General features: G+C 57.6%; 12 protein-coding genes and 1 non-coding gene across 28 annotated transcripts; 8 read left to right on the forward strand and 5 right to left on the reverse strand.

The window, feature by feature from the left end:
• Positions 1-8,116: 8,116 nt before the first annotated feature.
• Positions 8,117-13,338, forward strand: GNB2 (G protein subunit beta 2). The gene is made up of 10 exons (XM_052661296.1): positions 8,117-8,262; positions 10,580-10,725; positions 10,940-10,978; positions 11,094-11,200; positions 11,502-11,565; positions 11,648-11,810; positions 11,890-11,956; positions 12,279-12,480; positions 12,571-12,787; positions 12,870-13,338. The coding sequence occupies exons 2-10, from the start codon at positions 10,669-10,671 to the stop codon at positions 12,974-12,976; spliced, it is 1,023 nt and encodes a 340-aa protein (XP_052517256.1). The 5' UTR covers positions 8,117-8,262; positions 10,580-10,668; the 3' UTR covers positions 12,977-13,338.
• A 327-nt stretch (positions 13,339-13,665) lies between these two features.
• On the reverse strand, positions 13,666-28,449 carry GIGYF1 (GRB10 interacting GYF protein 1). 12 transcript variants are annotated; one of them, XM_052654528.1, is made up of 30 exons: positions 28,415-28,449; positions 25,017-25,150; positions 23,888-24,131; positions 23,776-23,805; positions 22,642-22,793; positions 22,500-22,561; positions 22,276-22,386; positions 22,052-22,181; positions 21,878-21,973; positions 21,627-21,738; positions 21,425-21,533; positions 21,087-21,127; positions 20,717-20,887; positions 20,347-20,600; positions 20,111-20,219; positions 19,532-19,669; positions 19,218-19,315; positions 18,831-19,002; positions 18,558-18,724; positions 18,340-18,425; positions 18,140-18,256; positions 17,898-17,998; positions 17,687-17,769; positions 17,455-17,601; positions 17,158-17,385; positions 16,755-16,939; positions 16,518-16,678; positions 16,268-16,431; positions 16,053-16,182; positions 13,666-15,963 (listed from the first exon to the last, which is right to left on the reverse strand). In XM_052654528.1, exons 7-30 carry the CDS (start codon positions 22,308-22,310, stop codon positions 15,911-15,913), a joined length of 3,087 nt encoding a protein of 1,028 aa, XP_052510488.1. In that variant the 5' UTR covers positions 22,311-22,386; positions 22,500-22,561; positions 22,642-22,793; positions 23,776-23,805; positions 23,888-24,131; positions 25,017-25,150; positions 28,415-28,449; the 3' UTR covers positions 13,666-15,910. The 12 variants fall into 12 exon arrangements, with proteins under 12 accessions (XP_052510488.1, XP_052510480.1, XP_052510435.1 ...); XM_052654520.1 differs by having other exon boundaries at positions 18,340-18,440; XM_052654475.1 differs by adding an exon at positions 24,575-24,678 and having other exon boundaries at positions 13,666-16,182; positions 18,140-18,259; positions 18,340-18,724; positions 23,888-23,958; positions 24,067-24,131.
• A 351-nt stretch (positions 28,450-28,800) lies between these two features.
• On the forward strand, positions 28,801-38,054 carry POP7 (POP7 homolog, ribonuclease P/MRP subunit). 4 transcript variants are annotated; one of them, XM_052664331.1, is made up of 2 exons: positions 28,801-29,046; positions 37,373-38,054. In XM_052664331.1, exons 1-2 carry the CDS (start codon positions 28,952-28,954, stop codon positions 37,803-37,805), a joined length of 528 nt encoding a protein of 175 aa, XP_052520291.1. In that variant the 5' UTR covers positions 28,801-28,951; the 3' UTR covers positions 37,806-38,054. The 4 variants fall into 4 exon arrangements, with proteins under 4 accessions (XP_052520291.1, XP_052520294.1, XP_052520292.1 ...); XM_052664334.1 differs by having other exon boundaries at positions 28,801-28,964; XM_052664332.1 differs by lacking the exon at positions 28,801-29,046 and adding an exon at positions 36,947-37,161.
• TRNAG-GCC (transfer RNA glycine (anticodon GCC)) lies at positions 30,522-30,594 on the reverse strand. The gene has a single exon. It is a non-coding gene; the product is annotated as a tRNA-Gly (tRNA).
• An 8,591-nt stretch (positions 38,055-46,645) lies between the features above and the next one.
• On the forward strand, positions 46,646-48,324 carry EPO (erythropoietin). Its single transcript, XM_052636200.1, has 5 exons — positions 46,646-46,658; positions 47,203-47,342; positions 47,574-47,660; positions 47,834-48,013; positions 48,166-48,324. The coding sequence occupies exons 1-5, from the start codon at positions 46,646-46,648 to the stop codon at positions 48,322-48,324; spliced, it is 579 nt and encodes a 192-aa protein (XP_052492160.1).
• Positions 48,325-55,777: 7,453 nt separating this feature from the next.
• ZAN (zonadhesin) lies at positions 55,778-90,924 on the forward strand. Its single transcript, XM_052636046.1, has 46 exons — positions 55,778-55,854; positions 57,122-57,174; positions 57,506-57,652; positions 57,830-58,101; positions 58,266-58,353; positions 59,367-59,519; positions 61,344-61,556; positions 61,830-61,921; positions 62,448-62,526; positions 62,617-62,763; positions 63,307-63,578; positions 63,882-63,966; positions 65,048-66,166; positions 66,891-67,075; positions 69,426-69,567; positions 69,728-69,844; positions 70,325-70,449; positions 70,604-70,749; positions 71,572-71,715; positions 72,073-72,180; positions 72,284-72,453; positions 73,492-73,694; positions 74,961-75,102; positions 75,377-75,624; positions 75,846-76,026; positions 76,272-76,383; positions 76,740-76,834; positions 77,132-77,308; positions 78,804-79,012; positions 79,277-79,421; positions 79,713-79,957; positions 80,035-80,199; positions 80,401-80,525; positions 80,841-81,133; positions 84,284-84,495; positions 84,956-85,097; positions 85,413-85,660; positions 86,723-86,852; positions 87,058-87,232; positions 87,546-87,722; positions 87,964-88,103; positions 88,482-88,681; positions 88,789-88,927; positions 89,429-89,569; positions 90,641-90,747; positions 90,829-90,924. The coding sequence occupies exons 1-46, from the start codon at positions 55,778-55,780 to the stop codon at positions 90,922-90,924; spliced, it is 8,181 nt and encodes a 2,726-aa protein (XP_052492006.1).
• Positions 90,925-93,383: 2,459 nt separating this feature from the next.
• On the reverse strand, positions 93,384-109,595 carry EPHB4 (EPH receptor B4). The gene is made up of 17 exons (XM_052635948.1): positions 109,455-109,595; positions 106,864-106,934; positions 106,359-106,646; positions 105,236-105,632; positions 103,815-103,970; positions 103,298-103,630; positions 102,847-102,971; positions 101,977-102,142; positions 100,917-101,019; positions 100,638-100,702; positions 100,412-100,525; positions 100,048-100,295; positions 97,059-97,274; positions 96,616-96,765; positions 95,997-96,190; positions 95,633-95,788; positions 93,384-94,449 (listed from the first exon to the last, which is right to left on the reverse strand). Exons 1-17 carry the CDS (start codon positions 109,504-109,506, stop codon positions 94,320-94,322), a joined length of 2,964 nt encoding a protein of 987 aa, XP_052491908.1. The 5' UTR covers positions 109,507-109,595; the 3' UTR covers positions 93,384-94,319.
• Positions 109,596-122,892: 13,297 nt separating this feature from the next.
• On the forward strand, positions 122,893-132,286 carry SLC12A9 (solute carrier family 12 member 9). The gene is made up of 14 exons (XM_052635524.1): positions 122,893-122,957; positions 123,727-123,949; positions 124,165-124,299; positions 124,749-124,880; positions 125,502-125,810; positions 126,641-126,748; positions 126,867-126,978; positions 127,503-127,660; positions 127,773-127,855; positions 128,021-128,145; positions 128,317-128,509; positions 128,673-128,847; positions 129,077-129,223; positions 131,169-132,286. The coding sequence occupies exons 2-14, from the start codon at positions 123,769-123,771 to the stop codon at positions 132,053-132,055; spliced, it is 2,745 nt and encodes a 914-aa protein (XP_052491484.1). The 5' UTR covers positions 122,893-122,957; positions 123,727-123,768; the 3' UTR covers positions 132,056-132,286.
• A 601-nt stretch (positions 132,287-132,887) lies between these two features.
• Positions 132,888-136,652, forward strand: TRIP6 (thyroid hormone receptor interactor 6). Its single transcript, XM_052635752.1, has 9 exons — positions 132,888-133,089; positions 133,341-133,468; positions 133,559-133,684; positions 133,935-134,321; positions 134,642-134,735; positions 134,843-135,012; positions 135,715-135,893; positions 136,150-136,270; positions 136,405-136,652. The coding sequence occupies exons 1-9, from the start codon at positions 132,981-132,983 to the stop codon at positions 136,534-136,536; spliced, it is 1,446 nt and encodes a 481-aa protein (XP_052491712.1). The 5' UTR covers positions 132,888-132,980; the 3' UTR covers positions 136,537-136,652.
• A 959-nt stretch (positions 136,653-137,611) lies between these two features.
• Positions 137,612-151,181, forward strand: SRRT (serrate, RNA effector molecule). Its single transcript, XM_052654978.1, has 20 exons — positions 137,612-137,877; positions 138,145-138,284; positions 143,778-143,906; positions 144,146-144,292; positions 144,543-144,731; positions 146,550-146,719; positions 146,846-147,030; positions 147,218-147,316; positions 147,397-147,514; positions 147,711-147,868; positions 148,193-148,254; positions 148,362-148,440; positions 148,726-148,914; positions 149,267-149,440; positions 149,528-149,681; positions 149,831-150,024; positions 150,212-150,368; positions 150,549-150,638; positions 150,746-150,872; positions 150,974-151,181. Exons 2-20 carry the CDS (start codon positions 138,163-138,165, stop codon positions 151,047-151,049), a joined length of 2,619 nt encoding a protein of 872 aa, XP_052510938.1. The 5' UTR covers positions 137,612-137,877; positions 138,145-138,162; the 3' UTR covers positions 151,050-151,181.
• A 329-nt stretch (positions 151,182-151,510) lies between these two features.
• On the reverse strand, positions 151,511-152,513 carry UFSP1 (UFM1 specific peptidase 1 (inactive)). Its single transcript, XM_052635755.1, has one exon. The coding sequence runs from the start codon at positions 152,100-152,102 to the stop codon at positions 151,653-151,655; it is 450 nt and encodes a 149-aa protein (XP_052491715.1). The 5' UTR covers positions 152,103-152,513; the 3' UTR covers positions 151,511-151,652.
• Positions 152,514-152,747: 234 nt separating this feature from the next.
• ACHE (acetylcholinesterase (Cartwright blood group)) lies at positions 152,748-158,552 on the reverse strand. Of its 2 annotated transcripts, none has more exons than XM_052635612.1 (5): positions 158,503-158,552; positions 155,820-156,906; positions 154,970-155,454; positions 153,999-154,168; positions 152,748-153,085 (listed from the first exon to the last, which is right to left on the reverse strand). In XM_052635612.1, exons 2-5 carry the CDS (start codon positions 156,882-156,884, stop codon positions 152,964-152,966), a joined length of 1,842 nt encoding a protein of 613 aa, XP_052491572.1. In that variant the 5' UTR covers positions 156,885-156,906; positions 158,503-158,552; the 3' UTR covers positions 152,748-152,963. The 2 variants fall into 2 exon arrangements, with proteins under 2 accessions (XP_052491572.1, XP_052491571.1); XM_052635611.1 differs by lacking the exon at positions 158,503-158,552 and adding an exon at positions 157,229-157,339.
• Positions 158,553-178,492: 19,940 nt separating this feature from the next.
• LOC128043694 (mucin-19-like) lies at positions 178,493-208,112 on the forward strand. Its single transcript, XM_052636060.1, has 47 exons — positions 178,493-178,553; positions 181,370-181,548; positions 183,943-184,311; positions 184,471-184,725; positions 184,984-185,352; positions 185,512-185,733; positions 186,025-186,393; positions 186,436-186,807; positions 187,066-187,195; positions 187,451-187,848; positions 188,107-188,559; positions 189,148-189,516; positions 189,562-189,930; positions 190,189-190,557; positions 190,600-190,971; positions 191,230-191,598; positions 191,758-192,012; positions 192,271-192,639; positions 192,799-193,053; positions 193,312-193,680; positions 193,840-194,094; positions 194,353-194,721; positions 194,881-195,135; positions 195,394-196,176; positions 196,435-196,803; positions 196,846-197,217; positions 197,476-197,844; positions 197,881-198,369; positions 198,517-198,885; positions 198,931-199,299; positions 199,558-199,926; positions 199,963-200,340; positions 200,599-200,967; positions 201,016-201,381; positions 201,640-202,008; positions 202,051-202,422; positions 202,681-203,049; positions 203,086-203,133; positions 203,722-204,090; positions 204,133-204,504; positions 204,763-205,131; positions 205,168-205,545; positions 205,804-206,172; positions 206,218-206,586; positions 206,845-207,213; positions 207,250-207,627; positions 207,939-208,112. The coding sequence occupies exons 1-47, from the start codon at positions 178,493-178,495 to the stop codon at positions 208,110-208,112; spliced, it is 16,059 nt and encodes a 5,352-aa protein (XP_052492020.1).
• Positions 208,113-220,293: the final 12,181 nt, after the last annotated feature.

Raw genomic sequence — 220,293 nt, forward strand, 5'->3', positions numbered from 1 at the left:
GGGTGATTGAAGGCGCCCTTGCTCCCTTACTTTAAAAAATGAGATCTAGGAGAGGGCGCCATACTCTTGGAGACGTGGCCATTCTCAGGCTCCTGAGCAAGGTTCTGCCTTACCCAGGACTGAATGAAACCTCGGGGAGACAAGGGAAGGGAAGAAGGGAGGGAGAGGTACGGGAAGGGGTGTGTCTCCATTTTCTCCCTGTTTCTTTCCATCCTTGTCTTTCTGATGGCCCCTCTTCTAGTTGGTCCCTGTTGGCCTCATACATACACACATGTACACACATGGCTCTCAGCTAACATTCACCTCTCTTTCATCTGTTTTTCTCAGGAGTTATCAAGCAAGTAGGTTTTCCCCTAGTAGGCTACTAAGTCCTTCTGGGCTTCCAGTATGAGGCCACCTCCACAGCAGTTTTGATAAAGAAGGGGAAGGAGCAGTTCTGACAGCCTGGCTCAGCTGAGAGACTCTTATGTGAGCATGTGTGTAGGTGTGTGTCTGTATGTTTGTGTTTGAGTGTGTCAGCATATGTGAGCACATGCATGTGCTGTTAGTCATTCTCAGTCATGTCCAACTCTTTGTGGCTCCGTGGACTGTAGCCCTCTAGGTTCCTCTGTCCATGGGATTCTCCAGGCAAGAATACTGGAGTGGGTTGCCATTCCCTTCTCCAGGGGATCTTCTGGACCCAGGGATTAAACCTGGGTCTCCTGCATTGCAGGCAGATTCTTTACCGCCAGAGCTACCAAGGAAGCTCTTGTGCACATGCATGTGTGTACATATGTGCATATGAATACATGCTCGTGTTGGGAGCACTCCCACCTACTTGTTTAGGGGTGAGTGGAGCATTAAGACCAGCGATAGCAGAGGAAGAGGATTCTGTGTGATGACTGAATGCCCCTGAAGTTCTCTGGTTACCAGACACTCACTCTGTAAGGGCTTCACCCTTCCTTAGCCAGAGGACAGATGGTTTGAACTGGCTCATCCGTCATCCACTGGTGACAGTGGCATTTCACATTCCCAGGGTTTGTTCTGAGTCCGGACCTGGCTCCCACTACTGGAGGCTTCGGTGGGAGGGATGAGCTATAGGAGAGAGCTGACTCAGGAGCTGGGAAACTGAAATAGTCCAAAGTGAGCCTAGGGTCAGTCATCTGCCTCTATAAACTGTGGTCTGGATGAACTGGACCAACCCCTTACTTAACCTCTTTCTCAGTGCCTCATTTCTTCATCTTTCAAAATGCTGAGGTGAGAATTAAAGGAAGACACTGGATGAGAAGTGATTCTATTCATGGCCTGCACCTCTCCTTTTGGTTGTCATTGAATGATGCTGCTTCACTTCCCCTTTAAATTCATCCTGTCAATTGCCACTATTCCCTTCCTTATCCCAGTCTGGACCACAGATTCAGAAACTGTCCCAGTCAGGGGAAACTTTACTGATCATGAAAATAAGGCCTAGATTTTATTGGGATTTTCCCAGATACAAGAAGGGCTCTATCTTGGGTCACACTGTTCACTGGAGCAGAGCCAGGACTAGAACTCACATCTCTCATCAGCCAGTTGACAGATGATTCTGTATCCCTCTGCAAGTTTCACTGTCCCCATCTGTGGGACAGCTGGAGGTGAGGACTCAATCTGATGCTAGGATCAAGTTCCTGGCTTGATTCACTCCTGGCTAAGTGCTAGGGGTACAGGACTATTCAGCAAACATTGGGTCTTAAGAAAATCCCTGGGTGTTTCTGAGACTTTATCATCCACATATTCATAGAAATCTGTACTCTATCTTGTAAGGTGACTTTTCCTCTCATGGTTGGTACAAAAGCTGCAGTGAACTACAGGACTAGACTTATCTCCCAGTCAACTGTGCCAATTTTCATTTGTCATAGGATCTGACATGATACTCTATTGGATGATGCAAGTGGTTAAGGTAAAGTTTATTAATGTATTTCATCCATCCATTCATTCAACAAACATCCTTTATGCCTATAGTGTGTCAGGTATTGTGCAAGCTATAGGAATACCAAGTTGCATAAAATATATCCCTGCTCTCAAGTTTTAGTGCAATGGGGATCTCAGATGTGCATGAAAATGCGATGAAATGGAGGCTCAAAGGAGGGAAGGGGCTACCTGTCTCCGAGAGTCCAGGGAGACTTCCAAAAGTGAAGTTTGAGCTAAACTGTGAAGGATAAATAGGGGTCACTGGTGAACAAGATGGAAAAGGTCTTCTACCCAGAGAACACTGTGAGCCAAGTTCTAGGGAGGTGAACATTTCTGGCATATGTAGAAATAGAGTTGGATGTGAGCTGGTGGCAGAGACCAGTGTCAGAGGAAGATGAAACTACAAAAATAGCCAAAGACCGACACATTCATCCCTGAACTCTATTTTTACTTAGCAAATACAAAGCATCTGCTATGTGCCAGGCCCTGTTATAAATGCTTTACAAATATTAAGTAATTTAATCCTCATAATGATCTGATCATCATCCTCATTTTGCAGGGGAAACAGAGGCATGGAGAGGTAACTGACTGGCCCAAAGTCATTCAGCTGGTACAGGGACAGAGCTGAGATTTTATATATATATTTGGCTGTGCCAGGTCATAGTTGCGGCACTCAGGATCTTTTTTTTCTTTCTAGCTGCAGCATGCGAACTTTTAGTTGTGGCATGTGGGATCTAGTTCCCCGACCAGGGATCGAACCCCAGTCTCCTGCATTGGGAGCTCAGGGTCTTAGCTTCTGGACCAGAGTCAAGATTTGAACTGTGGTATGTGAAGAGTATTGATCCTGGGGGAAAGGTTGCCATGCTTCTATTCATTTCTTAGATGTTCGGTGTTATCCAGGTATCTGATAGGCACTGGGAATAAAATGACTCACATAACTTGATGTGACTCTCACCGAGTTTAATGTCTGTTTTGGAAGATGGATGATTAAATGATTAGCTCAATAAAGGCATCTAACGGTTCACATTGGCTAAACCTGAGCAGCTGCTAATGACAACAAAGGCGGTAGGGTCGTGACCCCAGGCCCACACCTTGAATATGATTTGGCATCTTGTGAGTGTCCTTTCATTGCTCAGTGAGCTTTCACCCAGTCCTCTGCCAGACAAACCAAGTGCCCTGGCTTCCCAGGGAGCCCCTAGTGCAGGTGGCAAGTGCCCAGAAAGAAACAGTCCAGTGAAGGCTGCAACAGGCATGGAGCCAGCACTGCAGTGGGGCACAAACAACGGTGTAGTCAGGAGGGCAATACTGAAACGAAGAATGAGAAAATGAAAAATTTCCCAGTTGACAAGGAAGTGGAAGGGGAGTTGGGGTGGAAGGCATTCTTAGTAGACAGGACAAGCCCCAGCCTGTGTGTCTGGCAAAGAAGTCTGGCCCTTCTCAGGGAGCCAGCTGGGAGCTACTGCAGGGTTTCTGTGCGTGTGTGTGTGTGTCTGTATAGATATCTTTTATTCATGTCTGTAGTTTTGGCTGCTCCGGGTCTCTGTTGCAGCACACTGACTTCTTCACTGCTGTGCATGGGCTTTCTCTAGTTGGAGTACACAGGCTTCTCTAGTTGCGGAGTGCAGGCTCTAGGGCATGTGGGCTTCAGTAGTTGTCACACATGGGCTCAGTAGTTGTGGCGCACAGGCTCAGTTGCCTGGCGGCACGTGGAATCTTTAGTTCCCAGACCAGGGGTTGAACCTGTGTTTCTTGCATTGGCCGCAGATTCTTAACCACTGGACCCTGCGTGGTTCTGAACAGCAAAGTTATATGATCCAACTTGCACCGTAGAAAGATATCTTCTAGCAGCTATTTGGTAGGTTGATTAGAGAGGGACTATCCTAAAAGACTAGAAAACAGGCAAGAACCAAAGTAATAGCTGTTGGCATACGGTAGAAGGGATAGATTTAAGCAATACTGGAGAAGCAGCATTGATAAGCAGAGAAGGCAATGGCACCCCACTCCAGTACTCTTGTCTGGAAAATCCCATGGGCAGGGGAGCCTGGTAGGCTGCAGTCCATGGGGTTGCTAGGAGTCAGACACAACTGAGTGACTTCACTTTCACTTTTCACTTTCATGCATTGGAGAAGTAAATGGCAACCCACTCCAGTGTTCTTGCCTTGAGAATCCCAGGGACAGGGGAGCCTGGTGGGCTGCCGTCTATGGGGTCGCACAGAGTCGGACACGACTGAAGCGACTTAGCAGCAGCAGCAGCATTGATAAGATGTATCTACAGATGACATTGACTGCCAGCCTTACGTCAATCGCCATCTCCCTTCTTTCTTTACAAGCGATGTTTTAGCTGGGTATATGTCTACAGACTTCATTTCCCAGCCTTCCTTGCATCTGGCCAACTTCTGAGTAGAAGTTTGTGGTGTCCTTAAACAGAAAAGAACCTGTGCTTCCATGCCACACCCCTCTTCCTGAGAGACGAGATTCAGATACAGTAGTGGGAAATGCCTGGGCCACACTGGACACAGAGGTGGAAGCCACAGGTTGAGGAGGGCCAAGACGTCCCAGAATCCTGAAGGATCTAGTTTGGGGTTGTTGCTTAAGGCACTGAGTTTTGAGGACTCTTCATTCTAGCAGCTTGGACTGTTGTCTAACTAATTGACTATCTTTTGGATATGGGGCATGACGAAGTGAGAAGCTCCTGGGTGGATGGTGGTGCTGTTAAATGGGCTGGGAGACTCAGAGGAGGGGTAGAGGTGGGCAGGATGGGGTGGGGTGGAAGAAGAATACTTTAGTTTTGAATATGTTGAGTGTGAGACATCTATAAACAAGTGGAGTGTAGTCATGGTTTTAACAACCAACTCTGCAGGGAAGGGGAACCTCGATCTTAAGCTTTTGCTGACTTCCATGGTGTAAACATTCCCACCATGATGATGATGTTACTACTATCAACATGACCTTATTGAATAAGGAGTTGGGAAGAGAGGGAGACAGTAGGCTCTTGTGAGCTAGTCCAAGCTGGCACTAGCTGACTCCAACAGTGCACCACTGTCCAAAATCATCCAGGTGGAGATGTTCAATCTGCACCAGAAGATAGAGATTTGAGAGTGATGAGCAGTCAGTGGGTAATGAAAGTCCCAGTAGTGATTGGAGTGAATAACTTGGAGTGAGAAGAGGCTAAAGTTGGGATCCCAGAAAGTCAGTGTTTATAGAAGATCCTGAAAGGTGGCAAAGGCTGAGGAGAAGCCTGAGAAAGAACAGTCAGAGGGAGGACGAAGTGTCCCACGTCGGGGCCAGATTTTCCACATGTGCTCCAGAGCTTCTGCCTTCTCACAGAAACTGGCCATCCACTGGTCATCCCCTATCTGTCTGTAGCTTCACCTCTCTCTCCTCATTGTCCTTCACATTATTATCTAAACAAGCTCTAGTGGTTCCCATCAAAACACAAATATCTTGATTCCACACTCTCCCACTGCTGCTGCAGCTTCCTACACCCCCTCCCAGCCAAGACTCTCAAAGTTTTGGCCACCTTGGTCATCTCCAGGATCTCATTTCTCACTTGCCCTCAGCCCGCTGCAAGCAGAGCATCCAGTGCAAAAGCTCCACACAAAGCCAGCATCAGCCTCCACAGTGGTCAACCCTATGCCCGCTTCCCAGTTCAGCCTTATCTCACCCCTCAGCAGCATTCAACAACATGTACCATTCCTTTTTGGAACACTGTTTTCTTTCGTGTTCCAGAATTCCACCTTCTCCTGATTTTCTTCTTAGCTGGCTTCTCCTTTGGCAGCTTGTTCTCCTCTGCCTGACCTTTAAATGTTGGAGTTCCTCAGGGCTTGGTCTGAGGCCATCTTGTCTTTTCCCTGAACCTCTTTATGACTTCATCTGCTCTAAAATGCCACTCATTCTCAAGGCTCTATTCCAACCCAGATTCCTGCTGAGCCCCAGACCTACTTAGACTGCCACTGCTGAGCATTCTGCCTTGCACCTCTCCTAGGCACCTCAAGCCTAACACGCCCCAACTTAAAACTCTTGATCTTGGGACTGCTCTGCTGATCCAGTGGTTAAGAATATGCCTTCCAAAGCAGGGGACGCAGGTTTGATCTCTGGTTGGGGGACCAAGATCCCACATGCCACCAGGCGACTAAGCCCATGTGCTATAACTAGAGAGAAGCCTGCGTGCCACAACCAAGACACGACGCAGCCAAATAACATAAATAAATGTTAAAAACAAAACAAAAACTCTTGATCTTCCTGCCCAAATATATCCCCTCCCAACTGCTCTGCTCTTAGTAAACGGCACTTCCAAGCTGCCAGTACTGACAGCTATGCATGTGGCTGTCTGTCGTTGTCTCTTCTGTATACACTAATCTCCCTGCAGGCAGAGAAGGGCACACAAACTCAAGGGTGTATCATCAGGGCCTAAGACATCACTGCGACTCAATAAATATTTGCTGACTGAGTTAAAGTAAGGAAGCATATTAGCACAGAAACCAAAGTGAGAGGAAGCAGTGTCAGATGCCTTACAGAGATAAATAAAATTGGGTTCTAGTCTGAGGCTGCTCGTTTTCTAAATGACTTTAGGGAAGTCTCTTTGCCCATATGTAGATTAAGAGGAAAAAGAAGTAAATTATAAGGTCCTTTCCAAATTGTAATTGACATCTATTATCTGTTAATATATCACTGAATTGGTGAGTGCACATAAACGGAATTTGTGCGAAGAATGACTTTTTAAAATTTTTTCTTTAAAAATTGGTGCTTTGATGGGAATTTCCCGGTGGTCTAGTGGGTTAGGACTCCGTGCTTTCACTGCTGGGGCCCAGGTTTAATCTCTGGTTGAGGAACTAACGTGCTTTCCCCATGGTTCCCTGGTGGCTCAGAGGTTAAAGCATCTGCCTCCAATGCGGGAGACCCTGGGTCGGGAAGATTCCCCTGGAGAAGGAAATGGCAATCCACTCCAGTATTCTTGTGTGGAGAATCCCATGGACAGAGAAGCCTAGTAGGTTACAGTCCACGGGGTCGCAAAGAGTCGGACACGACTGAGCGACTTCACCTTCACCCGTGGTTCAGATGGTAAAGAATCTGTGTGCAATGCAGGAGACCGAGTTCCATCCCTGGGTTGGGAAGATCCCCTGGAGAAGGGACTGGCTACCCACTCTAGTACTCTTGCTTGGAGAATCCCTTGGACAGAGGAGTGCTTTGAAAACTATCTGTAATGCCTTTAACAGAGGCTACATGAAAAGTGTTTGTTTTGATACTTTTAAACTGCATGAGGACTCAATGAAAGCTCTTCATTGACTTGAACTTACCAGAACATTTTCCCAATCCGTCGGGATCTCATAACTAACCAAGATGACTGCCGAGGAGGTAGCTATCAATAGTCTCATTTTGTAAATTTGGAAGCTGAGGCACTTACATTCTCAGCCTTTTGCAGGGATGGTCCAGAGCAGGGTTCATCAAGAGGCTAGAATCGCACACAATAAAGTCGATTAAGCTGCCCTGGTTCATGTCTCAACTCTGCAGCCCTAGGAAACTGTTTCCACTATTTTAAATGGGAACAGTGCCAGTACTTCATAATATTCTCGTGAAGATTAAATAAGCATGGAAATCAATAAATACGAGTTGTTATTATAGTGTCATGCAGCCCACTGGACAACGCGGGGAAATTGCCTGGGCAGGACTTTTTTCACAGCACACCTGAACTCCCATGAGCTCACCCGGCCCCTACTCCTTCCTGCTCGGTTACCTTCGGAATGGCCGCCCTTTCCTCCACCACCTCTGAGACCCACTGCCCGGCGCCGGTCGGAATCTCTCTAGCCCCGCCCCCGCGCAGGGGCGTGGCCTCACAGCCAGGGGCGTTCCAAGGCGGAGATCTGGGGTGTCGAGGTCCTCTTCCCAGTCTGGAGCCGCCCAATCCGGGAGGGCGCGTCACGTGACCAACCAGCGGTTTCCCCCTCCCCTCTGCCGGTACCACCTCTGCCAGCCCCAGGGGGGATGTCTTGAGTCTTTGCGGGAAGCAAAGCATTTATTTTGGTCCGTTTTGCTTGGAAATAGCGGGGAGAGCTATCTTTGATGTGACAGGGTCAATCTTTGCCCCTTAAGTGATATTTTCCCTTCCTGCCTACCCCCACCGAGCAGTTGGTCTCGTCCAGCCGGGCCCTGGGCGCGGCGGCGACGGCCGCGTCACTGGCGGGCGGGATCCCTCCGCTCTGGGGAGAGCAGCGCTGGACGGTTGAGTTGGGGTGACTGAGGAAATCCATCCGCGTCGCCGCTGCCGCCTCCGCCGCGGAGGAAGACAGGACCTCCCGCGCCCCTCTAGCGACCCTTCGCAGAGTCCCACCGCCACAGGTACCTCCGCTGATAAAAGGAGTCCTCATCCCCCCCGCAAGCCCCAAATTCCCATGGGGGAACCTCTCTTCCGTCTGTCTCCCCGGTCTGGCCTCTTGGGAGCGGACGTAACTCTCCAGACCTCCCCTCCCTTCTTTTGGCCCCGTCGCTTCCAAACCCGGAAGGGGAACAGGGGGACCCTCGCCCCAATTAACGCACGCGCTCCCTGCACCATCGGGGGGAGGTGTTTCGCCTGGCCCCAGACCCCATCCTAGCCCCACCTGCCTCTTGCTCCCTGAGAAGTTGAGGGTCTAAATTCGGGGCTTCCTCTAGGCCTCGTCCCGCCCCCTACCCCACCACTACCACCCTCCTGCCGGCCCCTAAGTAGCACCCCTCGTGTCCTCGCATTTCGCACCCCGTCCGGCGTTCGGCTTGCAAAACTCCAGAATCCTCAGAGAGGCAGGCAAGGCCGCGAGGCTGTCCCTCCCTTCGTCTCTCCGCGATTTGGATTCTGCCCCGTCTTTTCTGGCCCCATTACCCTGGACCAGAGACCTCGGCACCCTATTCCCTTTAGTAGTCCTGACCCCACGCTTGGCTCCCAGGCGCCCCCCTACACACACACACACTTAGCTATCTTTTGGGCAAAATGGAGGTCGTGGGGGCCGGAGGGCCAGGCCCACTGCGCTTCGCAGCGCGGCACCGGCCCGCGCCTTCCAGCTGCCAGATCCGGGGACCCTCCCTTGTCCCCTCCCCTTCGCCTCGCCAGACCTGCGGAGGCGGTGGCACCCACATTTCTTCTTGGGACCCCGGCTGCTGTATGCCCAGAGTCCGAGGCCGCTGAGGGGGCCCTGGAAGGTGATGGGGATTGAGGGCTGGGAGCGTCGCCCCCGCCCCCAGCGGCTTCCTCCTGGCCTGCTGCTTCCTTCTGCCCCCGGGCGTCTGTCGTTGCCGCCCGGCCTGGGCTGCCGGCAGCTGGAAGGAAGGGGCTTTGTCCGGAGCTGGGGAAGTAGGGTGGGGAGATCTGCCCCCCTCCTTTCTTTGGAGGGGCGTCCTCTGGCGCTGGCGTAGAAATCTGAACAGACCAAGGGGAAATGTCAGTGGGGAAGAGGAACGCCCAGGGCCTGGGGGAAGTGGGACCGGGGAGGTGGGGCGGTTCGGGGGGACGCCTGGGTCGGCAGAGTGCGGTGTGCATGGGCAGATCACACAGGTGTCCAAAGTTGGGGGGCAGGACTCCGGGCCCTGGAGCGGAGCCAGCCAGGCCTCTGGGGCCCCGGCGCCGAGCCCGCGGCAGGGCTCTGCCGGAGCGGAGGGCGCAGGGGCTAGGCCGCCTGGGGCTGCCCGCTAAGCCCGCCCGCCGGCGCCTGGGAGAGAGCAGCTCCGCGCTTCTGGGCCCGGGACCTCTCTTCGGAGACATAATTACTGGAGAGCGGCTCCCACGGGCTTTCTGTGGGCGCGCCGGGGCGGGCGGCCTCGGCGCTGGAGGGAGCAGCGGCTTGGGGCTGCCTTCCCCGCCACCCTCGCCTCCACCCGCGGCGGGCGGCTAATGGGGCGCAGCCGGCCCAGGGATAATCCGGGGTGAGCCGTCCCGAACCTATTAGTGCCCAATCGGCTTTTCCCAAATCCTGTAAACAGCCACCTTGGCCGGCTTTGAGGAGGGGCAGGAGGCTGGGTCGGGCGGGGGCGATGGGGCCGGAGGTGGGGTCACCCACCCTACAGGTCTCAGCCGTGGATGCGGTTGCCGTGGCAACCGGGCTAGGGTGGGGGCACTTCACCAATGAGGTGCTCTCAGTCCGGGTGACGGTTGCCTAGGCAACCCCACGAACAGACCAGCTTTCCCCTGTGGGCTCCCCCACCCCCAGTCGAAGCTGGGGGTGCGTGTGTGTGGAGGGTGTGCGGCGTATGGGGGTGAATTTAACGAGGGACCGCCCCTTTTAAAATTAGGTGCTAGGAGGGCGGTGCCTGTGCAGCCGGGGCGGACGCCGGGTCTGTTTTCGAAGGGACTCTCCCCGGCAACCCCCTTCCGCCAGCCCCCCAGTTCCTGCCACGGGTGTCCCGCCCGGGCTGCTGTCCGAGGGAGGGGTTTCCCCTGCGCTTCCTCTTGCACTTCTCGCTCCGTTTCCGGGGGGCGGGAGAAAGATTGGGGAAGTCAGCTGTTGCTCGGGTCACGGCTACGTCTCTCCGGGCCAGAGACCCGGGCTGTGCCCGGGGGAACCGCGGCCACTGCTGGCGCCCCTCCCCCTCCCACCGGTGCTTACCTCTTCCGGGCCGCGCTTCGGCCCCGCCTTTACCCCCGCTTCCCCGGCGGCCTTGGGCCTGACGTCAGCCCTGCATCCCCCAGGCCTCGGGCCAGCGGCGAGGAGCTGCCTCCCCCAGCCCCCGTCCCGCGGCCCCCAGCCGCCCCCAACCCCGCCCCACGGGCCCGGCGCCATGAGTGAGCTGGAGCAACTGAGACAGGAGGCCGAGCAGCTCCGGAACCAGATCCGGGTGAGGGCCTGGCGGGCGGCCGAGCGGGCAGGACCCGGTGGCTTGTGTGTGTACCGGGCCAGGGGAGGCAGGGGAGGCGGGGTGTGCGTGGTGGGGGGCAGTAGCCTAATCTCTTCCTGTCTTATCCTTTCCACTCCCATGTCTTCGGTTCTTTTTCCTTTCTCCTCCCCATCTTCTTCCCTGCCCCTTTGACGGGCTCTACCATCTCTTATAGGATGCCCGAAAAGCATGTGGGGATTCAACACTGACCCAGGTGAGAGGAATCAGGGCTGGACTTGGCTTTAGGGAAGGAGCTCGGGTGGGAGGCATATTTCTCCGCCAGCTCTGCCGCCGGAACCTTCCTGAGCCCATTCTGCCTCCACCTCCAGATCACAGCTGGGCTGGACCCAGTGGGGAGAATCCAGATGAGGACACGGAGGACCCTCCGTGGGCACCTGGCCAAAATTTATGCCATGCACTGGGGGACAGACTCAAGGTGGGTGAAGACGAGGCTGTGTGCTGTGAGCCATTGTGTTCACCCTGGGCTGAGGCAGGGTGGGCAGGGGCCTCCTTGCACAGTGGGTGCCTCAAACAGGATGCTTGGTTGGCAAGTCAGTGTGGGAAGACCTGACTTCCAGATGCCCCCAGGGGCCTGGGAAACAGGACCAAACCGAGCGGGAACCTCTGGGCTGCTACCAGAAGTTGTCTCTCACCAGATGGGAGCGGGGAAGGGTGTCTTGCCTCCAGAGGGGCCTTCCCACCCTGACCCTTCTGGTTTTCCTGCCTCACTCCCGCAGGCTGCTGGTCAGCGCCTCCCAGGACGGCAAGCTCATCATCTGGGACAGCTACACCACCAACAAGGTAGGGGCGGCGCCTGCGGCTGCTGGGGCAGCATTGCAGCGCCCAGCCGGCTCTCACCCCGGGCACTACCCCTTGCCCCCAGGTCCACGCCATCCCGCTGCGCTCCTCCTGGGTCATGACCTGTGCCTACGCGCCCTCAGGGAACTTCGTGGCCTGCGGGGGACTGGACAACATCTGCTCCATTTACAGCCTCAAGACCCGTGAGGGCAACGTCAGGGTCAGCCGGGAGCTGCCTGGCCACACCGGTGAGCCTGGGCCCTATGGCAGGGGCAGGGGCTGCACCGGCCGCCCTGACAGCCCCCGCTGACCAGCCCTTACCCCCAGGGTACCTGTCGTGCTGCCGCTTCCTGGATGACAACCAAATCATCACCAGCTCTGGGGACACCACCTGGTGAGGGCCTGCCAGTGCCTGGCAGGCGGGGCTCACCCACACTTCCTGCCAGGGCTGGGCGGGGGGAACACCGCCTCAGGGCTCACGCGCCAGGTAGTCACCCCCTGCTCCAGCAGCGGCATCGCCCACCTTGCGAACCCCTCAGCCTCTTGTTCTGGTGGCAGGAAGGAGGAACGAGGGTGGGGCAGGAGCAGGCACTGGCTGCCAGCACTCCCAGCGTGGAGGCGGGCTCGGGCCTGGGCTCACGCGGTGGAGGGGTAGGGCAGAGGGCATCTACCCTCATCCCTCTCTGACCCTTTCCTTCCTTCCGTCACCTCTCCAGTGCCCTGTGGGACATTGAGACCGGGCAGCAGACGGTGGGCTTTGCTGGACACAGCGGGGATGTGATGTCCCTGTCCCTGGCCCCCGATGGCCGCACCTTTGTGTCAGGCGCCTGCGACGCCTCCATCAAGCTGTGGGACGTGCGGGACTCCATGTGCCGACAGACCTTCATTGGCCACGAGTCCGACATCAACGCCGTGGCTGTAAGTTCTGGGTGAGCTGGGCCAGCCCCTCTCTGCCAGGCTCCTGGCCCTCCCTGCAGCCTCACCCCACTCCGGTCGCATGTCCTGCAGTTCTTCCCCAACGGTTACGCCTTCACCACGGGCTCTGATGACGCCACATGCCGCCTCTTTGACTTGCGGGCTGACCAGGAGCTCCTCATGTATTCGCACGACAACATCATCTGCGGCATCACCTCTGTTGCCTTCTCGCGCAGCGGCAGGCTGCTGCTTGCGGGCTACGACGACTTCAACTGCAACATCTGGGATGCCATGAAGGGTGACCGTGCAGGTGAGACCGGGAGCTGAGCAGGGGGGCAGGCAGGGACAGGGGAACCAGGCCGGAGGGGTTCTGATGCCCCCTTCCGCCCCAGGTGTTCTCGCTGGCCACGACAACCGTGTGAGCTGTCTCGGGGTCACTGACGATGGCATGGCTGTGGCCACAGGCTCCTGGGACTCCTTCCTCAAGATCTGGAACTAACAGCCCCAACCCCAACTGGGCCCAGGCTAGGAGGGGCCCTGCCCGTGCCCACACTACAGGCCAGGAGCTCTGGGGCTGGGTGCACACCGAGCCTCCCTCCCCGGGCCACGGGGCCTTGGGTCCCTGCTCCCCTACCCAGGTTTGGTTCCTCCCAGGGCCCTCACGGTGGAGATTAAGATGGGGATAGAATGGGGAAAGTGGGGCAGAAGGCCCTCATCCTTTTGCTGCCCTGGGGTTGGGGCCTCATCCCGCTGGAGGGCCAGAGGCAGGAGGTGGAAACTCCAGGGGCTGGCTTTTTTAAAACTGGTTTTATTTTAATTTTTATTATATTTTCAGTTTTTCCATAAAGGAACCAATTCCAACTCTGTACCTGGTCTCTACCCTTGCTTGTTGTCTTCCTCACTGTAGACTCTTCCCAGTGGCAGAGTGCCTGGGGCGTGGGGGGACCCCCCCCAAGTAGTGGTCAGGATAACGCGCTCCCTCACTCCCTCAGTTGGATGCCAGATCACAGGCGGGACCACCTCCTCTGGGTCAAAGGTCACGGGCATCCCACAGGCACAGCCCTCCCGTTTCTGGTCTGCTGCCCCCCACCCATGGCTCAGTTCCCAGCTCTTTGAGTTGTGTCTGTCATTCCCAGCGTCCCCTTCCCCCGAGAAAAAAACTCAAGAGGCAGACGGGGAGAACACACACCAAGTTTTATTGGGGGGGAGTATTTACAGAGGCAGGTGGAAGAGAAGGGGTCACATGGGGTGGGGGAGATTGTGGGTACAAGGCAGACGATGGGATACAGAATGACCCCTGCATCCACCCCAACCCCAGGAAGGGTGGGAGAGCAGCTGGGGCCCAGAAGACGGGCTGGGGAAGGATAGCAAGGGGCTGAGTCCCTGGGCTGGGGGGGCTCAGGGGCTTGTAAACATTGACCACTCTCAGAAGGGGATGGGGGTGGGAGAGGGCTCCCCCTACACTTCCTCACAGGGTTAAGGCCTCTCCAGGCTCAAGGGCCCCCTAAATTCAAAGTCTCTTTAGCTGGGGGGGCGGTAGGGAAAGGAAGAGATGGGGAAGAGTGTCACCCCCCCTCCCCTGCATTGGCTGCGGCAGGGGCGGGGGCAGTTACATTCAGTCACGACAGTACCCCCCCCCACCTCTAATGCCGCCAAACACTGGCTTGAGGAGAGGGGGAGCTGGGGGGCCAGCAGCAGCAAGACGTTTCCCCCTGGCCCATCACCCCCTTATTGCTTTAGAGAGAATACAATATTGTCTTTTCACGGACGCTAACACTGTTGAAACCAGGGAGAAGCAGGTGGAGGGGGCCCCTCCACCCCCGAGGCCAGCTTTATCCCCCAACACTGACCCAGTTGCCACTTTGGTGCAAAAAAAAAAAAAAAGAAAAAAAAAGGTCGTCTCTCTGGGGATAGACGGAGAAAGAAAACAGGGGCCACTCCCCATTTCCCCAGGACAGGAAGGATAAATACATTCATGGAGGGGAGGCAGTGGCAGAGTCTTGCCCTAATACTGCGCTCTGAGCAATGAGGTCCATGGGAGAAGTTAGATGAGAAACTCAAAAGATAAAGAAAAACCACGAATGGAGACAAACCTAGGTAGGTAATTGGGAATAAGAAGTTGGTGAAGGGCAGCCTACCCCAACCCAGGAGAGACAGACACTCCCATTCTTGACACCCCACCCTTACCCAACATTTAAAAACATCAGGGGAGCAGGGAGGGGAGAGACCACTCGCTCCTCTCCCATTTGGTCAACAGAGGGGTCAGGGCAGAGCTGGGTGGTCCACATCCCACACAGGCAGCTGCAGGTAGGGGGCTCCCTCCTAACAGCCCCTTGCTGCAGCCCGAAGCCCCCAGTGGCCCACTCTTGTGGCCTCCTTGGCCCCTCCTCTGCCCCCTTCACAGGAGAAACAACAGTCGTTAAGTGGTGCCTCTCTCCAGCTCCTGGAGAAACTGCTCTGCCCCAGCCTTGCTCAGGGTTGAGGCAGGGGGCGCAGCAGGGGCTCGTGGCCCAGAGAATACATTCATGTGGCAAGGCAGGGAGCTGGGCCTTTCAGCTTCATACCCAGGCCAGCCCCCCGAATGGCAGCGGCGGGGGAAGCCCCTCACCAGGGCCAGAGTGGAAGTTCTGCCGGCCTGATGACAGCCAGATGAGGTTGGCACTGCAGGCCCTCTCCCATTCACTCCGTCAGCCGGCGCAGGGTGGCTGCCTGGGGCGCTGAGGCGCCTCGTGCATTTGTGCAACTTTCCCCGAAGCAGCAAAGCCAAGGGGCTACTCGGGCCAGGCCCCCCGGCCCCAGACACCTCTGCCACAGTCACAGCACAAGGGGGCCGTTCACAGCGGGTCCGGCTGGCGGGGCTTGAGGGGGCCTCGCTGTGCAAACTGCTGGCGCCCCAGCTTCCAGTTACCCCAGTGGCCCACCTTGTGGGGCGGGGAGGGTAAGTGCAGCCTCGGGGGCCAAGCAGGACAGGTCCGTGGGGCCCATGTCCCCACTGCCCCAAATAACAGTGTGTTTTTACTTTCAGTCTCCTAACCATTTTTTTTTGTTGTTTTTCTTTTTTCTTAAAAAAAACAAAAACAAAACCAAAAACCTCTGTGGATCTTCCATTATCACTCCCCCTATCCGACAAAGGGAAGAGGAGTGCTTAGAGTCTACTTTTTAACCATTTTTTTTGTCTCTCCTATGTTTCCTTCAATGTCGTTTAAAACTAAAACCAAAAAAAACAAAAACAAAACCCTTCCCCCCTCAATCTGTAAAGTGCCTCGTGGTGGGTGAGTTAAGGTGCATCGTGTGGTTTGTAACAAGTGCTGGGGACCCTGCCCCTGCTTCCTCCTATGCTCCCTGTGGGGAGCCTGCAGGCTGGGGACCCAGGGGTCCAAGCCGCTGCTGCTGCCCCTGGCCTACAGCCCTGGGCGCTGGTGGGACGGGCTGGTCAGTAGTCATCCACGCTCTCGATCTCACCAGAAGGTCCGTGCAAGGAGTACCCTGAAGCCAGGGGAAGCTGGGTTTGAACTCGCCCACCCAGGCTCCTGCCCGATTCTGAGGAAGGAGCCACCTCCCCGCTCCACACTCACCCAAGATGCTGGGGTCCGAGTGCAGCATCAGCGCCCGCCTCTTGGCCTTGCTGCCCTCCCCGGGGCCGAGCTTGGTGCTGTGGTTGGTCTGAAAGGCTGTCTGCAGGGAGCCGCTGCTCAGCCAAGCCTCCTGCAAGGCAACAGAGAGGAAAGAGAGGGGTCAGGGGACTCTGGGCGCCCTCACCCCCTCCAGCCAGGGCTCTGTGAAACCGCACCTGCTGCTGCTGCCGCTGCTGGCTGGCCTTCTGCTTGGCCCTCCGCTCCAGGAATTGTTTGGCAAATTCTTTGGCTTCCAGCGTGTCCCCCAGGCAGGAACGGATATAGTCGTGGACGTCATAGGGGGATTCCACCTCCTTGAGGATCGCTACAGCCATGGGCACTGCGGGGCAGGATGGGGGTCAGGACCCACGGGATGGCGTCTGGAACCCCTGGCCCAGCCTCCTGGGGTAGGTGTGACGCCTATACCGTCCAGGCTGCCCGTGGTGCTCAGCGTGTGCAGCATCTGCTCACACCACTGGGTGAAGCCATCCTGGGGCCGGGGGATGCCCTGCAGCAGCTTCAGCAGCTTCTCTTCCTCCTCTGTCTTTTTGCGCACAGGCCGACCAGACAAGTGGCTGTACGAGTCACTGTGCAGGATGGGGTGAGTGAGGAGGTGTCCCCTCAGGAGGCCCGCTCCCCATCCTCCCATGGCCCGGCACCCACCTGAGAGAGGGGCTGCTGCGGCTGTTCTTCAGGCCCAGGCTCCGGGCCAGGCTCCCGCTGCTCTTGAGGGTGTCTTCCCAGAGTCCCAGGCCGCTGCTGCCCCCACTCTTGTCGGGCCCGCCCCACAGTGGCCCGGCCTCAGATACCCACTGGTTCAGGGGGGCGGAGCCCAGGCCCCCGACCTGCTGCAGATGGCAGGAAGGCAAGGGTGACCCACACAGGAGAGCACATGCTCAGGGGTGCTGAGCGGGGAGGTGCGTTCAGGTGGCAAAGGAAGGATGAGGTGAGGGCCTCACAGCAGAGAGCGCCTCCGGAGTCCAACAGGGACCAGTGCGCCCCGCCCCCCCCTCCGCCCCCCGGTCACCCTGGGAGCTGAGCAGAAGGTGCCCGCAAGCCTGCTCACCACGCGGTGGTTGGGGGCCTGAGCCCGCGATGGCTCCCGAGGCGGGGGCTGCTTGTGCAGGTGACGCTCGCCCTCCAGCTGCAGCTCCAGCAGCGTCTTCATGGACAGGCCCTGCTTGGCCAGGCCGGCCCACAGCGGGGGCGGGGAACTGGGCGCAGGAGGCACGGGGACAGTGGCTACCGCCTGCTGCTGCTGCAGAAGCTTCAGCAGCAGCTCCTGCTGCCGCACCTAGAGAGAGAAGCGCTGTGAGGGCCGCCCCCTGACCCTCACCCCGAGCCTGCGTAGGCCGGGCCCCACCTGCTTGCGCCGGAACAGCTCCTCTTCCTCCTGCCGCCGCTTCTGCTCCTCGTGCTGCTGCTGCTGCTGGCGGCGCTTCTCCTCCCGGCGCTTGCGCTCCTCCTCCTCCCGCTTCGCCCTGAGCTCCACTTCTCTGCGCTCCTGGAACTGGAGAGTCGAGATCAGACGCCAGGCCGTCCCAGCTGTGGCCTGGCCCCTGACACCCAAGAACGCCAGCCCGAGGCCCACTCACTTTGTGTTGCAGCTGGAGTTGTTCTAGAATTGGACCCTGAGTCGAAGAGTTAATTGGTATGTCCCAAAGACTGGCCTCACCACCTGCGGGGGCAAAGGCAGCTGCAGAGGGGAGCTCCAGCCCCCGGCCCCCCAACCCACTGGAGGCCGTCGGGGGTGTAGGGGACTCCCAGACCTAGGACAGGCCAGGAGAGCAGCTGTGGGCCACACACCTGACTGTGGTGAGGCTGAGGTATGTATGTCCCAGAGGGGACCCGAGTCTGGCACCGACAAGGACCGGTTCATCGTCGGGAGCAAGTTCTGGTCCCCGCCCCTGAGGAGAAAGCACCGAAACTCAGCGCCCTGAAGCCACCTCCTGTCTGCGCCTCTACCCACACCACCCGAGGGCCATCACGTACAGACACGCCACACACGCTTGGCCACGGGCACACAGCGAGGACGGCGGCCCACACACCTGGGGGGTTTGAGAGCTTGGAGCTGCTGCAGGAACGCGGTGAGCTGCTGCTGCTGCGGTGGCGGCAGGTCTCCCAGAGCTGCCTTTTCCCGGAGCATGCACTGCGGGAGCTGGCGGCTGCTGAGGGGCGAGCAGGTGAGAGGTGGGCCTGCCCACGCCAGCATGGGCCCTGCTGACCAGCCCCGTTAGGCCCCCCGTACCTGCCGGCCAGCTGAAGAAACTGCTGGTGCTGCAGCTGCTGGTACAAGGCGGCTGCTGCCAGCTCCTGTTGCTTCTTCAGCCGCTCCTGGTCCATGTTCCCCTGAGTGAGGCCACAGCGTCCCCGTGGCTTTGCCCCCGTCTGGCTCTGCACCCACCGCTTCCCTCTGCCGGGCTCCTGCCTCCCTTCCCTGTTCCACGCCAAAGCGGGTACACTCACCAGCAGCGGGGGAGGTGAGGGCCCGGGGGCGAAGGGTACGCGACCCCACATCTTGATCACCTCACCCAGAGGCTGGAAGCCCTCATCACAGCCCCGCTTCACCAGCAGAGCCATGGAGAAGTAGCCCGCCTGGAACCACTCCGCCATCTCCTGGGTCGTGAAGGGGCCTAGGCCAAGGGAAGGGCACAGGGCGGTCACAGAGGTGGGCCAGAGAAGCCCTCGACGAGGATGGTGCAGTCTCCGAGCCCCACCTGCACCCCCAACCCTGTGCACCTTGGATCTCGCCCTGCGGGTCCTTGTAGAACCACTTCCGGGCTGCACCGTGGCTGAGGGGGAGGGCAGTGGCGGCTGCAGAGTGGCGCAGGCCCTGGGCCTGGATGGCGGCCGTGAACTGCTCCTCCTCCAGGGAGCTGTCCTGCAGGGAGGCCACGAGCTTCTCCGCCTCCTGGGAGCCCAGGGGAAGAGGGAAGTCTCAACTGGCCACTTCCATCAACACAGAGGGGGCTGGGGCTGAGGGGGGGGTCAGGAGATGAGGTCTGAACATGGAGAGCAAGATGGGGAGAAGGTGGGAACCTGATCGAGGACAGAACCAAGGCTCTCTCCCCTGCACGGGAGGGTTCCTAGAGTCTTTGCAGCCCACCCCCACCCCCCGCCCCACACCTGCTGCAGGTGCTTCAAGCCTTCATCATCTTCCAGGTCTGGTGGGCCGGGGGGTGAGCCCGCCCCAGGACTTAGCTGCATTCCCCTCATGTCATCTCCTAGAAAGAGCAAAGAAGGGAAAGTGCGACAGGGCAGTCAGAGAAGGGGGCAAGACAGTGCCCATCGACCACTCTTCCTCCAGGAAGGTGGCTGCTAACTCTGCATCTCTCCCACCTCCCGACCAACTCCCCTGCAGCCTCCGTCCCACAGGGATGCGGAGCCCTTTCCCCACAAGCTCCAGGCTCCAGGGAGAGGGGGCTCTGCCCTCGGGCTACCTTCAGCTGCAGGCAGGTCTTTCTCCACCGGGTCATCGCCTTCCCCATTAGCTCCCCAGAGTGGGCCCAAGGTGGGCAGTGGGGATGGGGAGCTGGACTTCTCCTCCTGAGGAGGCAGTGGGGTCAGTTCCTTCCCACCTGAAAACCAAGGGTAATCACCAGAACTCAAAACCAAGCCGGAAGGCCTGAAAAGTGGTTAAGCACAGATTGTATTATTGTGGCCAGAAGAGCCTCTGGGTAGCGAGTCCACCCACACGACTCTGGTCAACACGACTAAGGTTTGGTGAACTGACACCACAGAGCCTAGTCTGCACACTTCCCTCTCTGCTCCTATAGTAAGGCCGCACATCCGCACCACCGTCCAGGGCTCTGGACGCACTACCACTGACTTGACACTGTGTTCGACAGATTCCTCGAGGGATTTTCAAAGGTAGTTTTGATTCTGCTTTGATTTTCATCTGACACTTGGCCTTTTGGACAGAAGCCTGCTGTTTCCAGGCTCCTCCACAGGCCCCATCCGCACCAGCCTTTCTCCGCAGACTCAGCTTGAGGCCGCAGGCGTCCAACCCACAGGCTTACCCGCCTCCGGCCCCTCCTCGTCCAGCCCTTCGGAAGGTTCTTCCTCCTCTTCCTCCAGGCCCTGGAAGTCGAGCTCCTGCTCCTCAGGAATAGGCTCCTTCGGGCCCTTCTGCACGGGTGGGGGATACGATGGGGAGATGAGTGGCAGAGAACAGAGTGCCGTGAAACGGCCCCCTTGGGGCAGGCAGGAGCCCACCAACCTCTAACACAATCTCCCCTCGCCTCCTTGCAGATACCTTGAGAGGCAGGAAGGCCCCGGAGGCATCGAAGGTGCCCATTTCTTCGTCCTCATCGTCCAGGCACCACTCCGGGAGCCCATCCTTGTCATCATCAAAGCCGTCAGGCCCCCGGCACCTCCGGAGGTGAGAACTGGCCCCCCCACCCCGCCCCTCCTCTTCACCACACCCTCCTCGATCCCCTCGCAAATCAAATTCAAACTTGCGACGCCGGTCCCCATGTTCCCGCCAGCCAGCAGAGCGGGGGCCACCATCTGGGCAGGAAAAGTAGGGGAAGAAGAGTCAGTACCCAGTCAAGCTGGAGTCTCCACCCTTCTGCTGCTCACCAGGACCCCCCGTCCCCTCAGTGCCCACCTGACCCCCATCTCACCAGGGCTGGCGGAGCGCCAGCGGTCACCGTCTCGCCGGGGTCCTGCCCCGAGTCTCCAGCTGCCTTCCTCTTCTTCCTCTTGCTCCTCTCGGAGAGAACGCCAGTTTTCGCTATCTGAGCGGGCATGCTCCTTCCTCGGGCCAGCCCCTCCCTCATCAAACCCGGAGCGTGCTTGGGGGCAGGACAGGAGGGGAGACACAGTCAGTGGACCTCGGCCACGGTTCCTGTAAGACGCTTATCAGATGCCTCGCGGGGAAAGAAGAGCCCAGCTCTGGGCCCTTCCGCCCCCACCACCTCCCCCAGGAAGCAGCCCCCCGCCCCCTCTCAATAACCTGCAGGGCCCAGCCACCACCCTGGCCCCTCTCCATACCTCCATCCCTTCTGGCCGATTTCTCAAACCGCCTCTCGCCTCTGTGAGAGGGAAAGGTGTGGGTCAGAGGACCAGTCCCTCCCTATCTGCAGGATCTCAGCTCACCTTGTCCATTCTGCCCCGAGGGAAGCGGGGGATGGGAGGGGGACAGGGCTTGGAAGAGACCCCAAGGGCAAGCCCAGAGACTCGGAAGGACAGGGCAGGGCCACAGGGGTCAGAGGGTGTGGACAGAGCTCTCTGACCAAGGCTAATCTGGCAGGTCTCCCAGAGTCCTCTAATGACAAAGACCCAAGCCTCCCTCCATGGGGCCCTCTCTGCCACCCCGTCCCAGCCTGCACCTGTCATCCCAACTCTGGCTACGCTGGATCTCCCGGGGGTTTCGGCCAAAGGCCCCATCACCTTCTTCAATGCTTCTTTGGTAAAAGCAACTGTCACCGCGGCCACGGCCTGGAGGAGTGAGGGGTGCGTGGGAAACCTGCCAGATCACCTCCCCAAGTCCTCCAGAACGCCTGCCCCAGAGCATGCCATCACCCCCTCTACCTCGGCTCCGTGTGCTGCCCCTGCCACGGGAGGCGCCACCTAGAGGGGGCCCAGCCCCTTTCCCCATCAGCCTCAGCACGGCCACACTGTTCACTGACAGGGAGAAGTTTCTCTGAGGAGGGAGCCAGGGGTGGGAGTGAGGACCCAGGCACCCGAGCACCCCGCCCCGTCCAGAACCACCCAGCCTCCACGGCTCCCCCTCCAACCCCAGCCCTGCCGCCCCCGCCGGCGGCTGCCCGGGCCGGGCCCACCTGCTCCTCCTCCGTCAGCGGCTCCAGCGCGAGGGGCTGCAGCGGCTCCTCCTGCAGCAAGGCAGCAAACTCCTTGTCCTGCAGCTCGTCAGGGACCTGTGGGTCGGGCGGGAGGTACGCGTGCTCCTGGGCCCGCTCCACCAGCCAGGGCCCCGCACCCCCGCCTGCGCCTACCTTGCTCTCCTTGACATAGAGGGCCAGCATCTCCTCGCGCCCGTAGCGATAGTCGGCCAGCTTGTACTTGGGCATGGCAGGGGACGGGGGTGGGGAGGCCACACTGCCACCACTGGAAAGAGCCCTCAGCCTGGAGGAGGGACATGCAAAGGGGAGAGATGGGAATCTGAGCAGCCCTGTTCTTCCCGGGCTTCTCCATGCCCCTCTAAGCACACCTGACTCACCACTCAGGCCCAAAGTTGAGGGTCTCCGCTGCCATTGTGGAGTTGGGCGTGTCCCAGAGGTCCGTGGGGAGAAGCAGGGAAGCGGGTACCTGGCGTTCACTCTCCAAACACCTGTGGAGGCGCGGGGGATGCTAGGCATTGGGGATGGCACACCCAGAGCCTGAGAGGGTGAGTACTAGGCTGCCACCTAGGTGGACACAGTAACGGGCTCACTAAAGACTCACCTAAGCCAGCCACGTGCCACTCACACCATGAGTTACCCAAAGAGTCACGCTGTGGGGAAGGCCTGGGGGTGGGGAAGAGACAGGCAGCTAGAGCCCCTGCCAGCTTCCACGGGGGGATGCCCTCCCCCTGGCCCAGACTCACCTGGCAGCCTTGCCCGGGGAAGCGGGTAGGGCAGGGGCCGGGCCCTCTCCAGGCAAGAGCCTGTGCTGGAGTGAACCAGGATCCCTGGGCAACCAAATGTTGGTCTGAGCAGAGCAGTACCCAGGGAGGGACCTTCACATCTGGGAAAGATCCTTAACGAGGGGCAAAAAGAAGAAAGTGGATTAAATGAACGGTCAGACAGACCTCCCTGCCTCCAGCCCTCCTCCGTCTCACATAATAGGAAGGCCCACAGGTGCCTGGAAACTGCTGGTTAGGGAGCACAGGGGGCAACAGCCCTGGCTTCTCCTCATCTCTGCCCTCTGCTCAGCAGGCCTCCCAGGCAGTGAGTTGACTCAGCAGAGCCTGACGGAGGAGCTGGAGGTGCAGTAGAGGACGCCAAGGGCCGCAGCATTCAATAAAGGGGGCTGGGTACACATGATGTTCGTGTCAGCTGCTCAGTCGTGGCTGACTCTTTGCGACCCCGTGGACTGTAGACCACCAGGCCCCTCTGTCCATGGGATTCTGTCCGGGATTCCAGGCAAGAATACCAGAGTGGGTTGCCATTCCCTTCTCCAGGGGATCTGACCTAGGGATACAAACTGGGTCTCCTACATTGCAGGTGGACTTTTTTTTTTTAACCATCTGAGCCACCCGGGAAGCTCACACATGATGTTTAGGACAAAGACAAAACACACACAAACCAGCAAAAAACCCACTGGAATCACAAATGTTCTAGAGAGAGAAAAGACTGGTTAAGAGAATTAGAAATTTATCTGGGGGTTACTTCCTTGGTGGTCCAGTGGCTAAGACAATGCACTCCCAATGCAAGGGGCCCAGAGTTCGATCCCTAGGCAAGGAACTAGATCCCACATGCTGCCAACTAACACCTGGTGCAGCCAAATAAATAACTAAACAGATATTCAAAAAAAAAAAAAGAAAGAAATTTATGTGGGAACAAAATTACCTCTCCCCTGAAAAGACTCAGGTCTGGGTGCTTGGCTCCGAATTCTGAGACTCAGTTGGGGGAGAAACCTGGTATAAGGGGAGCAGGGGGGTATTCCCAAGCCAGAGGTGGGGGGCACACCAAAGGCTGCATGCAGGCAAGTCTGGCCAGCATGCCCAGGACTCACTCACCAAACAAGGATCAACACCGAGGTCCTTTCCCTGGGATCAGAAAGAGCCTGATAAGTACAAAGAGCCAAGAAGGGAACGGCGCTACTGTAAGCTACGAAGAAGGCTCCCTCACCATAAAGCGGAAATAAGGTCAGAGTCACTGGGCTAACAGAAGCGTGGGGGCAGCGACAGTGGCCCGTCCCTCTAAGGAACAGCAGAAGAGGCTGTCAGGAGGTGGCTCATCACTGGTGTTTCTGAGCACGGGGCAGGCAGGCAGGGTCTCAGGGAGTCGTGTACAAGGGCCTCCCTCACTGGCTGGGGCGGGGGCTGAACCGGAGCGCCTCCACAGTTCCCATCAACTCCGAGACTCCACCGCTCTGGGAAGGGGGAAGAAGGGTTTCCACCAGAGGGGTCATGGGAAGCGGCTCTCGATCACAGCTGCAGGCCAGAAGACAAAGCAAACTCCACCCCAGACACAGGACCCACCCCAGAATCCCAGCAGCCTAGGTTGAGATGCAGCGCTAGACACCGCCCAGAGCAGGGCTGACCTCCCCCAGCCCGGGCATCTCCTCTGCTCAGCCTCAGCTGGCCCTTTCCGGAGATGGAGCACGCCCCGGCGAACACGGCCGTCAGAAGACAAGCCTGTTGCAAAGTTCTTCCCGTCACTCAATTCGACTCAGCCTCCCAGAATGGTGGAGGCCGGTTAAGTCTGTGGATGCTACTAGGCTTATGGAATTCAGCCAATGGATGAATCTTGAAAACATTAGCTAAGTAAAACATGGCAGTCACAAATGAACAAATACTGGGTAATTCCTCTCACCTGAGATTCCAAGGTGAGTCAAATTCAGAGGGACAGAGGAGAACAGTGGTGCCAGGGCTGGGAGGCAAGGAGTGGGAGTTGTTTTTTAGTAGGGACAGTTTCAGCTGAAATGGGGCAGAGGAAAAAGTTCCAGGGATGAGGGGGATGGCTGCACAACAACATGAATATATTTAATGCTGCAAAACTGTATCCTTAAAAATGACTAAAATGGTGTATGTTACATCTGACCACCATTTAAAAAAGGTCTAAGGGAAAAAGAAGACATCTGGGGATAGCTCTCCCATACCTATCTTCTCCACTCCAAGAAAACAGCCCACTTCCTAACAAACTCAGGAGAGGCTGTTCTGAGCCTCTTCCAGGCCACCCCAGAAGAGCCCCATCTCCCAGACAGACAGGCCGAAGAGCCCGCGGTGGAGCGGGGGACAGAAAGGCGACGACTCACCCGCCCACCCGTCCAGGGAGTGGCGAAGGCGGCTGGCCGCCAGGTGCCTTCCTCTTCGGGACGTCACCTTCTGTCGTGGTTTTAAGGAGCAAACTGAGGGGAAGCGGCTGGCTCCGGGCTGAGAAGCAGGGAAACTGCAGAGGTGAGAGGAAGCAGGGAGCGGAGGGTGAGGAAAGTCAAGTGGCTGGGCGGGCCCAGCCAGGGGACGTCTGGGTCTCAGGAGCCGGTGGCTCTCGGGCCCCCCTTCTGACCGCGAGCAGCACACAAGCGCCCCGTGGCTTCTAGTGCCAAGCAGGCGCGCACCCTTTCCACGGCTTCTCAACTGGGGGCAACGCTGCTCCCCAGGGCACATCTTGAGGGACATTTCTGGTAGGCATGACTGGGAAATGCGGCCAGCATCTCACGAGCAGAGGTCAGTCAGCAACACTACTAAACATCCTACGATGCACAGGATTCCCCCCACAACAAGGAATCATCTGGACCCAGATTATCAATACCCAGAGGCTTCCCTGGTGGCTCAGACAGTAAAGAATCCGCCTGCAATTCGGGAGACCCAGGTTCAATCCCTGGGTCAGGAAGATCCCCTGGGAAAAGGAATGGCAACCCATCCAGTATTCTTGCCTGGAGAATCCCATGGAGAGAGGAGCCTGGCGTCTGCAGAGTAGACACGACTGAGCGACACACACACACGCACGCACGCACACACACACAGATTAACAACAGTGGCAGAATTAAGAAACCCATCTGTACACCTCGGGCAGAGGATAACCACACCCACTGTCTGTTTAGGGGGAAGAACGGAAGACAAGGAAACCAAATTTACTCCAGTTCATTCCCCTCTCTGAAGAGTGAGGGAATCATCCCCTAATTACACTGTCCCATGAGAGAAGTCTGAAATCCTGCCAGGAGGGAAATCCTCCAGAAAAGAACAGATTAAACAAAATTGTCCTAACTCTATCACGAACTTTCAAATTCAAAGCCCAGCATTTGGATCCCTTTCCAGTGAAGCAAAGAGCAGGAGGCAGCAGGCAGGGGACTGGAGACAGCCTCCCTGTCTGGTTATCTGATCTAAGGGTGTCCTGCTTAGCCCCGACTTCTCAGGATCTGTGCGCCTCATCAATCCACAACCCCCCCACCCCTTCTCCTCAACCCTCACTATACCCTCCCTCCCTGGGGTACCTGAATTATTGTCATTAAAAGGCTGCCCCCTACCGGAGTCCAGGGGCGAGGACACTGATCCTGGTGTTCACAACAGGCTTGAGGAACAGGAGGGGAGCCTGTTCTTCAGCGTTTGGAGATCACAGGAGAAGGAAAAGATCCAGAGACTAGGCGGTCCCAGCACACACTAAGTTAAGAACATTATTTCCTCATTCCATCACCCCTAAAATTAGCCCCAATCCAGAGCAATGCGCCTTGGCACAGGAAGGCACCACCATTAACAGAAGCAGAATCCCAAATTCCCCAACATTTGAGCAAGTGCCCAGCCCCAAGCTTGTTGGAGGTGACTCCGCCCTTTCTCAGGGTGGAAAGAAAGATTCTCCACGCATGGTAGAAGGGAACTCTGAGGCTTAAGAGGTGCAAGCCTGTGCTCCTCCCAGCAGGTATGTTAACCCAGCTCTGCCCTCTGAGCTGTCAGGACAATGCCCTGAGGAGTCTAGTAGTTAACAGTTTTCAAAGCACTTTCACACTTCACCTCATTTGATCCCTTCTGCCCACTTGCTGAGGCTTGGGCTCCAGCCAGGGAAAACAAGGAAGGGATGCTGTAGCCACCCTGACAGGAGACCCCGATGTCTCTGACACCCTACCCGAGCCTGGAGAAAGGGCACACTCTCGGCGGGAACCACCCCAAACTCACAAGCATACACTGAGTTTTCAACCATTTTTCTCATTAGCATTTAAAAAATCATTCCCAGAGCCACCTCTTCTCACCTCCTCTGCTCGGAAGTGGGGCTTTTTTTTAAATCCCAAACTCCAATCACAGATGTAGAAACCAGCACAAACCAGAGTCCTTTCATCCATCAAATCACACACAATACTGACACATCCACTGGCTGAGAAACCCAGGCCAGGAGTCAAAGAACAGAACTCACTTGAGTGTCACCACCATACGGGACCCTCGAGGTCCCCGGTCCCTGCCACGGCAGCAACTCAAAGCCCAGATCTCTTTCAGCCCTGCCTGGTGACACGCTGGACCTGCCATCTAGGAACTAAGACTGAGGCTGGCGTGAGGGTGGGTGGCTTGGGAGAGCACAGAAAACAGTACAGATGAAGGACCAGAGAGCAAACTCCCACACCGTGAGAAGCTAAGGGGACCAGTCTGTTTGTTAGTACCCAAGGTGTTTCAGGGGCAAAGCCAGGAGGCTAAACTGCAACTGAGTGTCAGCTCCCAGGGGCAGCAAAGAGACTGTGAAGGCTGATTATTGGAAAAGCAGAGATGAGAAGCAAGAGGGGAGTGAGACTGGGGTGAATGGAGGAAAGAGCTGGGCTAACAATTACTGGCTGAGCGTCTATCTCCCCGGGCCAGGCCCGGCGCTGCGATGGACCAGACCTGGATTCTTACTGGGAATTCTAGTAGTGACTGCGTATGGCCTGCGAGGGGAGGGTCTCTTTAAAGTTAACTTGAAAAAATAAAACACAGTCAAAGTGTGCGGGGCCGTGACTGGGAAGCAGCTGCATCAGGAGAGATGGGCTGGGAAGGGCCCAGCCCGGCCACAGAACAGACTAAGGTGTTTCACTCGGCCGGGCAAGCGGGAGGAAGGAGACCCCAGTGACCAAGCACTAATGTCGCTCGCTGAAATGTAGGCGCAGACCCAGCCGAGGTACTGTGGTTAAGAGAAGAGGCTTCCACGTTAGCCAAAGTCACGGATCACTTGCACTTTAAGACCCGCCGGGCCCAGCTCATGCAGAGAAGAACCCGGAGGCACGTTGGGAGAAATCTCCGGGGAGCGCCGGGCATGAGGGTCCCGGGCCCCCGGGCGGAGGATGCAGGCGGAGGGACGTCGGGGGCCAGACCGGGGTTCCGAGGGGCCGGAGGGCGACCGTTAGGAGCGCGGGGGTGGGAAGGAGGCGGGCCGGCCCGGGAGGACGGCGTGCCCTTCAGGGAGGGGGCGCCAGGTGCGGGGGCGCCTGCGGCCGCCCCCGGGAGGGAGCCGGCCTCCCTTGGGGCGGCGCGGGGGCCCGGGCCGCGCGGGGAGGAGGGGCCGGCGGGGAGGCTCGGGAGGCGGGCGCACCGGACGGCGGGGGCGGCGGCCTCGGGAGGAGACGGGGGAGGGTCCGCGCCGGCGGCCCGCGCTCCCGCTCTGGCTCTCGCAGGCTCGGCGCGGCCGCCTCGGCGTCGGGGGCGGGCCTGGCGCAGGCCCGGCCGCGGGCGGGGGTCCGCGGGGCCGCCGGGCGCTTACCGCGGCGGGCGGGCGGCGCGAGGCTCCGGTCCCGGGGCGTTGGCGACGCGCGGCGGGCCGGGGGGCGGCGGCGGCGGGGGTGGGGGCGCTGGCGCTCCCGCGGCGGCCGCTCCTCTCTGTTTGTGTTTGTAGCAAGATGGCTGCCCGCCTCGCACCACGTGACGCGGACGCGGGGCCGCCCCCGCCGCCGCCGCCGCCGCCGCCGCCGCCGCCACAGCCCCCCTCCGCGGCTCCGGCCCGCTCTGACCCGCACGGCCTGGCGCGCTCCCCGCCTGCGCGGCGGGCGCGGCCCGGACGCCCGCCGCCCCCGGGCCCCCCCCCCACCCCGGCACGTGACCCGGGAGCCCGGTTCCTCACGTGACCCTGCCTGCCGCGGGCCGGGGGTGGGGGGCTGGTGAGAGTGTCCCGGGGGGTGCTCCCCGGCAGCCCCCGGCACGTGACGCGCGACCATCGCGACGAAGGCCGCCGCTGGCGGCATCGCCGATCTCCGGACGGTCGGCTTCCTCCGGGAAGCCCGCCTGGGTTGAAGAAGACCACATGCAACCCGGAGGTGTGTTCATCAGATATCCCGGGGTGTATGAAGTAAACGAGGAGCCGAATGATTTAGAAACTGTCCGCGGCAGCGCTGGCTGGTGAGATCTGGAGTTTCTATCCGACTCCTCCACTGAGTGGCCCCCTAGACCTCGGGGGCAAAGGATTTAACGCTTTAACGCTATCGGGCCTCAGTTGCTATTATATAGTAGGATATTGAGGCTCTTCTCTGCCTCATCCCCAGCTCCCACTCCACTCTCTTTCCAGAGTGCTTAAAGAATTAAAATAGGTGCGTGTGAGAGGCTTTGGCAAGAGAGAAACTACTGTGCAAATACAAGAAGTATATTGACACCGTCTTTGTTTAAAAAGGTTTTCAAGAATGACTTTTCCGATTCCTGAACTTTTTTTAGGATGAAAAAGTTTTATGTGTGTTTTCACCGTTTGCTTTGGAAGTTACTCCAGAATGTATACTCTTACTCTCCAGCTTTCTAAAGCAGCCGTTACCAAAAACAATGTAATCCTCAGGACCGGGGAAGATACATTCAAACTTGGAACTTGAGCCCTCTGTTTTGTGCCAAAGCTACCAGGAAGGCCCTTTGTTCTTGCACGGAGCACACCCCAGGCTTTTATGCACTTGCAGTTTTCATGTCTGCTTTTTTCAGTTCCCTTGACTTTCTTGCAGTCAGGATTCCTGTCTCAGTGTAGTCAGTGAGGCTGCTTGCTCAGAGGCTGGAAAATCCAGCTGTTTAAAGTGAGGACTTGTTGGGACTTCACTGGCGGTCCAGTGGCTACAACTCCCTGCTCCCAATACAGGGGGCCTTGGTCACTCCCTGGCCAGGGAACTAGATCCCACGTGCAACAACTAAAGGTTCAGCAGGCTGCAACCCAAATCCGGTGCAGCCAAATAATAAACAAATTTTTTTTTTTATAAAAGGTGAGGGCTTGCATCCATTCCAGACTGTGGCCTTGGGCACTTTACTAATCTCTGAGTCTCTGGATTGTATGGTAGAGCGCTGGAACACAATGCTTGGCATAGGACAAGCACTTCACAGATGTTAGCTGGCAGGGCCTTCTGAGCCCAGGGTTTTCACACTGTTCATACTGTATGAAAATGTATCAGCAGACTCCACTCTCAGGTCAAGTTCTCATAGGAAAAGGTTCTCAGTTCTGACAGCTGTGTCTTCTTACTCCAAAACGTTTGTTGTTGCCGTTTCGTTTCTTCACTTTTCCAGATTGTGTCTTACCCCCTGAGTAAGGTTTTAGCATGTTTTAATTATTGATTAGCAAGCATGAGATTGTCACTTATGGTAGAGAAATGTTACAGGGGAAAAGGGGGATCCCTGTGAAGTGGAGGCAGTCAGGGAAAGTGGTGACTTGTGTGGGGCAGAAAGGGCAGGATTTGAGAAAAGTGGGCATTGACTTTAGAATAGTGACAGTCTAGGATGATGGGAGAAGAGGATGTGGATTGCCTGTTGGATGAGAAGCGAAGAGGAACTTAAAGCTTAGGGCTTTGAGTGCTGGCATGATTTCATTTTTTTAATCTTTTGGCCTCACCCCACAGCATGTGAGATCTTAGTTCCCTGCCCAGGGATTGAACCTGTGCCCCCTGCATTGGCAGTGCAGAGTCTTAACCACTAGACCACCAGGGAAGTCCCCATGAAAATGCTTTTGATTGAGGAGGAGTACTTTGCTAGGGAGAGCATGCCAGACTCCAGGGTGGAAAATTGGGAGTGAATGAATGATCGGTCATCCTGGGTTCCTTGTGTACCATCTTGTGATCCTGGCCAAGTAATTACGCCCCAGCTGTAGAGTGGGAATGCTTCTGCTGCTGACACTGTGGAAGTTGAATTGTATACGCAGCCTCTTCACGAAATGACATAAATCGGAACTGTGAATTTTCTGTACAAAATTAAAGAAAATTTTCTGAATGAAGAAATCACTTGGACCTAAGATTTTTGTTTATTCAGGTACTGTGCTGTGAAATATCTTGGTTTGTGTTTTTTAAATTTGGAAGCTTTGAACTAAACAGAGATGCAGTTAAATGATTAACTGAGATGAAAGGGAGGTCTCAAGTAAGACTGAACAGCCAACCTCTCTGCCTTTTTTCCTAATGGCAGATTCCCCTGCAGTGTTTGCCTTCCATGAAATGCAAAAAGGTAAGGACCATCTTAGTGTCAAATCAGTGTATTTTAATACCTGGCTTCACCCACCTAAGTTGCAAGCCTTTATATTTATCTGTATGTCAGAGTTTGGAAAACATTTTAGATATCATGAAAAGACAGGCAGCCTGAGTAATGGAATGATAGCTCATTAACAGTGCTTATTGTTAATTATCAGACAAAATGGGCCTTACAATTGCTGCCCTAAGCGAAGTTCTTTGGTTGGTCAAGTGTAAATGCTTGCCAAGTCACCAGTGCAAAATGATCACATTGATAAATCCAGTGTGGCCTGTCATCAGCACTCGATTCAGCTGGTCACTACCTCCTCCAGGAAAAGCTTTCTTCACCTGGTTTCCGTATCACCATACTCCTTTGGTTTTCCTCCTACTTCACCAGCTTCTCTTTCTGAGTCCTCTGCTGGTTCCTTCGACTTCCCCATCTCCTAGAGCTGAATACCTTCCAGGAACTACACAGGATCTGTGCCCCACTACTAGATATTCCTGCCTCGCCTTAGACCTTGCTTCCTTTGGAAAACCTTGCATCCCCCAAGGTTATATTGGCTGTGCCTCCTTGAGGGTCCACCGAACCCTCTACATGCTCCCTGCTGAGCAGTGGTCGGTCACACTGTCTCGCTCATCTTGTTGGCCTTTCACAGTAAACCATGAACTGCTCAGCCCAGTATTGTTCAAGGAGGTTTCTAGTCTTCCAGCAGCCTAACAAGTCTCCTTAATTCCAACTTTATTGCTGAGTAGTATTCCATCATATGGATGTACCACACTTTAACCAGTCACCCATTTAAAAACGCACGGATTGTTTCAGATCTGGGGCTATTACAAATAAAACTGCTGTGGACATTCATGTACAAGTTTGTAAATTTCCCTGAGTGCTCTTGCTGGGTCATGTGGTGAGTGTGAGTTTAGGGTTAGAAGAAATTGCGAAACTATTTTCCAGAGTGACTGGACCATTGAAGATTTCCACAGTGTATGAGAGATCCAATTTCTTTGCATTCTCATAAACACTCACTATTGTCAAAAAAATTTTTTTTTTAATTTGTATTTGGGGTTGCACTGGGTACGGGCTTTCTCTAGTTGCAGAGAGTGGGGGCTCCTCTCTAGTTGTGGTGCTTTGGCTTCCCATTGTGGGGGCTTCTCGTTGCAGATCACAGGCTCTCGGACGTGCTGGCTTTAGTAGTTGTGGTGCAAGGGCTTAGTTGTCCTGTGGCACACGGGATCTTCCCGGACCAGAGACTGAACCCGAGTCCCCTGCATTGGCAGGCAGATTCTTAACCGCTAGACCACAGTCAGTTCAGTTGCTCAGTCATGTCCGACTCTTTGTGACCCCATGGACTGCAGCATGCCAGGCTTCCCTGTCCATTACCAACTCCCCAAGCTTGCTCAAACTCATGTCCATTGAATCGGCGATGCCATTCAACCATCTCATCCTCTGTCGTCCCCTTCCCCTGCCTTCAATCTTGCCCAGCATCAGGGTCTTTTCCAATGAGTCAGTTTTTTGCATCAGGTGGCCAAAATATGGGGAGCTTCAGCCTCAGCATCAGTCCTTCCAATGAATATTCAGGACTGATTTCCTTTAGGATGGACTGGTTTGATATCCTTGCAGTCCAAGGGATTCTCAAGAGTCTTCTCCAACACAATTCAAAAGCATCAATTCTTCGGTGCTCAGCTTTCTTTATGGTCCAATTCTCAACATCCATACATGACCACTGGAAAAACCATAGCTTCGACTAGACAGACCTTTGTTGGCAAAGTAATGTCTCTGCTTTTTAATATGCTGTCTAGGTTGGTCATAGCTTTTCTTCCAAGGAGTAAGCGTCTTTTCATTTCATGGCTGCAGTCACCATCTGCAGTGATTTTGGAGCCCAATAAAATAGAGTCTGTCACTGTTTCCATTGTTTCCGCATCTGTTTGCCATGAAGTGATGGGACCGGATGCCATGATCTTCATTTTTTGAATGCTGAATTTTAAGCCAGCTTTTTCACTCCTCTTTCACTTTCATCAAGAGGCTCTTTAGTTCCTCTTCGCTTTCTGCCATAAGGGTGGTGTCATCTGCATATCTGAGGTTATTCATATTATAAGGAAAGTCCGCAATTTTTTATTTTAGACATTTTAATAGGTGGGTAAGGGCTTCCCTGGTGGCTCAGTGGTAAAGAATCTGCCTGCCAATGCAGGAGACTTGGGTTTGATCCCAGGGACAGGAAGATTCCCTGGAGAAGAAAATGGCAACCCACTCCAGTATCCTTGCCTGGGAAATCCCACAGACAGAGGAGCCTGGCAGGGTACAGTCTGTAGGGTCACAAAAGAGTCCAACAGGACTTATCGGCTAAACAACAGAACAAACAATAGGTGGGGAGTGGCATCTCATCATGGTTTTAATTGCATTTCCATCATGGCTAATGATGTTGAACATCTTTTGTGCTTATTTGGCATCCTTATGCCCTGTTTGCTAAAGAACCCTCTGTTCAAGCCCATTTTCTGCTAAGTCACTTCAGTCGTGTCCGACTCTGTGTGACCCCATAGACGGCAGCCCACCAGGTTCCCCCGTCCCTGGGACTCTCCAGGGAAGAACACTGGAGTGGGTTGCCATTTCCTTCTCCAATGCATGAAAGTGAAAAGTGAAAGGGAAGTTGCTCGGTCGTGTGCGACTCTTAGCGACCCCATGGACTGCAGCCTACCAGGCTCCTCCATCCATGGGATTTTCCAGGCAAGAGTACTGGAGTGGGGTGCCATCGCCTTCTCCAAGTCCATTTTCTAATTGCTTTCAAATGCTTGAGTTTAGAGAGTTCTCTAATCTGGAGACGAGTCCATTGTTGGATATGTGATTTGCAGGTATTTTCCTCCCAGACTGTGGCTGGGTGGCCTTTCACAGAGGAAAAGATTTTTAATTCTGATGAAGTACAATGTATTAATTCTTTTCTTTAATGGATTGTGCCCTTGGGGTTGTATCTAAGAACTTTTTACCTGACTATATGTCATGAAGACTTTTTTTTCCTATATTTCTTCTAATAGTTTTATAATTTTACATTTTATGTTTAGATCTACCATCCATTTTATATTAATTTCTTTGCATTGGGCTGAGGTTCAATTTCAATTCTTTGCCTAATTATTGAATTGTTTTAGCACTACTTGCTGATAAGACTCTTTCTTTCCCCATTCAGCTGCTTTTGCACCTTTGTCAAAAATCAGCTGGCTGTACTAGTGTGAACCTGTTTCTGGGTTCTCTACTCCATTTTATTGACTTTCATGCCTGCCCCTTGGCAGATACCACACTGTCTTGATACTGTGTGTAGACAATGTCTTAAAATCGGGTAGTGTGGTTCCACCTTTTCGTTTTTCAAAGTTGCTTTAACTTCCTTTGCCTTTCCATATAAATTTTACAATGAACTTATCTACATCTATAAAACTTCTGGCTGGGGTTTCATAGGAATTGCATGAAACTTTGGTCTTCCAATAGATGGGCACGGTCTAGCTCTCCATCAATTTAGACCTCCTTTGATTAGCATTTTGTATTTTTTAGCATACACATTTTGTACATGTTTTTGTTAAACTTATACGTAAATGATTTTCCCTCCCCCTCCCTTCCTCCATCCTCTTCCCCCCTCTCTGGAATGATTGTAAGTGATTTTAAATTTTGACTTCTGATTGCTTATTGCCAGTACGTGCTTAGTCACTCAGTCGTGTCCGAGTCTGCGACCCCATGGGCTGTACCCTTCCAGGCTCCTCTGTCCATGGGGATTCTCCAGGCAAGAATATTGGAGTGGGTTGTCATGCCCTCTCCAGGGGATCTTCCCAACCCAGGGATTGAACCCAGGCCTCCTGCATTGCAGGCAGGTTATTTACTGTCTGAGCCACCAGCGATGCCTCCGCTTTATCTCTGTTGTGGAATTTATCTCTGTCGAGTTGTTAGTATTATTCTCTAAGTATATTATAATGTGAGGGGTTTTTAATGCTATTCCCTCTTTCATTTCTGGGAATCGTAATTTGAGTCTTCTTTCTCTTGTTCTTTCGTGTCAGTCTTGCTAGAGGCTTACTAATTTTATTGATCTTTGCAAAGAACCAGCTTGTAGTTTGAGTTTACTTCTGTGTTCAGGTTCATTGACATTTGCTCTTTTTATTTCCTCCCATCTTCTCCCTTTGGCTTTACTTTTTCTAGTTCCTTGAGGTGAAAACTTGGATTATGAGTCCATTCTTTTAAAAATAGTATTCAGTGATTCCAGAAAACTCCTTGGTTCCCTGAAGAACTCCTGTTTGCCCATCAAAATTCAGTTCAGGGACTTCCCTGATGGTCTAGTGGCTAAGACTCCACACTCCCAATGCACGGAGCCTGGGTTCCATCCCCAGGCAGGTAACTAGATCCCATATACTGCAACTAAAGAGCCATGTGCCCCAACTAAGACCCAGGGGCACACGTATTATATATATATAATACGTTCAGTTCAGATGTCACTACTGAGGCAGAAGAGTTGTAGTCAGCTTTTCCTCTTCACCCCCAAATAAACGCCACCAATCCTAAGAATCTGAAGCTTAAAAGAAGCGCAGGCTTTAAATGGTGCTGGGAGGTTAAGTTCGCAAGAGCCTGGCCTCTTTCCAACCTTTTAGTCATATGGGGTCAAACTCCACCCTAGGCAATAAGAGAGCGGTCTGGGGGCACATGAAAATGCCAATTCACACGTGCGGGTTTACAGTTTATAAGGTTATATTGGGTTTTGAAACTCAGTAGCAAGATGGGAATTGTCATCCCTATTTGAGTGATGAGGAAACTTCAGAGGAGAGTAGTTGAGGTCTCCAATGCAGGTCTAACTCATTTTCGAATGGAATTCTCCAAAAGCTAAACCAATCTGGGCCGAGAGCCCCTTCCCAGTGGTCTTGGGGAGCCACCAATCCCCCCAAGTGCTGCGCTGCCCTTCCCGCCAGGGGGCGTACGTCCCAGCTCCCGAGTGCTCGCAATGACTGAAGAGCTGGAGGGCAGTTGAGGGGTCCGAGTGGGTGGGTCAGGGGGGGCCACAAGGAAGCCGTGAACGCTTGGGAGGGGGAGGCCTACGGCTCAGGAGAAGGGGCCAACAGTGGATGAGATGATTGGATGGCATCACCGACTCAATGGACATAAGTTTGAGCAGGCTCCCCGAGATAGTGAAGGACACGGAAGCCTAGCGAGCTGCAGTTCATAGCGATTCAACCACAACAGCTCATAGCCCTCGGTCCCCAAGGGATTGGCCTTTGAGTCAGCCCTGCCAGAGAAATGGGAGGACGGCTCCCCGTTAACTGCAGAGAGGTGTCAGAGCGCTGTCCTCCCACAAGGACCGGGCTTCGGTACTCGTTTACCCGCTCTCGGTCTTTGGGCGACGCGAACCTTGGGCGGGAAGTCGGTTCTGCCAACTCTGCCACGCCTCCTGACCCGAAAAACTGCGACGGACGCAGACACCTTCCCGATCACGTTCTATGGAACTCGGCGCTCTCCCTACCATCTTTGGAAGTCCCCACAATAGCCTCCTCTCCTCTATTCTCCCCTTGGGGACCCCCCAACCCCTCGCGAACCGGGGACTTGGACTGGCCGCAAAAAGCCAGAGCTTTCCCTACCCAGATCCTCCCCGGACTCGGACTTGGTACCCGCCTCCCGCCTCCGCGCCCCGCCTGGGAGGCGTACACGTGGTAGATCCCGTCAGCCCCGGAAGCCTCGCGTTATTCAAACACCTCGCGCGGTTTTGCCAGCTCTGAGGAAAGGGGCGGGGAGAACGGAGGCCGGGAAGGCGATTCGTGGATCCCTCAGGCCCTGCCGCGGCGCGGGGGACGGGCGCGCGTGCGCACTCGGCACCCTTTTCCGACGCCTCGCGCCGGCAGGGCTTCGGCGTTCCGGCGGCCGTGCGGCGCGCCCCTCTTCCCTGCTGGGGTCCCGGTGGTCGCAGGCAGCGCCACGTCCTCTGGCCAGTCGGCGCAACGCTCGAGTGGCCTGGCAGGGGAGCGGGCCGCGTGCGCGTGGGGAAGACGGGGACCGGAGAGAGTAGGCTCTGGAGAGCTGGGGAAAGGGGCGGTGGAGGGACCCGAGGTGGGGAGCGTTGTGATGAAGGTCCGGGAACTGAGGGTGGGGGAGCTGCGGGAGCTGGAGGTGAGTGGGAGGAGACTGAGAGTGGAAGGGAAGAGGGGCGTCGAGTGCGCCCCCTCCCGGGGGCACCCTTTGGGCTGGAAACCCAAAGGATTTGGAAGGAAGCGTAGGATGCTCCTCACCCTTGACTGATCTCGCCCCTTTCCCGTGCCAGGGCGCACAGCATGGCCGAAAACCGAGAGCCCCGCGGGACTGTCGAGGCTGAGCTGGACCCGGTGGAGTACACCCTGCGGAAGCGGCTTCCCCACCGCCTGCCCCGGAGGCCCAATGACATCTATGTCAACATGAAGACTGACTTTAAGGCGCAGCTGGCCCGCTGCCAGAAGCTGTTGGACGGAGGGGCGCGGGGTCAGAACGCATGCAGTGAGATCTACATTCACGGCTTGGGCCTGGCCATCAACCGGGCCATCAACATTGCCCTACAACTGCAGGCGGGCAGCTTTGGGTCCTTGCAAGTGGCTGCCAATACCTCCACCGTGGAGCTTGTCGATGAGCTGGAACCGGAGACTGATTCACGAGAGCCGCTGACCCGGATCCGCAACAACTCTGCCATCCACATCCGTGTCTTCAGGGTCACGCCCAAGTAACTGAGATGAAGCTGTCCCACCTTATCCACCCATCCCCATACAGCTGGGGCTCAGATGTGGCCCTTCTTGTCCTGAGTACTGTCATGGATCTTCAACCAGACCCATGTAGGAAAAAGCCCATCCCCTGGCAGCCCGGAGGACTCTGAATTGAGAGGGCAAATACCGTCTTTTGTTGGGCCCAAGCAGTGGGTCTTCCTGGATCTTTGTGGTCTGTAGCCATTGTCCTGTACAATAAAAAGTTTCAAGTTATGTTGGTGCCTGGCCACCCACCCTGCTGCACTGCCTTTCCCCTGTGTAAATTCTGGAGAGGAGAGTAGGAAAAAACTTGACAAAGATTTAGATACAGGAGGGGAACCCTAGTGTTTCCTGCTTTCATAGAAAGAGCATAAATTGTCCTACAGACACTGCAACATAAGACAAATGTTAGTGCAGTGCAGAAGCCTGACAATCCCAGTGTTTGTTTTAAAATATTTCATCCTTGCAGAAGAAGGCAGAGAGAATAAAGTAGATACTCCTGCCTGCTGGTGAGCAGCTGGGGTCTAGTGTGTGAGGAAAGTATCAGCTTCTCTGTTGATAGTTCCTGGGCACAGGAAGGATGAGGGCTTAAGGAGAGAGAAAGACAAAGATGGGCCCTCCTTTGTATTAGGCTGTGGGAGGGATTGACACTGCTTCATTTGATTCCTGGTCCTGGGGGATCCAAAGTGTTCTAAACAGCCGTGGTTCAGAGCCCTTCACACCCTGTGGCTGGGCTGTTCTAAGTGGGAAAGAAAAGCCTTCCCTCTGACTTACTGGGCACACAGGTCATAAGCACTTATTTGCCTGGATATTTGTAGGAGGATCTGATTTTTCCTATTTATAAAATGAGTCATCTAAAGCAATGTTTATCAGAGCAGTTGATGACCCATGTGTGGGTCTGGATTTACTAGGTCAAAACCTTTTAAAAAATCAAGTAAAAAGTAACTTCCACGGTAATATTTTGTTGGCACTTTTATAGATATGTATATAGACATGTGTGCTAGTTATGACATCGATTTTACTGTTGGGGGAGGTCACAAGAGCTTGAAAGACTTTGATTTAAAGGTTAGTAACTGAATTTGGTTCTAGTTTGCTTGAAGGCAGTTTGGTTTGGGGTTCTGAAAATCAGGCTTCTCATTTCGCAAAACCTCTCCCTCTGGCTTGAGGGTTCCTGGTGAGGAAGGACTCATGCTGTGGAAGTGACTGCCAGTCGCACAGGAAAGCGAACTCTTCACAGAAGGACTGGTGCTTCATTCTAATGACTAAACACAGGCGGAGTACCTACCGTAAGCCACAAGGCCTGGGCTGGGCCCTGGGGATACAAAGGTGGGTATAAAATGGCCCCTACCTTCAAGGAGTTCACCATTTAGTTGGGAAGGTGGATATACCAGTTCTTGTGCAGTGAATAAGCTGTGTGATGTAAGAGGTAAGAATAGCCACAATAGAGAAGCACAGAGAAGGAAATGGCTAACTTCCTGGTGAGGTCTGAGATGGTTTCACCTTTGACCTGGGTTTTGAAGTATGAAGAGGAGTTTGCGAGGCAGAAGAGGGGAGAGGCTGCATCAGGCAAAGGCATCAGTGTGTACAAAGGGGATTCACTAACAGGCAAGGTGTGTTGTAGGACTGGAGGGTCACTCGGCAGCTACAAAGGAAGCATTGGGGAGATTTGAGGGAGACGATTCTATCAGATCGCCCCAATTCCCCCCTCCCAATTTCCCTATCAGCCTTGACTGCAAGGCTCCCTTGCCCAGGAGGCCCCAGTAACGGGGGAGCCAGCAGGGAGCTGGAGGGAGCTGTGTGTGTCCCTGCACGTATGTGCTCTGGTCTCTGCTCTTGGCCCAGGCCCAGCAGAGGTGGTAGCAGCAGCCCTTTTGCGTTTGGTTTGTTTTGGCTGCGACATCTTCCAGCTTATTTGTTTGTTGTTTCTGCTCCATAATCTCTCACTGCTTGCCAGTGGGGCTTCCCTCAGTGGCAGAAACAGCCTCTAGACATTGCCACCGAAAGAAGAGGGGCTGTGGGGGCAGGTAGGGGGTGCGGGGAAAGTGCCTGCATCTGTCCGAGTGCACACCTGGCGGATGGGGCAGGGAGCTCTGCCAGGAGGCCACCAGCCGCCTCTGCTCCCCTCCCTCTCTGGGTTCTCTGCAGTGTCTTCCATCACAGCTTGGGAAGCGGGAAGGTGATGGGGGCAGAAAGGGTGTCCAGACGCAGTTCCCCTCCCTTCTTTTTGCTCAACAGCTATGGAGCCCACAACAGAGTGCAAAATGACCTCTTACTTCAAAACCAGTTCCCCCGAGGTCAGATTTGAAATGCTTGTCTTGGAGGTGGGAGCAGACCTTCGCTCCTCATCTCTAGTATTATTGAGAATTCACTGCTTGTGAGGAATCTGTGTTAGGCACCAGGTCTGCCCAGAGAGGTACGAACCCCTGGGCCTCTAAAAACTAATAGGAAGAAGGACCAACAGATTTAGAAAGAATTAATTTACATAGTGCTTGGAGCCTGGCATTAGCAAGGGCTCCAAAGAGAGTGGAAACTTGATAGTGTGAGCCATTTTGCTAAGGAATGGTTTGGTCCTCTTCATGAGGATGGGGAGAGGGGAAGGAAGGTGGTTTGTGTGTGTTTGATCCACAAGGCTGGGTTCTTAGTCCTGCTGGCTTTTACTTTTGTGGCAGTGGCAGCGGGAAAGAAGACGGGCCCTCAGGACCCAGGAACTGGTCTGGATGGGTGGATGATCCTGCTAGGAAGTTCCTTGCACTCTTCCAGGTGAGTTCCTGGTGCTTGGTCAGGAGCTGGAAGAACAAACCCCGTGGAGCCTATGGGGAAGATGGCCTAGAGGCGTGTGTAAATGTAGTTCTGAAGGGAAGAGACGACCCACTGCAGGTTTGGGAATGAGGCAAAGGTTATCCCACCAAGAGAGAAGTCTGTGAAAATGACCACTTAAGACTCCATTTTCCTAAATGACATTTATGGGTGCTTTTGAATTGTTTTATTTTTGTTTGGACAGGAGAGCTGCTACAGCCAATTTAGCAGCTCTGTCTTCTGGTAAAGGATAGGAAGGACATGCGTAAAGGACATCCTTCTGGTAAAGGGCGTGTGAAGGAGCTTGGGAATGTTCAGGCATACCTGAGAACAGGAGATCCTAGGATGCGGCTGACACCTCACAGAAACCTTAGCTGGGGAGGTGCATCTGGAGGTGGAGGTCTTGGTGCTTTGCGTGCCCTCCTGCAAGGACTCAAGCACTGGGGGAGAGTCGAGACTAGTAACCGAGGAAGGTGGCCTGGGGATGCTTCGGGGCCTGTCCAGGGTGGGCCTGAAGGCCTCATTCAGTCCAAGGTCCTTGGGACTTCTCCTGGCCTCCCTTGGGAGGAGACCCATGTTAAGGGAACAAGAAATCCCTGGTCGGCTCCAGGCTTTGAATGAACTGAGTGAGCGTTGCCTTGATATCTACATCTTGACCCACCCCCAGCTCCAATCAGCTGTGTTCCGGCGGCAACTTTCTCCAAAAAGCAGTGAATGTGTCCACCCAGAAGACTCCCATCCTCCATCCACACCCTCTGACCCCGTGACATTTGCCAGCGGGTGGCTTAGCGAGGCAGCTACAACACCAGGGATAAGGTGTCACGAACCGATGCCCGCCTCCCCAGAAGGAGCGGTGGCGGATGCTGGAGGAAGGCTGAAGAGTATGTTGGCGATCTGGTCTCTGGTCCTGCAAAGCGAGGACAAACAGCAGGGAGAGTAAAGTCAAGGGTGCAGTGATAATAGGTAGCATGTATTGATTACCTCATGCCGGGCGTTACACAATCACACGACGGCCCTGGCAAGTGGTTACTATCGTTTCTTCTGCCATCCCCAGGCTTGGACATAAGGTCACCTGTTCAGGTTGGGTGCTGGTAAGTGGCAGAGCTCACCAGGTCACCAAATCTGGGCTCCCTTGTTTACCAGACAAGCCTCGTTAGGCTTCTGAAGCAGCAGAGCTGCTTGCTGAGAACAAAACCCAGACATCTGGTCCTAGGGGCTACCTTGTGGCCAAGTAAGCAGAGATTGACTCTGTTTCTCCAAGCTGACCTCCGCACAAGACTTCAGCAGGAATCCCTACTCTGAGTCCTCACTCCCTTCCCAGTTCCCCAAGCGCCAGGAAGCCCTCCCCATCACACCCTCCGAGGTCTGAGCCACCCCACTTCCCAGCACAGAAGGTCTGGGCCCCTGGCGGAGCTCCCAAGCCTGGCTGAGAAGATACTGATTGGAAAGGAGGAGGGCGGAGAGGTCCAGAGGCCCCCCTTCTCCGCCCCAACAAGACTCCAGGCAGCTGGGACTTCGTGCTTCCTGGGGGTCTGCGCTAGCTCAGGGGGGCTGTAAATTTGCTTCTTGGAGTTTCAATCTGAACCGGCTGCTGGGACAACTCCAGCTTGTCTCCACCCCCGCCATCCTGTGGTCACGACTGTCCCTTTTCAGGCCTCGCCTCGGGGGCTCCCTGCTCAGGAAGTAGACGAAGGCCTCTCAAGCCCCAGCGAACCCAGAGCTAGGTTGTCCAGGCACGGTTCCAGCAAGCATGCAGAAGACGAGGGGCTCACTTCTTCCCTCTAGGCCTCCCATCCTCTGGTTGAGGTATCTGGAGTGGACGGACCACGCTATGCAAGCCACACTTGAGCGAGGACCATAAACAGGCAACAGGCCAGGTGCCCGCTGGCACCAAGATGAACAAGACCTGCCTATACTTTGTCCTTTGCTCTCTCCACCTGTGCTGCACGACTCCAGAGAATACCATTCTCATCAGAGTCCAAATGAATGGCGGCCCCTGGAGCTGTGCAGTGCTCAGCCTTGACAGCTGTGCATGGTGGCCCCAAGAGGGGAGGCTTGAGGCATAAAGTAGAAGTGTTAGTCGCTCAGTCATGTCCGACTCTTTGCGACCCCATGGACTGTAGCCCACCAGGCTCTTCTCTCCATGGAATTCTCCAGGCAGGAATACGGGAGTGGGTTGCCATTCCCTTCTCCAGGCAATCTTCCTCACCCAGAGGTTGAACTCAGATCTCCCTCACTGTAGGCAGATTCTTTACCATCTGAACCACCAGGGAAGCTCTGAGACATAAAGGACGTACATAAGGAACGGCAGCCCGGAGCAGGGAGACAGCTTTCTGCTGGGGCATCTGGGAAGGCTTCGTAGAGGAGGTAACAACTTGAAGAAAGGGAGCGATAATGTGGGAGGACGAGGGTGATCAGGTGGAAGGCAGAGAGTGAGTGAAGGGCCGGAAGCAGCAAATCATATCACTGAGCTCCTGTAATGTGGGTATGGGGGTGAGCGAAGTGGGAGAACAGGCTGGAAAAGTTGGGTGGGTGGCGGAGCACAGAGGGCCTTAGTTCCGAGGAACCGGGAGCCACTGCAGGCTCGTGCTCAGGTAACACCCTGAATAAGGCTGTTTGCTCAGCGGGAAAGTTACTCTAGTGGCTGCCAGGATGCCTCCAGCCTGTCTCCACCGCCCCCATCCAGTTGGGGGGTATCTGGAGGGGACAGCGTGGTGACCTTCTGCAGTCACCCTGGCACTGGGCCAGCACCATGCCAGAGAAATACAAACAGGCAGATGGAGGGGGCCCTGGCAGGGGGGCACTAGGCATCGGAGGGGGAGTCCCAGGTAGCTTCCTGCTCCTCAGGGTGCCCTGCTTGTCCAGGCTGGAATGATGGGCTCTGCTGGATGGTATCCGTCAGCAGCTGGTTGAAGTTGGCCCCCCAGTCAGCCTCTGCCCTCTCAGTAGGAATACTACAGCTTAGGGATTGGATGGAGGTTCCATCTCTCCCCTTGTCTCCTCTGCCTGCTCTCCCGGGCTGCAATTGCAGCTCTTTCCAAACGCTCCAGTGGATGAGCCAATGTCACCCTTGTCCAGCAGGCCCCAGCACCTAGGGGCTATTGCCCAGGGCCCATCTACCTTTCTCGAAGGCAGGGGCCTGGGGAACCTCTGCCAAGCTGGCGTGCGGGGAGAGGCAGGTCCCACAGCCCGAACGGCTCCTCCTCTCCTCCCTCTCCTCCGGCTGTGTCTACTCCCCGCCATCCCCCCCGGCCCCCTCTCTATGGTCGGGTCAGGTCAGTGACGCAGGAGTCTGGGGACCCGGAGAGCAGAGGCTGAGGCGTGTGGGAAGTCAGGACAGGACGCATGTGCGGACGTGTGTGGACGTGAGTGTGCGTGTGTTTGTCCCACAGCTGGGATCTTGTCCCAGGGCTGGGCTCCGAGGGCCATGTGGGGCTGGGAGGCCGCCTGGGTGCTGACAGGGAAACCAGGATCAGGGGGCACAGTGGGGTGTGCAGACTGGCAGCCAGCACACCAGGTTTTGGGGGAGGCCCCGAGAGCAGGCCGTGGGTGAGCAGAGGACAGGGGAGCACATCGGGGCCTCATTGTTACCTGAAAGCCTCTGCCTTCTTGCCCCTCCCACTCATCTGTCTGAACCCTCTTTGATTACCCCTTATCTCCCTCGCTTTGTCACCTTCTTCTCAGTAGGCATTCTGCCTGCTTCATCCAAAATTGCCACCTCCTCCAAGATTCCTGGGCCTTCAAAGCTTTTTGCCACTGGAGAGCCTCTATCTTTTATTCATTTTTGTGTTTGTCATCCATCTCTCCACTAGAATGTCAGCTCCGCCAGGGCAGGCAGTCTTGTCCATTTCATTCACTGCTCTATCCCCAGGTTCCTGGCCAACAGTAAGTTTTTTTTTTTTTCCCTGGCTGCCCTGGGTCTTCATTGCTGCCCCGGCTTTTTCTAGTTGCAGCGAGCCAGGGCTACTGTTTGTTGTGGTGTGTGGGCTTCTCACTGCAGTGGCTTCCCTTGTGGAGCACAGGCTCTAGGTCGTGAGGGCTTCAGTAGTAGTTGTAGCACGTGGGCTCAGTAGTTGCGGTGCACAGGCTTAGTGGCTCCATGCTTCCCGGACCAGGGATCGAACCTGTGTCCCCAGCACTGGCAGGTGGATTCCTATCTACTACGCCACCAGGGAAGTCCAAGTAGGTACTCTCATATGTATATTTCTTGAACGAATGAATATTTCCCATTCGTTCCAAAGTCCCAGTTCTTCAGAGTGGCATTCAAGGCCCTTCACAACCTGACCTCTCCCTAAACAGCACCCTAGCCTGATATCCACCTCTCCCTCCCACACCCCACCCTTCACCCCAAAACACTTGACCCATCAACACAGGGCTAGATCAGCCTCCCCCATCCACCTCACATCTTTTCCCAATGAAATCCTGCCTGCCCTTCAAGGCTGAGCTTGTTTTCACCTCCTGCATCAAATCCTGCTTGATTCCCCAGCTAGAGGTGACCTCCCCCTCTTCCAAACTCTCATAGCTCAGCTCTGCACACCCCAGTCCTCACACATGGCTCCACGTACCCATCCTATGTCTACTGTAAGCTGCAAACTCCAGGAGGCAGGAGTTAAGTCTCAATGCATGTTTCTGTTCTGAAAAGTTTGTAGTCAGTTGTCTTGCACAAAATGAAGTGAAGTCACTCAGTCGTCTCCAACTCTTTGCGACCCCATGGACTGTAGCCCACCAGGCTCCTCCGTCCATGGGATTCTCCAGGCAAGAATACTTGAGTTGGTTGCCATTTCCTTCTCCAGGGGATCTTCCTGACCCATGGATCAAACCCAGGTCTCCTGCACTGCAGGCAGACGCTTTAACCTCTGAGCCACCAGGGAAGCCAAGTCTTGCACAAAGAAGGGACTAAATGCATGAATAAAATAGATCTAATATTATGGGACTGGGGAGGGAGTGAATGAACATATAAGTAACCACCAGTATTCATCAGGGTTTCCCATTTGTGAAAGCAACATGAACAGGGATGGTGCTTTCAGGAGGCCCATTTGACAGGTTAGAGCACTGAGGCCTAGACACTCAGGCCACTTTCCAAGGTTTGAGAGGCAAGCTAGCCTTGGACTCCTGCTCCCTAGAGTTTGCCCCCTGCCCCAGGGCTTCCTAGAAACCACAGAGGTTTAGCTGCAGACCCCAGGTGCCACCCCTCTGGGGGTTTGTTGTATTTCAGACTCTTAAGAATTTTGCCAGGCACACTGACCTAAAAGTTCAATTTCTGGGTTTTCAGGGTCCTCAAAAGTGAGGAGTGGGAGGAGAAGACCCCACCAAATGTCTTGCTCTGTGCGCCACCCATATTAAATTCCTCAACTCGAACAACACCGGTTTCTACAAGAATTGGGACCGTAAGAAGCCACTGACTTGCTCAGCCAGCACCTTCCTGACTGCCTTGCAAGAACACAGACAGGCCCATCTCTGGGCGGGGGCGGGGGCGGGGTGGGGGGGGATGTCGGGGTCTCCAGGCGCTCCCAGCAGAATGGCACTGCTCTCCCAGGGCAGCCTTGTGCCGGTCCCGCGGCGCGCACCCAGCCGCACCTCCCGGAACCCGGGGGTCGGACTGCAGACAGCCCCGCGCCCCGCACCCGCGCCTGCATCTGCTCCGCCCCGGCGAGCCCCCGACCCAGGCGTCCTGCCCCGGCTGTGACCCCTCCGGTCCCCACCTCCCGCGACCCCTCACGCACACAGCCTCCCCCCAACCCCCCACCCGCACGCACACAGTTGATAACAGCCCCGACCCCCGGCCGCCGCCGCAGTCCCCGGGCCAACAGTCCCAGGGCCAACCCCGCCGGTCGCCTTGCTGCGCCGTCCTCCGGACCCTGGCCCCGGGCTCTGCGCGCTCTGCCCCGACCCCCTCGGCGCCCAGGGACCGCGGCCCCCTCGTTCGGCCGGCGGGGCGGCCCTGCCCCGTCGAGCTTCCCGGGATGCGGGGCCGCGGCGCAGGCACCCGCCGAGCCCCAGGTCGCTAAGGGGCCAGGCGAGGCACGGAGATGGGGGCGCGCGGTGAGTACTCTCGGCCGGGGCAGCGCTGTTTGAGGAGGAATTTACCGCTGGGGCTCTTGGCCCCGAGGTGGCCCGGTTCAAGGACTTGAGACTTGCCAAGGACCCCGGAAGGGCAAGGGGGGTGGGGCAGCCTTCACCTGCCGGTCTGTCGGGCTCGAGGAGTCCCCCGGGGAGAGTCGCAACCTGAGCCGGAGACGGGGCGGAGGGCTGGGGGTTCAGGGAGAAGAGGCGCGGCTCTGTGGGTGCCGAGGAAGACTCAGACACCTGGGTCTGGGAGCTACAGCCCGGATATGCGAGAAGGGACGCCGCTGTCACACCGGGATTGAAGTTTGGCCGGGAGAAGTGGATGCCGGTAGCTGGGGGGGTGGGGTGCGCACGCAGCCGCGGGATTGAATGAACGCGGAGGCAGAGCCTGAGCGCTCCCAAGGTCCGGCTGGGGAGGGCTCACTGGGGGCTGCGCAGCGGGATGGGTGAGCCTGCCGGTCCAAAGCAGCCCTTCTCCCGCGAGAATGCTCCTCATCCGCAGCCCGTCTCTCTTTCCTAGACTGTACTCCGCTGCTGCTGCTGTCTTTTCTGCTGTTTCCTCTGGGCCTCCCAGTCCTGGGCGCCCCCCCACGCCTCATCTGTGACAGCCGAGTCCTGGAGAGGTACATCCTGGAGGCCAGGGAGGCCGAAAATGCCACGGTGAGGTCCTCTCCCCAAGACCTTTCACAGAACTCACACGTGGGGCACCAGGGTCAAGCCCCCTCTCAAGATCCAGGAACCTGGTGCTTGGTTCAGGGGTGGAAGCAAGGAGCCAAGGTCCCCAGTAAAAGTCCTAGGAGTGGTAGTCCCCAGTGCCTAAGTGGACGCTAGGTGAGGGGCTAAGCCGGAGGGAGGCCGTGGGGCCCCTGACTCCAGGCTTGTGCATTTCAGATGGGCTGTGCAGAAGGCTGCAGCTTCAATGAGAATATCACTGTCCCAGACACCAAGGTTAACTTCTATGCCTGGAAGAGGATGGAGGTGAGTTCATGGGTTCCTTCCTCTTGGGAAGTCTCATTTTGGGAACCTCATAGGATGGTCAGGAGAATGCTAGAGAGAGAAGAAATGGAACAGCAAAGATGAGGGTGAATGCTCAGAGGGAGGAGAGTGAGGCTGGCTTGGGCTAGCTAACTCCAAGTCTCTGCTCCTTTTAGGTCCAGCAGCAGGCTCTGGAAGTCTGGCAGGGCCTGGCCCTGCTCTCAGAAGCTATCTTGCGGGGCCAGGCCCTATTGGCCAACACATCCCAGCCATGCGAGGCCCTGCGGCTGCACGTGGACAAAGCTGTCAGCGGCCTCCGCAGTCTCACTTCCCTGCTTCGGGCGCTGGGAGCCCAGGTGTGTCTGGCCCCTTCCTTGCCCCTGGGGTTGCTGTTTCTGTAAAGTGAGAGAAGGGCCCTGCCAAGGAAACCCCCTAGCCATTCTACCCGGAAACCCATCTCCTGCCGGGGGCCCTGGTGCTGCACTAACCTTTAGTCCTCTCTTTGCAGAAAGAAGCCATCCCCCTTCCAGATGCAACCCCCTCCGCAGCCCCACTCCGAATATTCACTGTTGATGCTTTGTCCAAGCTCTTCCGAATCTACTCCAATTTCCTGAGGGGAAAGCTGACGCTGTACACAGGGGAGGCCTGCAGGAGAGGGGACAGGTGACCCGGTGCTATTACCCCGGGCACGTCCATCACCTCGCTCACCATCACTGCCTGCGCCATGCCTTCCACGCCGCCACTCCCAACCCCTGTCGACAGGCCACCAGCTCAGTGCCAGCCTGTCCCACGGACACTCCAGGGCCAGCGGTGACATCTCAGGGGCTAGAGGAACTGTCCAGAGCTCAACTCAGATCTAAGGATGTCACAGGGCCAGTCTGAGGCCCCAAAGCTGGAGGAATTCAGAGTTAACGTAAACTTGGGGGCAGCACCATGCTGCAGAGACACTGAGACTCATCTTAGCATGCTGCCGAGCCGCAGTGCTGGGACCAGCTGGAGGATGGATACCTCCTTCTACACGTACCAAGCAGGGACAGGATGGGCTGGAGAATTTAGGGGGAAGACATGAATTCTCTGGGTCTCGTGGGGACTCCGTGACAGCAGAGTCCACTGGACAAGGAGGGTGGTGGGAGCCGTGAAGATGGAATGGGGGCTGGCCCCTGGTTATCACTTGTGTCCACTTGGGTCCAAGTCTTGTGTATTTTTCAACCTCACTGGCAAGAACTGAAACCACAACCTGGCTCTTGGTTTTTCCTATTTTCCTGGGAGCCCCATACTTCCGCGGGTCCGTCCCCATCCTGGCAGTAGGTGGCAGGTCCGGGAAGCCAGAGGTGGAGGGGGTGGGGTGCTACGTGCTGCCTCGCATGGCCTGTCTGACCTCTTGACCCCACTGGCCTGAGGCCACAAGCTCTGCCCACGCTGGTCAATAAGGTGGCTCCATTCAAGGCTAGTCCTTAGTAGGTAGCTGCCAACTGGCCCAGGATAAGTCTTTTTTTTTTTGGCTGCACAGCAGAGCTTGTGGGCTTTTCGTTCCCTAACCAGGGATTGAACCTGGACCTTGGCAGTAACAGCGTGGAGTCCTAACCACTGCACCACCAGGGAATTCCCAAGGGCAAGCCTTTAGTGAGTTTTGGGGCCAGTAAGGACACAGGTGCCAAGGGGAGGGGCCCTTTTGAGGGTTGCTGCCAGCTGCCAACACTGTCCACTGGAACTTTATTCTTTTCTGCCTCTTCTCTGTGGCCCCTTCTTCGAATGCTATCATCCCAGCACCAGGCTTTCCCAGGGTACAAGCTCCCTCTAAGTCCAGCAGAACTTTTCTTGCCTGGGGATGGTTACCATTAATGCTCCAACCTGAAGCTTGCAGAAGGGGCAGTAGATGGGGGTACAGCGGGAACCAGTTTCCCGGACGACCATCTCCTTGGTCAGTCACTGCCCAGAGCTGCTGCAGGTAGTTCACTTATCCGACCTCATTGCATTCCTCACACGGCCCTGGGAGAATGTCACTGCAGTCATTCCCATGGTGCAGACCAAGAAGTAAGACAACTTGCACCTTATTCCTGTCACATAAGCCTTCTCAGCTCCTCTGGGATGGGGACACGGAACACACTCATGCAACCTCCACGCTTGATCCCCACTTCATTCTTCTTCTTTTTTTGTCTACATGGCATATGGGACTTTAGTTCGCTGAGCAAGGATAGAACCCATGCCCTCTGCACTGGAAGCAAGGAGTCCTAACCCAATCACTGGACCGCCAGGGAATTTCTACTTCTGATTTTACCCTTTCCCCCGACAGTCAACTTCAAATTCCTTCCCAGAAATAATGTTTCAGCCGCAAACGGCAGAGAAAGACGTGTACAGACGGCAAAAGTTGTCATGAAACTGGACGGGGAGTGATCCTGACCATTATCATACATGGGGTAGGGGGATTGCTCTTTCTGCTTATACGGCAAAACAGAGAAGTTAGCCTGCACCCCCTGCAAATATGCTCAAGGGAGGGAATGTTTTGCAATCTGCAGCAGGAAAAAATATGAGCAGGTTGAGGGGTTGGAGGGTATTTGCCAAATATCTGCGGGTGTGGGGTGGGGTGGGGGCCAAGCACCTGTGGGAGGAGTCAGCCCGAGTATTTTCACTCTGCCCAAAGCGGCTCCTGGGCTACAGTGCCCTCTTCAGGCCCTCTTGGGAAATGCTAGGGTAACCTACAAACTATAGGACCCTGAGGACTCCGACGACGCACATTGTGGAGCGGGTGGGTGGGGCGACTCACGGTTTCCACACAGGCCATCTGGTTCTTACTCCACCCCTGTGAATCAGAAAGAATGGAATCGCTCTTTCTTGCTGGCAAAAATGAAGAGACTTATCCTGAAGTCCAGGAAATCCAGTTAGTAAGTCACGGCGGGAAACTGAACCTGAGATTTAGGACTCATAACCCCAAAGTCTTGTCCCTCTCCTGGCCTGAGTGCTGCCTAAACATCTGGATCTTTCTTCCTCCTGATCTTATTCCTCCACTTAGCTTGAGACTACTTATTGCTTTCAGTTAAAAAAAAAAAGAAGAAGAAGGAACTTCCCTAATGGTCCAGTGGTTAAGACTCTGTGCTCCCAATTTAGGGGGCACGCGTTCCATCCCTGGTCAGGAAATTAAGATCCCACATGCTGCATGGCATGGCCAAAAAAAAAAATTTAAAAATTAAAAAAAAAAAAGAAACTAATTAACAGAACCTGAAGTATATGACCTGAGTCAGGTGTGATGGGCCAGTAGGTTAAGAACATAATTTAAAAACATAATTTGTTTCACATTTATGGAGTTCTTACTGTGCGCCAGCCTTTGGACTAAGTACATGGAAAAGCAGAATTTCGGTCTGTGCTACTCATAGCCTGGTGTCCTCCTAGAGTGGACAAAAAGTCCCCTTGGGGCAAAAAGACCCGCTTTCTTTTGCACTATTATAATAATGATGATTTGGTGATTAACAACACATTAATCTCTGACACCTACAAGATCCCCTGTGATTCTCACCATCATTCCACCGAAGAGAACAGCAGGCATCATCCCCATTCATCAGAAGGGGAAACTAAAACCAACTTCCTCCGGATGAGTGATTGGGCAACTCTTCCAACTTCCGGGGTGGGACAGGCGCCAGCTCAGCCTGGTTCTGAGTCAGCGGGTTACATAACTGTTTCATGGAGATGCGTCCTGTTTGTAGAGGGCTTTGCCACTTCCAAAGTGCTGTCCCTGGCAGTCTCGCTTTCGCTCTCCTAACCTGATGAGGAAGGCAGAGACTGGAGGACACGGAGATCGGAGAGATCATGGATGGGTCTGGCTTGGGTCATAAGATACTGAAAGGAAGTGTCAGGACCAGGAGCCAGGCTCTCGGACTCTGGGTCCCTCTTCTGCTAGAAGCAAACCTCATGGGGAGAAGAGTAGAGGGAATGGACAGAGGGAAGAAAACAGCTTCAGTCAGTGAGGCGTGAATCCCAGGCACTTCTTGTTACCACTCTTTCCCGATCCATCCCCTGCCCCTGGTGCCCACTTCCTCCCAGGAAAAGTCGAAGGTGCCTACCACCCTTCCCACCATCCAAGTCTCCCAGCTCTGGGGCCCACGCCTGCAGCCCCAGCTCCCACCCTTGACTGCAGCCTCTTGGCCTGCACATCAGGCTGACTGAATGCATCTGCCTGACCCCGGCCCCCAGGCCACCTGGGTTTCTCCTGGGATTACTCAGTCCACTGACGTCCCCCAGTAGGTGACTGCTGCTGGAGCTGAGTTAGCAAAACGGGGCCTCTTAGACACTAGAATCTAGGCTGAAGGTTAACTATGTTATTCCCAGCTGGTCAAGGCTCATTCCTCCAAAATTCCATCATAAAACCTCGACCCTGTGAAAGATTATTGGCAACAGAAAAACAGCCTAATGGTTTCCCTGCCTGTGTGAATCACGTCCAAATGTCTATAAATCAAAAATTATGCCAACCACACACAATTTCTGTTTTTTTCATAATGATGTTTTTGTTTTTTGGCTGTGCCTCATGGCATGTGGGATCTTAGTTTCCCAACCAGGGATCGAACCTGTGCCCCTCGAATTAGAAGCGTGGAGCCTTAACCACTGGACCGCCAGGAAAGTGCCATGATTTTTTAAAAATAATCATTTTCTTTTTCTGGTTTCTTGCACACCTCAGCTATGCTGGTCTTTCTGTCTTACAGATGAGGAAACTGAGGACCAGAGTGGGTGAACAAAGGGTCCAAAGCCACACAGGGAAGCCAGGGGCGGCTGCATTCCCTGGAGTTATTCCCAGGTTTGTCCGCATCCCAAGGTCACCCACACCTATTCCTGCCACAGCCAGGCTTGTCCGGTGATAACGACCCTGGGGCCTTGCCCATTCTGACTCCCCAAAAAGCAGAGCTCCTCGCACACCACCATCCCTTCCTCTCCTGCCTGAGCACCAACCCCCAACCCCAGACAGGTTGGACGCTGTGACCGTCCAGCCCTGTGGCGCCAAAGAGAGGTCAGCAGGAGCAGCCCTCAGAGGACTTATTGACTAACCTGGAGGGGCTGGGGGTCAATGGGCTTCTGCTGCTTGTCCCTGGGTTAACCCTTTCCTGGCTCTGTCCCTCTTATTGATCATTTTCCTAACCTGCTCTGGTTTTTTGTTTTGTTTCGTCTTGGCTGCACCACCAGACATGAGGAACTTCCCCAACCAAGGACTGGACCAGTGCCCCCTGCAGGGGAAGCTCAGAGTCTTAATCACTGGACCATCAGGGAAGTCCTCTCCTAAGCTGCTCTGCAGGAAGGGGAGATCGGTGTTTGGGCTGGGCATTCTTTGTACCCCCAGCTTTGGAGCTAAAGGACAGAGGATCTCTTTTCTGGGGTTGGGCCCTGTGTGTGCTCATTTAGGCAGAAGGAGTCCCTGGAATTCTGAAGGGAGTTGGGACTTCCCTCTCCAACACCTGCAGCAGGGCAGTACCAGCCCCTCCCTGACAGCTTAGGAGGATGGCCAGCCCAGACATCCCTGTCATGTGTCAGGGGCCAAGGCCAGGCACCCTGGACACAGATTTGATTAAGTACGGAGTGGCGGAAGGAATGAAACTGAAGTTTACTAGGAGCACTGAGGGTGCGATACAGGAACTCGGGCTCGTGAGAGTTGAGCTCTGGACAGCCCTCCAGCCAGGATACAGCCGTGAGAGTCAATGGGGTTTTTAAAAAGTGGCAAACCCACCCTCTTATCTGCATTCTCGTGTAGACCTCCTGTTGATGAAACTGATGAAGGTAGATCTGCTCTGACTGGGGTGTGACTCCACCCCCTGTTGGATACACTTCTAGGAACCATGGGACTTGGCAGGACACTGAGTAGGTACAATGCTGGACAACTTGACATCATTTCTCTAGAGTGTTAGTTTTCACATGAGGAAAATGAGGACAATAATTTTGCAATGAACAGAACATGAGATTCTACAGACAGCCAACAAGCGCATGAAAAGATGCTCAGCATCGTTAATCATTAGAGAAATGCAAATCAAAACAATAATGAGGTAACACTTCACTCTGGTCAGAATGGCCATCATTAAAAAAAAAAGCACAAATAGCAACTGCTGGAGAAGGCATGGAGAAAAGGGAATCCTCATACACTGTTGGTGGGAATGTAAACTGGGGCAGCCACTATGGAAACCAGTGCAGAGTTTCCTCAAAAAACTGAAAGTAGGGTTGCCATATAATCCAGCAATCAGACTCCTGAGCATATATCTGGACAAAACCGTAACTCAAAAAGATACATTCACGCCTAAGTTCATAGCAGCACTAGTCACAATAGCCAAGACACGGAAACCAGTTGAATGTCCACCAATAGATGAATGGATTAAAAAGATAAGGTACATGTATATAACGGAATACTACTCAGCCATAAAGAAGAGTGAAATAATGCCATTTGCGGCAACATGGATGGACCTAGAGATTATAGTACTAAGTAAAGTCAGAGAGAGAAAGACAGATACCTTAGCGATCATTTATACGTAGAATCTAAAGAAATGACACAGACGAACTCATCTATGAAACAGAAACAGATGAAAGAGACTCACATAGAGAACAAATCTGTGTTTGCCAATGGGGAGGAATGGAGTGGGAGTCTGGGGTTAGCAGATACAAGGTATTATCTATAGGATGGATAACAATAAGATCCTACCATATAGCACAGGGAACTATATTCAATATCTTATGATAAACCATAATGGAAAAGATATGAAAAAGAATATATGTATAACTGAATCACTTTGCCGTGCAGCCACAAAATATTCCTTCATATAAATAATATTTCTTAATACAATCCAACCATCCATCTGGCAAACATTTGCGTGCATGCTAAGTCATTTCATTCACATCTGACTCTTCACAACCCTGTGGACTGTAGCCTGCCAGGCTCCTCTGTCCATGGGATTCTCCAGGCAAGAATACTGGACTGGGTTGCCACGTCCTCCTCCAGGGGATTTTCCTGATCCGGGGATTGAATCCACATCTCTTGCATTGTTAGGTCTCCTGTACAAGCCCAGCAAACATTTAGGTAACCTTGATTTTCCCTTCCTATTGTAAATGATGCTGCAATTGACGTCTTTAAGGCATGTACATCTTTGTGAAAATACACACATATTTCTGCAGGTAAACTCCTAGAAAGGTATATTGGATCCAAGATAAACACATTTGAAAGTTGAATAGTCATTGTCAAATTACCTTCTAACACGCTTTCGCCAACATAGTCAGCATCAATGTATTCGAGTGTGTCTACCTGCACCATGACCAACACTCTATGCTTCAATCCTTTGAGCTGTTGCCAACATGAAAATTGTAGTCTTGATCAACATTTCCCTTATGACGATGGAAGCAGAACCTCTTTTCCAGTGTTTCCTGGCTCCTTGTAGGTCTTCCTGTGTGACTTGTCTTTTTCAATTCTTTGCCAAGAAGCATTTCCAGTCCTCACTTCGCTCCATCTTTCTGTTGCCTTCACCCCTGTTGCCAGCTATGTAGAACTTTAGGTTTGAAATGGTTGGAATTCTGCAGACAATGTTCCACTGGATCTCAGAGTCCATGGTAACTATTGAAAATTCTGGTGCCATGCTGATTTCTGATCTTTAGTACGTGACCTGCTTTTTTCTGTCTGAAAGTGTTTGGGAATGTTCTCTTCAGCCCTGACGGTCTGAGATTTCATGAGACACCCTTCATGGGTCTCTTTGCATTTGTCGGAATGGACCCCTTTTAATCAAGAGACTCATCTGTCAGTTCTGGGGAATCTTCTTCTGTGTTTTTTCTTAAGTAATTTCTTTTCCTTTGTTATTTCCTTTCTGGACTCTCCCGGTTGAACGGCAGTCATCCTGGACCGAGTCTCTCTCTCGCATTTCTCCCTCCCTTTCTTCCCCTCTCTCTTCTTCTCATTTTATTTCTCTGGATTTCAGCGTTGAACTCTTCTGTAAGGGTTTAGGTTTCGGTTCTCGTAGTTTTCATTTCCCAGAGCGTTCTTGTGTCCTCCGTGCAGTTTCCATGGCTTCCTCAGTAGGACGCCAAGCGAGGAGGGGCAGGGGGCGATAAGGGGGCCTGGGCTCCTCACTCTGCCTTCCTCCTCTCCCCGAGAGCCGCCTCTGAGGTCCCGCATGGCTCCTCCAGTCTGGACTCTGGTGCTGCTGCTGGGGGCTGCCTGGGGCCAGGGCCACATGCCGGCCCCCGCCTGGTAAGCTGGGCTCACGGGGGCATTGGGGGTGCCTCTGAGGAAGAGAGCGAGGGGCAAAGCTGGAAAGGACAAGCGGGCTGGTAATGAACGGTGTGGCCCCGGGGAGGAAGGAGGGCCCCCCTGATGGGTGTTCGGAGGCTCGGAACAGAAGCGGGCGGGGCCCTGAAGCCCACTGAGCCTGGACCTGGAGGGTGTGAGCCACTGAGCAGAAGCGGGACAGAGGTGAAGTGTGAGGGGACAGGGAGGAGGTGCAGAGCTCGGGAGACAGGTCTGGGGGTGGCGGGGGAGGACAGAGAGGGTGGGTTCTCAGAAAATGAACAAAACCCAGGGCAGAGCCAGTGGACAGAGACACAGCAAGTAGGAAGAAGCAACAAATGAGGGGTGGCTTGGTGTCCTGGAGCTTGTTTGAGAGGATATTTTTAACATTGATCGGTTTGGCTGTGCCGGGTCCTAGCTGTGGCACTCGGGATTTTCATCACGTCATGCGGGCTCAGGCACTGTGGCACGTGGGCTTGGTCGTTACTGCATGCAGGCATGGTTGCCCCACGGAGGCATGGTTGCCCCACGGCATGTGGGATCTAGTTCCCCAAGCAGGGATCGTGCATTGGAAGGCAGATTCTTAACCACTAAACCACCAGGGAAGTCCCATGTTTGAAGGGATATGAACAAGCAGGACTTGAACTACTAAAACAGCTGTTCTACATGGCCCACGCCACCTGGGGAAAGGCCACTGGCTTCTCTGTGGAATCTGTAAGATGTCACTGGTCTGTGTGTTCAGTCAGGGCAGGACCGTCCCCACCACCCATCTGGCAACACCAGACCCATATGGTCCCTACTCCGTGGAGAAAACTTGGGCAACAAACAGCACAGAAAAACCTCGACCTGAAAGAAAGAGATGCCTCAGATGTAAACTCTCAGGTGCTGTGTGAGAATTCCCGCACAGAGAAACTGACTCTTCTCATGTTAGAGAACCACGCGTGACACCCGGGGCACAGGGGATAGAGGGAGCCAGAGGGGACGTGAGGAACTTGGAGGGGAGATGCTTTTTAGGAGACAGATGACAAGGTGAGAAGGCTGTGAGTGACCTTTTTGAAAACACTCAAGTAAGTGTATGTTCCCTGCATACACGTTGATACAATATGGATAAAAAGAAAGGAACAAAGTCCCAGAAAGCTCACAATCGTGGAGGCTTAGCAGTTCTTGGTAAGGACAAGAACTACATTCCCCCCCCCCCCCCCTTTCTCTCTCTTTCCAAATCAACACCAAGGAAAGAGCAGCCTCCAGACTGGAAGCCCCTTGCTCGCAGCTCACGGGAGAACTGTGAGTTGAAACCTGGGACTGCTCAGACCTCCTGTCCCTCCCAGGGGCGGCCACCCCAGGTGCCCTCAGCCCTGCGTCGACATGAACATGTAATAAATATGTGAAGGGCAACCCTCAGAGGATGGAGAGTGGAGGGATCCAGGGAGGAGCAGAGAATAAACCTTGCCTGAAAGGCTCATATACAGATGAACAACAGCAAGGGAGGAGGCTGCCTAGACAAGCCTGCCTGCCTGGGACCTCAGTTTGCCACCCCCGACCTAGACATCCTGCCCACCCCTGCACACACCACTGGGGTTGGCTCTGCACTCAGGCTCCCCTCTCCTCTCCCCAGCCATTCTCACCCAGTGTGATTTTGAGGATGACTCCAGACCCCTCTGTGATTGGAGCCAAGCGACTAAAGACGATGGAGACTGGACTCGAGAAAGCAGGCCCTCCTTCGCCAGCGGCACTGCCCCTCCCGGGGGGTACCCCAGTGGAGGTGAGGAGGCTGAAGGTTTAGGGAGGCAGCTGGAAGGTGGACACGGGCAGGTCTGGGTGCAGGGAGCCGGCCAGAAGTAGGTGCTAGGGCTCTGGGAAGGGGCTGGGGGGGCAGCCCTTGGTGGGGGTGGGGTGGGGGCGGGCAAGGCTTCACCGTTCAGGGCTCTGCCTCCCCCAGAGGGCTACTACCTGCACATGGACTCCAGCGCCTTCCACCCGGGCGGGGTGGCCCGCCTGCGAAGCCCCCCCATATGGGAGCAGGGCCCCCTCTGCGTGCGCTTCGCCTACTACATGTTTGGGCTGTCGTGGGGCGCCCAACTCAAGCTGTGGCTGGCCTCAGGCACCAAGGGCAAGCACCCCAACCTGCTGTGGAAACACGTGAACACGCGAAGCCCCTCCTGGATCCCCACCGCCGTCACGGTGCCTCTGGGGCTCGTCCTGCCCAGCCAGGTGAGGCTGCAGGCAGAGTCTGGGGTCCCCATGGGAATCTGGGTGTTGGGCAGGGGGTCCAGGAGGGGGCACGGGGGTGGGGGAGCTTCTGAATTCAGGCAGGAAAGAGGGAGCCCAAGGCAAAGAGGCTCATGGGGCGGGTGGCCCCCTCCTCCCTCCCACAGCTGACATTCGAAGGCGTGTGGGGCAGCACGACTTATCTGGACATCGCTCTGGACGCTATCTCCATCCATCGGGGCTCCTGCAATCGAGGTAAGCCCACGCCCCGTTCCTCTCTCTCCTCACCCTTTGTGCAGGTGCCCAGGTGGCAGGACTCGCTCAGGGACTGTGACCCTGGCTTCTCCCAGACTTAGGGCGACTTGCTTCCATCTACCTCCACACCCCACACCTGATTCCTGAAGCTGCCACGTCTGAAGACAGGTTCTCCTGAAACACATAACTGGGGCGACACCTGTCCTAAAGTGACTGGCCTTTCTGGTTTGCCTGGGGCTGTGCCTGTGTTAGCACCAAAAGTCCTGCATCCCAGGAAACCCTCAGTCTCTGACAAACATGGGTGTCTGGTAGACCTGGCTGTAATTAATACCCCAGATCCATTCAGAATTGGCTCTCTAAGCTCATGTTTGAGATTTGAGGGGACTAAATTCAAAGGAAAGAATATTCCAGAAGGTGCATGCGAGGAACTAACACTTACTAAGCACAGACACTGTGCGAGATGCTCCTGCACGTGATGTAACTTACAACAGGCCGGTGCTCTTGCTACCAGCTTATTGATGGGGAAACTGAGGCCTGGACAACTTAAGTAACCTGTGGCGGGAACACAGCTGCTGGGGAGCGGGACCGAATCTGCCTGGCAAGCCGGCAGTGGTAACATCAGGACCCAGGTTGGGACTCAGGAATCTGACTCCAGACTGAGGCAATCTTTTCTCTCTCTCTCTCTCTTTTTTTTTTTTTTTGATTTTTATTTTATATGGGAGTATTGGACTTCCCAGGTGGCACTAATGGTAGAGAACCTACCTGCCAATGCAGGAGATTCCAGAGATGGAGGTTTGATCCCTGGGTCGGGCATGGCAACTCACTCCAGTGTTCGTGCCTGGAGAATCCCATGGACAGAGGAGCCTGGCGGGCTACAGTCCACAGAGTCGCAGAGTCAGACACGACTGAAGGGACTGAGCATGCGCGCACACACATGGGGGTGTAGCTGATTCGTGATGTTGGTCTGAGGCGTACTTTTCTGAACTGCCTCCTCCCTCCTTTCTTTCCCCCAGTCTGCTTGATGCAGACATGCAACTTTGACACTCTAAAAGATCTCTGCGGCTGGAGCTGGATCTCGACGGCCTCTGGGGCCAAGTGGGTCCAGAAGAAGGGACCAACGGGGGTGCTGGACGTGGGGCCCGAGGGAGACTTCTCTAGCCCTGGGGGTGAGTAATGGCCACGCTTCTGTCCTCTGACTTTCTGAGCTTCTAGAGATCTCTGCAGGCATTTACAATGCTTGCCTGACCACACTACAGTAACTCCCTTGGGATGGAGTTACCTCCAACCTCCATCAGCTTAAGTTACAGGGCAGAAAGCAAACTCTAAGTGCCCAGCCAGCTCTCCCCCATTGCTACCCCCAAAGCTCTACCCGGCAGAGCTCCACCCTCTCCTCACCTCTTTTCCCCGTCACCCTTCCTTCTTCATTCATCCAACAAACATTTATTGAGCACCTACGTTGCACCAGGTACTGTCCCACACCAGAGGGTGGTTGTGGGAGGAGATGGGGGGACAGTTCCTGAAACAATGAAGAAGTAAATTATACAGTTATAAGATGACCAGTGCTGTCAGGGGGAAAAAAATTGAACAAATAAGGGGATTGGGAGCAGGGTAGGCTGGGATATAAGTTTTAAATAGGGTGGTCAGAGGAAGTCTCACAGAGGTCACGTTTGAGCACAAACTTTTAGGAGGTGAGGGAGAGGGGCATGAAATTATTGAGGGAAAGAACATTCTAAGCAAAGGGGCCAGGCTTGCAAAGACCCTGACGGGGCAGTGGATTAGGGGGTGTTGAAGCACAGCAAGGAGCCACATGCCTGGGATGGAGAAGATGAGCCCAGATGGGTCCTCGGAGGTTCAGACCGCTTGGAGCCTTGAAGGCCATTGTCAGGACTGACTGTGGCCTTCATTCTACACGGATGCGGGAGCCGTTGCAGGACCAGGGGAGTGGCCTGCTCTGACTTACATTTGAAAGGATCACCAGCTTGGTTTTGTACTGGAATCCACTGAAGGGACAGGGCAAGGGCAGAGTCCATTCTTCTCCATCCTTCCCTCTGATCCCCTTGTCTGATCTTTTCTGCTGCCTGGGTTTGCCTTCTAGAAAGACTTGGAGAAAACCCCACCTCACCTGCATACTAAGACCGTGGAGAGCAGGGCCAGCCCATCTGTACATCTCCCTCAGCATTTAGCACTATACCTTATGCCCAGCAGTTTCAGCAAATGTTATTGGGGGTTCCCTTCTGTGTTTTCTCTCCTCCTTTTTCCATCTTGCTTGCTTATGTTTTCCCATCATTCTTCCCTTCTTCTTCTCCTGCATCTTCTTCTCCACTTCTCAGACGTCCCAGTATCAATGCTTGTTGCTTTCTTTCACCCTTTTACCCCTTCCCTCCTCCTTCCCTGTTGGCTCCTTCCTTTTCTCAGGCCCGCTTCCTGCCATTCTCTCCATTTCAGCCTTCTTCTCTCCTCTGCAAAGCCCACCTTTCTCGGGGGCTCCCTGGGCCTAGCGTGCTCTCCAGGTAGAAGTCCTTGGGTGTTGTGACACATACCTCCTTAATCCACACCCCGCCGTGGCACCCTCCTCCTGCAGCCCAGCTTCCAGGCTACCTACCAGTTATATCACGGAGCGAGGTCCAGGCTGATTGGCTGCCTGAGCTGGTGGGCTGGTGGGGGTGTGGCTGGGTTAGGACATCCCTGCCAGTCAGCATCATACCCGCACTCTCACCATGCTGTGTGAGTCACTTATATCCAGTGGCTCAAGACCAGGAAGGGGATGTGACTCTGAGGGGACCTCAAGCATCAGAATCCAAAGGACGAGTCTCTGACTGTTGCTTCTGACAAGATGCCGCGTTTCCTGCGTCCTCATCTCGACCTGCCAAGCATTTCTGGAAGAATCCAAGGCCTCAGCCATTCGTGTGATGGGTGTAGGCTCACCTCGGTGCTGGCTTATGCTTGGCAGCTGTTAAAGCTCCCCAGGGCCAGGCTCCCTGCCCCTGCAGCCCCTAGCCCTGGGTCACTCTCCACTTTACTGATCTTTTCCTCCCCAGATGGCTATTACATGCTCCTGGACCCCAAGAATGCAAAAGCGAGTCAGAAATCTGTCCTCCTGAGCCCCCTGATCCAGTCCTCCGGCTGCCTGAGTCTCTCCTTTCACTACGTCCTCCGTGGCCGGTCTCCCGGCGCAGGCTTCACGGCCTACGCATCTGTCTTGGGTGAGAATGGCAGTGTCACGGGATTCACACTGTCCTGAGGCTCTCTTCCCAGGGTTGGGTTGACGAGGAAATGGAGGGCATCCTCTAGGGTCTGGGGAAATCTGGGATACCGGCAAGATGATTCCGTGGGGTGGAATTTGGGAGTGGGGAAGGCACGGGCTTCTGGAAAAATAGATTTTAGAAAACCAGGAGAGTGAGAGAAAAGGACGCGCTGAGAACCTACTCCAGGTATTCCCTCGGCTACTCATTCTTCTTGGGTTCCTTCCATCGTAGGCAGCATCCGGAAACACACCATCTTCTCAGGACAACCTGGACCCAACTGGCAGCCTGTCTCTGTCAATTACACAGGCCAGGGACAGATTCAGGTATAGAGCAGTGAGGGGTCAGGTCTCCTTTCATGGGAGGCTTGCTCAATATTGACATGGATTGAGAGTCTGGGCCCTGGAAGCTGGGTGGCTGGGTCCCTGTATAGAGTAAAACCAGATGGAGGGGGCTGAGCTTTTAGGCAGGGCTTCCCTGGAAGCTCAGCTGGTAAAGAATCGGCCTGCCGTGCAGGAGAGCCCAGTTCGATTCCTGGGTTGAGAAGATCCCCTGGAGAAGGGATAGGCTACCCACTCCAGTATTCTTGGGCTTCCCTGTTGGTTCAGATAGTAAAGAATCCACCTGTAATGCAGGAGACCTGGGTTCAGTCCCTGGGTTGGGAAGATCCCCTGGAGGAGAGCATGGCAACTCACTCCAGTATTCTTGCCTGAGGAATCCCTATAGACAGATGAGCCTGGCAAGCTACAGCCTGTGGGGTGGGGTCGCAGAGCTGGACACGACTGAGCGACTAGGCACACAGAGCGTTTACGCTGTTTTCTCACTCCCGGCCCCTTCTCCCTCTCTCTTCAGTTCACCTTGGTGGGCGTGTTTGCCAAGATCCCAGAGCCAGCGGTGGCTGTGGATGCAATCAGCATTGCTCCCTGTGGGGGTGAGAGGGGCTCGGAGAACAGGGGTAGGGGTTGAGGGGGAACAGAGAGCATGGCGCAGATTTCTCGGACCTCCCATTCTGATCCCCCAGAGAGCTTTCCTCAGTGTGACTTTGAAGACAAGGACCACCCCTTCTGTGACTGGGTCCAGGTATTACAGGATGGCGGACGCTGGACCCAGGGAAGTGCAAATATGCTCATCCATGGCACAGGTCCCTTCGGAATTTCCCTCAGTGGAGGTGAGGAGATGGAGGCGCCCTCAAGGCAATGAGTTCCTGAATCTGCTCACAGCTAGTGGGCGGCTGGTGTGACTGACACCAGATGTAGGTGGTGAGAATCAACCATGGGGTGTTTACTGGAAAGCAGTCATGGGGCCAGAGCTCTGGAGGCGACGGAGGTAGAATGAGTTGAGGATTATTATGTTCTGGGTTCACTTGAAAACCTCCTAAAAAATCCAGGCATCCCATTTCTCATTGAGCCCAAGGCCTCAAAATCCACTGTTATTTTCGGTCAAGGCATTTACTGATGCAGCCAGTACAGGAATCTGGGCTGCTGGTTTGGTTTTCCCTTTCTTTGTGATTGATCCTGCCTTCTTCCAGTGAGAAGTCTACAAACAGCAGGAATCAAAGGAAAACAACAAACAAACGAAAACGCCCGCTGCGACGTGGGGAGTGTGGGTGTTTGTGTCTCACCCCTATTTGGAAAGCAAGGTGCCGCTCAGGAAAGCACAGGCCTTGTCTGGTGGCAGCTTCTCACCTTGTCCGTTCCCTTCTTATGCCCAGAAAGTCACTTCGTCTACCTTGAGGCTGACAAGTTCTCCCAGGAAGGCCAGTCTTACAAACTGGTGAGCCGGCCCTTCTGCGCCCCAGGTGCCATCTGTGTGGCGTTCTCCTACCACATGGATGGCCGCGGAAAAGGCACGAAGCTCAGGCTTCTGCTGGGGAGCCCTGCGGGCAGCCCCCCAAGTTCTCTCTGGGAACGAGTTGGGTCTCAGGGCCCTGACTGGCTGAACGATTCCATGGCCATCTCTTCGGGACATCAACAACCTATGCAGGTGAGAGACAGGGAGAATCACCGGATGAGTGTCGCTATGGGGCTGGAGAGGGGGTGAACGGCTGGGGTCCGGGAGCGCCCCAGGACTGTGAGGATGGATCTCTGGAGGAAGGGCGGAGCAGAGGGTACTCTGTGTTCCCCACCAGGCTCTCCAGTCCCTGGGAAGGCCAGGGCCCACGTTGCGCTGTTGAGGCTAGAATAAGGCGACATCTTGGTGGAAGACAAACCCTCTGCCAGAGAGTCGCCGCCTTGCCAGGCCTTCACTTCAAATTTTCTCTTGCTTTTTTCTCCCTTGGACCTTCAGCTGATGTTTGAGGTCGAGAGGGGCTCCCACGCTGCCTTCGTCGTTGCTTTGGGTTTCATCTTCATCAGTCAGGGGACCTGTCGAGGTAAGGCAGGACCCCAGGCCCCGGAAAAGGGGCCACGCTCTAGGATGAGCAGCGCTCGGGCCTCTCTGCACACGCTGTTCACCGCTTACTGATCAGACACTCGTGAGTGCGGCCTCTGTCACCCGAATGTTACTGGCTGGAGATGTTTCAATATTCACTTACATAACAAATTGCTGGCCACAGGCATTCAGTTCTGCAAACACCAACACTGCCCCCCCAGCCCCCCCACCCCCGCTACCCTTTCAATAATGTGTTAAAATGCAAGTCCTCTTTTGTGTCCTGGTGGCTCAGCTGGTAAAGAATCCACCTGCAATGCAGGAGACCCAGGTTCAATCCCTGAGTCAGGAAGATCCCTTGGAGAAGGGACAGGCTACCCACTGCACTATTCTTGCCTGAAGAATTCCATGGATGGAGGAGCCTTGTGGGCTACAGTCCACGGGGTCGCAAAGAGTCAGACACAACTGAGCGACTAATACTTTTGTGTCCAAGGCCTCACAAAGCTTTGTCTTCTGTGTCCTGCCCACCTGTACCTTCCTGGCCTCATTGGAATGCTTGCTTGAATGAATGTGACTTTGGTGCCATGGAATTCGGTGGTTGGACCCCTTACCTAGTGAGTGGTGAGCCTGAAGGGAAGGCTGACATCCCATTTGCTTTGTTTCCCGAACCCAGCGCAAGAGCAGACATATATTAGGGGCAGTTTTTGTTGAGTGTTGAGTGAGTGGAGATTGGGTTGGGATTAGAAGAGGTGCGACAAAGTTACCCACTCCAATTAGATGGGGGTCAAGATGGGGGTGGTGTGATATTGACTAAACTCCAGGAATTTTTTTCTTTACAGGACCTGCATCTACAGTGCTCCCTCCCAAACCTCTAGGTCCCCCTACTGGCCCTTCTGAAACCCCTGCCCACACAGAAAAACCTGTGACCCCTGAAGAAACATCTACCACCTCCAGTGAAATATCCCCTGTCCCCACAGAAAAACCTGTGGTTCCCGCAGAAAAGCTGACTGTTCCCACAGAAAGACCTACAGTTCCCCCAGAAAAGCCCACCATCCTCCCTGAAGGACCCACCTTCCTTCCTGAAGGGCCCACCATCCCCACAGAAAAGCCCATGGTCCCCACAGAAAAGACCACCATTCCCACTGAAAAAACAACCATCCCCACAGAAAAAGTCACTGTCCCCACAGAAAAGACTACCGTTCCCACTGAAAAAACAACCATCTCCACAGAAAAAGTCACTGTCCCCACAGAAAAGACCACCATTCCCACTAATATGACCACTATCCCCACAGAAAAACCTACCATCCTCACTGAAGAACCCACCTTCCTACCTGAATGGCCCCTTTTCCCCAGTGAATGGCCCCCTGTCCCTACAGAAAAACCCATGGTCCCCACTGAAAGGACCACCATTCCCACAGAAAAAACAACCATCCCCACAGAAAAATCCACTGTCCCCACTGAAAAGACCACCATTCCCACAGAAAAAACCACTGTCCACACCAAAAAGTCCACCATTTCCACTGAAAAAACAACCATCTGCACAGAAAAAACCACTGTCCCCACTGAAAAAACAACCATCTCCACAGAAAAAACCACCATTCCCACTGAAAAGACCACCATTCCCACAGAAAAAACCACTGTCCCCACTGAAAAAACAACCATCTCCACAGAAAAAACCACTGTCCCCACCAAAAAGACCACCATTCTCTCTGAAAAAACAACCGTCTCCACAGAAAAAACCACTGTCCCCACTGAAAAGACCACCATTCCCACGGAAAAAACAACGATCTCCACAGAAAAAACCACTGTCCCCACCGAAAAGACCACCATTTCCACAGAAAAAACCACTGTCCCCACCAAAAAGACCACCATTCCCACTGAAAAAACAACCATCTCCACAGAAAAAACCACTGTGCCCACTGAAAAGACCACCATTCCCACAGAAAAAACCACTGTCCCCACCGAAAAGTCTACCATTCCCACTAAAAAGACCACTATTCCCACAGAAAAAACCACTGTCCCCACCAAAAAGACCACCATCCCCACAGAAAAGCCCACTGTCCCCACTGAAAGGCCCACAACTCCCATGACACCCCAGCCCAGCCCAGCTCTTGTACCCACTCAGCTGACAGTCTTCACGATGCCAAGTACCTCCATGACCCCTGTGACCCCGGCCACCACTACAACCCCGAGACCTACTCCCGGTATGTGGTGAAGCCTCGGACAAAGAGCTGGAAGTCAGAGACAGTGGTGAGGAGAGAGGGCTGGGGAAATGCATGCTGTGGAAAAGTGCAGTCTCAGAGGGAAGAGCAGCCAATCGTGGTGACTTTAGAAAGAAAGATGAGGACCGCCTTGAGAAGGATGCTGAGGGCGGGGTGGGGGTGGGTGGGCTGGGGTGGGGGATGCTGGGGGGGTTGTTGGGACCAATCCCTGGACTTACTAGTGCTTCTTTTACTGAGGTATAATTCACTGCCGTCAAAGTCCATCCTTTCAAGGTGTATGATTTGGTGGGTTTAGTGTGTTCATAAAATTGGGCAACCACCCTCCCTTTTCCATTTCAGGACATTTTGCATCACCTCGAAAAGAAAGCCCATATCCATCAGTAGGCGTTCCCTGTCCCCCCACCCCTCAGCCCCTGACCACCACAAACCTGCTTTCTGTCTCTATGGATTTGCCTGTTCTGGACAATTCATACACTGGGGATCGTCATAGGTGGTCTTTTGTGACTGGCTTCTTTTTCTCAGCATGTGTTGTTGTCAGGATTGTGGTTTATGCAGGTTGTGGTTTGTGTCAGGACTTCCTTCCTTTGAATGGCTGAGTAACATGGGCCTACTTCCTTGAGAAGAATGGTGGCCAGGTGCGGGGTTGCCGGGTAGAGGGGAGACAGGAGAAAAGCTGGAGGTTTAATGGAGGCTGGTTTCCCCTCAGCCATGTGCCCCCCGAATGCCCACTATGAACGCTGTGCCTGCCCAGCGTCCTGCCAGAGCCCCAAGCCCGCCTGTGGTCTCCTTTGCAAGCCTGGCTGTGTCTGCAATTCAGGCTTTCTGTTCCACGACTCCCGCTGCATCAATGCCTCTTCCTGCGATTGCTTCTACAATGAAAATCACTACAAGGTGAGACCTGAGGCTGTCCAGTTCCCCAGAGGGGGACTGTGAGCCGAACCCCTGGGGTCTGGTGCCACCTGCTCCTCAGATGGCATAAATTGGGACCCACAGGACATTCTCAAGGGGTCAGCTCTTGGGCAGTGATGACCTGGTGCTGGAGTCTTTCATTCATAGTTCCCCAGCCAGGGGTTGAACCCTCAACCCTTGCAGTGAAGGCGCAGAGGCTTAACCACTGGACTGCCAGGGAGGTCTCGCGGCGTGTGGTTTTCGGTGGTCACTCTGTTCACACAATAAATATTTGTTAAGCAGTCATTTGGCCCGGCCTGACTCTAGGCTGTGAGGAAGATCCTGCCGTCCTGAGGCCCTGTCCTCGGTGCTCCTGGAAGCTTTGAAATTTTTGTGTTTCTCCATCCTGTACAGGCAGCCATGATGCACTTGACCCTAGACCAGCCAGGCATTGCAGGGCCCTTCTCTCCACCCTGAGGAAAGTCAGGGGTCCCTGTGTGTACAGAGAGCCCCGGACACTGAGTACATTCAGGCATTTTCAGGGCAGAATGAAGCATTCCAGAACCTTCTTCCAAAGGAACTTGCAGGGAATTCCCTGGTCGTCTAGTGGTTAGAACTCAGCACTTTCACTGACAGGGCCCTGGGTTCAATCCCTCAGTGGGGAACTAAGATCTCAAAAGCTGAGAGATGTAGCCAAAACAAAACAAACAAGGAATTTGCAGATTCTGATAGGATCTGTCAAAGGAGAGGTGATACTAGTCTTGTCTCTCCTTATTGATTGCCCCCGGGTGCCTCCAGAGTTTCTGGAGGCTGCCGACCAGTGCTGTCCAGAAGGGACAGATTCAAGCCTCATATGGCACTTATGTGTCATGATATCCACCTTAAAAAAAAGTATGGGACTTCCCTCACGATCCAGTGGTTAAGACCTCACCTTTCAATGCAGGAGGATGCGGTTCAATCCCTGGTCAGGAAGCTAAGATCCCACAAGCCTTGGGGCCAAAAAAAAAAACCAAAGCAAAACATAAAAAAGGAATATTGTAACAAATTCAGTAAAGACTTTAAAAATGGTCCACATCAAAAAAAAATCTTGAAAAAAAACAAAGGTACAAGGAAACAGGTTAAATTAACTCCAATCATCTACCTATTTCAAAAGGTAATGAATAGTTATTAATGAGATTGTTTATGACTTTTTTTTCCCAATGAAGTCTTCAAAATCCAATGTGTATTTCACACTTAGAGCCATGTCAGTCTGCACCAGCTGCATTTGAAGAGCTCAGTGGCCAGACGTGGGCTGTTGGCCATTATATAAAACCGAGCCGCTGAGAGTCAGGCTGATCTGAGTTGCAACCTGGCTCCGGCACTTGCTTGCTGAGTGACCCTGGGCAAGGCTCTCTCTTGATCTCTTCAAATCTGTTTCCATATCTATAAAACGTGCACAATAAGATTTTTTACCTCATATGGTTGCTGTGAAGATGAAATTAGGTCCCGACACAGACCAGTTTCTTAAATGTTAATTATTATTGTTAGCAATTTATGATAAATACAGTCAACCTATTAAATAAAAGTGCAGTCAGCTATTCATTGTTGAATAGTACATCTTCTCAGCTCTGGTGTTCTTCCCATGGAGCATCAGAGTTCCTGCTTGTCTCCTTGAGGGTGACTTCCTCCTCCAGCCCTCTTAACCTGTCTCCCAGGTGTCCCTGGTCAGTGTTGGGATTAGCTTCAGCAGTAGCTGGGATAGAACCATCTGCTGATGTCAGAACCATCAGCGCCAGGCGTCTCTTCCCTCTGCCCTGGGAAACACATATGGATTTATGTTCACTTATAAATTCAATAAACGTAGTTGGGTACCTTCAACCCTCTTGGCATTGGGGTCACCATGAATAGCACAGGTTCACATTCTGGGGGAGAAGGAAGTATTCATTAAATGAGAACTCTTTGCCAGGCACTGTGGTATGTGTTGGGGCTGAGATAGCCAGTAAAGAAAGACACAGTCCCTTGTAGGGGAGCTTATCAAATAATCACAAAAATTAATATAAAAGTGTGGTTGTGTTAAGTCCTGGCAAGGAGAAGTACCCACAGCTAGTCGGGGTGGTCTGGAAGGTCTTCCTGAGAAGATAGCAACCCTTGCGCTGAACTCTGCTGGTTGTATGGGAATGGTTTAGATGGGGGGAAGGGAGACAGGCTCCAACACAGCATGTGCAAAGGGCCTGGGGCGAGCAGGAATCTCTGCTAGGCAATGGGGAGAGGAGTCTGAACAAGGCGAGGTCTGCAGGAGGAGGGGATGAGACCATGGGATGAAACAGTCTTCCCGGGACCGGTACCCTTGTGACCCCAGCCCCCTTGCTCTCAGACGGGGACAGAGTGGTTCAGCCCCAACTGCACAGAACGTTGCCACTGCCAGCCCGGCAGTCAGATAGAGTGCCAGCCCTACAAGTGCGGGACCCACACAGTGTGCCAACTGAAGCATGGCCAGTACAGATGCCACCCCTATGGTGAGACCCCTCATGCTCTCCCCGCCTGTCCCCGTGGGTGTGACACCGGGGTCCCCATCCCTTCCTTGGCCAGGGGAGCTGGGACCACTAGGTGGGTGAGGTGGCCATGGTGCCTGGCCTGGTAACCCAGCTTCACACGTCCCCCGTGTCCCCTCGGCAGGCACTGCCACCTGCTTCGTCTATGGAGACCCTCATTACTTCACCTTCGACGGGAGGTACTTTAACTTCAGGGGCAAGTGCACCTACCTCTTGGCCCAACCCTGTGGCAACTCGACAGGTAGGACCCTGGAGCTGCCTCCCTTCCCCGTCCCCTCGGCCTGGCCCTGGAGTCTGAGGTCGGGAGAGCTGGGCCTGGGAGCGCATGGGTCGGTGGGGAAGGGCCAGAGCTGATGATGGGGCAAGATGGGAGAGGACCGACTGTAGAGCGAGGGATGACACGTCCATCTGCAAAGCAGGACTTTCTCAGGACCAGACCGTGGGGAGAAGGCAGGTTAAGACTCCTCTCGGCATCAGTTGCTTCCTGGGCCTGCTTGGCCTCAGGGCGTGCCTGGCAGCGGCTGGGGTGGGGACGGCTTTCCGGGCCCGCAGTCCCAAGCTGTTCTGGACGATGCCCCACTCCCGCTGGGGTCCTGCCTCCCCTCTGGCTTTATCCCCACAGGGTCGGGTGGGGTTGCCCCCCTCTGTGGGCGCTCAGAAATATTTCTGGAATGAGCGAGCCCCCTGGCGCTCTCCCCTGACCCCTACTCTCCCGGCCTAGAGCCGTTCTTCAGGGTGACGGTGAAGAATGAGGAGCGAGGACTGGAGGGCGTGACCTGCCTGAGCAAGGTCTCTGTGACCCTGTCGGAGACCACCATCACCCTGCTCAAGGGCAGACACACGCTGGTAAGGCCTCATCCGCCCAGCTCCCCCAGAGCGTTCCATGTGGAGCGGAAGAGGTCACGAGCACGGCGTGGGGTTGTGGGAGTCAGCTGGGGGCTCCTCCTTGATCCCCGGATCTGTCTCTCCTCTCCTCCCTTGGCCCTCCCCCACCTTCCAGGTTGGGGGTCAGCGAGTCACCCTCCCGGCCATACCTTCTGGAGGCGTCTTCTTGACTCCAAGCGGGCGGTTTGTGCAGCTGCAGACAGCGTTCGGTCTGCGGGTGAGATGGGATGGTGACCAGCAGCTGTATGTGCGTGTGCCCAGGTGAGGGGGCGACCCGGTGAGGGGGCGACCCGGTGAGGGGGCGACCCAGCGAGGCGGCTGCCACTCCTCCCACTCTGCCCCTCCCTCCCTCTCAGGGACTCTCCCATCCCCCTTCCCCTGCCATCCTGGGCGCTCATTCTCAGTCATGGGTAGGAAACACCTAGCTCCACCAGCAGGCCTCCCTTTGGTTGCGGAGGGGGAGGAAATGCTTTCAGGGCCGTGGGATAATAGCAGGATATATACACAAGGCTTCGGGAATGTTCTAGAAGGAGTTGCTAATGAGCCGTGGGAGCTTTCAAAACAGTGGTCTCTTGACTGCAGTCTTCAAGGATGAGTAGATCCCCAGATGGCCAAACAAGGGAAAGAAAGACTTGACAGAAATACTGGAGGCTTCCCTGGTGGTCCAGCTGTTAAGACTTTGTGCTTCCAATGCATGGGGCACAGGTTCGATCCCTGGTTGGGGGGCTAAGATCCTGTATGCTGCATGGTACAGGCAAAAAATTAAAAAAAATTTTTTTTAAGTAAAAAAAGAAATAGTAAACAGTAATTCCAAGGGGAAAAGTGGAATGTCTTAGGGCCAGCAAGAAGTTTGCCATGACTGGAAGATGGGGTGTGAGCAGAAGAATGGGAGGACTGGAGACGTGAAGACAGCTTAAGGGCGAGAGCTGGAGGTCGTGGTGCACCTGGTGCCTGGTGTGGAGCCCTGGTTCCCTGTCTGCACCTCTTGGCCCACAGCCCACCTCTGCCCATGGCCTCCCGCGACCCCTGCCCCTCTGTGGTCCCTCAGATGATGGAGACCGTTACTCTCCATGAACCCCGCAGCACCTACTCCAGCAAACTCTGCGGTTTCTGTGGCAACTATGATGGCGACAGTAGCAACGACAACCAGAAGCCGGATGGCAAACCAGCACGAGATGAGAAGGAGCTGGGTAACAGCTGGCAGACCTCGGAGGACGAGGACCAGGCGTGAGGACCTCCCTGCCCCCCACTCCACCCTCCTGCTCCTTTGCCCCTTCGAGGAACCAAGAACCCTGGCCGGCATCACTCCTGGTCTGCGCTCTCTGTATGCCCCCACGTCTGGCTTTCTCCTGGATATGGTTCCCTACGAAATTCACTGCCACCATGCTTACCCCACCCTCCCCACCTGTGGTCCCCAGGCGATTCTGAGCAACCCCGCCTCCTGCTGGCGGGCCCCGTTTTCCCACCTCTTGGCGTTCAGATGTTGTCCACTAGGGGGCGTCGAGAGCGGGGAGACTGCCCGGGCCCGGAGGGGATGGAGGCGAGCCTCGGTCCTTAGGGCTTGTTCGGGTGAGTCTCTTCCAGGTGCCAGGAGAACCAGGCATCTCTCCCATCTTGCGATACTGACTTGAAGAACACAATGTCGAGGCCGGAGTACTGCGGACGGCTCGTGGTCGCTTACGGAGCCTTTCAGTACGTAGTGGGGAGGAACAGGAGGGCCCGTGCCCGGGCCCATCAAAATGGGAGGAACGAGGTTCTGTCCTCTCATCCCTTCTGACCTGGCCTCTCTCCCTAGGGCCTGCCTGCCTCACCTCAAGGTCTCTTCCTTCTTCGACAACTGCCTGCTTGACATGTGCAACTTCCAGGGGCTGCAGCAGATACTGTGTACCCACATGTCAGCCTTGACTGAGACCTGCCAGGAAGCCGGATACGCAGTGAAGCCCTGGAGGGGACCCCAGTTTTGCCGTGAGTCGTGCGAAGATGCCGGGCCCCTTTCTTCACATTCACACGTCAGAGGGCTGGTGGCTTCTGAGAATGGTGGCACAGGCTGGGAGCTGTGGGGGCGGCACCTGGTGGAACTCCTTCATCCCTACACAAGGACCAGGAAATCCGCAGAGTCGGAAACCTCCCCGGAGAAAATCACACGGTCACCTGCACACTCAGGAAGGCTTCCCGGGGTTTCCTCCCAGCTGTGGATTTTCCAGGCAGTATTTTTACTCTAGGGCTGCCCTGGTGGCTCAGACGGTAAAGAGTCCGCCTGCAGTGCAGGAGACCCGGATTTGATCCCTGGGTCTGGAAGATCCCCTGGAGAAGGGAATGGCAACCCACTCCAGTATTCTTGCCTGGAGATTCCCATGGACGGATGAGCCTGGTGGGCTACAGTCCATGCGGTCACAAAGAGTCAGACACGACTTAACGACTCAACAACAACAGCATTTCCACCCTGGGTTCAGTTTGATTTTGTTACATCTGATCTGAGCCCTGAGTACACGCTGACCTTTTTATTTCTGTTAAAGTCTTAATTAAAGTTCTTTGGGAAAAAGATTTTTTAGAGAGAAAAAGAAAGCCTTCCCAATGACCTGAGGGTATGGGTGTGAGAGCAATGCACATGTGTGTGAATGCACACCAGGTGGAGCAATGTACACGTAAAATGCAGACTGCTGGGTGGGAGGGCGCCCCACAGCTCCCAGTCCTGGCCCAGCTCTCTGGGGGGCCTGCTTGAGCGCCTCGCTGGGGCCACATGGGTTCTGACTGGCTCCCCTGGGGCAGAGCTCCTGAGGCTCCTGGTGGGTCTGCTCCCGTGGTTCTGCCTCTTGGCACCTCCCTGCAGGGCCCCCTCCAGGCCCAGGGCGTGGAGGCTGAGTTCCTTGGTGGTTTCTCCCAGTTCCTCTCTTCTGGAGATCGGGCTGAAGCCTCTGGCCGTGGGCCTTCCGAGCTCCAGGCTGGAAACTACCTCTTTCCTCTTCTCCCGACCCTGCCTCACCTGTGCCCCCCCTCCACCAGCGCTGGCCTGCCCACCCAACAGCAGATACACCCTGTGTGCCAAGCTGTGCCCTGACACCTGCCATTCCACGTTCTCGGGCATGGCCTGCCAGAACCGCTGCGTGGAGGGCTGCGAGTGCAACCCGGGCTTCGTCCTCAGCGGGCTCCAGTGTGTCCCCCAGTCCGAGTGTGGCTGCCTCGACCCCACGGCCGGCTACTTCAAGGTGAGCCGCCGGGGCTGGGCCGCTCTCAGTGCTGCAGCCAGAAGGCACTTGTGCGGGTTCTGAAGTCTCTGACCAGCTCATGGGCAGGAGACTGGGGGTGGGGGGAGGGGTAGGAGGAGGGCTTAGGTCTAATTCCCCTTTTTCCTTCTTTAATTCCAGTACTTTTCACCAGAGTCAGCCCAGGCCCCAGCAAAACCTGGGACCCCCGGTTCTCTCCCTTCCTGTCTCCCCTGCCTGTCAGTTCCCTGAGTCACTTCTCTTGTTTCTCATCCCCTGAAGGCTCAGGCGTGTCTGCGTCTCACCCGCATTCTCTCGCCTATGGAGGGTCCATTTCTCAGTTGCTACCTGGACCCCATCCGAACCATCTTCTCAGAGGCACTGCTTGGAGCTAGCCCTGATCTGTGAAACTTCTCTCTTCCTTCTTTGCAACGCCTGAGGATGAGGTCCGTCCAAGCCCTCCACCACCTGATGTCCATGGGGCTCTCCCTTACTCATAGCCGCGTTCCAGGCTGGCCCCCAGAACACTCCTTATCCACGTTTTACTCTTTCAATTTCACCTTCTTTGCAGCCCGTTTCCCCCTGCTTGGCCTCCCAGGCACCACCTGAGTTAGCCACCTTCTCCTCCTTTGAGGTCCTGTTGAAATGCTGCCTCCTCCCTGAAGCACCCTGAGAAGCACCCCTAAACTCTTGCAGCAAGTGCCAATGGCAGGAAACACCCTGGGTGCCCTGATGGTCACCTCTGGGTACATAACGGGCTGGGGCACGGGATCTGTTTGTTTACGTGTTGACCGTCCCCTCTGGACTGTGAGTTCCATTAGGGCAGGGGCATCGTCCATCTGGTTCATTACTGAATTCCTGACGCCTGGCACGAGGCGGATGATAACTATCTGTTGAAACAGTGGACAGACAAATAACGGAGTGACTGAATGAGCGAATGGAGCTGAGCCTGGAGCTTTGGGATGACACGAACGCCTTCCCAAGGAGCAGGCAGTGATCTGAACAGCAGCGCTAAGATGACCTTCTATTTTAAGAAGCGTGTGTTTGTCTATTCATGGTGGCATACTGACTCTAGTTGTGGTGCCCATACTCCAGTGTGTGCAGACTTTGTAGCTGCTACACGCAGGCTTAGCTGCTTTGCCGCATGTGGGATCTCTGTTCCCCAAACTGGGATCGAACCTGCATCTCTCCCCTGCATTGCAAGGCAGAGTCTTAACCACTGGACCATCAGGGAAGTCCCGACCAGGGGACAACTTCTTTTCCTTCCAGGTAGGGGAGCGGTGGTTCAAGCCAGGCTGCAGACGGCTCTGCATCTGTGAGGGCACTAACAGAACTCGCTGTGTGCCATGGCAGTGCCAGGCCCAGGAGCTGTGCGGTCAGCAGGATGGCACCTATGGCTGCCACCCTCAAGGTGAGCCTGGGGGCTGCCCAAATGACCTTGAGCGGAGGCATGGTCCTGTCCTAAAGCAGAGAGCTGGGGTATAACCAGGGGCTGGGAGGTGATTGCCCGGAGTCAAAACAACATCTTTAAGAACCCAGACAGTGAGGCTGGAGCAGTCCCTGACCTTGACCTCTCCACGCCTCACGGACCATCCCGATGAGCCGTGGGTACCATCACCACGTGGACTCGCCAGGATGGCAGATCAAGGTGAGTGCATCCCTGAACACCGTCTCCTGGTGCCCAGGGTCGGCCACCTGCACTGTCTGGGGGGACCCCCACTACCTGACATTCGATGGAGCCCTGCATCACTTCATGGGCACCTGCACCTACATCCTGACCCGGCCTTGCTCCTTGAAGTCCCTGGAGAACTACTTCTTTGTGAGCGCCACCAACGAGTTCCGCGGCGGAAACTTGGAGGCCTCCTACGTCAAAGCCGTCCAGGTGCAGGCCTTCGGCATCAGAGTCTGGATGCTCAAAGGCCGCAAGGTCATGGTGCGTGCCTGCGCCTGCCTCCCCGGCCCCACCCCCAGCCCACGCGGCATCTCTTTTCCCTTCCCTCTTGCCTGCAATTACACCTGTCCGGCAGATACCGAAACCCCAGTTTCTGAGACATACCCGCCATCCCCCCTGCCCCCCGCCTGCTCTCTGGTCTCTGCCCCATTGTTATCCTGTCCCCGGAGCCTTTCCCTACCTCGTCCTCCCTACCTCTGTAGCTGGACGGTCGCCAGGTGGCTCTGCCCCTGTGGTTTGCGCACGGCCGGATGACCGTGAGGTCCAGTGGCTCCTTTATCCTCCTCTACACGGACTTCGGGCTTCAAGTTCGCTACGACGGGTACCACCTGGTGGAAGTGACCGCTCCTTCCTCCTATGCCGGCCGACTCTGTGGGATGTGTGGTGAGTTCCCTGGGCACGTGTAGGCGAAGCGGGGGCCACGGGCAACCCGAGCCTCTCAGGGATCTTGCTCATCCACACGTGAACAGGTGCTTGGCGATCTGTTACTCGGTTGAGGGCGTCGTGTGTGAGGGTAGGCGTGAAGGGAAGCTGAAGATGAAGGAAGAGAAAAGCCTTCTCTTGGAGAGAGGGTGGCTTCTTGGTCCTGGGACCGAGCCTGCGGCCTCTCTGACTGCTCGGTCCCCCAGGGAACTACAACAACAACAGCCTGGACGACAATCTGCAGCCTGATAAAAGACCTGCTGTCAACTCCGTGCGCCTGGGGGCCTCCTGGAAACTGAATGAGTTATCTGAATCTGGGTGAGCCGGGAATGGGGAGAGCGGGGAGCTGGACCGGGGCGGGGAGCTGCCTGCTTGGCAGGCAGCCTGGCGGTGTCCCCAGTCTCTCCTGGAGTTGATGGAAGGTTGTTCCAACCTCCCACACCCCTGCCTGCTGATTTCTCCCGGGCTTCTTGACCTGTCTCTGGGGAAGTCCACCCTGAGATCTAACCTTTCTCCTTCCTGCTGCATCTGCTGACCTTACTACTCAAGGCCCTCACTCTGTTCTCCTCTCCCACCCTGGTTCCCCTCCCCGCTTCTCTCTCCATGTCTGCTTTGGCTTTTGGGAAGTGTCCTCTGATCCTAAATTCCTGTCCCTTCCCCTCCCCCTCTGTTAGCTGCTTTGCTGCAGATGCCAGGCCCCCCAGGTGCCTGGAAAAGAATGCAACTGACCCCTGGAGTAAGAACTGTGATATCTTGGTGAATCCCCAGGGTAAGCCACACAGGGGCCCCTGTTTGCTCCCCCCTACCCCCAGGACAGGAGACAGAGGAGGGGGGCTGATCACTGAGGAAGGGAGGTGAGACAGGAAATAGAGACAGCGGAGTGGATGCGGAGGCAGTGGTCCCCTGGGGGCGCTGATGGATCTGTGGGGGTTTTTTGCATCTCAGGCAGTAGGTTCTTAATAATCATGGGTTTGGATGGAAGTGGATGGAGACTTTGCCCCAGAGCAGCCTCATGGTTCCGCTTCCTCCCGAGGCTCACTCTCGCCTACCTCGTTTCATCCACCAGGACCCTTCTCCAGGTGCCACAAGGTGGTGGCCCCGCAGGCCAGCTTCACCAGCTGTGTGTACGGCCAGTGTGGGACCAAGGGCGACGCGTTCACCCTGTGCCGCTCCCTGCAGGCCTACGCGTCCCTGTGCGCCCGTGCCGGCCAGGTCCTCACCTGGCGGAGCAGCACCTTCTGCCGTGAGTGACCTAGCGGAGTCCCCTGAGCCCCGCCCTCTCTCCCTCTCCCTCAGTTCTGCTCTTCCGCTCTCCCCTTCGCAGCCAGCCCCCAGCCCCCATGTGGGATGCCCTCTGTCCCCCCTCTCCAGTCTCTTGGAGCCCAGCCCCCATCTTCCCCTCGACTCCCTCGGCTGGGAGCCCCCGTCTGACTTCCACCTCACCAATGGCACTAGTGGTAAAGAACCTGCCTGTCGGTGCAGGAGACGTAAGAGATGCAGGTCGGGACCTAAGAGACCTGGGTCAGAAGACCCCCTGGAGAAGGGCATGGCCACCCACCCCAGTATTCTTGCCTGGAGAATCCCCACGGACAGAGCAGCCTGGCAGGCTGCAGTCCATAGTGTCACAAAGAGTCAGACCTGAAGCGACTTACCAGTGCCAAAAAGTTCTGACCTCATTTGGCTACTGTCTCCTTCCCATCTTCCCCAGGTCACCCGTGTGATGACCTTTCTTCCTCTTTCCCAGGAACTCTTTTTTTTTTAATTGTAGTAAAATGTACAGAACACACAAATTACCATTGTAACAAATTTTTAAGTGTCCAGTTCAGCAACATTAAGTGCATTCACCTTGTCATGCAACCATTATCACCATTGTTTCCAGAACTTTTTCTTTTTCCCAAACTGAAACTGTCCCCGTTAAACACAAGTCCCCATCCCTCTCCCCCCAGCCCCTGGCAAGCACCATCTACTCTCTATCTCTATGCATTCGAGGACTCTAGAGACCTCATCTAAGTGAAATCACACAGTATTCATCTTTTTGTGACTAGCTTATCTTAGTATAATGTCCCCAAGTTTCACCCATGTTGCAGCAGGCTCCAGAATTTCCTTCTTTGTAAGGCTGAATCGTATTCCATTGTATGGATGGACCCCTTTTTGTTAATCCATTCATCTGACACGTCCAGGAGCACTCTTTAAAAATGTTTTTGTCCTGTGTCGTTTGTAGGATCTTAGTTCCCCCACCAGGGGTTGAACCTGCGCCCTCAGCAGTGAAAGCGAGGAGTCTTAACCGCTGAACCGCCAGGGAATTCTTTCTTAGGAATTCTTTTTCAAAAATCCATTAAAAATTTTTTTTAATTAATTTATTTAATTTGGCTGCGCTGGGTCTTCGTGGTGGCGCGGGTTCTTCTCTAGTTTCGGGGCTCGGGCTTCTCCTTGCGGTGGCTTCTCTCGTTGCAAAGCACGGGCTCTAGGGCACGTGGGCTTCAGTAGTTGCGATGGGTGGGCTCAGTAGTTGCGGCTCCCCGGCTCTGGAGCGCAGGCTCAGTAGTTGTGGCTCACCGGCTTAATTGCTCCGCGGCACGTGGAGTCTTCCTGGATCAGGGATCGAACCCGTGTCTCCTGCATGGGCAGGCGGATTCTTAGCCACTGGACCACCAGGGAAGCCCTTAGGAGCTCTTCAGGCCCCAAGGTCAAGAGAGCTGGAAATGACTCTTCCTTCCTACACGCCAATCTCTTCTTAGCTCTGAAGTGTCCGTCAGGCAGCAGATACAGCCCCTGCGCCGACCCCTGCCCGGCCACCTGTCTCAGCCTGAGCACCCCGTCGTACTGCCCGTCTTCGCTCCCCTGTGCCGAGGGGTGCGAGTGTCAGAGAGGCCACATCCTGAGTGGGACCACCTGTGTGCCCCTCAGCGAGTGTGGCTGCACCAGCCCTGGGGGCACCTACCACTCGGTGAGAAGCCAGACTGCAAGGGGGCCTCCATGAGTTGGGCGCCAGAGGGCTCAGAGCCTGCAAAGAGGTGTCGGGGAGGGGCAGTGCTGGGGGCTGAGAAGCAAAATTCAGAAGCCTGGAGCTTGAGAAAGGCTGGTGATGGAGGCGGGAGGCTGAACAACGCCGACCTCTTGGGGGCCCCAGGGTGCAGTGGTGCGGGGGCGGCCTCCGTCCCTCTCCAGCTTCTAAGTTTCTGTCGGCTCCGCTGATGTCCGCGCCCCACAGGTTGGGGAGACATGGTACACGGACAAGACGTGTTCCCGGCTCTGCGCCTGCTCCATCCACAACAATGTCTCCTGCTTCCAAACCGCCTGCAAGCCTGGCCAGATGTGCTGGCCCCGCGATGGGCTGATGCGGTGCCGGGGGGCAGGTAGGAGGCCCACCGAGCGTGGAGGAGGAGCTTCAGCCACCAAAACCGCCCCTCCGTCCAGGAGGGGCTCCTCGGGGTTCACTCACGGCTCCCACGGCAGTCGTGAACTCGGGATATTAAATGTCTCTCCTGGGCCGAGCGGCACCTGCCCCACCTCTTCGGGTCTTGACTCTTCTTTGTCCCCTTCCCTTCTGAGGCTCCCTCTCCTCCACATCCTTTCCGTGAAGGTGGGGAGAAGGCCTGTTCTTGCTGGAGGCTGGACCACTCCTCAGCCGCCTTTCTGTCCTGCAGGGATGGGAGTGTGCCAGATCCAGGACAGGTCCCGGTACATAAGCTTCGATGGCAGTTACCATGCTGTCCAGGGCGCTTGCACTTACGTCTTGGCGAAAACGTGCCACTCCACCATGGACCTGCCTTTCTTCAAGATCAGTGGCAAGAATGGGCAGCAGCAAGACCAAGCTCACACTTCCTACCTCCGCAAGGTCTACGTACACGTCTTCAATACCCTGGTCACCCTGAAGAAGGACCACGTGCTGGTGAGCAGGGCGGTGGTGAGGGGAGGACATGGGCTCTGGTCCTTCCTGCTGCTCACGGGTCCTGCCTTCCTCTCTAGATCAATGGCACATGGGTCCCCCTGCCCGCGACCTCCCAGATCCGGGGAGTCAGCGTCATTTCCAGGGATGGCTACATGGTGCTCACCATCAGCATTGGGGTGGAAGTCAAGTTTGATGGCAATGGTTTCCTGAAGATCGAAATCCCAAAAGCGTATTATGGAAAGGTGAGGAAAACATCTGGGTCACTTCGTAGGGGCATCAGCCTGCAGGGAGCGGGGTGCCCGACTGAAGAGTCACTCCCCAGAATGGGAAAAAGCTGCAGGGTGGGGATGCCTTTCTCTTCGGAGTGGAAAGGGGGTGCCAACCACAAATGCCCCCTGCCATCCCAGATGTGGAAGATCCCTCTTTCCTCTCTGCCCACCCAGACCTGCGGCGTGTGTGGGAACTTCAACGGTGAGGAAGAAGACGAACTGCTGATGCCTAATGACGAGCTAGCCCCGGATGACATCACGTATGTGGACAGTTGGCAAGATAAGGAGATTGACCCAAGGTAATTGTCCCCAAAGACTCTCTGCCTTTGTTGGCATAGGAACGCGAGTTGGGATTCTAGACCATATGGCCCACCTGGGATGGAAAGACTGAAGTGGTCCTCAATGCGTATCGCTTGACAGGGGGTGGCATCTGGGTCTTCCTGTCTTGGCTTCAAAATGTGGGAGGCGACGGGGGCCACGTAGAAGGCTGGTCAGAGCCCAGGCCAGCTTCCAGGTGAAGACAGGAGGGGTCTAGAGGGTGGTTTGGGAGCGCCAAGTTGTTTTCATAGATGAGGCCATGGCTGTCCCTGTGATGACCCCCTTTCCCTTCCCAGTTGCCGAGATGATGGCAAGACCGAAGAAGAATCGGAGAAGGAGCCAGAAACGACCTGCCAGCCAGCTGACCTGGAGAGAGCCCAGGAGCAATGCCAGGCAGCCTTCCAGACTCCGGGCTGGGCAAGGTGTGCCAGCCGTGTGATCCTCAATCCCTTCTTGATCAGATGCACCGACAGCCTCTGTGAATTTGGGGGCCTGAGCAGCACCCTCTGCCAGTCTCTGCAAGCCTTCGCGACCGCCTGCCAAGCCCAGGGCATCAGGCCTCCCATCTGGAGAAACAGCAGCTTCTGCCGTGAGTGTCCCCTCTGGCCAACCCCAGACTTCTCCCAAACCTTCTTTTCATCTGTGTGTCTCTCTCTCTTTTTAAAAATATGAGTCTGGTACTTTAAAAAAATTATTTTTATTTTTATTTATTTGGTTGTACCAGGTCTTAGTTTCGGCCTGCTGGATCTTTAGCCGCCGCATGTGGGATCCGGGTTTCCTTGGTGGCTCAGACGGTAAAGAATCCGCCTGCAGTGCAGGAGACCTGGGTTCGATTCCTGAGTTGAGAAGATCCCTGGAGGAGGGCATGGCAACCCACTCCAGTATCCTTGCCTGGAGACTCCCCATGGACAAAGGAGCCTGGTGGGCTACAGCCCATGGGATCGCAAAGAGTCGGACACAACTGAGCGACTAAGCACACACGTGGGATCTAGTTCCCTAATCAGGGATCAGCCCCAGCTCCCCGGCAGGGGTAGAGTGGAGTCTTAGCCACTGGACCACCAGGGAAGGCCCCACCTGTGGAGCCCTGAAAGCTCCTCCATTCTTCTTTTTGGTGTTTTCTGACCTATTTCTGGCCTCATTTTCTCTAATGTGGACCATTTACAGTAAGCTCTTAGCCGGTGTCCCCTGTCGCAGGATGGCACAGGCTGCTTCTCAGCACTGTTGTTCCAAAGGAGATGCGATCATGTTACACCTGTGAGCCATTGTGCCTGCAAGTCTGAGCTCCTCTCTGAGATGTTTGAGATCCTGTGAGCTGTCCACCCTAACTCCCCCTTGTTACTTGTGACCGGCATCACCTGCAACATACCATCCTATTCCCCACGTGGGCCTTGCTTTCCCACACCCCTCCCTGCCTTTATACACACCCTTTCCTGCACCCCAAAAGTTCTTTATTCTCCTCCCCTGGCAGATTCCAAGGCATTCTTCTCTAACTCTTTCCTTTAAAAAGTTTTTTTAAAATTATTATTCATGTACTATATTCTTCTACCCTTTAAAAGTATACAATTTGGGGATTTCCCTAGTGATTCAGGGGTTAAGATTCCACCGCAGGGAGTGTGGGTTCGATCTCTGCTCAGGGAACTAAGAGCCACACAATTCGCCAAAAAAAAAAAAAAAAGTATACAACTCATGGATTTTCAGTATCTTCACAAGGTTATACAACCAGCACTACTATTTAATTTCAGAACTTTTAAAATTTTAAAACAGTAGAGCGTTTTTCATTTGTGCTGCATTCCTATGGTTCAAAATTTTTTAAAGTATTAGAAGATTCCCAGTGAAAAGTCTCTTTTCATCCTGACTCTGGGCCCCAGGCCCTAGCCTGCTCTTATCCACATCTGAGTATTTTTCCAAAAGTCTTTTCTATCTGCACATACAAACAAATGCAAATTTATTTCCCATATTTTCTTACAAACAACAGACAGGACACAGTCGTTTGTACTTCATTATTTTTCACTTGGCTGCCCTTCCTCGTCAGATATGTAAAAAGCATCCTTACTCTCTTTTGCAGACATGTCATAATTCATTTGTCATCGTTTATTTAACTAGTTTCTATTGATGGACTTCCTAGTTGTTTCCAGTCTTTGGCTGTTGCAAACAGTGCTGCGATGCATAACCTTACGCAGATGCAGTTTTCTATGTGTGTGTCTCTTATCTGTAGGATAAATTCCTAGCAATGGAGTTGTTGGATCGAGGATTGTGTGAGTTTATGCTTTTGAGAGATCTTGCCAAATGGCCTTCCATAGAGGTTGAGGCATGTACATTCCCACCAGCAACACTGCCCATTTCCCCACAGCCTCGCCAACACACAGTATTATCATGCTTTTGGATTTTTGCCAATCTGATAAGTGAAAGATAAAAAGAGTCTTAATTTGTATTTTTCCTATTATGAGTGAGGTTGTGCATTCTTTCATACATTCAGGAGCCGTTTGGATTTCCCTTCCTGTGATTTCTTCCTACCTATTCACCATTTTTCCACTGGTTTGTTGCCCTTTATTGAAATATTTTATAGATGTCCTTTGCTACAGAGAGTAGCCAGCCCTTCATTAGTGCTATGAGTCAAAAAATTTTTTCCATGTCTTTTTTTTTCATCTCTGACTTCTTATTTTTTTACCATGCAGAAATATATATATATATATAATATATATATATATATATATGTATGTATTTACGAGGTCAGATATAACAGTCTTTGTTTTATGGCTTCTGCATTTTGAGCCCCAGTTACAAACTCCGTCCCTACTCTGAAGTTAAAAAATTTGCCTACATTTTGCCCTAGCATTTGTATGGTTTCTTTTTTTGAATATTTAAATATTTTGATCCATGGGGATGTATCCTGCTGTGTAGGGTGAGAACTCAATCAACTTCATGTTTATTTTTTCCCAGTATTATTAAATGACCAGTCTCTTTTTCCACTGACTCAGATGTCACATTTTATATTAAATTCCCATGTGTATTTGAGTTCCTCTTTGGGCTTTTTCTCCTCTTCCACTGCTCCATTTAGCTTCATTTACTAGCAACACAGTGTTGTGATCATTGAGAGTTTAAGTAGTGTTTAGATTTCTGGCAGGGACATTTAGTTTTTTTTGTTTGTTTGTTTTGGTTTAGAGTTTTCCCAGCTTTTTTGGTTTGTTTATATCCTCATCTCCACTTTAATGTCATCTTTCCCTATTTAAACAAACAAACAAAAAACACCAAAATCCTGTTGGTATATTTTAGTGCTATCACATTAAATGTACAAATTGTCTTAGGGAGGGAATTCCTGGGCAGTCCAGTGGTTAGGACTACAGGGTGCACAGGTTTGATCCCAAGCTGGGGAACTAAGACCCCAAATGTGGCCCCACGTGACCTAAAACGGTAATAAAATTAATTTAGGGAGAACTGACATCTTCATGTTGTGGACTCTTGCTATCTGTGAACGTTTTCATTTGTTTGCAACTACTTCTGCTCAAAGGGTTTTACTTAGCTCCCCCAGCAGAGTGAGTCCCTCCCTGCCCTGGGCTCCTGTCATGCTGGTACACAGGCCAGTCACAAGCTTGCTGCCCAGATGCACCGAGGTCGCGCTGCACCTGCTGCCCGACCACAGGCTCCCACGCCAAGACGGGAGGAGCATTCTTGCTCTATTCTGTCCTCAGGCCCACCACGGAGCCCACGCTCAGTCCGCGTTTCTCCCCCACCCTTCCAGCTCTGGACTGCCCCCCTCACTACGTCTACACCAACTGCTTTCCCCACTGCCCCCCTACCTGCGACAACCCGGAAGGCCGGTGCAAAGGCTCCAGGGGTCCCTCCAACTGCGAGGAGGGCTGCGTCTGTGAGCCCGGCTACGTGCTCAAGGAGCGGCGGTGTGTGCCCAGGAGTCAGTGTGGCTGCCGGGGCGCCCGGGGCAGATTCCTCCCCGTGAGTGGGGAATGGGAAGTAGGGGTGGGGGGCACCACCCACACACCTTCAGGATGCCGCCTTCCCCTGGCCTGTGCTGCTGCGGCTGGCGCTGGATGTGAAGGCTGGTGGCTGGGGTGGGTGGCCTCCTGCCAGGACTGGGGTGGAGGGTGTGTGGTTTGGATGTGAGGACTGAGGCATGGTAGAGTGGCCTTGGTTTGAAGATCTTGGTGGTACCCCTCTTGAGTCACAGGGCTTCTGTGACCCCAGTTTCCTCATCTGGAAGATGGGCTCAGCAGTACCTCCTGAGACAGCTCAGTGCCTCTAGGGAGCGCTACAGGGACAGAGGGTGCCTTGGCACTGGGACTGCCTCTGGCCTGTGCCAAGTGAGCCGTCAGACTGTGGGCTTAGACTGAAGTCGTCGAGGAAAGAGAGCTGGCCCTCCCTTCCTCACTCCTCGTTCTTCCCGTGGCATCTGCAGGAGGGTAACGCCTGGTTCTCCAGCAGTTGCTCCCAGAGGTGTACCTGCCAGGCGGGAGCCATTCAGTGCCGGGCCTTTGCCTGCCCCCCCAGCTCCCGGTGTGAGACCGACGAGGACGGCAAAGAAATCTGCAAACCCTACAGTAAGGGGGCCCTCAGGAGGTGCAGTCGAGGGGGCGCCCAGGCTGGGGGCTCTGGGGAGAGGGAGCTGCTGACATAGACAGAGGTGGGCTCTCACCTCTTACCAGCTCGCAGATCGCCTGCAGATTCTCTCTGGGATCTACCTTCAGGGCGAAAAGAGCGAACCAGGCAAGGGAGATCCTCTCAAGCTGGGAGAGGGAGAGGGTGGAAATATCAAGTTCAGGGAACAGGAGGCACTGGGGGCAGGCGGGTGAGGGGCCCTGGGGCCGTTCCACTGGGCAGGGCCATTCCTCTTCAGTGCTGGCTCTTCTTGGCAGGGTCGGAGCGATGCACGGTTTATGGGGACCCCACTTACCGCACGTTTGATGGCCTCGGCTACCGTTTCCAGGGCCGCATGACCTACTATCTGGTCAAGACCGTGGATGTGCTCCCCAGTGGCGTGGAGCCCTTCATCGTGGAGGGACGCAACAAGATGTATGCGTCTCACAACCCCATTTTCCTGCACGAAATCATCGTGATGGTCTACGGCTTCACAGTCCAGCTCCAGCATGAACTGGAGCTTGTTGTAAGAGCTGGGCCAGGCAGAGTGGGTCGGGGGAGGCAGGTCAGTCCATGAGAGGCCACCAGGAGCAGGTGGGGCCAGGGCTGCCCGTTCCTTGGGAGGTTCCTGGCAGAGGCTGCCTAGTTGTAGAAATCAGAATCAGTGTTGCACTTACCTCCTTGGGAGCCCAAGCTGGGCAGGAGGATTTCAGGTAAGGTCGGGGAGAGGTGGGACAGTGGGAAGAAGGGAAGATCCGACAGGCAGTCTGAAGAAGCACCAGGGATGCCCACCTGCCAGTTGTTTATTTTTTTTGTAAAGAAAGGGGCTGCAACAGGAGCAGACCTCGGAGACGCTCTTGGCATTTGGGATAGTAAAGCTTCCTGGAGTACCCTGTTGCAGAGAATGATGGAACCACAAGGTCCCGAGATGTGCAGAGAAGCGGAGGCCAGCGCAGCAGAGAGTCACCTTTTTAAATATAATTGTATTCATTCTTTTGGTTTCGGCCGCATTGGGTCCTCATCGCTGTACACGGGCTTTCTCTAGTTGCGGTGAGCGGGGCTGCTCTCCGTTGCGGTGCTCAGGCGTCTCATTGCAGTGGCTTCTCTCGTTGCAGAGCACAGCCTCCAGGGGCTCGGGCTTCAGGAGCTGCCACTCATGAACATGGTAGTTGCGGCTCCTGGGATCTAGAGCTCGGGCTCAGCAGCTGCGGCGCACGTGCTCAGTTGCTCCGTGGTATGTGAGATCTTCCCAGACCAGGAATTGAACCCACGTGGCGCTTGTGGTAAAGAACCTGCCTGCCTGTGCAGGTGGACATAAGAGACATGGGTTCGATCCCTGCGTCGGGAAGATCCCCTGGAGAAGGGCATGGCAACCCACTCCAGTATTCTCGGCCTGGAGAATCCCATGGACAGAGGAGCCTGGTGGGCTGCAGTCCATAGGGTCGCACAGAGTCAGACACGACTGAAGCGGCTTAGCATGCACGCATTTCCTGCATTGGCAGGTGGATTCTTTACCACTGAGCCACCAGGGGAGCCTGAGGGTCACCTTGATTCAGGCTTCCCTGCGGCTCCCATCTGCCTCCTCCAGGTCAACGGCCAGAAGGTGACCGCCCCCTATGAGCCCGTCGACCAGCTGCGGGTCTCCCTACGAAGCGATCGCCTGTTCGTGATCACAGACTTTGAGCTGGTGGTCAGCTTCAACGGAAAGAACAACGCAGGTGCCTGAGCGTGGGAACCAGAGGGCCAAAGCGAGCGTTCCTGGGAAGGGGGAGGGAAAACCGCCTCACGGAAAACCAGGGGCTCCATGAGAGGGTCCCCTGCCTGCAAGCAAGGCCTCAAGCTCCGGGAGACGACCCAGGAGGAGTGGGGAGGGATGAGGTGTGGTGCGGGGGGTTCTCACTCCTGGGCCCCCTCCTCCCGCAGTGATCTCCCTGCCCGTCACTTACCGGAAGCTTGTGCTCGGCCTGTGTGGCAACTGCGACCAGAACAAGAGGAATGACTTTATGCTGCCCAACGGGGCTGTCACCCAGAACCTCCTTGCTTTTGGCAATAGTTGGGAGGTAAAAATGACCGAGGGAAGCTTCCCCCGCATCTCAAGGTGAGAGGGCTGGGGTTCAAAGCAGGGAGGCCCTGACCCGGGGTTGGGGGTGGCCGGCCAGGGTGGGCATGAGCACCAACCTAAAATCTGTTCACACAAGCTCACCTGCACTTGCTCAGCAGAGAAGGAGCCCTGAGGCCGAGGGCTCAGACAGGCCTGATTCTTCTCATCCCATCACATCTTTCCTCTCCCGCCGACTGCGGGGCACCGGCCCTGTGGATCCCAGCCTGTGCCCCGGGCCCTCCCCTCCCAGGTTCCTTTGATCGCGGCAACCCTGGTGGGCCTCACCTGGATCTTCACTGTCTCTGCCCAGGGCTGTACAGGAGGAGGAAGTGAAAGAGGAAGTGGCGCTAGGCTTTCTTGGTGTGTCGGGATGCCGCCCGGAGGAGCTGCAGCTCATCAGCCGCACCCAGGCGTGTGGGGTGCTGGTGGACCCCGAGGGCCCCTTTGCTGTCTGTCACCAGACTGTGGCCCCTGAGCCCTTCCTGGAGTGAGTCGGGGACCCAAGACCCTTTATCCAGCTCCTGTGGCCTGTTCTCTGACTGGCTCTCTGTTGGGCACAATTCTGTGCATAGTACCTTGTCACACACACACACACACACGCACACACATCCCCATGGCACGCCGGCCCACTCTCTGATGGGGCTTCCAGGGCCTCTTCTGCAGGGCTGGGTCTCCTGGCCTCCCTCCCTGTCTCTGACAGCCCCCCACCTGTCCCTGCTGTCCTCCAGGCACTGTGTGTCTGACCTGTGTGCCGCCCACGACCCCAAGGAGCAGGAGGAGCTGCGTTGCCAGGTCCTCAGTGGGTATGCCAGCATCTGCCAGGAGGCGGGCGCCACCCCGGCCAGCTGGCGGGACCACACCCACTGTGGTGAGGCCCTGACTTGCCCTAGCAGCTGGCCCCTGACCCCTTCGGCTCTTTCCACCCCTTGTTCTGCTCTGAGCCCCCACAGCTTCCCCCACCTTGGCTCTCCATCTTGGTTCCCCCAGCCCTAGACTCTCCCCCTTGTTAATATCCTCCCGACTGAACCCCTTCCCTGCCCTCACCCCCATCACCCCTTCCCACTCCGTTCTGCCAAGGCCCACCTTTGATCCTCCTCATGAGTTAGTGTCACAGACAAAAAGACTCACAAAGCCGGTCCTCCCTGCGTTTAGCAAGCTCTGTGCTCTGTTGGGTGACCTTCTTTTCCATACCTGGGGGCGCCTACCCCTGCTCTGCCACCTTCTGACTATGACTGTGTCCCCTCAGCCTTGTCATGTCCAGCCAATACTGTCTACCAGAGCTGTATGACACCCTGCCCGGCCTCCTGTGCCACGCTGGCAGCCCCCCGGGGCTGCAAGGGCCCCTGTGTGGAGGGCTGTGCCAGCCTCCCGGGCTACATCTACAGCGGAGCCCAGAGCCTCCCCCTGGCCCACTGTGGCTGCACCAACAACGGCATCTACTACCAGGTCCGGGCTGTTAGTGGGAGGCCCCGGGGGAGCGCAGGCGCGAAAGGACAGCCCAACACTGGAGGTCAAGCAGGCGCCCCTGCTTCCTGGGCCTTCTCCCTCTCCAGCAGGGTGACAGCTTCGTGAACGACGACTGCTCCCAGCGCTGCACCTGCGCGCGCACGGGGCTCCTGCTATGTGAGCCCCTCGGCTGCAGCCCTGGGGAGGTCTGCACCCTGGGGAACCTCACTCGTGGCTGCTTCCGAGGTGAGCTGGGACAGGCCCTCGGCTTCCAGCTGCCCTCATCCCCTGTCAGGGTGGGGGAAGGGGGAAGCCCCTGGACCTGAAACAAACCAGTCCTCCCAGTCCTGGGAAGAGCCCATCTCATCAAGATCAGGACTCCTGCCGTTTCATCTCTCTCTCTCTCTCTCCCTCTCTCTCTCGGGAGGGACAAGGCAAAGGCCCTGTCTTCCCCGAGCCTCTGCTCTCTGCTCTGCGTTAGTGTCTCAAGATCCCCTTTAGTCCTTACTCAGCACTTGGGGTGAGCATAGCATTCCCACGTTATAGGGTAAAGAAAATGGAGTTCAGAAGAGGATAAGCAGTTTCCCCAGATCTCGGGGGTATAGAACCAGGACTGGAAGCCTGGCCAGTGGACCCCAGCCAATCTCTCTGGGAGAATTTCTTCCCTGGCGTCCCAGCCCCCAGGCCCCTCTCCCTGGCTCTGAGTGTCCACCCAGAACTCCCTCCCACCCGCTTCCATCCTTGCAGACAGCCCGTGCCTACAGAACCCCTGTCAGAATGATGGGCAGTGCCGGGAGCAGGGAACCCATTTCACCTGTGAGTGCGAACCTGGTTATGGGGGAGACCGTTGCATGGAGCCGCGGGATGTACCTCCCCCTGAAAAGCCAGGCAAGAACTTCACCCCAGACCTGTACCTCACAAGCCCCTCACCTTCCCCACCAACAATGGCCGCAGAATAAGTCCGTGTATATAATATTAACCTACAGTATCTGTTACAGATGTATGCGTGTGTGTGTGTTAGTTGCTCAGTTGTGTCCGACTCTTTGTGACCCCATGGATTATAGCTCACCAGGCGCCTCTGTCCATGGGATTCTCCAGGCAAGAATACTGGAGTGGGTTGCCATTCCCTTCTCCAGGGGATTCTCCCAACTCAGGGATGGAACCTGGGTCTCCCTCATTGCAGGCAGATTGTTTACCGTCTGAGCCACCAAGGATGCCCATAGATGTATAGTAGACAGTATATTATCAGTGTCTTCTATTACCATATGAGGTGTAATAATATAATATTTGGATATGATCCCTAAAGATTAGCAGGATCAGTATCCTGAAAGAATCTCAGAGTCCCTATGCCCTAGCCAGCACTCTGGAATCTTCTCTCTGACCCTGAGCTCCCCACTTCTGTGATCTGTATGCCTTACCCTGCTGTTGTTCCCCTCTCCTGTGTCCCTCTTAGCCTCCCCGGAACCTTTCATTAGTTTTCTCTATCCCAAACTATAATCCCCACATGCCTCTGCACCAGCAATTCTCCGACTGTATCCTTGTGCCTACGATCGGGGTGGGGCAAGGTTGTCTCTGGGACTCAGCCCTAGAGACTTGAATTGGGTAGGTCTCGGTGGGGCCCCAAGATGCCTGCATTTTTTCACAAGCTTCTAGGTGACTGATGGGAGTGATACCAGGGCTACTCTTGGAGAAGCACTGACCCAGCTGATACCCTGGACTCTGGGGGACCAGCTGGGTGAACATCCTCCTGAAGGGTCTGTGGGAGTTGCGTGTCCGCTGGGAGCAGGAGGGCGGCACCAAGGTCTCGAAGGCCCTAGGAGGGGCGGCTTCCTGGAGGGAGAGCCAGGACCCAGAGACGTGCAGGGAATGCAGTCCACCCAGGGTGGCAGCTGAGGACCGGAAGGGTGTATCCCCCTCACCTCTTATCCCACACCCCTATTTCTGTTCCCTGCACCCCAGAAGCATCCAACTTTGCCTCTATCCTGTTGCCATTGCTGGTGCCCATGGTGGTCATAGTGCTAGTGGCGGTGACCAGAGGATGCATTTCCAGGAGGAAAGGGAGGAGGTGAGTTTCTGGAAAGGGGCAGAGGAGGGCCGGCTGAGGGGAGCAGACACGGGGAGTGGGCGCTGACCTTCATCACTGGTGTGTTTCTAGGGAGAAAACGCAGAGCCAGACCAGAGGCAAGCTGCCGGGTGCAGGTGAGCCCCAGCCCCACGGCCCACAGCTTTGGCGCCTGGCCTGAGGCTCCCTCTTATCCATGTTTTCTCTCAGATTTTAGTCCAGAGCAAGCCCTCAGAGTCGCTCAGTTCTGAGTTGTCCACAGAAGAAAGAGAGATAAAATTATTTATTTTTGAGATGTGACTTTCCACATGATTCTGGTGGAGGAAGGGTCTGTGAGGTGGACCTTGGTGGGGAGAGACAGAAGGGAGACACGGGGCCAGGGACCTAAGGCTGGATGCTCCAGAAACTGTCCACAGGGAGGGGAACCGAGGTCTGAGGAGGTAAGGGGCTGTCTGTCCTTTAGACAAAGTCCCATGAGGGGCTTCAGGGATACAGGAGAAAAGAGGGCACCCCAGGAATCCTAGTTCTTGTAGGTCTTGGCCTCTGAGCTTCCCACTTGGTAAGTGAAAGGTGATCCTGAGGTTTTCTGTTTCTAATGATGAGATTGAAGCTCTGGGCAGAGGCTCAGGATGGGAAATGTGGCTTTTTCCAAAGGGTCAACTGGCCTGTGACCCAAAGGGCCTTGGGGTTGCTATGGTAACTGAAGGTGGGGGCTGGGGCCTGGCTTGGGAGGAGCTTGGAGCTCCATCCTACTAGGAGTGACCGGCTCACCTCAGCCAAGGGCCAAAGTGCAGACATGCCCGCCCTGAGCCCCACGCCTTGTGCCTCCCACCAGGCAGGTCCTGGGGAAGGGGGCTGGGACGTCCTGCACGGGCTCTAAGAGAAAAAGGAAGGCTGCCCACTGGGCTCAGATGTGAAATACCAAGGAGAAGGGGACGCCAAAGCAGGCAAGACCCTGGGTTCTAGAAAGGAATCCTTACTCTGTTTGTCCTCCAAATGAGCCCAGGGGCCACCTTTATGTGGCTGACCCAAGGAAGTGAGACCCAAGTTGGTTGGAGAAAGGGCTCCAAGAAGGAAGGGGTGCCCCCGGCCAGATCACTCTGCCTCTTAGCTGGAGGGAGCAGCTTGCACTCTGAAGCTGGGCTGGCTGTTTAACCTGAGCATCATAGGACTCCCAGCTGGATGCCTGGCACCACCCCTTGTCCCCCACACTGACCTCCCTTTTCCTGCTCTTTGACCCTTTGACTCTCTGTTCTTCATCTGTGTCCGGCTCCCCTGACCTCTGACCCACCTAAGGTCTCCTTATCTAGCCTGGATGTCTGGTTGGCAGGGGTAGGAGGTGGCCTGGACCGGCATCCTCCCTAAGTCCTGGGCAGGACAGAGTCCCGCCCATCCTGTTAGAGGTACAAACAGGAGCCATGTCATCAAGGAAGGCGACAGAGGATTCCAGAGCATTAGAGATTCCCAAAGGCAGTAGTAGAGGCAGGAAACTGGGGACAGGACCACTCCTGGAGGCTTCCTGGGCTGGGAGGGGCAGAAGCTGGGATTTGGGGTCCTGTACCAACTCCAGTGAAGCTTCCCTGGTGGCTCAGACGGTAAAGAATATGCCCGCAATGTGGGAGACCAAGGTTCAATCCCTGAGTTGGGAAGATGCCCTAGAGAAGGGCATGGCAACCCACTCTAATATTCTTCCCTGGAAAATTCCATGGACAGAGGCATCTGGTGGGCTACAGTCCATGGGGTAGCAAAGAGTTGGACATGATTGAACAACTCACACACCAACCCCAGCACAACAGGGGGCAACTGAGATGCAAAAATGGGAAGGCTGCACCAGCTTGACAAAGTGGACTGGGTCCAGGCCTGTCCCTGCAGGTGTCCCCTGGGGCGGGCAGGCTGGGAAACTGAAGATGGTGAGAAAGACATCAGGGAATTGACCCCAGCCTCATCTTCCTGCTCAGGAGGGAGAAGTTAGGGGAAGATATTCAGGTGGTTTCCCCTCCCTTCCCAAGAGGCTGGGAGAACCTGCCTGGGCAGCACCTTGAAAGGGGGAATTGTCCTCCAGACCCAGCCCAGCGTGTCTGTGTGTGTACATACACGTGGGGGGTCCGTGTCGTCCACATCAGCCCCTGCTCCTCCCCCACAACCAAATACAGACACTCCCCCCACTGCCTCTAAACCAACCCCAGCTGTCAACATCTGGCCCACATCTGTCTCCCTCATCTGGCGGGACCTCCACCTCAACAGATCCCTCTCTCCACATCAGGGGGCTGTAGGACCAGGGTCCCGAGCTCTAGGCCTCCCCTGTCTCATAGAGCCCCTCAGCCAGGGCTCAGAAACCAGGGCGGGTGGGGGGGAAGGAGGGCAGCCCCACCCCGGAGGTGCCCCAGGCTCTTGGCAGAGCCATCTGGAGCTGTTAGAAGCAGCTGCCAATGACTCATCTCCAGTGCCCCCACCCCACCACCTCAAACACACCCTGGGGCTGGGAACCAAGCATCCAGCCCCCACCCCCGCCACAGCCCTATCTCCAGACCTCCGGCCCCTCAGTCAGCCTGGCTCAAAGGCCCCTCCATACCAGAGCCCCCCTCTACAGAAGTCTATTCCATCACCCCCCTCCCACTCCTAATCACCCCAAGAGTGAAGACACTTCCCATTTTCTTTTATTTATACAAAACAATCATTTTAAATATAATTTAAGAACCCCTCCAAGCACCGGTGTCTGTCTCTGTTTTCCAGCACTCCCCGCCCCCAACTCCCCATGGACACAGCTTGGGGGTACTTGGGGGGCAGGGAAATGTCGGGGGGTTGTGGCGTGACCAAGGCACTGTTCTGGAAACAAGACACAACGGCGGGTCCCTGTTTCCACTTGGGCTGAAGAGGCAATAATGACACAGGTCCCCTCTAACACAAAAAGTTATGACAAGGACTGTAGAAAACAAAACAAAAACCAGGGGGAAGAAAACGGAGGAAAAATAAGACCAAAAACAAACAATTAAAACTCAAAAACCTTCAATATGAAGGCAGCAGATGGGGGAGGGGTATTTACAAGGGAAAACTGAGTTCGGCAGAGACAGCAGCAAGGTTGGGACATCCAAGTCCAGTGATTCCGTCACTGGGCCATGACGCTCCTTCTCGCCTCCCGAGCTCGCAGGCTAGTCCCCCCTTCTCTTTGGTCTGCAGGGCCGCGGCCCTTCAAGGTGAGGAGGGGCCCTAATTGGGGATCCAAGGGAGGCTGTGGAGATCGTGCCCAACTAGCCCTGGGATGTTGGCAGACTCTGGGGGCTCCTTTTCCTCCGGTCACACCCAATCCTGAGGGAAGGGCTCCTGCACCCTCGGTTTGGGGTCCCCCCAACCCCGGGGGAACAGTGATGATTCCACACTGCAGAATCCCCAAATCCTCTCTCTCCAAACTGCCAGCTCCCCGCCCCCATGGGTTCAAAGTGCAATCCAGTCAGTGGGGCGTGGGGATGGAAGCCTCTTGGGTCCCCCCCACCCGACTCTGCCCCAGGAAGAAAGGGATCCCCAGGCGCTGGAGTCCCTGCCGCTCCAGAGCTATGGAGCCAGGTGTGCAGATGCAGTTCAGTACTGGGGGGCCGGTGCTACCGACCCGCCTGAGGCTCCAGGCTTGGCCTGGGATTTCATGTGCTGGACACTGGCCAGGATTTTCTTCTGGTGTCCCGCCAGAGTGACTCCGATTCGGAGCAGGTCCCTGGGGAAGAATGAACAGCTAGGTGAGACCACTAAGCTCCCAGGTCATCTCTCCTTCAAAAACCCGTCCCTGCCTCGGGCGTGCCAGCCAATCAGAATGGCCAGCGGGGAAGCGGGTAGACGTCAACAGTTGTCAGGCAGTTTCCGGGGGTGGGGGCCAATTAGGCGCCCACCACAGTTCTATGCAGCCGCAGAAGGGGGCGAGGCTAGGTACCGGCAGGGATAGAGAAACAAGGGGTGGGGGGCCGCGCCCTGGATGCTGAAACTAGAAGGAAAGGCAGAGAATCAGGGAAGAAGAGGAATGAAAGGGAGAGAAAAGCCCATAAATGAAGTTGGCAAAAGAATGCTTCAGAGGACAAAGTAAGTCAGAAGGAAAAGTCTTCTGGACAAAGAAATCAAAAGGAAAAATCAGAAGGACAAAGATAGAGAGGAGGAGGAGGAGCTGGGTGGGTGGAGAAAGGAATGGGCGAGAGAGAGGACACAAACAGACTGCTCCCAGCCCCCGTGAGAAGTGGAAGACAAGAACCCATGTCAGTGAACCCGTGTCAAGGGAAGGCTCAAGCCAGTCAGGCAGGAGGGGCCCAGACCTGCTGGGACAAGACTGGCTTCCCAAGGAAAGGGCCTCTTGGACCCTCTGTCTGGATTTCTAGTCCTTCTGTTTCTGTGACTCCCAGGGTGAGAGGAGTCCTTGGGAGAGGAATGGAAAGGTGGAAAGAAGGACCAGGGAGAGGCCAACTAGGGGAAAGCAGTATTTGGAAGGCACTGGAATTGTAAAACCATTTAACATTAAAGCTGGAAAGGATTTCCAAAACCCAGGCCAACCTTCTCCTTTTATGGGTGGGAAAACATCCAGAGCTGACACGTTGTTAATGTGAGAGCAGGGTCTGGAATGTAGATAGATGCACAAAGATAGATACAGATTTCGAGGCAGGAGGGAGATGGCCCAAGGCCGAGGTGGTGCAAGGGGGTGAGGCGCGCACAGCTGACCTGGAAGATTCCCGTGCTCTCAGCCCCTGCAGCTGTTACTGTTTTTGGGGGGAGAGGCTCTAGAATGGGCACCAGAAGTTGACCTCAAAGGCCCCTGCTGAAACTGTGAGCCTGACTCTGGTCACCCAGATTCCACCCCTCCTGGTTGCTTGGCCCTCACCACCGCCCCACCGTCCCCAGCTCCCACCATGACTTACTCAGTGGAGATCTGGCTGACCAGCTCAAAGGAGCCAAACCCAGCAGCTGCAAAGCTTTCTTCGTATCTTCCCATTTTGATGGCTCGAAGCCACTCCCCCACGGAGCCAAAAGCTGAGTAGTGAGGCTGCCGCTGATCCAGAAGGGGGTGCGAGGCCCTGGGGGGCAAGGATGCGGAGGATACCCTAAGCACCAGCATGTGTCAGGGTGAGGACGCAGACCCCAGGCCTGGAGAGGCGGAAGGGCACATCCCACATACCACCGAAAGGACTGATACTTCTGGGGTGGTGGGGGTGAGGGGGGCAGAAGCGAGGTTCTCAGGGTGGCAGAGTGCAGGAAAGAGGGCCCGTTCTCTGGGGTCCTCACCCGCCATTCTCCCGGGCCACGATTTTGAGGCTGGCAGGGTTCCGGATCATCTTGTCGAGAGCGCTGACCACCTGGGGGAAACGGGGCCGCGCATTCCGGTCTTTCTGCCAACAGTCCAGCATGAGCTGATGCAGGGAGGTGGGGCAGTCTGGGGGCGGGGGCAACCGGTAGTCCTGTTCAATGGCGTTGATCACCTGGAATGATGGGTGGAAGAAGCACTGGGTAAGGGCGTCAAGAGGAAAAGGAAGCTGCCAAAGGACCCCAGTGAAGTGGCGACTTAACAGACGCCAGGATGGGTGCTGCAGGCCCCCAGAGGGGCTAACCTAGGGCTGGCCCTCCTAGCCAGGGCCCAGGCTGGCTGTGGCTCAATGTCCCAGAAGCTCTTGAGCTATGATCCAGACATCTCCCAAGCCTGCCCTCCATCTCTGCCTCCGTCTGTGACCAGATGAGCTGTTATCAAACTCGAGACACAGATCACCTCCTCACCATGACACTCTCCCCACCTCAAGGACCCAACAGTGATGAGCTCTCTAAGAAGGCATCCCCTGCCACCCCGCCGCCCCACATCCCAAGAGACAAGACATTTCAGGGCAGGTTGGTGGGACCACGAGACACTTACATCCTGATTGCTCATATCCCAGTATGGCCGCTCTCCAAATGACATGACCTCCCACATGACAATCCCATAGCTCCAGGCATCACTGGCAGAGGTGAACTTCCGGAAGGCAATGGCCTCGGGGGCTGTCCAGCGGATGGGAATCTTTCCTCCCTAAAGACGGAGGACGAGGTGAGCTGAGGGACTCCCAGCACTTGGGCATTCTGCGTCTCCCCCAGCTCAGGCCTCCTTTCTTTCGGTGCCCCAAATGGCCAGCTCCCCAACTCTGTTCTTTTCCCAGACTCTTGGCAGCCAGTTCCTTAAGCTGATCACCCAGTCGCCACGTCCGCCACAATGTAGGTCTGCTCCTACATCCTGGCCTGGACCAGAGCTGTCAGTCCCTCCGTCTCCCGCCTTTCCAACCCAGCCCTAAGAACCCAGATCACATGGTCATCCCCCAGCCTCACCAGAGAGCTCGTGTAGGTGGGGTCGGAGGAGTTCTCCTCCAGGAATCGGGAGAGGCCAAAGTCTGAGACCTTGCAGACGAGGTTGCTGTTGACCAGGATGTTGCGGGCGGCCAGGTCTCGGTGGACGTAGCTCATCTCGGCGAGGTAGCGCATGCCCGAGGCGATGCCCCGCAGCATGCCCACGAGCTGGATCACGGTGAACTGGCCGTCATTCAGCTGGAGATGGACACGGCGGGGGTCGCAGTTAGGATGCCCCTCTTTCCCCAACATTCTAAACCATATCTACAGGACTTCCCCGGTGCTCCAGTGGCTGAGACTCTGCACTCCCAATACAGAGGGCCTGGGTTACAATCCCTGGTCGGTGAACTAAGATCCTATAAGCCACAGCTAGGGGTTCGCGTGCTGCAACTGAAGATTCTGAAAACTGCAACCAAGATCAAAGGTCCTGCCTGCCACTACTAAGACCCGGCACAGCCGAGGAGCCGGGAACCTACTGCATAGCACAGGGAACTCTGCTCAACGTTCTGTGCCAGCCTGCATGGGAGGGCGGTTTGGGGAGAATGGGTATGTGTGTATGTATGGCTGAGTCCCTTCGCTGTTCACCTGAAACTATCACAACACTGTTAATCAGCTATACCCCAATACAAAATGTTTTGGTGTTAAAAAATAATAAAAATGAAAATTTAAAAAAGATTATACTTTCTTCCATTTAACCTAGTACAGTGCATTCCATCCAGGAAATACTAGATAAATGGTTTGGATCTAACACATTCTTTTTATTTGACAGCAATGGAGCGATGACAGTTCAGAGTGTGCTCTGAAGACACCTGTCTCCAGGTGGAGAGGTGTGCCTTGGCGCTGATACAGCCACACTCTCGCTCAGCCCTCTTGGACCAACTGTATACAGGATTCAGAGGATGGTGAGGAGTCGGGTGTGATCGGTAACCGCAGCACCAAAAACCAAGGTCTAAAGCCCGACCTTCACCTTCATAGAGTCTGCTCTCACCAGGTAAGCCCGCCAGTCACAGATGGTTAACTAAGCCCATCCTCTGGGTTCAGCTAGCATGCAGGGGATTCTTGGCAGCCCTGCAGGGCCAGCAACGCTGAGTCCAGAAACTGAATTCTGAACCCATCCTCCAAGCCTGCACCTGCTTCACACCTTGCCTCTCAGTTGGTGGCCTCACTTCCAGGCACTCAGGGTAGAGACCTCAGAGTCTCCACGATTCCTCTCTCTCCCTTGTTCACAGCCTACGATCCATCAACAAGTTCTGCCGGCTATGCCTCCAAAACACACCCCAAACCCAACTGCTTCTCCATACCCACTGCAGCCCCCACGGCCTGAGTGACTGCCAGTCTCCTCATCGGCAGGCTTCCCTGGTGGCTCAGCACTAAAGAATCTGCCTGCAATGCAGGAGACCCAGGTTTGATCCCTGGATTGGGAAGATCCCCTGGAAAAGGGATAGGCAACCCACTCCAGTATTCATGCCTGGAAAATTCCATGGAAAGAGGAGGCCGTCCTTCTCTGCCTCCTCATGCCAGAGGAAAATTCCATGGCAGGCTACAGTCCTTGGGGTTGCAAAGAGTCATACACGACCGAATGACTATCACTCCTGCTGATATCCTCCCCAAAGCTTCCTCTTTTGGACTTCTAATCACACCCCCAGTTCTAAGGCCATGAGACCCAGCCACCAACTATGAGGTGACCCACCATTGCTCCTCTGCTGACCTGGTTCAGCTTCACCAGCCTTTCTGCTTCTCGAACGCACCAGATCCCATATACTCTGGGGGGCTCTTCAGTCCCCAGTATGCTTCCCCCTGCCCCCATCTTCTCACGGCTGGCTTTCTCATCTACCCAGATGCCATCTCTTCTAAGAGAAACCCCCTTCCCTCTCCTGCAACCAGACAAGGGAACAAACTCCCGCATCCACAAGACACTGCCCCAGCGTCTGCCACAGCATCCGTCGTGATGGGAGCCGGGCAGCCTGTGTTTCCTAATGCAGTACCGTGGGAAGTACACCGCACCGCCTGATGGAGGCTGGCCACAGATATAGAATTCTGAACTTATCACAATGTTAGATACAGCTTCCCTTATGGGAAACACAGAGAAACAAGCTAAATGACCCCACGAGGAAGAATCCAATCAATCTAGAAAAGACATCTGAATGGACAAGTGGCCCAGCCCTTCAGTGTATCAGAACGACAAAGGACTGTCTTGGGATGTAAAAGGACTCAAAACAATAACCACCAGTGCAATGCCTGATCCTGAACTGGATGCTGGGACATGTTGGGGACAACTGGAGAAATATGAGTATCACATAGGCATTAGGTGATACCAGGGGGTTGTTGTCATTCTGTTAAATTCAACACTGTTTTGCTTTGTAGAAAAACCTTTTGGGGACTTCCCTGGTGGTCCAGTGGTTAAGACTCCGCACTTCCCCGCAGGGGGCACAGGTTTGATCCCTGGTTAGGGAAGTGCCACAGGCCACATGGTGCAGCCAAAAAAAAAAAAGCTTTTTTTTTTCCCCCCAAAAAAAGATGCCTAGTAAAGTTTAAAAAAAAAAAACAACTTCATACAATTTTGTTCAAGTAGCAAAAATGAGCTCTTTCCTCTCATTTCTATGAGCCTGTTTAATTTTTTTCACATCTGAAATTTTGTTTACTTTCTATAAAAGCTTGTTTGTACTTGTTAACTTTCAGTCTCCCGATTATACCAGCAGCTCTCCAAGAGCAGAGATGTTCAGGGCTCGAATTCCCGAGGCCCCGGACAGTGGCGGGTGCGTAAGAAGATGCTCAGTAAATACTTGTCACAAGGAGAGATGACAGCCCCTCCAGATCCTGGGGTTGGCTGGCCCCACAGGGAGACCAGTCCCAGGACTCAACCTTCCCTGGCGGAGGATGAAGGGTGGAGGGGCAGCAACACGGGGCCTACCGTCTGTCCTGGAGTGCTGGGGGAGGGCAGGGTGGACTGGGGTGTTGTGGGGGGGCTCACCCGCAGGAAGGAGTCCAGGGCGCCGTTCTCCATGAACTCGGTGAGGATCATGACAGGCACGCTGTTGGTGACCACACCCTCCAGGCGGATGATATTGGGGTGCTCGAACTGGCCCATGATGGAGGCCTCACTCAGGAACTCCCGCCGCTGCCGCTCCGTGTAGCCGCCCTTCAGGGTCTTGATGGCTACGCAGCTCTCCTTCTTCCCAGGTGCCTTGAGGCGCCCCCGGCACACCTCGCCAAACTCGCCTTCAGGAAGGACGCTGCGGGTCAGCTCTCCTCTCCCGGGGGTTCTGGCTGGCCCTGCGGTCCACCCCACCACCAACTCCACCCTCCTCCCTGGGACCCAGGCGTTTTCTGCTCACCTGCACCAATCACCTCTTCAATCTTGACATAGGAGACATCTATCTCTTTTGCAAACTCCCTGACAGCCTCATTAGGGTCTTCGTAAGTGAAGGGGTCAATGTAGACTTTAGTACCTGGGGAAGCGCACAGGGCCCGTCAGCTAAGAAGTGACCCCCATCGCACTCAGATGCCCTGGGCTCACAGCTCTTGCCCCAGCCCCGAGTCCTTCAGGAAGGGCCTACCCACCGTGCCCGATGAGATACTGGCTGTGTTTGTCCGAGTACTCAGCTTCTCTCCCACTGCTCTGCTTCCTGGAGTGGATGGGACAGAAGAGGTAAACTGAGTCACATGTCCCAGAGGGAACTGAGTTCCAGAGGGAATGGACGGCAAGAGAGAAGCAGGAGTCAGAGGATTCCAAGCGAAAGCAGGCAGGTTCCTGTCCAGGGATCCTCGACCTGGAGCAAGAGAGTGGGCAGCCAGCTCCCGGGGGCTTCCTCGGGGTCTCCAGGGGCCCAGGACGCTCACCTGAGGCAGAGAACCGCGATGACGATGACCACGAAGACCAGCACCACGCCCACGACCGCCGTGCCCGCGATCAGGGCCAGCTGCTCCCTCCAGCTCTCATTCTCTGGAGAAGAATGGAGGTCAGGGAGGCCCTGAGGGCCCGTGCGCTCCACTCGAGGCCCTCAGGGCCGGGAAGAAGCTGCCCTGCCTAAGCGGGTTTGATTCTGTTCTGTCATAAATACCGGTGACCACAAAAAACTCCACTTGAATAGGAAGTACCTAAGGCTAAAAATGAAAAGGTGGAAATAACCTAAATGTCCATTAACAGATGAATGGATAAAGAAAAATGCGAAAGCCACTCAACGGAGTATTTTTCGGCTACGAGGAGGAATGGAGTCCCGATGTATTCTACAATACGGCTAAACCTAGAAAACATTATGCCCCGTGAAAGAAGCAGCAGCCAGTCACAAGACTGTATCGTATGACAACATGTGTGTGAAAGATTCAGAACGGGCAAATCTAGACACAAAAAAGTAGATGAGTGTTTGCCGGGGGCTGAGAGGTAATGGAAGGGGGTAATATGTGTCTTTCTGAGGTGCTGAAATGTTCTAAAATTAATTACGGGGATGGTTGCACAACTCTGTGAATATGTTACAAGCCAATGAATTATACATTTTAAATGGGTGAGTCATAAGGTAGATGAATCATATCCCAATAAAACTGTAAAAAAAATTAAAAGGTTTAGGACAAAAACCCTTGGGCCAGCATATAAAAACTACCAAGTGTCACCTCATTTAATCCTTGGAGCCCTGGGAGAGAGGCCTCCTATTTCCAAGAGTTGGATTAGAGAGCTGGGGCTCAGGGGTCAAGTTTTTGCTAAAGGTCGCATAGCTGGAAAGCCGCTGAGCGGGCCTTCACACCCAGCTGTTGGATTTGGTTTCTACATCCCATCACCAGGCCAGAATGCCTCGCAGTGCAAAGAGAAGCAGGAGGGAAGTGACTTTGGGGGTCCTGAGAGCCAAGGCCTCCTCGCCTGGTGGGGGACAGCCAACCCCAGGCACACCCTGCCCCCCAGACTCACCGTCCAGCTGGGTCTGGCTGTGGTGCTCCTGGCCAAAGGGCCCGTAGCCGGCCTCGGAGCGCGCCCGCACCTGGACCAGGTAGCTGGCTCCCCGCTTCAGTCCCCGCAGCTCTGCCCGGTTCTCCGATGTCTTCAGGAAGCGCACGCTGCTGGGGCCCTCAGCGCCCTGTTCCGGAGGAGAGGCGGGCTGGCCGTAAGCCAGGGCCCCCAGATTCCACGGCTCTTCCCACCTCCCCTGCCCTGGGCCTCCATCACTAGCATCTCCACCCTGCTGTGAGACAGGTGAGACCTTTGTGCTCAGTTATGTACACACTGGGGCTTCCCTTGTGGCGCAGTTGGTAAAGAATCCGCCTGCAATGTGGGAGACCCGGGTTCGATCCCTGGGTTGGGAAGATCCCCTGGAGAAGGGAAAGGGTACCCATTCCGGCCTGGAGAATTCCATGGATGTATAGTACATGGGGTCACAGAGTCTGACACGACTGAGCGACTTGCACTATGTATGCACTGAGCCGCCTGTATTGCATGAATTACGTCATGTAGTCTCGGTAGCCATTCTGTGGGGTAGGTTCCATTATCTAAAGCATTTTTTTGGCGGGGGTCGGGGGGTGGGGCGGGGAGGGGCCTATCCTGCTTGGCATGCAGGATCTTAGTTCCTCGACCAGGGAATTGTGGAGTCTTAACCACTGGACCACCAAGAAATTCTTTTCCTAAGCATTTTACAAGGCAGACATGAAGCTCAGAGAGGCCAAGAGGTTGACACAAGATCATTCAGCTGGTATATGGCAGATACCTGCAATTCAGGTGTCTCAGCCCCTGGAGCAGGTCCCACTGCTCACCGCAACCCCCCCCAGGGCGGGGCCTGGCTCTCACCTTCTCGTGGTACTTGACCTCATAGTCCAGCACTGCTCCGCTGGGTGCCCGGGGAACGGCCCATGCCAGGCTCAAGCTGCTGGGTGATGACCGAGTCACCCGGATGTCAGACACCGGGGGTGGCACTGCGAGAGACAGACACGTTGGGGCCCTGGAGCGGGGCGGGTCTGGCCCTTAGCTTCCCCAGCTCTGCCTCGGCCAGCCACACTTGTCTGGGTCCTCCAGCTGTTGCGGGATTCCCTCCTGGCTCTCTCTAAACTCTGGAGCCCGCCTTTGCATCCGTTTAACACTCTCTTTCTGCCTCCTGCCCCAAAGACCTTGACCCAGTGTATTTCCTGGGAACTCCACTCCCCAGCTGCTGCCTTTTCCCTGCCTCAGGCCTTTAGACTGTCCACCCCCCTCGCTGGCCTCTCCCATCCAACCACAGGCTGCCCCCAGTCCCCAGTCTCACCCTCGCGGTCGGTGGTGACATTCACAGCCTCAAACGGGACCGGCCCACTGGCCAAGGAGGACACCCCATTCAAGGCGGTGACCTCGAAAGTATAGGTGACGTCAGGACGCAGCCCGCGAATCACCACTGAGGGCTCCACCAGGTCCCGGGGGCCGGGGTCGAAGGTCAGGTCTCCCCCACAGGGCGTGCAGGACCCACCGGGGCGGCACTCCCGGCAGCGGAGCGCGTAGGTGAGGTCCTCCCGGCCGCCTGACTCGAGGGGCGCGCTCCATTCCAAGCGCAGGGCGGAGCCGTTCAGGCGGGGAACCACGCTTCTCGGGGCGGACGGTGGGGCTGCGGGAGACCAGGGTGTCAGGCAGAGGCTGAGACAATGGCCGGGCATGGGCAGTGGGGACAGATGGGCAGCCACACGGACATCTTGCGTCGGCCGCGCACCAAGCCAGGGTCAAGAGGAGGAAGGCATGGGAGGACGGGTGCTGGGGTGAGGGGTTCGTCCCGGGGGTCGCTGGCCACTTACTGGTACAGGGCGCACTTCGGGGGTCTGTGCCGGCCCGGAAGTACCCGATGCGACACTGGCAGATGGACGAGCCAATGGTGTTAGAGTGGCTGTTGGCTGGGCACGGCTGGCAGGACCCCTCCCCGGACAAGGGCTTGAAGGTGCCCTGAGCACAGGCTGAGAGAGAGAAAGCGTCCATCAGAACTTGCATCAAAGACATTCAGCGGTGGGGTTGGCGGTAGAGATCCGGGCGGGGGAAGATGACATTCAGCGGTTATTAAAGGTGCATGAGGGACTTCCCTGGTGGTCCTGTGATTAAGACTCTGAGCTCCCACTGCGGGGAGTGCAGGTTCGATCCCTGGTCAGGGAACGAGGGTCCCACATACCACACAGTGTGGTGAAAAAAATAAAATCAAGTTGCATGAGGTGCAAAGAGGGGAGCAGGGAGTGAGCAGCTTAGAAACTTGGAGAAGACTTTCCTCCAGATCAAGGGTCTGAACCCTGGCGTGCACCCCTCACCACCCCATGGCAGCCTGGTGAAACTCAAGACCCTTGCTCAGAATAATGATTTTAAAGGTACACCATAAAATACACAGATTACCAATAAAACCAAGGAAGTGAAAATACAATGATCAAAACAGGTGGAGAAGGGAATGGCAACCGATTCTGGCCTGGAGAATTCCATGGATAGAAGAGCCTGGTGGGCTATAGTCCATGGGGTCGCAGAGAGTCATATACAACTGAGTGACTAAGTACACACACATTAAGAATAAAGATACTTGAAAAAAAAAACACAGGAAGAAAAGTTTACAACATGGCAAAGGGTGTGTTTCTCTATTAATGAGATATAGTGGCAGGACTGACAGCCAACGGAATTCTGAACTCACAGGGAAAACAACATTTTGCCCTTCTTGCAAATCATCTCCATTGAGCTGTGAAAACCCCCAGCATTTGAACCGGGCCCAAATCTCAGGTCTTGCTCTGACCGCTGGGCTGTGACTGACACTCCGTGAAAGGAGTGACCAGTTTCAGGGAGAGATGAGCGAAAAGGAAAAGCCATCTTTTTTTTAATCATTCCATCAAAGTTCACAGATTCCCTCGTCCTATCTACAAAACCCAGGTTTAAGAAACTCTGCTCTCGAGAACAAGGTGAGTGAGAATCCAGTTACAGTAAATTAGAGGAAACCGTAATGAACAGGACTAGAGTTCACGAAGCCTCTGAGTCCAACAAGGTTCCCTAGTCCAAGAGAGCCTGTTAGGTCCAGAAAGCAATTGCGTGGAGTCAGAAGCAAGAGCATGGAAGTGATGGAGAGCTCAGAACGGTGCTGGGGGCCCGGAAAACACACCCTCCAGGAACTGAGCGCCCAGGAGAGCAAAGAACGTTCAAACTGGAAATCTTGAGAAGTGGGTCCCCGATCAAGGCACCGGCCCCCTCCCCTCACCTCGGCACTTGGTGTTCCCCTCGGCGGCCTCGAACCCCGCATTGCAGCTGCAGCCCATGACCGGCTGCTCGGCCCACTGGCCGTCTTCCCGGCAGTAGAGGCTGGGGCTGGGGCCGGGGGCGGGCACGGCGTCGGCCACGCAGCTGCCAGCCACGGGCACCACCAGCTCCCGAGGCACGGTCTCCGGGAAGTAGGTGAGGTTCACGGTCTGCTGGGCGCACTTCTTGTAGAAGAGGTGCAGCGAGAGCAGGGCCATGCAGGCGCCCTGGTCCTGGAAGGCCAGGTAGAAGCCAGCCTTGGTGAGCGGGCCCAGGCGCAGTGTCTTGACGTTCACCTTCCCCGTGGCCTCGGCCCCTGGGCGCTTCCGGGTGAGGTGCTCAGCAGCCACTGTGTCCACCTGCCAGGGCGGAAAGAGACTCACTGCCACAGTCTTCCACTCCCCGAGGACCCCGCGGGACTGTCTTTTGCCCAGGCTCACCCTCTCTGTGACCTGCTCAGTCCCTGTTCCAGGACCTTCTCTCTACCTTTCCCAGTGTGCACTTTCTTGCAGGCCCCAACACTGTCCATTAACATTAGCCAAGCTCCTATGAAGAGTGCAGCCTCCCCTTGCTGTGCACTCACTCACCCTACAGACACTTATCAACACCTGTTCTAGGCCAGGCCCTGGACTCTGCGCCGAGGAAACAGACAGGAAGGAAATGATGAAAAGTTAATGATAAGTTAAAAGTGTAATGAGTGCGATGGCAGGTGGGACCCCAGAGCTGGAATCGCAAGACAAGTAGGAGCTGGGTGGGAGAGGCAGAGAGAAGGCACTCCAGGGTTGAGGCATCAGCTGGTGCAAAGGCTGTGTAGGGGCGAGGTGGGAAGTCCTTGGTGAGCGACCCATTGGTTAGCACTTCACACTTTCACTAACAAGGGCATGGGTTCAGTCCCTGGCAGGGGAACTAAGATCCTGCAAGATGTGCTGGCCCAGCCAAAAAAGAGGTAGGGGGGCGAGGTGTACTTGCCTGGTGGAGTAGACTGGCCATTCCACCTAGCAGACTACCCGCTTCCCTCCTCAAGCCGGGGGCCTCCTGCTTTCCTCCCCCAGGCCAGCCCCGCTGACCCTGGGGCGCCTGGGTACCTTGATGTAGGGGTTCTCCATCCAGGCTGGCGTGTGGGCCGTGGCCGTGTCTGCGTCGCTCTCGTAGTAGAAGACGGTGAAGGTCTCCTTGCAGGAGCGGCCAGCCCTCGGCAGGGAGAGGCACTCCAGCATGGTGAAGCGCAGCGTGGCATACACGTGGACAGCCCCGCGGCGGGGCACCCAGCCGGTGCGCAGCCAGTGGGCCAGGCCCGGTGCCCGGTGCAAGTCACACACCTCGTAGGTCCGGACGCTGTGCTGCTCCTCATCCAGGCCGCTCAGCTCCTCCCACTGTGGGGAGAAGGGGGCTGCTGAGCCGGTGGGCGAGGGTTAGTTCCGGGGTCTTTGCGGTGAAGCCAGGAGGGAGGCTGGGGGACCCCTGGGGGGCGAGGGCTCAGACGACACCTGCCCTGGCTGCTGAGATGTGGGGGTGGGCGTATGGCGCGGGAAGCAGCTGCACAGTGGCCCCCCACCCCCATCAGTTTTCCTCCCGGGCCCCAGCTCTTACCTGCCCGTCCACCTGAGGGAACGTCACCCACTTCAGATCGGCAGTTTCCAATTTTGTGTTCAGTAGGGTCTCTGAGACAGACACACATACAGAGTCAGTCGGAGCTTGGGAGACACAAGGAAGACCTGGGAGCTGAGACAGACAGACAAGCCGAGGAGGGGAGCCTGCCCTGCCCTCTGCCCACCACCCCCACCCGCCCCCAGGTTTCAAGCCTCTTTTCTGAGTGCCAGCCCCGCCCCTAACAGCTGGCAGGCAGGGAGCTGAACCCCAGGACTCCCAGGGCCAGGCCTCTGTGAACTGCTGTGCCCCAGAGAAGGGAAGACACAGCTGCTGAAAGGGGAAAAAAGGGCAAACAGCGCAGAAAGGGCCAAACTGACCCTGACTTGACGTGGGGTAGGGGGACACCCCTCCCACCAGGGTCTCCCTCTGCCTCTGCAGTCCCTCGCCCAAATGCAAAGATGCTGCCTCTGATCCTTCAGACCAAACACTCCAGCCCTGACCCCTATCCCCTCCCCACTGCCTAGCTGTCCTCAGAGGAGGCTGTCCTGGAGGCCAGGACGCTGGGGTTCCCTGCCCTCGGCCTCCGTCTGGGGAGGCCTCACGTCTGGATTTGGTTACGGGCAAGCAGAGGGGAGGGGATTTTAGGGGTGTGGGTGGGGGGGGTGAGCACACCTGGCTTGGCTCTGGCCTCTGGGGAGGGGTGTCGGGGGAGGGGAGGCGTGGGGCTCTGGCGGAAGGGGGAGATTAGGAGAACTGCACCAGAGGAGGGGAGAGGGAGGGGAGGGGGATCCCCTGGGAGACGTGGGGAGGGGGATGCTACAGGTCTGGACGGGAGGAGCCTGCAGCACACCTGGGCCCAGGTCCCCCCTCCCGGGACTGCAGGAGAGCAGGTGGGTGGGGCGGCCTCCTCCCAGAGACCAGGTGATGTCCACTGAGGGCCAGGGGTCAGGTGGAGGCCCGGCCAGCCCGAGGAGAGGCCCGGGCCCCCATGGGTGGCAGGAGACAGCCCGGCACGCTGGGGACAGGATGCCCGGGTTCTGGGAAGCGGGTGGATAGAGGCAGCCGTCTCCACCCTCCATTGTTCCAGACTGGAGAGTGTTTTCCTGTCTCCAATTTACACACTGTCTGTTTCAGGCCGTCCTGGGCGCTCCAAGCGGCTCCCGTTTCTCTCATCCTGTCGCGGTCCTGCCTGCCTCCCTCTCTTGCGGCCTCTCACCTTTCCCCCACTCTCCGGCCACCTCCATCTCTCTGTCACTCTGCTTTCTGTCTCCCATCTTTCACCTTCACTGGGGCACAGGGCCTTGGATAAAAGACTGAACGCCTGTCTCAGTCTGCTCCCCTGTAAAATGGGGGGTAACAATACTTCCCACCACAGGGTTGTTGGGACCGTGAAAACTGAAAGCACGTAGCACCGGGCCTTGGGCTCGGCAAGCACTTAGGTAACAGGAATTCGAAGTTACTCCCTGTTCCCCTTGGCACCTTTCTTTCTCTCTCACCACACGTCATCCTGGCGGGTTTTCTCCCTGTTTCGCCTTCGCCCTCTCCCTCTGGTTCTTTCTCGGACTTCCTGAGCCCAGCAGGTCTCCCTTCTCCCCCACACCCTGCCTTTGATCCCCAGTCCAGAGCAGCATTGCCCAGCCTGGAGGAGATGCGTTTCCAACCGCCTTTGATTCCTTCTTCTCAGCAGCCCCCCATGGCCCACTCCCCAGAGACCCCTTTGATTGCAGGCAGTGAAGGAGGGGAAGGAGGCAACTCATTGAAAGGAGATTAGGGCCGTGGGAGGAGGGTTTATAGGGCTCTCGCTTCCCTGCTAGAGGTTGAGGGGAGGGCAGAGGCTCACGGATAAAGGAATATTTGCAGCGGTGCAGAAAAAGTAGAAATTTAAGACAGCCTATGAGACAGAAGTCAGGCTGAGTTCAGGGGACAAGACAAGAGGCAGGCTAGGGTTAGAGAAAAGGACTCTGGTGGGACTGGGGCAAGGGCTGGGGTCTACACTGCATTTAAAGGGCTGGGGTGCAGCCTGAGGAAGCCAGGGCGGGAGCCTCCCTGCTCCAGGGGCCGCGGACTGGGGAGAGACTGGGAGGTTTGGAGACTTGAGTGCAGAAGGCGGCCATCCCCGACTGCGGTGGGGGGACTGCAGATCAAGGTGCGAACGCTCTGGAATGGGGGGCGGGCGGAGTTTTACGGCCTAGCACAAAGTTCTGCCTGCCCTCTTGTTCCTCCAGAAATGTTTCCTCCTGTTTGGCGGAGGTGGGAAGAGGGACAGAAACTCTGGAGAGAGTTCTGCAGGTTGGAGTCAGGAGAAACGAAAGGCTGCCAAGGGCGTCTGGAGAAGCGAGTTTAAGAGTTCGGGGAGCCGGGACCCGGGCACGTCCCGGGACGGAGCTCGACTCCAAGTCTTTCCCAAACAAAAGAAAACTCCACTCCCCGCTGAGCCGCCTCCTCCCCGCCCCCCTCCCGCGCTAGCACTATTGGTCCGGAGCGTTCGGAGCTGGGGTGCCGGGTTAGGGGGAGAGAGAGGTCGGCCCTTCCACTCCGAGGCCCCTCTTCGGGGGCCCCAGAAGGGCCGGGGTGCCCCCAAGAGAACTCACCTTCTAGGGCGGCTGCAAGCGAAGCCCAGCAGAGCAGAGCCCGGAGCTTCATGGCGCCGCCTCACTCTGGTTGGATCCGATCCGAGTTTGGGGGGCGCTAGCCCCCCCAGGTCTGGACCCCCGCCGGAGCGGGTGGATGCCGACTCCCCGCGCGGGACTCGCTCGGGGCCCTCAGCGCGGGCCCATGCGGGCGCCCCGGGCACCGGGTGGCGGCGCCCAGGTGTGGCCCCGCGTCCCCGCCGCGCGCGCAGACGAGAAGGCGGGGGGCGTCCTGGCAGCGGCCGCCCGGGCGGGCGCAGAGCTAGACGTCGCTGGAGTCGGGGTCCCTCCGGGGACTCGGGGTCCCGCCCCGGCCACTCGCGGTCTCCCCCCTCCCTTGAGTGGCGCTGCTCGTGCCGCCGGGCCGAGTGCGCTCCGCGCCGGCGGGGAGGGTGAGAGCCGAGCGGGGAGCGAAGCGGGAGGGAGGGAGACTGCGGCGCGGGCCAGGCGGGCTGGGGCTGGGCCGGGCTGGGGACTGGGCCGGGCGGCGCCTGGCCGGGCGGGAGGGGCGCGCGGGGGGCGGGGGGAGCTCCCCCACCCCCAGTCGTGGCTTGGCTTGGGGGCCGGGGCGCGCTGATTGGAGCGCGCGCTGCTGAATAATTCATGAGGGAAGCGGAGCGGGGCGCAGAGCGGAGGAGGTTGGGAAGTTGGGAGAAAGTTTGGAGAAGGGGGAGGGGCGGCGGGCGCGGAGCGGGGGACCGCCCGGACCTGCACCGAGGCCGTGCGCCCAGACCCGGACCGCGCGTGTCGGGGCCGGGGCCCGGGGATGCCCGCCCCCGCACCCCACCGCCACTGCCCCCGTCCCGGGCAGGCCTGAGCCTAGCAGACACCAGGGAGCAGGGAAACGCACCCAGCAGCTTGGAGGGCCGCACACGCGAAGCCCTGTCGGATGCTTCCTGCGGACTTCGGATTCTTCTGGATTCGCCCACCACCCCCTAGTTGGCGCAGGGGACCGTGTTTGGAGGGAAACTTTTGAGGACGGAGGGGTGGCCCAGCGGGCCCCGAGGCAGCGATCTCAGCTTAAATAACCGTGGAGCGAACGTTCACACAGTCATTCAACAAACATTAAGTATTGGGGACCTACTGTGCGCACAACCTATCGCTGAAAACGTGCGGAGGAACGAGTCATCTGGGTTGAGATGGGGAGCAAGCAAGGGTAAATAAAAGGTACTTGGATCCGAGAGAGGGAGGGCCAGATTCCTAAATCATGGTCCTCACTCAATCACCGTCGCGTTTAGGAGGGCTCCCGCGCCGCCCTCAGCCTTGACCCCTGGGACTCGGGCCGGGTCTGATGCTGTCTTTCCTGAAGCTGTTTCCTGTCTGGCTCCTGAGGGCCCTCGGCATGTCTGGGACGGCCATTCCTCTCGTGGCCATTCCCCCTCCATCTCATCAGTTAGAGGGGGGCCCCAGAAAAGCAGCTCCTCCCCCCAGCCCCGTTCTGTCTGGGCACCCGTGGGGTGGGTCTTAGGGAGACCAAGACAGTGTTGCAGGAGTCGGCCAGTGGAAGAGCTGGAAGGAAAGAGCTTAGACTAGAAGGCAGTTAAGGGGGACAGAGTCTTGAGGAGCTCAGGAGCCAAGAAAGAGGGAGAGAGGAGTCCTAGATGTTTGGGGGGCTGCCAAGCCCCTCTAACCCACAGCGAGGACAGCCAGGCCTGTAGTGACCTCTTGTCCCAGCGCACTTATCTTTCTGCTGCAAGTGGTGCTCCCCACACCCCTGCCCTTCCTCGTGGCCCTGCCTGGGTCCTGCTCCGGGGTGGGGGGTCACGGAGGGCAGGAAACAGCCGGCTTGGCTGGAGCCAGGCAGACCAGGTCAGAGCTAGGAATTCCCTCCTCCCTCCGCGATCCAAGCCCGGTCTCCCTTCTTACACAGCCTCTCCTCCAGGGTATCTCCTCCCGACACCCTCTGACTGCTCTCAGTCTGCACTGATTCCCAGCTTCTAAAAATTTTGTTTGTGTCTGCTCCTGGGCCCTGCCTTCAGTCCCCCTCAGGCTCTTGGTTGTGTAACTCCTCTCCTTTGATGGGGGAGGCAGTTCATCATCATAGTGGGGGTGGGTGAGGGGGGTGCATGGCTTGAATGGAAAGGAAACCCAGGTGCCTCGAGAAATGAGGCTGGATGGAGTGACGGGCTGATGAGTCAGAGGGGTGAAGAGATGTAACAGCCCATCACAGATTCAAACCCTGTATTTCTGACCCCTGAGCACCAGGACTCCCTCAGCGAGAGGGAGCAGAGCGCCACAGGGAAGAAAATACACAGTTGATCCTTGATCACAGGTCCTCAGCCCTCATCGCACAGCGTGTGATCCAGTTCCTAATACCTGTTGTTAAGTCGCTGTGTTGTGTCCAATTCTTTTGCGACCCCATGGACTGTAGTCCTCTGTCCATGGGATTCTCTAGGCAAAAATACTGGAGTGGGTTGCCATTTCCTTCTCCAGGGATCTTTCTGACCCAGAGATAGAAATAAACCAAGTCTCCTGCATTGGCAGGGGGATTCTTTACCACTGAGTCACCTAGTGTTTACCAATCAAAGAGTGAATAAAACGAAACCTTTATTGAACATCTACTGTGTGCCAAGTGATCACTTTGCTACTTTGCAAGATTTGTTTGTAGAACAGGGCTCTTGACCTCAAAGATCTATGCTCTGGTGGAAATCCCATTATTTCCCTCGTCCATGGAGATGATACACTCAAATGTTCAAAAACCATGCTCGGTCTCTTCTGTGGGTGTGAGATCATTTCCTCCACTTCCAACCACCCAGAACCACTTTGGAGGTAAGCTAATTCAGTATCCACCGAGTTAAATTACACAGGTGAGCATCTGTGGCACTACCTGGTTTGACGCTGGCTCCAGAGACCTCAAGTCTCGAGCCCACCTTTCTTCATTATTATGGCACTTAGAGTACTTCGCTGTTTTCCCATCCCAGATATTAGGCTGTTAGGCTATTGCCCTTGTTCCTTTTCCATGATCAATGTACTGCCAATGGCAGTACCTTTGTGGGGCACCCCGCACCCTCAACAGCTAGTAGGGTTTTCTTTCTGCTAGCCACATGGTTACAGTTGTTTGGAGTGGACTTGGAGTTAGGATTTTTTTTTTTCTTTTCATTATGGATTAAACAAACAACAAAGAAGCCATCTCTTTCAACATCAGTTGTAGAAATTGTTTCTCCTTTTCCCATATCCCAGCCCCTCCTTGTAAGGTCCACCTGACTGTCAAAGTCTAGAGTTAAGTTTATCTGGGAGCTCAGAAATTTTTAAGTTTAGGCATCTCTCACCTTCCAGGCTCCTCCTACCACCCTAGTTAATGAGTACCATCCATTTAAACAGTTTTCAAGGTTAGTCACAGCAGGAGAACATTTGAAATGGCCCCAAATCTCACACCTCTTACACAAAAGGAATTTGATAGAGATTTTGATGGTAACAATAATAAGTTGTAAAGCTCAATGAGAGTTTTATAAATTCTCAATAATGAAAGAAAAAATTCAATCAGCCATACTAGAGAAAGAGAGAGAGAATAGAAAATAATAGAAAATCATAATATGACAAGATGGTCAGAGTTCACATCTAACAGACAGGACATGATAGAATTATAGTGATGTGTTGGCACTTATTAACTACAAATATTGTATTGTTTTTCTAGATTTTGTGATATTTATGGTGTCTGTCATCTTAACATTACAGCTGGTTGTGATTGCTCAATCTAAGTAAACTTTAACTTACACCTAGTTAATATTCATGGTTTTATTTTTGTTTTCTTAAAGCGGGTTCCCCTAAATTGTAAAAACATCAGGGCCCACAAAATCTGAATCCACTCCTTACATGACCACCACAAACCTTCCTGAACTCATCATATACAAAGTTGTAATAGACACATGCTTTTATTAATATAATTTATTAGTGACTGTGTATTTCCTTGTATGTGGGTCTAAGTTTCGTAAAAGTTTACATGTTGTGTTCACTTGAAGTCCCATGCAAGCCTCTCTCATAGTAGATGCTAATAAATATTTGTTGACTACTTATCTTCTTGTCTTTTTTTGTTTGTTTCCCTGGGCCTTCCTTCCCGTGAGTGGACTTTCTCTAGTTGCACTGCACAGCATCTAGAACATGTGGGCTTAGGAGTTGCAGTGGGGGCTTAGTTGCTCCGTGGCATGGCATGTAGGATCCTAGTTCCCTGAACCGGGATCAAACTTGCATTGGAAGGTGGATTCCTAACCACTAGACCACCAGGGAAGACCCTGATCTTTAATTTACCCAATGCTTATTTTTAGAACAATTACTATGAAACAGTAAGAAGAGGTGGCAAGAATACACAGAACTGTACAAAAAAGATCTTCATGACCCAGATAATTATGATGGTGTGATCACTCATCTAGAGCCAGACATCTTGGAATGTGAAGTCAAGTGGGCCTTAGAAAGCATCACTATGAACAAAGCTGGTGGAGGTGATGGAATTCCAGCTAAGCTGTTTCAAATCCTGAAAGATGATGCTGTGAAAGTGCTGCACTCAATATGCCAGCAAATTTGGAAAACTCAGCAGTGGCCACAGGACTGGAAAAGGTCAGTTTTCATTCCAATCCCAAAGAAAGGCAATGCCAAAGAATGCTCAAACTACCGCACAATTACACTCATCTCACACTATAGTAAAGTAATGCTCAAAATTCTCCAAGCCAGGCTTCAGCAATATGTGAACCGTGAACTTCCTGATGTTCAAACTGGATTTAGAAAAGGCAGAGGAACTAGAGATCAAATTGCCAACATCTGCTGGATCATGGAAAAAGCGAGAGAGTTCCAGAAAAACATCTATTTCTGCATTGACTATGCCAAAGCCTTGATTGTGTGGATCACAATAAACTCTGGAAAATTCTGAAAGAGATGGGAATACCAGACCACCTGACCTGCCTCTTGAGAAATCTGTATGCAGGTCAGGAAGCAGCAGTTAGAACTGGACATGGAACAACAGACTGGTTCCAAATAGGAAAAGGAATACGTCAAGGCTGTATATTGTCACCCTGCTTATTTACCCTCTATGCAGAGCACATCATGAGAAATGCTGGACTGGAAGAAGCACAAGCTGGAATCAAGATTGCCGGGAGAAATATCAATAACGTCAGATATGCAGATGACACCACCCTTATAGCAGAAAGTGAAGAGGAACTAAAAAGCCTCTTGATGAAAGTGAAAGAGAGTGAAAAAGTTGGCTTAAAGCTCAACATTCAGAAAACGAAGATCATGGCATCTGGTCCCATCACTTCATGGGAAATAGATGGGGAAACAGTGGAAACAGTGTCAGGCTTTATTTTTTGGGGCTCCAAAATCACTGCAGATGGTGACTGCAGCCATGAAATTAAAAGACGCTTACTCCTTGGAAGAAAAGTTATGACCAACCTAGATAGTATATTCAAAAGCAGAGACGTTACTTTGCCGACTAAAGTCCATCTAGTCAAGGCTATGGTTTTTCCTGTGGTCATGTATGGATGTGCGAGTTGGACTGTGAAGAAGGCAGAGCGCCGAAGAATTGATGCTTTTGAACTATGGTGTTGGAGAAGACTCTTGAGAGTCCCTTGGACTGCAAGGAGATCCAACCAGTCCATTCTGAAGGAGATCAGCCCTGGGATTTCTTTGGAAGGAATGATGCTAAAGCTCAAACTCCAGTACTTTGGCCAACTCATACAAAGAGTTGACTCATTGGAAAAGACTCTGATGCTGGGAGGGATTGGGGGCAGGAGGAGAAGGGGACGACAGAGGATGAGGTGGCTGGATGGCATCACGGACTCGATGGACGTGAGTCTGAGTGAACTCCAGGAGATGGTGATGGACAGGGAGGCCTGGCGTGCTGCGATTCATGGGGTCACAAAGAGTCAGACACGACTGAGCAACTGAACTGAACTATGAAACAGGACTGGGGACACAACATGATTCTCTGCCTTCTAGGACTTGACAATCCAGGGGTATAAATTGTCATAAAAGCTCAACAGAACACAGGAGGCTATGTGTTGAGCACAAAGGGTGGTAGGCAGAGGGTCCTATGGTATCTTACAGGAAGTCCATGGAACCAACTGGCAGGTTCAAGGTGAGTTGTCTGGAGAAGACAACGCTGTCTGAAGGAGTCCTGGAGGACATTGGTGGGAAAGGTTGTTTTCAAGGCAGAAGGAGCAGCAAGTACAAAAGCATGGATGTGGTGAGATTGTCCTCAAGCTGTCAGTGTTCACGATGCCTGGTGTGGGGTGCCAGGGCAGTGACAATGGATGAGCTGGAGGTGAGCAAAAACCAGTCTCCATCTTTATAGGACCTTCCAGGGGTGCACTTGTCCTGAGTACCTGGGGAGCTGAAGATTCTTTTTTAAAGAAAAACTTTTATCCTATTATATTGTAATTTCTTTCTTTCTTTTTCTTTTTTGGCTGAACCTCAAGGCAGTAACTTACCCAACCAGGGATCTAACTCGAGCTTCCTGCAGTGGAAGTGGGGAGTCTTAACCACCCTGAATGCCAGCCAGGGAAGCCTGAGCCAGAAGCGTTTTAGGCAAAGAAGTGACATCGTCAGATCAGTATAGAAAGTCCTTGCTTGGCTTGTACAACTTTGGAGAATAGATTGAAATGATCAAGACTGAAAGCAGAGAAACCACATGCAGTACTTCAGATGACAGTGGGGGCTTGAACTGACATGGGTGAGTGTCTGTGTGTGTGTGTGTGTGTGTGTGTGAGGGTTGGAGTGGGGTAGGATTCAAAAGATGTCAGGGAACTAGAGCGGACAGGACCTGAAGCCTGGCTGGGATGAGGGAAACTGAAATCAAACATGATTCAAGTTTCAGACTTGGGCAGCTTACTTCTGCATCTCTTTCCATCCTTCATGTTCCCTGGGGGCTGGAAGACCAGATGAAGTAGGGATTTATTTTACCTGCATGCAGCCCTACTGCAAGCCTAGCCTTCAGTTCAGTTTAGTTGCTCAGTCATGTCCAACTCTTTGTGACCCTGTGGATTGCAGCACGCCAGGCTGCCCTGTCCATTGCTAACTCCTGGAGCCTGCTCAAATTCATGTCCATCAAGTCGGTGATGGCGTCCAACCATCTCATCCTCTGTCATCCCCTTCTCCCTGCCTTCAATCTTTTTCCAGCATCAGGGTCTTTTCCAATGAGTCAGTTCTTTGCATCAGGTGGCCAAAGTACTGGAGCTTCACCTTCAGCATCAGTCCTTCCAATGAATATTCAGGACTGATTTCCTTTAGGATTGACTGACTTGATCTCCTTGCTGCCCAAGGGACTCTCAAGGGCAACCTGGAAGGAGCTAGTAGAATAGAGACCACAGGGGCAGGGATGGGGGACATGCTGGGCATGTTGTGTTTCAGATCCCTTCTGGCATTCGGGCCAGAAGTCAACTAGATCTGAGCTCATTGGTTCTGCAGCTCAGAGAGCTTTTTGGCTGGAGGTACTGGTTTGGGAGTTACTGTCACATGATGGTGATGGAAACTGCTGGAGGTGGGAACGAGGGGTGTGGAGGAGGCTGCAGAGATTGAGACTAAGCAAAGCTTTACTACCTACTTCCTCTTCTTTTCCCCCAAACATTATCATATTTAAAACATAACAACCCCGTTAGAGGGGCAGGATGGGCGTTATTATATCCACTTTAAAAATGAGGCAGGCTCAGAAGGTTAAGTGACCTGTCCAATGCACTCAGCTAGTAGCCAGCAGGTGGGCCAGACTCTGCACTCAGCACCAGGATGGCCTTCCAGCCCCACCTCCAGGACCTGGAGGACACCTGTGCCCTTTCTCTCCCTCTCTCACCCAGGCCAGGCTGAGGGCACACCTCTCTCTTGGTGGCCTTGGATGCTTTCCCTCCTGGAGCCCCTACTTCCCAGCAGCCGTTAATGAGGGTGTAATTTACCCCCTAACATTCACCAGAGCCTTGCCCAGCCAGGCCCCAATCTTGGCTCTGGGGACAGAAGGGTCCCTGAGCACTGAGTGGCAGGGGACTGAAACAGCCAGGACTGGGAGCAAGCATCAGTGAGAGCTGATCGGAAGGAAGGCAGGAGAAGGGCAGAGCTCAGCGCAGAGGCCAAGACTACCCGAGGCTACCCGCCACCAAGGAGGCAGAGACAACGGAGGCTAGGGGGCTGGGGGCCAGAGCATAAAGGGAGGGGTGGGGAGGGAGGGGTGGGGGGCGGAGAGGTAATGGGAGGCTCATTGTCTCAGCAGGGGGAAGTCTTTTGTTTCCTCTCTTCCCTTGGCAGCTTGACAGGATATGAGGCCAAGCCCCCTCTCCATGCCAGCATCCCCCCACCCACTGGACAGGGCCCTTCCCATACCATTGTGTCCATGACAGGGATGGGGGCAGGGGCAACAGCTCTAGGAGGGAATATAAGGACTCTGTGTGTCTGGGGGCTAGGCTACCAAAGCTCTGAAGAGACCAGAAGCCCCAGGGCTGGTTCCTGAGCTTGGCAGGGAAAGCTCTGTGGCTGGGGAGGAGCAGGAAGCCAGGCCAGGGTGGGGCCCTCACCGAGGGTAGCAGGTCGGGCCAGGGGGCCGTAGGCTGGGCCCCAGAGGAGATGACGCAGGGCTTCAGGCCTCTCCCAGCCCCCACCAATCCAGCCCAGGGGCCTGAGAGCTCACCTGAAATCCAGTGTTCCCCCCCACCCCCTCCATTCCCTACGGCTGACATCACCCCCACCAGGGCTGCTGGGATCTGAGAGAGCCCAGCAAACTGCAGTGTCCTGCCTGGGCCTTGCACATCCACTTTCCGGGACTCCCTCCCTCCTTCCCCGAGATCCAAGAGTCTGGCCTCTTGCTGCAGTCCTCCTGGAACCCTGGAATTTCATCCCTCCCCTTCTCTCCCTCCTGGGTCATTTTGCTCCATCAGCTGTTCCTGCAGGAAGGGCGCCCTGTTCAGCCTTGTCTCTCTTCCCGATCCTTTTGTTTGCTGGGTTTGCAGGAAATTGGAGGGGCGGTGGCTAAGGGCTCATCTGCCCCTGGTGCCTGGGGGAGGGTGGGGGTCGGGATTCACAAGACTTAATCTTGCGGAGCTCTCGGCGGGAGTAGGGAGGATGGATCTCCCTGGAGGTAGCATTTAGGGCCTGAACTCGGAGTGGGGCACCTGGAGGCGGGGATTGGGCGTCCTGTCTCGGAGGGGCTGTCCGGCTGTGTGTTCGGGGATCCCTAGAACTGGAGGCTGGATGGACACCCCGAGATGTCCTAACAGGTAGACCCGGGAGACAACAGGAGGGGAGAAAGCCCAGATACTGAATCCCGCAACCGCGTCCTAACACGCCTCGGATCCGGGAACCCCGAGCGATAGGGAGACAGGGGCAAGTCAGATAGAGCACTTTGAGGATCCGTTAATTCCTTTCTCTAGAAATGGTGGGGAGGAAGACCAACACATACTCTCCGAATTCGCGCCTTCCCAGGACGCAACCGCAGACTAGGCGGCGGCGCGGACGCTCTAGCGAGCCGGCGCCCTCTCGTTGGTTGCCCTTTTTCCGAGGCCCCCTGGGCGCCGCCATCTTCCCGTCCGAGCGGGCGGGGCGGGGCCAATGCAATCACGTGAAGAGTAAGCCCTAGGTTTGAGATGGTTCCCCGGGCGGTCAGTGAAAGGTGCTTGAAGGCCGCTCGAGTACCCGGGACTGTGAGAACTACCGCAATTAGAGCAGCGAAGCAAAGAGAAATTCCAGATTTGTGCAGCTTAACTTCCTATTGGGAGCTTAACTTTTTGTGGAGCTTAGCTTTACATTTCTCAGTGAACACGAGAAACCGGTAAACGACACGTATTAGTTGGTGTTGAGCGCTATGGAGGGGAAAAAAACCAGAAGAGGAAAATAGGAAAGTGGGATGGGAAGGAAGGCGTACTTCAGTGTTTAAGTGGGACTGGCAGAGAAGATTTCACTAAGATAATATTTGAGTCCAGAAGACAAAGGAGACTCTTTGGGTGTGTGCTCGTAGCGCCTTGTTGGGACCAGCCCAGAAGTCATTGTGGGGCAGGGTCAGGGGAGGTGAGGACGAGATGAAGATCCGGTAGGGCTTCATGAGTAAGGTATCATGTAATATATAGACGAGTTCTGAGCTAAAGAGTTGCTGTTACTACATACGCCAAGGCAACAGGCATAAACTATGGTAGTCGGACTGTAGTCAGTGAATCAAGAGGTAGGTATGGTTACCTTAGATATCAGAGCCTTTGACTTTTATTCTGAGGAAAATGGGAAACCACGGGACAGTTTTGGAAAGAGGAGCGTCCTGAACGGACACTTACTTTACTAGCATAACTAATCTGTTTATAATAGACTGTAGTTGTTCTGCCGCTCACTCATGTCCGACTCTGCAGACCCCATGGACTGCAGACTGCCAGGCTTCCCTGTCCTTCACTATTTCCTGGAGTTTGTTCACACTCATGTTCATTCAGTTGATGATGCCATCTAATCTCATCATCTGTTGCCCCCTTCTGCCTTCAATCTTTCCCAGCACAAGGGTCTTTTCCAACTAGTCAGCTCTTTACATCAGGTGGCCACAGTACTGAAACTTCAGCTTCAGCATCAGTCCTTCCAGTGAATATTCAGGGTTGATTTCCTTTAGGATTGACTGTAGGGGCCAGGGCAGAAGCAGGCACACCAGTTAGGGGGCTGTTGCAATAATGCAGACGAGGGATGATGGTGACCTGGACTAGTGTGGTATTTGCGGTTGGATACTGGTTGTATTTGAAAACTACCAGCCAAAGAAACTCTTATGGGTTGGATGTGGGTTGTGTGAGAGAGTATTTGAGCATAGCCCCAAGGCTTTTGACCTGAGCAACTGGGGAAGTGGGACAACCACAAGAAGAGTGAGCTGTGGTCAGGCGTTGGATTTTGGACATGCCAAGTTTGAGTTGCCCATGTGATGTCCAGTCACAGGTGTAAGCATGTTCTTGGAAATACATACAATCCGAAGTTCAGAGTAGACATCTGGGCTGGAGATACACCGTTTCGGCACTACTATAGAGCAGGTATTTCAAAAGAGGAGGTTAGATGAGATCACCAAGGGAGTGGGTGTAAGTGGTTAAAAGAAGTCTGTGGACTGAGCTTCTGGTGCTCAATGGAGCCTCTGATCAATGGGGCCTCTTGGCTGTTTCTCCAACACCTAGGGGTGCTCCAGAGTTCAAACGAGAAGAGGAGGAGCCAGCGAAGGAGACTGGAGGATAGTTGCTTTTACCAGGGCTGTGATTTTGCCGGAAGGTGTTATAAAGGGAGCGAGGGGTAAGGCAGCACTTTTCACTGACTGTGAACTTTAAGCTGGGTAACGAGGGAAGTAAGTGGAGGGCAGTGGGCAGAGGGCAGGATCAACGAATTGGGGGTCCAGTGAGGTTGAGGATTGCTGGGGTCAGGGCATAACAAGGACCCTCTTCTTCATCAAACTTCAGTCAAGTTCCTCTGAAACCTCTTCTGGACTTGGCCTCCACCTTGGCCCTCATCCTTGCTGGGCATGTCTAGCCCAGTTCAGAGAGAATCCATCCATCCTTCATAATTGATCACCCTGGCCTTCCTTCAGCAAGGATCCTGTTAAGCCTCTTTAGCTAGAATTCCCCTATGCTTGGTGCTTCTTCTTAGTAATTTTCCATCCACTGACCCCCTCATTCTGCTAGTTGACTATAAATCCCCAGGTTTCTCTGCTCTGTTTCGAGTTGAGCACATTCTTTCTCCCCTCCTGTGTCTTGATACCTATTGCAGTAGCCCTGAATAAAGTCTTTCCTACTGTTTTAGTAAGTGTCAGATTAATTTTCCTCAACAGGCATAACTAGAAGTGATGGACTAAAAGAGGAAAGGATCCAGTTATTGGTAATGATAAAGTCTAGGCATAACCGTTGGGTGGGATGGAGAGTGAGATCTATGCAGAAGTGGAGTTTAAGCAAGTGCCAGCCTAGAGTGTTGGAGGTCTCATCAATGCAGATATTGAAATCACCAAAAATTGTAATAGGAGGGATGTGAGAGAGACCCTGGAGTCAAGCTCCGTGTCGTGGGTAGCAGGGATGACTGATGAAAATGCATTTACTGCTCAGGAGACCGCTCCCTGGCAAAGCCACATTTGCACCGGTTTGAATCTCTTCCTCTCTTAGGGAAATGTTACAGCTAATTTACAGCTAAAGCCCAGTGGCAGGAAAAGCAGTGTTCATTTCCTGAGGCTCAAATGACAGTGTAACCACAAAGGCCTCTATGAAAGTTAGGAAATTATTACTGAAGTTCTCCAAGCTTCAATTTCCTATTGTGAAAAATGGAAATCATAGCAGGATCCACCTCACAAAGTGCTTATGCATATTTAATACAGTATGGTATGCAGATAGTTTATTGAGCATTTCAGTATTGTTCTCAAGTGCCTGTTCAAGTTTATTGAACTCGCACAGCAACCTTATGCAGGAGGGTCTATCTACAGTGGACGAATGGGATGTCACCAGGTAGTGCCAATGTTGACCATACCTGTAAAGAGTTGAGGTGGGCGGTGGTGGTTTAGTCACTAAGTGGTGTCTGACTCTTGCAAGCCCACGGACTGCAGCCTTCCAGGCTTTTCTTGTCCATGGGATTTCCCCAGCAAGAATACTGGAGTGGGTTGCCATTTTCATCTACAGGGAATCTTCCATTTCTTTCTCCAGGGGATCTTCCCGTCCCAGGGATTGAATCCGCGTCTCCCTCTCCTGCATTGCAGGCGGATTCTATATCGCTGAGCCACCTGGGAAGGCCTTAAAGAGTTAGGAAGGGAATCCTGACTCCTGAAGGTTCACAAGTCCTGTAATCATTGCTGGAGGGGGCAACCTTGCTGGGAACCACGAGAGCAGGCGGGGAACGAGACTGAACCAACCAAGGCCAGCGCCTCCAGGGCTCGCCCGGATCGGCAGCCAATGGCGCCCTCAGGTGGTGGAAGCGAGGAGAGCAGCCGGTGGGCTGGACCCGGCGCTAGGGGAGGGCGCCGCAGGGGTGAGGGCTGGGGCTGGAACCTGGTGCACTGGACCGGGATCCGGGAGGCTGGAAGAGGCGGACCCCTTAAGGCGTAGGCCGACAGGGCCCAGCCTTCCTAGAGGCGCACCTGGGCCAGGTTTCGTGGCCCCGCCCACCTGCCGGAGGCCTTTCGCCGTCAGGACACGCCCCTTTCAGCAGCGTCACCGACCAGCTCCGAGTGGGGTCCCGCCCACGCGGCGGGCGCTCGTTTGCACCAGGGTGATGGGTGCAGTGGGAGCTGTGGGGGCCCCGCGTCTGAGGGGCTACCCCTGGCTGCACCCCGATCGCACGTGGGGTGGGGAGCCGCGCTGCCAGCGTGAGCCCGGTGGGGCGGGGCTTCCCCCGGGCGCGCCCAGGGGGCGGGGCCGGGCCCGGGGACCAATGGGGCGCGTGTGTGCTGGTGGGGGGCAGGCTCCGGGCCTGGCATCCCGGTAGCCGCAGCTGTCTTTTCCGGCCCCCGCGCCCCCTCAGCCAGTAGCAGACCCCTCCCGCTGTCGGGGATCACCCCCGAGCGACTGCGTCCTCCAGTGGGTGAGTGAGCGCGCTGCCACACCCGGGCTGTGAGGGTGCGCCTGGTCGGGGAGAAGCGAATCTCGGCCCGCTCCAACCCGCCCCGGGGAGAAAGTGGGGAGGAACCGGTGCAGGAAGGAGGACCACCTTGTGTGGCCGGCGATGATGTTTTTGTTTTGGTCGTCGGGGAGTGGCGGGGACGGTAGAGTTTGGGGGATGCCTTGTGTGGGTGGGAGGAATCTGGTGAGGTTAAAGAGAGAGGAGGCTGTCTGAGATGGGCTGAGGGAAGAGGGTTGATGGAGGGCGGGGCTTTGGAAGATTGAGAAGTTTCCTATTGCCCGGGGATGAGGTGATTGCATGGAGGATCTTGGGGGGCAGCTCAGGACCCCGGAGGAACGGGTGAGGAGGGCCTCCTGTCCATAACTCACTTCCCCTTTGAGGGATTTGCTTCCTCTTGTGCTGCTACTTAAGAAGGTGGAGGATCTTTGCACCTTTCCAGAGCTGCTGCCATCCCTCCTCTGAGGGATATGGGGGAAGGGGTGGCCCCAGGAGCTGGGAGGGGCCTTCATACCCAGTCGTGAGGCTTGGAGCCTGCCATTGGTGGGGCAGTGGCCAGAATCAGCCTGCTCCCCCACCCCCGCCCCCTCACCCATTAACTCTTAGAGTTGCTGGTGAACATGAATGTGAGTGTGTGTGTGTGTTTCCTTTTGGAGGAAGTTTCTGGGTGTTTGATTAGAGGTGTTTTGTGGGGTCTCCACAGAGCTGCTTTCACTCAGCAAACTCTTTGCAGGCCTTGTAACCCGTTGGTAGCTTCCTCTGCCCGCTCTGGACCATGGCCAGTGAGAACTCTCCTCTGCTGGCCTACCGGCTCCTGGGGGAGGAGGGGATTTCCTTCCCTGCCAATGGGGCCGGAGGTCCTGGAGGGGCACCGGCCCGGAAACTCTCCACCTTCCTGGGTGTGGTGGTGCCCACGGTCCTGTCCATGTTCAGTATAGTGGTTTTCTTGAGGATTGGTGAGTTGGCGCTGGTTTACTCGAGGGTGGGACTGGAATGAGGTTGGGGAAGGGCCCTGGGAGAAGCTGGTGAATGAAGGGCTTGGGGGAGGGGCCCCCAGTGGCCTTGGGCTTAGCTCTGCCCTGAGGTAACTGATGACCGGTCGGGGTGGGAGGGATGGGAGGGGCGGGAGGGGTGAGCCGCCGTCTGACCTGCTTTGCCACTCCTGTCCCAGGGTTTGTGGTGGGTCATGCTGGTCTGCTTCAGGCTTTGGCCATGCTCCTGGTTGCCTACATCATCCTGGCCCTCACCGTGCTCTCCGTCTGTGCCATCGCCACCAACGGAGCTGTGCGAGGGGGCGGAGCCTACTGTATCCTCAACCGTGGGTGGACGGAGGTCTGGGCTCTTCTGTCTTATGTGGGGAGGAGAGGGCCCCTCCCTGCATCTCCTGCGGGGCAGGCCAGTTCTAATGAACATCCAGTGGACAGGTTGGCATGGAGAAGGTCACCAGCGTGGCCTTACACTGTAGAGCCACCGTCGTCGAGTCCCCCGGGTGTCTCCGTGGCTGCCGTTTTGGCTCTAACAGTCCTGTCAGATGGTCTTCATCTTATGAGCAAGGACATTCAAGAGCGCTAGTGACTTGGACAAAGCCACGTGGCTCGGGAGTGGCCGCACTGGGACACACCACGTCTGGGAACAGTTCCGTGTGTTCAGGGAGACAAGGCCTGGAGGGCCAGCTGCTCGGTGCTTTGTGCCTGGGCCTCCCATTCCGGTTCAGTTTCTTTTCCCTTAACACTCACCCCCTACTTCCACTTTCAGTCATGATCAGTCGGACTCTGGGGCCTGAGGTTGGCGGCAGCATCGGCCTGATGTTCTACCTGGCTAATGTCTGTGGCTGCGCCGTCTCCCTGCTGGGGCTGGTGGAGGCCATACTTGACGTCTTCGGGGCTGGTCTGTGCGCCCCACTCTGGTCTGGGTGGCCCCGAGGATTTGCAGGGTCAGGGATTCGGGGATCACAGCACGGGGAGAAGCCCTCTCCTGGGAGAGACGCACTTTCTTGAGTGCCTGCTGTGTGCCCAGCCTCATGCAGACATCCTAGAGAATGTGCTAGCCCACGAGGAGCTCACCATCTAGTCGGGGGGGACGGCAGGCTGACAATCTGAAAATTGACAAAGCAAGACTGCTGGCACCGCCCACGGAGGGCTAGGATGCTGGAGTACAGTTGGGTGAAGTGCTAGTCTCTCAGTCATGTCTGACTCTTTGCGACCCCGTGGACTGTAGCCCGCCAGACTCCCCTGTCCATGGGGATTCTCCAGGCAAGAATACTAGAGTGGGTTGCCATGCCCTCCTCCAGGGGATCTTCCTGACCCAGGCATCAAACCCAGGTCTCTTGTATTACAGGTGGATTTGTTACCGTCTGAGCCACCAGGGGAGTCCAGTTGGGTGGGGGAGTGGGAAAGATGGCCTTTCTGAGGACAAGTGGGCCAAAGATGGGGTCTCTGCCTGCTCTGAGTCATGACTGGGGTCCCTCCTTGGAGGCGTGGGCATCTAACTGTTCCTTCCTCTCTGCAGATGCCTCGGGGTCCAGTGGCCTCCGGGTTCTGCCCCAGGGCTACGGCTGGAGCCTCCTCTACGGTTCCCTGCTGCTGGGCCTGGTGGGCGGGGTCTGTACCCTGGGGGCCGGCCTCTACGCCCGGGCCTCCTTCCTCACATTCCTGCTGGTCTCCGGTTCCCTGGCCTCCGTGCTGGTCAGCTTTGTGGCTGTGGGGCCCAGGGACATCCCATTGGCCCCTCGGCCTGGCCCCAATGGCTCCTCCCTGCCGCCCCAGGTCGGCCACTTCACTGGCTTCAACAGCAGCACCCTGAAGGCTAATCTGGATGGTGAGCTGGGTGCAGGGGTCCTGGGGGTTCTCAGGGTGAGGGGTGAGCCCGTGGTGGGGGTGGCTTGGAATCTCTGGATGAGAACAGATGTCAGAGATCATCAGTGGTGACAGACTGGACCTGGAGCAGCGCAGGTTGATTAGAATCTGTTGGGCATGTGTTGGCCACTGTGTGTTTGGCCCAGCAAGAATGACCGTGAGACAATCTCTGCCTTAGAGGAACTTGTTGAATCAGAGAGAGATAAGATGTACGTTTAGGAAACAAATTGCATATTAGGATGGGGTGTGACTCAAGGAGATAAGAATCACAGAGGAGTCCAGAGGAGGGAGACCTGGGTATGGGCTGGGTGGGAAGGGGGTCAGGAAAGCTGGTGGAGCTAGAAGTGGCCTGAGTGGGGCTGGGAAATTCATTTTTGTCTGTTTTGCTGTGCTGGGTCTTACTTGTGGGATGTGAGATCTAGTTCCTTGACCAAGGACTGAATCAGGGCCCGCTGTGTTGGGAGCTTGGAGTCCTAGTCACTGGACCAGCAGGGAAATCCCAGGGGTTGGAAAATTCAGATAGGAGGGTGAGGAAAGGCAGCTAGGAAAGAGCATGGATGAAGGTGTTGAGGGAAGAACAGAGGTGCATGCGGGAGAAGGAGGAGATGAAGTCAGCTGAGCTCGGGCCAGAGACAGGGGTCAGGGCTGGGGTCTTGGTGAGCTGGTCAGGGTGGCAGGGAGGCAGGGGGTGTGTTTTAGAATAGGAGGGGAGGGAGGCGAGGCCAAAATGCCTGGATCCCTAGGAGGGATGCTGACACCCTTTGGTCCCTGGGAATAATCCCTTCTCCTCAGCTGGCTACGCCAAGGACTACACCACAGGGGCCATGATGACCTTCGCCAGCGTCTTTGCTGTTCTTTTTAACGGCTGCACAGGCATCATGGCTGGGGCCAACATGTCAGGTGAGCGTCCCTGGGGGAGGGGGCTGCCTTGCCACCTGGTGCCCCTACAAGGTGCTGTGGGGGCTCAGGGATGCAGGGGCTGGTGGAGGACCTTCCCCCTCTGCTCCCTTCCCTCCAGGGGAGCTGAAAGACCCCAGCCGGGCCATTCCTCTGGGCACGATCGTTGCTGTTGCCTATACTTTCTTCATCTACATCCTGCTTTTCTTCCTCTCCAGCTTCACGTGTGACAGGTGCCTGGGCACGGGGCGGAGTGGGGTGTGGGAACGGAGTTGTCACACCTGGTTCACCAAGTGAAGCGCTGGCTGGGGATGGTGGTGGGAGAGGCCCACATGGTTGGGGTGCGTGGAAAATGGGCAGTGAGTCGAAGCTGATGCCTGAAATGGGGAGGGCTGGCGCCATGGTAAGGGCCCACCGGAAGCCAGCGTTTGCTTCCTGCCTGGTGCTGACACGTGGCCTGGGGGTGGGGCTTGCCAGTCAGTTCATGGCTCTATAAATATGTGGCCTCTTGTGCCTATACCGTTGGGAATGTCCACCCTGTGATGAAATCCACAGGAGCCCAATGACAACCAGTAGAACGCCCAGTCTGACCCCCAGGCCCACTCCGTCTATCAGTATGATCTTTGAGGTCAGGGCTGGGGTCCAGTCCAGAACACCCAGCGCTGAACCCACCTGGTGTTGAGAGCACCGTTCTCACCAGGTCCCTGGGGGTGGACGCACCTTGATTTCCGGCCTTCTCCCCTCTCCGTGCCTGCAGGGTGCTGCTGCAAGAGGACTATGGCTTCTTCCGAGCCATCAGCCTGTGGCCCCCGCTGGTGCTGGTCGGGATCTACGCCACGTCGCTTTCCGCCTCCATGAGCTCCCTCATTGGCGCCTCCCGCATCCTGCACGCCCTGGCCCAGGACGACCTCTTCGGTGGGCTTCCCCTGCCTGGTGCGAGGCTCTGAGCACACCTTCCCGTGCCTGTCTCTGTCCCCTGCTTGGCCTCCGGCTCACCTTTCTGCTTGCCGCCTTTCTGTTTGCACAGGAGTGATCCTGGCGCCAGCCAAGGTGGTATCCCGAGGGGGGAACCCCTGGGGGGCTGTGCTGTATTCCTGGGGCCTCGTGCAGGTAAGCCTGCCTCCTCAAGCTGCCCTCACCCTCAGCCCCTCCGGTTACACTCCTGGGACCGGGGAGGGTTGGGCATGCGTGCGGGGAGACGTGCCCAAGGTGGCAGGATGTGTTGGCGTTTGATGAGGGCGGGAACGAGCGCCCAGCCTTTCGGTCCTCGTCCAGCTAGTGCTCCTGGCCGGAAAGCTGAACACGCTGGCCGCCGTGGTCACCGTCTTCTACTTGGTGGCCTACGCTGCCGTGGACTTGTCCTGCCTGAGCCTGGAATGGGCCTCTGCTCCCAACTTCCGGTGAGAGAAGGAGCTGCCTGTGTCCCCAGAGGAAGGGTGGGAGTAACGGCGGGAAGACAGCGGGAAGGCCTGGGACCATGCGGGGAGATTTGGGACGGGAGCAGAGGTGATGAAGTGATTTCGGGCCGCCCCGAGCGCTCTGAGCGCTCTTCCTTCTCTGTCGGCCCCCAGCCCCACCTTCAACCTCTTCTCCTGGCACACCTGCTTGCTGGGGGTGGCGTCCTGCCTGCTCATGATGTTCCTCATCAGCCCCGGGGCCGCCGGCGGCTCCCTGCTCCTCATGGGCCTGCTTTCTGCCCTGCTCACAGCTCGAGGAGGGCCCAGCAGCTGGGGCTATGTCAGCCAGGCCCTGCTTTTCCACCAGGTCCAGGGAGCTGGCGGGGGGAGCATGGGGCAGGTTAGGGAGGAGAGGAGGCGGGCTGGGAACACCCCTGCTCCGGGTAGACCTCGGGTTGATTCCTGTCCTGGGTGATGGATGAGGGCCATCTGCCAGAACCCTTCCTCCCCCCGCCTCCCCTTGTCCCCAGGTGCGGAAGTACCTGCTCCGGCTGGATGTTCGGAAAGACCACGTGAAGTTCTGGCGGCCGCAGCTGCTGCTCCTGGTGGGGAACCCCCGGGGTGCCCTGCCTCTGCTGCGACTGGCCAACCAGCTCAAGAAAGGGGGTCTCTATGTGCTGGGCCACGTCACCCTGGGAGACCTTGGTCAGTTGCCCTGCACTTGCACCCCGCCCCCAGTCCTCTCTCTCTCCCTCTGGTTCCCAGATGCTCTTTGTGTTCTTGGTGTCCCCGAGACCTCTTGCAGTCTTCCCCGATCGCCCTTCCTACCAGGCACGTCCCTGCCCAGACCCTTCTTTTCTGCCCACGTGGGATCTGAACTCGAGGAGAAAGTACACGAGTCTGGCCCACATGTGTTTGCCTGCCTTCTCTGCAGACTCTCTGCCCTCGGACCCTGTGCAGCCGCAGTACGGGGCATGGCTGAGCCTGGTGGACCGGGCCCAAGTGAAGGCCTTTGTGGATCTCACCCTCTCGCCCTCCGTGCGCCAGGGGGCTCAGCACCTGCTGCGGATCTCCGGTCTTGGTGAGCTGCCCTCGGCCCCTTCTGTGGCACCTCTCACTCTCTGCTCCCCGCCCCCCGAGAGTAAACCACAGGTTGCGTCCTCCGAAAGGAAGCCACCGTCTCGTGCAGACAGGACTTGATTCTCAAAGATAAAAGACAGTGTGTGAGGAGGTCTCCGAGGAGCTGCCTTAGGACTAGAGATGGAAGGACATGGCTTTTTTGGTTTCTTTCTGACCCGTGATTGGGGCACAGGCTCTGAAGAGCGTGTTGTTTTCCTGGGGACAATGGGAGAAGGATTTGAGGCTGGGCGTTGCCTCCATCAAAATCCAGGGCAGATGCTTTCTAACCACTGGAGTTCAGAAAGAGGAAGACGGTGGTCACTGATGTGGTGGGCAAGGTTTTGTGATGAGATAGTATCACAGCTGAGCCCTGAGCAGAGAAGGGGGAAGTGATGTAACTAATGAGGCCCTCAGACACTATAAAGGGTGCCGAGGGTGGCAGGGGAGTGGCTGATGCTCTCAGATGGAGTGGAATGTTCCTGGGTTTGTGACCGTGTCCTCTGGCCCAGCACCCCACCTTCCTCCAAACCCCTGCTGAGCCGCCTCCTCCTTTTTCAGTCTCAGGACTAACGTTTGAGCCCTCCCTGAGTGCATGCTTCCTGCCCCATTACAGTCTGGCTACAGTCAGGTGTTGGACATTGCCCTGCTTGTTTGGTTGGTTTCAATGAGAACCCTGGAAAATGCTCAAGATGGGGTGTGATTAGTTTAATTTGCAAGATCGGTTGGAGTTCCCACCTGGTAAGGAGTGCTAGGGGTGTTACCAAGCATTATCAGATAGTATAAGATAGACCCCGCAGTGTCTCCTCCAGTCCCATCTTCTGTGGGGGAGCCCGGACTAGAGACCACGCCTTTCATGCAATTCATCCCGCTGAAAATAACTCACATAGAAAGGGAAAGGTTTCCTTTAAGCAGTCAGTTCCCCAGCAAGGAGAATTTGATTTACTGGTAGATTTTGAGTAAACCAGCTGCCCCTTGAGAATGGGTCTTAGAAGAGGTCTGAGTCTTCCTGTAAACCCAACCCTGCCACAGGGGAAATGATCCCATCCCCGATTTGTTGTTCAGATGCTAAGGCCCAGGAGCTGTCAGCAAGGACTGGGGGCTTTGTGGTTGGCGCACCACCCACTTAGTGGCTAAGAGAATGGGCTCTGGTGCCCAAGATATCGCGGTCACTTGCTGGCCCCAGTGTCTACCAGCCATGAGCCTTTGGCCTAGTTACTTCACTGCTCTGGGTTTCACGTTCCTTATCTGTAAGAGAGGGTGAGTAATCATCTCTACCTCATAGCCTTGCTTCAGGGATCTAATGAGTTAAAAATATGAAGTACTTTCAACAGGACAGGGCCCCCGGTCAGTGTCCAGGTGGTAAGCTCACCGGAGACCGTGCTTTGGACAGGCCATCATTAGGACTCTGCAGTCCTAGAAACGGATTGTGCAGGCCCCTGTCCTGAGCTTTCATCCTCCGCTAGCAGGGTCTAAGCGTTATCTCCCTGGGAGTAGAGGCTATGAGTTTGGTTAATCGAGGGGTCCCATCTGCCAGTGGAGTCAGACTTACTTTCCATCACGAAAAGGTGTGCAGCTTGAAGCCCAGAATGAATGCATCCTTCTGCCATGGACTGGAAGTGCTCCTTAGTTAAAGCAAGCTTTAGGGCGCACTTTGCTATTTAGGTGGGAGAGATTAGTCACGGAGATAAATCAAATAAACGCATGTGAAAGTGTTTGGGAACACGGAAAGTCATTATGCAAATGTGCATAATGTGACCTTAAGAGGCCAAGTACAGTGCACATGTCATGCCTGACGGCTGACACATGGTGCCGTCAGTGTGGGAGTGGGTGCCCGTTGGCGCGCTGTGAGCTCAGCTCACCCGTCTGACTCCCCTGGGTTCCTTCCCACCTACCTCTCTGCCCCCCAGGTGGCATGAAGCCCAACACACTGGTCCTGGGTTTCTACGACGATGCTGCACCCCAGGATCACTTCCTGACTGACCCGGCTTTCTCTGAGCCTGCGGATGGCACTCAGGAGGCTGGGGCCCCGGCCCTGAGCACCCTGTTTCCTCCACCCCGGGCTCCTGGGAGCCCCCGGGCTCTCAGTCCCCAGGACTACGTGGCCACCGTGGCAGATGCCCTGAAGATGAACAAGAACGTGGTCCTGGCCCGGGCCTGTGGGGCCCTGCCTCCCGAGCGGCTGAGCCGGGGGTCTGGGGGCACCTCCCAGCCGCACCACGTGGACGTGTGGCCCCTCAACCTGCTGCGGCCGCGGGGTGGGCCCGGCTACGTGGATGTGTGCGGCCTCTTCCTGCTGCAGATGGCGACCATCTTGGGCATGGTGCCTGCCTGGCACAGTGCCCGCCTCCGGATCTTCTTGTGCTTGGGGCCTCGGGAGGCCCCGGGGGCGGCCGAGGGGCGGCTGCGGGCACTGCTGAGCCAGTTGAGGATCCGAGCAGAGGTGCGGGAGGTGGTGTGGGGCGAGGGGGCTGCCTCAGAGGAGCCGGAGGAGGAGGAGGAAGGGGACTTTGTGAACGGCAGGCGGGGAGACGCTGAGGCAGAGGCCCTGGCATGCAGCGCCAACGCCCTGGTTCGGGCCCAGCAGGGGCGTGGTAGAGGAGGGCCTGGTGGGCCTGAGGAAGGGGATGGCGAGGTGGGGCCCGCCACTGCCCTCACCTTCTTGTACCTGCCGCGGCCGCCTGCTGATTCTGCCCGCTACCTGCGCTACCTGGCGCTTCTGGAAATTCTGAGCCGCGATCTGGGCCCCACGCTGCTCATTCACGGTGTCACTCCTGTTACTTGCACTGATCTCTGATGCCCATGCCAAGCAGAGAGAGCATCCAGGTCCGGCGGCCCACCGTGAGAGGAGGGTGAGAAGGGGAAGGGCTGCCTTGTGCCAGCCTCGCACGTGGGACTCAGCCCCTGGTGGACGTATTAGGGCATCCTGGTCTCCTGGCCCTGGGTGCAGTTACTAATGCAGGGCAGCTGTCCCCACCACCTTCCTGGGGAAGGAGTCCACAGCCCTCCCTGTGGGCCTCCCTTCCTTCACCCGTGCCTTGACGGGGGCTGGGTCTCCGCTTGTGACTCTAGGCTACCTCAGTCTCACCGCCCCCCCCCCCCCCCCCCCCCCCGCCCCCGCCACCTCGCCCAACAGACCCGCCCCCCCCCGGACCCCTGAGGTTGTGATGTTTTTGTTCTTTTATTTTTCTAACTGCTCAATGTGAATAAAAGATCAAAACACTAAATACCGGCTGAGCATTTCTGGAAGCAGAGGGGAGGGGGTGGGTACGTGGGATGGAAAGAGGGAGAAATCTGTATGGGGGATGGGGACAGAGGGGCGTTGGAGAGACTCCGAGCAGGGAGGGGGCCACGTGTGGGACCTGGGGCGCTGGCCTGGGGGTTGGGGGGTGCTGGTGGAGATGCAGGCTGCCGGCAGCCTGAAGACTCGAGGCTCCCAGGGCTCCCGAGGAAAGCCTCCCTGCTCGCAGGAGGGGGCCCGACTCGGGGAGGGACGGCAGTTTAGGGCCTAGGGGGCCACGTGACCCTCCCCCAGGAATGCGATGATGTCACCGGGGGCGTGGCCATCCCCAAAATTAGGGAGGAAGGGGAAAAAAAAAAAGCCAGAAAAAGTTTCTTTCCTGGAGTCCCAAGCAAGGTGTGGGACGGAAGAAGGGATCCAAGTCAGAGCCTCGGGGCTCCGTGGGGCCCGACCGGCTGTCTGGAGTCCCCCTTTCCAGACCATGTCTGGGCCCACCTGGCTCCCCCCGAAGCAGCCGGAGCCTGCTCGAGCCCCTCAGGGGAGAGTGCTCCCCCGAGGGGCCTCGGGGCCACCCCCGGCCCACGGATCAGGTAAGGCAGCCCCAGTGAGGCCCAGAGGCCCCCGGGCCACCAGCGCTCTCAGCTCTGCCTTGCACTGTCCACGCCCTGCTGAGCAGGCCCCTGCTGCCCCTTCCCCTCCCAGCCCTCCCTGCCCCCGGCCCCATTCGAGGACCCCAGGTGCAGGGCGAGGGGCGAAGAGGGACCCAAGACGGTGGCCTCCACGGGTGTCGTCACCCTGACCTTCCTCATCCCCACCTTGGCTCTCTCTTCCCTCACCCCAGCGCTCCAGCCCCACCCCCGGGTCAATTTTTGCCCCCTCCCATCCGAGCAGTGTTACCAGACCCCCGGGGGACCAGAGGACCGGGGGCTGGCCTGGGTGGCGTGCCATGGAGCACCCCAGCACTCGCAGGTGAGCACAGGCGCTGGGGGATGGGGTGATTCGGGGCAGGAGGGGAGACCTTGGGATTGCATTTCTCCCTGCTTTTTGCTCCTTCCCCAGGGCCTCCCCCCAGACAGGGGGGGCTTGCGCCCGGGAAGTCTGGATGCTGAGATAGACTCCCTGACCAGCATGCTGGCTGAGTTGGACGGGGGTCGAGGTCACGCCCCGAGGCGACCTGACCGGCAGGTGACTCCCCTGTCCTGCCCCTGCCCCTTCCGATCCTTGACCCCGCTCCTCCCCTGTTCCCTACTCTGAATCCCCCCCATTCCCGACACCCCCCACCCGCCCACAAGCCCCATGTGAGGGATGCTTACTCCGGGCCCTTGTCAAAGCTGGCTCTTGCCTGGGTGCCTCAAGGGGCCGGGGGAGGGGGGTTCCTACAGATGGGTGTCCTGGAAGTGGGCCCAGCTCACTCCTGCTCTACGTCTCTCCCCAGGCTTACGAGCCCCCTGAGCCCCCTGCCTACCGCTCAGGCTCAGGCCCCTTGAGGCCGAATGGAGGGGCGCTTCCTCCCCCGCCGCTCCCAGGGTCCCCCTACGGGGCCCCCACTCCGGCCTCCTATGCTACGGCCAGCACCCCCGCCGGCCCGGCCTTTCCTGTGCAAGTGAAAGTGGCACAACCCGTGAGAGGCTGCGGCCCTCCCAGGCGGGGGGCCTCTCAGGCCTCCGGGCACTCCCCGGGCCCCCACTTTCCTCTCCCAGGCCGAGGTGAAGTCTGGGGGGCTGGCTACAGGAGCCACCGCGAGCCAGGGCCGGGGGTTAAGGAGGAGGCCCCGGGGGTCTCCGGCCCTGCAGGCGCAAGAGGAGGCGGCTACGGGTCCCAGGTACGCCGTGGGCCCTGGGATTTCGGGTCCATCAAAGACAACTGGATGCTGACTGGGTGGGGTGTGGGGGAAGGGGTGCTAATGTTGGAGGTCTGGGATGTCGGGGCTCTGGATCCCCTGTGGATGTGGGGCAGGTCAGGACTAAAAGACGGAGGGGCCTAGATCTACACCCTGGCTGCCAGAGGGGCTCCCCCGGCCCCTGGGCTGGGACTTGTTTTGTGATAAGCTTTCTGGGTAGAACGGTCTGGTCACCCTGGGGACCCTCAGTGACAGCACTGGGAGCTAGAGGTAGGGTCAAACCCCTGAGTCTCACCTCCCAGGTGCCCCTCAGCCAGCCTCCCGAGGAGGAGCTTGAGAGGCTGACCAAGAAGCTGGTACACGACATGAACCACCCGCCCAGTGGGGAGTACTTTGGTGAGCTGACCCCCGGCCTCAGGGAGGTGGGACTGCAGAGTCAGATGGACAGCGGATCTGGCTTCCCGGGCTGTGAGGGGGTTGACCCTGTCCCTTCCTGTCCCCAGGCCGCTGTGGTGGCTGCGGAGAAGACGTGGTCGGGGATGGGGCCGGGGTCGTGGCCCTGGATCGCGTCTTCCACGTAGGCTGCTTTGTGTGTTCTACGTGCCGGGCCCAGCTCCGGGGCCAGCATTTCTACGCCGTGGAGAGGAGGGCTTATTGTGAGAGCTGCTATGTGGTGAGTGGTTGGGGGCCGGGAGGGCTTCCATGCAATTAGAATGAGTTGGAACCTAGAGGAATAGGGCTTGAAGCAGGGGAACTGACACTGATAAATGAGAAGAAGGGATGAATGAGGTAAGGAGCTCCACACTGGCTGCTGGGAAAGAAGGACGATATTCCCTCATACGTGTGAAGCCTTTATTTATCTTTGGCTGCGCTGGGACTTCGTTGCTGCCAGCCGGCTTTCTCTAGCTGTGGTGCGCGGGCTTCTCATGGCGGTGGCTTCTCTTGTTGCAGACCATGGGCTCTAGAGTGTAGGCTCAGTAGTTGTGGTGCATGGGGTTAGTTGTTCTGAGGCGAATGGGATCTTCCCAGCCCAGGGATCGAACTCATGTCCCCTGTCTTGCAGGGCAGATTCTTAACCACTGGACTGCCAGTGAAGTCCCAGGCATTTATTTTAGATTTATAGGAAGGTGCTAAATTCCCACAATATCCCAGTGAAGCAGCTACTGCTGCTGAAGGAAAATGAAGCTCAGAGAGGTTAAATAACTTGTCCAGGAAGCTGCAGTGCTGGGGTCAGTACTCAGATCTGTTCAAGGTCACCTTTCACTGAATCCCATGCAGGGGGCTACAGAAATAAGATGGACGGGCTGGCCGGATGCCTGTAAGGGCTCCTGTGGGTCTCCACAGTCCCCAACCTTCCTGCCCTCTTTCCTGCCAGGCCACCCTGGAGAAGTGCTCCACGTGCTCCCAGCCCATCCTGGACCGGATTCTGCGGGCTATGGGGAAGGCCTACCACCCAGGCTGCTTCACCTGTGTGGTGTGCCACCGTGGTCTCGACGGCATTCCTTTCACTGTGGATGCCACGAGCCAGATCCACTGCATCGAGGACTTCCACAGGTCAGCAGGGTCCCCAGCTTCTGTCTCAGCATGTCTGGGCTGACCTTTCCCATCTTCCTCCTCATGACTCCTTCCTATTGCAGTACCAGCCTCTCCTGTTTGGCAACCCTGGCTGTGCCTCTTTCCCTAAGATCCCAAACCCTACCTACCTTTGGTCTCTCCCATCCTCTGCTTCGTCCCGCCTTCTTTGGGATCCATTGTTAGTCCCCTCCAACCCTGGGGCTTGACGGCCTCCTGGGTTCCCTTCCGCCCCCAGGAAGTTTGCCCCAAGATGCTCAGTATGTGGTGGGGCCATCATGCCTGAGCCAGGTCAGGAGGAGACCGTGCGAATCGTAGCTCTGGATCGCAGTTTTCACATTGGCTGTTACAAGTGTGAGGTAAGGGGGCCTGGGCAACAGTTGGGGGAGGGAAAGGGTGGTTGGGGTCCAGGGTGCTGGGTGTGGTAAAGCATGCTGGAGAACGATTTCAGGGGTCCAGGCCTGACGGAAAGCGGTTGCTTCTTTCTAAACAGGAGTGTGGGCTGCTGCTCTCCTCTGAGGGTGAGTGTCAGGGCTGCTACCCACTGGACGGGCACATCTTGTGTAAGACCTGCAGCGCCTGGAGGATCCAGGAGCTCTCAGCCACCGTCACCACCGACTGCTGAGTCTCCCCAGGAGCATCTGCTGTGCCCTCCCTTCCCGTCCACCACCCTCCCTGACAACTATCTTTATAACTTTGTCACCAAATGCTGTCTCCTCGTTCTCCGGTCATGAAATAACAACCCCACCAGAGTTTACAAAACACTTTGAAGTCTTTTGTCTCATCTGATACTCTCACATCAACCCAACACAAGCAGGCTGTGGTGACTGGTCTGCATTTTTAGCTGAGAAGTGACTTCCTCAGGTTGCATGGCTCCCAAATGGCAGAACCAAGATCGGAAGGGTCTTCCTAGTCCTGGGCCAGTTTTTTGCAACTCCATTGTACACGCTTTTAAAAGTAGTTTCTGTAGAGACACTCCCCCCTCCCAACCCCCTCTCAAGCCCTGGGAACAAGGCTGCAGTATGTGCAAGAAAGGCAGCATTTCCTAAAGTCTTCACACTCAACTCACTTAACAAGGACTTTTTTGTTATCCCTGGGGTGGTGGTGCATTTAATCTGGGGCAGCCCAGATCCTGCTTGGCTCTCAGGTTCACAACCTACAACCGATCTCATCAGGGTGCTGGTTGGGGTCTGTCTGCCACTTTTACTTAAAGATCGGGTGCCTTTGTGGAAGAAGAGCAGGATCAATGCGTTTTGCAGGTAGCGCATACTGACAACCAATAACGGCTGGTTCTCTGGTGGGATCACAAAATGGTGGGAAATGCTCTAAAATGGTTGCTGTATCCGCGAAAACGGAAGAGTCCCTAAACCTCTGCCCTGCGCAAGGAGAGGGGAGAACCACTCCCGATGAAGTCGGGGGGCTCCGCGATTAAACATAGGGGGAAAGCGGCTGAATGCCAACTGGTTTAGACTTCGGACACATCCGAGGAAGCGCGACCTTCGACCTCGGCGGGAGGAAGCGCTCCCTCACGGCCGAGGGGGGAGGGGGAGTTTACCGCCCTCCCGAGGCTTGGTCCCGCCCGGCTCCCGTAGTTCCTCTTGCCCTCACAGTTCTCGTCGCGCAGAGCGCGCGAGACTTCTGGGTGCCCGCCCCTTCCCATCAGCCCCCGGTGCTCCCCACCTTTCCCTCTCCGAGTTAGTTCTCCACCAGGCCCTGGTGGGTGCAGTTTGTGGTTCCGGGCGCTGGTCTGTGGGTGACGCAGGCGCAGCTCGAGCTGCGCGCGCCGACAGTCCATCCTCGGCTGTCCCGGTTTCTTCGCGTCTATTCGGCCCCGTCGCCAAGAGCCCCCGGTCTCCTTCTACCCTCCTCGCCGTCCCCGTCGCGCGCCCGAGGCAAGGGGCGGGCCCAGATCTCCCAGAGAACCTGCTGGCTGGACCGCGAGACTAACGGCCGCGACCGCTTCCAGGTGGGGGGAGGGGCCTGGAGCGGGAAGAGCCGGGCTGGGGCGGGAAGCAGGGAGAGGGGGTTGCGAATGGGCGGGGAGGCCCCTGGGGGCGACTGGAGAGTCGGAGGCCTCCAGCTGCAGAGGCCGAGGCCTGATGATGGAGGGGTCGGCGGAGGGCTGGCCTTTGTGGAGGGAGGCGGGCATGCTGCTGCAAAGGTGGGGTGGGGTGGGGTCCTCTGCTCTTGCCGTCATTGTTAAACGCCCAGATTATCCCTCTCCGGATTCCAGGCCCCCTCAGCCAGAGCCATGGGTGACAGTGATGACGAGTATGATCGAAGGCGCAGGGACAAGTTTAGACGAGAGCGCAGCGACTACGACCGTTCCCGGGAGAGAGATGAAAGACGTCGAGGGGATGATTGGAATGACCGGTAAGACAATTTTTTCTTAATTTCGTCTCCCTCTTTTATTGTCTGGCATTCAAGTTTCATTGCAGTTTTCTTAAAGCTTTATTAGGTTGAGCCATATGAAATCGCTCGTTCTTCACTGTTTCATGTGGTTCGACTTCATTGCTCTATGGCTTAATTTTTGAAATGTCCAGAAGATGAGAGCAACGGAGGTAAGAGTTTGAGTAGGAAAAAGCAGTGTTTGTGTGTGCATTCTATTGTTTGTAAATTATACCCCCAGAAAGTTGACTCAGAAAAAGTAGTAATACAGAATTGGCTTGATTGGAGAGGTTGTCAGACTAGTTCTCTATTAGGATATGATTAAATTTCTTGTAATAGTGTAGCCTAGAATCAGAAAGAGTTCTTTGAGCAGTGATCAGTTCAGTTCAGTTGCTCAGTAGGGCCCGACTCTTGTGACCCCATGGACTGCAGCATACCAGGCTTCCCTGTCCATCACCAACTCTTGGAGATTGCTAAAACTCATGTCCATTGAGTTGGTGATGCTATCGGTGATCCATGGATGCGATTAGTTGATTAGGTTTGATGTAGCTAGTGATTAGCTTTCTGGGATGTTCTGGAGTAGATTAGAGTTGAGGTTTTTTCTGTTAAATAGTTGATATTTAAAGGAATTGAGGAAGATTTTTATCTAAGGAACGTCATAAGTATCTAGTCAGTTGATATCAGACTTGATTTGGAAATAGGTTATCAGAAAAAAAGTTTGAGATGGCTTATTGCAGTAGCATTTATTCATCTAGTGTCATCTTGAAAAAGAAATTTAGTAAGTTGTTCAGTGTTTCTCTCAACGTATCTCTTCGCTGTGGAGACTGTCTACGGCACCTTGTTTTCTTTAGTATTTTTCTAAGAAAGTCAGGAGATGCTTTTCCAGTAAGCAGCCTGGGGTGACTTCTAAAAATGGTGTGCTATTCACTTGATTCAGAAAGCCCCACAAAATCATGCAGATTAAGAGGTTCAAATCTTTGTGTTCATTTAAGAACACTTAGGAGACTGCTCAGGCAGTTAAGGGTATGCATATCTGAAAAGCCACCAAGTATCTGAAGGCTGTCACTTGAAAGAAGCAGTGTGTGCCATTCTGTCGTAACGGTGGAGTTGGCAGGTGTGCACAGGCCAAGCAGTGAGGCTGGACCCAGGGTTGGTGGCCCAAAAAAAGTGCAGAGTTTTTACTGCACATGCTCAAAAATGCAGAGAGTAACGTTGAACTTATGGGCTTAGATGTAGATTCTGTGGTTATTGAGCACATCCAGGTGAACAAAGCCCCCAGGATGCCGTGCAGGACTTACAGAGCTCATAGTCGGATCAACCTGTACATGAGCTCTCCTTGCCACGCTGAGGTGATCCTTACTGAAAAAGAACGGCTTGTTCCTAAACGAGAAGAGGAGGCTGCCCAGAAGGAAAAGATATCCCGGAAGAAACTGAAGAAACAAAAACTTATGGCCTGGGAATAAATGCAGCAAAAAATAAAAGCAAATAAAGGTGTAAAAAAATAAAAGAAGAAAACCAAAGCATTCTTCTGAATTCTGAAGATGGCCAAGGGATAGTTATTGTCTTTAAGGAATTGACAGTCAGGGGCTTGGAGTGTGGGGCAAAATGGCCTTGGGTGTATGCTCTAAATGAATATATTTATCTATGAGAGGTCATGATGAAGATGTGAAACGTTGAGGGAACAGATCTCAGGGAGGGGAGAAGTGGTGGAGGTGTTGTAGGGGAGGCTGACAGGAAGGGGATTCTTAGGAAATTTTGGAAAGATTAGTGGGGATTCCTCAGACACAGATTGGGTGTACAGCTTGGAGTTAGGGACATAATGTTGTTCACAGAAAAGAACATAGGTTCTAATTTTTTTAGAGTAGTGGTTCTCAAAATCCCTCAGAGGTCTGTGAGCCTACAGCTGTTTTTTATCTTAAACTTTTTTAAAAATTCTTTTTCACTAAGGTTTATCACAGAGTACTAAATAGTTTCCTGTGCTGTACAGTAAAACTTGTCACTTACCAATTCTATATATAATAGCTTGCACTTGCTAATGCCAAACTCCCGCTCCATTCCTCTCCTCCCTTGGCAACCACAAGTCTGTCCTGTATGTCTGTGAGTCTGTTTCTGTTTCATAGATATGTTCATTTGTGTTATATTTTAGATTCCACGTGTAAGTAATATAAAGTCTTTGTCTTTTTCTTTTTGAGTTACTTCACCTAGTATGATAATCTCTAGGTCCATCCATGTGGCTACAATGGGATTATTTCATTCCTTTTTATGGCTAAGTAGTATTCCTTTGTGAATACCATACACCATGTCGGTTTATCCATCCCTCTTTAGGTGGTCATTTATATTGTTTGCGTATCTTGGCTGCTGTAAATAGTGCTGCTGTGAACATAGGGTTGCATTTATCTTTCTGCCTTACGATTTTGTCTGAGTGATGCCCAGGAGTAGGCCTTCTCTGGTGGCTTAGACGGTGAAGAATCTGCTTGCGATGTGGGAGATCTGGGTTGGGAAGATCCCATGGAGGAGGGCACGGCAACCCGGTCCAGTATCCTTGCCTGGAGAATCCCCATGGACAGAGGAGCCTGGCGGGCTGCAGTCTGTGGGCTCGCAAAGAGCTGAACATGACTGGGTGACTAAGCAGGATTGCTAGATCATATGGCAAGGGCAATATCAGTCTTTTGAGGAACCTCCATCCTGTTTTCCGTAGTGGCTGCAGACAGCTTACATCCTGCCAGGAGTGTAGTGGGGAGGTCCCCCTTTCTCTACACCCTCTCCAAGCATTTGTTATTAGCTTGCAGCTTTTTTTTAGTAATACTAGGGTAGTATTGTTGCTTTCACTGTATTGACATTTGGTGCTCTAGCGGTGAGTAAAACTGCTTTGATTTGTGCTGGTGCCCTAGCACAAATCAAAGCAGTGGCACCAGTGTTTGAAAAAGTTTCATGTACTGTCATTGATGAAGCAATAACAATTTTAAGCTTTATTAATTCTTAACTTCTTAATATAGTTTTTAATACATGTGATGAATAGGAAGTATGCATAAAGCACTTCTGCATATGGTATCACCTGGGCTTCCCAGGTGACACAGTGGTAAAGAATCGCCTGCAAGGACGGGGTTCGATCCCTGGGTTGGGAAGTTCCCCTGGAGTAGGAAGTGGCAGCCCACTCCAGGATTCTTGCCTGGAAAATCCCATGGACAGAGGAGCCTGGCGGGCTACAGTCCATGGGGCTGAAAGGAATCGGACACGACTGGCCAACTAAGCCTGCACGCCTGTGGTACAGTGGTTATCTCGAGGGGAAGCTTCTGTGGGGTTGAGTTGTGAGCTGAATTAACAGCCCTGATCCCTCCTCTTCAACCTGTGAGATGCTGTTTTTGTTTTTTACCTGAGTGGACGGCTGTCAAACAGTGCTCATTCATATTTGGGTGTTTGGTAGACATTTTCTCGGGAATAAAAGCTAAGAGAATGTGTTCCTCTTGTTCAGTCACTAAGTCGTGTCCGACCCTGTGACCCCAGGGACTGCAGCACGCCAGGCTCCTCTGTCCCCCACTGTCTCCCAGAGTGTGCTCAAATTCATATCCATTGAGTTGGTGCTGCTGTCTAACCACTTGTTACTTTAGGGAAAATTGGCAGTTTTGTTGCCGATAAGAAAGTGGAACTTTCCAGTGAAAACTAAATTTTGGAAAACTTTTTATCTACAATGTCAGTTTGTCAGCTCCCCATTGCTTTAAAGACTTTTGTGGTAAGATAGGTAGTGATACTAAATGATTATATTTTAATACTGTGTAATGAGATGTGCAAAGGTCCATTAAAAGAGTAAAGTAGAACAATGAACTTTAATGTAGCAGAGTACAAAATGTTCATTGATTTGGTTTCAGATTCAACATTGCAACTAGCCTTTAAGATACTATCTCTTGCCGAATTTTGGGGAGTATCAAAAACAGTGAATAGTGAATTCCCTGGCAGTCCAGTGGTTGGGGACTCTGGGCTGTCACTGCCGAAAGCCCAGGTTGGATTTCTGGTTGGGAAACTAAGATCTTGAAAGCTGCATGGCACAGCCAAACCAAACAAACAGTATCCCCAGTAATCTGAAAAGGTTGTTAAAGTACTCCCTTTTTCAAGTACTTACCACTGTGAGGCCAGATCTTCACATTTTCCAACCAAACAACGTATCTTAACAGGTTGAATGGAGAAGCATATACCGTGAGAATCCAGTTGTCTCCTTTAAAATTAAGCCAGACCTTGAAAAAATTTGTAAGGGGAAAAAAAACAGTGCAACTTTTTTCACTTAATTTTTTTTTTTTTTTGGAAAATAGCCATTTCTTGTACAAATATATAATTTGTGTTACTGTGTGACTTCACAGTTAATAGTTTTTTTTTTCCTGTTCTGATTTTGAATACAGTTAAATGTTGATAAATATAACTCACATAAGCAAAAGCTCTTTAATTTTTAAGAGTGTAAGGAGGTCGTCCCAAGACTGAGAAGTTTGAGAACTACTGGGTTATAGCAGAGGATTTTCCTTTGTTAAGATGGAGATGGGGTTCACTGGTGATTGGTAGAGAATCTGGAATGGTCGCCAGGAACCAAAGTTTTGAATTTAAGCAAAGGTATGACATGTTCGCATTTGTGTTTGAGAAAGAGCCCTTTGACCTTGGAGAGGAGGAAGGGGAGAGACCAGAGGTAGGGAATACAAACCAAGGCTGAAAAGGAGAAGTGGCCAGGACCAGGGCACATGGACCTGGGCTGAGTTTATGGGAATGGCAGGGGAAAGGACAGCCTTTGTTGGGTTTGAGGCAGAGAATTAATAAGCTGATAACAAGTTAGTGGTGGGAGTGACCCTTGATAACTGGATCCGGGGCAGTCTGTTGGTGCAGCCGAAAGCGGGAAACCGTGGGGGCGGCGAGTTTGGGCCCATAGCGATGAAAATAACAGGCTTGATTCTGGTCATGTTGAATTGGAGGTGGCAATAGTAGAAGGGGTTGGTAACGTTGGTCTGGAGTTCAGAAAAAAGGCCAGGCTGGAGGAAGAGTTGATGAGCCATCAATTTGTGGGTAGTGGCTGAAGTGATGGAAGTAGACAAGTCTTTCCGCTTAGAGGGTTCTTTTGGAATACAGTTTCCAGCTTTTAGTCTGGGTGTCTCAGATCCAGTACTTCAGCTACCTGATGCAAAGAGCCGACTCATTGGAAAAAACCCTGATGCTGGGAAAGATTCAAGGCCAAAGTAGAAGGGGCAGCAGAGGGTGAGAAGGTTAGAGGGCATCACCGACTCAGTGGACATGAATTTGAGCAAACTAAGAGCACCCTACTCCAGTACTCTTGCCTGGAAAATCCCATGGCCGGAGGAGCCTGGTGGGACCATGAGCTTGCAAGGAGCTGGACACGACTTAGCGACTGAGCAACAACTCAGGATAGAAAGAGCCTGCTAGGAGTGTGATCTTGGGGTGCCCAGCTGTGTCGTCGTATTTACTGCCACCTGTTCTTACCTCCAGAGAGTGGGACCGTGGCCGGGAGCGCCGCAGTCGGGGCGAATATCGTGACTATGACCGGAATCGGCGGGAGCGTTTCTCCCCTCCCCGGCACGAGCTCAGCCCCCCGCAGAAGCGCATGCGGCGAGACTGGTGAGATGGCAACAGTCTGTCTGTCTTCTCTCCGGGCCTCAGCTCTCCTCCCTCACTTCCGCTGAGAACTTTCTTGGTCATTTCCTTTGCTCAGACTTCCCCTCAAGTCATCTCTTTTGGTCCCTTTAAGCCCTTGTGGGAGAGACCGCAGTCCACGTGCATCCCCCCTTGGTCCCATCCTCTGTCCTCTGGAGAGCTGCTTGCCTTCTCCGTCTGACTTTTGTGTCCCCCACCCTCAGGGATGAGCACAGCTCTGACCCATACCACAGTGGCTATGAGATGCCCTATGCTGGGGGGGGTGGGGGCCCAGCTTATGGCCCCCCTCAGCCCTGGGGCCACCCAGACGTCCACATCGTGCAGCACCCTGTTCTGCCTATCCAGGCCAGGTGAGACCTGCGCTTCCGGGGGGCCGGGAGAAGGGGGTCCACATTTGGGGATGAATTGGGGTGGCTGAGGCCAGGAGAATTGGGTTGGGCACACAAGGGCACCAGTGGGTGGTGGCAGCCGTTGGTGCCTCGGGCGATGGTCTTGGTGGGCAAAGGGAGAGGGCAGCTGGCTGCCTTGGCCCCCCGATTTCCCCACCCTCTTCCCCCACATCCAAGACTTCCTGACCGGTGCGTCCCCCTGCCCCCCTAGGCTGGGCAGCATAGCAGAGATCGACTTGGGCGTGCCGCCCCCCGTTATGAAGACCTTCAAGGAGTTCCTCCTGTCCCTGGATGATGCTGTGGACGAGACCGAGGCGGTCAAGCGCTACAACGACTACAAGCTGGACTTCCGGAGGCAGCAGATGCAGGACTTCTTCCTGGCTCACAAGGATGAGGAGTGGTGAGTGCCCCTCCTCACCTGCCGTCCTTTCCCTGGCATGTTTCCCCTGGCCCCGCCAGTGGAGCCTGCAGCCCTGTGCTCTCCCCAGCTCCCCCAGTCCAGCACTTCTGGGGGCGGGGGAGGGGAGTGTGCCAGCCCTGGCTGATGGGTCTCCTCACCTCCACGTCCGCCACGGCCCCCCCAATCTCCCTTCCCCGTCGTCCTCGGTGAGTGAGCCACCTCCAGGCAGCTGGCCAGAGCCACCTGTTCCTCTGAGGCGGCAGACGCACCACCTCCCCCTTGCTGTTCGGGGTCACCGCCATCCCTGATCGCCGGGACCCTGTGTGGTGGTGGTGTCCTCCCAAAAGCAACAAGTGAATCCAGACAAGAAAAGCAAAGCTCTCAGGATCGTTTGACAGAAAAAGAATTTTGATTTTTTTCCTTTTGTGGATGTTTTAATTTTAATCAACCATCTTTTCCCCCCTTCCTGCTCCTCCTCCTCCTCATCCTCTTTCTGCTCCTCCTCCTTGAAAAGAGCCAGAACTGGGAACTACACCCGCTCATCGACGGAGCTCGGAGCAAACCCACCTCCACCCCCACCATACCCAGCCCATACATGAGCCCCCTGGGCTGACCGCGCTGCCCGGGCCAGGCAGACAGGCAGGGCACCGTTGTGCACAATGCAGCGGTTTAGCTGAATGTGATTGCTCAGGCAGCTAGTCAGTCAGGGCCCCCACCGCGGAGTCCCGCGGGGGTGGGGCACCCGGGCCGGGCGCCCCAGCCAGGAGCCAGCCGTGGCCCACCAGCCAGCATGGGCCCTGGGCGCGGCTAGTTAAATCTTGAGCTCTGTTTGACCAAGCGGCCAAGGTAAAGATCCTGGAGGTGACGCCTGCGGCTCTCCCTTCCTCTTCTGCTCAGCTTGTGGTTCTGTTCTGTCACTGTCTCCTCTTTCTTCCTAACCCCTGTCTTTGTCTTACTCGCTCATAAACCTGTCATTCTCTCTCTGTCCCCATTCTTGCTCCTGTCTAACACTTCTTTCCACTGGGTTTTTGTTTTTTCCTAGTTTTCATTTGGTCTTTAGTTTTCCTCGTTTTTATTTTGGGACTTTCTCACACTTTGCCCTTTCTTCTTTGCATATCCTAATTTCTTCTGTCCTCCCCACCCTCTCCTGCCCAGGGTCCTATTTTAAGTGTTTCTTTTTCATGCTCTAACCTAACCCTCCACCCCTGTCCTCTCTTGACCCCTGTGGGCAGTACTTGAGGTTATAAGGGCACTTCAGTTTCTCCCTTTGGTCTTTCCCTGTCCCTTCACCAGCTGCTTATCTTCCCTAGAGGGGAGAAAGGTGTCCTGCCTTTTGTGGCTTTTCCTTTCTGGTGATTTCAGGTTTTCCTGTCTTCCACCAAGGGATGGAGGGAGCTGGTGGGAGCAATCCTTTTAATGATTCTAGTTGGGTTGGCAAGGAGAGGGAGGTTCTTTGGGACCTGCTGTTTCTTTAGTGTTAGTCTGGGAAGCTGTGGGAAACTATATTCCTTAAAATTTGTGTTTCCCAGACACTTCGGGCGTCATTCTGCCTCCAGCCCTGACTCCCCCTGTAGTCATACTCTTTGCAAATCTAGAGCTTAGTTCCTGGCTCGCCCCCAGGTCTTCTCAGAGCATAGCCTCTGTTCCTTTCGGGGGGTGGGTGGTTCAGGTGCACCCCTTCCCCTGACCTCCGCTGTCATGACCTTCTGTGGGTGTGAGAGGATGGGGGCTGTGCCCTGACTTTCCCGGGCCCCTCCCCATGTCCTGGCTCTGGCCTCCAATGACTGTTTGGCTCTTCCCTCCCCCCTTCCTCCTCAGGTTTCGGTCTAAGTACCACCCAGATGAGGTGGGGAAGCGTCGGCAGGAGGCCCGAGGGGCCCTGCAAAACCGACTAAGGGTGTTCCTGTCTCTCATGGAGGGTGGCTGGTTTGATAATCTGCTGCTGGACATAGACAGAGCTGATGCCATTGTCAAGATGCTCGATGCAGGTGTGTGGGCTGGGAGGGTGGGTTCGTCTGCTGACCAGGGTCCTGGCTGAAGGTGAAAACTGATAGCAAGCCAGAGGCAGAAGGCCAGGACCTTTGGATTGAGACCTCTGTTCCCTGTGTTGGTAGCTGTGATTAAGATGGAAGGAGGCACAGAGAATGATCTGCGGATCCTGGAGCAGGAGGAGGAGGAGGAGCAGGCAGGAAAGCCTGGGGAGCCCAGCAAGAAAGAGGAAGGCCGGGTCGGACCAGGCCTGGGTGATGGAGAGCGCAAGGCCAATGAAAAGGATGACAAGAAAGAAGACGGCAAACAGGTCTCAGTGCTGGGGCTTCTGGTGCTGTCTGTGAGGCCTGGGGGCCGGGAAATGAAGCCGCTTTAGGGGGTTGGGTATTGGGTGGGCGAGAGGCAAACTTGGACTGAGCTGCTGGAGGGTGGGCAGGGCCTTCTGAAAAAGGCTGAAGGAGAGAATGATGTTCCTGGTGATTTGTTTCTACCTATAGGCTGAAAATGACAGTTCCAGTGATGACAAAACTAAGAAATCTGAAGGTGATGGGGACAAAGAAGAGAAAAAGGAAGACTCTGAGAAAGAAGCCAAAAAGGTAGGTTCTCACTTGGATAAGGTCACAGCCCGGGCTGGGTCCTGGTACCTGACTCCCCCCACTTGCTGTGGGTCTCACAGAGCAGCAAGAAGCGGAATAGGAAGCACAGTGGCGATGACAGCTTTGATGAAGGCAGTGTGTCCGAGTCAGAGTCAGAGTCTGAGAGTGGCCAGGCCGAGGAGGAGAAGGAAGAGGCTGGTAGGTTTTATTTTCAGTCTCTTCCTACTGATGGTGCTGGGGAGGGTGAGGGGGCTGGTGTGGAGGCAAGAGGCGTGTGAAATTAATAAGGAGGGGGCCCTTTTGGGAGAGACTGGTTGGGGGAGGCTTAACAACTTCTCTATCCTCCCCTCACCCAACAATAAATTTTCGCCGGCTCCCACTGCTCCCTGCATAGATGAAACACTCAAGGAAAAGGAGAAGCCCAAGGAAGAAGAGAGGGAGAAGCCTAAGGACGCTCCCGGGCTGGAATGCAAGCCCCGGCCCCTGCATAAGACGTGCTCTCTCTTCATGCGCAACATCGCGCCCAATATCTCCCGGGCTGAGATCATTTCTGTGAGTGGGGGCAGGGGTGACACCCAGGCTTTGGGTGGGGATGACAGGGGTACGGAACCTGGCGCTGCTTCTGAGGCACACACGCCCCTGTTTCTCTAACAGGGAGGCCCCTTTCCCCTTGGCCCTCGGCCTTCAGAGAGGCCAGCCCTGACTGCACAATTTGCTTTTAGCTGCTGCTATTCTTAAGCCCTTGTATTGTTTTTTTCCTAGTCCAAGGATAGATGAAAAGGCAGTTCCCCAGGGTTCTAAGGACATAGGGATTGGAGGAAGAAGTCGATTGTTGAAGTCAATCACTAGGTAGGGTTTCTGTTTCTGCTTTTCCAGCTTTGTAAACGATATCCAGGCTTTATGCGTGTGGCATTATCGGAGCCCCAGCCGGAGAGGAGGTGAGGAAGGCGGGAGGCGTGACCCTGGACACCTTGGGGGAAAGGTTTAGGGAAGATGAGTGGCCAACATCACCTCCATCCCAGGATTATGTGGGCATTTTCTTCAGGTTTTTCCGCCGTGGTTGGGTGACCTTTGACCGCAGCGTGAACATTAAGGAGATCTGTTGGAACCTGCAGAATATCCGAGTGAGTGCCGGGAGTGGGGCTGTTGAGGAAGAGAAAGTGGGGCCTTGCATGCTCCACACAGTCTTGTTCCTTTGTTCATTGACGGCTTCATCCATCCAGTCCTTATTTCACCCATGTTGCCTGCTCCCTGCAGTTGTCTCTGGGTGTGGCCCTGAGACTGTTGGAGTGAACAGGACATCCTGGTCCCTGTACTTGGGGCTGGGTCTGATCACTAGCGTGGTCAGTTGGGCCGTCTTCTAGTGGCTCTTCTTGGGTGAGTGTTGAAGAGCTTTCGGTCCCTTCCAGCTCCGGGAGTGTGAGCTGAGCCCTGGCGTGAACAGAGACCTCACTCGTCGTGTCCGCAACATCAATGGCATCACCCAGCACAAGCAGATCGTGCGCAACGACATCAAGCTGGCAGCCAAGCTGGTCCACACACTGGACGACAGGACCCAGCTCTGGGCCCCGGAGCCCGGGACTCCTGCCCTGCCAGCGGTCAGTGACTCCTCGGGGAGCTTGTTACCGCCTCATCAGCTGTGGGCCTTACCTGATTTGTAGCTTTGACCCCTTGTACCCACCCATGTCTTTGCCCTTCTCCTGGGCAGCACCTTCAGCTTCAATGAAACAGATTGATGTTAGTGATTATTTATGAGCTAAGGCAGAACAGACACGTAAATGTGATGTTATATTTATTATAAATATAGTATTATATAGAGTATTATGTTAAAATCTAATAAGGGTGAGGTAACAGGCCAGCTGAGTCCTGAACTCCTTTCTGCCCCACTTTGCCTTTTCACATGCGAAGGTTCCTAGGCTGCCTCTCTGACCTCCCCTCTCACCCTTCCAGAGTCTGCCCTCGCAGAACCCGATCTTGAAGAATATCACTGACTACCTGATTGAGGAGGTGAGCGCTGAGGAGGAGGAGCTGCTGGGGAGCAGTGGGGGGGCCCCTCCCGAGGAGCCTCCGAAGGAAGGGAACCCCGCGGAGATCAACGTGGAGCGGGATGAGAAGCTGATCAAGGTGCCAGTGGGCGTGGGGCGTGGGAGAGCCTGGCTGGGGCGGTAAAGCGGCGAGAGGGATGAACTCACCGCTTCTCATTTTTTTTAGGTTTTGGACAAACTCCTTCTCTATTTGCGCATCGTGCATTCCCTGGATTATTATAACACGTGCGAGTACCCCAACGAGGATGAAATGCCCAACCGTTGTGGCATCATCCACGTTCGGGGGCCCATGCCACCCAACCGCATCAGTCACGGGGAAGGTGAGTCCCCGCTCCCCATCCTGGTTCGCTTGCTCCCAGCTGCCTCTGGCCTTGGTTCTGCTCTGGTAGTACTGCTCTGCACCCTCTCCTCCAGCCCCCTCCTCCTGGCTCCTTTCTCCAACCTGCTCCTGTCTGTACCCCAACCATAGTCCTAGAGTGGCAGAAGACATTTGAGGAGAAACTGACTCCGCTGCTGAGTGTGCGAGAATCTCTCTCAGAGGAAGAGGCCCAGAAGATGGGTCGCAAAGACCCTGAACAGGAAGTGGAAAAGTTTGTGACCTCTAACACCCAGGAACTGGGCAAGGATAAGTGGCTATGCCCTCTCAGTGGCAAGAAGTTCAAGGTCTGTGTTGACAATTGTGTAGTTAGGACAGTGGGAAGAGAGGGTTGAGCCAGGAAGCCTCCTCAAGCCTGGGGAGGAAGTGTTCACTGGGATTGGAGAGGGGAGGACTGTCCTTGAAGCTTGGGTCTGGGCAGCGAGGGAGCCCACACTGTTGAGTCTGTCCTGATCCCCTCTTGTCTTTGCCCAGGGCCCCGAGTTTGTACGTAAACATATCTTCAATAAGCATGCAGAAAAGATTGAGGAAGTGAAGAAGGAGGTAGCCTTTTTTAACAACTTTCTCACTGATGCCAAGCGCCCTGCTCTGCCTGAGATCAAGCCGGCTCAGCCACCAGGCCCTACCCAGAGTAAGATACGATCCATGAGGGTCTGCCCCATTCCCTGTCCCTTGACTGTTCAAAGACTGGTTCTAACTGGTGAGACCTAAGTTTCTACCCCACTCTCCGGCCATATTACTAAAAGCACATTGTCCCCCGCCCCCCCCTCCGCAGTAATTCATGTCCCTGTCCTTGTTGTACTCCCCCCAGGTCTGACCCCGGGACTTCCCTACCCACACCAGACTCCCCAGGGCCTGATGCCCTATGGTCAGCCCAGGCCCCCCATCTTGGGCTATGGAGGTAAGTGTAAGAGGGAGCTGAAGGACTTGAACTGGGGCTGGGAGAAAGAAAACTTAGGGTATAGTTGAGGTCACAATGTTTCAACTCTGTGCTGATCTTTTTCCTAGCTGGTGCTGTTCGCCCTGCAGTCCCCACAGGAGGACCCCCATACCCCCATGCTCCCTATGGTGCTGGCCGAGGGAACTATGATGCCTTCCGAGGCCAGGGAGGTTACCCTGGGAAACCTCGAAATAGGTGAGAATGGGCTAAGATGGTTACGTTTTCTTGGCCCTCTGCAAACTCCCTTTCAGAGACCCTCAACTCTAACCCCATCTGAACTCTTTCTGACCGCACAGGATGGTCCGTGGAGACCCACGGGCCATTGTGGAATACCGTGACCTGGATGCTCCAGATGATGTGGACTTCTTTTGACTCCCCTACTTTTCCTCACTCCTGACATCATCTGTGCTTGTGACTGCCGTGTCTTATCCAGCTCTGAGAAGTTTTTGTACGTTCAGCCCTACTGCCAGTAAAAGCACTTGCGTGGTGACTCTTGGCTTAGTATATATGAAGTGTTCATTGCTCAGTTGTGTCTGATTCTTTGTGACCCCATGGACTGTAGCCCACCAGGCTCCTCTGTCCACGGAGTTCTCCAGGCAAGAATACTGGAGTGGCTTGCCATGTTTTTCTCCAGGGGACTTTCCTGACCTAGGGATCAAACCTGGGTCTCTTGCATTGCAGGCAGAATATATACGTGTGTGTGTGTGTGTGTGTGTGTGTGTGTGTGTGTGTGTGTGTGTGTATGTGTATGTGTATATATATAGAGAGAGAAAGAGTACAATATAGACCTCCCTGAATTCTCCCCCCAAATCGCTGGGGCCATGGTTAGCTGGGTCTTCCCACTTTATTGACAGCCAAGGTCCCAGGCTTTGCTGGAACTTCCTGGGGGTCTGACATTAGGCAGCCTCTGCCTTTGAGATGAGGGTGGATGAATGGGTACAGGGCTAAAGGCAGCTCAGTGCGGGGAACTTAGCCTCAGTCCAGGACCCAGGTCTGCTCTTCGGAGTTACAGCTGGTCATGCACAGGTTGTAGAAGGAGTGGGGGTCAAAGGCTGTGCTTACCTCTTGCCAGCCCACCCAACCAGCAGCCTGTAGTTCGCTGGGGTTCTTCGGAGCACCCCAGCAGTGAGGGTCCAACACCAGGACGTAGGCTTCGGTGCCTGGGCCCAGGCATACTCCCAGCAAGGCCTTGGACTGGGCATCTGCATCCCCGCCAACCATTACAGGCCCCCCGCCCCCCGCGAAGTGGGAGTACAGCCTCTCCAGTTCCCCCTGAAGCCCTGCTCCACGGGTAACATGACGCAGCCGCCCTTGGGGCCCCCCGAAGTGGTCCAGGCAGAGGCTGGCTTCTACACAGCCGATCCAGCTCTGAGAGCCCCGGAACCCGGGGGGCTTGTCGCCCATGTCCTCCAGGGCCGCCTGCATTGCACCCAGTTCGGGTACGCCCACGGGCCGGCCCTCTGGCCATGAGAACAGCGTCTGCAGAGTGCGGTAGCCACATCCCCAGCCGCGGTCGTCCACTCCGTCGCAGCCGTAGTGGTAGTAGAGGTAGTGGCCCGAGACGACGGCCAGGCGGGTGGGGCCGCGGCCCGGCAGGGCCAGGCCCAGGTGGACGTCTTTCAGCAGCTCCAGGGCGGTGGGCGGGAGCGGCGGTTTTCGGGCCAGGCAGGTGCGTCCTCCAGGCAGCGCGGCGCGAACTCCAGGTTCCAGCTCTCTTTCTCCGCCCCGAGTCTAGGGCTGATCGCAGGCAGCACCGGCGCAAGGGCCCCGGGATCGCTCGTCCGGCCCCTGGTAGCAGCACATGGCGCGATAGCGGCGGTGAGGAACCAAGGAGGTCCTCGGGTCTCCCACAATGCACCGCCGCGCCCGCACCGCCAGCCTCACTGCGCAGGCGTGAACTCCTACTCGCGGGCGGGCCCTACCGGCTGCGGCTGGGAAGACGGTACGCTGCGCCCAGCTTCCTCTCCCCGCTCCGACTTTAGCACCCACCCCTTTATTCACTCCGCCCCAGAGGTTGGAGCATTCTACCCGGACCCCGACTCCCCAGTCGCGCACACTCCCGTGGCTGTTAACAGTTTATTGGCAGCCCAGAGGGCGAAGGCACCGCGGGGGAGGGGGCTCGGCCCGAGGCATGCAGAGGGCCGGGAGCCCCAGGGGAAAGTCGGAGGTGGGTGGGCAGGGTCTAGGGATCCTCCGTGTAATATCCCAGCCCATAAATAAATAGTATATACAGCTGAGGGGCCAGGCAGAGCGGGCAGGGCAGGGGATGTGGGGGTCCCGCCTGGGTCACAGGTCTGAGCAGCGATCCTGCTTGCTGTAATGGTCAAACTGGTTCTTCCAGTGCACCATGTAGGAGCTCCAGCGATGGAACTCGGCCTTCCACTGGCGCTCCGCCTCGTCCAGCGTGTCTGCGGCCAGAGTGCCCGGCAAGTGGGTGGGGAGAGGACATAGGGAAGAACGGGAACGGACATGCGGGGGTTGGAGAGGGGGTAGCGTGAGTTCAGAGAGGACACGGAGAATGCAGGTGACCACGTGAAGTGGTGGAAAGAGGATCAGGAGAATATGCGAAAGACAAGACCAGAGGGCGGGCGAGGGTAGAGGCGGAGCCAGAGAAGGATGGCGGTAAGGAGGAGGGAGGGGAAGATGACCGGAAGACAGGAGGACCGAAGGGATCAGAGGAGGAGGTCCGTGGGTTGGTGGGGAAAAGAGAAGAGACAGAAATGGTTGGCGTTTATAGCTCCACTAGGGGGTGCTATCTAGCCCCAGGGCCTCCCTCACCCCCCAACACCGAGCTCAGGCTCCAGAGAATAATTTCATATATAAAAAAAGAAAATTGGCTTTTTCATTTCCATTTAAACAATGAAGGTGTGTGGGTCCCTGAGATGGGTCGTAGGTGTACCGCCCCCCTCCCCCCACCCCTCCTCTCTCCCTTCCCAGTCTAGTTTCAGTTTCTCGGTTTGAGGAGGAGGGGGCGCTGGGTCGGAGATCCCTGAATGAGGCCCTTCCCCACGATCCGACCACTCTTTAGAGGAGGGGGTGTGGGCCCTGAGGCCGGAGGGGGAGAGGCCGTGGTCACAGCCGCAGGAGCCGGGAGAGGAGGAGAAAGAGGAGGAGAAGGAGGGGCAGGGGGAGGCCGGGCCTGGGCCTCGGGGCTGCCTCCCCGTGGGCGGGGCCCGAGCAGGTGCAGGGGGCCTCCGAGGCTGGGGGGAGAAGAGAGGGGTTACACCCGGCCAGCTCCCAATCCCCTCTCTCTCTTTCTCCACGCCCCTTTACGCCCCCGCCCCCGCTCCGCCCAGCCCCTGCCCGCAGGCCCCGGCGTACCGGTGGCGCTGAGTAGTTTGGGCAGGAAGCGATTCCAGAAAGCGCAGGCCTGGGCTCGCAGCCCTCGCCGCACCTCTAGCGGCCGCAGATTCAGGCTCACATACTGCTGTGCTCCCGCCGTATACGGTGGCCACTGTGGGGCTTTGGGGTCCCGGGGGTCATTGGGGTCTCTGCGGAAGGAAAGGGGAGGCTCAGCCCCTGGGGTCTGAGGAATGGAGATGGAGAGTAGGAGGGGGCGGCCTGCTTCCTGACCCCTGCCCTGCCCTCTAGGCTCCCGGGAGAGCCCATTTCCCCCCCTCCCACCACCTCATTAATCCTTTCTCTTTTCCACTATGCTCTGTCCTCTGGGGTCTTTCCCTTCCTCCTGCCTTCCCTCTTTCTGTTGTTCCTATTCTTGTTCTTTGGTGTGGGTTTTTTTGGCCACACTCTGCATGCAGTAGTTCCACACCCTCTGCTGTGGAAGCCGGAAGTCTTAACCACTGGACCATCAGGGAACTCCCCGTTGTTCCTCTTCTTTACCCTCAATTATTTCTGTTCCATCTTTGTTTCTCCCATTTAAAAAATTGCTATGATTTACTGGGCCCTTTCTCTATAACCAGGCCCAGTCACAGCTCTAGGAACATCATTACTTTGGCCGACACCCAGGTGATGGGGATATTTATGGTCCCCTTCTTCAGACAGCTAATAAAGTCATCACTGGTCCGGCTGATGCAGCTCTACAGTCCCTGCTCCTATCTGCTACGGTGACCCCTTTATCCCTCCGCTCTGTTCTTGTATCATCAGGATCTTGCCTTCCTCCTTCCCTTCTCTCAGGGTCTCCTTTATCATTCTTTCTCTCCCTCTTTGTCTCCTTTCCTTTGTGAACTTGCCCTCTCTCTTTGGCCTTTTGTTTCTGTGCCTGCTTATCTCCCCCTCTCTTTGTCTGTTTATCCCTGGCTCCTGGAGGCCCTCCTTCCCTCAGCACCGCTGACCCTGTGCGGGCGAAGTTGGCCCAGTATCTCATCAGTCGCTGGGCAAAGTTTCTCTCCTCGATGGTGTAGTTGAGCGAGGGTTCCAGGGGGAGCCCGAAGATGAACTCGATCTCGTAGCCATGGGGGACCCCCATCCAGAGGGGCCAGGAGAGCGTGGATGCACGGTGTTCAAAGATGTAGGCATAGACTCGAGCGCCCTGAGCGGCCAGTCGCCCAGCCAGCTGGGCCACGGGGCACACGACGTTGTGGTCGCCCACCACATCACTCAAAGCCTCCCTCAGGCGTGCTGGGTCCTCAGGGTGCAGCCAGTCTGTGTAATGCAGGACCACAGCCTCGGCAGCCAGGTCACTTGCCTGGGGGACCCCGACCCGCACCCCGGCCAGGAACTGGGCCCGGCTGATGAGAGACTCGTTGTCTTTGCTGAAGCCTGGGGCCCCATAAACCAGAAAATAGGAGCCCTCATCCTTCACCACACCCACCAGCACCTAGGGGGACAGGATGGAGGGATGGGCGGGGGAGGGGAAGCACAGACAGACAGGCAAACAGAAACAGATGGACAAAGAGCCAGAGAGATGAAGAGTTATAGATCCGGAACCAGGGAGGAAGAGAGTTCGAGATTGGGGAAGGGAAAGAGAGAAAGAGAAAATATACCCACATTTCCTTTCCTCTCTGTCCCTCTGACCACCCTGGGATGGAGCCCTCAGGGAAGAGGAGGGGGCCACGGGTCCCAGAAGCCTGGGCCTTTGGGAGTGGGTCTGGAGGCACCCTCATGCCTGGGTCCCCAAGGGGCGGGGCGGGTGGGAGAACAGGCCTAGTGGAACCAGCTCCACCCACTCTAGCCAATAGTCACCTGCAGGCCATGGAAGTCTCCAGCATTGATGAGGGCCTCGGGTGTGTCACTGAGGAAGTCTCCGTCCACCACAGGCACGAAGGAGAAGCGGAAGACGCTTTCCTGAGGCAGCACGCGCCACTCATGGTCCACCAGGTCCTGAGCTGGCCGTGCCCGCAGGCAGGCCACCAGCTCTGTGTCATTGCCACCAGCCCCACCCGGGGGACAGCCCACGAGGCGGGCCAGCAGTGTGGCCCTGCGGCGGGCCTCTCCTACACCCACTGTGGCCCAGGGCCCATTGGGTGCCCCGCTCTGCAGCACAGCCCTGTGGAACAGGCCCCGGCTGGGTGGGGACAGCAGGTGCATGCCCACGGAGGCGGCACCTGCACTTTCCCCGAACAGAGTCACTGACGCTGGGTCCCCCCCGAAGGCTGCCACATTCTCCTGCACCCACTGCAGTGCCAGCCTCTGATCCAGTAGCCCCACATTGCCTGGGGCCTCCCTGCTCCCCGGCAGTGCCAAGAAGCCAAAGGCGCCCACCCGGTAGTTCATGGACACCAGCACAGTCCCCTCGGCCTGGGTCAGGAAGCGGCCATCGTACACGTCCAGGGAGGAGGCCCCGCTGTAGAAGCCACCCCCATAGATCCAGACGAGGACAGGGGTGGGGGACGATGGCCGGGGGTACGGTGTCCACACGTTGAGGTAGAGGCAGTCCTCACTCAGCTCGCGGTTGGGGTTCCACATCTCAGTGCCCTCAAAGCCAGGGTACAGAGTGTCCACATACTGGTAGCAGACGCTTTGGAAGGCTGTGGCATTCAGCACCCCTGGCCAGGGCCGCTTGGGCTCCGGTGGCAGAAAGCGACGGGGGCCCACAGGTGGCTCTGCGAAGGGGATGCCCAGAAAAGCAGAGACAGGGCCCCTGGGGGCCATTAGGCGGAGGCCCCGCAGCCGGCCCCCACGCACCATCACCAGCAGCTCTGGGTCCTCCGGGCCCTCGGCCTCTGCCCCTCCTCCCAGAAGGAAGAGGAGGAGAAGGAGCGGGGAAGCCAGGGAGGGCGTGTGCAGGGGACACCACGGGGGCCTCATGGCTGCCAGGGCAGGCAGGCGTCTGCTGGGAGAAAGAAAGGCAGAGGCTGAAGGCTCAAGGCTGCCAGGAGGGAGGAGATGATTAGGTAACACTCTTGCCCAGGGGTTATCACTGAGCTGCAGAGGAGGTGGGGCAGTTTGGCAGAGAGGAGGAGAGAGTGGAGGGAGGGAGGAAGACAGGCAGAGACAAGGACATACAAGAAGCTAGAGGGGACAGAGATCAGGCACACGCACGCGTGCACACACACACACACACACACACACACACACAGACAAATGCAGGGAACAGAGACAGACCTGCCCAGCAATACCCTCCCCTGCGAGGCAGAACCCACTGCCCTCACCTCCTTCCCCCAGTGGAGCGCCTTGGGCCCAGCGGAGGCACCACAACTAGAGGCCGCAGGCCACCGACAGGGGCGGGGCCCTCACTGACGGGAGGCGCCCGATGGGGGAACTTGAGGTGGCGTGAAGGCGCAGCCTCTCCTGCAGTTGGCCAGGGCCGGGCCCTGGAGGGGTATGGGTTGGGCATTCACGGTGTGGGAGTCACAGGCCCTGGAGTAGCCCAAATCCTGCATACTCCATACCCTGCTCCACCCAGCCCCGCCTCATCCACTGTCTGACACAGCGCACTGATACCGGCGGGTGCCCGTCTACTGCGCACCCCTCTCGCCTAGCTTCAGACAACAGGCTAGCCAGCCCTGGCCCCCCAAGACTCAAGTCCTCCATCCATCCGATGCTGCGGTGCACGCTGCCGCCGGCGGGGGGCAGTAGAGACCGAGAAAAGGACGGCGCTCCCCGCCCCGAGTCCAGGAGCCGGGAACTTGGGGCGGGGGTCTGGGGGATCGCGGGCATTGCCGAGGGGTCTGAAGGGCGAGCCGGGACGCCTGTATTCTCGAAGCTCCGGAGATCCCCGGCTGCAGGGGCAGGGGCGCTATTTTGGGGCAGCAGCTGCTGCGGTTCCGGCATCTCCAGCCAAGAGATCAAAATTCCCCGGGTCGGAACTACCCCCCTCTCCCGCCGGTCACCCCTCACCCAGCCCCCGCCGTCCTGAGCTGGGTGGTGGTGATGGAGATTAACTAGGAAACCCGAGTGGGGCTAATTATAACTCGGGGCTTCCGCTAAGCCTCCCCTATCCCCAAAATAGAGACGGAGTCCCCGCGGGAGGGGGACGCCTGCGTCTGTGAGGGGGCTTCGGCTGGCGCTGCGCAGGGGCACTGGGGTCGCGGGATCCCGGAGGACCCAGCCGCGCTCCAGGAACCTGCGCAGCTCAGATTCCTCCCCCAAGCTGGGGGCATCTTCCGGGGGGCTCCGGACTTGGGCGAGAGCAGGGGCAGCGGCGGTCGGGGGTCCCCACAGGAATCCGGGAGCAGAGGCGGCGGCGGGCCCTGCGGGCTGCCGTCTCCCGCGCGGGCAACCGTGAGTATGCGGTGGCGGCGAGGGAAGAGTTAAGGATGAGTGTGGGGCGGCGGGGGGCGTCGCTGGGCAGGCCCTGGGGGCGCAGGGGGCGTCCCGTTTTGGGGGCCTGGGTCCCTCGGGGAGCTCACCGTACCCGGGCCGCGGGATGGACCGCTGCCCGGAGTGGTGGTGGTGGGGGTCCCGGGTGGGGCGGGAGACTCACCTGAGGCGGCCGGGCCAGGCCGGGCCGGGCCACGCCGGGAGCTGGAGGCGGCCGATGTTCCCCGGCGCAGGCTGAGCCGGCTCTGACAGCCGCCGCCTCCGGCCCCCCGCACACACCCCCTCCGGGCCGCTCGGCGCCCCCGCCCGCCCCCGCCCCTTGTCTCCGCCCCCGCCCCTCCCTGCCTCCCCCGGCTGCCACCTCCCCTCCCTCTCCCTCCTTCCGAGCCCAGACCCAGAGACCCCGGGGCCCAGACGGACTCCAGTGACAGACGCCGACAGACGGACAGACACGCGCTGACAGACACGTCCGAAAGAGCCTCAGCGGCGGAGCAGACACCCACAGGGACAGGCAGACGGACAGAAGAAGCCCGCGGAGACAGACACGTGCGGACGGCCTCCTGCAGTGACAGCCGGAGACAAATGCAGAGACCGACACTCATGGACGGACGGACGGACGGACACACTTGGACAAGTCGGGGCTGGGGGCCGAATAAATGAGCATCCCTGGCCACGACAGCGCAGGGGTGGCGTGGGAGGACCAGCACGCGAAAACTTGGCTGACGACCCTCTCAGGGGGCCGGGTAACACTAGTGCAGGAAAGGTGACACCTGTGGGAATGAGGCTGTGAACAGGAGATCAGAACGCGACAGGAAGTGGACCCCTGAAGAGGGAGGAGACCCCTCGCGGGAGGGAGAGGCGACCCCGGGACGCCCGCCCAGGAAGGCCAATGTGGTGGCACGCGAAGAGGCTGCGGGGCGAGGCAGCATGCCGCCGCCGCCGCCGCCGCCGCAGTGGAAACTTCCGGAACCCCCGCGGGTGGGATCGCGCCGGTTCCCTGACGGGTGACCTCGGACTTTCGTCACGAGGGTCCGCTCGGGGCATGACATCACCAGGCCAGGCTCTCATTGGTCGCCGCGGCCGGCAGGTGGGAGCGGCCTGGCCCGGGCGCCCCTAGCCGGGTCGGAGGGGCCTGGGCCGCACAGACCACCCGCCCCCCTCCACCCCCCCAGGTCCTGCCCTACAGGGGGTCACCCATGGGGACGGTGCAGCTACGGCGGCGTCCCCGCGCCCGAGGTGAGGTGGAAAAAGTGGGCAGCGGTGTGCTCACGCGAGCGCGCCGCACGTAAGCCCCTTCCTCTCCTGAGGCCGCCGGCTCGGGAGCCCGCTCACTGCGTGGGCGACCCGCCGACGCGGGCGAGCTTCGGGGTGAGCGTGCGCGTGCACGCGCGCGCGGCGGTGCGGGGCGATGCGTGGGGTGGGCGCGCGCGCACGCTCACTTGGCCGCCCAGCTCTCCTCAGCGCCCCAAGTCGCCGTCAGCCGTCGCTAGGGGCCGGGGGGGCGGGGCAGGGCGCGGGGTCTCGGGGTCTCGCGAGGACCACGGGAATCCAGAGCTGTGCCCCGCCCGGGGCCGCTCGTTCACGGCTCTCCAAGCTGGGCGGCCCCCAGTCTGCCCGCCCATCACGCGGGAACAAACACCGGCCCTTGCTAGCGCGGGACCCGGCGCTGGGTCCACGTTCCGCTTGCGGGCGGCGGCCGCCAGGTGGCGCGGAATGCAGCCTCTCCGGCTTCGGAAACTGGAGGCCTTTGCGGGTAGTAGGGGTGCAGCTCCCGAACCGTCTGTGCCACGCGTGCACCTCACTTGACTTCTCTAGTCATGAGGTCCTAGGCTGGAGCACGCAGATAAGGGAGATGAAGCACAGCTTATAGCCTGGGGTTGTGAACTAGTGATAGCTTAGAAAGTGAAAAGAGAAGGGCGTGTTCTCAGAGTAGACTGCTTGCTCTTGCCCACTTGTGGGGCAGTACCTGTGGAGCAAGGCAGGTTGTGGAGCTTTCCGAAGCCAGTCAGAACTTTATTTTTTGGGGAGCGGGTGGAATATGGAAGGTCAGCCAGTAGGAGAGGGAAGCGGAAGTTGCCTCTGAAGATGCTTGAGATTCGGGGGCGGGAAGGGGTTGCAACGTTATGTCATCACTCTCTCCTCCTACCCCAGGCGTGGGGAGGGCAGGGCCAGAGCTGCAGTAGGGAGATGGAAGGAAGGGCAGGCAGGCAGGACGGTAGTGGGGTAGGTGGGCGATCTGAGGAGGGTGTTCTGTTCTTGGAGCCCCTACTATGCTTCCCCAGGCGCTAGGGGGAAGTTGAAAGTCCAGTCAGAGGAATCTGCAAGTCTTCGTGGGGTCCTGGGGCTCACAGGCCCCGTGCCTCAGCAGTAGGTGCTGCAGAAAGAGGCCCCTGCTCTGGGAGATGTGCGAGGGGCCACCCGGCATCCTCAGCCTGCAGTCTGTCATAGGATTGTGAGGATGGAGGAGACCATGCAGGTTGTGTCCCCATCTCAGAGAATTTTAAAATTAGCAGCAGACCGCCAGAGAGAGCCAAGATAAAGGGTGCAGGTGTTGGGAGATCCACAGGGCATTGGAGGCATCCCTGGACTGGGTTCTTAGTGTTCTGCTGACTGGCAGGGAGGTCTCTGCAGGGGCCCCAATCCTCTGGGCCTCAGTTTCCCAACTTGTCAAAAGGTGGATTGGACCTCAGTATATGTCAGACTCACAGGGCTATTAGAGGGGCTGATCCATCGGTTATTAAGTGGAGTCCTTAAGTAGGCATTTTTAACAAGTGGCCAGGGCAGATCCGTGAGGAGAGGACCACAGGAGGACAAATGCTGGATGAGGTGACCCCCCCAGTGGGGCCAGACTGACCTCCTTGGGATCAACAGGCTGTGTAGGTCAGTAGGAGGTGCTGTGGGCAGTCAGCGGATATAAGAACTAACAGGGAGTCCTCTGGCCACCAAGCTAGATGGACAAGGACTTGAGCCTGTTCTTTAAATTGGATAGAACTTCTGGGAACAATTCCTCTTTTTACCTTGAGCCTCTCCCCAACCTTTGTCAACATGGGGACCTCCCCTGTCTAGCCGTGACACCTGTCCCTCGTAGTCCAACATGGTCGCCTCCCCAGTGTCCTCTGTGATCCCACTCTCGGGCATGACCACCACTACAGAGATGTGCTGACCCATTTCCTCCTTCACCATGTCTGTTTATTCAGGAATCAGTCAGGCTCCTACCACCAGTGATGCCAACTCTACTTCCCTTGTGCCTCTGTCTCCCATGTTTGCTAACACAGGGGACCCCCACTTCCATTATAATCCTTGCCCCACTTCTGCCAACAAAAAGGATTTTCATGTCCTCTGCTTATTGGTTAGGATTTGGTTCAGGTATGTGAGACACACTATAATGGCTTGAATGGAATGTAATCGAAATGTACTTCTCTCTTAGATAAAAGGGACCCAGAAGCAAGCCATTCAGGGTTGGCGGGCTGTCCTTGATATCAAGGACCTGGTTCCTTTACAGAGAATTTTGTTACCTGTCTTCAGTATGTAGCTTCCACTGCATGGTATAATGTGGCTGCTGGAGCATCAGCCATCACTTCTACATTTCCAGCCAGCAGGAAGGAGGAAGGTTTGAAGAAAAGGTCATTGCTGTTCCCTTTAAGGACATTTCTTGGGAATCACAGACACAGCACTTCGGTTTATATCCCTCTGGCCAGAACTTAATCCTAAGGTCATAACTGGCTATACAGGAAGTTCAGAGATATAGTTTTTGTTCTGGATGACTGTATACTCATCTAAAACATGGCTGTCCTGCTACTAAGGAAGAAGGGGGAGCAGATACCAGGGGTACTGAGGTTTGCCAAACCCCATAATGGCCTCCTTCACCTCTGTCAGTGCAAGACTGAAACACACTTCTAAAATGTTTCAACTCAGGAATGATGTCCCTGACCCTGTACCCTCATCCTCACCCCCCCTTTTTTTTTGGCCATATGCCAGGATTTATGGGATATAAGATCCCTAACCAGGGATTGAACGCTGAGCCCAGGGCAGTGAAAGCAGGAAGTCCTAACCACTGAACCTCCAGGGAATCCTGCCCATCCCACTTCTTTCATGTACATTCCCACCCTGCAACTTCTGTGACTTGGGACCTCTGCTAAACCCGGCTGCTTCTCCAGGGATATGTACTGGTTCTTGGGCATTGGGTGAGGGTCTGGTGGGGGCCGGGGTGCTGCTGCCACAGCTGCTGGTAGCAATGAGCTGAGGGACGTAGTGACGTGCTCCCTCTCCCGGAGGAGGCTGGTGAGCACGCTGGGGTTGGGGATGAGGGCGGCCAAGACTCCAGATCCTGAGCTCGCACTTCGGTCCTCCCATCATCCCCGTGCTTGTGCTCGGAGCGAGGCTGTGCCGTGGGTTCAGGCCAAGGATGCCCTCTAGGACTGCCCCCACCTCAGGCTGGAGGGCGCCTGATGTGACCTCTGCCCCAACCCGCATTAACCCGGGTGGTTGAGCCCCAGAGGTGGGCTCCTAAGCCATGCAAGAAAGAGACCCTCCTCCCCTCTGTCCACCCTGCCCTGCGACCCTATCTGAAGGTTGGCCTAAAATTCATTCTTGCTCCAAGTTACATCATTTCATGATTCCTCATTGGAGTCGTTCATCCATCCTGTTTGTACCTTTTCCCTCTTTTGGTAGTTTTGAGCATTTCACACTTTTAGTCAGTCTCTGGATAGTCTAATTTTATTTTCACATTTCTGTTAACTATTTAACTTATTTAGTTGCTAAGTTGTGTCTGACTCTTTGCCACCCTATGGACAGTGGGCTGCCAGGCTCCTCTGTCCGTGGAATTTCCCAGGCAAGAATACTGGAGTGGGTTGCCATTTCCTCCTCCAGAGGATCTGCCTGACCCAGGGATCAAACCTGCATCTCTTGCGTTGGCAGGCGGATTCTTTACTGCTGAGACACCAGGGAAGCCTGATATTTAACTAGTTTACAGTATGTCCCATGCAGTTCATCAAACATCCTTTATTCGCCTTCCCTTCCTAGCTGAGGGCAGGGTGGAGTGGGGGTTTCATATCTTGCGCCCCAGATTGATTAATTGTAAACATCAGTATGCTTCTCGGGTACTGATTTCTATCCAGAAACATACAGGTTCCGAAAGAAGTGAAATGTGTAATTTAATTCACAGTGAATGCATTTAGCCCCAGGTTATCATTTATCTGCTCTGTGTCAGAATCCTGAAGGAACTCAGAATCTAGGAGTGTGACTCAGCACCCATCTGATGGGTCCTGGAGCACTGACCTGTTGCCTTCTCAGGTCCTGGTTTCAAACAGGCTCCAGCCAACCCTGATGATGGCTTTGGTTTAAATGTTAGCAACGCATCTTGGCTGACTCCTTGGGAACAGCTGGTGAGGTTGAACGAGGTACCATCTATGTCTGACACCCAGGGAGTTCCTGTAAGTGTTCCCAGCCACTCCTGGCTGCCCTGCAGGTATCAGCCAGCCAGTGAGAGTCAGCCCAAAGCAGAGGTTTCTTGAATGAACCTGGCTGTGGTCCACTGACACTGAGCACTGGACCCAGGAGTGGTGCAGAGGACAGCAGGGCCTGTTTGGGGCTGACTGCAGAGTCAGCCCCATGGCCAGTGGTCTTTGGACAGCTGGAGTCCCAAGTTGAATGTCCACAACATCGGGGACACCAGAGTGGGGTTGGTGTGTAGCCCAAACTCAGCATTACTTCCACATCAGCATTTACTGGGGGCTTGTTTGCTAGCCACTGGCCTGACCACTTGGCAAAACACCATCGTATTTAATTCTTGCTCACAACATCCCAAAGGGATACATCGTGTAATCCTTACAAGGTAACAGACAGGAAAGTGAAGTTGACACACAGAGAAGTTAAGCATTCGCTTCCTTTCACCAGCTGGTAAGAGGAGGCCCCGGGTTTTAGATGGGAACTCTGGCCTGTGATGGAGTTGGCACGCTTTGGAGCCAGTCTCCTCTTCTGTGACTTACCATATGACCCATCGATCCCTCTCCTAATGTTGGCATTCGAAAAGTGAAATTTTCTATTCTCACAGAAATGCCACACATTGGAAATGATCCAAACATTCATCCAGCAGTGAATGACTAAATAAACTGTGGTACAGCTACACCCCAGAATCAGTCCGTGATAAAATGAAAGAACTATTGTGCTCAGTCAGTCATGTCTGACTCTTTGCGACCCCAGGGACTGTAGCCTGCCAGGCTCCTCTGTCCATGGGATTTCCCAGGCAAGAATACTGGAGAGAGTTGCCATTTCCTACTCCAGGGGATCTTCCCAACCCAGGGATCGAGCCTGTGTCTCTTGCATCTCCTGCATTGGCAGGTGGATTCTTTACCACTGGTGCCACCTGGAAAGCCCAAATTGATATACCAATAACTTGGATGACTCTCAAAGGCATTATGCTGAGTGAAAGAAGCCAAACTCAAACGCTTCATTTATATGACTTCTCACAAAGACAAAGCTGCAGGAATAGCGGGCAGATTAGTAGTTTTCAGAAGCTAGGGGTGGGAAGAGGTTGTGACACACAGAGTGCTGGAGGGAGGTCTTTGTTTTGAGTTTTTTCGCCGTGTGCCATGTGGCATCCTAGTCCCCCATCAGGGATCGAACCCGCAACCCCTCTCACCGTGATTTTAATGTAAGAATTGTAACCAGGGTACTCTTTGGTCTTAGACTCGTCCTCTTTTTCTTTGTATTGCAGCTGTGTCTGTGAATCCACACACTGGATCTTTGTTGTTTTCAAAACATTGTGCTCTAACTGCTGGCACGCAGATTGCCAAAACTCTTAGCCTTGGATACCCTGGCAGATATTCCAAAGGAAAAAAAGACTTATAGAAAGGAAATAAGGAATAAAAGGATTATAATAAATGAGAATAATATTATGACCTTCACTTTCTCATTTGCATTTGCCTAGGAAACTTTTGGCCATCAAAAGTTTCTGAATCGAGAAAAGAATTTCAAAAGAGTGAGCACATGTATTTACGTAACTGAATCACTTTGCTGTACACTTGAAACTAACACAACATTGTAAATCAACTGTATTCCAATCAAATTAAAATATTCAAAAGTTTCTGAATCACTTTGAGATGTATCTTTTATATATAGCAGAGTTTGATTTTTCTTTGTGTGCCAGTGTTAAAGTCTTTGAAATATAGGTGAACTCAATTCATTTTCTTTTATTATTTGACAGCTTTTTTTTTTCTTACATTTTCTCCCCTATTTTTTATAACTTAAAAAACACTTTTATTGTTTGGACTCTGCTTTATTTTGTGTATGTTTCTTCTGATAATTTGGAATATTATTTAACAATGGTTAGTGTTATAGAATATATAACTTATAGCTGTTAATTCTGTTTCTTTAGGAATTAATTCCCTACTATGAGCAATAATAATATCAATATCTTGATACTTTTCTTCTTCTGCCTTCCCGCCCTTCCTTTGTTTCTATTTATTATCTTTTTATCTTATAATTTTTTAGTTTTTTTAGTAGAGTGGTTTTACAGTGTAGATTCTGGTGTACAGCAAAGTGATTCAATTATATATATATTTATATATATACACACATATATTTTCACATTCTTTTTCATTATAGGCTATTACAAGATACTGAATATAGTTCCCTGTGCCTTACAGTAGGACCTTATTGTTTACCTTCTTACCTGTTTTAACATTTTCCTTTGAACTGTTAAGTAGTTTTATAAGTTTAGTACTTGTTAATTCGTTTTAAGTGACATGTATCCAGGAAATGTTCGTGGTGAAAGAATACACACCCACTGAGATTTGGATCCGACTCAATGGATGTGAGTCTGAGTGAACTCCGGGAGTTGGTGGTGGACAGGGAGGCCTGGCGTGCTGCGACTCATGGGGTCGCAAAGAGTCGGACACGACAGAGCGACTGAACTGACTGACTGACTGAGCTTTGGATATAGGTGCCAAATTTCAGCTAAAGGCCAGGGAAAGTTAGCAGGCATGGTTGGTGTGGCCATGGGATATGAGAGGTGATGGTTTCCCTGACCCAGTGGAGGCAGAAAAAGAGTACAGCACCAGACACTCTAGCCTCCGACAAGCCTGCAGGAGGTTCAAGGTCCTCACTCCCTTAGAAATTGGATTATTCTATCTGGCAGGGAGGCTTGCTCAATGACAGGGACCTTCCTGGGCATGGGGGACCCCGGAAATCTCTAGAGGAGGTGCAACAAATTCATAGGAAGTTGGGAATGAGGCAGGAAGTCTATGTGCCCCCACCCTTTTAAAATTTATGTTTTATTTGTCTGTACTGGGTCTTAGTTGCAGCATGCATGATCTTCAGTTGCAGCATATGGGGGTCAGGTTGCCTGACCAGGGAGTGAACCCAGGCCCCCTGCATTGGGAGTATGGAGTCTTAACCACTGGACCACCTGGGACATCTATTATTTATTTGGCTGCACTGGGTCTTAGTTGCCCATTGCCCCTGTCTTCAAAGGCCCTGATTGGGCCACCTTCACTGCAGGAATGAGAGCTAAGATGCTCCCGTCCACCCTCTACCTGGTGTGGGAAGGGTTAGCCATGCTGAGCCCAGTTGTGACTCACGATATTTATGACGTTGGGCCACGCATTGCTGATCTGGGGGAAACTGACAAATCCCAGGAATGAGTGTGGGCTGGGGGAAAGACCAGAGATGGAGAAGCAGCTCAGAAAGCCAAAGGGGCTATGCTAATGGGCTCTAAAGGGTCAGGGGAAAACGACCTGGAAGCACATGTGGTTTGACCTCATGGCTGCGGGGACCCCACGGGAACAGCTGGACCAACAACACATTGTTGAGTGGGAAGTCTTAAAACTCGAACAACAGGAACTTCCCTGATGGTCCAGTGGATAAGACTCCATGTTCCCAGTGCAGGGGGTCTGGGTTCGATCACTGGTCAGGAAACTAGATCCCACATGCCACAACTAAAGATCTGTGTGCCCCAGCTGAGACCTGATGCAGCCAAATAAAAAACAAAACCTGAACAACAGATCAGACCTGCCCCCTCCACCCCCACCATCCCTGAGGCCCCGCCTACTCCAGCAGAGCCTTCAGGGGTACAGTCTTATTCTTTTCTCCTAATACAAAGAACATGGTGGCTCAGCTGGTAAAGAATCCACCTGCAGTGCAGGAGACCTGGGTTTGATCCCAGGGTTGGGAAGATCACCTGGAGGAGGGCGCAGCAATCCACTCCAGTATTCTTGCCTGGAGAATCACCATGAACAGAGGAGCCTGGCAGGCTGCAGCCCATGGGGTCTCAAATAGTCAGACACAACTGAGCGACACAACACACAATACAAAGAATATATCCTTTGGCATCCTGCAAGGTCAGACTCTGCCACCTCTATCAGTAAATTCTGCCTCCGGGTTTATCAAACCAAAGCTGAAGGAAAATAGCAACTGGGAGCTGGTAATCTTGTCCCTCCTTGTGCTGCCAGGTAAAGAAAGGTACATATGGAACTGGGGATCAGAGCAGAGAACTGCTTTTGAGAAGGCAAAATACTAGTGAAATAGCTCAGGGTATCTCTCCAGCAGGCCTGCCATTTGCATTAGATGGGTCTGCGACTCCGGAAGGTATGGCTCAGACATTGTGGCACAGACAGCAGGAGGGGAGGACTCCCCTAGGATTTTTGTCCCAGCTCTGGAAGGGGACAGAAACCACATACACTCCCGCAGAGTCACAGCTCCTAGCAGTGTTCACGTGCTTCTCCAGGTGGAGCTCTCAGAAGGGAGTAAACCACAGCCACCAACGGGCTGACCTCAGAGTGGTCTGGCTGGTGATGGCTCATGAACCCTGGTTGTTAGCTCTTTGAGCTGGGCTATTCTAAAGAGATTAACCCTATGGCTTGGACAATGGGAAGCCAAGAGGTGGATGATTCGTGAGTGGGCACTTGTTGGAGTCAGGGTGTGTGATGGGAAAGTGAAACGGAGCAGGACTCTGTGGTCCTTGCCATGTCTTCTGCCTGCCTTTTGCCTGTGGAAAACTTTAGTCAAAAAATAAGTTTAATCAGAGAAGTAAAAAATGATGAAACAAAGGAAAACAGTCTAAGGAGACTCAGTTCAGTTCAGTCGCTCAGTCGTGTCCGACTCTTTGAGACCCCATGAACCATAGCACTCCAGGCCTCCCTGTCTATCACCAACTCCCGGAGTCCACCCAAACCCATGTCCATTAGTCAGTGATGCCATCCAACCATCTCATCCTCTGTCTTCCCCTTCTCCTCCTGCCCTCAATCTTTCCCAGCATCAGGGTCTTTTCAAATGAGTCAGCTCTTTGCATCAGGTGGCCAAAGTATTGGAGTTTCAGCTTCAGCATCAGTCCTTCCAATGAATTTCCAGGACTGACCTCCTTTAGGATGGACTGGTTGGATCTCCTTGTAGTCCAAGGGACTCTCAAGAGTTTTCTCCAACACCACAGTTCAAAAGCATCAATTCTTCAGCGCCCAGCTTTCTTTATAGTCCAACTCTCACATCCATACATGACCACTGGAAAAACCATAGCCTTGACTAGACGGACCTTTGTTGACAAAGCAATGTCTCTGCTTTTCAATATGCTGTCTAGATTGGTCATAACTTTCCTTCCAAGGAGTAAGCGTCTTTTAATTTCATAGCTGCTATCCCCATCTGCAGTGATTTTGGAGCCCAGAAAAATAAAGTCAGCTACTGTTTCCATTGTTTCCCCATCTATTTGCCATGAAGTCATGGGACCGGATGCCATGATCTTCGTTTTCTGAATGTTGAGCTTTAAGCCAACTTTTTCACTCTCCTCTTTCACTTTCATCAAGAGGCTCTTTAGTTCTTCACTTTCTGACATAAGGGTGGTGTCATCTGCATATCTGAGGTTATTGATAATTCTCCTGGCAATCTTGATTCCAGCTTGTGCTTCCTCCAGCCCAGCATTTCTCATGATGTACTCTGCATATAAGTTAAATAGGCAAGGTGACAATATACAGCCTTGACATACTCCTTTTTCTATTTGGAACCAGTCTGTTGTTCCATGTCCAATTCTGTTACTTCCTGACCTTCATACACGTTTCTCAAGAGGCAGGTCAGGTAGTCTGGTATTCCCATCTCTCTCAGAATTTTCCACAGTTTATTGTGACTAAATAATAATAATGTAGTCACTAAGCATAGTCAAGGACCCTTAGTTCTTTCTCAAGGGCTATAGATAATATTCTGAGCCATATCTTGTGAGCTGTCATAGATACCAAAATATGAGGTGGAAAAGTTAACTACATGATGACCGGACCGTACCCAGGGCTTGAGCTGCCACAGTTCTGAGAATTGACTGCAAAGAAATTCGAACAGGTTCACCCTGGAACTAAAGATGATTAACTATACCTAAAACCACCAAGGTGATGCTGGTCAGACCACTGATTTTAAAGTGACTATTAGAGATGACTGCTGTTTCTGCATGGACCCCTCCCGCCACTCGCCCCCAACCAGCTATAAAAGCTCTCACCCCCTGCGTGTTGGAGGTGGGGAGAGTCGTCCTTTGGGCAGATGTCCATCACCGTCCCCCTACTAGTTGCCAGCATCTAAAATAAAGCAAACTTTCCTTTCCTGGAAACTTTCCTCAACCTGGCCTGTTTCCTGGCTTTTGAGTGGCAAGCAGCTGACCCTTCATGCATAACTCTCAGTAACAAAAGGGCATTTGGGTTTGCCTGCAAGGGTCTGAGCCCATCTTTTTTCCCCCCACATCCCAGCTCATAAGGCACTGGTTAATCAATTCCTCACCAATTGGAACCCTAGTGGATGGCCCCAAACTCTCGGTTGCCTTGGGTGTTGTTTAGAACAGGACATGCTATTACTGCACTAACCAAGTTACTCTATCTCAAGAGTAACCCAACACCTTTGACAATATACAATCCCACCTGGGCACTGCAGTGGTCATTCTTTCAGTCTCCTTGCCCTGCATGTATGGCGTTTAGTTTTTAAACCAAAAAGGAAACCAGTCCATTTCATCTAGGGAGAAGGAAATGGCGACCCACTCCAGTATTCTTGCCTGGAGAATCCTGTGGACAAAGGAGCCTGGAGGGCTGCTGTCCATAGGGTCTCACAGAGTTGGATGCGACTGAAGTGACTTAGCATGCATGCATCCATTGGAGAAGGAAATGGCAACCACTCCAGTGTTCTCGCCTGGAGACTCCCAGGGACAAAGGCGCCTGGTGGGCTGTCGTCTATGGGGTTGCACAGAGTTGGACACGACTGAAGCGATTTAGCAGCAGCAGCAGCCATTTCATCTGTTTCATCTGTTATCAAATGTGTGGGCATAGAGTTATTCTTAGTATTCCTTTATTATCTTTTTAATGCCTGGGGGATCTGTAATGATGTTCCCTCTTTCATTTCTGATATTAGTAATTTGTGCCCTTTCTCTTTTTCTCTTAAAAGTACTTTTATTTATTTATTTGGCTGTGCTGGGTCTTAGCTGTGGCATGTGGGATCTAGTTTCTTGACCAGGGATTGAACCTGGGCCCCCGTATTGGGAATGTGAAGTCTTAGTCACTGGACCACCAGGGAAGTCCCTCTCTTTTTCTTAGTTATCCTTATTGATCTTTTCAAAGAACCAGCTTTTGCTTAGTTGATTTTTTTCTCTTGATTTCCTGTGTTCAGTTACATTGACTTCTGCTCTAATTCTTATTGTTTCTTTTCTTCAGCTCACTTTGGATTTAACTTGCTCTTCTTTTTCTGAATTCTTAAGGTGGAAACTTAGATGATTAAGTTTAGATCTTCTTTTTTAATACATGCATTCAATGCTATACATTTCCTTCTAAAGCATTGCTTTCACTGCGTCCCACAAATTTTGATAAATCATATTTCCATTTTCATTTAGTTCAATATATTTTAAAATTTCTCTTGAGATTTCTTCTTTGACTCATGTTATTTAGAAGTGGTTTGTTTTTCTAGTTATCTTTCTATTAGTGATTTTCAGTTTCATTCCATTGTGGTCTGAGAGCAGACATTGTATGATTTCTATTTTAAATATGTTCAGGTGTGTTTTATGGCCGAGAGTGTGGTCTATCTTGGTGAATGAATGTTCCATGTAAACTGGAGGAATAGTAGTTTTCTTTTAACAGTCCAATCAACAATGTTTTATTTTAAACCCATTAAATGAAATTTCCTGTAGTATAAAGTGTAATGGTCCTGGACCTGGTAATATTTTTTAAAATATGGCATTCATTCACATCATAAAAGTGGAACAAATTGTAAAAGCACTACCCAGAAATGAAAAGTGTGACCCAAAAGCTACCTGTAACAGTTACTGAGTAATCCATCATTGTGTACCACAAGCCAAGTTTTCTAGATGTGTTTAGTATATATTTTATCTTAAATTTTACTTCTGAAAAAAAATGCACACTTGAACCGATTCACCAAGCCTAGATGCTGTAGCTACTTCAGACTGCAGTTGGAGAATAGAACTATTAAAATAAAAACTCCTAAGATAGTTTTTTTTTTTTTTTTAAGGTTTTCCTGGTGGCTCAGTGGTAAAGAATCTGCCTGCTTGTGCAGGAGATGGGGTTTGATTGCTGGGTGGGGGAGATTCTCTGAAGAAAGAAATGGCAACCCACTCCAGTATTCTTGCCTGGGAGACCCCATGGACAGAAGAGCCTGGTGGGCTACAGCCCATGGGGTCTCAAAAGAGTCAGACGTGACTTAGTGACTAAACAACAAAAAGGATAGTTTTTAAGATCACCGACATGGAAAAAACAGTTTTAACTTCTGAAACATTCCTAAGACTTGGAAGCAAAGGGGTTTCTTCGTGTGGTTTCAGTTGGAAGTTGGTTTAGATATCAGAATTGAAAAAAAAAACAAACCCCAAACTCAGCAAGAACTGAGGTTCATCAAAGCCAGAAGACAACTTGTGCATTAATTTTTTAAACAAACAAACAAGAAACCAAATCCTAACAGCAAATTCCATGGAGTGTATAGTCCATGGGATCACAAAGAGTTGGACATGACTGAGTGACTTTCACTATTAAGAGCAAATTTATATTTATAAATGCGTAGTTTTACAAAAGCAACTTTTCCAACCAGAAAACAAAGACAAACAAAAAACTCCAAGAGCTTCGAAGCAACAAGACTGTAACTAATAGGAAGCAAAACCTGAGTGACAGATTATGGTCTGGGATACTCAACACACACAGGTCTTTCAGTTTCATCAGTTTTGGTCCAAAGCTCCAATTACATTTTAGTTGAGTGTTTACTGTTCAGTATTCTGTTGGCATTATAGAGAAAGTCACTCAGTTGTGTCTTGACTTTTTGCAAACCCATGGAATATACCCTCCATGGAATTCTCCAGGCCAGAATGGAGTGGGTAGCCATTCCCTTCTCCAGGGGATCTTCCCAACCCAGGGATCAAACTGTGGTCTCCTGCATTGCAGGCAGATTCTTTACCAGCTGAGCTACCAAGGAAGCCCGTTGGCATTATAAGTAGTAGGGCAATAGTGCCCTCCATATTTATAGTTGTTCCTGGACTGACTGTATCGGGTAGGCTAGTGTTAACAAAACTTTCTAATACACCAGACTTTAGGAAGGTGACTAAGAGAAGAAATAAATGCTAGGGAAAGGTGAGATTAAATTTCCTTGAGTTGAAATCCTTTTGGTGAACCTTCAGAAGTCCACAAGCTTACTAGGTCTTCCTTATACACAGCCCCCAGAAGTCAGTTGCCATGTGAGAAATACTTGCACAAGCTTCCTGTGAGGTTTTTTTTTTTACTCATAAATCTATAAATGGTGGCATTCATTTCTCTAACTTAATGTGAGCATTCCTCCTAAGAGGATAAATCTCATACTGAAATTAATTAGGGTATTAGTCCTCATTAGAATGAAAATGATGGCAATAATATCAAGTCATATTGCAAACGGAAACTGGCAAACTCTTGTTCTCTTACTCCCTCCCCGTCCCCCCACCCCCTGCTTGCTTTTTCTCAGGCTAGAGTGTTTGTGTTAAATCATAAAGCTTATATAATGGATTTATAGGAACTACATTAAAGCAGTGGTGATAAAATAAAACTGCCAACACGAAAGTTAAGAGCAGAACTGGCTGCCACTTGAAATGCCACTTTATGATCGTGGGTACATGAATAGGGTGAGCTAGGTACTCCCTTCTTAGGAATCACTGTGCCTACATAAAACAAGGAAGAAGAGAGAAGCAGCGGTGAGGAGAGAAGGGGGATATTGATTAATGGGAAAAATTTCACAAGGAACAAACTTCATATGGAAACAGAAGTTTCAAAAAATATACTGAAAAGAATTTTACCCACAACGTTCCTGTATCATAAACATACTACAGATACACAGAAAGCCAACAGGTACAAGAAAAAGTGCTCAGCATCATTGATCACCAGGGATATGCAAGTCAAAATCTCACTAAAGTGAGATATCACTTTAACACCCATTAGAATGGCTGTTATCAAAAGACAAGTGGTAACAAGTGTTGGAGAGGATGTGGAAAAGAGGGAGCCCCTGTGCACTGTTGGTGGGAATGTAAGTTGGCACAACCACTATGGAAAAGAGTATGGAGGATCCTTGAAAACATCAAAAGTAGAATTACCATATGATCTAGCATTTCCACTTTTGAGTATTCATTCAAGGAAGATAACCCACTAACTTGAAAAGATACCCGCATCTTCATATTCACTGCAGTATGATTTACAATAGCCAAGACAGAGAAATGTCCATTCACGGATGAATGGAAAAGGAAATGTGTATATATATATTATTCTACTATCACAATCTGATGTTATTTAGCCATAAAAAGAAGGAAATCCTGACACTTGCAACAACGTGGATGGACCTTGAGGGCATTATGCTGAGTGAAATAACTCAGGCAGAAAATGACAGGCACTGCATGATGTCAGGTAGACGTGGAATCTAAAGCCAAAACAAAACTCACTGATACAGAGAACAGATTGGCGGAGTCTTCTGTAGTTCCATATAAATTTCAGAACATTTGGTTCTATTTCTGTGAAAAATATCATTGGGGTTTTGGTAGGGGTTATACTGAATCTGTAGATTGCTTTAGGTAGTGTGAACATTTTAACAATGTGAATTCTTCTAATCCATGAGTACAGAATACCTTTTAAAAAATGAATATGCATATGGCACACTGGGGTCAACTGAAGGGAACTTGGGGATGGCTATATGGGGCATGAGCACAGAATATCTGTTCCTCTGTGTCTTCTTCAATTTCTTTCAGCAGTGTTTTACGGTTTTCATTGTGCAGGCCTCTCAGTTAGTTAAATGTATTCCTAGGTATTCTACTCTTTTTGCTATGATTATAAATGGGATTGTTTCCTTAATTTTTCAGTTAGTTTGTTGTTAGAATATAGAAGTGCAACATATTTTTGTATGTTGGTTTCATTCCCTGCACTTCACTGTATTCATTTGTGTTTTCAAGTAGTTTTTTGGTGGAGTCTTTAGGGTTTTCTATATATAAAATCATGTCACTTGCAACTAGTGAAAGTTTCACTTCTTCTCTTCCAGTATGGAGCCTTTTCTTTTTCTTGCCTAGGATTTCCAATCCTATGTTGAATAACAGCAGCAAGAGTGGGCATCCTTGTTCTGTTCCTGATCTTAAAGAGGTAGCTTTCAGTTTTTCCCCACTGAGTATGATGTTTGCTGTGGACTTGTCATAGAAGGCCTTTATTACGTTGAGGTATGTTACTTTCAGACCCATTTTATTGAGAGGTTTTAAAAAACATCTTAAGTTGTTGAATTTTGTCAAGTGCTTTTTCTGCATCTAATGAGATGGTCATATGATTTTTATCTTTCACTTTGTTAATGTGGTGTATCATGTTGATTGTTTTGCAGATATGGATTCATTCTTGCATCCCTGGAATAAATCCCACTTGATCATGGTATGTAATCCTTTTAATGCAATATTGACTTTGGTTTGCTAATGTTTGAACAATAAATATTTGAACCTGATAGTGTGGCAACTCTGAAAATCAGATTCTCCTCCTTCCCTAGGGCCTGTTGTTTTCTTCTATTGTTTTCATTTATTTTTTGACTATTGTGCTCTGTCTCTGTGCCAAGGATCTCAGCATAATATACAAATTAAAATCTTGTCAGGTCTTTTCTAATACTTCCCCTGGGCATGCATGGCCACTTTCAAATCTTCCCCATATATGCAGTTGGTTTTGAATGTCCTAGTCTTTAATATCTGACTCTCAAAAGGAGAAAAGACAAAAAAATGAAGGGGGGAGGTCTGTTGGCGCTTTAAATTACCCAGAAATCATTTCAGGTGGAGAGGGAGGTCTTATAAGGATGCAGGAGAAATGCAACGACTATGGCCATCTACCTCTTTTCCTGCAGTCAGTAGCAATCAGTGGATCAGAGCACAGATCCTTGACATTTGGAGTACATGGTCCTTTTTGCCTACCCTAGCTGCCACAAGCTGTGTGTGAGCAACTCCAGGAACACAGGCATAGCTGCCTGCCATGTGGCTGGAGGTGTTGAATGGGTAGCTGCTACTGTGCTAAGAACTAAAATTGACCAAAATTTGCAATTTACCATCCAGGTCTTCCCCTGCAAGTTTTAAGCCTTCAACAGACTCTAAAATTCCAAAATAGTTATATCAGACAGATTCTGCTAATGCAGTTGTTGTTTAGCTGGGAAGATGAAGCCCTGATGTATCCTAGCCCACAGCCTTCCCAGAAAGTTCCTCTAAAGTACTTTTTAATTACCTTTAAAAACATATTCTCCAAGTTGTCAAAGATAAACAAAGCCAGACATTAAAGTGGTAAGGACAGATCTTAATCTGTAATACACTATTTCAATAGGAAAAAGAGTCTAGCATAAATTGAATTCCACTTAGATTTGCACAGAAGTGATACTTTAAAGGGTTTCCCAGGTGACACTAGTGGTAAAGAACCCACCTGCCAATGCAGGAGACATATGAGACATGGGTTCGAACCCTGGGTCGGGAAGATCCCCTGGAGGAGGGCATAGCAACTCATTCCAGTATTCTTGCCTGGAGAATCTCGTGCACAGACGAGCTTGGTGGGCTACAGTCCACAGGGTCACAAGAGTTGGATGTGACTGAAGTGACTTAGCACGTGTGAGTGATATTTTAAAGGGAGAGTGAAGGTGTAGGTGAGAGAGAAAGTGAGGGCTCAGCAGTGTTGGGAAAGTGAAAAATTCCCCAAAGGGGTGAGTAGTCCATGTGAAACTCATCTTGACTTGCTACCTGGCTTCCCAGGTGGCTCAGTGGTAAAGACGCCACCTGCCAAAGCAGGAGACACAGGATAATGGGGTTCGACCTCTGGGTCGAGAAGATCCCCTGAAGTAGGAAATGGCAGCTCACGCCAGTGTTCTTGCCTTGGAGAATCCCATGGACAGAGGAGCCTCACAGCGTTGGACGTGACTGAAGCGACTGAGCTTGTGTGCATGAGCAATGCATTCTTATTCATTCTTACAAATTTAGGCTCCTGTCCTTCACAAAGGCCAGGTGACAGGAACCCTATCCTCAGCTGGTGGCTAGAACAATTAGTAAGTTCTTCCGACAGCCTTGAGTTTTCTTAGATTGGCACTTTTAAGGAGGGCTGGGGTCATCCTGGGGACCTTGAGTGGTTAGAAACTCTGTTAGTGTCTGTCCAAGTCTTTATAGTTCAAGGTTGAGGCTCAGCAGAGAAGGAGACTCAGAGGGCCAGGCTAGAGTCTGGTCAAGGAGACAATGCTTATCAAAGTAAAAACTATGGATAGGGCCAGAGTTGCCTGACAATCATTCCCAACATGAGTTCCTTTATGCTTCTTTGAGCTAACCTTACCTCTGTTATTGGAATGAGTCTCTTTCCAAAGTTTGAATGCACTTATACATATGTATGTGTATACGTGTATGTATTCATAGGAAACATGTATGTGTATGTTTTAACAAAACTGTGTACTGGATTCACTGCATAAACCATTCTTAGAGCCTTGCCATGACCGTACCATTATTTTTGATTTGAACATGGTAGTCTATGTTATGACTTGTCCATAGTCCTTCTAGTTTCCTATGGAGGGCTATTTGGGTTGTTTCCAGTTTCTGCTGGAAGTGCAATAAACTGGATGGCAATAAACACTCTCATGAATGCCTCCTTAAAGTGCTTCTTGAACACAGAGATGGAAAGTTGGAATTACTGGGTCCTTGAACGTGCATTTAAAATTTTAATGGATGCCACCAAATTGCCTTTTTAAAGCAGCCCAACCCACTTATACTTCTGCCAGCCAGGTAAAAGTGTTTATTCTTCCCACTTTGCCCAACACTGGATAGAATCAAAGTTCCTAGTACTTGCTAATCTGCTAGGTCAAAAGTAGTCGTTTTATTTGGTTGTTTCGACTAGCCATTTGCGTTTCCTTTTCTGAGACCTGGACCAAGTCCTCAGATAATAAAATGACTTCTGATGAATTCTGCACTGTTCCCCGGCTCTAGCAGTGGGGTCATGGCCCCGAGTCATGCTAAGGGCAAGATGGAGAGGGGGAAGAGTGAGGGGCAGAGGGAGCGAAGAACACATGTTCCTCTCCCCTGAGAGCAAAGAAAGTGAAAAGTTAAAGTGAAGTCACTCAGTCGTGTCTGACTCTGCGACCCCATGGACTGTAGTCTACCAGGTTCCTCCATCCATGGGATTTTCCAGGCAAGTGGGTTGCCATTTCCTTTTCCAGGGGATCTTCCTGACCCAGGGATTGAACCCAGGTCTCCCGCACTGCAGGCAGACACTTTACCATCTAAACCAATGGGAGTGAAACTAAGGAGAGGCCCCAGACGCCAGAGTCCAAGGTCTTGGCCAAGTGAGTTCTCTGTCCAGTTTTGCTAGTTCTTGGTGGAGGGCAGGGGAAGGGTAAGGAAGTGAAGTGTCCTAGGGACTGCTCTGAGTGGGCCAGGCATCCTGGGGTTGGGCCACCAGCAGCTCTTCCCTGCTGACACCCCCTGGGCTTGTCTTATCTTCTAGGTAGTCCACCCTCCCTGCAGCAACATCAGATCCAGGGAGGAGGGGGGAAAGGGGGAAGGCGGAGCCCTGCAAAAGTGAAGCTATGTTCAGCCCCCACGCCCAGCAGGGCAGATAACTTCATCTGGTGCTGCTGTGCACACGTGTGGCCTCCCTGCTGCAGTCCCCTGTGCTGACGCTGGCCCTGCTCCCAGCCTCGGTGGTGCCTCCGGACCCATGCAGCTGTTCAGGGTGCTGCGTCTCCTCTGGATGCTCAGGGCCTTCCTGGGGTCCACAGGTGAGGAGGCGCGGTGGGGGAGGGCTGCGGAGACCGTCCTGATGTCCCAGGACAGAGTGTGTGTGTGTTTGGGGGGACTCTGAGGTTTAAGGAGCCCAAGGAGGGGTCCCTTATTGCTCTCTGTGTGGCCAGAACCAAGGTGGGGAGGGGAGGGAAGCTGGGTCCCAGGGGAGCTGCTCTCCCCTGGGACCGAGCAGGTTTGCAGGAGTCTGCGTGCATCAGTTGGCTGGGATAACCTCTTTCTGGAAGAGTGCTCTTCCCACTTGGACTCAGTTTTCGGAGCCCCCTTCGCCCTGTTGCTCCTGCTCCCCCAGCTCTGATGCTTCCTCCAGCCTGGATTCTCTCCCTTTGTGTGTGCCTGCTCAGTCACTTCAGTGTTGTCTGCCTCTTGGCAACGCCATGGACTGTAGCCCGTTGGGCTTCTCTGTCCATGGGATTTCCCAGGCAAGGATACAGGAGTGGGTTGCCATTTCCCTCTCCAGGGGATCTTCCCAACGCAAGGATTGAACCCACACCTCCTGTGTCTCCTGCATTGCAGGCAGATTCTTTACCACTGAGTCCCCGGGGAAACCCCACCGCTCCCTTTACTTCCATCCATTCAGCCCTCCTGAGGGACCTGCATCTGCCCTGGGAACCCCTCCTTTCTCTGAGGCATCTCCACTTTTGGTCACAGTGGCCCCTCCTCCAGCTCTGCCCCTAACTCTCCCACCCCGACCCAGCCCACGTTTCTGGACACAGCTGTCCTTGGCAGGGTGGTGGGGGGAGATCCTGATGGCTCCCAAGACGTGCTGAGTCTAGTTGAGGACACTAACCCAGAGAGGGAAGGAGGTCTGGGTGTTGCCTGATCGCAACTGCTGTGTCTGTCGGTCACCCTCAGCGTCATGAGATCTTTGAGCCTCACTCTGGTAAGAGTGGTAACCTGTAAAATGGGGTTGAGGATATTGTATCTGTAGAGAGAAGGGCTCATGTTTGTAGACTAGTTAATCAAGATAGAATACGTAATAGAAAATACATCTTTTTGGTACCTTTTTAAAAAGAATATTATTTGGTTGCGCCGTGTCTTAGTTTCAGCTTGAGTGGTCTAGTTCCCTGACCAGGGATCAAACCCAGACCCCCTGCACTGGGACCGTGGAGCCTTAGTCACTGGACCACTGGGGAAGTCTCAAAAACATGACTATGTTTGTTATTAACACTCACAGCTACACATTAAGGTCTCCCAGGACTCACGTCTGCCTGCCGAGGTGTTTCTTTCTGGAAGTTTCCTTTTCTGTCCTGTCTCTCAGCCTGTGTGTGGTCCTCTCTCTTTGCCCCTCAAACTCAGTGAAGTCTGAGCTTCAGTCTCCATCTTCCCCTTTGGTATTCTCTTGGCAACTTTCCGCTCTCCCTGGAAACCCTGTCTCCCAGAGTCCATGATGGGTCCCCATCCTCAGCCCAGGTTTGGCTGGGTTCTCTGTCTCTCTCTCCAAAGCGGAGAGTCAGCCCAGAGAGCAGTGGGTCACAGGGAGAGGGGCAGAGGTGGGTCAGAGGGTGGGGCACGGAACCAGAAGGGACGAGGACTCTGGGCAGCAGGAGAAGGTGGGAGGAGGGAGCAGAGTAAGGGGAACGTGGGTGTGTGAGGAGGAAGGAATGAAAGAGGAGCTGGGAGGAGGTAGGACCTTTGCTGAGCCTGCGTGCTCAGCACCACCATTCCAGGACCATTAGGTCAGTACTCAGACAAGATGGCCACGGAATCAAGGGTGTCTCCACTGACACTTCCCATGGGGAGGCTGCCCTGGGGAGCAGACAGATGTTTTGGCCCTCATTTATTTATTATTATTTTAGAACATATTTGTGTATTTGGCTCCATCTGGTCTTAGTTGCGGCACATGGGATCTTCAGTTGCGGCACATGGGATCTTCAGTTGCGGCACATGGGATCTTCAGTTGCGGCACATGGGATCTTCAGTTGCGGCACATGGGATCTTTCAGTTGCGCCACATGGGATCTTTAGTTGCGGCACATGTGATCTTTAGTTGCGCCACATGTGATCTTTCAGTTGCGGCACATGGGATCTTTAGTTGCGCCACATGTGATCTTTAGTTGCGCCACATGTGATCTTTAGTTGCGCCACATGTGATCTTTCAGTTGCGCCACATGGGATCTTTAGTTGCGGCACATGTGATCTTCAGTTGCGGCACATGGGATCTTTAGTTGCGGCACATGGGATCTTTCAGTTGCGCCACATGGGATCTTCAGTTGTGCCACATGGGATCTTTAGTTGCGCCACATGTGATCTTTCAGTTGCGCCACATGGGATCTTTCACTTGTGCCACATGGGATCTTCAGTTGTGTCTTGTGAACTCTTAGTTGTGGCACGTGGGATCTAGTTCCCCAACCAGGGATCAAACCTGGTTCCCGTGCACTGGGAGCCTAGAGCCTTAGCTACTGAATCACCAGGGAAGTCCCCAGATGTTGGCCTTTAGAACCTGGAATGACCCCGGCCCCAAAGTGCTCTGCTGGGGGAATAACTGGTGGCACTTCCTGCCTTCTGTGACACGTACCTGGAACATGGGGAACTGAGTAACCTATGTGCTGTTAAGGTGACAGGCTGCCCCACCACTGAGGTCCTCTGTTCTACCGCCAATACAGGAACTTCAGCCACGACCACATCCACCTCTAATGAGCTCTGGCGCGCTGCTCTGAGGAATCCCACACACTCCAAAGGCACAGCAAAGTGGCCACTGAACAGCCCCAAAACTTCTCCCATTCCTGATGTGAGGGAAAACATACCCAAGACTGTCAGCACCTCCCCCCACTTGAAATCCCTGTCTGAAACAGTGCTCAAATCACCCATCAGTTCCAGCCCCCCAACAAGCCCCACATCCAAGTTTGTCTTCAAGGTTGAAACCAGCCCCCCTACCATGATCGTCTATATGGGCTCGACAGAGTGCGTCAATCCGACGAGCCTCATAATCACCACCACTTACCCCACCACCACCTGCGTGAGCCAGACCCAGGTGTCCTTCCCTAGCTCTCACACCACCACCCCTGGGACAGAGACACCACGGACAACCATCAGCAGTGCTTATCCCGTGTCAACGACCAAGAGAGTCAGCTCCACCGTGACCCGTCCCCCCACAGTCACCACTGCAGGGAAAACTCCCACAACCACGGCCCCACCCTCCTCCTTTGTCCCAACTGCAAACACAACCCCAGATACTCTGATCTCCTCTATGACTGGTACCACTAAAAGGACTACCCCAGCCACTGCAAGTGTCCACACAACTGCGTCTCCTACCCCAACAGTCGTGCCTACCTCTGCTACTACCCCTTCTCTGACTACTAGGAACACCTTGATAACAACAGACAAAAGCTTCTCACCCAGCACCCATGCTATGAGCACTACTTCACTTCCAGACACTCTCAGTACATTTAGAACATCCACAGCCACCATGCGTGCTCCGACCTCAACTGGTTTACTGACAACACCTACAACATCAGTTGCATCAACTGCCACTGAAGCAACCACTGGAATAGGTACACGAAACACAACTCCTGTGAACACAACGGGCTCCGTGAAAACGACATTCATTCCAAGGACTGACCTTCCCACAGAAACTCTCACTGGCTCAGTTACTTCAGTTTCTCCAGTCATGTCCTCAACCAGTCCTGCAACATTCACCACATCCAAATCCCGCCCGGTGCCAGCCAGCACGGATACACACATGACATCCGCTAGCAAGGGACCACCCTCCTCCACCGGAGCCACAACAGAAATAGGCGAGACAAGGGACCCAGCATCTCATGCTTCTTCCACCAGGAACACCACATTTCTTACTACCACTGATGTTTCTACAGAATCTGCAACGACAGAGATTACTTCTGCAGCCCCAGTCGTCACACCATTACATACTCTCACAAATACAGTCATTTATCCAACTACTTCTACTTCAGTGACCACCAATACCTTGACATCACCCATCAGTAAGCCTCAGTCTCCATCTGCTTCAACCACAGAGCAGGCCTCCAATTCAACCAGAGACAGGAGCCCTTTCTTAACTCTGACTACCAGATTCCCTAATACCCACACCACTGCTGTCCTTTCAACTCACAAGAGCAATTCCACTGGATCCACAACAGAAATCACCATTCCCACGGACACTGCAGAGCATGCCACCTCAACCACAGCTACTATGCCCACTTCCTCCACGACAAAAACAAGTGAGAGTTTGAAAACATACATGTTAACCACACTCACGCTGACCACACCACCGAGAACTCTAGCCAACATATTTAAAACTGGTTGCAAAACACGAAGCACAGAAACATCTGCAATAACCTCAGTTTTCCCTAACTCTAGATGGACACAGAGAACCACAAAAATAATCCTATATTCTGGTAGTATGGGTGAAAATACCATATTACCAACAACCACTAAACCCAAAACAAGGCAAAGCACTAAGTCAATGAAAACAATGAATGAAAATGATTCCAAAATTACGCTATCCAGATTATTGAAAACACAGCAAAATAGTACTGATTTTTCCGACACCAGCTACAATATTCACAAAGTATTAGGAAAAATGAACACAAATAATATTAGACCTACAATGACATGGAGAACTGCACATAATATCAGGACAAAAATTACGCCTCTAAATCCAAGAAATCCAGTAACAATGAAAAGGTCTCTTTCAGAAAAAAATCACAAAACAACAACAAATAAAACAACGACCATCAACAAAGCAACAGAAGGCACAAAAACAGATCAAAAAATGTCAGTTACCAATAAAAGGAAAAGTTCAGAGACTAGCTTCAGGACACATAAGAGAGACACTAACCAATTCACCATATTGGAAAAAGACAAAAACAAAGTCCATTATGTACTCAACAAATTCTTTCCCCATTCAGCAAAATGGCAGAATTACACACATACGCTTCCATGGATTATGTCCACTGTGTTAGTTTCACACACCACCGGGGCGGCTAGCACCCTCCGGGTGACCACACCCACGCCCACAGCACCGCCCAGCGCTCCGGTCCTCACCTCTTCCACCATCTACTCCAGCGGGAGCACCCTCACTTCCGCCTTCACTTCAACCCTCCCGGCCTCCGCCACGCTGCACACATCCACGACTCTCCCTCCCTCCTCGGTCAGGACGCGAGCCCCCAGCTCCACGCCCGCCACCACCGAGGCCACATCCACCGGGCCCGCGGCTCCATCCACCACCGCCACCTCCGCCGTGGACCTCGGCTCCACACGCGCCCTGGCCAGCCCCTCAGACACACCCACCCCCACCCCCACGGCCTCGGCCACGCCCACGCCCGCCGCCGCCGCCACCATCCCCACCACCGGCATCATCTCCTCCGGCCCCACCACCCACCGCACACACAGCACCTTCCCTGTCCAGGCAACCTCGGCCAGCACGCCGGCCGCCACCTCCATCTTCACCACTCCCCGCAGCACGGCGACTCCCTTCGGCTCCAGCACCATCCCCGCCACATCGCTAGGCGCCTCCTCCCCGGCCTCCGGCAGTACCAGGACCAGTACCACTCCGGCCGAGGCGGCCAGCCCACCTGCCCCGAGCACCAGTGGGCCGCCCCCGCACCCCACCACCACGGCGACTCCTCCCAGTGACGCCTCTAGGCAGCCTGTCGCCACGGAGGTGCCCTCTCCGCCGTCCGTCACATCCTCCGCCACGCCCAGCAGCACACTCTATGCTCCCGCGTCCACCACCTCCACTCCCGTGGCCACCAATAGCCCAACCTCGTCCATGGGGGTGCCTCGCTCCCCTCCACCTGCCCCCAGCACAGAGCCCGCCTCCGCCTCCACCCCGAACACCAGCCCTCTGCCCACCGACATGACCACACTCCCCACCACCCACACCACGGCCGGCCCCTCGCCCCCCGCCAGCACGCCCACCGGGTCCAGCACGCAGGTCGCCACTCCCAGGGACACCGCAGCCCCGGCCACCTCCCTCACGGCCACTCTGGCCTCTGCCGCCGCGGCACACACCACCGGGGCGGCTAGCACCCTCCGGGTGACCACACCCACGCCCACAGCACCGCCCAGCGCTCCGGTCCTCACCTCTTCCACCATCTACTCCAGCGGGAGCACCCTCACTTCCGCCTTCACCTCACCCCTCCCGGCCTCCGCCACGCTGCACACATCCACGACTCTCCCTCCCTCCTCGGTCAGGACGCGAGCCCCCAGCTCCACGCCCGCCACCACCGAGGCCACATCCACCGGGCCCGCGGCTCCATCCACCACCGCCACCTCCGCCGTGGACCTCGGCTCCACACGCGCCCTGGCCAGCCCCTCAGACACACCCACCCCCACCCCCACGGCCTCGGCCACGCCCACGCCCGCCGCCGCCGCCACCATCCCCACCACCGGCATCATCTCCTCCGGCCCCACCACCCACCGCACACACAGCACCTTCCCTGTCCAGGCAACCTCGGCCAGCACGCCGGCCGCCACCTCCATCTTCACCACTCCCCGCAGCACGGCGACTCCCTTCGGCTCCAGCACCATCCCCGCCACATCGCTAGGCGCCTCCTCCCCGGCCTCCGGCAGTACCAGGGCCAGTACCACTCCGGCCGAGGCGGCCAGCCCACCTGCCCCGAGCACCAGTGGGCCGCCCCCGCACCCCACCACCACGGCGACTCCTCCCAGTGACGCCTCTAGCCAGCCTGTCGCCACGGAGGTGCCCTCTCCGCCGTCCGTCACATCCTCCGCCACGCCCAGCAGCACACTCTATGCTCCCGCGTCCACCACCTCCACTCCCGTGGCCACCAATAGCCCGACCTCGTCCACGGGGGTGCCTCGCTCCCCTCCACCTGCCCCCAGCACAGAGCCCGCCTCCGCCTCCACCCCGAACACCAGCCCTCTGCCCACCGACATGACCACACCCCCCACCACCCACACCACGGCCGGCCCCTCGCCCCCCGCCAGCACGCCCACCGGGTCCAGCACGCAGGTCGCCACTCCCAGGGACACCGCAGCCCCGGCCACCTCCCTCACGGCCACTCTGGCCTCTGCCGCCGCGGCACACACCACCGGGGCGGCTAGCACCCTCCGGGTGACCACACCCACGCCCACAGCACCGCCCAGCGCTCCGGTCCTCACCTCTTCCACCATCTACTCCAGCGGGAGCACCCTCACTTCCGCCTTCACCTCACCCCTCCCGGCCTCCGCCACGGTGCACACATCCACGACTCTCCCTCCCTCCTCGGTCAGGACGCGAGCCCCCAGCTCCACGCCCGCCACCACCGAGGCCACATCCACCGGGCCCGCGGCTCCATCCACCACCGCCACCTCCGCCGTGGACCTCGGCTCCACACGCGCCCTGGCCAGCCCCTCAGACACACCCACCCCCACCCCCACGGCCTCGGCCACGCCCACGCCCGCCGCCGCCGCCACCATCCCCACCACCGGCATCATCTCCTCCGGCCCCACCACCCACCGCACACACAGCACCTTCCCTGTCCAGGCAACCTCGGCCAGCACGCCGGCCGCCACCTCCATCTTCACCACTCCCCGCAGCACGGCGACTCCCTTCGGCTCCAGCACCATCCCCGCCACATCGCTAGGCGCCTCCTCCCCGGCCTCCGGCAGTACCAGGGCCAGTACCACTCCGGCCGAGGCGGCCAGCCCACCTGCCCCGAGCACCAGTGGGCCGCCCCCGCACCCCACCACCACGGCGACTCCTCCCAGTGACGCCTCTAGCCAGCCTGTCGCCACGGAGGTGCCCTCTCCGCCGTCCGTCACATCCTCCGCCACGCCCAGCAGCACACTCTATGCTCCCGCGTCCACCACCTCCACTCCCGTGGCCACCAACAGCCCGACCTCGTCCACGGGGGTGCCTCGCTCCCCTCCACCTGCCCCCAGCACAGAGCCCGCCTCCGCCTCCACCCCGAACACCAGCCCTCTGCCCACCGACATGACCACACTCCCCACCACCCACACCACGGCCGGCCCCTCGCCCCCCGCCAGCACGCCCACCGGGTCCAGCACGCAGGTCGCCACTCCCAGGGACACCGCAGCCCCGGCCACCTCCCTCACGGCCACTCTGGCCTCTGCCGCCGCGGCACACACCACCGGGGCGGCTAGCACCCTCCGGGTGACCACACCCACGCCCACAGCACCGCCCAGCGCTCCGGTCCTCACCTCTTCCACCATCTACTCCAGCGGGAGCACCCTCACTTCCGCCTTCACCTCACCCCTCCCGGCCTCCGCCACGCTGCACACATCCACGACTCTCCCTCCCTCCTCGGTCAGGACGCGAGCCCCCAGCTCCACGCCCGCCACCACCGAGGCCACATCCACCGGGCCCGCGGCTCCATCCACCACCGCCACCTCCGCCGTGGACCTCGGCTCCACACGCGCCCGGGCCAGCCCCTCAGACACACCCACCCCCACCCCCACGGCCTCGGCCACGCCCACGCCCGCCGCCGCTGCCACCATCCCCACCACCGGCATCATCTCCTCCGGCCCCACCACGCACCGCACACACAGCACCTTCCCTGTCCAGGCAACCTCGGCCAGCACGCCGGCCACCACCTCCATCTTCACCACTCCCCGCAGCACGGCGACTCCCTTCGGCTCCAGCACCATCCCCGCCACATCGCTAGGCGCCTCCTCCCCGGCCTCCGGCAGTACCAGGGCCAGTACCACTCCGGCCGAGGCGGCCAGCCCACCTGCCCCGAGCACCAGTGGGCCGCCCCCGCACCCCACCACCACGGCGACTCCTCCCAGTGACGCCTCTAGCCAGCCTGTCGCCACAGAGGTGCCCTCTCCGCCGTCCGTCACATCCTCCGCCACGCCCAGCAGCACACTCTATGCTCCCGCGTCCACCACCTCCACTCCCGTGGCCACCAACAGCCCGACCTCGTCCACGGGGGTGCCTCGCTCCCCTCCACCTGCCCCCAGCACAGAGCCCGCCTCCGCCTCCACCCCGAACACCAGCCCTCTGCCCACCGACATGACCACACTCCCCACCACCCACACCACGGCCGGCCCCTCGCCCCCCGCCAGCACGCCCACCGGGTCCAGCACGCAGGTCGCCACTCCCAGGGACACCGCAGCCCCGGCCACCTCCCTCACGGCCACTCTGGCCTCTGCCGCCGCGGCACACACCACCGGGGCGGCTAGCACCCTCCGGGTGACCACACCCACGCCCACAGCACCGCCCAGCGCTCCGGTCCTCACCTCTTCCACCATCTACTCCAGCGGGAGCACCCTCACTTCCGCCTTCACCTCACCCCTCCCGGCCTCCGCCACGCTGCACACATCCACGACTCTCCCTCCCTCCTCGGTCAGGACGCGAGCCCCCAGCTCCACGCCCGCCACCACCGAGGCCACATCCACCGGGCCCGCGGCTCCATCCACCACCGCCACCTCCGCCGTGGACCTCGGCTCCACACGCGCCCTGGCCAGCCCCTCAGACACACCCACCCCCACCCCCACGGCCTCGGCCACGCCCACGCCCGCCGCCGCCGCCACCATCCCCACCACCGGCATCATCTCCTCCGGCCCCACCACCCACCGCACACACAGCACCTTCCCTGTCCAGGCAACCTCGGCCAGCACGCCGGCCGCCACCTCCATCTTCACCACTCGCCGCAGCACGGCGACTCCCTTCGGCTCCAGCACCATCCCCGCCACATCGCTAGGCGCCTCCTCCCCGGCCTCCGGCAGTACCAGGGCCAGTACCACTCCGGCCGAGGCGGCCAGCCCACCTGCCCCGAGCACCAGTGGGCCGCCCCCGCACCCCACCACCACGGCGACTCCTCCCAGTGACGCCTCTAGCCAGCCTGTCGCCACGGAGGTGCCCTCTCCGCCGTCCGTCACATCCTCCGCCACGCCCAGCAGCACACTCTATGCTCCCGCGTCCACCACCTCCACTCCCTTGGCAACCAACAGCCCTACCTCGTCCACGGGGGTGCCTCGCTCCCCTACACCTGCCCCCAGCACCGAGCCCGCCTCCGCCTCCACCCCGAACACCAGCCCTCTGCCCACCGACATGACCACACTCCCCACCACCCACACCACGGCCGGCCCCTCGCCCCCCGCCAGCACGCCCACCGGGTCCAGCACGCAGGTCGCCACTCCCAGGGACACCGCAGCCCCGGCCACCTCCCTCACGGCCACTCTGGCCTCTGCCGCCGCGGCACACACCACCGGGGCGGCTAGCACCCTCCGGGTGACCACACCCACGCCCACAGCACCGCCCAGCGCTCCGGTCCTCACCTCTTCCACCATCTACTCCAGCGGGAGCACCCTCACTTCCGCCTTCACCTCACCCCTCCCGGCCTCCGCCACGCTGCACACATCCACGACTCTCCCTCCCTCCTCGGTCAGGACGCGAGCCCCCAGCTCCACGCCCGCCACCACCGAGGCCACATCCACCGGGCCCGCGGCTCCATCCACCACCGCCACCTCCGCCGTGGACCTCGGCTCCACACGCGCCCTGGCCAGCCCCTCAGACACACCCACCCCCACCCCCACGGCCTCGGCCACGCCCACGCCCGCCGCCGCCGCCACCATCCCCACCACCGGCATCATCTCCTCCGGCCCCACCACCCACCGCACACACAGCACCTTCCCTGTCCAGGCAACCTCGGCCAGCACGCCGGCCGCCACCTCCATCTTCACCACTCCCCGCAGCACGGCGACTCCCTTCAGCTCCAGCACCATCCCCGCCACATCGCTAGGCGCCTCCTCCCCGGCCTCCGGCAGTACCAGGGCCAGTACCACTCCGGGCGAGGCGGCCAGCCCACCTGCCCCGAGCACCAGTGGGCCGCCCCCGCACCCCACCACCACGGCGACTCCTCCCAGTGACGCCTCTAGCCAGCCTGTCGCCACGGAGGTGCCCTCTCCGCCGTCCGTCACATCCTCCGCCACGCCCAGCAGCACACTCTATGCTCCCGCGTCCACCACCTCCACTCCCGTGGCCACCAACAGCCCGACCTCGTCCACGGGGGTGCCTCGCTCCCCTCCACCTGCCCCCAGCACCGAGCCCGCCTCCGCCTCCACCCCGAACACCAGCCCTCTGCCCACCGACATGACCACGCTCCCCACCACCCACACCACGGCCGGCCCCTCGCCCCCCGCCAGCACGCCCACCGGGTCCAGCACGCAGGTCGCCACTCCCAGGGACACCGCAGCCCCGGCCACCTCCCTCACGGCCACTCTGGCCTCTGCCGCCGCGGCACACACCACCGGGGCGGCTAGCACCCTCCGGGTGACCACACCCACGCCCACAGCACCGCCCAGCGCTCCGGTCCTCACCTCTTCCACCATCTACTCCAGCGGGAGCACCCTCACTTCCGCCTTCACCTCACCCCTCCCGGCCTCCGCCACGCTGCACACATCCACGACTCTCCCTCCCTCCTCGGTCAGGACGCGAGCCCCCAGCTCCACGCCCGCCACCACCGAGGCCACATCCACCGGGCCCGCGGCTCCATCCACCACCGCCACCTCCGCCGTGGACCTCGGCTCCACACGCGCCCTGGCCAGCCCCTCAGACACACCCACCCCCACCCCCACGGCCTCGGCCACGCCCACGCCCGCCGCCGCCGCCACCATCCCCACCACCGGCATCATCTCCTCCGGCCCCACCACCCACCGCACACACAGCACCTTCCCTGTCCAGGCAACCTTGGCCAGCACGCCGGCCGCCACCTCCATCTTCACCACTCCCCGCAGCACGGCGACTCCCTTCGGCTCCAGCACCATCCCCGCCACATCGCTAGGCGCCTCCTCCCCGGCCTCCGGCAGTACCAGGGCCAGTACCACTCCGGCCGAGGCGGCCAGCCCACCTGCCCCGAGCACCAGTGGGCCGCCCCCGCACCCCACCACCACGGCGACTCCTCCCAGTGACGCCTCTAGCCAGCCTGTCGCCACGGAGGTGCCCTCTCCGCCGTCCGTCACATCCTCCGCCACGCCCAGCAGCACACTCTATGCTCCCGCGTCCACCACCTCCACTCCCGTGGCCACCAACAGCCCGACCTCGTCCACGGGGGTGCCTCGCTCCCCTCCACCTGCCCCCAGCACCGAGCCCGCCTCCGCCTCCACCCCGAACACCAGCCCTCTGCCCACCGACATGACCACACTCCCCACCACCCACACCACAGCCGGCCCCTCGCCCCCCGCCAGCAAGCCCACCGGGTCCAGCACGCAGGTCGCCACTCCCAGGGACACCGCAGCCCCGGCCACCTCCCTCACGGCCACTCTGGCCTCTGCCGCCGCGGCACACACCACCGGGGCGGCTAGCACCCTCCGGGTGACCACACCCACGCCCACAGCACTGCCCAGCGCTCCGGTCCTCACCTCTTCCACCATCTACTCCAGCGGGAGCACCCTCACTTCCGCCTTCACCTCACCCCTCCCGGCCTCCGCCACGCTGCACACATCCACGACTCTCCCTCCCTCCTCGGTCAGGACGCGAGCCCCCAGCTCCACGCCCGCCACCACCGAGGCCACATCCACCGGGCCCGCGGCTCCATCCACCACCGCCACCTCCGCCGTGGACCTCGGCTCCACACGCGCCCTGGCCAGCCCCTCAGACACACCCACCCCCACCCCCACGGCCTCGGCCACGCCCACGCCCGCCGCCGCCGCCACCATCCCCACCACCGGCATCATCTCCTCCGGCCCCACCACCCAACGCACACACAGCACCTTCCCTGTCCAGGCAACCTCGGCCAGCACGCCGGCCGCCACCTCCATCTTCACCACTCCCCGCAGCACGGCGACTCCCTTCGGCTCCAGCACCATCCCCGCCACATCGCTAGGCGCCTCCTCCCCGGCCTCCGGCAGTACCAGGGCCAGTACCACTCCGGCCGAGGCGGCCAGCCCACCTGCCCCGAGCACCAGTGGGCCGCCCCCGCACCCCACCACCACGGCGACTCCTCCCAGTGACGCCTCTAGCCAGCCTGTCGCCACGGAGGTGCCCTCTCCGCCGTCCGTCACATCCTCCGCCACGCCCAGCAGCACACTCTATGCTCCCGCGTCCACCACCTCCACTCCCGTGGCCACCAACAGCCCGACCTCGTCCACGGGGGTGCCTCGCTCCCCTCCACCTGCCCCCAGCACAGAGCCCGCCTCCGCCTCCACCCCGAACACCAGCCCTCTGCCCACCGACATGACCACACTCCCCACCACCCACACCACGGCCGGCCCCTCGCCCCCCGCCAGCACGCCCACCGGGTCCAGCACGCAGGTCGCCACTCCCAGGGACACCGCAGCCCCGGCCACCTCCCTCACGGCCACTCTGGCCTCTGCCGCCGCGGCACACACCACCGGGGCGGCTAGCACCCTCCGGGTGACCACACCCACGCCCACAGCACCGCCCAGCGCTCCGGTCCTCACCTCTTCCAACATCTACTCCAGCGGGAGCACCCTCACTTCCGCCTTCACCTCACCCCTCCCGGCCTCCGCCACGCTGCACACATCCACGACTCTCCCTCCCTCCTCGGTCAGGACGCGAGCCCCCAGCTCCACGCCCGCCACCACCGAGGCCACATCCACCGGGCCCGCGGCTCCATCCACCACCGCCACCTCCGCCGTGGACCTCGGCTCCACACGCGCCCTGGCCAGCCCCTCAGACACACCCACCCCCACCCCCACGGCCTCGGCCACGCCCACGCCCGCCGCCGCCGCCACCATCCCCACCACCGGCATCATCTCCTCCGGCCCCACCACCCACCGCACACACAGCACCTTCCCTGTCCAGGCAACCTCGGCCAGCACGCCGGCCGCCACCTCCATCTTCACCACTCCCCGCAGCACGGCGACTCCCTTCGGCTCCAGCACCATCCCCGCCACATCGCTAGGCGCCTCCTCCCCGGCCTCCGGCAGTACCAGGGCCAGTACCACTCCGGGCGAGGCGGCCAGCCCACCTGCCCCGAGCACCAGTGGGCCGCCCCCGCACCCCACCACCACGGCGACTCCTCCCAGTGACGCCTCTAGCCAGCCTGTCGCCACGGAGGTGCCCTCTCCGCCGTCCGTCACATCCTCCGCCACGCCCAGCAGCACACTCTATGCTCCCGCGTCCACCACCTCCACTCCCGTGGCCACCAACAGCCCGACCTCGTCCACGGGGGTGCCTCGCTCCCCTCCACCTGCCCCCAGCACAGAGCCCGCCTCCGCCTCCACCCCGAACACCAGCCCTCTGCCCACCGACATGACCACACTCCCCACCACCCATACCACGGCCGGCCCCTCGCCCCCCACCAGCACGCCCACCGGGTCCAGCACGCAGGTCGCCACTCCCAGGGACACCGCAGCCCCGGCCACCTCCCTCACGGCCACTCTGGCCTCTGCCGCCGCGGCACACACCACCGGGGCGGCTAGCACCCTCCGGGTGACCACACCCACGCCCACAGCACCGCCCAGCGCTCCGGTCCTCACCTCTTCCACCATCTACTCCAGCGGGAGCACCCTCACTTCCGCCTTCACCTCACCCCTCCCGGCCTCCGCCACGCTGCACACATCCACGACTCTCCCTCCCTCCTCGGTCAGGACGCGAGCCCCCAGCTCCACGCCCGCCACCACCGAGGCCACATCCACCGGGCCCGCGGCTCCATCCACCACCGCCACCTCCGCCGTGGACCTCGGCTCCACACACGCCCTGGCCAGCCCCTCAGACACACCCACCCCCACCCCCACGGCCTCGGCCACGCCCACGCCCGCCGCCGCCGCCGCCATCCCCACCACCGGCATCATCTCCTCCGGCCCCACCACCCACCGCACACACAGCACCTTCCCTGTCCAGGCAACCTCGGCCAGCACGCCGGCCGCCACCTCCATCTTCACCACTCCCCGCAGCACGGCGACTCCCTTCGGCTCCAGCACCATCCCCGCCACATCGCTAGGCGCCTCCTCCCCGGCCTCCGGCAGTACCAGGGCCAGTACCACTCCGGCCGAGGCGGCCAGCCCACCTGCCCCGAGCACCAGTGGGCCGCCCCCGCACCCCAACACCACGGCGACTCCTCCCAGTGACGCCTCTAGCCAGCCTGTCGCCACGGAGGTGCCCTCTCCGCCGTCCGTCACATCCTCCGCCACGCCCAGCAGCACACTCTATGCTCCCGCGTCCACCACCTCCACTCCCGTGGCCACCAACAGCCCGACCTCGTCCACGGGGGTGCCTCGCTCCCCTCCACCTGCCCCCAGCACAGAGCCCGCCTCCGCCTCCACCCCGAACACCAGCCCTCTGCCCACCGACATGACCACACTCCCCACCACCCACACCACGGCCGGCCCCTCGCCCCCCGCCAGCACGCCCACCGGGTCCAGCACGCAGGTCGCCACTCCCAGGGACACCGCAGCCCCGGCCACCTCCCTCACGGCCACTCTGGCCTCTGCCGCCGCGGCACACACCACCGGGGCGGCTAGCACCCTCCGGGTGACCACACCCACGCCCACAGCACCGCCCAGCGCTCCGGTCCTCACCTCTTCCACCATCTACTCCAGCGGGAGCACCCTCACTTCCGCCTTCACCTCACCCCTCCCGGCCTCCGCCACGCTGCACACATCCACGACTCTCCCTCCCTCCTCGGTCAGGACGCGAGCCCCCAGCTCCACGCCCGCCACCACCGAGGCCACATCCACCGGGCCCGCGGCTCCATCCACCACCGCCACCTCCGCCGTGGACCTCGGCTCCACACGCGCCCTGGCCAGCCCCTCAGACACACCCACCCCCACCCCCACGGCCTCGGCCACGCCCACGCCCGCCGCCGCCGCCACCATCCCCACCACCGGCATCATCTCCTCCGGCCCCACCACCCACCGCACACACAGCACCTTCCCTGTCCAGGCAACCTCGGCCAGCACGCCGGCCGCCACCTCCATCTTCACCACTCCCCGCAGCACGGCGACTCCCTTCGGCTCCAGCACCATCCCCGCCACATCGCTAGGCGCCTCCTCCCCGGCCTCCGGCAGTACCAGGGCCAGTACCACTCCGGCCGAGGCGGCCAGCCCACCTGCCCCGAGCACCAGTGGGCCGCCCCCGCACCCCAACACCACGGCGACTCCTCCCAGTGACGCCTCTAGCCAGCCTGTCGCCACGGAGGTGCCCTCTCCGCCGTCCGTCACATCCTCCGCCACGCCCAGCAGCACACTCTATGCTCCCGCGTCCACCACCTCCACTCCCGTGGCCACCAACAGCCCGACCTCGTCCACGGGGGTGCCTCGCTCCCCTCCACCTGCCCCCAGCACAGAGCCCGCCTCCGCCTCCACCCCGAACACCAGCCCTCTGCCCACCGACATGACCACACTCCCCACCACCCACACCACGGCCGGCCCCTCGCCCCCCGCCAGCACGCCCACCGGGTCCAGCACGCAGGTCGCCACTCCCAGGGACACCGCAGCCCCGGCCACCTCCCTCACGGCCACTCTGGCCTCTGCCGCCGCGGCACACACCACCGGGGCGGCTAGCACCCTCCGGGTGACCACACCCACGCCCACAGCACCGCCCAGCGCTCCGGTCCTCACCTCTTCCACCATCTACTCCAGCGGGAGCACCCTCACTTCCGCCTTCACCTCACCCCTCCCGGCCTCCGCCACGCTGCACACATCCACGACTCTCCCTCCCTCCTCGGTCAGGACGCGAGCCCCCAGCTCCACGCCCGCCACCACCGAGGCCACATCCACCGGGCCCGCGGCTCCATCCACCACCGCCACCTCCGCCGTGGACCTCGGCTCCACACGCGCCCTGGCCAGCCCCTCAGACACACCCACCCCCACCCCCACGGCCTCGGCCACGCCCACGCCCGCCGCCGCCGCCACCATCCCCACCACCGGCATCATCTCCTCCGGCCCCACCACCCACCGCACACACAGCACCTTCCCTGTCCAGGCAACCTCGGCCAGCACGCCGGCCGCCACCTCCATCTTCACCACTCCCCGCAGCACGGCGACTCCCTTCGGCTCCAGCACCATCCCCGCCACATCGCTAGGCGCCTCCTCCCCGGCCTCCGGCAGTACCAGGGCCAGTACCACTCCGGGCGAGGCGGCCAGCCCACCTGCCCCGAGCACCAGTGGGCCGCCCCCGCACCCCACCACCACGGCGACTCCTCCCAGTGACGCCTCTAGCCAGCCTGTCGCCACGGAGGTGCCCTCTCCGCCGTCCGTCACATCCTCCGCCACGCCCAGCAGCACACTCTATGCTCCCGCGTCCACCACCTCCACTCCCGTGGCCACCAACAGCCCGACCTCGTCCACGGGGGTGCCTCGCTCCCCTCCACCTGCACCCAGCACAGAGCCCGCCTCCGCCTCCACCCCGAACACCAGCCCTCTGCCCACCGACATGACCACACTCCCCACCACCCATACCACGGCCGGCCCCTCGCCCCCCGCCAGCACGCCCACCGGGTCCAGCACGCAGGTCGCCACTCCCAGGGACACCGCAGCCCCGGCCACCTCCCTCACGGCCACTCTGGCCTCTGCCGCCGCGGCACACACCACCGGGGCGGCTAGCACCCTCCGGGTGACCACACCCACGCCCACAGCACCGCCCAGCGCTCCGGTCCTCACCTCTTCCACCATCTACTCCAGCGGGAGCACCCTCACTTCCGCCTTCACCTCACCCCTCCCGGCCTCCGCCACGCTGCACACATCCACGACTCTCCCTCCCTCCTCGGTCAGGACGCGAGCCCCCAGCTCCACGCCCGCCACCACCGAGGCCACATCCACCGGGCCCGCGGCTCCATCCACCACCGCCACCTCCGCCGTGGACCTCGGCTCCACACGCGCCCTGGCCAGCCCCTCAGACACACCCACCCCCACCCCCACGGCCTCGGCCACGCCCACGCCCGCCGCCGCCGCCACCATCCCCACCACCGGCATCATCTCCTCCGGCCCCACCACCCACCGCACACACAGCACCTTCCCTGTCCAGGCAACCTCGGCCAGCACGCCGGCCGCCACCTCCATCTTCACCACTCCCCGCAGCACGGCGACTCCCTTCGGCTCCAGCACCATCCCCGCCACATCGCTAGGCGCCTCCTCCCCGGCCTCCGGCAGTACCAGGGCCAGTACCACTCCGGCCGAGGCGGCCAGCCCACCTGCCCCGAGCACCAGTGGGCCGCCCCCGCACCCCACCACCACGGCGACTCCTCCCAGTGACGCCTCTAGCCAGCCTGTCGCCACGGAGGTGCCCTCTCCGCCGTCCGTCACATCCTCCGCCACGCCCAGCAGCACACTCTATGCTCCCGCGTCCACCACCTCCACTCCCGTGGCCACCAACAGCCCGACCTCGTCCACGGGGGTGCCTCGCTCCCCTCCACCTGCCCCCAGCACAGAGCCCGCCTCCGCCTCCACCCCGAACACCAGCCCTCTGCCCACCGACATGACCACACTCCCCACCACCCACACCACGGCCGGCCCCTCGCCCCCCGCCAGCACGCCCACCGGGTCCAGCACGCAGGTCGCCACTCCCAGGGACACCGCAGCCCCGGCCACCTCCCTCACGGCCACTCTGGCCTCTGCCGCCGCGGCACACACCACCGGGGCGGCTAGCACCCTCCGGGTGACCACACCCACGCCCACAGCACCGCCCAGCGCTCCGGTCCTCACCTCTTCCACCATCTACTCCAGCGGGAGCACCCTCACTTCCGCCTTCACCTCACCCCTCCCGGCCTCCGCCACGCTGCACACATCCACGACTCTCCCTCCCTCCTCGGTCAGGACGCGAGCCCCCAGCTCCACGCCCGCCACCACCGAGGCCACATCCACCGGGCCCGCGGCTCCATCCACCACCGCCACCTCCGCCGTGGACCTCGGCTCCACACGTGCCCTGGCCAGCCCCTCAGACACACCCACCCCCACCCCCACGGCCTCGGCCACGCCCACGCCCGCCGCCGCCGCCACCATCCCCACCACCGGCATCATCTCCTCCGGCCCCACCACCCACCGCACACACAGCACCTTCCCTGTCCAGGCAACCTCGGCCAGCACGCCGGCCGCCACCTCCATCTTCACCACTCCCCGCAGCACGGCGACTCCCTTCGGCTCCAGCACCATCCCCGCCACATCGCTAGGCGCCTCCTCCCCGGCCTCCGGCAGTACCAGGGCCAGTACCACTCCGGGCGAGGCGGCCAGCCCACCTGCCCCGAGCACCAGTGGGCCGCCCCCGCACCCCACCACCACGGCGACTCCTCCCAGTGACGCCTCTAGCCAGCCTGTCGCCACGGAGGTGCCCTCTCCGCCGTCCGTCACATCCTCCGCCACGCCCAGCAGCACACTCTATGCTCCCGCGTCCACCACCTCCACTCCCGTGGCCACCAACAGCCCGACCTCGTCCACGGGGGTGCCTCGCTCCCCTCCACCTGCCCCCAGCACAGAGCCCGCCTCCGCCTCCACCCCGAACACCAGCCCTCTGCCCACCGACATGACCACACTCCCCACCACCCATACCACGGCCGGCCCCTCGCCCCCCGCCAGCACGCCCACCGGGTCCAGCACGCAGGTCGCCACTCCCAGGGACACCGCAGCCCCGGCCACCTCCCTCACGGCCACTCTGGCCTCTGCCGCCGCGGCACACACCACCGGGGCGGCTAGCACCCTCCGGGTGACCACACCCACGCCCACAGCACCGCCCAGCGCTCCGGTCCTCACCTCTTCCACCATCTACTCCAGCGGGAGCACCCTCACTTCCGCCTTCACCTCACCCCTCCCGGCCTCCGCCACGCTGCACACATCCACGACTCTCCCTCCCTCCTCGGTCAGGACGCGAGCCCCCAGCTCCACGCCCGCCACGACCGAGGCCACATCCACCGGGCCCGCGGCTCCATCCACCACCGCCACCTCCGCCGTGGACCTCGGCTCCACACGCGCCCTGGCCAGCCCCTCAGACACACCCACCCCCACCCCCACGGCCTCGGCCACGCCCACGCCCGCCGCCGCCGCCACCATCCCCACCACCGGCATCATCTCCTCCGGCCCCACCACCCACCGCACACACAGCACCTTCCCTGTCCAGGCAACCTCGGCCAGCACGCCGGCCGCCACCTCCATCTTCACCACTCCCCGCAGCACGGCGACTCCCTTCGGCTCCAGCACCATCCCCGCCACATCGCTAGGCGCCTCCTCCCCGGCCTCCGGCAGTACCAGGGCCAGTACCACTCCGGCCGAGGCGGCCAGCCCACCTGCCCCGAGCACCAGTGGGCCGCCCCCGCACCCCACCACCACGGCGACTCCTCCCAGTGACGCCTCTAGCCAGCCTGTCGCCACGGAGGTGCCCTCTCCGCCGTCCGTCACATCCTCCGCCACGCCCAGCAGCACACTCTATGCTCCCGCGTCCACCACCTCCACTCCCGTGGCCACCAACAGCCCGACCTCGTCCACGGGGGTGCCTCGCTCCCCTCCACCTGCCCCCAGCACAGAGCCCGCCTCCGCCTCCACCCCGAACACCAGCCCTCTGCCCACCGACATGACCACACTCCCAACCACCCACACCACGGCCGGCCCCTCGCCCCCCGCCAGCACGCCCACCGGGTCCAGCACGCAGGTCGCCACTCCCAGGGACACCGCAGCCCCGGCCACCTCCCTCACGGCCACTCTGGCCTCTGCCGCCGCGGCACACACCACCGGGGCGGCTAGCACCCTCCGGGTGACCACACCCACGCCCACAGCACCGCCCAGCGCTCCGGTCCTCACCTCTTCCACCATCTACTCCAGCGGGAGCACCCTCACTTCCGCCTTCACCTCACCCCTCCCGGCCTCCGCCACGCTGCACACATCCACGACTCTCCCTCCCTCCTCGGTCAGGACGCGAGCCCCCAGCTCCACGCCCGCCACCACCGAGGCCACATCCACCGGGCCCGCGGCTCCATCCACCACCGCCACCTCCGCCGTGGACCTCGGCTCCACACGCGCCCTGGCCAGCCCCTCAGACACACCCACCCCCACCCCCACGGCCTCGGCCACGCCCACGCCCGCCGCCGCCGCCACCATCCCCACCACCGGCATCATCTCCTCCGGCCCCACCACCCACCGCACACACAGCACCTTCCCTGTCCAGGCAACCTCGGCCAGCACGCCGGCCGCCACCTCCATCTTCACCACTCCCCGCAGCACGGCGACTCCCTTCGGCTCCAGCACCATCCCCGCCACATCGCTAGGCGCCTCCTCCCCGGCCTCCGGCAGTACCAGGGCCAGTACCACTCCGGCCGAGGCGGCCAGCCCACCTGCCCCGAGCACCAGTGGGCCGCCCCCGCACCCCACCACCACGGCGACTCCTCCCAGTGACGCCTCTAGCCAGCCTGTCGCCACGGAGGTGCCCTCTCCGCCGTCCGTCACATCCTCCGCCACGCCCAGCAGCACACTCTATGCTCCCGCGTCCACCACCTCCACTCCCGTGGCCACCAACAGCCCGACCTCGTCCACGGGGGTGCCTCGCTCCCCTCCACCTGCCCCCAGCACAGAGCCCGCCTCCGCCTCCACCCCGAACACCAGCCCTCTGCCCACCGACATGACCACACTCCCCACCACCCATACCACGGCCGGCCCCTCGCCCCCCGCCAGCACGCCCACCGGGTCCAGCACGCAGGTCGCCACTCCCAGGGACACCGCAGCCCCGGCCACCTCCCTCACGGCCACTCTGGCCTCTGCCGCCGCGGCACACACCACCGGGGCGGCTAGCACCCTCCGGGTGACCACACCCACGCCCACAGCACCGCCCAGTGCTCCGGTCCTCACCTCTTCCACCATCTACTCCAGCGGGAGCACCCTCACTTCCGCCTTCACCTCACCCCTCCCGGCCTCCGCCACGCTGCACACATCCACGACTCTCCCTCCCTCCTCGGTCAGGACGCGAGCCCCCAGCTCCACGCCCGCCACCACCGAGGCCACATCCACCGGGCCCGCGGCTCCATCCACCACCGCCACCTCCGCCGTGGACCTCGGCTCCACACGCGCCCTGGCCAGCCCCTCAGACACACCCACCCCCACCCCCACGGCCTCGGCCACGCCCACGCCCGCCGCCGCCGCCACCATCCCCACCACCGGCATCATCTCCTCCGGCCCCACCACCCACCGCACACACAGCACCTTCCCTGTCCAGGCAACCTCGGCCAGCACGCCGGCCGCCACCTCCATCTTCACCACTCCCCGCAGCACGGCGACTCCCTTCGGCTCCAGCACCATCCCCGCCACATCGCTAGGCGCCTCCTCCCCGGCCTCCGGCAGTACCAGGGCCAGTACCACTCCGGCCGAGGCGGCCAGCCCACCTGCCCCGAGCACCAGTGGGCCGCCCCCGCACCCCACCACCACGGCGACTCCTCCCAGTGACGCCTCTAGCCAGCCTGTCGCCACGGAGGTGCCCTCTCCGCCGTCCGTCACATCCTCCGCCACGCCCAGCAGCACACTCTATGCTCCCGCGTCCACCACCTCCACTCCCGTGGCCACCAACAGCCCGACCTCGTCCACGGGGGTGCCTCGCTCCCCTCCACCTGCCCCCAGCACAGAGCCCGCCTCCGCCTCCACCCCGAACACCAGCCCTCTGCCCACCGACATGACCACACTCCCCACCACCCACACCACGGCCGGCCCCTCGCCCCCCGCCAGCACGCCCACCGGGTCCAGCACGCAGGTCGCCACTCCCAGGGACACCGCAGCCCCGGCCACCTCCCTCACGGCCACTCTGGCCTCTGCCGCCGCGGCACACACCACCGGGGCGGCTAGCACCCTCCGGGTGACCACACCCACGCCCACAGCACCGCCCAGCGCTCCGGTCCTCACCTCTTCCACCATCTACTCCAGCGGGAGCACCCTCACTTCCGCCTTCACCTCACCCCTCCCGGCCTCCGCCACGCTGCACACATCCACGACTCTCCCTCCCTCCTCGGTCAGGACGCGAGCCCCCAGCTCCACGCCCGCCACCACCGAGGCCACATCCACCGGGCCCGCGGCTCCATCCACCACCGCCACCTCCGCCGTGGACCTCGGCTCCACACGCGCCCTGGCCAGCCCCTCAGACACACCCACCCCCACCCCCACGGCCTCGGCCACGCCCACGCCCGCCGCCGCCGCCACCATCCCCACCACCGGCATCATCTCCTCCGGCCCCACCACCCACCGCACACACAGCACCTTCCCTGTCCAGGCAACCTCGGCCAGCACGCCGGCCGCCACCTCCATCTTCACCACTCCCCGCAGCACGGCGACTCCCTTCGGCTCCAGCACCATCCCCGCCACATCGCTAGGCGCCTCCTCCCCGGCCTCCGGCAGTACCAGGGCCAGTACCACTCCGGCCGAGGCGGCCAGCCCACCTGCCCCGAGCACCAGTGGGCCGCCCCCGCACCCCACCACCACGGCGACTCCTCCCAGTGACGCCTCTAGCCAGCCTGTCGCCACGGAGGTGCCCTCTCCGCCGTCCGTCACATCCTCCGCCACGCCCAGCAGCACACTCTATGCTCCCGCGTCCACCACCTCCACTCCCGTGGCCACCAACAGCCCGACCTCGTCCACGGGGGTGCCTCGCTCCCCTCCACCTGCCCCCAGCACAGAGCCCGCCTCCGCCTCCACCCCGAACACCAGCCCTCTGCCCACCGACATGACCACACTCCCCACCACCCACACCACGGCCGGCCCCTCGCCCCCCGCCAGCACGCCCACCGGGTCCAGCACGCAGGTCGCCACTCCCAGGGACACCGCAGCCCCGGCCACCTCCCTCACGGCCACTCTGGCCTCTGCCGCCGCGGCACACACCACCGGGGCGGCTAGCACCCTCCGGGTGACCACACCCACGCCCACAGCACCGCCCAGCGCTCCGGTCCTCACCTCTTCCACCATCTACTCCAGCGGGAGCACCCTCACTTCCGCCTTCACCTCACCCCTCCCGGCCTCCGCCACGCTGCACACATCCACGACTCTCCCTCCCTCCTCGGTCAGGACGCGAGCCCCCAGCTCCACGCCCGCCACCACCGAGGCCACATCCACCGGGCCCGCGGCTCCATCCACCACCGCCACCTCCGCCGTGGACCTCGGCTCCACACGCGCCCTGGCCAGCCCCTCAGACACACCCACCCCCACCCCCACGGCCTCGGCCACGCCCACGCCCGCCGCCGCCGCCACCATCCCCACCACCGGCATCATCTCCTCCGGCCCCACCACCCACCGCACACACAGCACCTTCCCTGTCCAGGCAACCTCGGCCAGCACGCCGGCCGCCACCTCCATCTTCACCACTCCCCGCAGCACGGCGACTCCCTTCGGCTCCAGCACCATCCCCGCCACATCGCTAGGCGCCTCCTCCCCGGCCTCCGGCAGTACCAGGGCCAGTACCACTCCGGCCGAGGCGGCCAGCCCACCTGCCCCGAGCACCAGTGGGCCGCCCCCGCACCCCACCACCACGGCGACTCCTCCCAGTGACGCCTCTAGCCAGCCTGTCGCCACGGAGGTGCCCTCTCCGCCGTCCGTCACATCCTCCGCCACGCCCAGCAGCACACTCTATGCTCCCGCGTCCACCACCTCCACTCCCGTGGCCACCAACAGCCCGACCTCGTCCACGGGGGTGCCTCGCTCCCCTCCACCTGCCCCCAGCACAGAGCCCGCCTCCGCCTCCACCCCGAACACCAGCCCTCTGCCCACCGACATGACCACACTCCCCACCACCCACACCACGGCCGGCCCCTCGCCCCCCGCCAGCACGCCCACCGGGTCCAGCACGCAGGTCGCCACTCCCAGGGACACCGCAGCCCCGGCCACCTCCCTCACGGCCACTCTGGCCTCTGCCGCCGCGGCACACACCACCGGGGCGGCTAGCACCCTCCGGGTGACCACACCCACGCCCACAGCACCGCCCAGCGCTCCGGTCCTCACCTCTTCCACCATCTACTCCAGCGGGAGCACCCTCACTTCCGCCTTCACCTCACCCCTCCCGGCCTCCGCCACGCTGCACACATCCACGACTCTCCCTCCCTCCTCGGTCAGGACGCGAGCCCCCAGCTCCACGCCCGCCACCACCGAGGCCACATCCACCGGGCCCGCGGCTCCATCCACCACCGCCACCTCCGCCGTGGACCTCGGCTCCACACGCGCCCTGGCCAGCCCCTCAGACACACCCACCCCCACCCCCACGGCCTCGGCCACGCCCACGCCCGCCGCCGCCGCCACCATCCCCACCACCGGCATCATCTCCTCCGGCCCCACCACCCACCGCACACACAGCACCTTCCCTGTCCAGGCAACCTCGGCCAGCACGCCGGCCGCCACCTCCATCTTCACCACTCCCCGCAGCACGGCGACTCCCTTCGGCTCCAGCACCATCCCCGCCACATCGCTAGGCGCCTCCTCCCCGGCCTCCGGCAGTACCAGGGCCAGTACCACTCCGGCCGAGGCGGCCAGCCCACCTGCCCCGAGCACCAGTGGGCCGCCCCCGCACCCCACCACCACGGCGACTCCTCCCAGTGACGCCTCTAGCCAGCCTGTCGCCACGGAGGTGCCCTCTCCGCCGTCCGTCACATCCTCCGCCATGCCCAGCAGCACACTCTATGCTCCCGCGTCCACCACCTCCACTCCCGTGGCCACCAACAGCCCGACCTCGTCCACGGGGGTGCCTCGCTCCCCTCCACCTGCCCCCAGCACAGAGCCCGCCTCCGCCTCCACCCCGAACACCAGCCCTCTGCCCACCGACATGACCACACTCCCCACCACCCACACCACGGCCGGCCCCTCGCCCCCCGCCAGCACGCCCACCGGGTCCAGCACGCAGGTCGCCACTCCCAGGGACACCGCAGCCCCGGCCACCTCCCTCACGGCCACTCTGGCCTCTGCCGCCGCGGCACACACCACCGGGGCGGCTAGCACCCTCCGGGTGACCACACCCACGCCCACAGCACCGCCCAGCGCTCCGGTCCTCACCTCTTCCACCATCTACTCCAGCGGGAGCACCCTCACTTCCGCCTTCACCTCACCCCTCCCGGCCTCCGCCACGCTGCACACATCCACGACTCTCCCTCCCTCCTCGGTCAGGACGCGAGCCCCCAGCTCCACGCCCGCCACCACCGAGGCCACATCCACCGGGCCCGCGGCTCCATCCACCACCGCCACCTCCGCCGTGGACCTCGGCTCCACACGCGCCCTGGCCAGCCCCTCAGACACACCCACCCCCACCCCCACGGCCTCGGCCACGCCCACGCCCGCCGCCGCCGCCACCATCGCCACCACCGGCATCATCTCCTCCGGCCCCACCACCCACCGCACACACAGCACCTTCCCTGTCCAGGCAACCTCGGCCAGCACGCCGGCCGCCACCTCCATCTTCACCACTCCCCGCAGCACGGCGACTCCCTTCGGCTCCAGCACCATCCCCGCCACATCGCTAGGCGCCTCCTCCCCGGCCTCCGGCAGTACCAGGGCCAGTACCACTCCGGCCGAGGCGGCCAGCCCACCTGCCCCGAGCACCAGTGGGCCGCCCCCGCACCCCACCACCACGGCGACTCCTCCCAGTGACGCCTCTAGCCAGCCTGTCGCCACGGAGGTGCCCTCTCCGCCGTCCGTCACATCCTCCGCCACGCCCAGCAGCACACTCTATGCTCCCGCGTCCACCACCTCCACTCCCGTGGCCACCAACAGCCCGACCTCGTCCACGGGGGTGCCTCGCTCCCCTCCACCTGCCCCCAGCTCCGAGCCCGCCTCCGCCTCCACCCCGAACACCAGCCCTCTGCCCACCGACATGACCACACTCCCCACCACCCACACCACGGCCGGCCCCTCGCCCCCCGCCAGCACGCCCACCGGGTCCAGCACGCAGGTCGCCACTCCCAGGGACACCGCAGCCCCGGCCACCTCCCTCACGGCCACTCTGGCCTCTGCCGCCGCGGCACACACCACCGGGGCGGCTAGCACCCTCCGGGTGACCACACCCACGCCCACAGCACCGCCCAGCGCTCCGGTCCTCACCTCTTCCACCATCTACTCCAGCGGGAGCACCCTCACTTCCGCCTTCACCTCACCCCTCCCGGCCTCCGCCACGCTGCACACATCCACGACTCTCCCTCCCTCCTCGGTCAGGACGCGAGCCCCCAGCTCCACGCCCGCCACCACCGAGGCCACATCCACCGGGCCCGCGGCTCCATCCACCACCGCCACCTCCGCCGTGGACCTCGGCTCCACACGCGCCCTGGCCAGCCCCTCAGACACACCCACCCCCACCCCCACGGCCTCGGCCACGCCCACGCCCGCCGCCGCCGCCACCATCCCCACCACCGGCATCATCTCCTCCGGCCCCACCACCCACCGCACACACAGCACCTTCCCTGTCCAGGCAACCTCGGCCAGCACGCCGGCCGCCACCTCCATCTTCACCACTCCCCGCAGCACGGCGACTCCCTTCGGCTCCAGCACCATCCCCGCCACATCGCTAGGCGCCTCCTCCCCGGCCTCCGGCAGTACCAGGGCCAGTACCACTCCGGCCGAGGCGGCCAGCCCACCTGCCCCGAGCACCAGTGGGCCGCCCCCGCACCCCACCACCACGGCGACTCCTCCCAGTGACGCCTCTAGCCAGCCTGTCGCCACGGAGGTGCCCTCTCCGCCGTCCGTCACATCCTCCGCCACGCCCAGCAGCACACTCTATGCTCCCGCGTCCACCACCTCCACTCCCGTGGCCACCAACAGCCCGACCTCGTCCACGGGGGTGCCTCGCTCCCCTCCACCTGCCCCCAGCACAGAGCCCGCCTCCGCCTCCACCCCGAACACCAGCCCTCTGCCCACCGACATGACCACACTCCCCACCACCCACACCACGGCCGGCCCCTCGCCCCCCGCCAGCACGCCCACCGGGTCCAGCACGCAGGTCGCCACTCCCAGGGACACCGCAGCCCCGGCCACCTCCCTCACGGCCACTCTGGCCTCTGCCGCCGCGGCACACACCACCGGGGCGGCTAGCACCCTCCGGGTGACCACACCCACGCCCACAGCACCGCCCAGCGCTCCGGTCCTCACCTCTTCCACCATCTACTCCAGCGGGAGCACCCTCACTTCCGCCTTCACCTCACCCCTCCCGGCCTCCGCCACGCTGCACACATCCACGACTCTCCCTCCCTCCTCGGTCAGGACGCGAGCCCCCAGCTCCACGCCCGCCACCACCGAGGCCACATCCACCGGGCCCGCGGCTCCATCCACCACCGCCACCTCCGCCGTGGACCTCGGCTCCACACGCGCCCTGGCCAGCCCCTCAGACACACCCACCCCCACCCCCACGGCCTCGGCCACGCCCACGCCCGCCGCCGCCGCCACCATCCCCACCACCGGCATCATCTCCTCCGGCCCCACCACCCACCGCACACACAGCACCTTCCCTGTCCAGGCAACCTCGGCCAGCACGCCGGCCGCCACCTCCATCTTCACCACTCCCCGCAGCACGGCGACTCCCTTCGGCTCCAGCACCATCCCCGCCACATCGCTAGGCGCCTCCTCCCCGGCCTCCGGCAGTACCAGGGCCAGTACCACTCCGGCCGAGGCGGCCAGCCCACCTGCCCCGAGCACCAGTGGGCCGCCCCCGCACCCCACCACCACGGCGACTCCTCCCAGTGACGCCTCTAGCCAGCCTGTCGCCACGGAGGTGCCCTCTCCGCCGTCCGTCACATCCTCCGCCACGCCCAGCAGCACACTCTATGCTCCCGCGTCCACCACCTCCACTCCCGTGGCCACCAACAGCCCGACCTCGTCCACGGGGGTGCCTCGCTCCCCTCCACCTGCCCCCAGCACAGAGCCCGCCTCCGCCTCCACCCCGAACACCAGCCCTCTGCCCACCGACATGACCACACTCCCCACCACCCACACCACGGCCGGCCCCTCGCCCCCCGCCAGCACGCCCACCGGGTCCAGCACGCAGGTCGCCACTCCCAGGGACACCGCAGCCCCGGCCACCTCCCTCACGGCCACTCTGGCCTCTGCCGCCGCGGCACACACCACCGGGGCGGCTAGCACCCTCCGGGTGACCACACCCACGCCCACAGCACCGCCCAGCGCTCCGGTCCTCACCTCTTCCACCATCTACTCCAGCGGGAGCACCCTCACTTCCGCCTTCACCTCACCCCTCCCGGCCTCCGCCACGCTGCACACATCCACGACTCTCCCTCCCTCCTCGGTCAGGACGCGAGCCCCCAGCTCCACGCCCGCCACCACCGAGGCCACATCCACCGGGCCCGCGGCTCCATCCACCACCGCCACCTCCGCCGTGGACCTCGGCTCCACACGCGCCCTGGCCAGCCCCTCAGACACACCCACCCCCACCCCCACGGCCTCGGCCACGCCCACGCCCGCCGCCGCCGCCACCATCCCCACCACCGGCATCATCTCCTCCGGCCCCACCACCCACCGCACACACAGCACCTTCCCTGTCCAGGCAACCTCGGCCAGCACGCCGGCCGCCACCTCCATCTTCACCACTCCCCGCAGCACGGCGACTCCCTTCGGCTCCAGCACCATCCCCGCCACATCGCTAGGCGCCTCCTCCCCGGCCTCCGGCAGTACCAGGGCCAGTACCACTCCGGCCGAGGCGGCCAGCCCACCTGCCCCGAGCACCAGTGGGCCGCCCCCGCACCCCACCACCACGGCGACTCCTCCCAGTGACGCCTCTAGCCAGCCTGTCGCCACGGAGGTGCCCTCTCCGCCGTCCGTCACATCCTCCGCCACGCCCAGCAGCACACTCTATGCTCCCGCGTCCACCACCTCCACTCCCGTGGCCACCAACAGCCCGACCTCGTCCACGGGGGTGCCTCGCTCCCCTCCACCTGCCCCCAGCACAGAGCCCGCCTCCGCCTCCACCCCGAACACCAGCCCTCTGCCCACCGACATGACCACACTCCCCACCACCCACACCACGGCCGGCCCCTCGCCCCCCGCCAGCACGCCCACCGGGTCCAGCACGCAGGTCGCCACTCCCAGGGACACCGCAGCCCCGGCCACCTCCCTCACGGCCACTCTGGCCTCTGCCGCCGCGGCACACACCACCGGGGCGGCTAGCACCCTCCGGGTGACCACACCCACGCCCACAGCACCGCCCAGCGCTCCGGTCCTCACCTCTTCCACCATCTACTCCAGCGGGAGCACCCTCACTTCCGCCTTCACCTCACCCCTCCCGGCCTCCGCCACGCTGCACACATCCACGACTCTCCCTCCCTCCTCGGTCAGGACGCGAGCCCCCAGCTCCACGCCCGCCACCACCGAGGCCACATCCACCGGGCCCGCGGCTCCATCCACCACCGCCACCTCCGCCGTGGACCTCGGCTCCACACGCGCCCTGGCCAGCCCCTCAGACACACCCACCCCCACCCCCACGGCCTCGGCCACGCCCACGCCCGCCGCCGCCGCCACCATCCCCACCACCGGCATCATCTCCTCCGGCCCCACCACCCACCGCACACACAGCACCTTCCCTGTCCAGGCAACCTCGGCCAGCACGCCGGCCGCCACCTCCATCTTCACCACTCCCCGCAGCACGGCGACTCCCTTCGGCTCCAGCACCATCCCCGCCACATCGCTAGGCGCCTCCTCCCCGGCCTCCGGCAGTACCAGGGCCAGTACCACTCCGGGCGAGGCGGCCAGCCCACCTGCCCCGAGCACCAGTGGGCCGCCCCCGCACCCCACCACCACGGCGACTCCTCCCAGTGACGCCTCTAGCCAGCCTGTCGCCACGGAGGTGCCCTCTCCGCCGTCCGTCACATCCTCCACCACGCCCAGCAGCACACTCTATGCTCCCGCGTCCACCACCTCCACTCCCGTGGCCACCAACAGCCCGACCTCGTCCACGGGGGTGCCTCGCTCCCCTCCACCTGCCCCCAGCTCCGAGCCCGCCTCCGCCTCCACCCCGAACACCAGCCCTCTGCCCACCGACATGACCACACTCCCCACCACCCACACCACGGCCGGCCCCTCGCCCCCCGCCAGCACGCCCACCGGGTCCAGCACGCAGGTCGCCACTCCCAGGGACACCGCAGCCCCGGCCACCTCCCTCACGGCCACTCTGGCCTCTGCCGCCGCGGCACACACCACTGGGGCGGCTAGCACCCTCCGGGTGACCACACCCACGCCCACAGCACCGCCCAGCGCTCCGGTCCTCACCTCTTCCACCATCTACTCCAGCGGGAGCACCCTCACTTCCGCTTTCACCTCACCCCTCCCGGCCTCCGCCACGCTGCACACATCCACGACTCTCCCTCCCTCCTCGGTCAGGACGCGAGCCCCCAGCTCCACGCCCGCCACCACCGAGGCCACATCCACCGGGCCCGCGGCTCCATCCACCACCGCCACCTCCGCCGTGGACCTCGGCTCCACACGCGCCCTGGCCAGCCCCTCAGACACACCCACCCCCACCCCCACGGCCTCGGCCACGCCCACGCCCGCCGCCGCCGCCACCATCCCCACCACCGGCATCATCTCCTCCGGCCCCACCACCCACCGCACACACAGCACCTTCCCTGTCCAGGCAACCTCGGCCAGCACGCCGGCCGCCACCTCCATCTTCACCACTCCCCGCAGCACGGCGACTCCCTTCGGCTCCAGCACCATCCCCGCCACATCGCTAGGCGCCTCCTCCCCGGCCTCCGGCAGTACCAGGGCCAGTACCACTCCGGCCGAGGCGGCCAGCCCACCTGCCCCGAGCACCAGTGGGCCGCCCCCGCACCCCACCACCACGGCGACTCCTCCCAGTGACGCCTCTAGCCAGCCTGTCGCCACGGAGGTGCCCTCTCCGCCGTCCGTCACATCCTCCGCCATGCCCAGCAGCACACTCTATGCTCCCGCGTCCACCACCTCCACTCCCGTGGCCACCAACAGCCCGACCTCGTCCACGGGGGTGCCTCGCTCCCCTCCACCTGCCCCCAGCACAGAGCCCGCCTCCGCCTCCACCCCGAACACCAGCCCTCTGCCCACCGACATGACCACGCTCCCCACCACCCACACCACGGCCGGCCCCTCGCCCCCCGCCAGCACGCCCACCGGGTCCAGCACGCAGGTCGCCACTCCCAGGGACACCGCAGCCCCGGCCACCTCCCTCACGGCCACTCTGGCCTCTGCCGCCGCGGCACACACCACCGGGGCGGCTAGCACCCTCCGGGTGACCACACCCACGCCCACAGCACCGCCCAGCGCTCCGGTCCTCACCTCTTCCACCATCTACTCCAGCGGGAGCACCCTCACTTCCGCCTTCACCTCACCCCTCCCGGCCTCCGCCACGCTGCACACATCCACGACTCTCCCTCCCTCCTCGGTCAGGACGCGAGCCCCCAGCTCCACGCCCGCCACCACCGAGGCCACATCCACCGGGCCCGCGGCTCCATCCACCACCGCCACCTCCGCCGTGGACCTCGGCTCCACACGCGCCCTGGCCAGCCCCTCAGACACACCCACCCCCACCCCCACGGCCTCGGCCACGCCCACGCCCGCCGCCGCCGCCACCATCCCCACCACCGGCATCATCTCCTCCGGCCCCACCACCCACCGCACACACAGCACCTTCCCTGTCCAGGCAACCTTGGCCAGCACGCCGGCCGCCACCTCCATCTTCACCACTCCCCGCAGCACGGCGACTCCCTTCGGCTCCAGCACCATCCCCGCCACATCGCTAGGCGCCTCCTCCCCGGCCTCCGGCAGTACCAGGGCCAGTACCACTCCGGCCGAGGCGGCCAGCCCACCTGCCCCGAGCACCAGTGGGCCGCCCCCGCACCCCACCACCACGGCGACTCCTCCCAGTGACGCCTCTAGCCAGCCTGTCGCCACGGAGGTGCCCTCTCCGCCGTCCGTCACATCCTCCGCCACGCCCAGCAGCACACTCTATGCTCCCGCGTCCACCACCTCCACTCCCGTGGCCACCAACAGCCCGACCTCGTCCACGGGGGTGCCTCGCTCCCCTCCACCTGCCCCCAGCACAGAGCCCGCCTCCGCCTCCACCCCGAACACCAGCCCTCTGCCCACCGACATGACCACACTCCCCACCACCCACACCACGGCCGGCCCCTCGCCCCCCGCCAGCACGCCCACCGGGTCCAGCACGCAGGTCGCCACTCCCAGGGACACCGCAGCCCCGGCCACCTCCCTCACGGCCACTCTGGCCTCTGCCGCCGCGGCACACACCACCGGGGCGGCTAGCACCCTCCGGGTGACCACACCCACGCCCACAGCACCGCCCAGCGCTCCGGTCCTCACCTCTTCCACCATCTACTCCAGCGGGAGCACCCTCACTTCCGCCTTCACCTCACCCCTCCCGGCCTCCGCCACGCTGCACACATCCACGACTCTCCCTCCCTCCTCGGTCAGGACGCGAGCCCCCAGCTCCACGCCCGCCACCACCGAGGCCACATCCACCGGGCCCGCGGCTCCATCCACCACCGCCACCTCCGCCGTGGACCTCGGCTCCACACGCGCCCTGGCCAGCCCCTCAGACACACCCACCCCCACCCCCACGGCCTCGGCCACGCCCACGCCCGCCGCCGCCGCCACCATCCCCACCACCGGCATCATCTCCTCCGGCCCCACCACCCACCGCACACACAGCACCTTCCCTGTCCAGGCAACCTCGGCCAGCACGCCGGCCGCCACCTCCATCTTCACCACTCCCCGCAGCACGGCGACTCCCTTCGGCTCCAGCACCATCCCCGCCACATCGCTAGGCGCCTCCTCCCCGGCCTCCGGCAGTACCAGGGCCAGTACCACTCCGGCCGAGGCGGCCAGTCCACCTGCCCCGAGCACCAGTGGGCCGCCCCCGCACCCCACCACCACGGCGACTCCTCCCAGTGACGCCTCTAGCCAGCCTGTCGCCACGGAGGTGCCCTCTCCGCCGTCCGTCACATCCTCCGCCACGCCCAGCAGCACACTCTATGCTCCCGCGTCCACCACCTCCACTCCCGTGGCCACCAACAGCCCGACCTCGTCCACGGGGGTGCCTCGCTCCCCTACACCTGCCCCCAGCTCCGAGCCCGCCTCCGCCTCCACCCCGAACACCAGCCCTCTGCCCACCGACATGACCACACTCCCCACCACCCACACCACGGCCGGCCCCTCGCCCCCCGCCAGCACGCCCACCGGGTCCAGCACGCAGGTCGCCACTCCCAGGGACACCGCAGCCCCGGCCACCTCCCTCACGGCCACTCTGGCCTCTGCCGCCGCGGCACACACCACCGGGGCGGCTAGCACCCTCCGGGTGACCACACCCACGCCCACAGCACCGCCCAGCGCTCCGGTCCTCACCTCTTCCACCATCTACTCCAGCGGGAGCACCCTCACTTCCGCCTTCACCTCACCCCTCCCGGCCTCCGCCACGCTGCACACATCCACGACTCTCCCTCCCTCCTCGGTCAGGACGCGAGCCCCCAGCTCCACGCCCGCCACCACCGAGGCCACATCCACCGGGCCCGCGGCTCCATCCACCACCGCCACCTCCGCCGTGGACCTCGGCTCCACACGCGCCCTGGCCAGCCCCTCAGACACACCCACCCCCACCCCCACGGCCTCGGCCACGCCCACGCCCGCCGCCGCCGCCACCATCCCCACCACCGGCATCATCTCCTCCGGCCCCACCACCCACCGCACACACAGCACCTTCCCTGTCCAGGCAACCTCGGCCAGCACGCCGGCCGCCACCTCCATCTTCACCACTCCCCGCAGCACGGCGACTCCCTTCGGCTCCAGCACCATCCCCGCCACATCGCTAGGCGCCTCCTCCCCGGCCTCCGGCAGTACCAGGGCCAGTACCACTCCGGCCGAGGCGGCCAGCCCACCTGCCCCGAGCACCAGTGGGCCGCCCCCGCACCCCACCACCACGGCGACTCCTCCCAGTGACGCCTCTAGCCAGCCTGTCGCCACGGAGGTGCCCTCTCCGCCGTCCGTCACATCCTCCGCCACGCCCAGCAGCACACTCTATGCTCCCGCGTCCACCACCTCCACTCCCGTGGCCACCAACAGCCCGACCTCGTCCACGGGGGTGCCTCGCTCCCCTCCACCTGCCCCCAGCACAGAGCCCGCCTCCGCCTCCACCCCGAACACCAGCCCTCTGCCCACCGACATGACCACACTCCCCACCACCCACACCACGGCCGGCCCCTCGCCCCCCGCCAGCACGCCCACCGGGTCCAGCACGCAGGTCGCCACTCCCAGGGACACCGCAGCCCCGGCCACCTCCCTCACGGCCACTCTGGCCTCTGCCGCCGCGGCACACACCACCGGGGCGGCTAGCACCCTCCGGGTGACCACACCCACGCCCACAGCACCGCCCAGCGCTCCGGTCCTCACCTCTTCCACCATCTACTCCAGCGGGAGCACCCTCACTTCCGCCTTCACCTCACCCCTCCCGGCCTCCGCCACGCTGCACACATCCACGACTCTCCCTCCCTCCTCGGTCAGGACGCGAGCCCCCAGCTCCACGCCCGCCACCACCGAGGCCACATCCACCGGGCCCGCGGCTCCATCCACCACCGCCACCTCCGCCGTGGACCTCGGCTCCACACGCGCCCTGGCCAGCCCCTCAGACACACCCACCCCCACCCCCACGGCCTCGGCCACGCCCACGCCCGCCGCCGCCGCCACCATCCCCACCACCGGCATCATCTCCTCCGGCCCCACCACCCACCGCACACACAGCACCTTCCCTGTCCAGGCAACCTCGGCCAGCACGCCGGCCGCCACCTCCATCTTCACCACTCCCCGCAGCACGGCGACTCCCTTCGGCTCCAGCACCATCCCCGCCACATCGCTAGGCGCCTCCTCCCCGGCCTCCGGCAGTACCAGGGCCAGTACCACTCCGGCCGAGGCGGCCAGCCCACCTGCCCCGAGCACCAGTGGGCCGCCCCCGCACCCCACCACCACGGCGACTCCTCCCAGTGACGCCTCTAGCCAGCCTGTCGCCACGGAGGTGCCCTCTCCGCCGTCCGTCACATCCTCCGCCACGCCCAGCAGCACACTCTATGCTCCCGCGTCCACCACCTCCACTCCCGTGGCCACCAACAGCCCGACCTCGTCCACGGGGGTGCCTCGCTCCCCTCCACCTGCCCCCAGCACCGAGCCCGCCTCCGCCTCCACCCCGAACACCAGCCCTCTGCCCACCGACATGACCACACTCCCCACCACCCACACCACGGCCGGCCCCTCGCCCCCCGCCAGCACGCCCACCGGGTCCAGCACGCAGGTCGCCACTCCCAGGGACACCGCAGCCCCGGCCACCTCCCTCACGGCCACTCTGGCCTCTGCCGCCGCGGCACACACCACCGGGGCGGCTAGCACCCTCCGGGTGACCACACCCACGCCCACAGCACCGCCCAGCGCTCCGGTCCTCACCTCTTCCACCATCTACTCCAGCGGGAGCACCCTCACTTCCGCCTTCACCTCACCCCTCCCGGCCTCCGCCACGCTGCACACATCCACGACTCTCCCTCCCTCCTCGGTCAGGACGCGAGCCCCCAGCTCCACGCCCGCCACCACCGAGGCCACATCCACCGGGCCCGCGGCTCCATCCACCACCGCCACCTCCGCCGTGGACCTCGGCTCCACACGCGCCCTGGCCAGCCCCTCAGACACACCCACCCCCACCCCCACGGCCTCGGCCACGCCCACGCCCGCCGCCGCCGCCACCATCCCCACCACCGGCATCATCTCCTCCGGCCCCACCACCCACCGCACACACAGCACCTTCCCTGTCCAGGCAACCTCGGCCAGCACGCCGGCCGCCACCTCCATCTTCACCACTCCCCGCAGCACGGCGACTCCCTTCGGCTCCAGCACCATCCCCGCCACATCGCTAGGCGCCTCCTCCCCGGCCTCCGGCAGTACCAGGGCCAGTACCACTCCGGCCGAGGCGGCCAGCCCACCTGCCCCGAGCACCAGTGGGCCGCCCCCGCACCCCACCACCACGGCGACTCCTCCCAGTGACGCCTCTAGCCAGCCTGTCGCCACGGAGGTGCCCTCTCCGCCGTCCGTCACATCCTCCGCCACGCCCAGCAGCACACTCTATGCTCCCGCGTCCACCACCTCCACTCCCGTGGCCACCAACAGCCCGACCTCGTCCACGGGGGTGCCTCGCTCCCCTCCACCTGCCCCCAGCACAGAGCCCGCCTCCGCCTCCACCCCGAACACCAGCCCTCTGCCCACCGACATGACCACACTCCCCACCACCCACACCACGGCCGGCCCCTCGCCCCCCGCCAGCACGCCCACCGGGTCCAGCACGCAGGTCGCCACTCCCAGGGACACCGCAGCCCCGGCCACCTCCCTCACGGCCACTCTGGCCTCTGCCGCCGCGGCACACACCACCGGGGCGGCTAGCACCCTCCGGGTGACCACACCCACGCCCACAGCACCGCCCAGCGCTCCGGTCCTCACCTCTTCCACCATCTACTCCAGCGGGAGCACCCTCACTTCCGCCTTCACCTCACCCCTCCCGGCCTCCGCCACGCTGCACACATCCACGACTCTCCCTCCCTCCTCGGTCAGGACGCGAGCCCCCAGCTCCACGCCCGCCACCACCGAGGCCACATCCACCGGGCCCGCGGCTCCATCCACCACCGCCACCTCCGCCGTGGACCTCGGCTCCACACGCGCCCTGGCCAGCCCCTCAGACACACCCACCCCCACCCCCACGGCCTCGGCCACGCCCACGCCCGCCGCCGCCGCCACCATCCCCAGTACCGGCATCATCTCCTCCGGCCCCACCACCCACCGCACACACAGCACCTTCCCTGTCCAGGCAACCTCGGCCAGCACGCCGGCCGCCACCTCCATCTTCACCACTCCCCGCAGCACGGCGACTCCCTTCGGCTCCAGCACCATCCCCGCCACATCGCTAGGCGCCTCCTCCCCGGCCTCCGGCAGTACCAGGGCCAGTACCACTCCGGCCGAGGCGGCCAGCCCACCTGCCCCGAGCACCAGTGGGCCGCCCCCGCACCCCACCACCACGGCGACTCCTCCCAGTGACGCCTCTAGCCAGCCTGTCGCCACGGAGGTGCCCTCTCCGCCGTCCGTCACATCCTCCGCCACGCCCAGCAGCACACTCTATGCTCCCGCGTCCACCACCTCCACTCCCGTGGCCACCAACAGCCCGACCTCGTCCACGGGGGTGCCTCGCTCCCCTCCACCTGCCCCCAGCACAGAGCCCGCCTCCGCCTCCACCCCGAACACCAGCCCTCTGCCCACCGACATGACCACACTCCCCACCACCCACACCACGGCCGGCCCCTCGCCCCCCGCCAGCACGCCCACCGGGTCCAGCACGCAGGTCGCCACTCCCAGGGACACCGCAGCCCCGGCCACCTCCCTCACGGCCACTCTGGCCTCTGCCGCCGCGGCACACACCACCGGGGCGGCTAGCACCCTCCGGGTGACCACACCCACGCCCACAGCACCGCCCAGCGCTCTGGTCCTCACCTCTTCCACCATCTACTCCAGCGGGAGCACCCTCACTTCCGCCTTCACCTCACCCCTCCCGGCCTCCGCCACGCTGCACACATCCACGACTCTCCCTCCCTCCTCGGTCAGGACGCGAGCCCCCAGCTCCACGCCCGCCACCACCGAGGCCACATCCACCGGGCCCGCGGCTCCATCCACCACCGCCACCTCCGCCGTGGACCTCGGCTCCACACGCGCCCTGGCCAGCCCCTCAGACACACCCACCCCCACCCCCACGGCCTCGGCCACGCCCACGCCCGCCGCCGCCGCCACCATCCCCACCACCGGCATCATCTCCTCCGGCCCCACCACCCACCGCACACACAGCACCTTCCCTGTCCAGGCAACCTCGGCCAGCACGCCGGCCGCCACCTCCATCTTCACCACTCCCCGCAGCACGGCGACTCCCTTCGGCTCCAGCACCATCCCCGCCACATCGCTAGGCGCCTCCTCCCCGGCCTCCGGCAGTACCAGGGCCAGTACCACTCCGGCCGAGGCGGCCAGCCCACCTGCCCCGAGCACCAGTGGGCCGCCCCCGCACCCCACCACCACGGCGACTCCTCCCAGTGACGCCTCTAGCCAGCCTGTCGCCACGGAGGTGCCCTCTCCGCCGTCCGTCACATCCTCCGCCACGCCCAGCAGCACACTCTATGCTCCCGCGTCCACCACCTCCACTCCCGTGGCCACCAACAGCCCGACCTCGTCCACGGGGGTGCCTCGCTCCCCTCCACCTGCCCCCAGCACCGAGCCCGCCTCCGCCTCCACCCCGAACACCAGCCCTCTGCCCACCGACATGACCACACTCCCCACCACCCACACCACGGCCGGCCCCTCGCCCCCCGCCAGCACGCCCACCGGGTCCAGCACGCAGGTCGCCACTCCCAGGGACACCGCAGCCCCGGCCACCTCCCTCACGGCCACTCTGGCCTCTGCCGCCGCGGCACACACCACCGGGGCGGCTAGCACCCTCCGGGTGACCACACCCACGCCCACAGCACCGCCCAGCGCTCCGGTCCTCACCTCTTCCACCATCTACTCCAGCGGGAGCACCCTCACTTCCGCCTTCACCTCACCCCTCCCGGCCTCCGCCACGCTGCACACATCCACGACTCTCCCTCCCTCCTCGGTCAGGACGCGAGCCCCCAGCTCCACGCCCGCCACCACCGAGGCCACATCCACCGGGCCCGCGGCTCCATCCACCACCGCCACCTCCGCCGTGGACCTCGGCTCCACACGCGCCCTGGCCAGCCCCTCAGACACACCCACCCCCACCCCCACGGCCTCGGCCACGCCCACGCCCGCCGCCGCCGCCACCATCCCCACCACCGGCATCATCTCCTCCGGCCCCACCACCCACCGCACACACAGCACCTTCCCTGTCCAGGCAACCTCGGCCAGCACGCCGGCCGCCACCTCCATCTTCACCACTCCCCGCAGCACGGCGACTCCCTTCGGCTCCAGCACCATCCCCGCCACATCGCTAGGCGCCTCCTCCCCGGCCTCCGGCAGTACCAGGGCCAGTACCACTCCGGCCGAGGCGGCCAGCCCACCTGCCCCGAGCACCAGTGGGCCGCCCCCGCACCCCACCACCACGGCGACTCCTCCCAGTGACGCCTCTAGCCAGCCTGTCGCCACGGAGGTGCCCTCTCCGCCGTCCGTCACATCCTCCGCCACGCCCAGCAGCACACTCTATGCTCCCGCGTCCACCACCTCCACTCCCGTGGCCACCAACAGCCCGACCTCGTCCACGGGGGTGCCTCGCTCCCCTCCACCTGCCCCCATCACAGAGCCCGCCTCCGCCTCCACCCCGAACACCAGCCCTCTGCCCACCGACATGACCACACTCCCCACCACCCACACCACGGCCGGCCCCTCGCCCCCCGCCAGCACGCCCACCGGGTCCAGCACGCAGGTCGCCACTCCCAGGGACACCGCAGCCCCGGCCACCTCCCTCACGGCCACTCTGGCCTCTGCCGCCGCGGCACACACCACCGGGGCGGCTAGCACCCTCCGGGTGACCACACCCACGCCCACAGCACCGCCCAGCGCTCCGGTCCTCACCTCTTCCACCATCTACTCCAGCGGGAGCACCCTCACTTCCGCCTTCACCTCACCCCTCCCGGCCTCCGCCACGCTGCACACATCCACGACTCTCCCTCCCTCCTCGGTCAGGACGCGAGCCCCCAGCTCCACGCCCGCCACCACCGAGGCCACATCCACCGGGCCCGCGGCTCCATCCACCACCGCCACCTCCGCCGTGGACCTCGGCTCCACACGCGCCCTGGCCAGCCCCTCAGACACACCCACCCCCACCCCCACGGCCTCGGCCACGCCCACGCCCGCCGCCGCCGCCACCATCCCCACCACCGGCATCATCTCCTCCGGCCCCACCACCCACCGCACACACAGCACCTTCCCTGTCCAGGCAACCTCGGCCAGCACGCCGGCCGCCACCTCCATCTTCACCACTCCCCGCAGCACGGCGACTCCCTTCGGCTCCAGCACCATCCCCGCCACATCGCTAGGCGCCTCCTCCCCGGCCTCCGGCAGTACCAGGGCCAGTACCACTCCGGCCGAGGCGGCCAGCCCACCTGCCCCGAGCACCAGTGGGCCGCCCCCGCACCCCACCACCACGGCGACTCCTCCCAGTGACGCCTCTAGCCAGCCTGTCGCCACGGAGGTGCCCTCTCCGCCGTCCGTCACATCCTCCGCCACGCCCAGCAGCACACTCTATGCTCCCGCGTCCACCACCTCCACTCCCGTGGCCACCAACAGCCCGACCTCGTCCACGGGGGTGCCTCGCTCCCCTCCACCTGCCCCCAGCACCGAGCCCGCCTCCGCCTCCACCCCGAACACCAGCCCTCTGCCCACCGACATGACCACACTCCCCACCACCCACACCACGGCCGGCCCCTCGCCCCCCGCCAGCACGCCCACCGGGTCCAGCACGCAGGTCGCCACTCCCAGGGACACCGCAGCCCCGGCCACCTCCCTCACGGCCACTCTGGCCTCTGCCGCCGCGGCACACACCACCGGGGCGGCTAGCACCCTCCGGGTGACCACACCCACGCCCACAGCACCGCCCAGCGCTCCGGTCCTCACCTCTTCCACCATCTACTCCAGCGGGAGCACCCTCACTTCCGCCTTCACCTCACCCCTCCCGGCCTCCGCCACGCTGCACACATCCACGACTCTCCCTCCCTCCTCGGTCAGGACGCGAGCCCCCAGCTCCACGCCCGCCACCACCGAGGCCACATCCACCGGGCCCGCGGCTCCATCCACCACCGCCACCTCCGCCGTGGACCTCGGCTCCACACGCGCCCTGGCCAGCCCCTCAGACACACCCACCCCCACCCCCACGGCCTCGGCCACGCCCACGCCC

Source organism: Budorcas taxicolor, chromosome 2, assembly GCF_023091745.1.
Source record: "Budorcas taxicolor isolate Tak-1 chromosome 2, Takin1.1, whole genome shotgun sequence".
In the NCBI taxonomy this organism is placed as follows: domain Eukaryota; kingdom Metazoa; phylum Chordata; class Mammalia; order Artiodactyla; family Bovidae; genus Budorcas; species Budorcas taxicolor.

Bases quoted from the DNA above. Each gene is read 5' to 3' on its own strand.
- EPHB4 (XM_052635948.1), bottom strand. From the start codon at position 109,506: ATGAAGCTCCGGGCTCTGCTCTGCTGGGCTTCGCTTGCAGCCGCCCTA. The intron at 105,633-106,358 runs GTACCCAGGCGC...CCGCCCTGGCAG, and splicing joins TGGAGAACCCCTACATCAAG to GTGGACACAGTGGCTGCTGA. The intron at 101,020-101,976 runs GTGAGTCTGGGG...ATTCTTCTCCAG, and splicing joins CAGCCAGACCCAGCTGGACG to AGAATGAGAGCTGGAGGGAG.
- POP7 (XM_052664331.1), top strand. From the start codon at position 28,952: ATGCAACCCGGAGGTGTGTTCATCAGATATCCCGGGGTGTATGAAGTA. The intron at 29,047-37,372 runs GTGAGATCTGGA...TTCCCGTGCCAG, and splicing joins GTCCGCGGCAGCGCTGGCTG to GGCGCACAGCATGGCCGAAA.
- SLC12A9 (XM_052635524.1), top strand. From the start codon at position 123,769: ATGGCCAGTGAGAACTCTCCTCTGCTGGCCTACCGGCTCCTGGGGGAG. The intron at 126,749-126,866 runs GTGAGCGTCCCT...CCTTCCCTCCAG, and splicing joins GGCTGGGGCCAACATGTCAG to GGGAGCTGAAAGACCCCAGC. The intron at 127,856-128,020 runs GTAAGCCTGCCT...GTCCTCGTCCAG, and splicing joins ATTCCTGGGGCCTCGTGCAG to CTAGTGCTCCTGGCCGGAAA.
- GIGYF1 (XM_052654486.1), bottom strand. From the start codon at position 22,310: ATGGCAGCGGAGACCCTCAACTTTGGGCCTGAGTG. The intron at 22,182-22,275 runs GTGAGTCAGGTG...TCCCTCCTCCAG, and splicing joins CTCAACTTTGGGCCTGAGTG to GCTGAGGGCTCTTTCCAGTG. The intron at 20,220-20,346 runs GTATCTGCAAGG...CCACCCGTGCAG, and splicing joins GGGCCTTCCTGCCTCTCAAG to AAGGGCCCGAAGGAGCCTAT.
- UFSP1 (XM_052635755.1), bottom strand. From the start codon at position 152,102: ATGCAGGCGGCCCTGGAGGACATGGGCGACAAGCCCCCCGGGTTCCGG.
- EPO (XM_052636200.1), top strand. The intron at 47,661-47,833 runs GTGAGTTCATGG...TGCTCCTTTTAG, and splicing joins ATGCCTGGAAGAGGATGGAG to GTCCAGCAGCAGGCTCTGGA. The intron at 48,014-48,165 runs GTGTGTCTGGCC...CTCTCTTTGCAG, and splicing joins TTCGGGCGCTGGGAGCCCAG to AAAGAAGCCATCCCCCTTCC.
- TRIP6 (XM_052635752.1), top strand. From the start codon at position 132,981: ATGTCTGGGCCCACCTGGCTCCCCCCGAAGCAGCCGGAGCCTGCTCGA. The intron at 135,013-135,714 runs GTGAGTGGTTGG...CTTTCCTGCCAG, and splicing joins ATTGTGAGAGCTGCTATGTG to GCCACCCTGGAGAAGTGCTC. The intron at 135,894-136,149 runs GTCAGCAGGGTC...TTCCGCCCCCAG, and splicing joins TGCATCGAGGACTTCCACAG to GAAGTTTGCCCCAAGATGCT.
- GNB2 (XM_052661296.1), top strand. From the start codon at position 10,669: ATGAGTGAGCTGGAGCAACTGAGACAGGAGGCCGAGCAGCTCCGGAAC. The intron at 11,957-12,278 runs GTGAGGGCCTGC...TCACCTCTCCAG, and splicing joins AGCTCTGGGGACACCACCTG to TGCCCTGTGGGACATTGAGA. The intron at 12,481-12,570 runs GTAAGTTCTGGG...CATGTCCTGCAG, and splicing joins CCGACATCAACGCCGTGGCT to TTCTTCCCCAACGGTTACGC.
- LOC128043694 (XM_052636060.1), top strand. From the start codon at position 178,493: ATGCAGCTGTTCAGGGTGCTGCGTCTCCTCTGGATGCTCAGGGCCTTC. The intron at 185,353-185,511 runs GTGCCTCGCTCC...TCCAGCACGCAG, and splicing joins GCCCGACCTCGTCCACGGGG to GTCGCCACTCCCAGGGACAC. The intron at 202,423-202,680 runs GTCAGGACGCGA...TTCCCTGTCCAG, and splicing joins CGACTCTCCCTCCCTCCTCG to GCAACCTCGGCCAGCACGCC.
- ACHE (XM_052635612.1), bottom strand. From the start codon at position 156,884: ATGAGGCCCCCGTGGTGTCCCCTGCACACGCCCTCCCTGGCTTCCCCG. The intron at 155,455-155,819 runs GTGACTATTGGC...CTGTCCCCCTAG, and splicing joins GAGACTTCCATGGCCTGCAG to GTGCTGGTGGGTGTGGTGAA. The intron at 154,169-154,969 runs GTCAGCGGTGCT...TTCCTTCCGCAG, and splicing joins GCCAACTTCGCCCGCACAGG to AGACCCCAATGACCCCCGGG.
- ZAN (XM_052636046.1), top strand. From the start codon at position 55,778: ATGGCTCCTCCAGTCTGGACTCTGGTGCTGCTGCTGGGGGCTGCCTGG. The intron at 58,102-58,265 runs GTGAGGCTGCAG...TCCCTCCCACAG, and splicing joins GGCTCGTCCTGCCCAGCCAG to CTGACATTCGAAGGCGTGTG. The intron at 76,835-77,131 runs GTAAGCCACACA...TTCATCCACCAG, and splicing joins TATCTTGGTGAATCCCCAGG to GACCCTTCTCCAGGTGCCAC.
- SRRT (XM_052654978.1), top strand. From the start codon at position 138,163: ATGGGTGACAGTGATGACGAGTATGATCGAAGGCGCAGGGACAAGTTT. The intron at 147,869-148,192 runs GTGAGTGGGGGC...CTGCTTTTCCAG, and splicing joins CCCGGGCTGAGATCATTTCT to CTTTGTAAACGATATCCAGG. The intron at 148,255-148,361 runs GTGAGGAAGGCG...CATTTTCTTCAG, and splicing joins GAGCCCCAGCCGGAGAGGAG to GTTTTTCCGCCGTGGTTGGG.